This window comes from Phaethon aethereus, assembly GCF_964289735.1.
Source record: "Phaethon aethereus genome assembly, chromosome: 2".
Lineage (NCBI taxonomy): Eukaryota > Metazoa > Chordata > Aves > Phaethontiformes > Phaethontidae > Phaethon > Phaethon aethereus.
The window spans coordinates 122,375,203-122,663,560 of record NC_138582.1 but is presented as its reverse complement, the minus strand read 5'-3'; the positions used below and the strand labels follow the sequence as shown (position 1 = coordinate 122,663,560).

The following is a 288,358-nucleotide window of genomic DNA, read 5'->3' as shown; positions in this document are numbered from 1 at the left end:
CTGGGTAAAGATGCCCAAAGCATCTGAATCACGGGCATTCAGTTCCCCTGTGTGTTTCCTACTTGTTGGGGCCCTAGTAAGGAAACTGCATAGAAGTGGGGAAACAAAAAAATAATAAAAGATGATATCTCAGAAGCTGCATGCAAGAATAGTGGGGATAAGTGAACAAGAGAGAGCTCCAGACTCTTCCTTGGTTAAACATCTGAGTAGACAGCACTCTAGAAGCCTTCATTTCGTGTCCTGCCCCACTGGGCTTAGGGCAGTCTCAGCACCTATCTCAGAAGCTCTGTCTCTCAGCAACAGGGTTTTCCAGCCATTGGTTCCTTTAACCTTTAGCCCAGGGGAGCTTTGGCTCCACTACTCAAAAACATTAAAGCACAAATGTCATGTTCAATGAAACATGAAGCAATTGGAGAACCCAAATCCGTCCTCCTCATAGCACTTTCATGTTTGCTGCTTCTGGTTGTGAGGTTTCTAGATGTCTTGCCAGCACTCTGCCCCCAGCTATCCCACTCCTCCTCACCTCTCAGAACAGTGCTGATGATTATTTTATTTGAGTATTTACATAAATATAACACACTGAAGATTTGAGCTTGGTGTCTTCAATTTTGATTCATCTTGTTCGGAGGATAATTGCAAAGCTCCTGTTCAGTCATCTGCTGAGGTTACTGTTTGTGGGCAGAGAAGCAGTTTTCCAAACACTGACATTAGTCTTTCTATTGTTATTCGTTATTTGTTAACCTTTTCCAAACATTAAGATGCACTGGCTGGAGTTAGAGAAGAATTGGTTTGTAAAATGACTATCAAGGAGCACAGGAAGATCTGAGACGTCCAACCCATGTGTCCCCTGGGTTGTTTCCCAGCAAAACAGCACTAACCCTGAGCTTAGCACACGCACAGCCTAAATCTGTGTCCTGAATATTGCACCAATAAGGGAAGCAGCATTTCCTGCACCATTTTAATCTTGTATTTTTTTAGCTTGCATGTTCCCTTTCAGTTTCCACGTTTCCTCAGCACCACTGGTGAGATGGTATCTGGTGAGGTGAGAGGTGGAAGGAGTGACATGCATTGACTATGGGCCTGCCATGATGGTATCCTTCTGTCCCCTCCTGCATCAGCAGTGCCCTGGGACCACACTGTCAGCCTCCCCCTCCAGGGACCTTCCTGACAGCCAAGATGGGGCAGAGAGGGGACAGCTGTCAGTCATATGGTCATTGCCTGGCTCCTGCTCTGGGCACAGGGAGGCTGGTTTAGGACTGTGGGCAAGGTGAGACAGCCATGTAAGTCTGGCAACTACTCCCTCCTTTCATCCCTAAAACCACCTCAAATAACTTCAAGTATAAAATTTTAAAGGTCTTGTCACAGTAGAGTGTCTGGGATTAAATACACGTTAGTTCTCTCCTACCCTCATCCCCATTTCATCTTTATGGCTATCTTGCTACCTAAAGCCTTCATCCTGATCTGCTGTGACAGGTCAGAACAATTTGTGCTATTTAGGGAAGTAGCGACGGGCCCTTCTGTCACCTTTGTCATTTAATTTGGTCCTGAAACCATTGGCTCAGATGATTAAACCAGCTCTGGAATTATGAAGAGTTGGGATTGGCAGATAAACATGTCATTTTTTCTGTGTGTGTTGATGACATACGCATGTAAGTTCATGGACCAGTCAGGAATATCCTGGTGTTCTTCTGGGCCGTAGAAGGTGGCAGTAAAACCTCGCATCTCAAAGAGTTTCTCCAGAGCTCTGTCAATAGAAACATCCCTGTGTTTCATGGGAAGGAAAGCCAGCAGGGGTGGCTGGCCTGTTTCTCATGCCTGCATGCTCTCCTAATGAGGAAATTTCCCTGCAGGGAGAATAGGAAGGTTTGTGCTAGCTGTGCCATCCTGACATGTGCCTCCTGGGACAGTATGAACTTGCCAGAGGGTGGTGAAATCTGAGTGGGACCAAACAACATCACCCAACAAATGCTCTTTGTGTGAAGACCAAGAATTTCAAAGTGCACAAGAGACTGGGGGTGTTTAAGATTTTGATTATCTAATTGAAAGTGTCTGATGTGATTTAATGAAGGAGGTCAAGTCTTTCTAGGGAGGCAGAGGAGAAAAGCCAAACCAAAACAGGGGCCCTGGAAACAGTTGTCTCAAAAATCACAATTCTTTCTGGAGTCATCACAGTTTTTTTACTGCTTTTTTTCCTTGTTCAATTCTGTGTGTATGTGTGTGTGTATATTAAATTATGTTAAATTTCAGCTATTTCATTATCAAGAAACACCTGTTTTGGCCCCAGAGGGGAGTGTAGGGAGGTAAGAGTTTCAACTTTGAGCTGTGAGAGGCTGACTTTACTAATCTGATTCAGCATGCTGGTTTAATACTGAAAAAGCATTTTGCAGCTTCTTTAATTTAGACATAGGCAACTGAGACAGAGGCTGTGCTTCAGCCAAGTACTTCATGTTGTGTCAAAGGATGACGTCACTTTTCTGCTCTGAGGTAATGGGTGCAGAGGTGAAAATTGGCTCACTAGTTGAGTGCATGGGAAGGCTTTGATAATGTGTCTGGGAAGTGGCCATGTGGGAGTGCCCATCTTCTTCTGTCAAGATGACTGGCAGCTGCCATTCCGCTGGGCTTCAGGGCAGTGGAGCACTTGCTCACGGCAATGCAGAAATACACTTTGTTAACTGAGTCACACAGAATCACAGAATAACTAAGGTTGGAAAGGACCTTCAAGATCATCAACTCCAACCATTAATCCCGCGCCACCGTGTTCCCTAAACCATGTCCCAAAGTGCCACAGCCACACATTTTTTGAACACTTCCAGAGATGATGACTCCACCACCTCCCTGGGAAGCCTGTTCCAATGCTTGCCCACTCTCTCAGTGAAGAAATTTTTCCTAATATCCAATCTAAACCTCCCCTGGCACAACTTGAGGCCATTTCCTCTTGTCCTATCACTAGTTAGTTGGGAGAAGAGACCAACACCCACGTCGCCACAACCCCCTTTCAGGTAGTTGTAGAGAGCGATAAGGTCTCCCCTCAGCCTTCTCTTCTCCAGCCTAATCCACCCTAGTTCCCTCAGCCGCTCCTCATAAGACTTGTGCTCCAGACCCCTCAGCAGCTTCGTTGCCCTTCTCTGGACATGCTCAAGCACCTCAATGTCCTTCTTGGAGCGAGGGACTCAAAACTGAACACAGGATTCAAGGTGTGGCCTCACCAGTTTGGAGTACAGGGGCACAGTCACTTCCCTACTCCTGCTGGCCACACTATTTCTGATACAGGCAAGGACGCTCTTGGCCTTCTTGGCCACCTGGGCACACTGCCGGCTCATGTTCAGCCAGCTGTCAACCAGCACCCCCAGGTCCTTTTCCGCCAGGCAGCTCTCCAGCCACTCCTCCCCAAGCCTGTAGCGTTGCATGGGGTTGTTGTGGCCAAAGTGCAGGACCCGGCACTTGGCCTTATTAAACCTCATACAGTTGACCTCTGCCCATCGATCCAGCCTGTCCAGATCCCTCTGCAGAGACCTCCTACCGTGCAGCAGATCAACACTCCCACCCAACTTGGTGTCGTCTGCAAACTTACTGAGGGAGCACTCGATCCCCTCATCCAGATCATCCATAAAGATATTGAATAAGACCGGTCCCAGAACCGAGCCCTGGGGAACACCGCTTGTGACCGGCTGCCAGCCGGAGTCATAGCAGGGTCTGGGAGAAAACCTGGGTCTTGTGCTCAGTGTGCAAGACCCAATGGACCAGCGGTGGGGAAAAACATCAAAACCTCAAAAAACATCAAAAAAAGGCAACGCTGTACTGCCTGACCTATAGACAACAGGTTCCTTCACCAGCTCAGCTAGCAAAGCTGCAGTGCAATTGCATCTCATCTACCATGCCAGTCTTCTTATGTACATGGGATGAAATACATGCTGATTTTCTGTGATTGCTCCTGACTTTTCTTCACATTTTCCTACAGCTATTTCCACTTCAGGTACAGAAGGAAAAGAAAAAAAGAAGAATACATCTTTTCAACAGAGATGCAGATGTGGTATCTTTACTTTTCAAAGGGGCAGATTCCCAGTAGAAACAGAAGGGACAATATTGCAAAAAAAAAACCCCAAACAACAAAAAACATAGAGAGATTTTATCAATTCAATATTTTCAACTTTTTTATTCTTGTCAATGTCTAGCAAAAGAAAATTTACTTCGTACTGTCCAGAAATACCAAAAGATAATGTTCCAGTACTTGAGAAAGAGAGATTCCTTGTATCAATTTAATCCAAATAAGAATTTAAAAATTAATCACCTCTCTCAAAAGTAATGCTGCACCTTGGGATGGCATAAATTAATAATCTGCACCTGATATGGAACGATCTGCAACACAGACCATATTCCGACCCTGAAACTATCTTTTTGAGTTATTTATTCAATAATTTGGATGTTTCTTTGGCTTAGGAAAGTTCTGTGACAGCAAAATACCAGTACGGCGAGGGAGGGGACATCTTGAGCACGCTGCCAGAAGTTAATTTTATTACAGTTTTTTCTTTTAGGAGCTGCAGGGACAATAAAGCTTAACAACAATGGAAACGTGCTTGCATTTTATCTACTCCGGGATGTCGATTTGTACCTAATCCAGACCGCTAGTATGTATTGCCCATGCAGAGCAAGCAGGAAACATCCTTTGTCACCAGTCTTGGAGATAAAACTGAGTTCCAGGACACAGTGCACTGGGCTTTCGGAGGTGCCAGTTAGCCGCTCCCTCCATGCTTTGACACAGCTGACTGCTAGATGAAGCTGAGAAACACGCACACAGAGCATTGTGCCTTTTTAAGCTGTTTTTTTAACGCTTAGATTAGTTATCCGACTGTGAGGATGTGCTTCCGAGATGTGCAGGAGGGGATGGTGGTGCCTGGGAGTGCTGTGGGACTGTGCCAAACAGCCCGGACAGGGTTGCCAATATTCGCAGAGGGCTTGGAGCCGGTAACCCTCCAGTCTTGTGCCCCTGGCTCCTACCGGCGGGCACAACGTGGGTCCTGACTTAACGTTTTGCTGTACACGTCCAGCCCTGGAGCCAAATGGGGTGGGAGCAGGGGCAGGGGGGTGCACACCGGGATAACACCGAGCAGTCCTGTCTTTGGTGCGTGGCTGTAAGCAGGGGTTTTTCACTCTAGATCTCTCAGCTTCATCTTTTCTGCCTTGCTTTTTATCCATTCTTGAGAAAACAAGAAATATTTTCACTAACTCTTATGCTGCCTCTCACTTCTTGTTAATTTTCTCAAGCTCTTTCCTCTCCTATAAAGGATTTTTTCACTACCAGCTTCTGAGGGGGAAGAGAAAGCAAGGACTTGGAAATCAACTTATTATGGGGTTTTTGTCCTCTTTCAGCTAGCAAGTTTTGCAGATGCTGTATTTCTGCTGGACAGTTTTCAATCCTCTAAGGTCCCTGTATACTTTTCCTGAGATGACATCTACCTCCGGAGAGAAAGTAAAAAAGAAATATGTATACAGTCTGTTAGAGGCTGCTAGCTAAAGAGTAGCCAGCTTTCACTGAAGCCTAGGGATGAGACCATACATATCAAAATACATAACTTATGGAAAACAGGAGTGACTCAGATTTAAACAGCTGTAATAATCAAAGGCTTCAGAAAGCTTTGTGTGCCCTTTCGATTAATTTCTTTTACAGCAGCATGGTGATTACCCCACAGCAATTTAAATTGTTCTGTTGGTAGCAGACCCAAGGAAGCCTGCTCTCCTACAGACTCGGATCTGTTGCCTCCTGTGTTTTCCCCTGCATGTCTTGGCAGAGTTGTGCAAGTGTCGCTGGGGCAGTGGGCTATGCGTGTAAGACGGCTCCCCTCCACCCTTCGCTGGATGCGGTCTGCTGCCCCTCTGCCTGCCACCCATCCATGTGTTTTCACAGGCTTTGAGGCATCTCCTCCTCCATGAGATGTGGTTGAAATTGTTCTTTGGATTAAAAGTAATTATGTGGGCACTCCCAGACAGATAGACCATTTCATACCGCCTTTTCTTAGAAAAACAGGATAAGAGAATGTGTCACTGGCCAGCAGCATAAAGCATTTGCATTAAAAAATGAGAACAGCTCTGGGCTGTCAGGAAAGGAAAGTAATGTATGCAGAGGCTGAAATGTAATTACAAGATGCACTCTTCTGCTCAGAGTTGTTAATAAACCGCATGACATTGTATTTTATTATAAAATGGGATTGTGCAATCAGGGAACATCACAAAAGACACCCATCAGGCCTGCTGATGCACCATGTGCAAGAACATGCTTTTACTGCCTTACCTCTGAGGGCCCCTGTGAGGTCCTTGTTTTCTCTGACACGCCCCTTTTTAATATAAATGTGTATAAGTGATGATACCCAGAAAGAGTGAGCAACCAAAAATACTTATCATGGCAAAATCAATTATCTATCCGTTTTCATTGGAAAATGACAGCACAAACCACTTACAGAAGAGGTAGTTTCTGTTTCTCTCTCACCATTTCATTGCTCTAAAGCAAGAAATACTAAAACTTCTAGTGTAATGGACCAGCCAAAATATTTCCCCCTAGCATCATTCAGGGGAACGGATGAGAAGTTTCAGCTGAAACCTTCCCTACTTTCCTGAAGGCGAGCTGTCTTCAAAATTTTAGCCAGAATGGTTGAAATTTACCACATTTAAAAGTGGGGTGTTTTTTTAAAGTATTTTAAAGGAAATTGTCAAGACTTTTGAGCAACAGGCATTACAGCCTGAATGCTGTACCTGCCTGTACGGCTCAATCTCTATCTGCCAGACTTCAGGGCTGATTTATGCAGGCGGAGTTGAGATGACTGACAGATTGGTTTTTGGGGTATAACGGGAATGGTGACATACCGATAGCAGTCTCCTAATGGTAATTATGTTTTACCTTCCATGTCTTCCTTTGACAAGCCATTGAATTATTTGTGCATGTCCTTTTTTTAAAACAAGAAAAAGGAAAACCTTGTAATTTGGAAACCTGCGTTTCTGAGGTGATCTTAAACCTCTTTATACAAATGTGTGTTGCCATTTTGACGTCTGCCTGGTTTCAGCCTTATGCAAAACCAAGAGGTGATTCCCGCGCTTGTTTATGTCTAGCATAGCCTAAAGGAGAGCACTGGCAACTTACCCAGCAGGAAGGATTTGTCGCTCCTGTAACATCGTGGGTAAGAGGGCTGGTCTCGGAGGTCTCTTGGACACCCGTCTGTTTTTTTGCAGGCTGTGGGAGAGCTGAGCCTCCCGTGTTCCCGCAGTGGAGGCAGCCCCAGCACCCGCTGGGTGGTAGCCCTGGGACTGCCTGGGCATTTGGGCTGCCTCCGGCCACGGCGCGCTGGCTCAGAGCCGGCTGCTCTGGCTGTGCAGGCGGCTGGGGCTGCCCTCGCCTTTCCTAGCTGCAGCGCACGCAAAGAAAACAGAGGTCTTCCCTTTACTTTGGAGCGACTGTTTAGAAAAGCAGCTAATTTAGAAAAGCCTTTTTTTGACTTGACAGCTTTTTAATATAAGAAAAAAGCATTTGCCTCTATCTCCTTTGGCCTCTAAGAGCAGCCTTGTTCTGGCAGCTTTGTGGCTGGTTGCAGTGCTGAGCAGCTCCAAGGAAAGAAAAAGGGATAGGAGAGACAAGGTACCCAGATACCAAGGGAGGAGGTGGCTATGAAGGGGGTTACCTTGCTAAAAGATGGAACAAAATCAACAGGAAATTCCACCTGGATCAAACCCAACTCTGAAACTTGGATGCAAGTGAGAGGGTTTCACTGAAATGGGAGTGAAAAAAAATGTGTGGCTCTGTGTCCAGCAAAACACGCTGTTCTTCCCAGAAAGAAGCTGTTTTGTTTTCAGGCACTTGACATCAAGGCAAAGGAAGTAAAATACTTGATTTGCAGAACTGCTGGTGTACAAACAGCCCAGGGCTTTGGGCGAGCATCCAGGGGCGTTGGAAACCAACATTTAACTCCTGTCAGCGCCTTAGGGAAAAAAAGACCTTAGAATTTGGTAAACTTACAAGATCGACTTTACAGAAAAAAAGCCTTTGGATATATCTGTTCCTCTCTAATCTATCACACTGTGGGCCACCATGAAAGTTAAACAAGATGTTTTTCTCATGGTACCCTCTGGTTTGGAAAACAAAATTAAGATGGTATCTTTGAAAATGACAGTGGGAAGGTGGAAACAGGGATCACCTTTCAGTGTGTGGTGGTGGAGCCTGAAAACATAGAAAGAATGGTCTGGGACCCCAGCATTGCAACTTCGCGTGCACAGACCCAATTAAAAACAGAATTTCTGTGTGTCTTAATTTCCTGCACAAAAGCCACAGGGCTATTTGATAAGCAGACATGCTCATTAAAGAATAGTTTCACTACTTGAAGTTTCTTAGGGGAATCACTAGAAATGTGTTTATCTTGATCCTCAGGGGAAATGCGAGAATGGTATTGTCCAAAATCATTACCTAAGCAGTGATGATTTTTTAATTGTTTTAGCACAGCTTGGGAAGAGGCATATTTCGTGCAGTGCTGGGAGCTGATTGTTACTGTAGTGGGGACAAAGAGGAACTTAAGGGTCATTTGCATTAAATTAAAAAAACACAAAGCACTTAAAAGTATTGAACTGGCTAGCCTGTATGTTAATTATTTCTGGGCTCAAACAATAAAAAAATGCTCTACTTCTGCTCTCTAACTGCAGGGGCAATGGCCTTCAGTGGATCAAAAGGGCAGCAACGCTGCACTGCTGTTTTGCTGTAACCGCCTCCTTTACGGCCTTGGAGGGACACAGGCCAGCCGGGTACCAATGTGGTTAGTCCACAAAATGAACACCAGCCATGTACCCACATGCTGACCTACTGCCCCACAGAGCCTATGCGGTCGGGACTTCTGGGTGTCTGCAGCCTAGCTCTGCTCCCTGCAGATGCTTTTTGAAACTGGATGTGCTCTCTTTACACTAGCGCTGTGCGAGGATGCTCTCTTTTGATCATGGGCATGCTGGAGGACTCTCAGGAGATGCAGCTGCAATGAGCTCTCTATACAGTGACCCACAGGCTTTGAGCAGCTCCATCATTTTAAATCCTTGTAGGAAACATTCAAGTGACGCTTGAGCCTGTAGATGCTTGGAGAGCGATTTTCCATTAAGAAAAAAATATTCATGTGGCTTGTTTTGGTTTTGGACGTTTAATAACTGTTTTGATAAATTTCTGTTAGTCAGCAGGCTGGTCCTGCAATAAGCTGATATGCGAGCTTTTGTAAAGGATGCTTAATAATTGAATGTGCCAGTTTGCACCAGTTTCTCTCAGCCTTTGATTGTGCCATCCACTCGTATTGTTCTGCCAGACGTACCCGCGGTACAGCCCTGTAATCGGGAGCCTGAAAAGAGCGGCTGCGCTGCATTTCCACAGCATATGTCACCCCAGAGCTACCACATCGCCGTCCTCCAAATCCTGGACTTCGTTTCTCCCCATGCCAAGTCAGATAGAAAACTCAGGAAAGGAAAAGGTCAGCCATACAGAAAATGTGACATTTATAAAAATAGACAGATTGGAAGAGGTTTTGCTGTTTAAGACAGACACAATTAGAGTAGCTTTGCCCCTTCAGGCTCAAGCAAGCGCGACTTTGCCGGAGGAGCTAGAAAGTGGATGTAGGGACAGCGAGCCTGGTCACGGCAGAGCCACTCCACATTCCCAGTATCATAAACCCACTGGCTTACAGCGCATCCCATGTGTGGTACCAGTAACACTTAGAGGCTCACGGGAGAGGTTAGCGGCTCCGTGTAGTCTAGCTAAATAAAACCATCCTCTGTTACCTACAGCTGGTGAAGGAAGGATCACAACAGAGCAAATTGCTGGGTACATTTCACGGGAAGCACTTGGTGCTCCAGAGCCCTGCTGAGAGCAGCATTCAGCATCTGACTGGAAAAGTGTAGGTGTGTGAGAGACAGAAAAAAGATTGTGGAGGGCCAGTGGAAGAAGATACTGTTTTTCTTCCAATTATTATTATTTTTGGTCCATCTGGTGTTTAAACCAGCCCTGCCAAGTCATAAGAAAAAGATCTGCTCTTCAGCAGTACTGCTGTGAGTCCCAGTTGGTTTATGTTCACAGATCATTTGGGAAGCATCTGGAGAGGAAACAGCACTTTCAGGACCAGGAAAAGCCTCACAACTTTCCACTTCTTATGCTGTGTGAAAAGCAACCCAAAGTTTATAGGGTCAGCCATCCACTCAGACTTCACTGCTACCTAAAAGGAACTGAGAATATCTTTTTCTTAAAGAATTATATTATTAAAGGCGGTCAGATCTCAGTGGGGTCAGAAAAATCTAAAAAGTCCTTACATAGGTAAAATACACATTCTAAATCTAATATAGATAATTAAGCAAATTAAGCATATTTCTAGTGTTTATTTTTTGCCATACTAAATTTTTGTCTAAGCTGACATATATTTTTCAGCCTATCCCAGGACCACGTTTTGTTATGCAGTGTGGAAATTCAGGTTGGAACAAATGGTGATATTTTATATAAAACTATGAGTTGAATTTTAATTTTCTGAAAAATAATTGTGTGTTTCTGAAGAGTATTATAGCAATTATCTGGGGACAGTTTTTACTTTAAAGACTTTGCCCAAGGATTTTTTTCAGAATTTTATAAGCAGTCCTTACTGAAGAATTGTATCAAATCTGTGGGGAGGTAAAATTTAAGTCCATGATACAAAAAGAAGTGGAAACATCCATCTTTAAAGACTGAACATTTCAAAATTTCCAACTTGCCCATCTGAGGAAAGTCAGCTTCAGAAAAGGTTTTGGCTTTTATCCCACCTTTGAATAAGGACTTTTCACATCTTTTTAAATTGTAGGAATTGCTAGAATAAACTAGAAAAGAGGAATGATGTGAATGGGTCAGTCCTTACTGTTCTTCTCTTTCCCAAACTGTAAGGCTTTCTTTTTCTGTCTCCTAGTGAGTGTTTTAATATCCTCAGCCACTATGTGTAAGTTTATATTAATGTGAGATTTCAAGGTGGTTGCCTGTGAACAGTGATTTCATTTTTCCTTCATTAAAGCTTCTAGGTGGAAAATGTAATTTGGAGCATTTTGCTTAACAGGAATATAATTTCAGGTTTTCCACAGTTAGTTTTATAATTTGAAGTTATACAACATTTACATTAAATCACAGTTGCAAATTGAAAGTGCAATTCTCTGCAGCAAATGTTGGTAAGTTACCAAAATCCATTCTTCCTGTACAAATGCCAGGAGACCCTGAATGCGTAGAGATGCACATTATGGGGAATGGGGGAATGTACAGACCAAAGAGGGCTCCTTTCTGCTTTCCTGTTACTTCCACTGAAATAACATGAGGGAGATGACGGGGAGGTTTGGACACTGTGATCTCCTCATGAGGACCAGCCTGAAGCACTGGAGCCTTGTGCTGGTACCAAGCAGTACTTTTGGAGATGCTATGGAAAGAAAGTTTGCTGTAGATGGGACTATTTTCTCTAATCAACTGTAACATGCTGCACATCCATAACCATTGAACACGAGAGCATTACGGACCATAACCATTGAACACGGAGCATTAGGGGGAAAAAATTACATGAAATCTGAGTCAACCCATGCTGAACATCTCTGTCACTTTGTGGCACCTGTCATTTCAAGCCCGGAAGAGGTCCTGTTGAGTCAGACTCTGTAGTATGACAGGGGGATACCTGTTTAGAGGAACAGAGGGATGCTTTCTTTAATCCTAAAATGGTCCTGATAAAGACGGGCACTTAAGACAAGATTGGCTTGAAACATATACGTAACCTTATATTTATTTGGCAAGCAATCTATAAAGACATAATAACTCTAGTTGAACCTAAGTCTAAGCTTAATTTTAAAGCATCTGCTAGTTGTGCCAGGTGTAGATATGCTATTTTTCCAAGTAACGTTGTTTCTCCCAGGACGATGAACCTGCACCCTCTGTTGTGTTACAACAGCATGTTTGATATCTCCCCCTTCTTTACTACCCTTTAGAAAAACAAATATTTAAAACTAATCATTGGTCCTTTTGAACAGCTGACTTACTTGAGCTCTTTTGGCTCATCAGATGTTTGCTCTCTTCTCGTAGCCTTTCTCAGGCACCCACTAGCAGCCACTGTCAGACAGGACTCTGGGCTTGTCAGAGCTGTGGCTGGGCCAGGGCCACCTGTTCTTCTGCTTTTTTATGATGTAAATATTACATTTGAAGTTCAAAGTACCATGGATATTTAGGTTTTGCTAAAAATCACAACATTTAAGTGAAACAGCTTCGTTTCCCAGCACTTAAAAGAGTCAGTCTGTCATTACTGAAAGAGCTGGCGGAGGAGCTTGCCAAGCCACTCTCCATCATTTACCAGCAGTCCTGGTTAACAGGGGAGGTCCCAGAAGACTGGAGGCTTGCCAGTGTGACACCCATCTACAAGAAAGGCTGGAAGGAGGATACCAGGAACCACAGGCCTGTCAGCCTGACCTTAGTATCGGGGAAGATTATGGAGCGGTACATCTAGAGGGCCCTCATAGGGCATGTGCAGGACAACCAAGGGATCAGGCCCAGCCAGCATGGGTTCATGAAAGGCAGGTCCTGCTTGACCAACCTGACCTCCTTCTATGACCAGGTGACCCGCCTAGTGGATGAGGGGAAGGCTGTGGATGTTGTCTACCTGGACTTTAGTAAAGCCTTTGACAGCATCTCCCACAGCATTCTCCTGGAGAAACTGGCAGCTCATGGCTTGGACAGGTTTACTCTTCGCTGGGTGAGGAACTGGCTGGATGGCCGAGCCCAGAGAGTTGTGGTGAATGGTGTTAAATCCAGCTGGCGGCCAGGCATAAGTGGTGTTCCCCAGGGCTCAGTTCTGGGGCCGGTCTTGTTCATCTTTATGGATGAACTGGATGAGGGGATCGAGTGCTCCCTCAGTAAGTTTGCAGACGACACCAAGTTGGGTGGGAGTGTTGATCTGCTGCACGGTAGGAGGTCTCTGCAGAGGGATCTGGACAGGATGGGCTGAGGTCTGGATCGATGAGCCGAGGTCAACTGTATGAGGTTTAATAAGGCCAAGTGCCAGGTCCTGCACTTCAGCCACAACAACCCCATGCAACGCTACAGGCTTGGGGCGGAGTGGCTGGAGAGCTGCCCAGTGGAAAGGGACCTGGGGAGCTGGTTGACAGCTGGCTGAATATGAGCCAGCAGTGTGCCCAGGTGGCTGAGAAGGACAACAGCATCCTAGCCTGTATCAGAAACAGTGTGGCCAGCAGGAGTAGGGAAGTGATTGCACCCCTGTACTCCAAACTGGTGAGGCCGCACCTTGAATCCTGTGTTCACTACAAGAGGTGATGCTGAGGTGCTTGAGCGTGTCCAAAGAAGGGCAACGAAGCTGGTGAGGGATCTGGAGCACAAATCTTATGAGGAGCGGCTGAGGGAACTGGGGTTGTTTAGTCTGGAGAAGAGGAGGCTGAGAGGAGACCTCATTGCTCTCTACAACTACCTGAAAGGGGGTTGTGGCAAGGTGGGTGTTGGTCTCTTCTCCCAAGTAACCAGTGATAGGACGAGAGGATTATCAGGCTTCCCAGGGAGGTGGTGGAGTCACCATCTCTGGAAGTGTTCAAAAAACATGTGGATGTGGCGCTTCGGGACATGGTTTAGGTGGCATGGTGGTGTTGGGTTAATGGTTGGACTTGATGATCTCGAAGGTCCTTTCCAACCTTAATGATTCTGTGGTTCTGAGATTCTTGAAAACCTATACTGGCAAAATGGGAAATTCTGTCTTCTATTCATCTTAAAGTAAAAACTGATATGAAATATAAGCTAGGAAAAAGAAAGTGTAAAACCACCCTTTTTCTACCCAAGCCCTTTGGTTAGCTTTCTCAAACCTAGTCTGCTATTTAATTTTGATATGCAATCACTTTTCTTCCAAGCAGAACGGGCAGCACAACTTTCAGATATTATGAGAAGCACTTACTGGAAGAAGGCGTTGTATGAGAGACATTGCACGTGCGCTATGGTACGTCTGCGGTATAACTTTGTTGACTACCAGGGCGTGGATCCAGGCGTCTGGATGTTTAGCCACACCGAGACCTCCAGTCTCAGGTAGAAGTTTGTCCGTAACAAGTTTTTAGCTTTCACCAAGGGTACCTCAAATCACCTTGCTGGTGTGAGGAGCCAGGGTGGACAGAGCAAGGTGGCACTTTTAACTGAGCTCTCTATACTGCTGTGAATGTGAATAAAGGGAAAAAAAGGGAGGGGGAGTTATTTTTTCCATGGACAGATCCATCTGCAGGAATGGGGAATACTTTGAAGAGAAGGTAGGGGGAAGGATGGAGTAAAAGGGTAATTCTACACAGTCTGGGGAGAGACACCAGCCACCCCCACTATATTTCGTGCTTGTGGTTGCACAACATCTAAATAAACCCCTTCACGTGATGATGGAGGGTGACTTCACAGAAGTATACAGACTTCTTTAGCCCAGATCAGCTCCTCTTGCTCCTTTGCACAGGAGAGCACAAAGCATGTCTTTCATTTAAGAAAAATAACATGAGAAATTATGTTGCTAAGGCTAAGATTTAAGGCTCTGGCACAGATGGATAATGTGGTGTCCCCTCAAATCAAACAAAAAATGGTGGCTGCCCTGATACAGCCAAGCTTTTAGGTTCTAGGGTTTAGAACAAACACGGGTCCACTGGGGCTATATAAATGATTTGTTTCCATAGAAACCATACATTGAGCTCTTCTTCCTAGTTCCCCACTGAGTAAGGACATGAACGGCCCCTCTGAACAGTGAGCTTTCAGTGAGAGAGGAAGATTATTATGTCACGCTGCCTTTGTATTGCGAGACTTGCAGTGACCCCCTGTTCCCAGTGCAATAGAGCTGATAGGCACGGTCTTCCCTTGCAAAAAAGCCCATGCTTCTGCAACAGAAAGCAAATGAAAATAAGCCTTGATTCCCAAAAGGCCAGTTCTGACCATGGCCACTAAATTCCTCCTCCAGAAGGAACAGGGTCACCATTCCAGGTAGACCCAGTGCAAAAGCTGAGATGATGACAACGACATCTTTCATGTGTACACATAACAGTATGATGCATTTGAGAATGCTCTGTGATCCAGCAAATCTCAGCCTAAGTCAAAACCTCCAGATATGGGGCCAAACATCTTCCCATCTCAACACCCCTGGTCCCTAAACAGCCTCGGGCAGGGAGGGCTGAAGGAAGGTGGTCTGTTGGGTGCAGCACCTCCCATCGGGCAGGTGAGGAGCACTGTCCACATCTTCTCCAGCCATGAGATTGCATGGGCAAACCAGGACATGGTTTGGGGGTTTCTCTGACCTTTCAGAGCCACCATTTTTTGTCAGGGGAAGAAGAGCAAATAGCTTGCACCGCTGATGGTTACTGTGTGCAGTCCTTGAGAAGGTACACAGAAAGGCTTTGCCCAGCTGTGCACCGCTGTGCTGTTTGATCCAGCTGGTTTGGACCATGTTGGCAGAAGCACTTGCCATTACTTCTAATGGCTTCAACATAGTGGCTTATGTGGGCACCTGACAGTTCAAGGCATGCCATGAACTGCAAGTCCTCCAAGATGGAAGCTGTGGTTAGAGCTATCACAGCTGGTCTGTTAAAAATATAGAGGGCCATCTGCATCTGCTGCATCATTTGAATATGGAGCACTAACTTCATGTTGGATTGCTTTTATACTGAACATTATTTGCTGTCCCTGATTCTTCATAGCTCATTTACTTGACTCCTAGACGTTGCTTTGCGCACTGGTTGCCCTTGAAGCAAGCTGACTGAAATGTTCTCAAGCATGCTGTAACGGAGACTTGTTTCAGTTGTCTGACCTAAATCTGAATTCACTTGCAGATGGGCTATTTGGATTTGAGGTTTCCCCATGAGCCAGTGCAGAAGGAGCATCTCACATCCAAATCTGAATCTGTATCTTGTCTCCTATGGAATTCAGATTGATGGGAGAATTTTGGAAGAAGAAAGGTTGAAAAATTTAAGCTATTAGGAACAGAGGGAATTCAAAGCTTTGTCTGACTGGGGTGGAAAAAAGATGCATATAAAGAACCAGACTGACATTCAGGAGAAAAGGAAATGTTTCCTGACTCTACTACAGTTGCCTTTCCCCTGTGACTTCAAGCATTTTAAAATGCTTCATGCATCTGTTTTCCCCATCCGTAAAACCAGGTAATTGTTCCCAATTTGCTGCACACAGATTTATCAGAACGATATACACACCAGCTTTCTGCTCTTCTCTCTGGTGTTATGTGCATCTTCCCACTGCCCATCTGGATGTCAGCATTGACAGTTTCAATCTGGAGAGGAGATGTATGGCAAGATATCAGCATGCCAAGTCCTTTGGAGGAATATTGATGATGGTTTCTTCCGTCTCACTTTAGGATAATTTTGTTGGGGTGATTTTATATGTTCATTAATGCACTCTCCACCTTTCCTTTTCATCATTGGTCTGCATATCTACATGACATCCAAATTTACTGTCTGTGGCGTTTTTCATGTATGTTGGATACATGGTTGTTGCTCTCTTTGTTATTCCCTAAACTGGTTACACCCAACTCCCAAGGTTACATTTCTCTGAGGTCCAGTAATGGACCATTAACAAGCTGTTTATAGCCCTGGAGCCTCTGATACCATTCTGTGCCTATATTTCTCAATGTTGCATTTTATTCTATGGCCATAGACTGTTCATTACATAAACAATAACTACATATTATCACTATTGGTTACAAAATAAATATAATAGGTGCTAGATCACACAACCTTACAATGTTAAGTGGGTAGGTAACAGTTACCTGCCCAGTCATTAGACAATTGCCATTACAAGCAAAACTACAGGTCCACATGGACCAGACAGTGTCTGACGGGTTTCTGAGGTCTGCTGCAAGGCTAAATAATAGAACCTTGGTTTCTCCCACTCCTAGCTTTTTCCTGTGGTGTTTCCTCTGTCTACAACAATATAGATGTGAAACACGGCATAAAGGAGCTTTTAACACAGGCACCTGTAAGTATGATGCACGGTCAGCGATCACATCATCTCCACAAAAAGTACGCATAAACAAAGTCAGAGGTCTGGAGGTCCTGCAGAACCCTTGAGCCCCAGGAGCTCTGAAGAATGACCTCGTATCACGCGAACTAGAAATCTGTCTCTCACATACACAGGAAAGATTTTACAGGTAAGAGCAAAACCTCAGCTTCACCTTTCAGTTTTGTATCTCCCACTATTAAATGGACACTGGAGCTGAAATACCCCTGTTGAAATCAGAGGTGCCCCCGTGGAGGTGGGCAGGTGGCCAGGCAGGATGAGCAAGCTCCCACTGCTGCTGCCTGTGCCATGACTCTGCTCCACATAGGGCAGGCAGGATTGGTAGCAAAGCACTTTTTATGACTACTAAACACACAGGAAAAGGTTTATTGGGTTATAGCATCCTTCCAATAAAAGAGCCTATAATTTTGGGATACGCAAAGTTAAACAGCCATCAATAACCAGAGTAAAAGTTAACACATTGACCCATCTAGCAGTAGTAGTAGTTTTCCCAATGCCAGGGAAAATATCCATGGGTTTGGGAACATCACCTGAGCAGGGAGCACCTTCTGTGCCCTGGGCCTTTGCTCTCCCCATTCAACACTTCTGGAGGAAGAGGGAAAGCAGAGAGCAAGAGGTTGAGAAAATGCCTCCTGATCCTCCAGATGAAACTCCTCCATTCTCCACCCTGACTTGCTAGCTGCTTAGGGCAGCGGCAACACGGTGGTTTTGAAAGGGGCTTCCTATGGCCTTCTGTGTGCCTGGAGCAATCCCAGGCCATAAAGATGTTTCCTGTGCTGTCAAGCATTGGTACAAGGCTGTTCTTTTTTCCTTCTTTTTTTTTTTCCTGGAGCTTTATTTGCATGTGTGTTTCAGAGTGGGCAAACATATCTATTTAATCTAGATGATTTAAGACTGACAGGTCACATCACCAAGAACATGCTTAGTCTCATGTACCCTTAGCAGCAAAGTAACATCTGTATGAGGAACTTCGCTAGTGCATCATTACAAAAGTTGCTCCGGAAGAAACGCGGAGGTGGATGTCCCAGAGGAGAGGCCGTTTGCCTGACTGTGAGGTGATCACTCCTCAGGACCTTTTAGCTAAAAAATTTAAGTGCTGGAAAATGTCTGGCTGATCTATAGGGAAAGAAAAAGTAGGTGAGAAGCAGGTCCTGCTTTTGGACCAAAGGGCTCTCTGATGGAGGGGCTAGAAGGTGGCTTTAGTGGAGCAAAAAACATGCAAAACCACCCACTTGATGCCTCCACACAAAGGGCATCCTCTCTTAAGAGAAACAGGAACGGTGCGGGCTGCAGCGTGGTGAGACACTGTACCCTGTGCTGCGGGCTTAGTTTTGGAGGGACTGAACATCTCCTTGTAAGAAAAAGGTCTTTGCTTAGATTGAATCAATCACAACTGAACAAGCAGCAGACTCGTGCTCCTTACAGGAAAAATATATAACCTGTGGGTGGTTAAGCTCCTCCGAAAGAGTGAAGGGAAGAAAAGGATATTTAAAAAGGTGTGACTCGGGAGACAGATAAAGGGGACGTATCCTCCTGCAGCAAAAATAAACTGCATAGTAGATTAAACTGGGAATTTATTGTCACAGTTTTAGGGAAAGTATGTTCAGTAGTATTTGGTTATTAAAATGCCTGTGAGTAACAAGAAGTTTATCATGGAATAGTGCAAAGCAAGAGTCGGATGTAGCTAGGAAAAAACATGATGTTGAAGGTATTTCAGCTAGGAATTTTTGGTAGAAAGAGTTTCTGTTCTTAGTGCTTAAGTAAAATGGATAAATAGCACTGGCTTCAGCCAGACATTGGGTATTTTTATTTCCTTTTCCAGATTCATTATGGTAGTACTGGCTTGCAGTGTGCAATGCCGCTGTTTCTTCTGGATAGTAAATGGCTCTGAGCAAAAATAATGTCAAGTGTTTCATCCTGTAAATGGAAGATGACTGAGTTGTGGTCACTACATTCATTTTCTTTGTTCCCAGATGATATTTGAAGTTTCCAGAGTTGAAAGGAATCCCTGTCCTATTACAATGGAATTTGGAGACTAATAATTTTCTTTTTTTTTTTTCCTCCCTGGTGATAATTGCATTCCTCTGAATATTTTGTTGGAATTGTCATTACATTTTTGGTAGTTGGGGCAGAGCGGGGGGAGGCTTCCTATTACAATTAGTGCAAACACACCCTGAGTGTCTTTGTACATGTCCTGCAAGGATCTACAGAAATATTAATTTTTCTGCGCACTAACAATAGGAATAACTCATTTCCTCTTCTAGATGTCATCTGCTGTTCTCCAGTATCCCAAGATGTGATTTCTTTTTAACATGAGACAGGTGAGGGAACTTCCTTTGTTTCTTCTGAGACTGTGCAGTGCACCAGAGTAGAAGACATCTCTTCCTACTCTAAGCCAGGTCGACTCCACTGATACTCTGGACCTACCCATGGGTAGGAATTAGGCTTACTATGTCCGCTACTTTACAAAAGTAATATAAACATCTGAGATCCATTAAAACAAACCCAGATGTGGGGCTGGCTGTGGTGTGCAGGTAGGACAACATTAGCGCTCAGTAAATTGCTGCAGGATTACCAAAGTCCCAGGAAGAATATTTCTGTTGGTCTCAACAAAGTGTGCGCTAGTTGGAGTTTCTCAGTAAACTAGCTCTTATTTTGTAGCCTAGGATTAAGACACTGAAAGCAAAATTCCCTTTACAGTATAATCCACGGGTGACTGTGAAGAATTACTCAGTCCAGTGTGTATTTTTAAAGTAAATTTCCTGGGTGTATTTCTCATTTTTAGTATGCATTAGTTGAGTACTTGGTAAATGGAGTATTTTCCATTTTCCACAAATGCATTTTCACTGCAAAATAAGTATCTAAATATAATGCTACTGAATTCCTATCACAACAGTTGTCTTTGTCTTAATGCCAATAAGAAATTTAATTGGCCTTGTAGAGCCTTCTACTAATCCATGATAAAAACGTATTTAAATGAATTGGATACCATCTCCTTATAACTATGAACGCTTTTTTCTTGGTAGGCAGAGCTGAGTATATAATTTCTTTTCAGCAGCCTTTAGAGGTAGTAGGAACAACTTTCAATTAATTGCAACTGTCTTGGCAAATCTGATCTTTCTAACCAAGCCAAGACTGTGTAATAGTCTGCACTAAAGCTGTCGCTGAGGAAAATTGTGGACAAAACACATAAATCGGTTGTTAACTGTGTGCTTGATTGGCTAAAGAATTTGCGGTATTGTGCACTGTTCCTATTATTTTAAGGAGGAATACAAAAAAAACCATGAGACTTGTATATATTATAGCAGTTTCCAGGAAGCTTAGAAGGATGATTTGAAAGGGGAAAACGCCCAGCCAAACATGAACACATCCCCACCGCGTTTCCAGATCTTAATCTGTCATGCATCAAACTGATCTGCAGTAGCTGATCATGTGTTAATTTTTCTACTGCAAATATGTTAGGAAACTTTGTAAGTGATTAAGGCAGAACCTGTATGATTTTTTTTTTTGCTGTGGTGGAGGAGCGGATTAGATAATGATCCCAAACCATAAAATGCTTGCATTTTGACAGTCGCCTAGCAGTGCGCCTTGCCATCCTAGTTAAATACATACAGGAAATTGTGTGGTGACACTGCCAGCATTCAAAGTGCCTACAGAAGCTGCATGTGGGGGAATGAAATTCTTAGTCTACCTTTCTGTATCCTTTGCAGCACATCTATTTTTAAAACCTCTACAGAGGACTTTGCCCCTGCCCTCTTCAGAGCACGCACATGTCAGCGCTGCTCGTCACTTTTATTTTCCTCTGACTAGGGTAACTTGTAGAGGGAATTCAAGAAGTAAGCAGACAGCAGACATGACATGAGCACTGTCAGGGTCTGATGGCAAGAAGCTTTAAGCCATGCTCGGAAACGGGATCAGTTTTATTCCCTCCTCCCTCAGCTTGTCTTTTTCTTTTCTTCTTTTTTTTTTTTTTTTTTTTTTTTTTTTGTTAAAGAGCTTGCAATTCTGCTCAGCATTGTCTTAGGGAAATTTCCAAAAGCCAGATGGGCTGGAGAAAGCTGAGAGAGGAGCGGCAGAAGCACACTGAAGCTGCTGAGAAGACGAGGTCAGGTCCAGCCCTGTGAAGCGTGGAGGGTCTTGCCCACAAAGGGTGGCTTTGGGCCAGCACCCGCTCTGCAGCCCGAGCACACGGTGAGGAATAATGGAGCCGATCCACAGCTTTTACACCTGTTTGACACCAGTGCAGATGCCATTGAAACCCACGGCCGAACGGGAGTCACACCCCAGCGAGCTGCCGGTGGTCCGGGGCCCAGGCGTGCCACGCAGGCAGGCGTTCCTCCAGGGCGAGCCACCCAGCGATGGTCACAAGTTCGGTTGGTGAGAGGACGTGGGTCCTTCCAGCCATTGGAAATCGAAGAGGGTATTAAACAGGGCGGATTAAACGTCTCTAACTGGATGAAGAGAAGGGAGCAAATGGCAGCCAGACAGGAGGCTCTGGGTGCATTTTGTTGTGTGCCAGGGCCGTGTTTCAGGACCTGTCTGAGCCGTACTCACAATTCCTGCCTCCCTGGTTTAGCAGTTCGTGGCTCCTCACTGCCACAGACCCCCTGAGCACGTCCTTCCCTGGTCACAGCAGGTCCCTTCCGCGGGCACAGCCAGCTCCTCTGGCATTTCCCTCCTCCTCTCCCTGCTGGCTGCCGACCAGGCCCGCTGTGTGCGCCCGCGGCAGGGGCCGGTTTTTGCTCATGGTTTCTGCCCAGTTGCTCTATTTAAGCACCGCGGGGAGTACGCGAGCACGACCGGCAGCTTTAACGCAGCCGGTGCTTGCCAAGAAGACAAAGCCTTGTCCTGGCTGCCTGGGTGGGTAAAAGAAGGATCTGGCACCCGCTGCAGTCCTCGACACCCTTACCCTGGCTCATGGCAAAGCCACGCCCGTTCCTCGCAGAAGACTATTTCCCCTCCATTTGGGGGCATTTTGGAGGAAGCAGGGCCTGCTCCTCTTGCTTTCTTGCCCACTCATTTCGTCCTAGCATGCAGAGGTGGACCATGTGAGATCAAATGCATTAGAGGGAACAGGAAGCTAAAGGTCTCCTCCTGCAGCCTGGGCACTCTCTTAGGACGTGTCACGGCCTTCATCAAACCAAGCAGTGAGAAAGAACAGAGCGGGTTGTAATGGCTTTCAGAGAAACTCTCATGTACTGACTTTTAACTCAACCCAGGCAGCCTGGGTACATTTCCCCCTATAGCAGGGAGGTGAGATTCTGGCCCGGCTGAGGCCAGGAGGGCGTGGTATCTGCCCTTCAGCTTTAATTATCTTTAATGCAACCACAGAAACTTACATTTAGGAGAGCAAGGTCTGGGCTGTAAAATCCTGCAGCTCCTCAGCGCAGCTCCAGCCTCTGCCGGCCTCCTCTGCTCTCCTGGGGGAAGGCTGCGCACCCCAGCCCTCTCGTGTAGGGGCCATGCATCAAGTACCACAGCAAAAGGGAGAAATACCAGGGTTTGCAGGTTGTAATGGTCCTGGGCAGCCTGGGTGGGAGCAGCCTGAGCTGTTTGGGGAGGGGGATGAGGCTGGGTGGCTGCAGCACTCCGGGGTGTGCAAGCACGTGTGTCCCACCATGGTGGCATGGGCTGACCCCTTTCATGCGTGCTTCCGCATCAATGGCGTATGACAGGAGTCTAACGTGGAGACAGGCACCGTTTGTACCTTTGCTTGTTCGTGTCTATTTAGAGGCCAGAAAGCCCTACAAACGAGAGTGTGTGAAATACTGCCATTAAGATGTGCTCTCTTACTACCAAATCCTGCTGCTTGTGGGTTGCTTCCAGAGTATTTCAGTCCTTTCCTTTGCCTGATGGGTTTGGCCTTCTCTGATTTTTTTCCTGCCTCACAACTCCTGGCTACCTTTCCATATTGCATTAGCTTTAAACACTTGTTCAGCCACCCTTGACACTGAGCTTGGCTTCTTTCTTCGATCTTAAGTCTTTCCTCCTTTGACAGCAAGGTTATATACTTTCTCACACTGTCAAATATCTGCTCCTCTTCCTTTTCGCTGAGCTCCTCAGCAAACATTTCACATTGCCATCAAGCCTAAAAGTGCTTACCAGCTGGGTTTTTTTTACATTTACTTTTGGTAATATTTCCCCCTCCTCCCCTTTTCTGCACTCAAAGCAGCAGGCTACTGGGGGGGAAGCCATTAACTTTATAGGCCCTAAATAACAGGGTTCGCTGAGGTTGCAGCAGTAAAAGCAAAGCAACCTGCAGTGCAGAAATGAATCTATGCTCTAAGCTCTATGATTTGCCCACACTTGGGAAACTTCCCCTGTGGCTCTGCGCTCCCTGATCCGCTGCTTGTGCAAATGCAGTGGATTTCTGCTCCAGGCATACAAAGCTCAGCATCCCGGTGCCGTGGGGTGGCCACTCGCTGGGGTGCAGCAGCCACCTATGGCAGCCTCTGGATAGCTCGGCTCTGAAGGGAATCATCTGGTTTTCTTGCTGTGGATGGAAGAAGATAGTAACTCAAACCTTCGTCAGCGGCGAACAGGTAAAAACTTGTCAATGAGTCATGCTGAAAACCAATATTTCTTCTGTAGGTTAGAGGAAGGGATCACACGGAAGATGGATGTCCAGGGCATGTGGATCTGAGCATGATGTGTACCCGCCCGTTCCCCCGCGTCCTGTGGGAATACGTGTTTGCCTGATCCAGCAGAGCATGCAGGCGGGCTTCCGTGTTGGCATCTTACCTGTGTGCTGACGCTGTAGGTTAAAGGACACCTCTCAGGCACAAAGCAAAGGGAAGCCAGGGACAGAGTGATCAGCTCCTTCTGGAAGGAGAGCATGGGGAATGTGAAATGAAGGCTATATAATGAAGAATGGAGAATCTGGAGATGTCAGAACTGTGATCAGGCTGTGATTCACTCTCATGTTAAGCTGACTGAAGTGCAAGTTGCGGGCTAAAAAAATAATTTTTTGAAAGGTATATCGAAAGGCATTTTTTGGCCAGACCTTGAGCTAGCTTACGATGTGGCTGCCCAAGGAGAGAGGAACATGGCTGAGGAGGAGCACAGTGGCAACATCATTTGAATGCAGCCTCCATCCAGGCTGGCTTCTCTTGAGCAAGAAACTCCCAGCCTCAGAGATTTTGCGATGTTCTTGCCATTACAGTATGTTTAAAATGGCAGCTGCCCCCCCCGCCCCTTTTCCCATTCCTGTGTTCTGTTTTGCTTAGCAGAGAGCAAACTTCAAACAGTAGTTTGCACTCATCACTTGAATGAGGTTCAGGATGACATGATTTGTGATTAACTCTCATGCTACCACATGACTATTCAAGCTCAAATCCCTACAAGGAGGAGGTATTTTAAGAAGAAATAGCATAAATATGGCCAGATCATTGAAGATGTCTATTGTCCTCGTCCATGAACTACAGCAGCATGTGATTTATTAATACCACAGAGAATGAACTGCAGGGGCATCATGTTTTTTTTGCTGTATTACAAATACAAATGTCAGATTTTAATATGGAAAGTCTTGAAATTTCCTGTGGGAAAGATACTGTTTTGGACCAGTAGAGGGAGAAAGCAGGCCAAAGACATAAATTAGTGGTTTTCATGAAGATTTATTGTGGAAAAAAGTTCAATTTATCTCCATAGTTAGAGTGCAAGAACAGTTGTTCGGTTTGCTGCTGTGTTCTTTGCTGATGCCCTTTATTATTTCATTTATTAAAAAGCTAATGAATAGTAGGCATATGTTATATTTTCCTGTCCTGATGGGGGAAAAGGACAATTTAATTTGAGAAGCAGAGTTTTAGTAGTCAGTAGCTAAAAAATATTGAATATTCAGCAAGGTAAAAAGAAACTATTTGCATAGATTAAATGCTTGCTATGACTCAAGCAAGTTAATCTCCTGGATGAGTGTGTAAGGTGTAATGTCACAGGAGACCATTCAAAAATCTTCAAAATAATAAAACATAATAAGCAAAATAATAAACAGTCACATAAAAATTTTGGAAAGGCATTGACTCATATTTCCGGAAGACATTATTTCTGCCTTGAAATTATGGCTCTCATCCATAATACATTTGACACAGTATAGGCAGGGAGGGGTGGAATAATTTGCACATTCAGACCCTGCAAGACAGGGAATGGGCATTTAGGAAAACAACTACCAAAGTAATCACACCCAGAGAGTAATGAGGTTGTTTGAGGCTACTGTTTCACATGTAGTTTCCCTGGTACAGATTCAGATATCGTTCTCATCACACAGTCTCTTCTCATTTTCTTGTAGAAAAGGATGTGACTGTCATTTCCAATGTAGGGTTTTTTCCCTCCTTCCCATGGTGTCTGTAGGATGCACTGCAAAGTGTCTGGGTCTGATTGCATTTACTTTAAAATGCAAATCATACCAAATATGAAGAAAAAGTTGGAGAGCGCAGTATTTTTATAGCAGAATGCAGGTAGTTTTTGACTGTGTGGCTCCTCTTAGCATTGGCTCCACACGTAAGGAATACCTTTAGGAAGATCTGTCGCCTGCTGGGGCCATGGCAGGGGAGCTTCAGAGGAATAGTCAGCCTTGCTGTCTACCCCAGAGCCTCAGAGGACCTTTTATATGCTGAGCCCAGGTCATTACAGACCTGGAAGAAAGGACTGAGACCCTGAACTTCCCACTCCAGCCTGTGCAACATGGTCATAGCTGGGCTATGTCGGGTTGCAGAGCTGCGCTGCGGTGTCCTGCTGCTGTTGGAGTTTCTGTAACAAGACCAGAATATTGTTCACTGCCTTGGGATGGAGTCTCTTAGGCAAAAGGAGATCCTGTGACGTTGGAATTGAATAGCAGTGGGGAATCAGAGATTGCTCCAAAACAACGGTATGATCACTTAAATTATGTGTGACTCCTGTGAAGTAAGAGATTGCTGTTGCTGACAGCTCTTGGAAGTATTTTTAGGGATTTATTTTTTCCCTATATATATCTTTACAACTTTGTCTTTCCTGGGTTCAGCTTCTGCTAGATGAGCTGAATGACTTGCATCATCTCACTGTTGTTTTGTTCTCGTATTGCTGAAGTCAACCATTCACGTAACTTTTGCTTTAAATACTAAATTTAAGTAATCTTACATGTGGGTAGTAGTCCTGCAAAGTAACAAATGCAGTCATACGAAGGGAAGTTGGAAAGGCATGAGTTTATTTTCCACCTATGGGAATTACCGACTGTATTATCTCCCATCATTTATTATTAGTACCATCTCTCAGAACATATTGGTCATGGTATAAACAGAGATGGGAAAATTACATTTGAGATTATGTGATTTTATCTGTTCATATAGTGATTTTAAAGAGATATGGAATGGGTCTGGAAAAACAACTAATTGGTCTGTATCTCCATACATGAGAGATATTTTGGTTAAGGTGCCCTATTAGCCACAGACTATTGGGAAAAGATTTTAAGAGTTTTAGCAGATTCCCCTGAAATCTACAGACTTTTCTTTTTCTGGGCAGAAGGATCCCATGGCCTAAAGTACTGAATGCTCCAGGGGAGATTAGGAGAAATTATCCCTCCATTAACAATCAAATATAGTCCACCAATATATTTAATCCATCATTTATCTTTTGCCTTTCCCTGAACTCCTGAGATTTGAGATGCCAGCTTTCATGAGTATGTGTACCTGCTCCTCTATAATTTTCTCTACAAGTCAGAAAGGATGTTAAGGTCCTAGAGCTGACCACAGGAGCTGGTGCAAATGTCCCGCTCCTGAACTAGACTTGCTCAACAGACTGAAGGAATTCTATTATTCATGCAGCTGGTAAGCCCCTCTGTAATTCTGTCTTGCTCCTGTGGTGTGTTGGCCTTGACTGGATGCCAGGTGCCCACGAAAGCCGCTCTGTCACTTCCCTCTTCAGCTGACCAGGGGGGAGAAAATGTAAGGAGAAACTTGTGGGTGGAGATAAGGATAGGGAGAGATCATTCGCCAGTTACTGTGATGGGCAAACCAGACTTGACTTGGGGAAATTAATTTAATTTATTGCCAATCAAAATCAGAGTAGGATGATGAGAACTAAAACCAAATCTTATAACGCCTTCCCCTCACCCCTCCCTTCTTCCCGGGCTCAGCTTCACTCCTGATTTCTCTACCTCCCCACCGAGCGGTGCAGGGGGACAGGGAATGGGTGTTGTGGTCAGTTCATCATACTTTGTATCTGCCGCTCCTGCCTCCTCAAGGGGGGATTCCTCACACTCTTCTCCTGCTCCACTGTGGTGTCCCTCCCAAGGGAGAAAGTCCTCCATGAACTTCTCCAGCATGATTCCTTCCCACGGGCTGCAGTTCATCATGAACTGCTCCAGCCTGGGTCCCTTCCATGGAGTGCAGTCCTTCAGGAACAGACTGCTCCAGCGTGGGTTCCCCATGGGGTCACAAGTTCTGCCACCAAACCTGCTCCAGCCTGGGCTCCTCTCCTCTCCACAGGTCCTGCCAGGAGCCTGCTGCAGCATGGGCTTCCTATGGTGTCATACAGAATCACACACAGAATCATTAAGGTTGGAAAGGACCTTTGAGATCACCAAGTCCAACCATTAACCCAATACCACCATGCCACCTAAACCATGTCCCGAAGTGCCACATCCACACATATTTTGAATATTTCCAGTGATGGTGACTCTACTACCTCCCTGGGCAGCCTGTTCCAATGCTTGACCACTCAGTAAAGAAATTTTTCCTAATATCCAATCTAAACCTCCCCTGGCGCAACTTGAGGCCATTTCCTCTCGTCCTATCACTGGTTACTTGGGAGAAGAGACCAACGCCCTCGTCGCCACAACCCCCTTTCAGGTAGTTGTAGAGAGCGATAAGGTCTCCTCTCAGCCTCCTCTTCTCCAGACTAAACAACCCCAGTTCCCTCAGCTGCTCCTCATAAGACTTGTTCTCCAGATCCCTCACCAGCTTTGTTGCCTTTCTTTAGACACACTCAAAGTTCTCTTCCCCCTTCCAGGGAACTCTCTCAACCAGTGACCTGAACAGGCCAAAGTCTGCCCTCCATAAGTCCATGGTAGCAGTTTTGCTGACCCTTCTCCTTACTTCACTCAGAATGGAGAATTCTATCATGTTATGGTCGCTAAGCCCAAGACGGCCTCCGACCATCATATCTCCCACCAGTCCTTCTCTGTTTGTAAACAGCAGGTCAAGCAAGGCACCTCCCCTGGTGGGCTCACTCACGAGCTGCGTCAGGAAGTTATCCTCCACACACTCCAGGAACCTCCTAGACTGTTTCTTCTCTGCTGTGTTATACTTCCAGCAGATGTCTGGTAGATTGAAGTCCCCTACAAAAACAGGGGCCAGCGAATGTGAGACTTCTGCCAGTCGCTTATAGAATGTTTTATCTGCCTCTTCATCCTGGTTGGGTGGTCTATAAAAGACTCCCAGCAGGATATCTGCCTCGTTGGCTTTCCCCCTCATCCTTACCCATAAGCACTTGAGTTGGTCTTCACAGTCGTTGATCATGTTGTGATGTCATTGTCATTGCATATGTTGTGCAGCATGCAGCTGTGCGACGTGGCCCTGCTTGGCTTCCCTACCCTCCACCCGTATGGACCAGTATCTCAGCCATAAGGAGTAAGCACTCTTCTCAAGAGAGAGGATATAGAGGATACACACCACGAGCCACCCTGTGGTTTCAATTGCATGACTATGGAGAGGACATGAGGAGGTGGGATGGAAAACCTACCTCAACTCTAGAGGCATGAGTACACGAGCTGCAAGGAAAAACAATTATAAAGGAGGGTTGAGGTTCCTCCAGAAAAATCGTCATTCTGCTTTCCAGTGGGCAGTTTCCCAGAAAGAAGAGCTGATCTCACCTCTGATCCTCTCGAAGGGACTTCTGATTCATATTTACAAGTGGGTGATGAGTACTATGACCAGGACTAGAGGGCCCTGCCTCCAGCCAGGCACAGGAGAGTGACAACCGAGTTTATTGGACTGTGTGGATTAGATGGCCTGGCACATCAGACCCACAGGAATATAAGGCTTTAGTGGACACTGGTGCACAATGTACCCTAATGCCATCAAGCCATATAGGGGCAGAACCCATCTGTATTTCCGGAGTGACAGGAGGATCCCAACAGCTGACTGTACTGGAGGCTGAAGTGAGTCTAACTGGGAATGAGTGGCAGAAGCACCCCATTGTGACTGGCCCAGAGGCTCCGTGCATCCTGGGCATAGACTACCTCAGGAGAGGGTATTTCAAGGACCCAAAAGTGTACCGGTGGGCTTTTGGTATAGCTGCCTTGGAGACGGAAGAAATTAAACAGCTGTCCACCTTGCCTGGTCTCTCAGAGGACCCTTCTGTTGTGGGGTTGCTGAGGGTTGAAGAAAAACCGGTGCTGATCGCTACCACAACAGTGCACCAACGGCAATATCGCACCAACAGAGACTCCCTGATCCCCATCCAGGAGCTGATTCATCAGCTGGAGAGCCAAGGAGTGATCAGCAAGACTCGCTCACCCTTTAACAGCCCCATATGGCCTGTGCGAAAGTCTAATGGAGAGTGGAGACTGACAGTAGGCTATCGTGACCTGAATGAAGTCACGCTGCCACTGAGTGCTGCCGTGCCGGACATGCTAGAACTTCCATATGAACTGGAGTCAAAGGCAGCCAAGTGGTACGCCACCATTGATATTGCTAACGCATTTTTCTCAATCCCTTTGGTGGCAGAGTGCAGGCCACAGTTTGCTTTCACTTGGAGGGGTGTCCAATACACCTGGAATCGACTGCCCCAGGGGTGGAAACACCTACCTACCATTTGCCATGGGCTGATACAAACTGCACTGGAACAGGGTGAAGCTCCAGAGCATCTGCAACACATTGATGACATCATCGTATGGGGAAACACAGCAGAAGAAGTTTTCAAGAAAGGGAAGAAAATAATTCAAATCCTTCTGAAAGCTGGTTTTGCTATAAAACAAAGTAAGGTCAAAGGACCTGCACAAGAGATCCAGTTTTAAGGTATAAAATGGCAAGATGGATGTCGTCAGATGCCAACGGATGTGATCAACAAAATAACAGCTCTGTCTCCACCAACTAGCAAAAAAAAAACACAAGCATTTTTGGGCATTTTGGGTTTCTGGAGAATGCATATTCCAAATTACAGTCTGATTGTAAGCCCTCTTTATCAAGTGACCCGGAAGAAGAACTATTTTAAATGGGGCCTTGAGCAACGACAAGCCTTCGGACAAATTAAACAGGAGATCATGCTGTAGCCCTCGGGCCAGTCCTGGCAGGACAAGATGTTAAAAATGTGCTCTACACGGCAGCCGGCGAGAATGGCCCTACCTGGAGTCTCTGGCAGAAGGCACCAGGAGAGACCCGAGGTCGACCTCTAGGGTTTTGGAGTCAAGGATATAGGGGTCTACTAATAGAGCCAGCCCTGCCCAATCAAAACTTTTACATACTGTAGAAGAGGATAAAGCCCCTGTGGTGCACATGAGAAATATGCTGGGGAAGACAATCTGGGTTACTCCTGCCTCAGGCAAAGGCAAACCCATTCGTGGGATTGCCTTTGCCCACGGACCTGGGTGCACTTGGTGCGTAATGCGGAAGGATGGGGAAGTCCGATGTGTACCTCAAGGAGACTTGATTTTGGGTGAAAATAGTCAATGATTTGAATTGTATTATGTTAATTGTTACACAATACAGTATGATATTACTACTATGGTTGCTATCTACCATATCAATGGTATTATAGTAAGAATCACCCAGACTGATGAAGAATGAGTGTCACTGAAACCAAGCAACATGCAGCAGTGATGGAACCAGAACTGGCTTCAGCAGCTTGTGCCCAACAATTCCCTCGAGACCAACATCTTCGACCTGCAGATCATGGACATGGACCGTGCCAGATGACAATCCAACACCACATACCATCTCCCCTGCCCTGAGAGACTGCTATGATGGATGAAGCCCAGAGTCATGGACCGAATGAACTCCACAGACATTTTAAAGTGATGGCCCATGGACTAAGAAAGTGATATCCGTGTGTATATATTAAAAGACAGGAAGAGTAATAGTGAATAATTGGAATGTATTGAAAAGTGTAGGACCCGAGCATGACGTAAATGGTATGGAATAAGGGGTGGATACTGTCCTGGTTTCAGCCAGGATAGAGCTGGTTTTCTTCACAGAAGCTAGTGTGAGACTATGTTTTGGATTTGGCATGAGAAACTGTTGATAATGTGCTGATGTTTTGGGTTGTTGCTAAGCAGTCAAGGACAGTCCAGCTTCTTGTGCTGGCCTGCTAGCAAGGAGGCTGGGGATGCACGGGAAGCTGAGAGGGGGTAAAACCAGGACAGCTGACCCAGACTGTCCAAAGAGATATTCCCTACCATACGACGTCATGCCCAGTACCTAAACTGGAGTTAGCCGGGGGGTGGAAATCGCTGTTTGGGGACGGGCTGTCGATCGCTGGGTGGTGAGCAATTGCTGTATTGGGCATCACTTGTTCTTGTACATTCCTTTGTTGGTATTATTGTTGTTTCTTTCTCTCTTTCTGTCCTATTAAACTGTGTTTATCTCAACCCACGAGGTTTTTTTCCTAATTCTCCCCCGTCCCACTGCGGGAGAGGGAGTGAGTGATTGGCTGCGTGGTGCTTAGTTGCTGGCTGGAGCTAAACCATCACAGTCCTTTTTGGCGCCCAATGTGGCCCCGCTTGGCTTCCAACAATCAAAACTCTCCCTAACATACAGAGCCACTCCACCACCTCTTCTTCCTTGCCTATCCCTTCTGAAGAGCTTATAGCCATCCACTGCAGCACTCCAGTCATGAGAAGCATCCCACCATGTTTCTGTAATGGCAACTACATCATAGCTGTCCCGCTGCACAACGGCTTACAACTCTTCCTGTTTGGTGCCCATGCTGCATGCATTGGTGTAGATGCACTTGAGTTGGGCTATTGATTTCACCTCCAACTCCAGCATGCCACCCCTACGCTCATATCTAGTGATGGGTCACATCCTCGTTCGGGCACATCCACCTGCTCCAGTGTGGGGTCCTCCCCGCGCTGCAGGTGGATATCTGCTCCAGCGTGGACCTCCATGGGCTGCATGGGGACAGCCTGCTTCACCATGGTCTTCACCACGGGCTGCAGGAGAATCTCTGCTCTGGTGCCTGGAGCACCTCCTGCCTCCTTCTGCACTGACCTGGGTGTCTGCAGTGTTGTTTCACATGTTCTCACTCCTCTCTCCAGCTGCAATTGCTGTGTGCTCTGTGGGACACAGGGGAAGCTTCTAGCAGCTTCTCACAGAAGCCACCCCTGCAGCTCCCCCGCTACCAAAACCTTTCCACACAAACCCAATACAGCTCCTTATTAAGAATTCATCCTTAACGTCACCACCTTTCATTCAGAGAACCTCACTTCACAGATAAAGCTATGTCTGGGGGCTACAGGGATCTGGAATCCTCCCCCTTTCACTTCTCCATTGGCAAAATATCGCCTTCCACCAAGTGAAGAGCCTTGATGATGCCTTCCAGGATAGAGCACTTTTCAATTGTTTCGTACTTGATATGGAGGTTGTTTGGGTTTTTTTTTTTTTTTATATTTATACATCCAGTAGAGGTAAGATTAAACTGCAAGAAAGGGCAATATAGCTGCAAGTGAAACGAATGCACCTCAGATATAAAAGCTAAAGCAACATTGGCCTGAAAATTTACTTGCTGTTCTGTTTGGGTTTGTTTTTTTTGAAAAAATTATAGCTTGCAGTAAAGCTATTTACATCAAGTACATCAACTGGGATTTGGTATTAAAACTGTAACTGAATCTATTCCCGTTAATGTTGTTTAATATAGGCCATCAAATGGTTCAGAAGTAATGAAGTCACATAATACTTATGATGTACACTGTGTCACCACTAATAGTTGCTGTGGAAACCTTATTGTCTCTTCTCTTCTACCACAGCAGTACATAATCATAGTAGGTTTGTTTTTTCAAGGATTACATTCCATAGCACTTTCAAAGAAAATGAAAAATTAATGACCTTCACCAAAGGCAGTTTCATTAAAGGAGTGTGAACTCCTCGCTGTTCTGCACCAGGCGTGGGAATAGGAGCGGGGCTGCATTTCAGATGCCACCACAGGACCACTGCAGCTTCGCTCTTCAGGCGCGAGGACATAAAGTTACAGAACCAGGAACGCTGAAACAGAAAGGTCTGAAGCTTCCAGTAAGAGCTGTGGGCCATCTGCTGTTCCAGAAATCAAGCCATTGAGCAGTGATGGCTGTAACAGCTTAATCACGCGTTGATGGAGGCCTGATCTAAATGGATTTGCATACTGGGAGGATCCAGACAACAGCAACTTGTTACAGGGAACATGATAGCTCATGCAGCATGCTGGTACTGACACATGGAAACCTCACCCTCCCAGGAAGGCCATTGATGGCCATGCTTGTGCCTAAGTGTATTTACAGTAAATAAATATTGGTCTGCAACTTTATATTTGTTTTACAGTGAGGGTCCAACGCTTGCCATCCTGGGCAACCATCCTGTCAGCCCTGCTGAGCCCTGCTGCGGGCGTCACGGGCATCTTTACTGTCAGAGAGCTGCTTGTTGGCAAACAGCCAACGCATCAGAATAATCCCTTGTAAGAATGACCACAAGACGACAACTGGGGGCCTCCAAAGTGGATGTCAATGGGTCGTTTTATCAGAAAGACCGTTGGATTAAGACTTGGCTGCAGAGCTTTCTATTCCTCGTAGCACAGACTGCCTGGGCACAAGAAGCCTAACATTCTCTAAATGCTAAACCCTATTTCAGTACAGATCATCTATTATTGTTTTAATGACTTTGTTAATGATTCACAGATATCTTACATGCACTGTTTACTCAGCTTTCTTCATTACCCCACAGCCTACAGCGGAGATGCCACTGAGGAGAACAATAACAATTGGCACCCATAGGAAAATGAACAGTTTGAGCTGTGCAATTAGAGACCAGTCTCTCCCCTTAAATTCTTAATTAATAGATGTGGGTATTTTAGGTTTTAAAATCACAGTGACTGTATTTTTATACATTCACCAGGAACTTGCATAAGGAAATAGGTATATAAATATTTGTCTCGAGTAACACACCCTGTTGGTCTGAGAGCTGAGAGTTTCAGAGCTGAGCAGAGAAAGAGGACGTGTGTCATCTGGTCCCAGGTCCCCCGGAGGTCTGGTGTGCTCCAGCTTCCAAACTGGAAAGGTGGTTCTCATAGGAATTATAAAAATGAGAAATTCCTGAAGTTTAGTTTGTAATAAGATGCTGTTAATTTGGGCAGAGCGGAAGGAAGTAAGGAATAGGCCTTGCAGGCTGATCCTGGTCTTGCACGAGAGCGCATCCATGGCATGCGTGTGGCCCTCAGCGAGGACGAGCCAAGGTGAAATAAGTGACATGGTCCTGTCAGACACGATACCTTTAAAACAAGGTGGAGAAGTAAAACAGCTGGTGTGAGGTCCCAAGGCAGAAATACAAAGAAGAAACTTGTGTGGATCTGGGACAATCCCTGGAGGATTTGATTCACATAAAACCACACAGTCATTTCGGTGGCTTGTTACAGATATAATCCTGTTCCAGTACGTCCCATGCTGTTTTGGGGGTAAGTTAAATACGAAGAATTTTCCTTTGTGTGTGAGAAAACACCAAGGAACAAACTGATTATTGAAAATCCAGGGAGGGTAATTAGAGCATTTGTGGGGTAAGCTCTTTGAAACAAGCACAATGTATTTTCTATGGGCTTGTACAGAGCACAGCTCAAAGGGTGCTGAGCATAATCAAGGCATGTGAGAGGTTGTGCAAGAATATGTCAAACAATAAGGTGATTAGATGTGCCAGCATCTGACACATCTACTTTCATAATACTTTGACTCAGTTCTTTTCTGGAAAGGGGTGCTGGCAGGCAACCTTCTTTTAATTGCCGTAACTATTGCTGCTATGTGTTTCTCTCTAAGCTTAGGGTTTGGCAACAGAGAAACTACCTTGATGAAAAAGTCATCATGGAAATAATTTTTGCTCAGTAAATTTTGTTTTAATGTCCATCTCTGCTAGATGCACTGTAGAGACAAGTTTCTCAGCATATCTGTTACTACTATGGCTGAGTAAATCTTACTGGTCTGTGTATCTAATTAATATGGTCTGTTTCCCTGGCTCAGAAACATTCATGAACTAGCCTGTGCCATTCGCAAAGAGCTTGCCTCAAAGTCACCAGGCGTTTTTGCTGTTCACAGCATCCACTTTTAACTCAGCCATGTGGTACTGACTCTAAACAGACGAATATCACAGAAATAGGATCTTAGATGTAAGGTGGCTGCATAAAAGTTTTGTAGATGTGTAAACACATGTATGGATGAAACTGTACTGGTCTAACGGGAAGGGAAAGGAGTGAGCAAGCTCATCTTTTCTCTGTGCCTCAGAAGTGGTTAAATCCAATATTCCCCAAATAAAAGGTTGGAAAACTCTGCTCAACTGGTTTTGCTGACCCCATTTCCATGCAGAAATTACCGTCAGGATTAGGGTTTATTTAAAAAAAAGAATTTCTGGAAACTACTTTATTCAGGATGTACTAAAATATAAGAAGTTAGTATAAAGTATTTTAATTTTGATTAATCTTGCTTAAAGGAATTCTCTGGTTTTGTACTGCCTAGGATTTTTAAGACTCTGTTCATGAGGATTTGTTACATTATTGCTGTGATTTTGCTTGTAAAATATAACCAGAGAATTATATAATGTATACTCTCTGCATCTGAGGATAGTTTGTCTGTATAGAGTTGTAGTAAGGGAGGAAAAAGCTCTTAACACCATCACCTTCATTTGTGATGATTTAGCCCAAGGCAGTTGGGTTGATGAGAGCTTCTAAAATTTAAATTTTAATAATTTCAAATAATGTAAAAGCTCAATTTATTTGAATAAGAAAAGCATTTAATAGGTCTTCTATGAAAACCAACCTACTTGACTGTAGTCTGGCTCTAGGTATCAGAGGCTTTAAGTAAAAGTTATGTTTAAAAGCAAATGAAAAATTTCTGACAGTGCTGGAGAATTGAACCAGTAAAACCAAAAGAGAGTAAGTCTAGAAGCAACTGCAGGCGAAGTGGTCTTAGATGGGTTTGTTTTAAACCCAAAATTTCACAGCCACCCGTCGATTCTGATACAAAGAAACCAAACGAGGCTTAAAGAAATACCACTGAACACAAGAGAACAAGAGCTAAACCAACACTCGCTCCTGTTTGTTCAGCACTTGAATCGGTGAAATCAAAGCTGACTTAACATGAATATTTTCCTGTTTAGCTGGAGACTTGTGTGGTTTTTCTTATTCCTCCCCTGGGCACCATGCAGCTTTTTCTCATTTTTTTTAATTTGAAAGGAAGAGAGCAGCGCCGAACCATATAAAAGACGCTACCACACCCTCAGCGCCACTTTGCACAGGGCATAAATGAAGCTCTAAAGAAAAACTTCAGTGGGCTACATCCCTCCTGCTGCTGCTTGTCCTTGGATTGATGAGCAAGAGGGAGTTACTGCATGGAAGGTGTGGCTAAGTGGAGATAAAGATTGATATAACCACCCCCCGGGGATTAAGGACACTTAATGCCTTGTGTGTTTCTGCCACTGTCGTAAAATGAAGTTCATTCTTCAGGGAAATTGAAGAACTTGCCACAGCTTTTTAAGAATTTTCTTTTTACTTGCAGAAATGTAGGAGTTGAATCTTGTCCTCACCCACATGCATTTGGTGGCAGGCATAAAGGAAGAGCACTGAAAGAGCCTTCATTTCTCTGCATGCAGCATCTCCCGCAGACACCTTCAAGCTTGCATTTATGCACCCTGTATGAATAAGGAAATCTGCAGTAACAGCGATATGGTCAGCATCACTTTCTCTTCTGAAACTTATTCCCATTCTGATTATTCTTCCCAGTAATCATGGGTAGCTCTTACCGCTTTCCACCATATTTTTTTCCTCTACCATCTTCTTACTAGCTCTTATTCCTGTTGTTACCTTTTAATTGACCACAAAACCACCACCACCACAAAAATAGCCCCTCCTTGCCTTCACCTCACCGGTTGCAACAAATCATTTTTCCTTCATCAGCGACAGTTTGTCTGCCATCCCAGTTGTGAGACTTCGGTATGGTTGTTTCTTTTCAAAGTGTTAGCTTGCCTAAGTTCTGCTGCTAGTTAACTAGCAAAACTTCTTCAAGTTGCCTCCTTTACTAACATATGTATATAATCCTAATTCTGTCTTCTCTCAGCTTTCCTTTCTCTCCTTTCCCACTTAACATTTGTCAGAGCTCCTCCATACATTGTGAGGCTTGCGGGACAGGGAACCTGACTGTTGAAATCTCCAAAGAAAAGTCATGGCAAATGCCATATCATATTCTATGCCGTATGTAATAAATACTATTAAAACTTCATCCAGTCTTCTCAGCTCTTTCACTTCTTTCTCATTTGCTTATGGGCTATGAGTTACTTAACTGGTTTAACTGAATTATCATAATACTCCATGGTTTGCATACACACTTTATGAAGTAATTTGTATTTATGGAGTTCTTTGGGACCCTAAGGTAAAAGGTTACAATGACTTCCAAGCTATTACCATCAAATTATTGTCCACTACATTTTGTGGAAATACTCTGAGGTCTTAACAGATCGGTTGAAAGCAAGAGAGACTTACTTACTTATTACTGTCTTTATTTTCTGCCCTGAGATAGCAATAGGCTGGAATAAATTCAGAATTGATCCCTGTGGCTAACACAGTGGCTTGTGGCTTTCCAGCAGGTACTGTCCACATTTGCATATCCAATTTCCTTGCTAAAAAACCCTACCTTTATTGAGAAGGTTGGGACACTTGGAAAGCAAACTTCACAGAGTCCTCCTGGAGCGGTCTGTGATTGTCAACAGATAATCCAGCGTGACTGAGTGCGTTGGCTAACACCCCCTTTTCTGCATCTCCCTGTATATCCTTTGAGGGATGCCATGTTGCTGGCATGCCTCACACCCCTCGGTGCCCTGCTCCTCTCTGCAGTCGCCAGGCACTGGGTGGGAAGGTGTTTGGGCATGTTTTGCTCATGGGGCAAAAATTCCCATGCTACCACTTGGGTTTCAGCTTTGGCTGTGGAGTTCCTCTTCCTTAGACTTCTGTTTAATCTGCATCCTTATTTAGATACTTATTTTAGTTATTCAATGGCTCTGTCGTATGTGATTCCAGGGAAAGCCTGGCATATCTCAGTTTCACCTATCCATGCCTTATGATTTTGCCTATGGGGGTGAGAAAGAGATTTTAGGCGGTGTTATTTTTTTTGTAAGTGGCATCCATCAGAAAATACTTGTTACGGATGCTAAGAAAAGTTTACTTCTTTCTAAGTGAAACACCAAAACCTGTAGGTGAAGACAAATAGGGCATCCAACAAGTAGGGAGGGGATGCAGGCAAACAGGGAAGTCCAGCGTAGTATCCATAAGGCCACTGCAGTATTTCTTCACTTATGCATTGTTGTTCTTTTCCCCTCTCTTAGTTGGACTCTGTCAGTTGTTAATGGCTGGTTTAAGTGTGCCATAAGTTAATACCTTCCCCGTGGAGTACTGTTGCAGGGTAAAAACATACTGATTACTGCACTGGTGTGGAACAAGAGCCCCGAGTCCAACGCTTTGTCTCCAGTGGAGAAGAATGTGAAATATTACAGAGAAAGGTATAAACTCTCCATGTACTTAACTACACAATGTTGAGGCAGAGCAAAACATCACTCTTGAACTCAGTATTAGCTTAATAGCTTGAGCGTGAGGAGCGGGGCACAGTTTTACCTGTTTGATCTCATGGTTGTGTAATCATAAGCATTACAGCTAATTGATATGGATGGCTGATTTTAGAACGTATTGTTCATTCAGGGCTTCAGCTGGAAGTGTAAGATTGGAAAGGGATTTCCACCCCAATATTTTTTCAATTCTTAAAAATGCTCAATGTGTGTTATCGCTTACTCTTCTAATACGGGCAATGAGGGACCTGTTGTTTAAGTCAATCCCTGATTTGTTGCCATGTCATATTGCTCTTGAAAAACATTACTGCTGAAAATGACTGGTTCTTTTTCTTGTTTTTATTTAAAGAAGTAACGATTTTCTTCTGTTTGGGAAATATCCAAACATGTATTTACCCATAGGTGTGTTTGGGAAATATGAAATAATTTTTGATGCAGAATACTTCCTGAAGTTTGGGGTTTTTTGGTGTTTTTTTTTTTTACATATACTTTTGAAATGAATGGGGTGTCTGCCTCACAGAGCGGCACCCATTTTTTATTAACACAGAGAAGTGTAGGCTAGCATAGAAGTAAACGTTTGATAAACCAGTTTATTTGTAATACCATGAAAATAATGTAAACAAAAATATTCTCCTAGAAAATAGTTTCCTTGAAAACCTGCCAAGATTTACTGAATACATCTGTCTTGACAAAGCACTTCAACTGAGATCAAATAAAACCCTGCCTTGCAGTGAACAGCTGCAGCTATTTTAAAATTAAGTTAAACAAGCATGAAAAAACGGGGATGAAAAATAACACCACGGGAAGAGTAATTAGCCCGACACCGTACGATCTGCAGCGATACCGGACCAAAAAAAAAAAAAAAAAAAAGGCACGATCAAATCACAGCGGTGACTCGCTGACGATTTGAACGACTGGCCAGGCCACACCTTCGTCATGATTGATTACCCGCCGTGCTGCGTCCATGCGGACGCAATTCTTGCTCGTTTCGCTTCGACCGGCCTCTTTTTTTTTTTCCCCGGCGAAGACACCCCCGCACCCGCCTGCAAGTGCCGCCCGGCAGCGCCTCTTCGTTTCTCGGCTTTGCTCGCCCCGCTGGCGCTTTGCCCTTGGTCGGGCCGCCCGGAGGCAGCCGCCGGGGCCGAGGGAGCGCTGCGGCGGCCGGTGGCGGGGCACGGGGCCGGCCGCCCCCCAGCACCTCCCGCCGGTTTAGGGACGAGCACCGAGCCGCCGGCGGACGGGGCGGGGGTAGGTGGAGAGGTGTCCAGGGAGCGCGCGCGCGCCCCCTCCTCCTTGCCGGCGCGCGTGCCGCCGCCAGCCCGCGCACAGCCCCTCCCCCCCCGCCCTCTGCCCGGCCCCTCCTCGCCGATTGGCCGGCGGCGCCCGGGCAGGTGCCGGTGCGCGGCGGGAGCTGTCGCCGCCAGCACAGCAGCAGCACCCGGTGGTTTGTCCGGAGGGGAGGGAAGGGGAGGGGAGGCGGCAGGAGGCGACTGCGGGCTCTCGCCTTGCGCCGGCCGGTGCGGAGCGGGAACGGGGCACCTGTGCACGGCGGTTCCGCGCAGGTGGCTGGCCGGGAGCCGGCGCGGGGCGGCCGCAGCCCCCTCCCTGCATGAGCGACGGCGCGCAGCCGCCGCCGGTGGCTCTGCCCGTGCCCCGAGCGCGGAGAAGTTACTGCCCGCCTGCCATTTTGGTGCAGCCCTCGTATTTGGCCGAGGGTGAGTACGGCCGGGGCGTGGCCGCCGTCCCCCGCGGGCTAGGGCTGTGGTAGGGGCTGGGGCGGGGTGGGGCCACTCGCAGAGCCGCCGCGGGGCCGGCCGGTGCCTTGAGGGGGCCTGCGGCAGGGCCGCGGTTGCGGGGCCGCCCGCCGCAGCGCCTCGTCGGGGGTCGGTCGGGTCTCGGCCCGCGGCGGGTCCCCCGGTCGCGCTTGTGAGGGGTTGCGCGCGGCGGGCGGGGCGGCGCGCGGCAGGCGTTGGCGGCTGAGGGGCCGCCGCCCTGCGCGGCCATCGGGGGCGAGGCGGGCCGCCCCTCCACGCGGGTTCGTGTGCCGGGGGGACACACGCAGGACACGGTATGAGGCTCTTTCAGTTACTGGCCCTGTGTCTGAGTAGCTTCGTAGCGTTCTGCTGACGGCGCGGTTATTCGAGTGCCGTCACTGCAGTGCATTATTATTATTCGTATTAATAATTATTATCAGAGCGTTTTACTCTTTATCAACTTCCCCGTGAGCACGGGGAGGGTTTCCGCGTGGCGCTGCCTGTGCCCCCTTTCCGCCAGAACATCCCGCCGCTCTGCGCCTGGTGTTCAGGCTCCAGACAGAAGCAGCGTGCATTTTCCTAGTATCAAGGTCAGTTTATCGTAACTGCTGAGGAAAATACCATATGGCTCGGGCTGACTTTTCTTAGGGAATCTAATTAAGTCGGAGCGTGTGTTGTGCTGGGGTTTGTGTTATGTTTTAGGGGAACGTAACCAAATTAGATCACAAAATGCCTTAGAGTGTGTGCGCGTCCGTCCTCAAGCATGTTCGCAGGGATGCTAACTGTATCTAGCAATCTATTTTGACAAATGGTGGTTTTTGCCTTATATCTACCATTTTACTCTTTCCTGTGTTTCTGAAAATGCAGGGAGCTGTCTTGCTGTGGAGCCTGAAGTTGGTTAGAATAGGCACAGCAAGGATTTTGTCAATAAAGGCTGTTACTGTTCCTCTGATAACCCTTTTCTAGAAGGTTAGAGAGAGAAAGGAAGGGAAGTTAGTTTAGTTCTCACATTAGCAGATGTTTTTTCTGACTTTGAGGGACCTGTCATCAAGCTGGACAGGGTTTTATGGTTGCTTATTAACGGCGATAGCTGTTCTCTGTGAACTGCATTGAGACCACTGGCTCTGTCCCTGCAGTTAAGTGTCAAACAGTAATGTTTCTGCTTACTTCTAGCTTGAGAAAGTGAACAGAGCTGCATAAAAAGCAGAAGGTGCTGTATCTCATACGTAATCCCTCAGGCTACTGCCTTACAATCCAGTACCTGAGTAATGATGGGTATCAGAGCATATTTACTGATGCCTTATAACCAAGCATCCAAAAATGTACTTGGCAATTCTGTAGCCTTCCTGTGGAATTTGTCAGATAACTTAGTACAATGCATATAGCCATTACAAACAGGAGAGTATCACTTTCAGCAGCTGTGATATCTTAACTGCCAGTGAGAACTCCCAGAAGTCAACTCCACCCCAGTAGCCTCCACCAGGATGAGAGATACTTAAGACCACTGCCTCCTGTGACAGGACTTGCATCTTGTGTCACTTGAATTGGCAGCAGGTCTGATATTGTCCTTTCAGACAGGTTAATGCTTTTTAACAGGTTGTCTTCATCTGAACCAGTGCTGTCCAGGAGTGATACAACATCAAGAAAGCTAAGCTAAAACTTTGATTTGTTTTCCTGAGCTGGTTTCCTGCTTCCACCCTCACCTGATGAATACAGCTGAGTGTGCTACAATTGATTGCTAAATCAGTCTTTTGGATTATATAGGGTGTACCCAAGTGTATGAACACAGTAGGAATTCACCTTTCTCACTTAATAGTTGCAGTAAACAGAACACTTGAAGAACTTGTACTTATACAAAGGAAAAAAAAAAAAATCCCTAAACTATGCCTGGGTGATGCTGAGGAAAAGCTGTATATACCAAATGCACTGTTCTTCATAAACAGTACATCTGTATGAAAATGTGACTCCTTTGTATTGCTGCCAACATTAATATGCCCTATTGTTATCAGACTGGAAACTGCTGTTTGGCAGTGTAAACCACCTTAACTTGCCCTTGGAAAGTTACACAAGTTGAAAGCAACTAGTTGAATATAGTTCCATGAAAACCACAGGGACAATTCTTCTCTTTGAGAAAACCCAATCATTTATTTGAGCAGACTTAATCCAGCCTTCCCGTGGAATGCTTTATTCACCTTCCTTTTGCATCCAGGTAGGTTATTTACTGGATAGATTCTTAGAGATAGTAAAGGCATCTGGCTTACCTGTGAATCACTGACAGCCAGAAAACAAACCAGCCCCAAGTTTCTTATATTCAGAGATTTATAGCAGCTTACTTTCAAAAGCAGCTTATTGGCCTTAAGGAAAGAGGAAGGTAACTGCTGTGTTTCAGTGTGGAGCAAAGCATACCATGCTGTTGCTCAGATTACCTAAGAAACTTGGCCTTTATCTGTGGCATAAACAGGGAATTTTGTAGAAGGGCTAAATACAGTGTAATTTGATAAGATTTCAAGCCATGGTCTAGTTTTATCTATCTCTTTGTGAGATTGGGCAAAGATGCCTTTCTCCAAACTTTATGTGAATGTACAGAAACCCAAGAGGAAGACCCCTTATATGTGGTTGGCACACTAATAAGATCTGCCATTCATATGGTAAAGACTAGTGATAATAACCTGCCTGCTATTTAACTTTCAGTTGAAATGTGTTATTCTATTTTTTTTTAACAATCTTAAAAAATGCAATGTGGCATTTTTCTATAAAACTGCATTTTCAGAAAGTAAACATCTTGTTTGACATTCCGTGTCCTAAAAATAAACAAATAAAGCACACTATACTGGAAAGCAGTTTAATGAATTGCCTAGCAGCTTTAGCGTAGATGAACAGAGTGTAAGGACCGCAGTGGCTTGACTGGTCAAAAGCTAATATTGGCATTATTGCAATAGTGACAAATTTTTAGATTTTATGGCTACTAGCCTGGGAATAGGAACACATTAAATTTCCAGGCCTATATGCATTAAATTTCAACAGCAGAGCGATTTTTTTTTTTTTTTTAAAAGAATGTTATACTAACAAAACCCTTTATCTTGGAGATTTTTACTGACCCATTAGTCCTTGAGCTGGGTAAAGGAAACAAGACCTCTTGTTATTTCCTGTTACATATATGCTTCATTTACCTATTGATCAACTGATGATCATAAAAGAAAAACTAATATTGCTGTTTGGTACTCCGATAATTGCATTTACTACTATCTACTGGTTATTCTAAGATATAAAGCATTACCATAGAAAATTAATTTTGCATTCTTCAAGGCAAAGTACACCTCCAAATAAAATATCCCCCATTGAAGTGGAAGAGCTAACTACTGTTGGGATTAATCTTGAAGATGAGACACTTTTGATGGCATTGTCTCAAGTTGACTCACGGTAATCAATTAAGTAGTCTTCCTGAGTTTTGCTGGTGCTGGCTGGCAGGCAGGAAGGGAACTCTAGCCTGTCCTACTGCTGAAGATGCAATCTCAAGTTCTGCTTTGCAGCAGTTCCAAAAATCTCTTTTGCGACGCTTCCTTGCAACGCATGCTGCGTATTGATGGAGAAGAATAAATGGATATGTGACTTAATGCAGCCATAGTTTCTGGATCAAGTCTGTTTAAAGGATGCTGAGGTAATTTACTGTAGAAAATGAGATGTAGTCTTTTCTTATGATAGCAATCTGACGTTTAGAGCCTTATTCAATAGCCATTAAAGTCCATGGCATTCCCACAGCCTTTAATGAGTCTTGAAGCTTGACAACAGCCTGAAATCTTTGGGGCTTTTTAATAACAAAACAGTTCCTTCTCCAACACCCTCCACCCACCTCCATGCAGAATAATATGTGGCTCTGCTGTTGTAAACCAACTTTCTGTTCTTGGAGGAAGACAGTACATAATCTGTTGTTTTCCTTCTGGAAAGCAAAGCAAGCAAAACATGTTTGCAGCTCGAGGAGTAAATTTTCTGTTCTGCTCTTGTGATGATGAGTTTTCTCTCTTCTGAAACTAATGTGAGAAGAGCTTCTTTGCTTATTGGGCGTTACTTCTGATACAGAAGGTCATTTTAATGTGGTTTTCTTCTGTCCCTTCTGGGCTGTATGAACAGGATGTTGTGTCACAGGGCAATCCAAATAGAAAAGTGCTGGTTTGTGCCATTATTATTAATTGCTGTGGCATGATTTAAGTGCTGTTGACAGAGATGCAGCTAACGCTGTCCTGAAACACCTCGAGTTTTGGAGTGTACCTATTTTTCTAACCATTGTTAATCTTGCAAGAGGTTGATTCCTTTTTCCCCTCCCCTTAAGGGAACTGATCCCTCTTCCCCTTAGTGGTCATCCCCAGGAGTGCTTGGTATACCTTTCTGGAAGTTATCTCAATCCTGGTGTCTAGCTGTCCTAAGTGCTTTGGCATTTGTTTGACAGACCACAAATTAGATTTAAGTTAAACCATAGTGTGTGAATTAGAGTAACACCAGGTTTTAAAAACAATTGAAAAGAGCTTTGGGGAGGATTCTAAGAAGTACAATCTGGTGATGTTGGTTTTTAGAGTCTCAGTTGGGCTTGATCTCAAAGACAGTGCCAACAATTGTCCATATGTTAATCACCACAAGCACAAAAGTCATGGGTTGAGTCCTAAATGAGAAGAAAACTGTTCACCTCTAGAGGAAGATCAGCCTGATTATTCCACACCCTGCCCCCCTCCTTCTAATGTTTAATGATGAGGCTTCAGATTCGTGCTCCAAGGTAGTATCACAGGTCAAAAAGAGGGGAATCAATGGGTGAAATACTGTGGACTGAGTCCACACATGATTAAGTGAACTGCACCTCCTCCATGGAAATATGTCATCTGTGAAGTTGTGGTAAGTGAAGAATACTTAAGATTGTGCTTTCTTTTGGGGGGAAGTTGATAACAATGTATCAAGGTCCAGAGGCCTATTATAATGAATACTGGAAATCTAAAATTGGGGAGAAACTAATGTAGAGGACTAGAAACAGGAATTTTCGTGGTAAAGCCAATGTTCTTCATGTAGGCTCATCAAAGGAGCCTGCTATTTCAGTATACTGGTTAATGCAGTCTTCAAGAGTGGGCCCTGATAAAGGGAACTGCTTTTTAATAAGGTACAGAGGAGTCCTAGCTAGTTCCTAAAGATGGTGGCTTAACTTGATTAAGTTGATCAAATAATAGTTTCTGTGGGACTCAAAAAGGTGTCTGTGTTGGCTGGATGATTCTCTAAACCTGCAAGAGCATGAACGGCTTTGGTTCCCTAGTTTAAACTAAGGAAGCTGTGAGGCTGCTCCAGTTTGAATCCAAGTATGAGTGAACCAGCAGTCAAAACCTGACAGTGAAGTTGGCCTTTGAACTCCAGAAAGTGCTTGGCTCTGTCTTGTGCTTGAACATAAATGTTCCTTGTTTGTATAAACTTGGGATCCAGAACTTCAGGTTTGTGTTTGTTGGCCAGGGCTCAAATGATGTCCATGTTGTGCAGTGTCAATATAAAAAAAAAGGGTAGCCAAGCTCAGGTCCAGAACAGAGCCTCTTCTAAGCACAGTGTGTAGTAGGTCCCAGTGTCAACAAACTAATCCATTAACTCCCCCACCTGAAAGATTAACTCAGCTCCTAGTTTGGTTTTCAGAGGTTTTCTACAGCTCTGGCTTGATTTCTACAGCTCTGGCTATATTTTACTCTTGTTTTATGTCACTTAACAAATGCTTGTCTAAACAATTCAAAGACAACCTGCTTCTGAAACCCTTTTTTCCATGCATGGGACATAAGTTGTGTGTCAACCAACTACAGCTCATAACTAAGTCTCATTGAAATGGGACATGTGGTTTTACAGATGTCACTCTTTACTATTGTGTCTCTTATGATTCTTGCTTGTTCTAGCATAAAGCAGGATTAGAAGCACTTTGCAGGTGTCAGAGTGAATGCGGAAGGCACAGTCTTATGCAATTACTGTTGTTTTTTATTTTGTTCATTTACTTGCTAATCTGTAAAATTCAGTAATTTGCAGTGGGGTTTACTGTCAGTGGTTTGAATTAGCAGTGATTTACTGTATTAAATTTGTTTTCACATCTGGCAGCACTAGAGAATACTGCCTCATTGTGGCAACTGCTGTTGGAAGCATTTTCTTACTCCTAAAAATAGAATTTCTGTCTCTGTCCTAGTCCTGCAGAAAGGTTCTCTCAGTCAAAGGTTAGTTCTTGGATCAAACGTAAGAATATGCTGATGAGTGATATTTAGTAAAAGGGATGCAGGATATCAATTAGTGCAACATATGTTGTGGGGGAAAAAGGAATACAAAAGAGCTTTTTGTTTAGTATTTTCTTCATGCTGGCTCAAGCTTAGAAAGTACAGTGTGAAGACTGATTTGCCAGGTGTGTTCTGGTTTGAGTTTTGATGGGAAAGTGGATGAAGGGATGTAACGCCGTTCAGCGGCTGCTGGTCTCTCTGTGCAGGGAGCCTGGGTACATAGCAGTAAGCTCTGAGTCCCAATTTGCAAGTCGAGCATCCAAAGGGAAGCCCTTGCTGGCTTGTGCTTGCAGTCGTGCAAATTTCTGGTTGTGTTGGGCTCTTTGGGATCAGTTGTATGCCCTAAGTGCACCTGCTGGCTTTCTCCCTGACCTGTGATGATTCATCTTGGGGATGTTTACAGTCCATTACAGTAATGAGCTGCACTTCATGCTTTAGATTGAAGGAACATGGAAAAGAGGCCAAAAGAGATAATTGTGTCTCAGAGCACTACTGCTCCAATTTTGTCTTTTTCTCCAAGCTGTCTTCCTCATTTTGGGAAGAGTAACAGTCAGTCTCACACAGTTAGAATGCTGTCAGACTCATCATCTCGACTACGCGTTCTTCTATAAGATGGTTGCTACTAAATAGAGAAAATAGAACTAAACATGATTTGCCTATATTCTGCATAAACAATGGAAGATGAGACAAGTAAAATGAGAGTATACAGTAACGAGAAAGCCAATGGCAGTGAAATATGTGCTAACAGTATATGCCAGATGACCTATGATCTTTAGCAGTTGTAGGGCCAAATTCTGGATAAGCCTTTTCTCTAGGAGTTCACTGTTATCAGTGGGAAGATTATTCTGGTCAATAAATTTGCCTCTTCTATCACATTTTTAATTCCCACTGAGATTTATACTTCTGTGTCAGTTATAGGCCTGGTACATGGTATAAAATGGTCATGATTTATTACTAAGATTCTCTTTTTAATATGACTTTTTTTAATCTGTCAAAGGTCGATGACAGAAATTAAGTCCTCCAAGGTAATCTTTAGTCTTTTCTGTAAAAATAACTTTTTTGCTATTTAAATAAAATATATTCTATTTTTTTAGAAACAGTTTAATATGCTGTGTTCTGTCTCTGGGAGAGTACCATTCTCAGGTGAGAGATGCCATTATTTTTAAAATAAAATGTGACTTTAATGGAGCTTTTCTACTTCTGCAATTTCATGTTCAGTACTTAAAATAATGTAAAATACAGAAGCAAGAAGACTGCGAAAGTCCTTTTTATTTCCTAAATAGTTTAAAATTACACAGTACTAACCTTTGACCTTTTAAGATTTACAATTTCCCCCATTATAGTATGTCTCGGCACTCTTCTAGACAAGAAGTACACACAGTTATTGTAATAACTTGCATTAATAAGGAACATTTCTCCCAGAAGGAACTGAATGAACTTCATGGTTCTTTTAAAAACATGCTACATCCCCCAGTGAAAAAAACTTAACTTTTCTCAGGAACTTAATACAGGCTGAAAGGAAGATAATTTTCTGCTTTGGTTATAGACCAGGAAATATGTGCAGTAAGTCTCAGTTAAAATTGGTGCAGGTACAAAGAATAACATCCTCTTTGAGATCTTTGTCTTGCATCTCATTTAAAATGTGGCACACCAGATGCAAGTCCTCATGTTGAAGTCAGTTGGGCTGTGCTTAATTTTTCATTTGAAAAGGTGGCTTTGTGTTTCCAATGAGTATATTTTCTCTTGCTACTTTGGGACATTAGTTTACTTCCAGTGAAAAGGGAAGAATATCCACGGTATTGTTTACTGCAGCTTCTAGACTTTCATGGAGTTTAAAAAAGATTAAGAAATTTGTGACCAATGTTAATTATGCCTCATTTTAGACTTAATGATGTGCTAGTTGTAGTAGAAATCACTTAGGACAGTAATGTTCTTTAAATGTTGTCTTCTGGCTAAAGTCTGTTTTGTTCAAGTGTGACATAATTCAAAACACAGGAATCCCCTTTGCACTTTCAACACTCAGACCTTATTTTTGTCACCAAATAAAGTGTGTGATGTTATATAATTTATATATGGTATATATTGTGACATTTAAATTACAAAAATTGGCATGATGACCTTGTGCTGGCAATGTGATCACTTCTTTTGGACATTCAATAAAAAAAACTTTTTTTTAAAATAGGTGTGGTAAAGGAACTCTGTTGTGGACAAAGCGCTTGTCTTCCTTTTTGGCTTAGAAAGATGACTATCTTGTTGAACGATTTAAAAGGGCAAAATGTTCACCAGTAAGATTATACAAAAAGCTTCTTAAGGTACTAAAATACTTCTGCAAAAGTTGTTCAAATGCCAAACTATAATGACAAGACAGATTGAGCAGTATTATTTAGGTGCTGAAGGAAGTAAAGATGAGTTGGTTGGCCACAGAATCAAAGATATAATTAGTAGTAGTTTTTTTGTTCGTGATTTTCTACCTGGAAAATACTAGAAGTGGTAGAGTAGCAGGACAGAGTAGAAAAGCTCTGGTGTTTAGTCTGGTGACTCTAAAGCTGAGAACATGTGAGGGAAAGGTATTCTGTATGAAATATTTCACTTGCAAATGGTGGGCTTGAAGGAGTTTGTTATATTGGCTCCTCAAGTATCACATTTCATTAATGCACAGAAGCAGCATTTTAAAACAAGGTGATACTGTGTTGTGGAAATAGGTGAAATCTCGATTGAAAATTTGCTCAGAAATGAAAGAGTTCTAGGATATTCTTGTTTGCAGTGCCAGGGTATGGGAGGGATCTCTTCCAGAGACACACTGTATAGCCTCTCCCCCCCCCCCAAGCCTTCTCTTCTCCAGGCTGAGCAGTTCTAGTGCTCCCAGCGTCTCCTTTTGTGAAAGGTGGTGCAGTCCCTTAGTCATCTTTGTGGCCTTGAGCTGGACTTGCTCCAGTAAGTCCGTATATTTCTTGTACTGGGGAGCCCAGGCTGGATGCAGCACTCCAGAGATGCGGCCTCGCTAGTGCTGATTTCTTTGCTACAGCATTAAACTAAGATGTCTATGTTGTACAATACTCAGTGTGACTGTTTGAATAATTAACTTTATAATGTGGCTTTTTGTCAAGCAGAGACTTTGCTTTAAATGTTAGTTGATACTTTAAAAAAAAGTTTGTGGGCTTTTTCCCCACCCTTCTGTAATGCTAATCTTCTGCTGAGGCTGCAAGTCCAAACAGCTTACCTATTATATGAGTGACTAGGAAATGTACTACTTGCCCTCATTCTTTGTGTTGATGCTCTTGTCCATTTTAAAATTCAGAAGCATTGCTTGCAGTTCTTGAAAAACTTTTCATTTGCTCATTGTTCTGTGGGGTTTTTGTGCTTTTTTTTATTTTTTGGTGTGGTTTTTTTTAAAGGTTGAATTCAATAAATGTTTTTGATGTGGAAGGTTTAATTAGATTTTAAAACGGACTGTAAGAAGTATTAAGATTAGAGTAATACTCAAACAATACCCAATCATGTATTGTAAGCCTGGGCTTTCCTGTTACAGTGTGTTAAGTTATTGAGCAAAAGTTTTTCTGAGGAACAATATTATTCATTGTGATATCTCTGAAAGTGTAAACTTTGTATTCAGTTTGAGGTTTAGCAAAGAAGTATTACTCATGAAGGCAAACATCTGAACAGCCTCATGTAAGTTATTTCAATTGAGGCCAGAAGTTATTTTAGGCTGAGAAACTATTTTGTTGTCTTTTTTAAAAAATGTAAGTTGTTACACTTCCTCTAGAGGATTTGCCATTGTGTATTTCCAAAATACATAATTTGGATCTACTGAAAAAAGGATATTTGAGCATTGTTTATAACTATTTATAAACTGCTGTAATATTCCCAGTCAGAAATTATTTAGGAATGTGATGAAAAATTTTTTCCTGGGAAAGCACACCCAAGTTCCTTAGAGGTTAATATAATATTGGAATGCAGACTGAGAGTCTTACAGGTAAATAAACTACACAAAACAAAAGTTAGTTGCTGGTGATTCTGAAGTATATGTATACTTGAAATTAAGTCTTTGCCAACCCCAAAAAGGTAGAGGTAATGGAGCTGTCCACTTATCCCCAGATTTAGGGGTAAATTTTCCCGTTCTAAAATATGCTCACAATCAGCAGTTGCAGCTGAATCAAAGGGATAATTTTCTTTACTGATGGACCACTGTTTGTATGTGTGAAAAAACAGTATTAATTTTGACAAAGTTTCCAAAAACATTTTGATGAAGCCCTAAAGGGAGAACTTGCTATGACGGTGTTAATTACAGTTGTTAACTTGATGCCCAAGAAAACTGGAACGGCATCTTTGATCTCCTAGTATCTTCATCGTCTTGTGTCTCAGACAACTGTAGTCCTACCATGGAGGTGTCTCTACTGGCTCCGGCTGTTGCTTAAAATAGTTTTATTTCCTTTTAGTTTATATCCTGTATTTCTCCCATAAAATGTATGGGTGTGAAAAAAGTTAATTGTAAAAGTCCTGCTTACTTCCTTGCAGATGTGGCTTTCCTGTAGTGAATCCCTTCCATGCTTTTAGAAAGTCAGAGGCTTTTGCACTGAAGTGCTTTGCATGGGAAGAGCTGAACAGGTATCCCAAAGCCTGAAGGGAAGAATGTGTCCCATGGCACTGCTTGTCCTGTCTTTTAGCTGCAACGTGCAAGTGTAACCTTAATAGGACCTAACTCACCATTTCTTAACGCTTGCCAGTGCCCAGTGAGGCTTTGGTGCAAGGACCGCAGATGAAGAGACAGGGAAGTATCTTAACATTCTGATGAAAATTTCAGGAAGATTTATGCATGTCTCTGTAATGGAAGAAAATCTTGCCAGTTGTTCCTTGCTATATTTTAGCCAACCTTTAATTTTAACATGCATTCTTGGTCTTGCAAGTGGGATTAGTGAAGACTACATATAGTCCTTTGTTTCTGTGGCACTTTTTTCTACAAAAATCAGGGTGATTTTTAATTAGAAGTATATTTTTATAGTCTCTATTAAGTCGTTGTTGATGTTCCTGTTCAGCTTCCTGAATAGACCCAAACAGTCAAGCCAGAACATACTGTTCCATTGCGACCTTTGTTAGCTGTATGGTGAGCATGTGTCCCACAAGAGGGATCTTGTCATCTTGATTTCACCTAGGCTTCTATCCCATCTGCTTGGTTTTGTTGAAGTGTTGTCTCCTTGGATGAAGAGTGTATTCTAAACTTCATTGATAGCCTAACCAAAATAGGAAAAAATTAGCAATACCCTCCTTCCATGTGGTGGTTTTTGTTTGTGTTTTGTTTTTTTTTTTTTTTAAGAACTGTAATCAGATTATTGGAGGAGGGTAAATATTGTATTTAAAAAACAACCACTACAACAAAACCCAAACAAAAACCAACCAGACGTATCCTCATCATCATCTAAGTAACAAATGAATTGTTATGATTAGAAAATAAAGGTGAATACCCCTCCCCCCCGCCCCGCTTCTACTTGCTGTACTATTTGGAGCAGTTAATTGTATGCCGTATCAGTGTGCCTAGAGGTGTTTTTTTGAGACAGAACCAGCTTATGACTTTTACATAGCCTCATTCACTTGACTTATCATGGATAAAGAGGCAGTAGTAGTTGCCTCTTCAGTACAATGTAAGAACTTTCATGTGTTTTTAATTATTAACATACATTTCTAGGAGCTCATTAACAGAGCTGCAAAAACTGTGTTAATGTTTCTGAGCCATAACTTAATGTGGAGATGGACACCTTTATGATTGCCCAAATAGTTACACAAATCAAATTACAGTAATTAATAATGAAAGCTGAATTTACTAGAATTCAACAAAATTAATGTAAGTCACAAGAAAATAAATTAGGATAAATTGATGATAATTCATTAATGAAACAAAGGGACTAACCTCTACTTCAAACTTTATAGTACCTTCAATTCACACATAACATTGAATACTACTTTTTCTCCTCCATTGTCATTCACAGAAAGGGGAAATAATGGTATCATGGTGGTAGTGGCATCTAAATCTTTCCAGTCACTCTGGGAAATGTATTTGAAATGTACATTCTTACTGTTTTTTTAATGGTGTTTTAAAATAATTCCTGATTTCTTAGTTGGTAGTACAAATTAATTTTGAGTGTTACAGGACAATATGTTCTCTGTTCATACACAGTCGCAGGAATTGCATTTTGCAAACTCATGGTCTAAAATCTCAAGAAATGTCTAAACCTGATTTCACCTTAGTTTAACGTGTTTCTTGTTGAGGGCAACACTGAGGCCTTCCGTCAATATTATTTAATATCCCAAATAATTGTCTCTTGCTTTTTTTTTAAAGTTGGGAGTAATTGCTTTCAATGTATTGAACTTGAATGATTCATTTCAGAATTTTTTTGCGAGTTGTGCTGGGGATGTTTATATTGGATATTAGGAACAATTTCTTCACTGAAAGGGTTGTAACAGTTGGGTTGGAACAGGTTGCCCAGGGAATTGGTTGAGTCACCATCCTTGGTGGTATTTAAAAGATGCATAGACATGGTGCTTAGGGACATGGTTTAGTGGTAGACTTGGCAGTGTGAGGTTTGTGGTTGGACTCGATGATCTTAAGGGTCTTTTCCAACATAAATGATTCAATTATTTTCTTCTCTGATGTTTATGACAGCAACTTTTTGTTGGGCAGATGTGCCCGTGATTTCAATACCCTTGGGAAAAATATCAGTGTTTTCCATTTATTTTGATTTTTTTTTTCTGTTTCTGATTTCAGATATTCCTCATAGTTATTCATATCCAGGACAGAGTATATAATGGGGAGAAAACTGGATCTTTCTGGTTTGACTGATGAAGAAGCAGAGCATGTGCTCCAGGTGGTTCAGCGAGATTTCAGCCTTCGTAAGAAAGAGGAAGAAAGGCTGAGGTAAGAACATGCTTAAAAATATTGGTCTCTATGGGTTATTGCAAACTGGTTTTGGGAGAAACTGGAGAACACAGCTTTTTTTTTTTTTTTTTTTTGTGGTGTTCTATGCATTAGTAATCATTCCTATCACAGAGGCAGTCAACATTCAAACTGCTCCACATGAATTCAATTTTTTAGTAATTCATTTTTGTGTATAGTCTATCCTACCACAACAATAGTCTCTAAATCATCTGTGTATGTTGGCTGGATAGAGACTAAGTAGTAGTTGAGTTTTACATAAGCAGAAGTTTATGTTAAGAGAATTTTTTGCTCTCTGTAGTCAGTTCCTTTTCTTTTATTCAGAGACTTTGTCTATGTGCAAACATCCGAAGGTGAAGAAGTTCAACCCATTTCTTTCCCCCAAAATAATCAATGGGACATGTTATCCATTGTATTGAGGACTTAACTTTGCTTTTAGTAGTCTATGCACAAAATGATTGCAAGAGAAACAATCCAGAAAAAAACAAATGGAACTTGTTGCAAGGTTCTGGGCCCAGGAATGTTTGGTGTGTGACAAGGGGACTACTGACAGAGACCTGAATTGGTAGATGCAATATTTTTCTTGTAGTTTCAGCAATATTTCCTTGAATTATTATGTCTGATTTTTTTTTAACTTTCTTTCCACATATTATTTATTCTCTAGAATAGTCTGAAGTATCTATCTATAGTTCATAGATATCTAGAAATGCACATTCTCTTTCTGTGCTACTAAGTATCACAAATATCATAGAATCATAGGGTTGGAAGGGACCTTTAAAGGTCATCTAGTCCAACCCCCCTGCGATGAGTAGGGACATCTTCAAGTAGATCAGGTTGCTTGGAGCCCCATCCAACCTGACCTATAATCTCTTTCCTTATCATTTAGCATTGAGCTGACAGAGCAGGAAGATGACTGAAATAAACACAAAATTAGGCATATATATTATGTGCAGTTGGAACTGAGGGAAATCCTGTCCATTGTCAGTTTTGTGTTACTATTTTCTGAAACTACTTGGAACATTAGGAACAAGAAGGAAGGCTTACGGCATAGGCCTAATTCAATTTTGTCATGCTGTGCAAGTTCCTGCTTGGGTTGGTAGCACAAGCTTGCCGTGGGGAAGAAAGACTGGAATGGGATGGTACATGGATTTTTTTTTTTTTTTTTTTTTTTTTTTTTGCCATGGGTTGTGCTGATTATTTTTGGCAGTCTTTCACAACAAAGGCAACGGATTCTAGAAGCAGTTTAAGGAAGGTGAGTGCAGGGGCTTTCTTTGTTTTTTTGGGGTTTTTTTATGTGAATGGTTGTGCCTTACTGGAGCAAGCATACCACAATTAGCAAGTGCTGGGGCATCTTGCCTGTTCTATACAAGTGGATCCTGTAGTGAGAGGAGGAGGGGGAAGGATGTAAGGCATACCCACAGAAAATCGATCAGAAACTCCTGGATGGATAAACTTTTTGCTGGTGTTTTGTGTTTTACCATTTTGCTGCAGAAGTTGTCCATGACACTTGATAATTGAATGATCACAAGTAGAAAACCAGTGTGAGAAGGGAGGTAAAATACTGGACATGTACGAGAAACACACGGACTCAACTCAGCTTATATATGATTATGTAAATTTTTTTCTCTTGAGTGTAGTTAGTGCCTTTTGCAAGTATTAAAGTGTGTTGAAATGCTGCAAATAATGAACTGTACTGGCAAAGTCAAAGTTCTGAGATATAGGCTGATATTTAAGATATGAATTTGAGTAATATTAATGACCTTAAAGATAGCCAGTGAAGTTCAAAGCTTACTTCTGACTTAAGAGCTCTAAGTCTCTCTATTGGGCTGCTCCATTTTTTAATTTTTTTTTTTTCCAAAATGCAGAGCTAAAAGGAAGGTTGTAGCAACGCATCCTTTTGTCTTAGTATGTAATAGAAAATATAATCATATAAGAAACTTAAACCTTGCTGTAGACTAGATTTTTCATCCTGTAAGAAAGCAGATTAGTTCTTGTGTCTGCTTCAATGTTCTTGGCTCTATTGCATTTGTTTTTAGAAAGCTATCAATTGGCAAAGTCTGCAGTACAGTTTCACTTTAGAAATATTGTCAAGCTTTGTAATCTTTTTTTAAGAGAAAAAAATGGCATATATTTTATATATTAGACTGCTGTTAATAAATTCAAACCCAAATTATATGTGAAGGTTTGTTTTTTTTTCTTGTAAGTAATTCCAGGTAGCAACATTAGTCTTTGGATGGGACTGTTGAAGCTTTTCATGTGTGATACTTTCTTAAAATAGGCTTTCTGTATAATTCTTCATACCATAGTTTTATTTTGGGATGGTTTTCCTCACAAAAATTTAAGTAGCTGTTTCACAGATGTCTCTCTGGGATTATTCCCATTGGTAGGAATTACTTCTGAAGATCAGTTACTACTTAAGGGAATATGTGACAGGTTTCCACTATATCAGGAGAATAATGAAAGCCAAGAAAACTGTAAGTGGTTGATGGCTTCAATTTTGCTTTGCTAGCGGAAGCTGAAAAGTTAAGTAACATACTACAAGAAATTAAGTTTATCTTCGCTCCTGATAAATGTTCAGACATTGGAACAGGCTTCCCAGGGAGGTGGTGGAGTCACCATCACTGGAGGTGTTCAAAAAAACATGTAGACATGGCATTTCAGGACATGGTTTAGTGGGCATTGTGGTGTTGGGTTGATGGTTGGACTTAGTGATCTTAAAGGTCTTTTCCAACCTTAATGATTCTGTGACAAATGTTTTTAAGGCAGTAGAATAAAATGACAACTGTTTTAGAGCTAACGTACCAAAGTCTCTTACAATATTGCAGTTACATATTAGTTTATTTTTCCATATTCTGTAAACAAAATGACATAATGAATGTGTGGAGAATAGCCATACTGATCATCAGCATTTTCTGCTGCAAAGCTGTTTTGAATCTCTCTGCAGCGAGAATTTTAGCAGTGGTTCTCTAATTGAAATCTTCCAACTTTATGCTGGTGTTATCAGACAGGCTGCTTTTGTACATTTTGTGAAAAAATTAGTTGGCTAAAAATAGTAAGATAACAATAAGATAACCATATGTAAATAGTTAGTGGTTAGTGTGGTTGACTTATTATGCCTTACTGCTTCATATCGGTTCAGTTTCTTTTTTTGCTGTGACTCTCAGCCTGATATCAGATTAATAATATTTACTGTTCTTTGTTGCTTGTTCACCCATAATTTTTCTGTTTTGATTATGTGTTGGTTCTGTTCTTTGGCAGTAGTGTTATGGTTTTTTATTTACTCCAGTGTTAGTGCAATCATCCGGAGTCATTGAGGCTAAAATTATAACACAGGCTTGTAAATAGATGGTCATGGTTTTCTGTGAATCAGTTGAAGTAGGCAAACCAGGCAAGTCTGGCATAATTAGGAAGGTGATCAGTTTGAGTTTCTTGGCATGTGTGCTCAGGACTAGGCTGTGGTAGTATAACCTTGTGTACATAACCTCTGCCACAGAAGCCCTGCAGGCTGTCTCTGGGGTACTGGGACACTAGTAATCATAGCTGGCTTTTAGAGCAAGTTGACTGGACACACTAATGATTTGTTTTTTTGTGGAGAAATTATTTTCATCACCTTGAATTTTGGACTTCATGCATCTGCAGAATGTCAGCAATGAGGAAGATTGAACTGTTTTGAGGGTTGAACTTCTAACTTTTTGCTGGCTATAATGTCTTCATAATATCTGCAATTTGTGTGTTTTGGGGGTTTTTTTTTTGTTTTTAAATCTTTTTAAAGAAATGGTGGAGGAGTTCTTACAAGGCCAAATGTGTGTTTGTGAGATAGGCCTCTTTACATAAACAGATGTGTAAAAGAGATCACTGCCTTGTATTTGTTTCCATTTATTGCCTGTGTGTTCAGTTTTCCAGACTGTCTAAATGTGCCGCTGTTTATTCTCCTCCGCTGTGGGCAAAATCAATTCCCCCTTTGTGTGTGGGGCTTTTTTTTGTTGTTTTGTTTTATGTTTTGTTTTTTTTTACAGTTACCACTTTATAAACATGCTTGTCCATTTGTTTCAGGTCAGGTATGCTGAGAAGTCAGGGTGTTTTAAGTAAGTGAAATTATCATTTTACAGAAACAAAATAATTAATGTATCATCTTGTTGTGGTAGATGTTCCCAGTCTGTTATGTTTTAGCCATGTGGACAGGTTAAAAGATGGCTGTTCTGGTACTGAATTTAACATTCAGAATGACTGCAAAGGGGGAGAAATTAGAAGAGTGGGAAAGGGCTCAGTGCTGATCAGCTGCCAACAGAGCAGGTGCTTTGCCTGTCAGCAGCTACTTTACTTTAGGAGGCCATGGCCATATTCCTATAACCATTGGCTAACAGAAGTTCCTATCACCATAAGTGAATGCTGAATCAGCTATTTGTGTGGTGGTATTCTAGTGATAAACCATAGAAACTTGCATTGGGCAGGGGTGAAAAATGTTTCTTTGCGGGGACATGCTGTTCTCTTGTTTAAGCCACTGCTCTTAACCACCTGGGGAAAATGTATTTACAAGGAAAAATTACTGACATTCTGATACCACATGGACATGTGACTGTAACACGTTAATCATTTAATATAGTTAAATGTGGGTTCACTGGATCAGCATAAGGGAAGTGTTGAGAGTTGACTGTCACTCACGGGCAGAAGTATCACCACATCTTGCCTGACATTGTGTCTTTCATAGCTGGGTTGGTGAATAACAGCTTTGCTGTCTTTATTTATGCAGTTGCATTTTCAGTTGTGGTGAATACAAACCACAGTGACTCGTGATCAGATCTCCAGCAGTGCTTTCTTTGTAGAAAGAGAGAGGTGTGTGCTCACTGGAGGGCCCTCTCCACTCTGTTGTAACTTTCTTTTAGTCAAAGAATTGGTGAGGGATTAGAAGAAGTATAAGATGATGAAACGTTTCAAATTAAGTGTTGCTTTTGCTTGCTTTCTTTTTTCTGCTCCTTTTGCATTGTAGCCTACTGCAGCATGAGTAGACTTCTGAAGAAGCTTTTTAAGAAACAAATTCTCATACCTGACAAAACCCAGAAACCAATTTGACACTTTTTCTTGTCAGACTACCATAGACTTTGGTGTATTTACTGTATGTGTCATGGGTCTTGTAGTGGATAAAAATATTAAACTCCTTTCAAACTCTGTTAATCGAAATATTGTCTGTATGAGTCATATCAAAATGGCAAAATGCCAATTCAAACATTTGGGTAGCTATCTGCTGATTATGCGTATCAGTTCTTGTTCCTCCTTCCTGTGGCAGGCTTGTATCAAACACCTTGAAACAAACAAAACCCAACCAAAAAATCCTGTCTGTCTTCCCTCTTCTCCTTGCCTCCAAACAAAGCTGTTTTAAAGCTGTTTTCTTAGTGAGGAAGGAACAGGAGATTGGTCTCATCTCCACAACCTTCAGAGTTCCAGCAGATTAACTTTTGATCAATACCTTGTTGCTCAAAGTGATTTCATAAGGTCAGCTTGCCTGTCCTTCACTCTGATGAACACTGTGAGGAGAGCACAAGGAGCATTCCTGTCCATGTTTCTGATTTTTTTTTTTTTTTTTTTAAGCAGGTAGGCACTGTTCTGGTTCCTGTGCCTGCTCACTAACTCCTCAAGGGGTCCAGAGAAGGAGGCTGTAACATACCACTTCATATCCCTGCTTCTGCCCATGAGGCTTGAGAGTAAAGGCCACACTGTGCTAGGGAGAATGGCTAGCACTTCTTTATAGGCTGTCTTGACACATGTATTCTCTCCCTGTGATAAAAAGTCTTAGAGCAGTTTACTCCTTCTCTGAGAAAGGTGCTGTTTGTGATTCCCACGTTAACACAGCTGCATGCTTCTCCAGTGCAAGGCTCTGCTGTAAGTTCAGCAGTCCTATTTCAGTGCAGTGAATGATTCATCAGAACCATAGCTGCAACTAATACGTTATTTTTCTACAGCTTTGGCTTATAAAAGAAGATTAAAACATATCTTAGGGCAGTACAGCTGTTTCCTGGAAGTAAAGGTTCATTAATAAGATTAAGAGCAAGACATCTTTATAGATTATCACCAGTTTTGTTACGTGATGTTCCAAGATGCAAAGAAACCTGTTTCCTACCTCATGCAGGCTGTCAGGATTAAGAGTTGTCAGTAACTTCATCTGTGTACTAGATGCTTTACACTATTACTGTGTAACCTTCTGTCAACAGCAGTGTTTAATGTTTTAACAGATACCTCTTAGCTGTATTCTCAGGTCAGGATAAATTGCTTATCAAAAAATAGTGACCTGGATGAATTCTGCATGAAAGCCCAATAGCTAATGGTTGTTTTTGCTGCTGAGTCAGTAAGGATGCACTTTAAAATGCATTTAGAAATTGTTACTCCATCACTAATTTCAAGAAACATTGATCCATGTGTGCTGCTTGCTCTCAAATAATGCTGTGTTTGGGGTTAGATAAGGAAGTAGGCATCTCAGCAATGATAAAACATCCCACTTCATGTGCAGTGCAACAGCATTTAGGAGTCCTTCTTTCTGTGATTTGCCCAAAACTCCCTGCTATAATACCACAGGGTCCTGGTGCAAACAACGTTTGTGTGTCAGTTCTGTTGAGACCCTGCTCCACCCACAAGCAGAGAAAGTGATTGCAGTTGACAGGAGGATAGGATCTAACTTAATGCTTTACAAGGGAGAAATCAGGGCACTAGAAACAATCTGGCATTAACAGCTGAAAGTTGCTTCTTAAGCTATAGGTTTGGGTCCAATTTTTTTCTGCCTAAATGAGGAAAAAATGTCAGGGTACTTTCAAAGAGCAGCTTATGCTTAGGTGCCCCTAAAACCAGTTCTGTGCATCTTGCTTGTGCATGCTTGTTACTATGATGGGAACCCTCTATGACTGTCCTTGTTGTTTGAATGCCATATAAGTGCTATAGGGAAAGCATAGATGGAACTTCTCAGCAAGTTATTTGGGAAATGCAGGACATCATTCCCAAAACTGTCATTCTTTAATTTTGTGCCAAGTGTTTTGATACAGGCAATTCCAGGTGTGAGTGTTGGCTTTTTTAAAATGTATTTACAAATGCAGTTTCAACTGAGAGGAAATGCTGGTGAACCAAACATGAAGAAACATGAAAGATGATGCTTGTGAAAAGGTACAAAAAGAAAAAGTCTAATTTTAGGGAGTATTAGTGAAACTTGTATAGAAAGAAATGTCTTTAGCTAACATTTTCAATACTGGACAGGCCATGGGAGATGTAGCTGAAGTACAGCCCACATACACTGTGTAAAACTTGGCATGACCTGTGGGTAGGTAAAGGAAGCAGTACAATGTTGCAGAGGTGTTATAAAACTTACTGGAGGTTTTTTTTGTGGTAATTTGGTCTTCGTCATGGGTTATGACTTATAATCAAATTAATGGCCATAGTTTAGCTAAAAGGAGTGAGTGTGCCGAGTGACAATGGATAGCTATAATGTAAAATCAATATTTAATCTCCAATATCTTGTGTATGAAGAGTCTAAGCTGTTAAACGTTACTTGTAGGAGTAATCTTCTCTCACTTGACTAGCCCTACAGGGCAGGGAAGGGATGTTCTCTTGAGTATGGACTCTGGTCTGTACAATTTAGTCATACTGAAAATAGTTGTTGAAAATGTTATATCTTAAGTGCTTTTTGCAGAGGAAGTGATTCAACTTTTTTTCTGAAGAAACAAGATATTAATCGTGTTAAATATGTTACTCAATTTGTCAGATACCTCTTTGTTAGTTCATGGGAAAAATGTACTGGGCTGATAGAGGGAATCTGCTGAGGGAAGAGGTTGCCGCGGAAATGGTGTTACAGGTTTTAAGGACAGGGTATTCAAGGCTCTATCTGAATGCCATCAGTTTCTGGATCTTGCTTTGGGCATGAGGATGAACTACATGGACCTCTTGAGTTCTGTCCCCTGTTGCCTTGTGAATTCAGAGTTGTTGATTCTGTAGAGGTTAGCTAGATCTGGGCAAACACCACATTGAACATTGGGTTCATTTACTGTGTGTCTGTTGTCTTTTACTGCTGTACTGGATCAAAATGCAAATATATGAAGAAAAAATGATCATTTTCTAGTCTTATGTAAGCACTGCTAGGTGAATAATTAGCCTAAGAGAGAAAAACCCATCATCTAGCGGGTAATCACTGAAACATTCAGCTTTTTGGTAAAGAAAACTTGTTTTGTTAGTAGGAAGATGGAGAGTTTGGACACCCTCATGGACATGAAATAAAATGGCATGCTGGAGAGCAGGAGAAGAAATTTTCTTAAGAAAAATTTTCATAGTTCATACAGGAGAAGAAAATTTTTCTTATTTTCTTGTTTGACTTTATTAATACTCTTTTTCAGAAACATATGCATTATGGAAGTTTATAAGTACACATTTAAGAAACAAACATCTATGACAGGAAAAGACTTGCTTCTACCTACAAAGCAGTAACCATTCTTAAAAAGTATTATAATATTTCAGAGGTGCTAAATTTAAGGAAAATAACAATAACTGGAAATTGGATTTGCTGATGTTTTTATTTCAAGTATTATTGGTGAATCAAGAGATAGTCTTTCTCTTTGCTTACTTAAAGAATTTTCATTCTCTGTTCTTCATAGACAATGAAGTCTCTCTAGTCTTTTTTGTGGCCAGTTCCTGTGCCCTCAGTTGAGAGTAGAACCAAGAACAGCTATAAGTAGTGACACGGGAAGATGGCAGAGCGGAAGAGGGCTTCCATGAAGTTGAGTTGCCTTTGTGCACTGAAATGAGTGTAGAGCTGTCTGCTGCGGTCTGTGTTTTTTCATTATAAAAAGGTGCCTTTTGAATACTTGCTAATATTTCCTTTCTGAAACCTATGAAGAACTGAAAGTGTGTGAGAATCCACATGGCAAATAAATGTTCATCATGTGGAAGGAGCACTTAGAGAAGGTAAGGCCACTGTATTAGAAGGAGCAAAATGAGTGTTTTGTTCACTATGCTGAAGCTTAGGGAGTGTGTCACAGTATCTGCCTCAAACTATTGAATCAGCAGAGGTGAAAGTGAATCTTAACAAATTGCTGTGGTGAGTTTATATTCACCCAACACCTCATCCTTCAGGTTCTCTAGAACTCTTAATTTATGTGCAGCTTCCTACTTGAAGCTGTACCAGAGGAATGAGCTGCGCTAAACGGGATACCAGTTCCTAGAAATCTGTCCTGAGTCTAGGAACCTGTGTTCATGAGAAGTTCATGGAAAGATAGCTACTTTGTAAGTTAAAGTTTAATAAAAGTTATGCTGTATTAGTCACCATTCTACCTCATTCCAAAAGGAACCATTGCAAACTATGATCTGCTTGCTTTCCAGAAATGTCACAACATGTAGCTAGAGGGGAACTCAATTTTTAGTGTTTATAAGCATGGTCTGTGTTTATGGTGACTTCAAAGGACTGCCAGATGACTTTTGGAAGGGAATGGAGCTGACTGAGTTAAGAGGTGTATGTTAGAGATGGCTGATCTTTGTTTCACAAATGGGAAAATCTCACAATTTTTTTTTCTAAATGAAATCGGTGAACATTTTCAGCTAAAGGAAAAAGGGGTATGCATGTATGACAATTCCAAAGATGTCAAAACACTTTGTCGACACTTCCAAAGTGGTGTTTCAGAAATCACTTTGCAGATACTTTCTAACTGTAACACTTTCTAACACTTGTTGGTTGCATCTGTGAAAGGAAATGGATTTGCTTTTGTTACCTTTGTGAAAATAATAATAAAAAAGAGTAGTAGTAGTGTAAATCAATATGTTAAGTTTTGCACTTGTAATATTTTAGGCATACAAAAACTATCGGCTGTATCTCAGCTGAGGATGGTATGCGTGTTAATGTACCACAAAGTATTTCTGTAATGGGTGCTACCTAAGTATATGATCCTACCCTATGATAAATGTAAGCTAACTATAATTTACCCTTGAGGGGTATGGTAAGGAGCTTCAAATTTGCTTAGGGGACGGAACAAACATATGAGCAGTTACTACAGAGTCATACTTTTCACTGTAATTGCACTTGAGGTAAGTTGTTAAATCTACTGTTGCCTTTATTTGCAGTTGGTGTATATTTGGCTCTGTGCCTGAGGTTAGAGCAAGTCTTTGCACCACAGAAGACTGTAACAGCCTGTTCCTTTATTTTTGATTGGATTGAATTATAATTCGTCAATATATTTGCTTATGCATCTCTTCCTTTATTGCTTTAATCCTTTGATTCTCCTTCTAGTTATGACTTAAAGTTCTCCTGAAAGCAGCTGAACTCAAACACACTTTCTTTTTGCTCTATGGTACTTACTAAAATTTAGAATGGGTAAAATAATTTTACTGTTGACTGCTATCCAAACTCCATGAAGAAAAATATATAAATCTCTCTATAAAGCTGGTTTACAACAGGATTAGTATCTTGGAGGATCATAGTAAATCTTCATTAATGCAGTTTTTCAGTGTATTACAAAGATGCAAACCTAATACAGCTTTGTGCCAAATTGGGTGTGGTTCTTGATACTGTTTAGATTATAATTTGGCTAATAAATATTGGAGGATATAGGCTGCAAGTGGTGTAGTGTTTCTGCAGCACTTCCAGCTTGAAAGGATATTCTGAAATTAGCTTGTTTTTGTCAAACGTATTGGAAATTAAATAATTTGCAAACAGCACAGAACTCAGTGTTTGCACCTCAATCAAAAGAACTTTAAATCAAGAAGCAATTAAAAGAGAAACCTGTGGGAGGTGGCAGAGATGTAATAAATTTTTTCTGTTGTTCAGAAACACTTTGGGTGAGACTTAACAAGAGTCTCTTAATACCTTTCTCGGCTACTGTAGTATTTGTCAGTGAGGGCGGCTGATTATGTGCTGGTGGCATATCCTCCTTTTCTCCCCAATCAGTTTTCATCAATGCGTGGTGGACTTTCAGGTGTTCCTCTGAGCATAACACTAGGAGGGAGGGTACCACTGTATTGTGATAGAAGACCTGTCATTAGCAGGAGTACACTTTGTTAGTGTTGCCGCTGTGGTCCTATGGTTTTTATATAGTTCTTGAACCTGCAGGAGGTGACGAGTTTCTTGCATCTGTTTTGACTTTGGTTTGTTTTTTCCCCTTTACTCTCTTGTTCAGAAAAATAAACTAACTTCTAGTAGGAATGTTGAAAGTATGATTAATTCTAAAGTCTTTGTTGTAACTGCATCTAGGCTGTCCATCATCCTGGAGGTAATCCTGTGGCCATCTTCCATTACCTCGGTCATACAAAAGAATGAACATGTCTTTTCAATTGATGTCTCTTCAGTTGATGGCAATCTGTGATTCTGTCTTTTAAAAACTTTATTTTAATGGATTGTGGACTAATACAAAAATAGTCAAATACTTGTATGACAGGTATGGAATATCTCTTGTTACATAGGAGACTGTAATCTAAATAATGTTGTCACTAGTAAAGAAATCTGTTCCATACCGTAAGATACCATTTGAAGTTTCTATATGCCTCATAAATATTGCCTGTTGATTTATTACTGTTATATTACTACAGGTAACCGCATTTAATGTGTAAGAGTGGAATGTGAATTTTGTCACTGGTCATCTAGAGGAAGAAGAAATTTAATTTTACTGTAAATTAATTAAAATTACTCTGAATTTGTAATTTTTCCCTTTCATAATTTACACACTTAGATTCTTGAGAACAATTCTTTAATGCTGACATAAAACCTAGTTAGCCAGTATGATATGTGAACTGGCAGTTTTGTTCTATGGTAGGTGGTGCATCTGTGTAAAATTGAGTGGCTTTAAGTTCAAAAAGGAGCTCTTAAGCAGTTTATATATCAGTCCAGGACTGATGAATTGTCTGTGTGTCAGCAGGCAAAGTACAGGAGCCTGATCATTGTTTTTTCTTCTGCCATCTTTTGTTTATTTTTCCTGGTAAACTTTTATTTATTTTTACTATTAGGTGAAGCTATATGTAATCCTAATGGCATATTATAATATACTAATAGTATATTACATAATAGAATACTAATCGGCACAACCACACTGGCAAAGCGTGCTTTCAGAGTGCCAGAGCAGGTGAGAAATTAGAGGAAGACTACCTTGGGAATAAGAGGTTTATAACAAGTCAAACATGTACTTTCATGTTTGCCATTAGTACAGGCTAGACTTGTAGCTTTCCAAAGATGTAAACTTGAGATTTGAAAAACTAGTTTGAAACCTCTAAGCAGCCCAGTTTCAGAGAGGTTGGACACTTAGATTGAAATAACGTTCAAGTGTTTGGAATAGTCTAAAACATAGTCTTTTGGATGGCAGTTCTGTCAGCTGACTGTAATAGAGGTTTTTCTGGCTTAGATTACATCAGTTGTCTGTAAGTAACTGTGGGAAGGTGTTTTTAATGTTTTATAGTGGGTCTAAGGAGGAATAGCCTTCAAATTCTTTACATTTGCCAAACTCTTAATTTAGTTTCAGGCTGGTGTTTTTATATTGTTATATTCTGAATAGAAGTGAGGACTGAAAATACATATTAGTAGCACAAGAGGGAATAATTTTTCTTTCTAATAAAACAAAATATTATTCTAGTCCTTAGCACAGCCTATGATGACCAAAAATTGTTCTCTTGGCCAGCAGTTCTCTCAGAATTCATGTGTCTTTAATCAATTGAGGAAGGAGTTCCAGGCACTCTAGAGCAAAGCCTTTCTGCCCCTGAGTAACGTAAGAAGATGCAGCATCCCATTTAATCAACTTAGGACTCGGTTTCATAAAAGAAAGGGCAGCAACTCCATCACCTGAAAACAGAAATTCACTTTCTGCACTCTTCAGGAGTACTCTGTTTTGACCTACATTTCCCTGGTTAAGTTGACAGCATTGGCACTTTCTATGATAATGTAGGTTGTTTTTAAAATTCCCCCCAGTCCTATGTTTACAATAGCTGTGTTAAGTAGGTACGCCTTGCACACAGTAGTGACTCCTCCTAGGAATGGAAATTAGAACTGTTGAGATTCAGCAGTTAAGCAGTCTTGCAGACCCTTTGAGCAGGGAATTCCCAACAGTGGGTCTGTACATTAAAATGTTCTTCCACGCAAACAGTCCTGGCCAAACACCACCTACTTTGAATAAATTAGCAAAATGTTGCAAAAGAAGAAGTGACTGTCTGATGTCATCCCTTTGAGCAGAAATGATGATCTTAAATGTATATATTATCTTGGTATTGCAGGCATTGGTGCTCTAGCATCAATGATTAGCATCAGCATTAATTACCATTAAAGTAGTGAATAAATCAGCAGTACATAATTTTAGTGTATGCGAACAGGCAGGAGTTTTGGAAACAGCTATGGTGCTTCTTTCATTCAGTGAAAAAATCTTCTAATACTGATGTTTGCTACAGAAGAGTGATCTCATAAATTTGGCAGAGCATTTCAGGCATATCTTTGATGTCTCCGCATTTAGCTTGCTTAGTGTGGTGGTATTTTCCTTTGATTAGTCTGCTTCAGCATTTTATAACAATTTGTAATGGTGATTGGGGTTATCTGAGACAAGGGAGAATGGGAAAAGAGGAGCAAGAAGAAAGAATATCACAGAAGTCACTGTTATCCGGTCAAAGTCAAAGGCTGATGTTCCCTTTATTCTGTTTGTGTTCTCATGATTTGCCTGCCTCTAGTATGGTTTATGACTCTAGCTCAGTTGGCTTTGCATGGGTAAAACTCCTCTTCAGTGTTATGGATTTCTTTCTTCACTCACAAATTCTTTAATTTTAGGTAACAGCAGTTAGCACAGAGGTTTTAAAGTGAAGACTTAGCCTCTGTCTTTCTGAATAGTAAAAAACAAACAGTGAGGCACTACAACTCCCAAGATACATATATATGTAAGTCTGCATTTTGGGAATCTGGTCGTATCTCCCACCTAATATTGTAGGTGCCTAATATAGCAAAACTTGAGACCGAAACAGCTTGCCATAGAGATGCTAATGGGTATTAGCTTTCATTAATCTGTCAAATTGGGAGACAGAAATCACAAACACTGTATCTTTTTATATGCTGCCAATCTTGGAAAAACAAATATCCTCCACAGATATTTTTTATTAGAAAGTATGTCATGAGTTAGGAGCAGTTATATTTGAATGTTGCCATGTTCCGAGTAAAACATCACCAGATACCTTGCATTTGAATATGTTAAACCAACTTATAATTATGACTTTTCTATTTGGGAATGCAGAAGAAAAGTTTGAGGATAAAAAGAGCATCCCTGACCTCTCTCTTTCAATTTGAGCAATTTACTTAGGGGACAGGTGAATTCAGGTCCTGTATTGCTGGTGAAGAGTCTGGTCTTCCCTGAAAACACATGGAATTTGATGAAGGGGCTGAGTAAATAATTCCTTTTGTTTCTTTACATCTCTCAATAGTTGGCCAGTAGACCTCCTTAGGCATAGATCAAAAGCTATATAACAGTCTGGAAAGCTGTTTATGAAGGGTGCATGTTATTTACACTAGTGTTTCTAGTGAGTTGTAATGACTTATCTGAGGTAACTATCTGGTAACAATGGAGCACAGCCTTCTTCTGTTAACAGTGGACCACTGGCTGCATAATAGACATTACAGATTCATTTCCACCATTACTTCCATTTAAAATATTCTCTGTAGCAGAGATAAAAAGATAAATTGGAAAACTGGGTTGGAAACAAGTAAGCCTGAAACACAACCTCATACTGTGATGATTTGCCAATCATCTTTCATCATGTAGAGTCATGTAGATTCTTCTCAAAATCAAGGTATTGTGGTACATTTCATGAATGTTTTGGAAGATACTCATTTTAGGGAACTTATTTGTCTAGAGAAAATTTCAGAGGAAGCTGTTTATGTTTGAGTGCTGAATAGTTCTATCTATTGATATATACGATACATGTTGTAAGGGTCTTCTCTTTTTGAACTCACTTGTTTCTAAGTATTTGACTTCTTTGCAAATCTTTAAATTATGCTAAGCATTCATTTTCCTAGCTGGCTTGTGAGCTATTTACTGACTCATTTGGTTTGATCACACTTGATGTGCTTCCTAGAAAAATATTTAAGGTTTGCCTTAATGGATAAGCAAATGTCTAGAAGACTATGCATATTGTCTCAGTTTTGGAGTTTGAGACAGTAAACCTGTTACTATGGCCATGATAAACCACACAGTGGTGTTTACAGAAATTTGGGGTTATACAATTACTTTCTCTGTTATTGATGTCAGAAACGGCAATGAAAATACTATTTTTAAACAAAGTTCACACTTAGCCCTGATGATAGATTATTAAAAAGCTGATGTTGTTTCCTGGCAGGAACCATTTGGCAGGGCGTGCATTTGCTCTCCACGTTTTGCAAAATGTGGTGGAATTACTCCAGAAACTGACTGGAAGGGGAGCCTAACACAGTGGTCCTCTGAGAGGGAATTTGTACAATGAGCAGCTGCCATTAGAAGCAGAAAAGCCTCATGTTTCCTACGGAACAGAACCCAGCTGCCATTGGCACTGCAGTGATCCTGGCTGTTGGTGTAGAGCACTGTGGCTGTAGGAGCTTCTCTTCTTGTGCTGGGAAGGTCTTAGCTGGCACTAGGCTTGTGTTGTGGTATCTTAGTATCCTGCCTCCTCCTTGGCTCATGAAGCATGTGGTAGGGGGAGAAAAATTGCACTCGTCTCACTGAAATGAGTGTGTCTATGTCTGCATAGAGAGCTGGGGTCTTGAAGCTCTTCTGCATGACGCCGAATAGACTGTCCTACACTGGGGAAGAGAGGGAGGTAGCTTCATGGCCTTTGATGGTGGTTTAGCAAGGTGCAGCAGCTGTGATCGTATTTGGCTGAATGACACCCTATAACGTACACCTAGTTCAAAAAGCTTAAATGTAAAAATGGTTATTTGAAGTCCTATATTTACTGTTTCTTGGTGTTCTTTTATTAAATGCGTTCTCTATCCCCTTAATACTAACTCTGGAAACTTGACCGATGCTGCAAAAGTGTAGCTGAGTTCTTTCAATTTCATGCCTTACTGCCCTTTAAAGTCCCTGTAGCCTTGGTGAGATGGGAAGTATTGCTTGTGCAGCCTTTTCATCACTAGTAGAGTTGCACGATTGTGAGTAATTAGATTTTTTTTTTTTCCAAAATATTGCACAAGAAGTAATAAAACCATCTATGTTTCAATTTAGCAGTGTTACATCTTCAGGGCTTCTGAGGAATGAGAAGTTATATACTGATTTTCATCAAACAAGTATGACTGTGAGTACTCTTTATGAGAGTCTGCAGCTTAAAAAAAATAGGAGAGTTGTGTTTCAGTTCAAGTTAATGTTTCTGGAACCATCATCCCACAAACCCACCCCTGAGGTACTAGCACTTCAAAAGTTAAAACTTTTGGCATACTGAGCCTTTTAAGTCCTGTTACTTACAATTGCCTTAATGTTTTTAGTTTCCATGGGTTAGGTGCAAATCAAATACCATTTATGTGTCTGTTAGCTAGAATGAACCTTTCATATGAAAGACTTCAGCTTTCATTACAGACCCAGATCTTTAATAGTTACAAAATTGGAATTACGGCTATTTGTCTTTTGCCCATCCATTAACAATTGTCACTTAAACATTAATGATAAAGAACTAAATTGTCCCTTGAAAGGCATATTTTAGTTGATTGCAAACATGCATATAGTGAACAATACTCAAATTTCCTCTACTTCAGCTGGTTTCCACTAGCATTGATGGATAATCTGTCATTAGCTTTTGTTGCAGAAGGTGAATTTGTTATTAAAATAGTAACAGTGAAGAAGGCTTGTTTGTTTGTTTCTTGCACAAGACCCATATGTCATTGCAGATTATACTGTAAATACTTTCAATGATTTTTTTTTTTTTTAAATTTTAGTTCTGGACTCATCACAAGGATTTGGTAAACAAATATGTAAAACTTAACTTTTGTTTTTCATGTTTTTTTTTCTGAACACTGATTTATACTGTGATTGGTATTACTTGTAGTCCATAATAAAATATTTGTCTATACATCATGCAGTAAATTGCTGTAGATAGTCACAAGTGGTGACTTACAGTTGAAAGTGTCTCAGAATGTATATTCTGTAGCAATTTCTCATTTGATCATATAATTCATTTTTACTCTTTGGTTAAATTTAGGCTATAAAAATTAATTACCCTGTATTTGGGTTTGTGAAGTAGTAAGAGGAGTAGGAAGTACAATTCCACCCCCACCCCATCCCCTTCCTATTTTTGTAAACCAAAGGAGAAAGTGATGCTCCTTCCTTTTTCTCCTCTCTTTCCTTGGTATATAAGTATGATCCTACTGCATTCTTGTTTCATGCTTTGGGTAAATGTAATGTTTGTATCTCCTGTCCACCATACCTTTTTGCTAATGAATTTTATTATAAATTTGTTTCTTGTTTACTTACTGAACATAGCAGTGTTGTTGTATTGGCATCTGACACTGAGGCAATTGTTCAACATCCTGTGTAGCTGTTGTCTATAAGGGTACTTACCTATCTAGGGGATAATACTGTAAAAGCTTTATTGCTCATCTGAAGGAAAAATTTAGGTGGCTGAAGTCTTTATCCTCACCAGCAAATGAATGTTTGAATAAGTTTATCTGCTTATAGAAAAGAATTGGCTTAAAATTCAGTAGATAGTAGCTAAAATCCCCTCATTGCTCTGGCAGAGGACAGCCATCCACTTGAATGTTCTTGAAGCATTTCCATGGCCAGTTTTCCAGCTTGACAAAGAGGAGAGGACCAACCTCTCCTCTATTTGGGAGACAGTCCTGAAGGACAAAGGGGTCTAGGAAGGCTGGACAGCCTTCAAGAGGAAATCTTAAAGGCGCAGGAGCAGGCGGACCCCATGTGCTGTAAGAAGAGCTGGCGGGGAAAGCGACCGGCCTGGCTGAACAGGCAGATTTTGCTGGGACTCAGGGAAAAGAGGAGAGTTTATCACCTCTGGAAGAAGGGGCAGGCAACTCACGAAGAGTACAAGGATCTCGTTAGGTCAAGCAGGGACAAAATTAGAAAAGCAGAAGCCCAGCTAGAGCTCAGTCTGGCTACAGTCGTAAAGGATAACAAAAAATGTTTTTACAAATATATTAACAACAAAAAGAGAGGCAAGGAGAATCTCCATCCCTTACTGGATATGGCGGGCAACATTGTCTCCAAGGACGAGGACAAGGCTGAGATACTTAATGCCTTCTTTGCCTCAGTCTTTAATAGCCAGTCCAGGTATCCACAGCTGGAAGATGGGGATGGAGAGCACAATATGCTCCTCATAATCCAGGAGGAAGCAGTTAAGGACATGCTAAACCACCTGGATGCCCACAAGTCTATGGGTCCTGATGGGATCCACCCAAGAGTACTGAGAGAGCTGGTGGAGGAGCTTGCCAAGCCACTCTCCATCATTTATCAGCAGTCGTGGTTAACAGGGGAGGTCCCAGAAGACTGGAGGCTTGCCAGTGTGACGCCCGTCTACAAGAAAGGCCGGAAGGAGGATCCTGGGAACTACAGGCCTGTCAGCCTGACCTCTGTGCTGGGGAAGGTTATGGAGCCGTTGGTCTTGAGAGTGCTCACAGGACATGTGCAGGACAACCAAGGGATCAGGCCCAGCCAGCATGGGTTCATGAAAGGCAGGTCCTGCTTGACCAACCTGACCTCCTTCTATGACCAGGTGACCCGCCTAGTGGATGAGGGAGAGGCTGTGGATGTTGTCTACCTGGACTTTAGTAAAGCCTTTGACAGCGTCTCCCACAGCATTCTCCTGGAGAAACTGGCGGCTAGTGGCTTAGACAGGTTTTCTCTTCGCTGGGTGAGGAACTGGCTGGATGGCCGAGCCCAGAGAGTTGTGGTGAACGGCGTTAAATCCGGCTGGTGACTGGTCACAAGCGGTGTTCCCCAGGGCTCGGTTCTGGGCCCGGTCTTGTTCAATATCTTTATAGATGATCTGGATGAGGGGATCGAGTGCTCCCTCGGTAAGTTTGCAGACGACATCAAGTTGGGTGGGAGTGTTGATCTGCTGGAGGATAGGAGGTCTCTGCAGAGGGATCTGGACAGGCTGGATCGATGGGCCGAGGTCGACTGTATGAGGTTTAATAAGGCCAAGTGCAGCGTCCTGCACTTCAACCGCAACAACCCCGTGCAATGCTACAGGCTTGGGGAGGAGTGGCTGGAGAGCAGCCCGGCGGAAAGGGACCTGGGGGTGCTGGTTGACAGCCGGCTGAACATGAGCTGGCAGTGTGCCCAGGTGGCCAAGAAGGCCAACAGCATCCTGGACTGTATCAGGAATAGCGTGGCCAGCAGGAGTAGGGAAGTTATCATGCCCCTGTACTTGGCACTGGTGAGGCCGCACCTTGAATCCTGTTTTGGGCCCCTCACTACAAGAAGGATGTTGAGGTGCTGGAGCGTGTCCAGAGAAGGGCAACGAAGCTGATGAGGGGTCTGGAGCACATATCTTGTGAGGAGCGGCTGAGGGAACTGGGGTTGTTCAGTCTGGAGAAGAGGAGGCTGAGGGGAGACCTTATCGCTCTCTACAACTACCTGAAAGGGGGTTGTGGCGACGCGGGTGTTGGTCTCTTCTCCCAACTAACTAGTGATAGGACAAGAGGAAATGGCCTCAAGTTGCGCCAGGGGAGGTTTAGATTGGATATTAGGAAAAATTTCTTCACTGAGAGGGTGGTCAGGCATTGGAACAGGCTTCCCAGGGAGGTGGTGGAGTCGCCATCTCTGGAAATGTTCAAAAAACGTGTGGATGTGGTGCTTCAGGACATGGTTTAGGGGACATGGTGGCGCTGGATTAATGGTTGGAGTTGATGATCTTGAAGGTCCTTTCCAACCTAGTGATTCTGTGATTCTGTGAACCTCCTGGGCCAAGACACTGTTCCAGGGACAAATCAAAGCTCCATTCACTCAGTTGCATCTTCCTGTACTTCTTGCCAGGTGGTCTGGTATAATTTCATTAACTCTGAACTGAAGAGAGCAGAAGATCATAGATGATTTGGGTAAATGATTCCCAATAATGAAGAGATGGGAGAGCCTGCCTGTCTCCCATCTGTCCCTGCCTAGTGGTGGGAGGTTGAGAACACCTGTAGAAGAGACGCCTTTCTTGCATTGACTGCCAGATGCTCTCACCTCCTTTCAAAGCTTTGCTTTTTCCTTGCAGACCAATGTATCAGTTGCATTCACTGGAGGATGTAGCTCGTAATCTTTAAGCCCATGAGCATGCATTTGTTTGTTCCTCTTGCTTAGGGAATACCTGCTCTGAGCAGTACAGCTAGCAGTCACTAAGGCCATGCAGTAGTATGAGGTCCTACCAAGCCCACCTGTGATCTCATAGCTGAAAGGGGCATATCTGTCCCTGCAGGGCTTGTTAGCTCCCAGGCAGTACAAACAGGACTAGATTGTTTCTAGAGTCAAGCAGGTCTGTTGTGTGTCTTACTGTGCTCCCGCATAGATGCAATCCTAGGAAAAACATGTGCAAAGTGCATAGAGGAAAGGGCCTTTCAACAGAGAACTAACCACTTTGGTGTAAATGGTGTTTCACTATAATTGTATGTAAGGGAGAAGTTAATTCACTCAGTATTGTCAACCCAGGTATTAAAAATACAACCTACCTTCCAGTAAATAATTTCTCAAAGACTTATTTGCTTCCTGGAAGGCAAGAGTTACGAATTTTTCTTTTTAAGGAAGTAGTATTTTCTGCTGTGTGTGGAAAAAATGAACAAGCACCCAAAACCAGACAAACAAAAACCAACGCCCCCCCAAAACCAGACAAAACCAACGCCCCCCAAAACCAGGCAAACAAAAACCAACGCCCCCCAAAACCAAACCATACACCAACAAAACAAAATAAAAAACCCTGCCACAACCTCCCCCCAAAACCCACCCAAAAACCTGTTACCTGTCCCTTGGAGTATTTGGAGCTGTACATTATTGGGCTTGTCTTTAGGCAAGTAGAATGAGAACAGCAAGACAGACTTTGCTTTTTAGGAGTCTTTCTGTCATCTTCAGAAATACTTGGGGAAAATAAAAAATATAATGTAAGTTTCACATTTTGTATTTGTCTCATCTTGTTCTTGTAGAATTTCAAATGTGCTACAGTTTTAAATAATCTATTCCTGATCTAATAAAAGTGAACTTGGCTCTTCTGAATGTAAACACTAAAACATGGCTGATGTTTTAAAAAAATGTTTGTTATTGTAAGCAGCGTATGCAGACTTACGTTGATCGCTTTAATATAATTAACTTTGACAGCTGTAAATTACTCCTTCAGCTGGAAGGACAGACCTTTGCAGCGTATCAAGAAGGTATAAGGAAAGTCTTTTAATTTGGTGAACTTATCAGAACCGCAGTACTGCAGTGATAACTTGGTTCCAATACATTAAACTGCCAAGCATGTTACAGTGGCTTTTTTTGAGACGTGAGTCACACATACCTGCCAGGGATAAATGCAGGATATTTTGGGGTTGTTAAAGTTCTGTAAAATCCCGTGTAAAGGATTTAAGGGAAGGGGACCATAGGTGATTCAAGGGATCATAGATGACACAGGCATTGGTTTGAGGGAGTTCAGAAAGGTTTCTTTGTTTTGGGGAAATAAGCTTAATCTGAGTTGAGTGTGCTGTTTGTTTTCTGCATTCCCCATAACTGATTTTTAAACCGGATTTCTGATAGTGCCTTTTACTGTAAAAAGTGTTCTGTTAGAGTTTTGTAGTTACTGGAATACAATATTTCACAGGATAAATGCAACCTTCATGCTTCTGAAATGTTAGTGTAATTAGTGTTATGTCCATGGAACATTCTGATGGCTATTGCAGCAGTGCTGTTTGTACTTGTCTGTCTCAGCTGATCTCACTGCAAAGATCTTTTGAAAACTCACATTTGTTCTGTATGTCTAATTCTTACCCATTTCTGATTAATCTGTGTGTACTGTCCATCTGTCTCCCCACCAGTTAAGTAAGCTGCAGGCTTGCAGCTTTTCTTTCCAGTGCCTTTTGGCATGACTCAAGAAGCAGAAGAAGGTTGAACCTGTCCAGGAGCTAGGTGTACTCTTCTCACTAGAGCTGAAGGACAGCTGTAGTACAGTGTAAATAGTATTGTGTTTTATTTGAATTTAGCTGTGCTACTAGTTTCCATGTTTCTTGCACCAATCCAGAACTGGTTTTAACTGTGCTCAGCCTCAGGGGAGCGTGGGGCAGAGGAACTAGTCTGCTTTTGTGGGTCTTTGGTCATGCTCTGAAACTGGCAACCCTATCTGGTTCTGAACGGTGTTGCTTCTTGGAGGTCTCCCATCTGGTTACTGACCCTACAGGAATTTGAAACTGGACAGGATTGCTGTAGATAGAGAAGAAGCTTGGAGGCAGTTTAAGCACCCTGGAAATAAAGCTGATCCTTTCCTAATAGACTTGCAAGCTTAGCTGAGCATCTACTCAGCCTGAAGAAGCCAACATGGTTCTATGGGTACAAAGACTGTAGCTGGGCAGAGACCTTTACTTAGCGAGGGATTAACTGGGTACAGTGATCTAGGCTCCAGTCTCGGCCCTTCCGATAGTGTGTTGGGTGTTTTTTTTTTTTTTAGCTTCATAAATTTGAGTTAGAACTCTGGCATTTCTTGAAATCAGCTTGTGTATCTGGTTTAGCAGGGGTTTGTTCTTGCTCTTTGTAGTATTAATAAAAGCCAAAGGCTTAATCTTGAAGACACAAGCTCTCTGGAACCAGGCACCCATGGAGATTTGTCAGCTTTAATCCTGTATGCGACCTTCTCAGCAGAGTATAAGAGGACTATTGTTGCTGCCTTGGCTGGTGCCATTTCCACATTATAACAATGGGTCCAGTGATTTAAACTTGAGGTTTTTCTTTTTTCATGTATTAAAGAATTATGTCAATAAACTTCAGCTCTATTTTTATTTTAATGAAATAATATATAAACAGGTATTTTTGGTTTGCATTGTCACCCTCCAAATTAAGGACATTCAGTTAAGAAAACAAGTAAGTAAATGTTGGAATGGAGGGTCCTGGCAGAAAGAGAGAGTTTGTCAAGCCAGAACAGTTTGAGATAATGGGCAAAGAAGGACAAATAAGTTTTCCTGTGTTAGGCTGCACTAGAAAAAACAAGGCAAATCTGTATGCAACACTAATCTGTCCCTCTGAAGCATCCTGTGTGTCTAACTTTGACATACTTAATATTGATGCTAACAGCTAGAAGAGCTGGGACAAAAAAGTTGGGGTAATCATACAACGGTGTGAAGGTTTTTTGTGGGGTTTTGGTGGGGAAGTTGTAAGACCCAACTTTGAACTGAATATTGTTTTATGATGTCTATTTTGCTATCATGATGACTTCTTACATCATCTCATGCAAGAATTTGCCTGTTGGATAACTTTTATCCTTTTAACCTTTCCTTCATCAACATGCTGTCTTGTTTTCTAAATGATGAAAATTCTAAAAGAAGTCAGTCTTATAATCATATCCTTTATGGTGTTTTATAAAGAAGTCTAAAATTCTAAGACACTGTATCTTTTGGGGAGCATTTTTATGCATAGATGTTTTGTTCTGAATGAGATTTTTGTCAGGCTTTTCACAGCTGGCGTTGGTCATTGCATTGAACTTATCCTTAAACATCTATTAATTGTGCTGTTTGTTTCAAAAAGGAAGTGGTATGTGCATGTAAATAAAATATATTTAAGCTTCATGTCATTTGTGCTTGTGTTTAGTATGTTGTTGTTTTTTATGTTTTTCATCTTGTTACTAAGAATTGATGTTAGTTCCTGGCACATACCCACAAGTTCACTCCCAACTGGTTTCTAGCATTGTTTGCTCCAAAATATTGATAAAATCTTAACAATTCCAGGGGTGCCTTACCTTCTATGTTTGACAGCCTCCACCTAATAGCTTTCAAGTACAATGTTCTCTGGGATTGACATGTAGTGCTTTAACTCATGCCTGTGAACATGAAGCATCCAGATCCTGCTTTCAGAACAGATATATTACTAGTGACAGGTTGTCCATAAGTATATATGTTGTTCCTTTAAAATGTGCTTGGGATAGGTTCTCTGTAAAGCTGCTGGCCTTGGTATAAGTACATCTATAAAACATAATTAGAATCCAGAAATAGCAGCTGTGGCTGAGCAATGGATGGAGGACATAAGTTTTGGATTTTGTTTGTAGTCTTCCACTGAACTTTGAACGTTTAATATTTTTAAGGTTTGGAAAATGCTTTAAAGTGTAGCAAAGACCGTCAAAATAATTTGTAATCTTTCTAGTAAACTGAAGTGAGTGCTGCAGTAATTCACAGCAGGCAGAGGTGCAGCAATTTATTTGATGGGCGTTTAACCTTCTACACATGCAATAGTGCTATTACCCGACCTTTTTTAAAACTTCAACCTCGTTACATGAAGGCCACAGGAATAATGAACGTTTTGCTTATCCGAGTTTCCTCAACATTTTTTTTTGTCAGGTTGTGAAGATGCAACAACATCCCAGTTTGTGGTATAGTTCCCGAGGCAGTTGCTTTGGGTGTAGCTGACAGCCACCTGTGAACTGAGTGGGTTTCATTTCCCATTGTTTTTGAGTACTGAACCTCTTACCTTCTTGGTTGTGGATAAATCTGTTTCAAGATCTGAAGTCAAGCCTAATTGTGTGTTCCCTCTAATGTCTCTGTCTCATTTCACAGCATCCTTGGTCTCTTGCTTATGTGCTCAGAATACCCAGGTGAAGGCCCATTTGAGTACAGTGTCCTGCAGAAACGCTCTTCCCTTGTGAGGTGGAGTAGCTGAGGCAGTAGTGGCTGCACCACTCTGTGTGTGAAGGGTTACTCTGGCACCAGAAGCACATCACAGTGGCTTGTGCTGCTTCTTAGCAAGGCTGGCTATGTAAGAATAAGTTATCTTTTTTGGCCTTTTTTAATATATGAGAGTGAATGGATATCTTTCTGACTGAAATTATCAGGAAGCAGATCTGTTGAGTAAGAATGTGCCTTTTTTTCCCCCTTCTAGAAGTAATTTTGCAGTGAGTAACTGTTCTTCTGGTTGGTCTGAAGCTGGCATGTATTATTCGTAAAGGCTACAGAGGTTTTAGTAAAGATAATTCTCTTCAGATAACATAGGAAAAATACTCATTTATTAGGTTCAGGTTCTTCATGTTCCTGGGACACTGGTCATGAACAATAACTCATATTGTAGGTTTTCTTTGTGTTAGGTTAAATGCTTGGATTTTTCTTTTCAATTTTTTTTAAAGTAGATCCCTTCCATAATAAAAAATGGCTTTTGTCCTTCCTTCCTTCCTTCTGTTGGCAAACATCCAGAAAGTTAAATGAGGCAGCATGAGGTCACAAGCCAGCTTGAGAGATCTAAGTTTCTTTCTCAGGTCCATTTGGGAGACCTTTAGTTCAGGCTCAAGCTACCTTTTTAAAGTAATGAGTGTTGGCAACCCTTCTCTTATAAGCAAAGCTGAGATCTTGGTGGTTGTATACATATATTGCTTTGCCCTACAGTAGAGTTCCATCAGTCTTCTGATAGCAGTGGCTTCTGACAACAGCATCGAAAATAAGGAAAGCTTCATACTAGAAGTATCTGATTCAGGAGTCAAAAATACCCTGAAGGTCTTAAAGAGTCTGTGTATCAGTGGGAGATCTCAAGAGCATCTGGAAACTGTAGCATGAGATAATGTAATCAAAAGCTGACTCCTAATGTAGAATTACTTTATGACACGTTCTGTATGAACTCATGTATTTCCTGACGCTTGTTTAACTGTGCAAGCGTGACATCCTGTGATGCTACTTTTTTCATTGAAGTTCTCATTTGTTTTTAATTGGAAGTAAAAATAAATTTCATTGTTGGGAAGAATTTTCTCATCATCATCTTTTCCATGCATTATGTTCAGTAAATGAAGCCAGGGATGCTACCTAGTCCTGTCTTATTAAGAGATTGATTCAGGGGAGTACTAAGTGTCTCTAATTCTCTCGCTGAGAGTTGAAAGCACACAGTGCCTGTACAGCAGATGAGGTTTATGACACCAGCCCAGTGAAAAGATGGATCCTGTAATGCTATCTTGTTCAGGAGGGGTGCAAAACTGTAAGAGTTTGTCATGGTTTAACTCCCGCTGGCAACTAAGCACCACACAGCCCTCCGTGGGATGGGGGAGAGAATCAGAACAGTAAAAGTGAGAAAACTTGTGGGTTGAGATAAAGGCAGTTTAATAAGTAAAGTAAAAGCCGCACATGCAAGCAAAGCAAACGAAGGAATTCATTCACCACTTCCCATCAGCAGGCAGGTGTTGAGCCATCGCCAGGGAAGCAGGGCTCCATCATGCATAATGGTTACTTGGGAAGACAAAACGCATCACTCTGAATGTCCGTCCACCCCTTCTTCTTTGTCCCAACTTTATATACTGAGCATGATGTCATATGGTATGGAATATCCCTTTGGTCAGTCGGGGTCAGCTGTCCTGGCTGTGTTGCTTCCCAACTTCTTGTGCACCCCCAGCCTACTTGCTGGTGGGATGGCGTGGCAAGCAGAAAAAGGCCTTGACTCTGTGTAAGCACAGCTCAGCAATAACAAACACATCTCTATTATCAACACTGTTTTCTGCACAAATCCAAAACATAGCTCCATACTAGCCACTCTGAAATAAATTAACTCTGTCCCAGCAAAACCAGCACAAGTGTGCATATAATCGGTGGTTTCAGAAATGTTTATAATTTTTTTTCCCAAAATCTTGGGCATTGTAATCAGAGAGCACTTGTAGAATATTTTATTCTGTAGAAATTGAGATGGATAATATTGCTGGTGGGTTTGAGCCTAAGCAACATGTTTTGGGTAGTCAAATTGAATTAGTGATTTATTTCACGTGAAGCCATCCACTAGAACTGCTGTGGGGCTGTTCCAAAAGTTTTGATTGAATGCCTAGGGGCATCAGGGAATATGCTTTCATGTATTTGCTTCCAGATTTTTACTCTATAAAACTTATTAATTGATGACTTTAAATTTACAATGAGGAAAACCCGATGATATTTAAAACTGCACACTTTAGATGGATAGTTCCATTCAGATGCAGCTTAACATGAAAACTGATGCATCAGAGTTACTGTATTAGATGATGCATTAGAGTACTCTATTAAAGCTTTGTCTTTGTGCTATGCTTGTCCAGTTTTTGAAAACAATCTGGTCTTTCCCTGCCCTTTAGTTTTTGACGGATGTCTCTTCTTGTTACTCGCAGCAAAAATAGAGAACAATTGTCCCATGAGAATTTCACATTCCATTAACGTTACCTTATTAATTAACCTTGCTAGAGGCTTATTAACTGCTGTGATTTGTATTTAATATCAAAGCATAGTAAGAAACTGGAGATTTGTTGCCTTTTTACTGCTAAAAGTAATTCTGAAATGTAAGTTGATCCATTTTAATTAAAGTATTGATCCAATACTGATACTTCTTCAGAATTTTCCCAATCTGTACATATTGAGCCAGGTTCTAAAGAGCGCTGTATTGATGAGAACTACAGCTCAGCATTTAATAAGATTGCTGAAGTTTGAACAGCATGTGCAATTTAGAGTGCAGTTTATTCTGAAAAAGGTAAATTACAGTGGTGCATTCTTACTCAGTTGATGTTCACAGCATGGTTGAAGGGTTGGAAGGGACCTCCAGAGGTCATCTTGTCCAGCCCCCCTGCTCAAGCAGGACCACCTAGAGCCGTTTGTCCAGGACCACGTCCACATGGCTTTTCAATATCTCCAAGGAGGGAAACTCTGCAACCTCCCTGGGCAACCTGTGCTGGTGCTTGGCCACCCTCATGGTAGAGGTGTTTCCTGATGTTCAGGGGAAACCTCCTGCGTTTCAGTTTGTGTCTGTCACCTCTGGTCCTGTCAGTGGGCACCTCTGAAAAGAGCCTGCCTCCGTCCTCTGTGCAGCCTCCCTTCAGTTATATAAATACCTGAATGCTGATAAGATCCCCCTTAAGCCTTCTCTTCTCCAGGCTGAATGGTCCCAACTCTCTCAGCGTTCCTCACAGGAGAGATGCTCTAGTCCCATAATAGTCTTAATGGCCCTTTGCTGGACTCTTCAGTATGTCCATCTCTCTTGCACTGGGAATGCAGAACTGGACAGTTTCTTAGAGGTATTGTGAGCATCCTGTTTGTTTTAAGGTCTAATGTCCGCTTTTTGTAATGATAGCTAATGGAAGACATCATTTACTCATAGCAATGCCTCAGTCTCTTGTAGGGCTTTGTGTTCTTCCTTTCAGAAGAGGGGAATATGAGTCAGTCCCATTAGGTGGCAGAAGAATGACCCGTGTTGTGCATCTCTGGAAAGCCAGTCCCACTGACATGGTACAGCTCCTGCGGGAGTGCGCAGGCAGGCTGACTTTTAGGGAGTGATGATACAGGGAGGTGGTCCTTGAGGAAAGATGCTACTTTAATTAAAAAGTAATCACGTTATGCATGAAAAGGACTGAGGAAACAGGAAAGCTGCCAGACCTTAATTTGCCTCTTTTTGCTTTTACCGACGACTTAATTCCAAAGGAAAATGTACTAAGTAGGGGTTGGGGAGGAGGAGAGTGTGGGACAGGGCAAAGAGACCTCAGTACTTTCCAGCGTATCTCTAGTCTCCAAAGGTTTTTATATTTAAGTTTTCATATTGCGAAGACAAAAAAAAGCCAGTCCATTTCTGAAAGTGCAGTAACAAACGTGCTAATAGCTTTGAGAAGACAAGATGGAGCAAAACTCTAATCAACCTAAACTACTTGGCCTTTTTAAACTAGAGCATTCATGTTTGTGTAGTTCTTGGGGACTAGTTCTGTTGTAGGCAGAGAGGTATAAGTGTGCTTTTCATTTGGGTGAATGCTTGTTTCTTTTGAATTGTATGTCTAAGGATTGGTGTGGAAGAGGTCTTGCACTGGTTCAGTTTGCTCTGGTATTCTGTATACTGTTACCTGAGGATTAAATCAAGATGCATCTTCATAGGTACAGTGCCTCGTGTGAACTTGCTGTGAGCTGATTGCAGAAGTAGGGTTTAGTAAGTTTGGTTTTTGGAGTTACTCTGAGCTTTTCAAGTAGTGGTATATGCTTGTTACCCTCTATTTGTGTTTTGTTTTCTACTTTTTGCAATTTTTATTTTAAAAAAATCAATAATAAAATATTTACTATAAAAGATTCCTGCTACTGCATTCTGGAAAATGTATGAAAAAATATGCTCATGTCCTTCCCATAAAAGCAGGTTCAGTGGTTCTTATAAATCCCTCCGCTCCTGTTCAATTCCAACATGACACCCTAATCCTCTGCATATGACAACACAATCCTCTTCACAGCAACTGATTGTGAAAAATATTCACATGATTCAGGACACATGAATATAATTTGGGTTTAGGCCTAATTAATTGTTGTTAGTTATTACATTTTTATTTATAGGGAACAGAATTTTAAAAGATGTTGTAAAGGTGTCTTAGGCATATGTTACTCTAACATTGGCAAGTCAATCTATACTGGCTTTTTTCATTTATTGAACCCCAGCTTTTTAGCTCAAGTAGCGTGCTTCAACTGCATATAAGCAGTTTTCTCAAAATGTAAATGATCACTTAAATGAGTCTGACTTGCAGCAAGTCATCCTGAAATACAAATGCATAGTGTCTGAAAGACCTACTGCAAAAGCTATTATCAAGAGAAAATGAAAATGCATTCCTTGGGTTTGGATTGGGTAGACTTGTTTATTCTTGGTTTGGTTGTTTCTTGCTAACCAGCTGTGTTTCTGTATTGAAGCAACTGTTTTTTCTAACTTCTGTGATTTATCTTTTCTTAGCACAAAAGTAGTTGTGTTCCACTGAGTGTCAGGGGAACTGTCTTTTGGGAATTCAGTCTTTTATGATTTAACATGATTTATGCTCGACCAATATCAGGATGGAGTTTACGTGGCAAGGCTGAACCCTAGAGATTGCTTAAGAAGTAGCAGTAAGAAGGGCGAATAAGCTAGAAGCTTTCAAATTCCATGTTTGCATCAAAATGGAGAATTAAGTAATAGCAATATATATATGCTTACAAACCTTTAATAAGTAAGTAAACTATTAGGGTGTAGAAAATGGTCATACATGTTTTACCTAACTTAGCAAAACAATACCAAGTGTACATGTCTTTGGCTTGCTTTTTTGTTTTTTCCACCCAAAGACTCCCATTCTGTAATAATTTAATAAGTTTATTTTGGTCTTTAGAGGGGAGTACTTTGCAAACTTAGCTGTAGAGGAACACAATATAAAATTCTTTTGGGGGAAAATAAACAAAGAAGAAAATTGCTTGAAATTTCCAATAATCTTTCTTAATTAAGTATAGAAATGCTTTGCATTATGAAGACAAGTCCATAGGTAATCTTGGAATTATTGTGTTATAAGGACATAATTGTGTTTAACTTGCATTCAATGGTAAGACTAAGCAAGTTTTGTCTTCATAGTTATGTCACTAACTGAACAGTGTCCCTGAGTCTTTAAAACTTTATTTTTTGGACTAGATCTTATGTGTCTCTTGCCTGAGACTGAGTAATGATGGCTGCTAGAATAGAAAGGCCTTTTATTATTTGCAGAGCAATTTCAACAGAGGAGGTGGTAGCACACTGCTATACTTTCCTTGGTTTATTTTTACCTAGTGTTTTGAGTTACAAAAAGGATTTTCATTTAACAAATAAAACAAATAGCTAAAAGGGAGGGTACTTGGAGTCAGGATGAATAATGTTGAAAGGTAGAAGCTCAAGTACATGTGTCCCACCAGTTAAAGGAAAAAGTCTGGAAAGACAAAAAAAAAGCATCAAAAAGCAGAATGAAAGATCTGTTAGAAATAAAGATATCCTTCAAAAATTGAAAGCAGTGTCCACTGAAGAAAATAGAAAAGAACATAAACTCTGACATTTTAAAGGTAAAACCACAAAAAAATTTCAAAGCCAAATTTGTAAGTGCACAACAGTTAAGAATAATAATAAATACATAAGCAAGAAACAAGTTCGCTAAGGGAGTCAGAAAAGCTGATAATTATTAGGATGAAAAGGACACATTACTGGTGGATAATATGATTGCAGCACAACTAAGTTAAGTATTTTTCATGGGAGTTCATATCTGAAGAAATCAAGAGTGTTACCCCTATTGAAATATTAGACAATGTTGCAGTATGTTGTCACTTTTTTTGTTATGGAAAAAGATTTCTGTGAATCAAAAGCTATGAAGATTTCTGGAGGGACCTTTTGGTTTCAGTAATTAAATGCACATGAGATTAAACTTTGGTTAAGTACCAAGCAATGTACATGGTGAGAGGGAAAAAAAACCTTAACCTTTAATTTAGTAAATTAGCTGTTTCCATTAAAGAATGACTTGCGGATAATGTCTTAGGAATTGGTTCAGTCCTCAGTGGTACTGAACTACTGAATCTAAAAGGATGTTAACAATATGATAGTAAAGGAGAGAACAAATCAGAAAACATGACCAGTGCAAATGTGTATATCTGTATCACATCCACTTCTCAATACTTCCCTAATGTTATAATTATCTTTATAATATTATAGCAGTAGTAAGAGTACAGCAAAGGTTGTCATGTTTGATCAAAGGTATGGAATATTTTCTGTGTGAGGACTAAAACCTTTCATCTTAGAAAAAAAAACCCCAGTTGTATGGGGGTAGATCAAGTAGTTTTTAAAATCCCGAGTGGAGTAAAAAATGTGAATATAGACTTTTGTTTTCACGATTTTGTATTAATGACACGAGTTAGAGTACATGGTTCAATAGGGAGGAAACAGGTTGTTTAAAAAGAGCAAATGAATGAACAAACCAAAGGCTGTCTTCCTTTAAAGTTCTTAACCTGATTGTATTGGGCAGCATAGTTGAGATTGTCTACAGAAGAAAGAAGATAAGGTTTGTAGGAAGAGGGAACATTCTTTATAAGACCAAGATACACAGTTATTACAAGCAGAGTAATCTGAAGAAAGCTCCATGTGTCCAAAAAACACGTCTTCCCTCTTCACCTCCCCTGCTGCATTGGCTGCTCAAAATAACCAAGTTGTGGAAATTACCATGGATTAAAATATCATATAAATTGTTTATAACTGCGTAGGTTAAACAAAGGAAAAGCATTTTTTTGAATGCAGATTTTCTTGCATCTGTACTTGGTTCTTTGAATGACTCCTTGCTTTGAATTACTCCTGAAAGACAGCATAGTTGACATGCCTGTTAGAGAGCAAGAAGTCTATTTTGAAAGAGAAAGGTCTTTTACTCTAAAGGAGACCTAGTAGTAAGCCGGAGAGTGTGCGTGTGAATCTAGCCTTTATCCCAGACATAAAAACTGTTACCATTTCAAATGGCAGAAGGATCTGCATTCTCCTTAATATATCTGCACATGAGCCGGCAGTGTGCCCAGGTGGCCAAAAAGGCCGACAGCATCCTGGCCTGTATCAGAAATAGTGTGGCCAGCAGGAGTAGGGAAGTGATCGTGCCCCTGTACTCAGCACTGGTGAGGCCGCACCTTGAATCCTGTGTTGGGTTTTGGGCCCCTCACTACAAGAAGGATGCTGAGGTCCTGGAGCGTGTCCAGAGAAGAGCAACGAAGCTGGTGAGGGGTCTGGAGCACAAGTCTTATGAGGAGCGGCTGAGGGAACTGGGGTTGTTTAGTCTGGAGAAGAGGAGGCTGAGGGGAGACCTTATCGCTCTCTACAACTACCTGAAAGGGGGTTGTGGCGACGTGGGTGTTGGCCTCTTCTCCCAAGTAACTAGTGATAGGACGAGAGGAAATGGCCTCAAGTTGCGCCAGGGGAGGTTTAGATTGGATATTAGGAAAAATTTCTTCACTGAGAGGGTGGTCAGGCATTGGGGCAGGCTGCCCAGGGAGGTGGTGGAGTCACCATCTCTGGAAGTGTTCAAAAAACGTGTGGATGTGGCACTTCAAGATATGGTTTAGGGGACATGGTGGTGCTGGATTAATGGTTGGAGTTGACCTTCAAGATCATCCTTTCCAACCTTAGTGATTCTGTGATTCTTACAGTCAAAACTTTTTTTCTTGTAAATAAGACTGAACTAGTTCATATTTATTTTCATTCTGCTGTTTCTGAAACCTTCAATATATGCCCTGTGATCTTTCAAATAGTCTGCAAATAACACTCTTGACTGATAAATCTTTTTAATATATAAATGCATCAGTGGTATTTTAAGAACAACTAAAGTAGTCTTGCATAATGAACCGCTGATTTGAACAGATAGCCCACTGGCTTGCCAAAGTATATTCATTAAACATAAATGCTGTTCAAATAAAGGACTGCAAATGTCTTTTGTTTCTCCTGTTTTTTTGTTAAAAAACTTAAAAAATCTGACATACTTATTTCCTAACAGAAAAAAACAGACCATTTCAATACTCAGTGCGTCCCTTTATCCTAGTGTTTTAATGTCCTGTCAGATTTCAATTAAGTTAATTTTTTCTACTTTTTCTGCCTATATACATAGGTTTGTTCTAGTTGTTTCTGGTATTTTGTTGGTCTTTTAGACTGTAATGTTTTCATTCCTCCCCCCCTTAATGTTTTCAGCTTTTTGACGTGCAATTACATGTGGCTTTCCTGGTTTTTAATTGTACTGTTCTTCTGCCTTACAAGAACAGCTTCTGACTTCTGAAATGTCGTGCCTAAGCATTTCCTTCCTCCAATTGTTGCTCACCTCACTGAGAAAAAAAGAAAATCTCAACTAGGAAATTAATTGACCCTTTAATTCAGTCGTAGATCATCATAGTTATCCGTATTTCTCAGGCTGGAAAATTACACCAGCAGTAATTTTTAGTTTACAAAATCCTTAAGAAGTTATAAGCAGTTAACAACAATATTGTTCTATTTGGAAAAATAATATAATATTTTTCAATTATAGTTCTATAATATTTTCTATATTATATTTCTAATAGAAACAAACTATTAAGCCAAATAAGCAATCTATTGCTTATCTAGTGACTGGGGATCTATTAATTCAGGAGAGTGACTCAGGAGGATATAGCAAATAATGTGCACCGCTTCAGGAAGGCTGGAAAGCAAGGACCAGAACAGGGGGTGTTGAAGCAGTCTTTTGGTACATAGTCACCATGTTGAGAGCAACTGGTTGGTGAGCTTGTCATTTGAAATCCATCTTTCCAATTAAATTGGATGAGCATAACTCCTTAAAGGGAATTTAGTGTCCTCCACCACCTCTCAGGAAGAAGGGTGAACACCTCTGTGAGATGGGCACTGTCATGGTGGATGTGCAGAACTGCCAAGCAGACGTACAGTGCTCTAATCTAACAGAAGCCTTTATATCCTATTAAGGTGTCAGGAGATCAGTTATGCTTTTACATGCCCAACATCCAGATGTGCTCCTGTTTCACGATCTCAGGGTGCAGATGGCCTGAGATGCTATGTGGAGATGGTAGTCTGGCTATGAGGATGCTCTGACTAAGGCCAGAATGGATTCTAGCAGTTCCCTTAAAGTAATGACTTGATGACAAAAGGTGAGCTTATTTCAGCTGATGTTTTCAACTGAGACATGGAACTTTTAGTGTCTTGTTTAGTTTCATTTGTTGTTTGCTTTTGTTTTCACTGTATCTGGTCCTTATATGGAGAGCAGGCTGAGTGGACAGTGAGGGTGTCTAAAAGTTCACCATGATTGCTGTGGCTTTCAATAAATTTCTAGAGTGGGGCCAGGATTTGAGTTGTTTGCAACAGTGATCTTAACTGGGGCTTTCTTCCCTTTCACCCACCACTGGTATTTCAGAAGTTAGTGCAGTCAGGATGTCAGGGTTATGTGTGTGTACGTGTGTTACGTGTCGAACAGCATGGACTGGATTATATTCACTTTTTAACTGAGATCAACCCATGGGGAAGACACTGAGTTTCTAACGTGTGAAGTGTGAGAATAATAAATTGCTGTGTGCCTTTTAATTAGTGCGGGAATTGTTCTTACAAAGAACAATGACAGCATGGAAAGGAACAGGTAGCAGCTAGAAATGGTACTGATGGAGACACCAGATGCCAGTATGTTTGGAGGGGGCACGGCAGCCACGCCAGAACTGTGCACAGTGTAGTTCAGAAAGGTGAGCCTGCTTTCTCCTGCCCCAAGAGAAATGAGTTCCCAGTACCTTCACAGACCTCTCTCTAGAGCTGTGTGGAGGGCTATGGGGAAGAGAAAGGTCTGGTGGGATAAGCAGAGGCATGCTGTCCCCATGGGCAGCTAGCAACAGCCTTGGAGCAGTCTTGTCCAGCTGAAAACCTGCTTATGTGTTGTTTGTCATTATCTGTTCCCTTTTGTGGCGGTAGCACCCCAAATATAAGTAGGAGCTCCAGAAGCAGCATTCTTCAAAAATCTTTCTTGAAATAGGGAACCATGTTCTCACAAAGGTGGGATGACAGACATCCCTTTTCTGATAGTATAGCTGAGAGGAAATACCCCTGCCCAGGAAGGTTGGAGGTAGAAATACTGTTAAAACTGAGGGAGAAAGAATCAGCTGGCATGAGCTGGCTACAAACACAAATTTATGGTCTCTCCTTGGTTATTCTTTCTTTTCCTCACCATCTTTGTGTGCTCCCTGGGGGCTTCCTCTTTGCTCTCCTGTGCTGTACTGTACTTGGAGAGCATGGGAGAAGTCAGACCTCAGTCGACACAAACTGAGACTGGAAGTCCTGTTAACTGCCAGTCAGTGTCACCATCCTCAATTAAGAGCCACTTGGGTTCTGAGTTTATAGATTGTATTGATTTTTTTTTTTTTTTTTCCAAAATAAACTCACAGATGTTACTGTGTGGTACTTGAAAAAGACAAGAAGCAATCAGTGCACTATATTTAAACATTGGAATTATAAATAGACACAACTTGTGTCTTTAAATGATTGATTAAATATAAATAATGGAGCAACTTTGTCTCCTTTTTCTAAAGGAGAAGAAACAAAGTGCGCTAATGCTTGACTCCAATTTTAGTTTGAAAAGATACTGTCAATACTAGGACAACATATTTTACTCTTTATCATCCTTTAACTTTATTTCAGAATCAAGATAATTTGGCTAGACCTGGTTGGTGAATTCTGATGGTCTTTATCTGTAATTCTGTAAAGCTTCAAAATTGTTACCTCAGGGAGCATTGGGTGTTTGTATGGGTCTGACAGTATGGGGCAGCCTTCTCTCCATCTCCCTGTCTCAAGAGATGAGAACGTTTCTGGCATATTTTTCTGTCTTTTCTCAGCAATCAGGTACTGCCAAGTGAGATTTTTTTCAGGGCCACCAATGGTAGAGCTGTCCTCCAGGTGTACTCTTTCTCTTCCTTCAGTGGATAAGTTGAAATTTCTGATCTTTATTTCACACTGGGGCCAGAACAGATTTGGGGATTTTCTCCAATGTGGAAATGCCTTTCCTTTCCCAGCTCTAGTATACGTTTGCACATGACTAAAATAACTGCAGTCAAGTGTTGCTTGCCTGAGCTGCAATACGAATTTTAGGTTCTCTTGAGTTGGCTTTACTGTTGTACTAGTGGTAGTGATCTAGTTTTGGATATTAAGAGGCATTGTTTTTGTGCACTGCGAGGACACGAATAGTAATGATTTTCCAGTAAGTTCATTCAATGCCCATTCTTCAAGACTTCACAGACTTCGGGATTAAGTGGTATTATGTTGTGCTGAATTTAAATGGAATGAATAGCATATAAAAAAGAAAGGTATTTAACATTATTTTATAGTGCTGAAAGATTTTGTTGTTAAATGTCTTGACTACTGAGGCCTTGGCCTACTTCATCACAAAGTAACCAGTCACTGGTTGGGGAAAAAAGAACGCGAACTTTTTTTTTTTTTAGGAAGGAAGAAACCCAACAACAGAATACAGTTAATTACAGAACTAACTTTTTCTTGTGATAATGACATCTAGTTATTTCTGTTATCATATAATTAAAAATTTGGGATTAAACTATTACAGACATACTAACTAATGCTTTTAGAGGAAAGGAGGATAAATTAGCAGTCACGGGGTGGTGTGGCTGCTGCTGCTGTTGGAGCAGAGTCCAGCTCTCTTAGACACCCCACAAAAGGAGCACATGGAGAGGAAGGACGAAGATCAGAAACGGTGTCCATTTCTGCAGCTGATGCTCAGTCCTAAAGGCAAATGGGCAGCATGTACCCTCCTCAACATCTGCTTGCCAAGACTTGTCGGGTTTGTGCCAGGAGCGCACTGCTTAAGGCACTGATTTCAGTAGTGCCTTGAGTTGCTGACATGCAGCAGTGTTGTGCAGAGGAAACCATCTCGGTTAGCTAGCTTATGCTTCTTTAAACAGAAGCTGCACAGAGGGTGCGGTTGAGTGGGGAATGAGAAATCTCCTCTTTCAGGATTTAGCTCCTGCTGGTAGCTATAAGCCCACTCCCTTACCCTTTGAGGAAAAGAAAGAAATAAAATCCTCTGACTTTCCTTTGAGGTGTCACCAATTGATGATCTCTCATAAGGTTGAGGTTTTCCCCAAGATCTCTGAAGTGCAGATAATGGCTTTACCTCAGGTAACCAGCATTCTCCAAGCAAATACTCGTGGCTACTGTTGCAAACAAATTTATGTATATTTCCAGTAAAACAACTCATATAGGTCAGCTGGTTTAGCTCGGGTATGTTGGGTTACGTAGCTGCTTGTCCTAAATGGGCCTTCCATGACCCTGCTGGCCCATTTTAGTTGGCCCAGCAATTAATGCACAGTCGTCCTGTGGTGTCAATATTAGGAGAATTAGGTTGTGCTCTCATAGCTGGGATAACAAATCATCTTTGGATCTTAGCAGATGGCTTAAATTGGAGCAGCCGCAGTTATGTGAATGAAAGAAAATTATGAAGAGGAGATAAGCACAGAGAGGGATGTATTCTTGGACTGTGTTTTAAGCATGTGTCCTGCAGGTTGTGAAATATCTAGGAGTTATTTTGATAACAAAATACAGAGAATAGTAGAACATACAATGAAAAGCCCTTTTAAATAAGAGTATTTTCTTGTAAATTGATTTAGTACAGCAGCATGCAAAATGCTGTTTACAAAAAAAGAAAAAAGGAAGCTGTTTCCACAGTAATTGTGGAAATTCATTAATGTCAATTTTGAAGAGTGGGTATTAGAATTTACTTGGGAAATTCTTGACTGGGTTCCATTTGTTTTAGAAGTTAACAGGAAGCATTTCTTCTAGGTTTACAGTAGCTAATTCGTTAATATTTTGATACTTAATGAATGCAAATTACTTGTTTTCTGCAATGTCCTGATATTTTCTGTGGTCCTTAAGAAAATAAAATCTTCTTGTTTGTTTCTTATTAATTCTTTAGTTGAGTCAGTGAATTTAGACTGCTATTGACTCAATATTTGGCTTGGGTTTGCTTTTTGGTTGTGTTTTTTTGGTTTTTTTTTGAACTATGCAGTGTGTACTGTAGTGAACTCTTCCCCCCCCAAAGGCTGCGGTTTTTACTGCATTTAGGCTCAAGTGAGGCTGTGCAAAGAGTCAGTGTTCATTTGACAGTGTCTCACTCCCCCCAAAAACCCACCGTGGTACTTCCTGTCCTGGAGCCAGGGCTCCATGTGTGTTTGTGAGACATGACTTTGCAATCTACAAAGTTTATGGAAGGTTGCTAACAGTAGCTAATCTTTTACTAGTCCTTTTTGGAGATTTGCAAGCTTGCTGTTTTCCTTGGGATGAATACCCCTTCAAAGGGAACATGCATTTTTCTGCATGTGGACACATGCATGGGGAAAACGAACTCATCTGAGCTGTTTGGTGCCTGGCTGGTTACTCCAGTCTTTAGGACCGTTGTGCTAGGGAAGAGAATGTGTGCATACATACGTAGTGTGTTTTATAATGCAGCAATGACCCCTCTCTGCCTTGTGGTTGGGACCAACATGTGGTTAGGAGAGCAGAAGCCCAGTACTGCCCGCTGTAATGGAAGACCGAGGTGGATGTCTTCTTGAGGTTGACTGCCCTGGTTTTTGCTTCCATTTACTCCAGTTTATTCAGTACTGTTTTGGATACACAGTTGAAAATAGAATCAAAACAATCTCCCCTAAAATCACACCAGAGTGTACAGAAGCTGTTCTCTGAACAGTGGCAGCCTGCTTTGTGTCCTCTCCACCCCAGCAACTCTAGGTACCCACCTCTCCTCGTGGTTCCTGGGCGAGGAGCAGTGCCGGGGAGCTGGCCTGGTGCTGTTTGGGTGATCCTGCTGCCAGGCCTGCCAACCGTTACCAAGCCAGCTGCAGAATAGCTCAGCTTTCCCTTTTGGCTAAACAAAACTAGTGCCCTTTCTGTAGGAGCCTAACCCTTCTAGTCACCTAACTGCAGGACTCCATGCAATCTTGACTTTACCTCTTTTTTTACATTTGCTTGAAACTTGCTAACAGGCCAAGCCGTGTTAGAAATACTGTAGTTCAAGAAAACCATCTTGTAATAATCAGTGCAGGAAGATCCAGTTTGTTTCTCATAGATAAGAGAATTCAGATGCTTTTTGCCACAACCAGTCTTGGGATTACTCTGCCTTGTTAAGAAGTACCTCTTCAGCACACAGTGACGCTGTTAAGTTTCTTTCTGTTTGCACAAGTTTATCCTTCATATCCTGTGGCTCACCACTGATTTTTTTGGCAGAAATTTGCTGGTCTCTTTGAGAGCTCTCCTGATTTTGCTAAGATAAAGCAACTTTCTAAATTTTAGAATTGATTAGGAAGAAAGAGGCTAATTTCAGTATTTCATCCATACAGAAGAAATTTGATATGTTTAGGCATAATTTATAGTTATATCATGTTGTTTTTTGAACTAGAAGCAGTGGCATTCTGTTTTTTTAGTTACTCCTTAGAAACATCAGACAAACAATGTAATTTTTCTGTTTATCTAGGTAAGTGTATGATCTTGTATTACAAAGTAATATATCATGTATGGCTGTTCCACACAGCATTTTGAGGTTCTAATGAGAGAAAAGAAAGTTAATTAAGCATGGTATTAAATCATGCTATTTATTCTTCAGCTATATTTAGATGAAAGGCTACTGTTAAATTTTCATGTTTGAAGTAACTTTTACTACATTTCTGTGCATGGTCAAGATAGCTATGTAGGACTTGAAAACAAAATAATAGATTCCATGTTCTTCGTTCTTACTTACTTGTAGTAGGCATATAGTTCACCAAGGGGAAGTGCAAACTCTTGCACCTGGGGAGGAACAATCCCATGCACCAATATATGTTGGGGGCTGCCCAGCTGGAAAGCAGCTTGGTAGACACCAAGTTGAACATGAGCCAGCAGTGTGCCCTTGCCATGAAGAAAGCTAATGGTATCCTGGACTGCATTAGGCAAAGTATTGCCAGCAGTTTGAGGGAGGTGATCCTTCCCCTCTACTCAGCACTGGTGAGGCTACACCTGGAGTGCTGGGTCCAGTTCTGGGCTCCTCAGTGCAAGAGAGAGATGGACATACTGAAGAGTCCAGCAAAGGGCCACTAAGACTATTAAGGGACCAGAGCATCTGTCCTATGAGGAGAGGCTGAGAGAGCTGGGACTGTTCAGCCTAGAGAAGGCTCAGGGGCTATCTTATCAATTTTAAATAAATACCTGAAGGGAGGCTGCAAAGAAGACGGAGGCAGGCTCTTTTCAGAGGTGCCCAGCGACAGGACCAGAGGTGATGGACACAAACTGAAACACAGGAGATTTCCCCTGAAAATTAGGAAACACTTTTTCACTGTGAGGGTGACTGAGCACCGGCACAGGCTGCCTGGAGAGGTTGTGGAGTCTCCATCCTTAAAGAGATTCAAAAACTGCCTGCACATGGTCCTGGGAAATGGACTGTAGGTGGCCCTGCGTGAGCAATGGGCTTCAACCAAATGAACTCCAGAGGTCCTTCTGAACCTCAACTGTGCTGTGATTCTGTGATATGTAAATGTTCCTGTAATTGCTGTGCTTGTGGTAGTATCTAAAGGCAGTAGCATTTATTGCACAGTATTGATAGAGTAGTAAGTGATGATTGATAGAGTATAAGAGGAATTTGCAGCCCAGTCTGAAAAACACTGCATTTTTAATTTGAGAGCTACTGTACTAAAAGCCAAGCACCAGTGGTAAGTAGCTACATGGTGTTATATTGTAGATGAGTATAACGGAAAAGCACAAAATTAAAAGGTAACATCCTGTTGTAATGTTGTTGCACGTACTGTGGTAAAGGACAGTAATATACAGATGTGTGTGTAAGTATGTCATGTTCACTCATTCTGGGGATTTAATTATATAAAACATTTCATAGGAACACTGCCTCATTAAAATGAATTGCAAAATATCGAAGTTGTAATATCATGTAGATTTGTCATTCTTTAAATAATAATAAATAATTAAGTTGCCAGTAATAAAGCTGTACAGTGGTTAAAAAACAAAACAACTCACTTTAATTGGGCAGGATTGTACTTTGTGATAATTTGTAAAATGTGAGGCGTATTTGCTCTTTAATTTTTTGAGCTGAAAAAGACAGGATGCATACATCATCTGTATTACCCTACGGTAAAAGAAGCAGAGGAACAGAATAAATGAAAGGTACGTTACAGTGCATCAGATTTCGTGGCGATGACTTTACAGACCCCTTACTCCACAGTTTTTTTCACCAGCCTTTGCCATTGACATTAGTGTTCTTATGTTTAAAGAACTAAATAATTTTAATATGCTGATGACAGGATATGAAGCTTTTCACCTTCAGATCACAAGTTCAAATTCAAATATAATTGGCAATTACAAAATAGTTGCTCTCTGCTCAGCGGCCTGTCTTGCAGTGAGTTGTTGGTCCTAGCCTCAAGCTCTGTGGAAATGTGCCCATGTATAGCACATGGCATGGGAGTGATAAAGCTTGCCAGAGGGTAAGAATTGAATGGGCATCTGGACACTTAAACATACTTTGTAGAAGTCAGAGAATAATTATTTTTGCAAATATGTGGTCAGACAGCAGTCAAACCCAGATTGCCTCTGAGCATTTTCTTTGCCCTGAGTCTTTCTGAAGCTGAGATATGATATGAACACAAGCTCAGAGAACTGTGCATGCTTGTTTAATGTAATGTATAAATGGATGCATTAAATGAGATATGTTTAGGGATGATTAATTTTTCATGTGGTTTACTTGAACAGAGCTTCTCCAGTAATGTCAACGGTAAAGCTGTCCTGCCTCATATTATTCATAAATAAAATGTTCTGTTCATTATTATTCATGACTTAAAAAAAGACCAGTTGTTTGGGTGGGAGATGAGCTTTTTTTTCCTTTTAAGTATTAATGAAGAGTTTTTTGCTTTTGCCAACCCTTTCTTACAACTATTAGTCTATGACCAAAACATATTCTTCTAAATGCCTCTTACATACCTATTAATCTGATAAAAACATTAGTCAGTATAATTGAGACCCACAGGAAAAATTCAGGGTTAAAATTGGCTCTTAGTGCTACAACTGAAATCTTTGAAAAAGAGAGAATGCTTTTTAGTGTTATCCTTTTTGTGCCTCTTGCTTGTATTTCAAACTTTTTGGGTTTTTATTTTGTTTGGTTGGTGGGTTTGGGTATTTTTGTGTTGTTTTTTTTTTCCGCGAAGCAAGTACAAAGGTTCAACTGTAGAGCTTCTTGTACATTTAGGATTATGTGCTTTTTCTTTTTATTATTATAGGGTAACACTGTTGTCATATGGTCATTATCTATATTATGTACACAAGGGTTCTCAACTCTTCAGTTGAGAAGTTGATGAATTATTGTGGAATCTTTTAGCTGGTTCATCACTTGATAGATTTGGGGGTCTTAACTGTATTCATTCTTTGGTTTCATAATGCTTCCTACATCTCACTGCTGCAAAAAGCTCCAGCTATCCCTCAGCTCTGTCTAGTTACCAAAAAAGTATCCTTTTATCCTGTTCTCGTGCCCTGATAGCTTTCAGTTACAGTGGTGAATATGTTGACTCTCAAAGCCTACTATGTATTAAGAATGCAGTAAAATGTGGAAACCAGAATTTAAATAGCAGAAATACAGGGCTACCATTCTGAGTGATCTCCCCCGCCTCCCCCCCAACTAATTACACTACCTTTTTGCCATCACAGTAGTCTTCAGAACCAGAGAAATTTATTCTTTTCTTGAAATTTTAGCAAAGTCGAGAGCAACTACCTTAATTTTCTTCTCCTAGTGTCTGTTTTAGCACTCGCTTTGGAGGATTTCTCTTTTTCCAGTGCTGGTTCCATCTTTTCTTGTGGATCCTACCAGATCTGTTTCTTGATCTTTGATCCTATATGTCTTACTGTAGGGCTGCTGTCTTTTTACTGGTAATGTAATTGATTGATCTGTATCCTCGACCTCTCTCCTTTATGGATCAAACTCAACCTCCAGCCCATCTCTCTAAAAACCAGCTGAAAACCCTGTGGGACTTTTGGAGCACTATTCTAGCTACCAAATTTCCTTGTCCTGCCTCTTCTGCTACTTTTTTCATTGCAGAGGATTAACTCATCATCCAGACCATCACTTTGAACCTCAACCTGAGTGTCATCCTTGACTGGTAACTGGTCCCTGGGCTGTATCATAAGATACAGGCACGTGATATCGGCAGTTGCCACACCTAATTTTTCTTTTCTGTCTGCCTTCAGAACTGTAGGCCATCCCATGATGATTGTGTACATTATGATTTTATCTGTCAAGTCTGCATGTCTGTTGCCTCACATGTTTCAAGCTTTCAGCTGCTCGCTTGGCTTGTCACTTCCTTCATCAGCCTGCTCTTTTTGGAGTTGCCCAAGTCAGATTGCTTGTCCTTCATTTTCAAAGTCTCCAGCAATAGTGCCCCTTATGATTAGCTAAGATTGATTCCTGTTGTAACTCTGCCAATTATGCCAGACTTCATTTGTTAAACGCTACCATGTAGCACATGTACTTCTTCCTTTCCAATGCAGCCTGGCCTACTGTATTGAATCAGAGGTGCTGAGTGTTTTGATTTGCTCATGTTCCTAAAAGAGCTTGAAATTTGCAAAAATTTTGTTTGTTTACTGCATTTTGTGTCTATTGTATTAAATTCCTTATTTTGGTCATCTCCAGATCACGTCTCACTTGCCTTCCCTTGTCTTACTTGTTCTCCCTTCCAATGCCTGGTCGGATGTCTGGGGAGCGTGTGGGAAGCAGCTGGAGGATCACCCTTCCTCTCAGGCCTGACAGGCACAGCTACGATTTGTCCAGTTCAGGATTGTGTTGCTAGCCGGACTTGTCAGGAGTGAACATTTTCCTTTGGCTTCACTAACCGCTACGAATTTATCACTTCGCTCTCTGCCTGCAGGGTGTCTGACTCCTGATATTGGATAGGAATTTTCTGTGACAAGTTTCCTGCAATAAGCATGGGTCCAAGATGCTGATTGCTTCTGTATTTTTTTGTGTGGCCTACCTGTTCTGTCTTCTGTGCTCTCTGATAAAGGTCTAGAGGGTTGGTGCTTTTGTTACGTGTAGCTTGTCATCCATGCTGCGAGTAAATTTTTTATTTGAGCTGAATATCTGTTTCATGGCTGCTTATAGTTTTGTGATTACGGCACTTATGTGCTTATAAAACACTATTACCCCCTTACAATAACTGTCAACACAATATTACTTATACTCCTTTAATACCTTACTATCAATTTATTTAAAAATTAATAACATTTTTTTCAGTTATTAGATCCTTTCTTATAAACTGTAAATTAATGCTCCTTTTGCAGAAGCAAATGTAAAAGTGTTGTTTTTGAGGACAATCCCCCTGCCCTATTTCTTTTTTTTCCTTTTTTCTCCTCTTTAAGCAGCGGTTGCTAGTATACTCTTGTATCGCAAATGTGAATGCACAAGTCCTAGGGAGAAGTAGAGTGTCTTTCTAACTCTTTGAAATTAATATAGATACCAGTACTTTTATTATTGTTGCTGATTCCAGAGGCTCAAGCAGATTGCAGTCCTCATTTGGTTTGGGCTTTAACTATGCAGACAGATAGAAAAGATTCTCAGCCGACATTTTGACTATTCCAAGCATGAAAAAAATAAACCACCATGGACAAATTTGTAATATATGAGGCACTGAATGCAGGGATATACATGTTTTTTTGCTGATGAAATGCATGGCAGTTGTGTTGGAATTGGAGAAAAGAGCTAAGGGCACAAAATTAGGCAGAAATTAAGAGCATGGAGGTCGATTTTGCTTATGCCATCAAGCTTCCAAAACACTGAAAGCAATGACTAGAAATTATGTGTGTGTAGGGGGTTAATTTATTCAAGTGAAATGGTTTATTCCATGAAGAAAGTCCTTACTGTGCACAAAAGCAATAGCTTCCAAATAGATATGCTTTAGTCTGGTATTTTCAAGGGAGACTTTCTCTAATGAGCAACGCTGAATAGTGCAAGAGAGAAAGATTAAATAGCAGAGACTTCTTACTGTGGTGTGCTGAATTTTTATTATTTGGTTCATCAGAGCTGAGCCTAGACAGTTTCCAAAGCGCGCCTCTTCCAGGGTAAGTCTGATGCTGTGTCTCAGCTGAATCCTTCTAATTAAATATGATTGTTTCATTACATTAACTAGGTTATTTATGTGAGGGTATTTGATCTTTGCAGACTACAAAGACAAAATGTGCGAAAATACAAATTTCCAAATACAGCTATTCCAATGAAAATTAAAGACTAGTCTGACCATTTGAATTCACCTTTTATTTGGCTTTTTGGTATGTAATGAAATGTTTTCTATTTATTTTCTCACACCTGTAACATGCTGTAGTAGTAAATTATGCTTCATTTGACTGGATAGCTTTTATTCCTACAAAGAAAACAGTGAACAAGTTGGAAAAAGAATATCTAAATGAATTTGATTCTTCATCCGTCTGCAAAAACATGATTATTAAGTTAACTAAAGGAAGTATTATTATAAGCATTCACAAACTACTGTGAAAGAATCTTTAGTGATGAGTCCAGTCATCCTAGAAGTGTGTATTTTGGAATCTGGACGTATTCTAAGGGGTTCAGAATATAACCTTTAAAATACTCTGAATTAGACTGTCCAGGAGCGTTACCTGAAGTTGGTAACTGTAATTTGTATCATTTCAGAATACTGAATACGAAACCTCTGAAATGAAAGAAAAATGCATTAAAGTTATACAGTGTGACATTTGAAAAACAGGGAAAAATCTTGTGGCCAGTGTGGGGAAGACTGTGCTCCTATTAGTTTGCAGTGTCTCTTCATTTAAAGTATTGTGAAATGTCAGTAATAAACTTTTTTATGTTGCCATTTCAAAATAGCAGGTACTTTTCAGATGTAAATACAAATTTAATTTTTACTGTGTTCAGTTTTTGTGAAGGGCTCCCAAGGGTTGGCATTGCCGTTCACAGATAGGAAATTGGACAAAATTTACCAATCATTTCTCGGTTTACCTCAGTGTGAAACATTGCCTGTAGTAGTAAGACAATTTATTTTTCATACCTGCTCAATCATTTTTCTCACTATACACACACAGTCCTAATGCTTGGATGCTCAGCTGCTAATTTTTGAAGTGCAACGAAGGCTTTACTTGGGTGGCAAAGTTGGAAAGATAGAAAAGAAAGCCACCCAGGTATAGACATCAGCATATGGCTGATGTGCTATTAAGGGAAAAATCTTTCAGATACCTTAAATCTGTGAGTGTTGCTTGATTCCTTCCTTGACTGTGAAAAGACAGGAGAGGGAGCAGCTACATTTATTCCACAATTCCATTTTCTTCACCTTGAAAAATTATAAACTTTCAAGAGTACTTGAGGAAAAAGAAATTGTGATGAGATTTGTTTGTATGTGTGGTCTTAATTCTGAAGAGTGATGGATTCTAAAGCAATGGATCTGTTACTAAGGAATAACCATGCTTATTTCACAATACAGTTTGAAATTTGGGGGCTAGAGGACCCCATCTGTATCTATATGCTGTGGCTACCACAGCTGTTATAAAAGGAGTTAATGTGAAAACATTCCTGTTTTTAAATAGGAAATGCTTATTGACAGATTGACAGGGAACTGTCTCCTTGAATCAGAATCCTCCTTAATTTCTCTAATCTGGTTGGTTTGTTGTGTTCCGTCCGTCCTATCCCCCACCCAATCTGCTTGTTTCCTCTTCATTCCCTCCACTGTCTATCACTTTCAGCTTTTAAAACTATCCCAAATATGAGCCTTTCATTTTAAAAAAAATGAAAGGGACACAGAAGGACTTTAGGGAATCAGCTTTTTTTTTTTTTTTCTAGGCTTAATTTTTATTCAGTAGACTCTCTTTTTTAGATTCTGTATTTCTAGATCTTAAATCATGCTGGTTGCTGCTGCTGACTCTATTCAGTTGGTGCCTGTATTACTGAAAAACAGTACTGAACCCTGATCTAATGAACCCAGCTAAGACCTTACCCGTGTAAAGCAGGTTGGAGGGATGATTTCAGGTGTTTTTCAGGCTGTTATGCTGTCAGTGCTTTATGTTTTTACAATAGTACTGAAACACTGTTGCCTTATACTCAGCTTTTGATATTTTCCTGGGAAATTCATCCTTAAAGAACTACTGCTCCACCACCGTCTTCATCTTGTGTTTGCACAGTTGATTCTCTCTAAGTCTTCAACCTTGGATTTGTCCCTTACTGAATTTCACAGAGGTTTCTTTTAGGCAACTTACCAGTAATCTTGATCATTTTGAATTTCTTCTGTCTGCCTTTGTCATCTGCAAATAAGCGTATTCTTTCTTCAACTTCATTAATTAAGACTGACTGGAACAGCTTGCAGTGCCACTTGATATGTCTTTCCATTTTGAGTGGCCCGTTGACAGCTCCTCTTTGTCTGTAGTTAGCCAGTCAGTTCTGCATCTACATTTGTTGTCACGACTATGCAGCACAGGTTAATTCATCTTTATTTTTAATGTTTTTATAAAAGACATCTAAATACCTACCTTGAAAGATTTTCATTAAGAGGTAAATGAGAAGCTTTTTTGAAGATCACTGAAAAGCTCAGAGTTGGTTCTTGCTGTAATAAAATCTTGTAAAAACTGCTTTTTCTGGCAGGTGCAGTTCCTTCCCTTATGTAATTTACAGCTGATTAGGTTAGATTTTGCTGTAGGTCGACTGAACTTAAATAGGACATAGGAAAGGAATGACTTGCCACGATTTCTTTTTTTTCTGTTAGAAGCAGAGTTGCCTGCTACTGAAGTGTATTCTTTATAAAACTGACTGACTAATATGCATCACCCCATTCACTCAAATGGGAGAGATGCTGAATTATTTATGAAAGTAGTATGACAGGCCCTATGAACTAAAGGCATTTTGTCCCCATCTTCCTCACTCTTGACAAAAACTCCTCAGTCCCTATGTCGTCTTTATCCAGACTGGTTTGCACCAGTGGTCTCACAGAAATGATGGAAAATCCTGTGACTAGAGTTGAATTGGTGTTTTCTGTATAAACTTCACTGAATAAGCTTGGGGAAATCAGTTGGTCCCACACCCTTTGGAGGTGTTTGAATTCCTTGCTTCCATTGATTTCCTCGAGTTAAATGTCTAAAAGCCTTTGAAGGGCCAAGCCTGACAGTGTAGGTTGGCTAGTTGAAGTTGATGTAAGGCTGTGCTCCACTGACGTGGGGGTCCTTGCCACTGCAGGCAGTTACTACTACCAGTCGTATCACCATGTTTATCTAACTAAAATCTGACACTCCAAAACAGGATTAACATTCAAGTGTGTCCTCATCTCCACAGCACCTCTGAATACAGAAAGAAGATGAGAGCCCAGATCATATGGGCTCTATGTAGTCCTCTAACACTAAAATTAGTAAGAAGAAAGATACTAAATAACAGGCAGGTGCCAAGGTCTTTTGGTTTATAGAAAGTTAAAAGAGATGCTGTTTTTAAATGTACTGTAGACTTTGGTTTTTAAATTATTTCATCAAATTCTAGCCACTGCTATTTTTTCAACTTGTCCTTTTTTTTAATACCTCCTTAGTTCTATCCAATATACCTGTATATTCTTTTTACATTATTAAAGATCAGATTTGCTCGCAAAGTGTAAAGTTCATCCTTGCCACAGAGTTATTCGTGCTTTCTTATTTTCTTTCAAAAAACTCTTTAGGGATTTTTGGATAGAGAAGGCGTTATCTTGCCTCAACCTACCACTAGCCTTCAAAATGTTTTTTTCTGGGGGTGATAGTCAAGTTTGTGTAATAGAAGATAACTTGTAATGCCAGCCTAGACCGCCTTCCTCCACTTTGCCTTCCTTCATGATGTTGGTAGCCCAAAAGCACAAAATCCTTCCATCCTTTTCTCATTGAGTTGTGTTGACAGTTACCTTAATCATGTAAAGAACAAGTGTGCTTGTGTTGCATCCTTGCATAATTTATAAAATTTGCATTTTGATGCAAACTATTTCAAATATCTCGAGGTCCTACAGAGGCAGCTGCATTTGTCTCCTGCTGAGAATTACAGCTCTATGTGTTCCACTGAAATGGAAGGTGAAAAAGGTTAAAGACCTGGATATTTCTTTGTTGTCCCCTTAACTCAGGGTTAGAAAATAAAGTTCTGATTTTTCAGAATTTTGTGTCTTGAATGGAAGCAGTATAGTTTGCAACTTTACTGCAAGCCAGTAAGGTTGCCTTTGCAACAGGTGATTTCTTCCTCTACCACCATACTCCTCATTAATATGATGTAATTTTGAAGTATCACCTTTATGACTAAGAAAACACAGCAGCAGCAAACATAGATAATTTTGTTTCTGCAGTGTTTTTCAATAGTATTTTAGTTAATTATAATTCAGGAAAAGCTAGCTTGCCTGTAAGCACAATTCTATTCGTCTGTATGATTTAATTAATAGTTAATTATATCAGGATCCCTACATAATAACATTATGCAACCACACTTGTGTGTAAATGACTCCTTACAACTGACACTTTAACACTGATGGCCTCAGGAAATAGGAGCGATTTTCTATATTTTCAGCTTAGCTTTTTGCTAAGCTCAGAAACCTATTTTCCCCTCTTGCTGAAGATGACACGTGTTTTGCCAGAGACTGCTGTGGGTTCAAGGAAAACAGTTTGAATCAATGTATACAGCCCTGGTCTGGAAATGCAAGGATGCCTTTCTTGAGTGTCAAGAGCTGGCTGCATGCTATTTGTGCAGAGACTTCGCTCCTCTCTGTTCTAGCACCTGTGTCCCTGTCTGCATTACATTTTCTGGTTTTCTATTAAGGCTTTATAGTCTTTGATAAACAGCAAGACTTTCTGTGTGTCTCTTTCACTTCAGTATTTACTTAATCCTTCATTACAGTAGCATCTGGGTACTTGAATCTTTAGTCTGTGTAAGCTTTTATGCACCCGTAAGCCTGTATGATAGCCAGGTAAAATTGGGGGTACAGGTGCGGCCTAGAGGCCAGAAGACAAGAATGTTGCACAGTAATTTTCCACAGTGCAGATGACTACCTCTGGTGTCTGAGCCTTAGCCCCAGCTGGCAGGTTGTCCTTCCTCTGCATAATCATTCTCAAACATCCATTTTCAAGGTATTGTGTTTTCCACAGTGTGGAACAGTGTGAAAAATAGGCAGCTGAGAGATATGTTACTATAATAACATATAGTTATAATAACATAGACTTCTGGTCTTCAGAAGTACTAATAATAAATTCTTTCAGTAACTGGTTGAAACAGGCCAAAAGTATTTTTTCCACCACTTTAAATGTGTGTATGTGTGTACAGAGAAGATCATGTGTGTACAGAGCACAGATCATTCATAGAAGTAGCCTGTTTTGTCTGTCTGTGTTTCAGATCTATTTTTATGTACCGCTTTGTTTTCAAGGTCCTGAATAGCACTACTTGTTTGTAGAATTGTGCATAACCTGAATCTTAAATTTCTAGCGTACCTAAATTTGTACCCTTTCTAATGAAAGCATCACAAATAAGCATCCTTTACAGACCTGGCACATTATGGTTGTAAAAGCAAATCACATACAGCCAAGCTTAGAACGTAAGAATTTGTGATATAGTGCTTGGTGCTTATATACCAAGAAATAAAAGTTAACTTTCCTCTAGATTTTTGGCTTATAGCATTTTTCCCTTTATAAAATATTTTAATCTAAATCCCATGGTAGTAGGATAAATGGTATTTTGAAAATTAATGTTTAATATTTCAATTTGTTCTGTATTCTGAATTTATTTGTGAACTATGAAACATAAAAAGGAACATAGTGGTGTAAAGATTATTAAAGCCGAAAGAATTCCAAATCTGCTTCCTTATAGAGCTTATGCCTGTTTTAGCTGCAGATTTTTTTTATTTTCTTTTTCCATTCTCTAAGATGAGTCGTCATTTCCAGAGTTTTGTAAGTCTGGGTAATTCAGCATTGTCTGGGTCTAGCCGCATGGGACTGTACAAAGTAGTCATATTAATGTCGATAGGGAGGATAAGAATCTAATTTTGATGTTACCAGAAAGTAAAGTATTATCAGGGTTTTAACTTAATTCTGAAATTGATAGTTGCAATGTTATTAAAAGGCAATTTATCACTATTTGTGGTATAGTAGCTTTCCCTTGAAGACCATAGGACCACATCAGTGAGGGTGGGGGTACCATCATCTCAATATAGAGAAAAAGCAATGAAATGCAAGTCTGAAGTGAATGTAGGGTAGATACACTGGTTTGAATAAAAGATAGTGAATAATTCTTATTACTTTGCCATGTGTCCTGGTATATAGGTATGTTCAGTGAGAGTGTATTTGGCGAGTCTCTCATCTCCTCGGAAGTGTGTGGTACAAGGGAAAAGGTGAGCTAGCAAATGAATATGGCAAAGCCAGAAGGGGCAGAATTTCCTAAGAGAAAGGCATCAGGAAATTTTGCTTTTTTTATGGGTGCGGAGGTGAAGACAGGCAGAAAGGAGCTTTTTGTTCATTAAGGTTGAAATGTCTTCCCCTGAAGTGCAGTGGTAAGCTGCATGGGTGGGAGAGTAATTCAGGCCTGTGAACGAGACCTGAGGGCCCCCATCCTCCCTCAGCATCTTTCCTTGTGAGCTTCGGAGAGGAAGAGCAAGTGAATGAGGTGTGTGTTTGGTAAGGTCCATTGGTGTTGCCATTATCATCTCCACGATCCACAGCAGCTGCTTAAAATTGAGACACGCATACTTCTAATTCAATGATCTTTGGGTCACTTGCATGCATGGATTTGTATGTAAATACATAAACTATGCAAATAATTATTCCAGACTGGAGTTGCTGCAGGTATCGTGCTAGTTAGGACACTCCAGCTGGTGGCCACATAAACCTTGTTTTGCTGTAGCAGTGACAATGGGCCCGCCCAAGTGTAGACATCTACAAAGGTGCCTGTGGCCACTGGTGTTGAGGCATTAAACACCATGATTTGTAAAGACAGAGCTGATACCCAGCCACCAAAGTATTTTAAATACAAATGCAATTAATTTTCAGTGTCTCCTGAAGTGATTTCCATAAGGTTGTATATAGTTTGTGAAGCTGTGGGTATTTGACTCTTAGGCTTAGAGAAGTACAGACTGCTGTGAGAATGACATGACCTTACCGATTTTTTGTGGCTTCCTGGCTTTTGCTACAGTTACAGCAAGTACTTAGGCTGGGTCCTGGACTGTTTGCAGAACAGAGTCCAAAACAGATAGTGGAGAAAGCTTAAAAAAACCAACCAAACAAACCCAAAACTAAATCCCACCATCCTTTCTACTTTTCTGGCTTATTTTTCAGCTATCACACTGTTATGGAGAGACATCAAAATTAGAAGAATACATCTCACATTTGGGGGCTACCTTCAAACTGGAAATGATGCAAAAGGAGATGGCTCCAGGGCAGCAGTGTTCACTTTTTTGTCTTAGTTATTGTTTGCCTGTTTCTTCCTCATGGGGATCCACAGGGTTTAGGGCTGTGCAGGCATGGAGCAAGCATGGAGTCACCATGCGACTGCTTTATGTGTCCTTCCTCTTCTTCCCAAGCTCTGTGAACCACTTCTAAGATTCCTGTTACAGAAAGAGTAGCTGCTCTTTATTCCTGGGTACATAGTGTACTTGAAGCTATCTAGCATCAATGTACATTATTCAGACTTTATATAATGGCAAGAAACTGGCAAATATGTGATCATAAGATGAAAGAGACTTGGAAAACAGCAGAAAAGGAGCTGCTTCCTCATTAAATTTAGAGAATAAGGACATAGGCAGAAGTTGAAATAAACTTTTTTCATTAGGGGGGAAAAAAAAATTGAGGCTAGAGGGTCCCAACTACTGCTTGCCTAATACTGCTAGGCTTTGAAGTGCTTGCAGGGCTTGTGTTCTGCACACCTATTTCATTCATAATGCACCTTCCTTGGGGAAGATAACGTCTGTGAGGGGGGGACAATGTGACCCAGAAGCAAGGCAGCTCTGGTTTTGAGAGAGCTGGGAGAACACTGTGAGCTCTGTGACCAAGTAGTTGTGTGAGTCTTGGCAAGTTAATTCTCCTCTTTGTTTCTCAGTGCTTTGCCTAACTAGGCAGAGCAGGCAGGACCAGTTACTGGCACAGTTAATGTTTCTTACTGTACATTTGTATAGTGCCTAGTACAGCATATCCCTAGTTGTAAAGTGCCAGAGATAATGCATGTTGTAAGCTGTGCAAACACACTGGATGCTGCAAATCCTCAGGCAAGGCAGAATCAAACTATGTTAGCCCACCAGTTTTCTTCATCAAGCAACAGAATCAGGTGGTCTAAATTTTAATGCAGTGTCTCATTTGGTGAGATCTCATTGCTGTTGGTTAGCTAGTAGGTAGCACTTACTGTATTGCATTAATAAGTTTGCATCAGCATGAGAGTGTGGGCTTACTCTCTCTCTTCTGTTTTTCTCGGTATGAGGCAGTGTGCTATGGATTCTTGGTCAGCTCTTGGTTCTGCTTCTCATTGCTGTCTAGTAGCAGTAATGCCCAACATGCCATGGGGATGAAGTTTGCTGTAAGACCTTGGGAGGGAACCCAGCACTGTGTGCTTGGTCCAGGGTCCAGCAGGATGTCACTCCCCAGATGAGAAAGGTTGCCAAACCTAGCAGCTGTAGCAGCAAGGAGCTTGGCCATGAGCACAGAGCTTTTGCTTGGGCCACCACACAAGTAACGCCCGTGGGACTGCCTTCTTATGCTGCCTCATTGCTCACTGAGCCTCTTGCTTGGGATTTAGGCAGAATTTAAGCTGTTAGCCCCTAACCTAGGTTTTTGTAGGGGAGAGGCTGTTACTGTGCGCATGGCTCCTGCCAAGGAAAACCAGCTCATGTCTAAGACCTGCCTGCCCCCCCGCTTTCAAGCTCTGTGAATCAAAAAATCAACAATGAAAGTATTTAAAAAAAAAAAAAAAAGTGATTAAACTTCAGTTTCAAGACTTCGATCTTTTGACTGTTGCTCCCTAAATGGCAAAGGTTTATCATGGTTAACTGTAGTGGAGAGGTGCAATGGGATAACTAAACAAATGTTGTAAAGCATGTGCAACATTTTCTATGATTAAAGAGTCTAATGCTAGTGTCTCAGGTAAATATTTCAGATGTGTGTTTTTCATGGGTTTTTTGATTATGTAAGAGAATGGAGTTGTACTTAAGCAATATTAAAAAAATGTACCTAATGGGCCAGTACTGTTGAATATACATAATTACATTTCCATAGCTTTTCTTCCTGAGTTCAGGATGTTAATAACTTCTGAATAATTAAGTATTTTGCCTATTTTCTGTTGAAGGAAGCAAGAGATTTGTTAATGGCAAATGGAGAAATCAAACTGCAGTCCTAGAAGAGTCTTTGGCTTCCTTTTTTACAACTGAATTCATTCTTGCATTATCTAGCACTTGTACATTACTTTGTCTCTTTTTTTTCCCCTTTCCAGGGTGGTCAACACTGTTGATAGATATTTCGGGAATGTTCAAAGGGAGATTTCCCAAGCTGAGCAGATATTATGTTAATTTAGGAAAACAATGTAAGATTAATCACACAGAGAAAATTGGACCTAGTCATATGGAAAAGCCCTATTTGACATCACTTATGTATCATCTTTGATGCTTACATTGACTGTGTGCAAATGTTATATCCTCCAAGCCAGCTTGCTTTCCACAATTATTAAAATAACAGCAACATACAGCTAAGCTTTCATTGCAGACTATGTTGTGCCTAGTAAAGCTTTTAAAACATGCAACATCCCAAACTCAAATTATCGTATTTGCCTTATTAAGGTAACATTTGCATGAAGTTCAACACACTTTCAGTAATAATTAAATGGACTAATGACAGTGATAATGCTTCATAGTTTTTGTGGAGTATAAGGGTACTGAGCATCTAATGTAGTAATCAGTATTCTAACTCCGTAATCGTTTCTCTGCTACGTTGGTTAGCAAAGGTAAGCAGGTTAATATTGCATGCTGAAAAGTTCAATTATTCATGATGCAAGGGATGGAAGATTTCCATGAAAAATCTAAGCTGCTTGATATGTAGGTGCCAGTGAATGGTATTTCATGTTGAACTGTTGAACATTCCTCCCAGTTTGTGCACGTACATAATGTGTTCAAAAGGATGAAAACCCTTAAATGTTCAGTGATAAAGCAAGACACAGCAACAGTACTTTTTTTTGTTTGCTCAAAGTTCTACTACTAAGCAAGTCAATGCAGAATCAGCCTTTCCATATTAATAGAATGTCTCAGAGCAAAAAGTATATAAGCTACCACTAAACACAACAAAAGATCCAGAAAATTAAAACATTACTGTCTTTAGTATTTTTATATTAGGGAATTTTGCCACCTTGCTTTTGATCCAGAATAATTTTAGGTTTTCTATTTTACGATTGATTCCGTCAGTGTATGTGTTTGCCTTTAAAGTCATTTTAGGTTCTGTCTTGCCTCTGATATAGTTTTTAATCGCAGTGAGATGTGGATAAGTGGGGTGTCTCCCTCCGTACTCAAGAAAGACACAGTCCGTGTCTTGGAGAACCCGAGCAACCTTTGATGTTTATTCCCTTAATGGCCAAGGTGAGGTAGGAAAGCGCTCCTGTCCCCATTTCATTGATGGAGACTAAGGTTAAGAAAGGTGATGTGATTGAAGCCCAAATGTATTCAGGAAGGACTTTCTGAAGATGTCTGGGTGACCTCTTCAACACTGAAAAAAGAGCTGTTGCACAAGAGAGGGTCTTTTGTGCACATCCGGAAGGAACGGGCATCAGAAAGCTAGCCTGGACACCCTATGGGAGCAGGGCTAAATATCCTGCACTGAGGCATCTCAGGCACTGTTGTAGGTATCGCCTTGAAGACTGACCCAGTTGGGCCACTTCTCTAATTTTTCTCCATTCTGGGTGTCTCAACTGCTTGCTGTCCTATTTGATCCTAGAGGAAAATGCATGCCATCATAAAAGATGATTAAATGCACTTCTACCTCTCTAAGCAGCATTCTAGTGTATAAATTTAAGGGGATTGTCAGGAAAGCCTTACATTTTCTTATCAAGTCAGATAAATTTCCACACTTCTAGGTCTTCATAAATGTAGCTTAAGATATTTTTTGGACTTACTGACTGTTTGATTATATAAATAGAATAATTTTAATAGTCCTTCAAATAAGCAATAGCTAAGGGTTTATTTTTGTAAGACATTTATATTCCTTGCCCTGATGCTGTTGATTCTTTACTAATTTGCATGGAAGTGACAAGGTCTGTTTGTGTTTGTCAGCCCCAAATAGCTAGAAAACAAGGGTTAGAGCATATTTTTATTAAAAGAGGATACCTTTTCCTTTTTTCAGGAAAAAATGATGCTTCTGTATGCTTGTGAGATATTTAATAAAAGAACACTGTGAAACTATGTCTGGGAGATGATTAATGCAAGCCTTAAGGCTTATCTCTGTATGTTAAAAGTAAAGCATAGCATTTCTTGAAAATGCATTATTTTGTCTTGGTGCTGGGTATTCTGTTTATTCCTGTATGACAATCACATCCATGTATTCAGAGTTCGTGGAGTTGTATGTTTGTCTCATAATGGCATGACCAGATTCGTCATGTTAAGTGTTGCAAGTTCCAATCTCTGCTATTATTTCAGCAGTAATATTTTACCCCGCTTCTAAGAAATGGTATTTATTCTGTTGTATTAAAATCAGTTTTCTTTTTGCTGGCGGTGATATGTGTAGAAATCCATCCAGTGGAAAAAAATGAAGTTAATTGTAATTACTGTTCTGTCTGCCTCTGTTGGCAGAAGAGTTAGTGTCCACACGTTATCACATATTCTCTATGTACAAATTAGTACTACGTATATTGTTTAATCCTGCCCACCCTCACTATGAAACAGGTGACTGCTGACTGGATCCTGTGTTTTTATCTCACTTTATTCACTGGCAGGCAATATCAAAAGATGCACTTGATGTAGCTGGCATGAAATGTTGAACATCATGAACTATGCAATTCTGAAGAAAAATATAAATTTGAGTATTTTTGTGACTTGCATTGAGGTTTTTGTTGCTTTAGGTTTCTGATAAAATTTCCCCCCTCCCAAGGTTTTCTCTGTATTCAGAATGGCTAGAATTTTATATGTGCTGGTGTGTGCTTTGAACATACCATACCAATGCATGCTACAGATACACTTTGTTTCTTTCCTCAGTTTTGGATGAAAGCAGCCAAAGAGTATCTTGAAATCAGCCAGATTATTTTTCAGAATAAAATTAAGTGAATCTGTGACTTTCTAGTATATCCCTTTCCTCTTTTTTACTTCAAAAAGGTCTAAATTTCATTATAGGCATTTGTTTCTGGAGGCTGTAATAGAAGTGAACTCCCCTGTACTGTAAAACTAGAAAACTGAACATTGGTAAAACCCGCTAGCTGTCCTGCTCTGTCCTGTGTATCAACACAGGTGAAATACTGAATTTCCCTTGACTGAGAAGTGAAGATAAATGAAGTGGGGAAAATAATAATTCCTCTGTAGTCTTTCAGCACTCTTGGTTTACTTTGTAACTAGAACTCAATGAAATCTTTGAAGCGGGTTCCAGCCAGTTTGGATCAGAATGAAAATACATGCAAAAATTCCGTAAATTTAAGCTACCACATCTTATTCTTGTTCTTAATTAGTCCTTTCAGGTTCTCTAACTCCCCAGGGAAATCTTAGTTTATCCTGCTGAGTATTTGTAAAATTAATTAGGCTTTTATGATTTGACCTTCTTTTTTTGAAATTCAGTTAACTGAAGCTGTCATGAGTAATTATAGATGCAGATAAGTAAAAAGCGAAGGAAAAGCATTTCATCTTTGCCAATTTATTATTGGATCTTTTACCTCTATCAAAAGCAAAAGATGCTTGTTTTTGATTTACATTGTGTAGTTTGCTGTATGATAAAAATTCAGGCAGCATTAAGACTATTAAAGCAAGTTTTACTCAAGCTCTGGAGATGAGGGAATACAGGGAAGCATAAATTTCAAAGAATCAAAGACAGGCTGTCTTCATCCACCCAAATGTTAAAGCCTAATTTCATGTTGGTGTGATACAAAAAATACTGGTAAAGTTGTGCTTTTTGTGCAGTGTCCATCCAGGATGAAAATAAGAGTCCTTCTTGGGAAATTTTGGTGCAAAGTGAATAAGAGTAACCTAAACTCAGCTAGCTGAGGAAATGCCTTTTTAAAATGAAGTGTAAAGAGATCACAACTTCCTATTGTAGATCTCCTATTTCTGCTGCTATGCCATTCTGTATTTAAATTATTTTTTATAAGAATTTTCTATTCATTTTTGCCAGAACTGTGCATGTGGAAAGATGTCACTTCAGTCCATGCACATACTAACTTATTGCAAAGCTCTTTATTTTTGTATTAAATTATGATTTGTGAGGTACTGTAATTGTGCTACTTCTTTCAGAATCATCTGTGTTCTGAACACCTTAGGTGCAAATTGTGCCTTTGTTTATTCATTTATTTCTAAATCCCTGATCAGGACAGAGCAAAAGATGATCCTCCTCTAAAGATATTTGGAGATACTGGATGAATGTAGTAACATAATGTGGATGCTCGTTTTAATTATTTAAGATACTACAGTCTTTCCTGAAAAATCTGATCAATTTGAATGAATAGAAACTCAAGGCTTTAGAGAGAGCTTGAGCTATTATTTGTGACTAAGACTGAAGGTAGCTGTGAGAACTCCATCACTGTAAGATACCACATCACTGACTTAAATTGTAGTGTTTCAGTGTTATCTTTTTCACCTGGCATTCATTTCTGCAGCAAATTTCAATGCATTGTGGGTGGTCTTACCCATTTTGTTAACCCTAAACTGCTTTCTATTTAGAGGAAAGGTTTTGCATGTACCTTCTCTTTTCAGTAGAGCATTCTGTGACCTCTTACAGATCTGTGTCTTGTGGTTTCAGCTTGGATGAAATTGCTTCAGAATAATCCTATTTGTGTGATCTACTCGGGGAATGTTTTCATTCTGTGCTCAAAAGATGATCAGATGAGTGAGTCAGTAGGGTGCATAGTACAAAATGGAAAGCAATATCCTTAGAATACATAAAAACAGGACACCGGCTAATTTCATGGTTGGTGTAGTAGCATAGCAGAAGTAATGAAGTCTAGTTATAGACAGATTTGTTGGATTTCAAAATACTTTATGTAGTTCTTCATTTTGTAAAAAGTATGACATTAATTTTTAGTAGACCATCTCATGTCCATGCCAGTCTTCCTTTGTAAAGATTAGCCTTGTTGTTAAGCTGGTGGATGCGTGCATGATGCGTGCTTGAGTCAAAGAGGTTAAACTGTCCTATTTCCAACCTCATTAAAATGTTTATCATGTACTACTAGCCTTTGGATGGACAATAAGTGGATTCAAACTGTTGTGCATTTCCCTTTCCATTGTGGACTTCAAGTGGGGTGACAGAGAAAGAGAGGGTGGCATGTGGTAAGGTTTGTGTGTTATGGACCTGATTGTAACACAGAAAGCAGATAGTTCCCCAATCAAACTGAATTCACCATATCTCATAAGACATATCATACAAGCTGCTACTTCAAACAATTTCTTAAATATAAAGCTTATTTTGGCTGACACTTAGTAAGTTGCATGAACTCCTCAGAAAAGGATGAATGATCCCTAACCATCACATGAAAAGAAGGAAGGTCAAAGTGTATTGAATGAGCAAACATTGAGCATGTGTGATCTTCCCATGTTCTCTTACATTCTCCCCATTTGAACATTTCTGAGGTACTGTGAAAGATGTGGGAGCTGCCCTTCAGTAAGTGTACAGCTCCTATAGCTGTTAGCCTGAATGCTTATTGAACAGCAGCTCTATAACTCGGGGAAACCTCAATTAGGTGAAATAAATACACTATGCACCAAAGAATGAGTGTGAAATACTTTGTAGATACTATACTTCAAAGGTCCTGCAGGCTAACACATTCAGGCTGACATGTATTGCATAGACTGAGTAAGTAAAAAGGTTCTTGGAGTAAAAGAGGGACTAAGCAGCTGGTGATAGGATAGGAATTAATGGGTCTAAATTGAAGTGAGGATACACATTGGGAAGCACCCTTAAACACTGAGGGTAGTGAGACCTTGTAGTGCTTACCCACAAAGACTGTAGGATCTCCACTTCTAAAAGTGTTTAAGAACAAGGAAACATTCACTAGGACCCATACAGATGCAAGTGATTCTGCCTTTGGGGGGAGGTATGAACTAAATGATCTCTTGTAGACCCTTCCCTGCCCATTTACCATAACTCTTCATGTGTAACCTGGGGTGACTGGCTGCCTGACACACGTCTTCAGAAAGTGGAAGTTTCTTGGTCTCAGTGTGTCATGTGAGGCACCAAGGCAGACATCTCAGGTGCCTCAATCTTTGCTTCTGTTGCTCAAAGCACTTTTCAGTCACCTGTTCTTTAGTAGGACAAAAGACAGGAGGTAGGACACTGAAGATAACTGAGAAGAATTAGTATTAAAAAGTTGTTTGAAATTCCACGTTTTGAATTTTGAGTAAAATCCATCTTTTAATTAAAATAAAAGAAAAATATGTGTGAATACAAGGCTGTAGTAATTGGGAAAAAAACTACCAAATTTTGACCATAACTACATACTTTTTATAATTAATATCCTTTTGTCTACCCAGCACAAAATCTTAGACTTTAGTTTAATGAAATACAAAGAACTATGAACACTTAAAGAAACATTTAATTTATTGTCTTTTATTTTGCATTATGTTTTCATACTTAATGCATCTGCAGTAACTAAGGTCACAGGTAATTGCAGCTAAGGCTCCAGGTGGTAAAATGTCTTGATATTGAAAATTAGCCAGATGGTGTTTTAAGATGTCCAGTGAATGGCGATGTTTTCTCATCTAACCTCTGTGAGAAGCAGAGCCATGCCCTGATCTTTTCTTTAACCTATGAAGTACAAGCAGTGTTCACTGTATTCTGAAACACACTGATAAGATGTAAATCATGATTGTATCATGATATGTTACAGTGTCTTAATATCAGTGATCATTAGGCATGGAGACTGTTAGTAATCTGTGGACTGGCCTTTCCCAGGCAGTTAGTCCATCTAGTCCAGGCCAAGAACTAATGATGGTTGTTGTCAACTGGCTGTTTATACGAGCTTTCAGCAATGCATACCCGCTGAGTATCTCCACTGTATCACAAAATAGAGTTTTCAGAAAGTTCAGAATTGTTCTAGTACAAAGTATCCGCTATTTTTTAGAAAAAATAAAAAAAGAAAAATATTGTCTAATGGCCCAAATCTCCATCGGGGATTGGTCTAAGTGAATTTAATTTCCTTAACACATTCTAAAGTATCCCCATTGCATATGTAAGGAATTCGGGGAGAGAGGAGTTTTTCTGAATCGGGAATGATTCTTGTATTGAGGAAACCTAGAGAAACTCACCCTCATGCTCTGGTGGACCTACTCTGGACATTTGGTTAGCCTGTACTCTCACCCTTCTTAGGATGCACGTCTAGATGCAGCCAGAGTGGTCTTCCTGTGTGCAGGTGTTTTTGCACTTGGGGTTTTTGTTTGTTTTAAAAAAGAAGATGAAGGCATGTCTCTGATTTCTGTTATGAACCTTTTTCCCCTCTCTCGAATTTAATAAATTCAGGATTTTTAGGTGATAAGACATACGGAGCCCTTAAGACTTGGCATCTGAACAGCTACTGCTACTTTTTTTCAGTACAACAGATCTTTTATTGTGTCTATAATAAAGATGCCAATAACGGACCAAGTTATTTTAAGCACATTGTTCTTGGTGCTGTGGTTGTATTCTTGTTTCCTCCACATTTTTTTTCTTATGATATATTTTTACATTTTTGAGAATGTTAGAATTGTGCAATTAACCATGTTACAATATATGAGAATAAAAGTCTGTAATAGATGTAAATACTAAATCTGTTTCAGAATATGATAGCTTGTTCTTTCAGATAAAGTTATATTACAGTCTCTCATAGAACACCAACCTCAATTCAGTGTTAAGGCACCTTTACTGAGTTGCTTTATTGTACTGAGCAAAAGGGAATGTAACAGAAAATAGAGGAAATAATACATTAATTTTGTTTTTTTAGTATGTTGTGTGAGTCAGAGTGTATGTTTCACTGACTTTTAGACACTTAGTATTTGCCAGGATTTTACACATTTTATCCAGCTAAAGTAGTACAGGATTTACCTGGCTTGTCCATAAGAAGGAAGAAAATGAGGATTGACCCAATGTATTCAAACTGAGAGAGACATGCAAAGCATAAGATTACTAACACTAGTTTTAATTGCAGTGGACACTTTTATATACAGTGATGCTAAAGCTTTGCCTGGGATTACATTTATCACAGGGTTCAAAGGGCTGTAAGAGACAGGTTGTGTGAACTTTCTTGGTGGACACTGATCCAGTGTGCTCATGGGTCTTGAGGGTTTTCTGACTGTACTTTTCTGAAGGAGGACAGTCCATTTGTTTGATCTGCTGCAGCAGAGGCAATAGTTTATGGATTTACAGCACACATTAAGGAAACTTGATCACACACGCAGTGACTTGGAGATCTCCTCTGTGAAAGTCTTAGTCCAAATACCAAATGTCTGCACCCTGTTCCTGCTTCCTTAGGGCCGAGTTGTTAAATTGATTGTTTTTCGTTGCTGAATTTGCTGAGCTTTTGTCTTGCAGTGCTTGGTGACACAAATATTAAGTGGCATATATGAATGAATAGCTGTAGCTTTTCTGTCACATTGGACATGGAAATCAAAACAAGATGGAGCAGGCAAACTGTATCTTCACTGTAGTCACATCAGCTCAGGTAGTGCTCGATGTTAGAGTTAATTCAGGTATCCTGGAAAGTAGCAGAAATTGCATGGAACTTTAGTGTCAGTGCACCAAAGTGTTTATTGGCATTGCTTTGTGGGGGAGTCCGTGCTGCCCTGCGAGCATGGCTGGTACTGTCTACCCTCTTAAAGTCAGCTTGAACTCCTCTCAGTGTAGTATTGATGAACACAAAGCAAGGTGTGCAGGCCCCACCTATCAACATGCTCAGTTCTTGTGTGTCCCAGTATGCTTGAAAAAGGCTAGATAACAGCAGGCAAGGGGATTGCTGTCGTGGCAAGGCATAACTTAAGGTAGGACAGTCCTTGAGGGTGCCTCAAGTGAATCCAGGCTTCATCCAGCCATGTTTTCACTGCTGGGAAATGGGAAAAGTCATAACTTCCTTAGAATGGACACATTCCCATATGCTATCCTAATAATTAAGGACAAAGATGTTATACCAGGAATTTAATATAAATTCCTCCTCACAGAAGAAGTTTTCATATTTATTGAATAGGTCTTTATTTATGAAAAATGTCAGTCTTAAACTTGCAGCTTCTGTTTTTGAAAGTTCTGGCAGCAGTGTGCGGCCAGTGACTGCACTTACCTACCTGGCTAGCTTTCTTTGCAAAGGCTGAGAAGGTGTTGCTGCTTTTTCCTAAAAGAGTTAGGTTGTGTTGTATTAGTTTATGTATCCTTCTGAATTGTATTGCTATTGGAATATACTCTTACTGAGTGTGAGACCCACTGTTCCTCAGCCCAAAACTTGTAGTGACATCTACTTGATACAGTGATAGATCGTAAATTTAGGAGCTAAAGCAGACTCTAGTCAGAGTGAGACAGAGAAAGATGGCTAGGATAAGGATCTTGGCATATTCATTGCAGGTTTGTGTTCTGGGCTGTAAGCCTTGCATTTGACAGCTTCAAATTTGGCAGATGACATTTCTAGAAGCAGTGAACATCAGGGTGAAGTAGTGTGACTCATGATCCAACCTGAGGCTTTGGGGGAAGACGTCAGGCGTGTTTGAAAGAGAAACCGTATGCTGCTACTCTGACTTCTGCTCTGCACAACTCTCTTCTGTAACATCAGTTACTTCAGTGTCACCTGGTGAAAGAAAATTAAGCTGGGTTATTCTCAAATTCCTAGTGTAACTCTTCACTTTAGTAAGGGTATTATGATCAGTTGATATGACTCTTCATGCCAGTTGGCTGTCATGTGAGCAAAAGTTGCTCTCAGCAAAGTTAACTTCAGTGTAATTTATTTGAATAATCCTAGTCTTAGATTATTTAAAAAAAAACACCAAAACTCAAAAACCAAACAAAAAACCCACAAGAAATTCCCAAATGTTTTTATTTTCTGCACAAAGGGTATTTTTTCCATCTTAAGTCACAATAGTTTCAAACAGCGTGTAGTAGTTACAAATCTAGTGGTATCATCCCACCCTTGGGTGATAGCTGGTCATGAATGCTGCCAGGACACTGCAGCAGAGCCCTTTCGTGGTGTTTTCCAAATAGCTGTCCAGACAAGTTGTGCTCTGCTTTTTTCACAAGCTGGTTAGCAACTCTGTTTTTTTCAAAGGTGTTAAAGCCTGCTGAGTAGAGTAGGAGTTACAGATGGTCTATACTTGTTTAATTTGGACCGTAAGAAATCTGACTGTCCTATAGAGCATATAAATAGTATCTGGGTTAATTTTGAACATGTTAAGTTACTGGTTACTTAAAATAGGAAACTTTGGTTTTTAAACATTAAGTTAAATAAACTTATTTTTCCCTACTTGGAGATCCTTTGAAGAATCTTGTGAGTTACAAACCATAGTTTGGGGCACAGTCTCAAAGATTGCAAGTTGTGTTTTTCCGAGTACCACATCACTGTAGTATTTGAATATTTTTCTGATACTTGAGAGGAAAGGGAGTCTTTCCTCCTCCTCCATTTATAATTGATTTGTTTATAAGGAGATTCTTACTCAGAAAAGCTGAGTAAAAGTCTGACCAATGCATCAAAATATCTGAGCTACTGTGAAACTGTAGGAACTGATCAAATGAATTTTGCCCCTTGATTTGGTAGAGGTTGGTACAGCGTTGCTCCTCATATCATGCAGAAGATCCGAGCTCAAGGAGGCTGTCTTTTCCTGTTTCTGGATACACTCTCTCTTGTACTCAAGAAGCTTGCATGCTCAAAATTCAGAAAAAATCCACAACAGATAGTGTCAAACTTTGATTTGGCCTGTGTAGTGCTTTAGTGTTTTCCAGTCAAGTGTGTTTTTCTCACTGGGAGACAGACACTGGCAGTGAGAGGCAGTCCCCTTCTCTTCCAGGGCTCTGTGTCAGGAGTTGAGCAGGAAGGTCTGTGTCTCAGTGGCTTTCTTATGCATTTCCTGGCTGGGATGGGGACCTTCAGCTGCCTAAAGGAGATCTGAAGAACTTCAGAATGGGATTTTACATGACTGGTTCTTTTCTTTTTGCTTTGATGTTAAGGTTTTTTTCAGACATAGCCTTTCATTACAAAGGGGCGGGATGGAAGGGGATTGTAAGAGACCTGTTGACCTTGCTGCAGCTTGGAAATGAAGGTTTGGGAAATGCTTTCCTTGCTTCTGGGACAGTAGGTGGAGCTGTTTATTAGACACTTTAAACGTGCTCCTTTACAAATGAAAAATTAAAAAATGTGATCGAGAAACAGTTTTCATTTGCACTGGTGGAGTGCCATGTCCTAGCATCCCTAAGATGCTCATTCCTTAAAGATCTATCAGTTTAGAAAGAAGATGTGAGTAAACTGGTTTTGTAAAAATACTACAACTTCTTGGATGCTGCTTTATCTATCCAGTCTTTATTCTGGCATTCATGTGATTTTCCATACTGATCAAATGGAGCAGTTCTGTCCTGCTGTGCTGCACATCACTCTTCTGGTTTTCTGCCATCTTTTTGTGAGATTACACAGACGCTTGCAATTTAAATGTCTGTATTTCTAATATGATTCATTTTGTTACCGTAGAATTTTATATTGGTTACGTCACAGTGGTAGGGTTGTTAATTCACCTTTTTTGTTTGCTTTACCATTATAAATGCATTTTTAAACAGAGTCCTTTTGAGGAAGATACAGAAACCAACATTCTTCTCAGTACCTCCATTTTGCAAAAGCGATGCAAGTTGATTATTTCCTGCATAGAACAAATAGACATCCGAGTAACAATAAAACTACCTTTAGGCTGTCTCGACAAGTGTTCCTTGGCATACAGGGGCTCAGTTTGATTGATATGAGATGGAGGAGCTTAGGCTCAGGAAGGATATACCTGTTTGTATTTTAACCTTGCTTTTCAGTTCTTTGTCTGAATGAAGATCAGGTGGACCCAAGGAGATAATCCTGTTACGGAGGGTGGTCTGAGAGTTTTCTTTGAGAACTTGCATCACTTGCAAACACCCCCGCTCCTTCCCTGTTTGATGAGCTGCTGTGTGTGCTGTAGGCCTCTTAGAGGTTGTCTAGGAGAGCTTTCACAGTCCCTTCTGGTGGTGAAATCTCCTATAGCATTACAGTAAATCTGTCCAAAATGTAACGAATTGGCTTAATGGAAATTGATATTGTAACCAAATTTATATTCCATACTTTGACAATTAAATTAAACTTCTGTGTTGCGTGCTTGCAAGCTCAAAAAGCAGAGTGAACCTTACTGAATTAAGTCATAGACTACTTAGTAATAATATATATTCTTGCTGTTATCTTTTGCTAATGAAAGCCAATAAAATGGTAATTGCAGTATCTTTTGCCAATCTGTGCTTAATGAAAACCTTAATGAACTTCTTTCATATTAGCAGCCTCCTTTCCAGTGTAGGCAGGTGAGAAAATTCATAAAGTAAGCACATAATTTAATTTTCTACAGCAGGTAATGTAGCAGAACATTACGGTACACAGTCAAGAGCACAAGCAAATACTACTTGCAGTCTTTATTTTCTTGGTGTTGTACAGGACCTCAGCTAATAAGGTTTATTGGTGAAATAATCAGGTCTACAGGAGAAATAATAAACAATAAACAGCAGTACGTCATTTGCAGAACCCCTGGGTTCTTGATTAGTTAATTGTATACTCAGTAAAACTATCCTTGGAAACCAGAGGGATCTGCTTTTATAATATTGCATAAGTACAGGCTGAAGTCAGGAATCTGAAGCTTAAAAAAAAAATAGCAGCAGCTCAGCATCTCATTTTAAAAAAATCTGAAATTGCCTAATGACTTCTAAAGTGAATTACTCAGTAATGAAAAAATAGCAGTGCGTTGTTCATTATTGCTGTTACTCACCTTATCAGCTCTGGAAGGCATCAGGATATTCCATGAATACTGGGTCATATTTTATTCCAGTAATTTGAAAGCTCCTGTGTAGGTGATGGTGCCCTTCTGTAAGGCAGTGATAGCAGATTACTTATTTCTGAAATATTTTTGGCATTTTATTGGAATGTGATTATCTTCATATGAGAAGAATTTTCCTGCAGACATATCCACTTTGATTTTGAAAATCTGAGCAAAACATTTAGACACAGCTTTCGTAGCTCATACTTTCATGAGGAAAACAAATTGAGCTGCTTTATGGATAAAGCTTTGGAAAACATGGTTAGAACCAAACCAATTCAATCTTGTTTACTGAATTTGCAGAAAAGCTGAAATGATGCTTTGGAGGTGTGAACTATCCCATTTGTATCAGTTCAGATGGCAATAAGGATGTTGTTAGTGTTAACTGGTTTTGTGGTCATCAAAACGTGTAGGGACAGTGAGGAAGTAGCCTATTACTAGGATTTGAAATGAAAGTGAAGTTTTCTTGTGGAATGCCTAGCAACTCAATTTTGATCACTTCCTTTGGTTTTCTGTAACATGAGTGACTGAACTTGCCAGTGAACTGGGACAGCTAAAGCCCGTCTTTAAGATGAGGGGTGAGTAATTAATAAAACCAAAATTTTGTGGAGAGACATCAGGAGGAGGAAACCTTCCGGAGAGTCTTTGAGTGTGCTATCTAAAGAGGAGTATGGAAAAGGAGCTTAATGTCTGTGAAATATTTTTTTTCCTCCTTTTTTTTTTTTTTTTTGAACATTTTAGGGGAGTTTTCACATCAGTCAGTGTGTGAGGGCTTGCCTTAATTGGAAGTGTCAAGAGTAAGTTTTAGACTAAATCAGTAAAAAGAAGAGAAATTAGTCTCCAGGACCACATGGCAATTGCTCACAGGTTCCACAGGAACTCAAAAATGAAATCGTTGAACTGTGATAGGAACTGTCTCCTAAATTGTTCTTGGTACCAGGAAAATGGATTTGATCTGTGATGCTGGTTTCTGAAGAGGATGCAGGAATGGGGAAACTGCACATGAGGAAGGCTGACATCTTTACTAAATGAATGACAAAGTTGGTAAAGAAAATAGTTATACTTACACCAGGAATATTGGGGAGGAATCAATACGGTTTTGTAGAGCAAAGTCTCTACGAATTGAGAGCAGAACGTCTTGAAGGAGCCAAGAAGCATGTGAATTAGGGTGATCGAGTTGCCGTACTACACTTGGACTTGGAAGGTTTTCAGTGAGTTCACTCAGTGGAGGCCCTTGAGGAAATTAAGCTGTTGAGCAACAAGAGGGAATGTATTTCATGGATTAAATACCGATTTTTAAAAATCAGGACAAGGAGAAAAATAGGACTAAAGGATCACTTTCCTTAGTATGAGATTATTAGTTGATTTCCTTTAAAAACTCTATTATTACTATTCTGGAAAAAGAATAAATAATGAAATGATCACGTTTGCTGAGAAAAGTTGCACAGAGACCTCTGATCCTTATGACAAGGCAGCAAAGCAGCATGTGAGACTAAGTATTGATAAGTTCAGGTTTTTTATAGACATTCATGTATGCATCTGTACAAACACACCAATGTTACCATGTATAATATATACCCTAAAGTACACATATGCAGCAGTGGAGTCTGTTGAGATAAGACATCTTGACATCAGTAGTGATAAATTCTTTTTGCAAACACAAACTCAGTAGTTGGTGATGATCAAAATACGAGTAGAACATCTAAGAATTAGTATGAAAGGACTAAGAAATACTAAGTTTATAGTATGCTGGCATCTTGGATAGTGTGGGCACTTCTGGTCTTTACCTAGAAGAGGTAGGCAAAACAAGGGCAATGAGTATGATCAGAGATGCAGAATGGCTTTTGATAGGGAGCTCAGGAGCAGCACTTCTCAAGCTGTTGATTGCAACCTGGAAAGGAGTTGTGGAACAATTTGAAGGAGTTGCAGTGTTTTCAGGCTGGCCTGGAAACAGCAAAGCAGCCTTCCTGCTGCCAGCAGTAAAGAGGGTTCTGCATGGCTGGGGGTGAAGATGCTACCCTCTCTTTTCCACAGTGTCTGAAAACTCTCAAGCAGGAAAAGGCAATGGTCACACCTGTTTGGATCAAATGCTTGGAAACGTCCTGAGATGAAGAAGAGACGGATCTATGACATCAGTTAGAAATTTTCCAAGCACTGTATCAAGAATACTCATTCAGCAGTGTGAATTAAGCTAGCTGAGCTACAAGTGTCCTGATCTTTATGTTTGTTTTGAACTGTCTTTTCCAGAAATACATATAAATCATTTGACATATTTGGTATAGTCATATGAATTCTGCCTCACAGAGGAATTTCAGGATTTTTCATTGTAATTTGCCAAACACAGTGCAGTAAGCAATGTATGCCAAGAAGCCCTGCCTTAATGTTACTTCATTGTTTCTATGCTGAATTCATAACTGCTAACCCATGCCTAATGGTGCTGATGTCCCATCAACTCATGTTAGGCAAGGGCTGGTTGATTATTTTAACCTTTGTTTAAGCATGAAAAAGATTTTTCTCACTCTTTATCATTTGGACATCTAATTAAACGTGGAGCTAATGAAACTCTCCTGGCTTATGCTGCTTGGAAAAGCGTTTCCCATCATGCCTTACCTTGGCAATTAACTCACCATTCAGTTGCTACACCTTTACTACACCTCTTTAGCAGCATGAAACAGGCTTGACTGTTACAGCAAGGCTTCTAGGGCATGTAGTCTGTGTTACCAAAGCAAGTAACTCTCTAAATTCCTGCTTTCACGAAATACCTCCTTCCCTGTCTTCCTTCTCCTCTCTCTAGGCTTTAGCTCCAGGATAAATGGTAAGCCCACTCAAGGACAATTTAGAAACCAACTTGTATCTCTTACCGCTTCATCTTTTTCCCTTCTACCTAGGAAGCAAGGGTCACATACTACTATCGAGCTTTCCTGTTGCTCCTAACCTCTGGGTTGGATTTAGTGAATTCCAGCCTGGCCTTTTACTACACCATGAGCAAGATTTTTCTGATTGCACACAACACTTGAGTGGTTTTATTAAATAAAATAATTTGTTTCGTAACCTACATGTATGTCAGTGCAGACTAGGCAGGCTGGAGCAGCAGTGTCTTGCTGACACCACCAAGGCCTCTCTGACTGCCTTCAGGGCTCCAGAACATCCTCTTGGGTCTGCACTTGCTGCTGCTGGGATGTAATTCAGCTTTGCTGACACTGCTAAGCTGCTTCGAGCTGTGGCAGGAATTGGTGCTGAACATGTGCGAGGTGAACCTGCTTTGCTATGCCAATGAAAACACAATGTAGTCCTTTTGAAGTGTAGTCTGAAATGATCTGCCATGCGCAATTGGTGCATTTACCTTGTTTCTTAAGTTTAGAATTTTATTCCACGTATCTTTGCCACACTGCTTATAAATTGTCTGAAGTTGTGTGCAACTTTCATCCCCTACATTTAAAAAAACCCAAACAACAACAAAAAAACTCCAGAAAAAACCCCACGAAAAGTGCACATCTATGTGATAAGTGGTTTAACTGATATTGGTGAAATAGCATAAAAAGCATCTGTGATATAAATGCTATACAAATGTGAGGTTTTTTTTTTTTCCTTTGGCACAGAAATGAGCTTTGCTTGTGCTTTTTTCTTGTTTTCGGTTGTAGTCCCAGTAGTGTACACTGCAGCCAGATGCCATTTGGAAATGGTTGGGGGGTTTTTTTGTCCCTTAATGTTGGGAAGTAATGTTTTCAGCAAGGCTATTACTAATAGGTTTTTTTTCCATCAAGGCTGGGGTTGAGATGATTCAAATTTAGGTGTTGCCCAAAGTTAGCAACATCCATTTTTTGAATAGTCTTTACTATTCAAAAGTAAAGAAAAACTAAGTTGTGCTTGAACCATTTTGCGTCCAAAGCTACATGCCTAATGTCTGTATTGCTGTAGTTTAAAAGATGATTGTCCTTTCTTTCTTCTCCTTAACATTTAAAGAGAGCTTGCTCCACTCAGTGTTAAAATCACATTTTGATCCAGTAAACTCAGAGACCTTTTTTTCCGAAGAAGAAATGATGTTTTGTTTTCTTAATTTTAAGAAAAGCAACAAACATACCTCTTAGCCTTAAGGTCCTTGTAAATGTTTTCTTAGGGAGAATGCAATCCATCATAGAAAATGTGTTACAAAAAACAGTGTACGTTAAGCAGAGTTACATTTTCATATGAACCTTTGTGTCTCAGGCTGAGCCTCACCTGAAAGATTTTTGGATCCAGCTGGAGCCTTTCACTGACTTTAAGGTTTTGCAAAGATGTAAAATTCTTCTTACTGTGCACCTACTTGAAAAATTGGAGCCCAGTTCATGATTCATGTCGTTGTTACATTTGGGAAGGTAATTACAGCCATTCCTGAAGGCTATTAAACCATTTTTATCCTGCTTCTTTATTCAAATGTTGATAGCTATTTTTACTTACTAAAGGTTGAAAGGGCTCGTGACTGGATGACAAATAGGAGTTTATATAAGTAGACAATTATTTATTTAGGGCTACACAGAGCCACAAAATGAAGCTTCGGTAGTTTAAAGTTAAGTTTTAAAAATAATTTTGATGGCAACATTTTTTCCTATAAAAACTTAAATGTGCAGGTAAAAGTGTGTGCTTGATTTTAGAGGGAGATAAAATTTTCTTTGGCATGTCTAGAATAATTTGAAAAAAAGAACATGTGATGAGGTTGTCCATGGTTCAGAAGATAATCTCGCCATCATTTCCACCAAAGCATTTTGATGTGTTTTGGAATTCAACTGATTTTTTTACAGACTGTAGTCTTTCATGTATGTTTTTGTGGTTTTGAAGAGTATTTGAATGCTGTTGTGTTGTTAATGTAATAAAAAATGCTTTTAGCTAGTTGTTGTTAGCCATTAATTAATAAAATGAGAAATTATAATAGATTTGGAATCTTCTTACCTTACATTTAAAGTAAAGTGTGTTTTCAAATGTGTAGTGCTATCATCTCTAGCGGCAAAGAATAAATTAAAAGGCATCCATTATGTATATCTCATGTATAACACTTTTCACTTGTAGGTGTGATGGTGTCCTACAAAACAAATGGGTAAATGTTGTCATCTCTATTTAGCAAATGAAGAAAGAACAATACCAGTGCTCAGGAGGATTATATTATTAAGGAAAGGCAGAATTGTGTTCCAATTTCAATTAACCCATCTGTGTTTGTTGAAATATTTTAAAAACAGTAGGCATAACATTTATATTTTATATCAAACTCCATGTGCCAGAGTAAGTTTGTAGTCTTGACCCATTTTGCTATTTGCTCTGCCTAATGCCATAGGATTAATTTCTTTTGATTTCCATAGGCTTCTGAAAAAATCCCATAAAAAAGATGAAGAAAAGGTCATGATGTTATCGGGAGGTTAGAAATAAAGAGTTATTACAGATTAGAAACTGCAGCTGACATTAAGGAGTAGGAACAGACAATGAATTTTCATCTTTGGCTAGAGGCATGTGGGGCTTCATATTAAAGGACATCTTTAGCTTATTAAACAATGATTTGGAAATGAATGGCAAGGTGTTCAGAAACAACAGAAGGATTTAGATTAGGTCAAGTGAAAGGTGTCTGAAAGGATGTAGGTAAAGGTTTTATTTCAAGCTCTGACTAGACTGGGATTCCCTCCCCACACTACTTTTTTTTTTTTCTTCTTTTTGCCCCTTTGACAAATGCTGGGCAATGCCACCTGGATAGAGGAACTTAGATGGGTGTGCTGTACAGACTTTGAAAACTCATGTGAAATAGCTGGGTAGGAAGATGCCTCAGCAAAAACTGTACCCATGCAAAGTAAGTACTGGGGATGCAAGAATTATGATAATGTTGATCGTCTCATAATTCCACTGTGCAAATTGAAGGTGCCTTCTTGCCTAAAATAGTCATTGCTTCTGATCGGAAAAGGAACTAATAGATCATTAGAAGAGCTTTCGTTAGCAGCTTTCTTGTTAAAAGAAACATGAGAGTGAAACAGTTTGCCTTACAGAAGAGACAAGAGGACATGATGAAAGTGTAGAAGATATTATGTGGTATGGAATTAAGTGCTTTTGCAGTTCCTTTTGATAACAAATGTACCATCATCAAATGTACACTAAATAAATCCTGTTATTTTTGCCTGGTTAGGCTAGGGAATTCATTTTCCAAATAACACTGAGGTTCAGATTTAACAAGATTTTTCGAACAGCCAGACAAGCAACAAAATTCCACGATACAACTTCTCAATACAATAGTGACTTTCACTCTTTGAAGAACAAGGTTATTTCACGGACAGGAGCAGCGAGGGGAGTTACAAGTAAACCTTCTTTGTTCCAGTAACTCCTGCCCATCTGGTCAGATATCTAGCCCAAGTGTTACATGGACTATAGTCCATCTTGGAATTTACTTTCCAAGGCTGAAGTCCCATCACTTCACAACTGTTAGTCACTAAAATGTAATATGGAGGGCCGGGGGGGGACACGGACGGACGGGACACATGGAAAAAAAAGGGAGCAATACAAAGAATAGGCAGGGGAGGTACCCTGATCAGTGAGGGACAATGAAGGTATGTGTAAGCTTCAAAGTCTGTTACAGACAGCCCAGGATGCAGTCTTGACAGACTATTACAATGTTGATAGCAGGTTTTGGTTATGTGTGTTTCAAAAGATGATGATGGGTGAAATTTAACTCTGAGGTTGGGGTTTTAAGGCAAGGCTGAACGAAGAAGCTTTGGGGGTAAATTACTAGCTATTGTTTAAACAGTTCACTAAAAATAAGTTAGAAAAATTGATTTTTAATAAGTTTAAAAGTCTCTCAAGCTTGATATGTGTGAAAATCCTAATTCTGAGAGCCATTTAGACAACCAGAGGAAGGGAGAAAATGATAACATTACTGAATGGCAACAGCAAGAGCATAATGTACAGTAAGTAGCTTATACATCACCTGCTTTAGAAGAATAGGTTTGGACTGGCATGGAAAAGGTACAGTTGCAGTGTATGTAAAATCAATATGCAGAAGCATATTGATTTTATTTTTTTTATATATATACACCATAAATTGCTATGCTAGGAGATCTGACGTCTTTGCAATATGATGATGAATTCTTTGGTCTCTGGAAGACAATTAACAATACCAGGTGTTCTAGAGTCAATAAAAAGCAATGCACGCAATGCTCTGATACTCAGAAGACTGATGGAAAGCCTTAAGGGAGGTAGATGATTTTCAGTTACCTCAGGTTGAGAATTTTGCTGGAAAAGATCATTGGAAATCTAAAAAAAGATTAAATTAACAATTTTGGGGAATCCAAAATTAATTTCTGTTCTAAAAAAAAAGCAAGCTATAATTTTGCAGCTACTTAATGAGGTAAAATGTGGGATTATTGTTAGAAATCAGGTTTAAAAGTGAAATGGGTGAAAAATGTAACAGACAGTATGTGTTGAGCAGTATTTGAGTGAATAAGCATTTTCCAGTGAAATTTATTTCCAGAGAGCAGTACTGTAATGATACCTTCATGGATCCTTTTCTGTTAGCAATACCTGGAAATGTGAAATGAAATGGGAATCGTTGCTGTGTAGTTTGGCCTAATGTAAGATGAGGTAAATGTTACTGGGCATACGTCTCCAAAATTACATTGATGCTCTCAGAAGTGCATCAGTTGCCATGACTTCCTTTCTGGATGCACCAGCACAAAGCCCCACATGAGACATTTGTGTCTGTAGTCACTACTTGCATCCACTGTGGGATGGATTGCATCATTGGCAGAAGGTAGAAAAACAGGAGGGTGAAGCAGAGGGAAGAGGAGTAATAGTATGTAGCCATAATAGGGAGAAATAACAGTTAAAGTAGCTTCTCCCCTCGACTGCCACTTGCTTGTGTGAGTGGAGAGACAGAAGGAGGCTTCATGCCTTGGCCTTTGGGAATCCACAGCACCCCCTTGATCTCTCAGAAGAACATTTTTGAGACCAGTAATGAATCATTGTGAAATTTTCCTCACATCAGATATGGTGGAAGGACCATTCTTCTGAGAGACAATTCAACACGTTGCTCCTGCCTTTCCTTGCTAAAGCAAAGTTCTGTAATGCAAAGTAATAGGGGAGTAAAACATTACTTAGTCAAATATCTGACCTGCTGGAAAGCAGCTCCATGGAGAAGGACCTTGGAGTCCTGGTAGACAATAAGTTATCCATGGGACAGCAATGTGCCCTGGTGGCCAAGAGGGCCAATGGCATCCTGGGGTGCATTAAGAAGAGTGCGACCAGCAGGTCGAGAGAGGTTATCCTCCCCCTCTACTCTGTGCTGGTGAGGCCTCATCTGGAGTATTGTGTCCAGTTCTGGGCTCCTCAGTTCAGGAAAGACAAGGAACTTTTGGAGAGAGTCCAACAGAGGGCTATGAAGATGATTAAGGGACTGGAACATCTCTCGTGTGAGGAAAGGCTGAGAAACATGGGGCTATTTAGTCTGGAGAAGAGGAGGCTGAGAGGGGACCTTATCAATCTATAGATATCTGAAGGGTGGCTGTCAGGAGGTTGCAGCCAGTCTCTTTTCAGTAGTGCCCAGTGACAGGACGAGGGGCAATGGGCATAAACTGCAGCACAGGAAGTCCCACTTCAACATGAGGAAAAACTTCTTTACTGTGAGGGTGACGGAGCACTGGCACAGGCTGCCCAGAGAGGTTGTGGAGCCTCCTTCTCTGGAGAGAAAACCCGACTGGACGTGTTCCTGTGCAACCTGCCCTGGGTGATCCTGCCTTGGCAGGGGTGTCGGACCAGATGGTCTTCAGAGGTTCCTTCCAACCCCATTCTGTGATTCTGTTTTAAAGGTAAATTTGAACGCTTGATGTGATTGCGTCCTTTTGCTGAAACAAAGAATGAAGCATGGTTTGCACACTTGCTTTTATACTGTTATAAGTAATAGCAGGTTTGGGTCTTTTGGGGAGGGGCAGGGAGGTGATGTTGTTTCTTTTAGAACTGTTACTGCACATATACTTTTAGCTCATCACCTGGAAACATGCAGGGCGGTGAAGCAAAGTAAAATAAACTGCAAAGCAGTTGATTCATCAAGTAGAAATTGCTGGTTCTGTGGGAAGAGTATCCTGAGTAAAATGTTGAACCCTAAACAGTGTGTTTTAATGTGAACACATGTCCAACCCGGAGAAAAATATCCCCATGTGCTGGAGGGTAATTTTTTCACTGACTTGAAGGGAAGTTACATAGCTTGAGCTTCTGAATTATATAATTACCCTTAAAGATACACTTTCAATGGCTTGATAAAATAATGTATACCAGGACAATTGGCACTGAGATGCCAGAGACATCTTAGAAATACCCAGCCTCCTACTTAAAATAAATGCCATTGCTCTTACCTTATTTCATTCTTTCCAAGTAGCAGATTCTGTTATTCTTGCTGTACCTAATGTACTGTGTAATATTAAAGTACTGGAGTAGGTGAATCTTGGGCTGACACCACTCATGTTAGGTCACCTGCTTTCACACCGAAGTGACTTGTGGGTTATGTTAAATGGCTTGAATTATGCTCTTATTTCAGTGAAGGGCAAAGACCCTATCAATCTTAGATGTGAGAATCAGGGCCCTAATTAAATTTAGATAACATATTTTTGTTCTTACTGATACTTTTATTTTTTTTTTTTTTTTAGTAGAGTAAACCAGGAAGTCAAAATCACTTGTGCTCTATTGAACAGATCATAAAACCTCCTTAGATAAAATACTTGCATGCTCTCAGGGGTTTGGTTGGGATTTTGGTTGTTATAATTAGGTACACACAAATGTAACAGGCATAGGATGCATTTTTTAAAATGTTTATCCACTTTACGTAGCTTACTGCTTTTCTTACTGCATCTATATTTCTTTGATCTTGTACAAACTTCCCTTTATGTTCTTCTGATTAAACAACAAATCTGGGGATTTCTACCCTGTTGTAAATAAATACTTTATCATTAAGGATTTTGAAGAAGTTGAAGTCATTGAAGGCTTTTGAAAATATTCTAAAGAAACTTCTCAACTACACAGAGTAGAGGCAGTTTAAAGAAAATCGTTTACTTCAGCGCGGCATTTTCTTTTACTTGGATATTTGTAGATATTTTAAGATAGAAAAAAGTGATAATATTCTGGGTAAAATATAGTGTGTTGAATACAACCCATTTTAATGGGGTGTAACAAAAGCTGATATTTTACTGATTAACAATAGAGGGTAGAATGCTATATTTGATCTATGCTTTTGGATCTCTCAAATTTGAGGTATGCAAAGAGAGAAGAAGAGAGAGGAAGACATTTAAGGGACTTGATTTTCAAGAAGGGCTAAACCACTGCTAAAAAGGAAGCTCCTTTAAAGCACCTGTCATTCTACATCCCATAACTGAGGAGCCAAAAATCTGGTCTTAATCACCCAGCTTAAGCTATATGCAGTGCATAAAAAGTATGATTTAATATTCATGTATATCTGTACACCTGTAAGTATTCATCTTGTCACATAGATATGGTAATCAGTCAATAACAAGGATTTGAATAAGAATTGGTTATTTTAATATTAATGAAGAAAATGACACTCCAGTAAGAGTTGAGCACTTGTATTTTATATTTGTTGAGCTTTTTCTTTTAGATGTACCCAGACTGAAAATATTCAGAATGTAGTTTTGAAAAACTTGTCCTGAACCGAGAGAGCAGATGACCAAACTTAATGATGAAATTGTTTTTTTTGTTGCTTTGCTTTGCTTGTTTGTGCTCCAGGGTTTAGGTGGACACTGTACAGCAAACAAACCTCTGAACTGCTGCATGCTTTTACAGCATCGCTATAATTATTTATTTATTGAGTGTTATTTGAGCTTAGTCTGATTATTTTCTAACTACTGGGTGCAACTGATGACTCTCTGTCCCATGTGAGCCTTCAGATTCATCCAGGAATGGTAATAGTGAGGTCGATGAGTCATCCCTTTCTATTCTTTTGAAGTGTCCCTACTTAATCTGAGGCAGCAGAGTTTGCTTTCTGTTTGTTTACAAGGCTGCTCCAAGGCAGTCAACTGCCCTAGGATACATCTGCATCTGCCACATCCTTGCTGGAGTTGTATTCAGCTTGCAAACCATTTGTTTGTCATCAAGAACATCGGTTTTCTCAGGACAGGGACTGCAAGGTACCTTTTGACAATGGCAATAACCTGGTGATGTGTTGCAGAGGCAAAGCCAAAGTGGGTACGTAAGTCCACTGACGTTGGCGATTTTCCTTTTCTTAGCATCTGTGGCACATGCATGATGCAGATCATCGATCTGTTTGTTGCACTTTTCAGCCAAGCTACTCTAGGTAAAGGATCATGGTTTACCTCATAGCTTTGGTCTCTGTAATTTATTTCCTCAACATTTCTTAAAAGCTTAAAAACTTACCACCACCAGTGCATGTTTTTTTTTTTTTCTTCTGTATAATGTCTCACTGCTTGTGGCATTAGAGAATCTCTTTAACTCGGGGCTGGCTTGGGTACTTGGCGGTAAGAGAGTGCAACATTATGGTGCTCAACTTGAACAAGTCAGCCAGCTGTTTTTCTGGGTCCTCTGGGTTGGTTTCACAGGCAGTACCTAATTTCCTGTATGTGGGGTCACATTGCCCCAAGACATAATAGTTTATGTCTACAGGCAAGACACATGCAGCAGTGGCTGTAATCTAATTGTGTCCTAACTAGGGGCTTGACAAAACCATGCTGCCTTGAGCTGCTTCCCTGTTACACTGCATCATGTAAAACAGAGCTCTCTTCAGCCTCAGATCTTTCGGTCTTTCTGGCCTTTGGTGTGTGTAATTCTAATACAGATACCAGGTTGTTTAGACTCAAGTTCTTGTTTCGAGTGCAAATTAGGCTCATTTCTCATTTTCAGCGACTGTTCACAGAATCATTAAGGTTGGAAAAGACCTTTAAGATCATCAAGTCCAACCATCATCCCAAGACCACCGTGTCCCCTAAACCATGTCCCAAAGTGCCAGGTCCACACGTTTTTTGAACACCTCCAGTGATGGTGACTCCACCATCTCCCTGGGCAGCCTATTCCAGTGCTTGGCTACTTTCTCAGTATAGAAATTTTTCCTAATATCTAGTCTAAGTTATTGATTAGGGTCAGAATTTCTGGTGGTTCTGGGTATGAAACTTTCCAGAGAGATGATTTTACTGGTATTAGAGGAGGAAGAGCTCTGAATATGCCCATAATTAACCCTTTTTTATTTCTTAACTCTTATTGACTTAAAACCTCTGTTACAAATCTAGCATTGGTCCTTTATTTTAACTCCATTAAGCCCAACAGTGTATCTCAGAATTTGCCATCCAAATGCTACTCCAGAGCTAGTAAGATCAGGATTCACTGATAAAGGCTAGACCTATGAATCTCTGTAAAGCCTTTCTAGCAGCTATCTGGCTTCCTTGGTCTCTCTCAGCAGATAAACAAGACTGAAGAACGTGAATAATGATGTCTGTCTGTTTTTGAAGGCCGCCTATGGCCCGCATGGAGATTTGCAGTTCACAGTAGATACCTTCTTCAACACCAATGAAATGGAATACAAAAAGAAATTAGGAGAGCTCTGAAAAAAATCTGCATAAGGATGAGAGTGTGGAAAGCTTGGTAGAGTAACTTCTTTGGTATGTAACTTCTTCACGTAAGTTTAGGTGCTGGAGTTGATGACATGATGAACATGATGTCTGGTCTTTGTAACTTCCCACACCAGAAACAAACCTCAAGGTCTGAACTGGTATTTCTGCAAAGTTAGAGAGGGATTAAGCTTTTTAAGTGAGCTGGGAAGCTTAACCATATGTGTAGAGTGGTTTAAGTACTTCTTGGACACAGACTGTGGTGGCACTGTTCAGAAAATGAATTGAACTGCAATCAAGGGAATCTTTGTAACGTCAGTATTTCCTGCAAGGGGGAAATATCTCAGATGAAACAACTTTCTCCATCATTGATTGTGTGTATTACAGCCTGTCTATGCTTTACCCATATAGCAGAAAGAGAAATGCTTTGCTTTAATTACTTGCTGATTTCAAATAATGTTTTTTATAAATCAACAGCTCTTCTCAAGGCTGCCACTGTTTTTTTGGACTAAAGCTTTGCTTTGATTTATAAACTATTGGTTGTACTCTGAGCTTTTGTTTTCTCTGTTTTTGTTATATAGATATAACCAGTGTACTGAATTCCTCTAAACTTTTTTGGTTTTTTTGCTCAAGGGGAGAGTCCTTGATTATCAGTATGGGTGCATTCCAATTTATGTTTTAGACCTCTCAAAAATTTATATATAATTAGCCTTTTGCTTTAGGCAAGAATTTGTGCAATTGTTTTTCTCAGTAAAAATAATTGGCTGTCAATCAAGATTTTTAGAGGATTTTTGTGTTTTGCTGTAAGTGCTGAAATACCTCCTTTTTTATGTCTGACTTACACATACTGCCATAGTAACTGAAGTTTGCACCCTTGGCTTGGAACTGTGGCTTGAAAGATGTCTACGAACATAGTAAAGAATTGTGTAAAAAATTGTATAGCCCTGTATGTGAAGAAAACCATGATCTTGCTGTCTCCGTGTTTGTCTGTGTTTTTCTTACTCTTGACTGAATGTGTCTGCTGATTTATCAACAAGTAGTTCTTGACTACATGCGTCTTTCACCCCTGCTTGTGAGGATAACTACTTGACTTTTGTTCTTGTGGCCTACCTTTGACCCCCTATGTCATGTTTTGCTAATTGACTTTAACTTGCACCTTTTTCAGGATGTTTGTGCTATAGCCAGAAAATACATAAAAAGTGTGGCGGTATAGAAGTGAACAAACAAACAAAAAATGAATTGTGATTGCTTTGCTTTCTGTGGAAAGGAATGGGAAGAAAATTTAAAGTGTAAAAGGGCTGGAGGGAAGAATACTTACACCATTCTGAAGCTGTAAGGGAGCATCAAGGCAACATCCTTGTATGCATCCAACTTGGAACCGAACTGCACGTGCCCATACTCTAACAGCCCTCTTGTTGGTGGCATCCTGTCACAGAAGGAATACGTATGGTGTCTTTGGGTGTTGCACTAACTGCCATAACCATCACTTTTTAATAAAAGAGGCTTCCTTTCTCTTCCTTTATCTAACACAGGTTTCTGCAGGAAAATGTGCTTTGCTAAGCTTTGACCCTCCTGCACCCAAATCACACTGTGGAGACAGACACATTTCAAGCAGAAAGGACCTCCACAGTTAGGGAATATTTATGGAAAACATAGTTATGCTTTTTCCCTTTCCTAAGCAGTAAAATCTCAGTTAAATACGCATTTTTAGGACTGTTTTGAAGATGCCCACTTGCATTTCTCTTGCTCTCTAAGCCTCAAGTTGGTCAGTCCTTAGTCTTCTCCCATACTTGCAGCTAAATGTATAAAACTAAACTGAGCAATTAATTTATTAAAAATAAATATTTATTTTGTCAGCACTAGAATTTTTAGTTATTAATATGAAGTATATTGTTATGGTTCCCATTGGAGCAGCTTCTTCCACTTGAAGTTTAATTAAATGCATTTCATTATTTGTTGTAAATCAACAGGTATTTCAGTTACAGAGCTATTCCCTTATGACCACTGAATTATGTGTTTTATAGTCCCGCATTTATAGAGATGTCAATGCTTTTATAGTCTGGTTATTTCGAAAGATTAGTGTTTCATATTCTCTCTTTTTTGTTTTTCCCTTGAGAATAAATGTTTGGTTTTGAGAATAAATTATTGCTTTTAAGTCAGCATTTCTCCTTTTGATGTATTTAACTTTACCTCACTGACAGTCACACATCAGAAGCAGATTTGATCTGTAATTCAGATGATGGTACATCAGTGCAACTCTGAGAGGACAACAGTCCTATCTGCTGGCAGTCCTCTGCCCGCAGACTGTCCAACAGCTGAGCCTGCAAGGTAAATCCAAGCTACGATTACCTATAAGGAAAGCAGCTTGGTAGAGCTTTGGTTTCATTTGGAAGCGTGGTGAGGGATGGAGGATTTGACTGAAGCACAGACATCTGCAAGGCAGCAGAAGAGTCTGAGAAAATGGCTCTGTTTTTTTCTGAGGGAATCCTGACGTTGCTCTGTACCAATTTTCTACTATTGAATAAAAGCTGACAGTCTGACCATCTTTTGGTAGCGTTTCAGGCTGTAGCTACAAAAGGTGTAGCTTTTGGGTCCTTGTTCTATTACCCTATCCATCTTACTGTACCACAGCTTTGATGGAATTTGTGGAGAGACACTGGCGTGAACCAGTGCAATGCTATGGAGAATTAGATCATTTATGTTATTCAAGGGTATTTCAAACTAACTGGTGCAAATTTGAATCCTGTTGGTAGTGCTTTATAAAGCTACATTTTAAGTATAACAATCTAGAATATGTCTTGAAATTAAGTGGGTGTATGATACATTGAACTTCTAATGCTATTTCAAGGAAAATTTTCAAAAGCCCATGCACAAGTCTTTCAACAGAAGAGCTCCTAATCAGAAACGTCTTTTTGCTTCTTCTGAATCTTTATAAATCAGCCTGGTGCATCTCTCTTAACTTGTCAGCAAGACAGATGTAGGAACATGTGAAACTTTGCTGCATGTGAGCCATGGCTACTAACTACATATATTGCAAGTATTGGAATAGTTTTCCAAACTCAGTAGACAAGGCTGTTATAGACCTGTTAATGAAAAATGATCTGCTCCAGGTACCTGTGTTGAGAGAGCTGCTTCCAGTTGTCAAATATGACTGCATTTACATTAGCATTTCAGTTCAAAGCAGTAGTACAGTTTTGGAGCAAACCTGCTCATCATTTATCACACCATGGTTTACATCACAGGTTGATTTTGATATGCACAGGCTAGATCCTTCTGGAAGAAACTAAGCCAGTGTCTCTGAACCAATGAATCACTCCTTGAGACAGGTTCAAACTGTCTGCAGTGTGGGAATATTTGGTCCAGGCATCAGACTGTCTTCCCTGAAGCGAAGTTGCTGAACTACATACTGTGTAGGTGTAGGCCTTCAGCACTGTCTAGTTCAGTCTACTGATCTGCTTTTGGTGTGCTGAATTATCTGTGAATTCAGACATAGCCAGAGGGTCTGCACAAAGTACATGAGCAAAGTCTGGGGTCTGCCTGTGCCATAAAGTCCCCACAAGGGAGATCTCTTCCATCTGCTGCTTTTGAAGAGAGAAAATGCATGAGGGAGAGAAGAAAGGTATCTGATATCTGAATGGCACTATCCACAGAAGAACGGAATAATAGTATTTACAACTCTTTTATTTGGAAAAAGAACAAAACGTGACATTTTAAAAATTCCAAACACATCATTTTAAAAATGGTGAAGAACATTGAAGAACCATTCTGTCTTTTCCAAATATTTATCACCTAATCATCTTTCTGAATTCCAGTTGTTGAATTAGGTGAATTGCCATTTTTCAAAAGCTTCTGGCTTATTTCAGTTGTTTTACCATCCACCAAAACCATCCTACTGAAGTACAGTCTGTGTACTTCTGATTTATAGATACCTAACTGGGAAGAAGCAGAGAGCACAAGCAGACCGAGAGGAGGAATGCAAAAGGCAGGTTTCTGATGTTTCCCTGCATCCCTTCTCCCCTCTGGGAAAGTTCACTGTATATACCCTTCTGTGTCCTGGTTGAGGCATACTGTCAAGGGCTGAGGAAGAATTTCTGGGATACATAGAGCTGTAGGAGCATCTGCACAAGAGGACTTTAATTTATCGCTAGTTCCTTAATATCCCACTGGTCTGCTAACCTGGCTATGTTTCCTTTTCTATAGTTGAATTGCCTTTTTAAGGACAGTCCTTAGTACTAGGTTTCCATGGGGATGGGGTATGGAGAGTACTAGGTGGGGGAGATTCCCAGCCTTCACTTGCAAGGGATATTGAATAATGCAGTTTGTCTATATGTGTACGCATGCATGCTCACACACGTATGCAGAATAAAGCTAAATAGCTGCAATTACAGTCACAGATACAAAATAAAGACCATTATTTTCTAAATAAATTCCAAATTATTAGCTTTTTATATTTTTGGTGGTTGATTACTGATTTCCTTTCGTTCCATTACTGTATATTCCTTTATATATTAAAATATCATTACGTTATTAAATTTGCAGAAACATTCCCATAATAAAAAGCTTCTGGATTAAGTTAAGAACACTAACTGTGAGATATCAGAAGTATTGTAACAGAGTTGAAGGAAGACTGTGTCTTTGTTACATACTGGTGTTACTATAGCAATAGCATATGCCAATACCTTTTAAAGGACTACCTTAAGTATGTGTCTTTGAATGAGGGGGTGGAGGTGCTGTCGGTATTTTCCTGCCCCTTTGCAGAGATTTGTCTGGTTTGTAATAAGGGATATGATACTGCTTCCAGAAGGTGTTAATATTGTTTAAACAAAACACACTAGGGTAACATACCCTGTTGAATATAAAACACTTCTGTGGAAACAGATTCTTTTGTCTGACAAAATACTTTCTTGTGTACAATTCAGGTATGTGGTAATTTTAAGCTTATAAGTCTTTGTCTTTGAAGCAAACAACCAAAACCTACATGGATATTGCAAACAATTTCTATATTTAAGAAAATCATTGTTTATAGACTTAAAATTACTAAAAATATTGAGCTGCTATTTCTTGACACATATTATGTTCATTGTTTGCAATTGCAGGACTTGCAATTTTTAAGCTGCTTGAATTGCAGAGTCTATGTGGAATATCTAAGAACAGTATTTGCTATGTGTTATGAGCATGGGCAGCATGAAGAGGAGCTGGACCAGGGAGCTTTAGGAGCTATGCACATGCAGACCTGTTGAAAATATAGAGTTAAGTGATGCAGTTGGCAAGGAATTCAGTCTTGAGACCAAGTTAGTGGGAACCTCTTGCTTTGAGGCTTTTCTTTTCTTTCTTTTTTTTTTTTTTTTGGTCACTGTAGGCAATATAAGCCTGGTGTGCTTCCTAGGATTGCATAGGAGTTTCACTTGAAACCCCCCAATACCAGGGTGGCCCTAGCAGAAGGCCTTAGCCAATGCCCTTTCTGCTTGTGGCACATTAGGGCTCCCGTTGTTGTTGCAGTAGCAAAATGGTGGATGTTGGTGTGGGAGGACGCAGTGCAGATTTGGCTGTGTTGCATTCCCCATGCTTGTGGAGGACATGGTCTTCCCAGCGTTCCCATCCTATCTGGGTTCTGGAGTGGCAGCTACTGTTCTGGGCAGGCAATGGTCTAGAGGGTAGGAGGGCTCTGCAGAGGGATCTGGACAGGCTGGATCGATGGGCAGAGGCCAACTGTATGAGGTTTAATAAGGCCAAGTGCAGGGTCCTGCACTTTGGCCACAACAACCCCATGCAACGCTACAGGCTTGGGGAGGAGTGGCTGGAGAGCAGCCCGGCGGAAAGGGACCTGCGGGTGCTGGTTGACAGCCGGCTGAACATGAGCCGGCAGTGTGCCCAGGTGGCCAAGAAGGCCAAGAGCGTCCTTGCCTGTATCAGGAATAGTGTGGCCAGCAGGAGTAGGGAAGTGATCGTGCCCCTGTACTCGGCACTGGTGAGGCTGCACCTTGAACACTGTGTTCGGTTTTGGGGCCCTCACTACAAGAAGGATGTTGAGGTGCTGGAGCGTGTCCAGAGAAGGGCAACGAAGCTGGTGAGGGGTGTGGAGCACAAGTCTTATGAGGAGCGGCTGAGGGAACTGGGGTTGTTTAGTCTGGAGAAGAGGAGGCTGAGAGGAGACCTTATCGCTCTCTACAACCACCTGAAAGGGGGTTGTGGCAACGAGGGTGTTGGTCTCTTCTCCCAAGTAACTAGTGATAGGACAAGAGGAAATGGCCTCAAGTTGCGCCAGGGGAGGTTTAGATTGGGTATTAGGAAAAATTTCTTCACTGAGAGGGTGGTCAGGCATTGGAACAGGCTTCCCAGGGAGGTGGTGGAGTCACCATCTCTGGAAGTGTTCAAAAAACGTGTGGATGTGGTGCTTCAGGACATGGTTTAGGGGACATGGTGGTGCTGGATTAATGGTTGGACTTGATGATCTTGAAGGTCCTTTCCAGCCTAGTGATTCTGTGATTCCGTGATTCTATGGTCAGGACAGGCAAATTTCAAAGCCAAGCTCATCAGGCAGAAGGCCCTTGTGTATGAAGCATTACTCATCTCGTCTGTATGCAAAGTGTTTTCGTGCTGGTTTTTTTACTGACACACGCACAGTTCTCTGATGCTGTGACTTGTCACACTCTGAAACCTGGTTCCTTAGCAAACTCTGCTGTTTATTCTGCTGCCTGCTCTGGTTTACTCTGCTGCGTGTTCTGTGGGGAAGGGTCAAGTAACAACACTGATTCTAGTGCGGATCTTTGTAGGTCTGCGGTGCTGGAAGTCCAGCCAGGAAGAGGGAGGAATTACTCATAGTGAATACTTCAGAGATTTTCAGAGCCAATGTCTGAGATACTCTCCTGCTGTACACTAGCCAGGCTATGAATTGTGTTTTATAAGGTCAAGCCAGATGCCACTGTGAAAGGAGCACTGGGAGAAGAACTGTTTAATGTAGTAGGAGTGTTTCTATTCTTTAAGGAATTTTTTTCAAGTTGATATGGGCATAAAATTGGATTACTAAGAAAGGTAGACTCTCAGATGTCACCAGTGATGCAAAGAATGTATTGCACATAAGTATGATATAAAAGTATGTACCTTTTGAAAATATTTTCACTGAATATTTTTGGTCTGCTTGAATTGAACAATACTTTATTCTTAAGAATGCTTGTCTGTGTTTATCGTTCTTCAGGTATGACCAAAAGGGATAAAAATGGTCATTAACTTCAGATGACCTTGTACTGAAATTGTCCAGTGAGAGGCACATGGGGAGAGGCACAGAGTGTGACCAATGGGAGGGGGGAGTGCAGGTAAAAGCTACAAGTGTATTGGCATTTGATTAATACTTTGCTTTCCTCTACTGATCATGAATACACAGTGAAATACTCAGAGGGAGTTGGTCAATATGGCCAGGAATTCAGTTTTCATCCCTGTAAAATTAGATGCACCTGAGAATTAAGTATGTTAAACTTTTTTTTTTCACTTGGTACAAGAAAGAGAAAAAAGACAGGATTAACTATGTGACAAAATGCACTATTCTGAGCTGCAAAGTGGTAAATAGAGACTGACTGATACAGAAATAACGCATTAGAGGCTTTTAGGACTACACTTTCGCTGCTTAATATGTAGGATAACCCTTAATAGATGGTAGGAAATAGAAAGCTGTTAGGCTGTGGAGTTTATCAGGTCAAATAAACTATTTGTGGTAAGTAATTATCAATGCTGTTGATTCAGTGCAATTCTATAGACTTCTTGGTATTTCTGGACATTATTTGGAAAGGACGTTGAAAGATAAAATAAAATTCTACTATAATTAGCTAAAAATGAGGCAAGAAATATTGACATATTAGTTATGGAAGGATACCAGAGAGGCAGTGAGAAATGTGCTTCAGGGAGACCAAAATGACATTTATTGAGAGGAAATGAGATAGAGGGGAATGTAGCAAATGTTTATATAACTATAAATCACTATCAAATGTGGGAGGGAAAAAATCAGGGAAGACATGTAAGAAAAGTGGTAAAACTGTAATGATGTTTTGCTAGGTTGTTAGGATGTTTGATACGGTAGTATAACATAAAGTATTACGTGTTTCTAATCTAAGAGGAAGGTGTCAGAAAATGCTAACATAAATAATAATCTAAGCTTACCATTTTGTAGTCACATTGCGAGGCTGTGGCACATATAGGTGAAAATATAAAGTGGATGAAAACTGACTGGATGCATAGGCTCAGATAGTAATGGCCAGTGGTTCAGGATGGATGTAATAGTGAGACAAGGAGAAAACCTTTTAGCTTATCATCGCTTGTGGTTGATGTCCAATGTGGAAGCACACCTTTTGGCCCTTCTCAATAGATGAGTTAAACCCAGTATTTAACCAGAATGTCCTGCACCTGCAGCAGAAGTGCTTGTCCCCAACACTGGTGAAGTACTTCACCTCAGAACACCCTACCTGGCTGCAAAGTGGTCTCTGAGATAGGAGGGCAGATGAGAAAGAAGAGTGGGGAAAAAAAGTATGTTAAAACCCAGATTTATTTTTACATTTTCCATGTGGCAGTATTAGAACGGGAGAGCAAAAGAGTCCGTACTCACAGCACTGCTTCTTGGAGAAGATCTTTTCAGCTTTCATGTGAAGATTTCCGATGTCCCCAGAGGTCCGCAGAATTCTCTGTAGTTCAAGACCTGCTTCTCCCTCGCTGCTCCACTTCCCGCAGAAGATTTCAAAGCCTATCAGTTAAAGGTGGTGCACAGCCTGTGCTCCTGTGATATTCAACATAACAGAAGAAAATGGGCTTAAATACAGCATCTCTTGATGATTTGCAGATTTACAAAGTGAGAAGAAGGAATTTAAAATAATGCCAGTATATTATTTATTTCATTTATCTACACTCTGACATGTCAGTCCCAACTGATGATAGATGCTGATTGACAGTGCCTGTGCCTGCAACAGAGAAGGAAACTTCCCTTAAGAGCCAATAGCACAGTGTCTGTAGAGTAATAAAGCAGAAATCATTCATTTTGTGAAACGGCTTCATCTGAGCATGAAATTGTTAACAGATTAGGATAGACCCTGGTATGACAAGCAAAGTACTGGTCTGGGGCAAGTGAATGACAACTTGTCTTGGTGTTGACTGATCTCTAGTAAATGCTGCGCTCGATACGCGTTTTTTAGACAAAGATAAGCGTTGCGTATATTGGCATTTTTATGATTCTGTACCAGTCTAACTGGTTCAACTGTGTTTAGCACAAAGGTTCCACAGGTTGTTCTTCATGACATTTATTTTATGGTATTTAATAAGAAATATGAAGGTGTCAATGCAATTCTTTTCCCATTATCAGAAGTGTTTGCAAGTGTAAAAAAACCAAAACCAACCACCACCAACAGTGTTTCCACTGTGCTGGATTTCTTTATTTTTAGAAAGAGATTGTCCCCAGAATCCGTGCTACTTTTTTATGCAGGTAACTGATTTTTATGTTTTTTTAATAGTGCTGTCTCAGGTTGTAGAATGATAACTGCATTTTTTTTAAATGTAGGGTATACATCTGTCTTTTAATGTTAATTTATTCAGCTCCAAGGAACATCCATTGAGGCAGATGGGGTATGTCAGTAGGGTAACATGGAGTCTACTTAGTCTCCACAATTGTCATTGCAAAGGCTTGTTTAAGAAATAAGGTTTCTAAGAAATAGGGTTTTATTCTTGTACATCATTTAATCTTTTCTAAACATAGAAGTTACCCTAAGCTCCTAAATACTTTGCTATCCTATGAGACCTCTGGTGGCATTGAAGTTTTATGCCAATCAGCTCACCTTTCATATGTCCACTTCTGTTACAGAGTTCATACCGTTGGTAGCCATGTGGTATGTATTATGGACATAGTGTTCAGTCTGAACACACAGTAGTCGCTGAATCCTTAGCATAGGTTTTTTTTAAGGGCAACAGGATGTCATTGCAGGCCTTTTGAGTTAGGTGACAAAAGGGCAAGACTGACAACAATTGTAAAGAATTTAATGGGACAAGATCATCCGATAGCATATATGCAGCACCATCAGTGTTTGTTCCTACTTTTGAAAAGAGAAGGAAAGAAAAATAAAAAAGGAAGATTTGATAGGAATACCCACTAATTTTATAGAAATGAAAAGCTGAAGATAAAAAACCCTTAAGAGATGCTAGTAAGATCTTAGATAAAAGAATGCAACTGCAGTTGGAGTAATTGGACTGTGAAATATTAATTTTCCTGATTTTTGATACAAGTGACTTACTCATAACTATTTATGAGCCTTTTGGTGCTTGAATGCTGAGGTGTCCCATCCTTCTGTCTCCCCCCAAAGACTTTGTGTTTTGCTTTGGGTTGTTTTTGACATTACTTCCCCTCTTCCCCCATTTATGGTGCACTCCCTGCTGTCTGATCCTCCTTGAAAGCCAGCTACTGCTGCTGGATCAATATCCCTCTGCACAGATTAAAGTGATGTGTGTTCCTCAAAGGCTCCCCAGCTGCAAGCAGTGTGTTGGCATGTGTACTAGCATGGCTTTTTGACAGCACCAGCAATGTGTAGAATACCAATAGATGTACTAAGCGTTAAACAGAGCACAAGGCACCATTGTGACTGTGTTGATAGGAGCCTAGGAAAAAAGGCCATAATTTTAAGATAATGTATTAACTTGGCATTTGCTGTAAAGGGACATAGTACTGTCCTGTGCTCTACTTTTTTAAAGAGAGCAAGTAGAGCTTCACGGGGGGCAATTTAACAAAGACATAAGAGAAATAAAAGGTGTGTGTAGTGATGGTGTCGCACTGGCTGGGACTAGAGAGTTGTGTTAGATGCCCATCCTTATGGAGAAGAATAAACTGTCTGAGAAGAAGAGGCAGTTAAAAGAAATGAGCACTGAAGCCGTAGAGAGTAAATAATGATGGATGTATATGCCTGCTGGGAGAATTTGGTTCTTCCTGTATATATAGCAGGGTGAAAAGATACGTGACCCTGTCAATGTATGGCTTCGTCACTATTAGCACCGTGCCACACTTTGTGGCATAGAAAGCATGTAAGGAATAAAATGCTGAGCAGTTCTCCCTGGCAGTTCTGGCTAGTTAACTCCTGGGCAGGGATCGGAGAGGACCTGTAAACCTTCCGGTGAGTGTTTTCCCTAAATTTAGCAGCATTGCACTAACCTGGTTGGCCTGCTTCCGGGGGTCAGGAGAAGGAGAGAGGAAGCAAAAGCATAGGTGGGAACCATTTCTAGTAATCACAATCTGGGACCTGGAACATCAAACTGGAAATGTGAATTGGAGAGAAATTTCAGCCACAGTCAGCCTGTGACGACTTCTCATTGTGCTAGTAGTCAAGGAGTAAGAGACTGTCAGGTTCTGCACAGATTAAAGGAGCTTTACCCCCACTCCAGTGTCTGGTACACATCTGGCAGGTCTAAGGAGAGCAAAGACCGGGAATACTGTGTACACTTTAGCCTCTGAATAGGAAAAGCCCTTTGTCCTTCAACATTGTAGCTTAGAAGGTATTGGTGGAACTTGTATTTTCAGCTGATCTCTGTATCCCAAGGCAACTCCCATCAGACCAGGTTTGGACTGACTGTGGGAGTGGAAAAACATGAGGTGCAGCTGGTGACAACAGTTTCTCTGAAAGGCTGGGAACAGGCACGTCAGAACTTGTTCACCTGCTCCCCAGACTATGTAGAAATCCAGGTCACCTGCTAAGCAAAATGTGTCAGTAGCTTGTGCATGTAGGTGAATATGAAGGGTGCTTGGCCAGAACAACGTCTGAAGGGATTCTCTTCTGTGGAGGGGAAAAAATGTTTTAAGGCTCTTAACAGTGGTCAAACTAAGAATAAAATTGGTTTTAAGACAAATTTCTGATTTTCATGGACCGTTCTGAATCTAATCTAAGAGGTGAAATAGTGCAAACAAAAGCAGAGAAGAGAGCAACCAGTTACACAGCGGAGCAGAACAACCTCCCTAAGAGAAGCACTTTGCAGTGTATGCTGCCTGCTCACTACTCTTTGAAGGACAAAAGGCTCAAATGCCAAGTGGATAAAAGGTAGCTTATTTTATGAAATAGATGTAATGTGAATTAAGAGGACAGGAAACCTCATCTGTAGTACTGAAGGAGAAAGTTTCTACCTGTCTTTGGTAACTTGTGGTCAATGCGCTGCTCCTCTGTTCAGCAGGAGGGAGTGATGTGAAGGAAATGGGCTTGTTTGTAACTCCTAGGAACATTGTCCCTCCATTTTCCTCTTTTCCTGTGCAGGCAACTAGGATAGATTTAACCTCTAGTCTCTACTGGGGAAGATAAAAGGTGGCTAAACAGTAGGAAAAATTGTATTTGTCCATCACTCAAGAAAGCAATAGACCAAATGGCTTTTTTTAACCTGTTTCTCAAACACATCATAGGCTTCTTTCCACTTTTTTTTGAACCTCACAGTATTATCTTACTATGGCAAGTTGCCAACATGTATATGGCTGTTGCCTTTGCAGTTTGAGGTTATAGCTCCACCTGACCCCAGCCCGAGTGTGTAATCACAGTAATGCCTCTTGAGGAGGAAGTGTACAGGGCCATCTAGGATGTTTCACTTATTAAAATATAGAATAATTACAGTCATTGAGCTTTGTGAATGTCAAACTGTAGCTCAGAGAAACAAGCATCCTCATCACACTGCCAGTTAAAAAAAAAGGACCTAACTTTTATAAAAGAGGGTTTCGAAAAAACAAAGGCTTGTCTCAAACAAGTTTGTATTTCTGTATTCAGGAGGTACAATTATATACAAAAAACAATTGTTTTAAAGAAATTTATTAGAGGAGAAGGCATTGTTCAGGCAAATGTTGAAGAATTACATTTGAACCTGCCAGACTGTTTTTGAAGCTGAGGCCTTTGCACAGGGAAAATGCCTGTCCTGGGTTGAATCCCATCAGAACAAGCCTGTCCAGAGCACAGAGCATTCAGTTTTACAGTCCTGCACCAGATACATCTCATCCTACTTGTTAGTAAGTAGGAACTCAATTAGTATACTGTACAAGTGACTTGAAACAGAATTTAATTTAGACAAGGCAGTCAGGTCTTGTAAAAAGTTTGAGGGTCATTTGCTGTGAATATTGGTTGTAAATACGTTGCTTACAAAAATACAGCAGTGGAGAGGACTATATGGTTGCTAAATGAAAGATGATGTAAAGGTGTTCTGTATACATTTATATTTATCTAAATATTTAGATCACACAAGTTTATTATTGCCATTGTGACTTTTACTGTTATCACTATTGTACAGCAGATAAACCGAAGCATCTAAAAAGCTGGTGACTTTGGACTAATCACACTGTAAATCGGTGGCAGTGAAGAGCAAGGAAAACAATCCTGTAGCTTGAGTTTGCATTTACATTTACAAGTCTGAATCAGTGTTATTTGTAGAAACAAAAGGGGCTGCCTATTTGTAGAGTCCAAAGATGACTTATCAGACAAGGTATTTCAGAGAGGCTGTTGCCCAGCTGTTGAAGAGCAGTCATGCGATGAGACATGTTGAATGCCTGCACACCTCACCAGCTGCATTTCAGCAGTTCCCTCCCTTGCAATGTGCTATGCAGTACCTGTCTTCAGCATGATACCTAACCTACTGTATCGTTTGTAAACCACTGTACAAACCAGCAAAGTAGAATATTGTACTTCTCACAAATTCAGTTAAAATCCTCTCAGACGCTAAAAAGAAATAAACCATGACAATGATAGCTGTTTACATTTTTTAAAAGGCAACAAAAAACATAGCGGGTAAAGCAGGGAAGGCAACTATTCACCCTCAGAATGTAATAGCAAAACCTACATCCAAAGCATAGTGCTAGAAAGTGTTCCTAACTTGACTTTGTGTGGGATTACATGCCAGGAGTCTATCACCCAAAACATTGACTGAAATTAATTGCATATTTATTATGCAAACTGTTGCAGATTAATTAATACAAGCCTCTGGAAAAATCTAAATATGCACCTGTATATTTTGGAATTTACAGTTCAATAAAATGTTCTTTGACAGATTTAGTCTGGGTGACAGAGTTGTTGGGTATCTATTGAGTATTCTTTGCTTCTTTTATATTTAAAGGCAATTGGTGAAATGCAGCCACTCATTAAGAAAATTAAATCCAATCTGAGATTCATTCAAACAGCAGTTCTCTTCTCTGCAGATCCTTATTACTATGTTACACATAACTGTAATAGCTGGGCACCGTCAGTTGTGACTTAACTGATGTGAAGAAATTCTGTAGCTTGTGCTTCCTACTCTTCCATCCTTGCCCGAAAAGCAAAACTTTTTGTGCATAGTCTTTTTTTGTTGCTTATTTGTACACATACTACATCTACACAGCTGCAAATATATAACATTCTCTCCTTGGGGAAGTAATGCTGGGGGAAGTAAGCGCAAATGAGTGCACATACATTCTCCCTCTTTCCTCTGTCCCACCCCCCTCATCTGTGTTTTCTTGAGGGAAATGGTGTGGCATGGGGAGGAAGGGGGAATGTTTGCAATGGCTGTGTAGTTTGACCTGCCTCTTAGAAAAAGTCATGTCCTCACAGGTGGCTATCATCCTTTTGGAAGCAAGTTTCACTGCATGAGAGGATCAGTGCTGTTGACTGCACTCCTTTCCTTAGACAGTGTTACAATCTTCTTGCACCAACCCATTTGAACGTCCTGAAGGTAAAGTCTGAGACTTTCAAACTTGGGATGCTTTGAACTTCAACTTGTACCTCCTGAGTTCTAGCACTACAAACTTTCTCAGTGTGTTCAGGTTGGAGCTCACAGTAATCACCCTGCTCACAGGAATCATCCAGATGAAATCACATGCAAGTGAGGTTTTCTCAGTATCGCTGGGAGAAAACCAGAGCCTACTTTTCCCTTTGACTATGTAATCTTCCTCAAACCAGGCAGGCTGACTTGCCTACCTGTGTTATGCAGCACTTCGTCTTCATATGAAACCGGTGGTTTACTTCTAAGGAAAGAGTGTGGAGAGTAGCCTTTTGGCTTCAACTGACAAGTCCTGTTGGACAGTCCCTTTTGCCATTTGACTCCTGATAGAAACTAGAATAGCCTTTGGCAGGAAGTGCTGAAGGGCCTTAACTTGTTACAGCCATTAGAGGGATGTGTGTTGCTTTCTTTTTTGTTCTGCCTGGTTTCCTGTAGAAATGAGGCTTTTTCTGACATGCTCTCTCTCTGCCAGCATGTCCAACCTTATCCTATTGACTTTTTGAATCTGTTGGCCAATTTTAGTCCTATTTAACAGTGAGGCAGATGCCTTAATGATATTAAAGTTCTACCACTGTAATGAATGTTGGCCGCCACATAGAGGAGAGACATGTAATTAATGCCTGTGCTGATGAAAAGGCCTCAGTGTGTGCTCAACTTTTTCTAGGTATCAGGCTTTATTAGCTCTGTTGTGAACAAAACTGCCTGGTTTTATATTGCGCAAGCATTATTGTAGTGCTTTAATAGGTGGCTTTGCTTCTGTGGTTTATCTTGCTGTCATGTATAAGAGCCCTAATGAGGGTTCAAAAGCCATCAAGCATGCCAATGTTGAGTGTGCAGGCTGATACTAGAAATATCAGTGTTACTAATTCTGAGAGATAATAGGGCTGCGTGACGACAAAAATAACTTCTTTCACTGCTCCTCCTGACCTTGACTCTGTAGCTGTTCTCATCTTACAGGGAGGCCAGCATCTGCTGCCTGGGGTCTCCAGCTTGAAGCAAAGATTGCAGCATCTTGGCCACTGACACTTCTCCATGCCAGAAATCCTCCTTGTCCGTACAGCCCTTATCTTCACCAGCTTCACTCCTGGGACCCAGGGTTCCCAGCTGACCTCCTGTGCAGAAGCATTGCTCTGTCTCACTCCATTGCTGCATTGCAGGAGGAATGCTGTGGATGGAGGAGCAACGTGGGGAACAGCTCATTTCCTCTCCTGTTCCCCTGGAAAGATTGCCCATGTGGTATCATGGTGGGAGGGAGGAATGGAGAGAAAGCAAGCTAGTCTAACCATTCCATTTAATCTGTGGGATAATTCTATCAATTTACATGAGGAAGCCAGTTTGATTTGCCTAATTCAGACATTTCCTCTCTTACATTATAATCTCTTACCTTTTTCACCTCTAATGTTCTGTAATAATGTGGGAAACCAAGTAAGTTTTGCGATCTGGACAAAAATCATAAAGAAAGATTGTTTATTTGAAACTTCTGAGAGTGTTTACTTGACTTTGAGCAGCTGGTCTAAGGTAGCCAAACCTTTGTGCAGGAGACAAACAGCAGAAACATACATTGTTTTTATTGTTTTAAATTTATGGAAGGTGTGTATCTGGAATATGGTTAAATATTATGTATGTGCAAGTTCAAAAATTATATGCTGTAGATCACTGCCTTGATTGCCTTTTAGACTTGAGGTTTAGAATTGACCCATCAGACTTTCATAAAATAAGCTGGTTTTATTTTGAGTTACAAATCTGAGACAGAAATGGCAAATAAGAAGATGTATAGCCCAGTGATGCGAGTGTTTTTAAAATTCTCAGCTTGGCTCATAATGATGCTTATAGATGATCTTGGCTGAGTTCCTGAATAAGTATGCAATAAGTGTATTCTTTTTTTCCTGTAGCAAGATATTTAAGCATTAATTTAAGGGTAAGTCAGCATGTCACGACTCTGTCTTCGTGCAACTTAGTATCTCTTGTACCTTTAAATTTTTAGACCTTTGTGTTACTCTAACCTTATAAGTAGTTCTTATCTGGAAATAATAAGGTAGCCACCACTAATTCTGAGAAATGGAAAGAATGAATATATGTGCGAGCATGCTGTTCTATAAGCTTTTATTTAACATGTTTTTCATGAATCCTAATTTTTTCTTTTCTCATAATGTATATCAGAGTTGTACATGCCAGAATCTGTGTGATGAATTTGCAGACTTGTCTACTTACACAACTGTTCCTTATGGATGTTTTTTATTACTAATATTGTGGAATATACTGCTTAATTTGTAAAATATCAAAAGCATTGCATCTTGGGAGATAGCAAATTACTGAATACCACACACACAATTTATTTTATTTTAATAAATGAGCTCTTCTGCTGGAAAACAGAAATCTTTAGGGGGTCTGCAAACACTTTCATGAACAGTTGGAAGTTAGCTTAGTATTGATCCTAACTAGTAAAACACCCAAATCTCTCTGAAATGAAGTATGTGATTAATCTTCCTTGACAAATTGGAGCTATTATGAATAATATGACCCCATGGGTCAGAACAAAGCAAACTGTGCACTTCTGTTTTCAAAACTGTTGATCAGTTGGATTGTTTTTTATTGATGTGCACCAAGTCTTTTTGACTTTCATAGACTGTTTTTTTGGTTTATAAAGTGTCCTGAAAGCAGGCCTGAATTTTCAAATTATGCTATGGCATGCTTTGCACAGCTGGAGTACCTGGAGCAGCAGCCTGGCTCTCCTGAGGGTTGTCTCACTGGAGCTGAGTGAAGGGAGATTGTTTGCCCTGGCTCATGACTCAGAGAGTTTAAGTGGATCATCCATGGGTGACTCCAGGGAATACAGTTTTTGCTTCCCAATTCTAGACTTAGAATATTCATTTCTGACATTTATTTTACACTTGCAACAGTTATTTAAAGAGTATAACATGAAGATGTGGAAAGAGGAGAAAGGGAAAGGGGAGATTTCACACTGAAATTTTGTTTATGTTTTTGTTCTTTTGCTTTTCATTCCAGTGAAATGAAGCAGAAGTTGGATGAAGAGGGTAACAAGTGCAGCATCCTTTCTAAGCAGCAGAAGTTCAACGAGCACTGCTGTATTCGCTGCTGTTCCCCTTTCACATTTCTTATCAACAGCAAGCGACAGTGCCAAGACTGCAAGTACAACATCTGCAAGAGCTGCAGTTCTTACCAGAAGAAGGAGAAGGCATGGATTTGCAGCGTCTGCCAGCAAGCAAGGTGAAGGTCTATTGTTCAGCAACCTGTGTAGAGCAACCGTGGCCTGACCTGAGCTTTTCCTTGTATTTGTCAGTAGTTAACACTGGTGGAATAGGACATGAAGTACCTGTTTATGTAGGGGTTGTTTTGTTCCTGAGGTGTGACGTGCCTGGTTTGTTTGAGAGGTTAATTTGTTCTGAGAGTGTTTGGTTACCTGTTGCATTTTCCAGGCTGGCTTAGCTGGACTGATGAATCAGCAAGCAGTAATTTGACTTAGCTTCAGCAGGGCTGGGAGCTCCTGAAATGCCTGGGTTACTAATGGAACCTGAGTGCAGATGGTGATTTTTGCAGCAAATCCCACTGTTGAGTGGGGAGTGGAAGGAAGAATATTGGTGAATAGATCATCCAGCTGTGACTGTGCTTTGGAGTGCTTTTCTAAATGTCAGCTTATTGGTGGGGATGCTTTGGGCTTACTTTGGCAAATAACCACAGAAAATAGCAGTGCAACCTGTTATAATTCTTAACATCTGCGAAGAAAATGCTGTCAGGCTTCTATTTGCAGAGGGTATCAGGGATTTGCTATCTTACCCTTTTGAGGCTAACAGAGGCACAACATGTAAATATAGCACCAGAAAAACAAAGCAAATTCAAGCAAACACATAACAGCAGCAAAGGGGCCATTCCTTGGACAGTAACTGTGATAGTCATTCTTGGCTGCGTTGCAGGCCAGGTTCCAAAAGCAGCCTTAGCTGTGGTGGCGAAGCACACTGACCAAGGCCTTTTTACTCAGACAGGAAGGGTGAAATAACTCGATTCCTCGTAGTTTAATTTTGAACATTGCTGACTAAAGCAACTGAGCAAATGTGGCAAAGATGGATGTTTATTCTTCGTCTTTCCCTTTAGTGGTGAACACAGGATGAAGAGCCAAGTCCCTTTCCCATGCTGTATGATATTCCTGTGCTCACCAAAGACTCACTGCTCCTAGTTGTTTCCCATCAACACTCACTTGAAATTTAAACTTTCACATAGTATCTGTGAATGAAGTGTGTGCCCTTTGGCACAGGACCTTAAAATCCTAGGGACTCCAGATAGATGATGCCATGTTTCCAAATGCCAGGTTTGAACCTGAAGGAGGTTGTATTCTCCAGGGCACCTGCTCCTTCTCTGCCTTTTAGCTTGGAAAACCTGCACACACACCCTTTCCTCCCAGTGAGGAGGCAGAAGAATGACAGGACTATCTTCTCCTGCAACACAAAGAGCTGTGGAGCCAGTGCTTGTTTCTACTTTAGTCACTCGACCATTTCACATTAAATCTCTTTTTTCCACTTCTTCTGAGTTCACCCATACAGGCAGCAGAACAGGCAGCCAGGTTTGTGGACGCTAATGAACTGCACTTAAAATAGTTTTTGCTGACTCCACAAAAAAGTCTGAGAAGAATTTAATTTCAGAAGAAAGATCTGTAGCTGTATTATAAAAATGCTATTTGTGACCCTTGAAGTCAGTGCTTTTCCCACAATCCTGTGCAGCCCTGAGAGTTGCCCACCTGTAACTCAGTTATAAACATTTCCTTCATTTATGAGACCTGAGACACAGCTTGAGCTATTTTTCAGTTAATAAATTAACTAACGCTACTGCTAATCATTTTATGATCTGGCTTATTGATTGGACTGTGTGACTTACAAATCCCTGTAGGGGAAGCAGGGGCTGGCATTGCTTAGGGGCTGCTGGGGTGTTTTGGTTTGGTGGGGGCTTTTTTTGGTTTTGGAGGGTGTGGGCTGATGGTGTGTTTTTTTGTTTTTTAACTATCAGTCAGTATTTCTTCCAGGGCAAAATACAGGGAGAAGCTCCACAGTCTGTGAGTTCCTGTCACTTGTCCCTCGGATGGAACATGGACTGTGCTCTCCTGCCCCTCCCCAGCTCCTCTTTTTATGTCTTTTATTTTTTCCTTTAATAAGATAACACAAGTAGTAGAGGGGGTTCTTGGTTTAGCTGCAGATTGTCTGCACATCTTTCTGCACAGTAGATAGTGAGATAGAAATATCGGAGAGGGCTGCATTTTCAGGTTGTTCACCTTTTTTTCTTCCCCTCCCTATATATTTTTGCTTAAGAGTTAATGTTATAATTCTCTGCTGTGTAGAAAGAGCTTTGATGAACTGGAAAAGTACAAATATATATAGTTCAGACTTCCAGTAATGATCTGTTTGTGCTCTTGAGCTCTGCTCCAGAGCAGTGCTCAAATAATCCTGACTTTTATTTCTAGTATGTATTTAGATGATGTCAAACAGTTCTCTGATGTCAGAAGCAGCTCTTGCTGTACAAAAGGCTATAAAGCATTCTCAGCATAAATTGTTTTTGTAAAGATGGTTCATGTTGTACATTTGAGCTTGAGACTCTAATTAGGTGAGTTACTTGGAAGATACATTTTGTTTATCTGCACATGTGAAAATTCTGAAAAGTTCCTGTATGACATGGGAATCAGAACCAATGACTTGGGGATGGTTAAAATTTTTTTTGGAAAGCAATACATTGTATAAACATCCCTTGGGTTCAGATTTAAAACCCTTCTGGGAGCTGTACCTTTTTCTTTAGACTATCTTATTTCTGATTATCTTCCTCCAAAAGAGTGATGTCAGCTTTTGCAGGTTGTAAATAGTCTTCTCATAGATTCCTGCACCGAGGTGATCTTGATGCTGAAGAAAATATGATCTGTTGAGTGAGTCTCTCAAGGCATGACCCTAGTGGAGATACCTGTTCTGTGGAGGTTGGTTTTCATCTTCCAAGGCAGAGATCTACATTAACATTTAGCAGAGAGCACATATGCAGGTCAGCATTTGAAACATAGAATATTTGTAGAAATTTGGGCCAAAAAGTTAGTCTCTGCTTCTTCTAGAAGTAGAAAACTTATCAATAAGCCAAAGTAAATTTTGGTGTTTGAACTCCTTTAAAGCACATCTCCTGTTACAATCCATTTTTTTAAAAATGAGAAGATTCAGTTCAGTATAGAATCTCAGTGCTCAGCAATGTCTTTTACAGCAATGTAGTGATCTTGTGAGGAACTGGAGAACCTTCCTTCAGTTTCCCAATTTTCAAGAATTAGCACACATTCTTTTAATACATTTTCTTTTAGATTTATCTCTGCATGCCATTATTAATGTTCCAGGTTGGTTTTTTTCTCATGTATGTAACCTCTTAATTTTTAAGTATGTTATGATAAAATTGTATATTTTTAATTTCAAGTTTTCAATTTGTGTATAGTGCATTTCCAGTTCTTCCAAAGCTTTTTACAATGTCTCCTTGTTAGATGCCCATCAGACAATGTGTTTAGGCAGCTTGCTGAGGTCTGTACCTCTTAAGTCCTCTTGACTAAATAGATTCCAGGCACAGTTTCTTTGCTGTCTGGATTAAGGCCTTTGGTGCCAGAAGGGGGTTCTTTGCCCATTTATTAGAAATCAGGCATGCTTTCCATTTGTCTGAGACCACTTTTCCAGTCCCCAAGGAGCCATATCCCAGAACATCCTGCTAGTGATACTCTGCTTCCCAGTTCAACACTTGTACTAAAAAAAATTAGTGTAAGCCATTAAAATGCATATTTTTGCAGATTTTCTAAACTAATCACGTTTTACTTCTGGACTGTAGGAGAATTATACACAATCTCATCCCAAATAAGACACACAAACATCTGGCTCTCTACCTCAGCTTTTCATGAGTATCATGCATGAATCCCCCTGCATTCTTGGTTTCTTTCTTCTGGTCTCACCATCTGCATATCAAAAGATTTCTGTCTCTGTTGTGAGTGGGAGCATGGACACCTAATCCTTTCATGCTTTCACATCCATCTGCTGTGCAATTCTGTAACTTTTTCTCAAAAGCCTCACTCAGATGATGAGAGTTCATCCCGTGGTGGCCTCTTGCTTAGCTCCTGTGAGCCAGGCTGTGAGTAAGGGGGCATCGCCTGGTCTGCAGGAGGTCGTTATTCTGCTTCTTAAGAGCTGCTTTGTTGTTGATGGTCCTTTGCCAACGACAGCTATTAAGAGACAGAGACCCAGGCACTGCTTCTTTTCTCCTTAATGATGTTAACTAATGAAAAACACAACCATGCTGCATATACTCAGACTTCATGCAAACTAGTGTTCTGGGTGCCTCAAAATGGGTCCCAAAAATTGTCACACTGGTTGTTTGCAGCACAGATTTATTTGAACGTTTAAGAGAACTGCTCTTTTTTCTCATTTTCATACTCGCAATTTTACTGCTGCTTTAAAAAAAAGAAAGCAAGACAATATCATTTATCTTCGTAGACTCTCAATCCAATTATTTTTTTATGTTCTTTACATTTTCTTTTGAGTTTATTGTGGTGCCCAGTGGAAAGGTAGGATTCTAACTAGACTCTTAACAATTTGCATTAGTAGTGAATGTAATTGTCTTACTGGAACTTGAAAAATAATTCGAATTAGATATGCATTAGACTTTTAAAATGTACATCACAGTGAGACTTGAGGAAAATTTATTAAGGTCTAGTCTACCTGCACTGCCCAGTACATTTGTCTCAAGACTAGCATGTATTGGGATTAACGCTAATGTAAAAATGGACCAATGCTTCTGATAATATGAAAATTGCAACAGAAAATAAAAAACGTAGGTTCAGTGGGAAGACAGAACACATTTCAAGTAGACTGGAGCTTTACCAGCCCCAGGAACAGCCCTAAATAAGATCTTTATATTTCAGATGGTTTTGTTTCGAGGGCCCGTTCAATGTAATGTGCTTTAATGTCAGCAGAACAAAGTGTGTTTTTATGGAAATATGGTAAAGTTGATGGTAGATGTGATTTTAGCCTGCTAAAGGATACATCTTTTCTGCTTAGCTGATGCATGCTTTCATGTGAAACTCTTTACAGGTTCTACAGGGGGGAAAAAAACCCACCAAAATTTGGCAAAACCTTGGGATGGTACTTGAGAAAAAGAAGTACTACTAGTTAATAACTGAACCTTGTATTTGTTTGTTGATGCATTCGGCTGTAACAAAACAGTTGGTTTCAGGACTTAGTTGTGGAGAGCTAGTGAAGATACGATGCTGCTTAGCAATCTTGTTTTGCTTTCAAGCAAGCTAAACCATCTGGTAAAAGGAAGCTGAAATATCTTTTAGGTAGTCTGCCTCAGCCACAACTTGGAGCTTTGTGTATACTTTTGTGAGAGTTGCATATTTCTGCTGTCTGAGGTCCTTGTCTGACATTAGAGAGAACTTCTACAGAACTTGGAAGCTGTGACTTTGCCACGTAGATGCCAGGCAATGTATTTTTCCTTCTGAGATAGAACTGTATAGGAACATTCACTTGCTGTGTGACATAGCAGAAAAGATAAAGTTTTAGCTCTGCCAGGTGCATGTTGTCTTCACTGGACCCATATGGGTCTTGTTCTGCTTTTTTAAATGTCCTCTGAGTGATCCCATTCATATTATACTTAAGGGATTTACTAATTTTAAGTAAATAGCAGTGAAAATTATTTTCCTCAGCTGTATGTACTTGTAGAAATTGATGCAATTCCTCCCAAAAATGCTTGCTGCTCTATTCCAATTTTCTTCCTCCTCCTTCTCCCACCATTATCTCTCTGTTTTGTATCCTGTCTCTTGATCTCCTTCTCCTTACCATGCTTTAGCATCACAGTGGATCACAGACACCATATCCTTTTGCTTACAGTAGCCATGAAGAGTACTTTCATTCCATACTTTCAAGGGCAATTGCTTGGATTTTGCACAAGAGCCAGGAACAGTCTTTGGTTTATTCAGTTGTTCCCTAGCTGGAGGAGGAGAGAGCGCAATGTGCAAACTGGTTGCTTTGGCAGGTTGATATCTGATGGTTTTTTTTGCTATCCTGATCTGTCTTAATTATTTCTGAAGTATGCACTGTGAAGAATTTCAATTCTGCTAGACAGAATAAAGCTGTACTTGCATAACATACAGCAGACTGCAATGCTGCACTCAGCTTTAAGTAAAGTACCTAAAAATGGAATCAAACAGGAGGGTAGAAGAGAGGGGTCTACTAAAACAGCTAAATAGAAGTGCTAATTAGGTGATCTTTTCTAGCTTTAAGTAGCCTTGGAAATGAGCATGTGGCTGAGTGCCTGGAGGACTAATCTGTGTTTTAGTAGCTCTGGATTCTGGTTTTAGCTGTTCACCTGATTGTCAAGTGACCTTGGGGAAGTTTTCATGTCTCGGGTTTTCCCATGTGCAGAATGGATTTAATGATGCTGAGCTCTTGGAGGTCAGTGGTCGAAAAGTTAAATGCTATGGCTGTGAAGTGCTAAGTATTATTAATGTACTGTTATTATAGAGGTTTTGCTGCAGTCAGCATGGTTAAAACCTTTGGTTTGTGTGTTACGGTAGCACAGAAAAGTGCTTGGATTCTTGTAGGGAATGAATGAGGATAGGATATCACATATTTTCAATGTTAATATGTATATGCTTGCCTGTGTTTGGACCGACCTACCTTCCACAAGTCATAGTAAGAGAAGTTATCAAACATTTTTCCTAGTAGGAATAAATATTATGTAAATAGTGTGCAAAAATATTGGGACTGCTGAACGGGGAGGAGGGGAATATGAAAGGATGTAACACAGTTTTTCCACATAATGAGCAGCATAGAAATTATAGATTGGATTTATTTAGCCTTTCAGTTTTGCAAAAGCCAAGGGACTTTAAATGAAGGTGATAAACTGAAAGCTAATAAAAAATACACAGGATTCTTCAAATATGGGCACTTAAGTGGTAAGTGAGAACATCACCCCTTACAGTAGCTGGGATAGGAAATCTTAAGTATTGAGTGGAGTTTAGGGAGGAATTTCTCTTGCATCAGTTCTGTAACTGGCACTTCACATGCTCTGCACCCTGTTATTGACTACTGTTGCAGGAGCAGACTTGGTGGACTGTGGGCCAGCACAGCCCTTACATTGGGTTGGTGGCAGTCAGGGAAGATGAAAGGTTCGTGGTGGTCAAACAAGGGAGAACAAGAGATGGCAATATCTAATTAGAGGGCTGAAATTTACAAGTGTGTGACATAGTAAAGGATTGCAAGCTAAGATCTTCCTCCAAGAATAAGGGAAAAAAAAAAAGTTATGTCATGTCAAAAACCAGCCTGTCATTCTGACTTCTGGATGGTTGACTCAGTAATGCTTGTACCTCCCTTCATTGTTCAGTATGATGTCAAATTTATGCATCCCTTATTAGTACAGCAATTCTAACTCAAGCAAGTCCACTCCAACTAATTCTTGGTGTCAGTAGTATTATTATTATTATTTTTAAAATGTATCAGGTTTTTAATTTGCTCTTTTTTTTCCTGGAGAAGAAAGTGATTCTTTTCTTTCGTACCGCCTTGCCAATGACTTGACATTTTCACATACTTGCAAATTGAGAAAGTTGTTTCTGGACCTATACAGTCTTAAGTAATCTCTCCTGTGTGTTGTGATGGCGTTGTCTTGGTTGACAGAGGGGATGAGGTTTGCCTTTCTGACAATGCCTTTCCTACAGAAGACTTATGAGTAAACTGAGGCAACCATTAGGACTGATGATTATAATAAACTCAGCACGTCTGGGCAGTTTTGGAATCTAATAAACCCTTGTGATTATCCCATGCTTGGTCCTCATTTCCTCTCTAGCTGCTGCTTGCTTTTGGGTGACCCTTAGGGTGTTTCTCTGATCCCCTGCAGAAGGTCACAAGCTAGCTCTTTTTGGTTTTCTGAGAAAGGAGGGCATTTTGGCTCTGTCCTGTGTTAACATTAGCCGAAATGCAAGACACGGTGCTTCAGAGCAGGAGCTTTTCAGTCAGGCTGAACTGTAATGTTCAGGAGGAGATGTTTGCTGCCCAGGCATTGCAGCCCCCATGCCCCCCTCCCAAGCTCATGCAGCAACATTGAACTATCTGCTGGTCTTGGAACGTGCTGGGACATTCCTCAGCTCTGGCGAGCATCAGCCTTTCTTTGTCCTCATCAGGACCACTGTATATTTACTTGCCTGACAAGAGGCTGATTTCTGATTCATGTTTTTCCCCTCTGGTCTGGGTTTCTAAAATCCTCTTAGCATAATGTTGTTTGGGAAATGTTTTTCAAAACATGTTAATCTGAAAAAGCTGTTAAACTTTTATTTTAAATAACATTGAATTAGTACCCATAAAGTCCTCTTGGAAAAAAGTGAAATTTTAAAATTAAATCTGCTGATTTTTATTTTGAATAGAAAAAACTTGTGTAAGCAGAGTTTTTCACAACTTCTTATCTAGATCAGATGTTTGGTTTTTGGGTCAAGTCAGAGCCTCTTTGTATATCATTGCATTAGAATTTCTTTTTCTTGTCTCTATTAAATGGCAACTGTGTTGCATTATTTTTTTAAGAGGGAAAACCACATTTCACTTAAGTCTTATTGTGCCCTATTACTTTTTTCTCATCATAAAATGCATGTAATAACGCAAAAAGCCATGCTGTGGTTAACACTCTTAAGGCAGCCTTTAAACAGAGCATAGTGCACTTTCACGTAGACGTACCATTGAACATTTTTTAATTATCAATAATGAAAGATTGCTAATTGGCTTGATATATGTTTGTTTCAGCATTTGCTGAGTCTTCAGGTTTTCTCCTGCTGTATTTGTGCAACCGTCAAGCTCTGATGAAGTACAGAAATACGTCACGTGCTCCAGCTGATGCTGACATTGCCACCTCCAGGAGCTAAGTCAACTTCTGGCCTGTACTCTGCCAGTCCCAAAGGAACATGCCGTGTGCATGCTCTTTGCTTTTTCTAATTGGGAAGTCGGAACTTAAAGGTGCTGGTTTTATAATGTCTGGTGGGGCTCACTGTTAATTTGAGGAACTGGGCATCAAGAGGGGAGGCGGTCTGTCCAGTGAAGGAAGATTCTTCTCCCAGCTAAGCACCACATAGGTTTAGCTCCCATATGCTCCTCACAAGGACAGAAGACTATTTATCGCTGTATTGTATGCCCCTCTCTCTGTCATAATAAGCTGTATATAAAGACTATTTATACAGTCCACAAATAATTCAGATTTTTTTGCCAAATTGTATTATTTTTATCCCACGTTCTACAGATCAAAGACCCTCTGTGTCTCCTCAGTGCTTTTTTCCTCCAAAAGATTTATCCTGTTAACTCTGAACAGCCGCCCAATTATGTGTGGGTACCCTTAGAAGCAGTATAAATGCTGTGGTTAGCACAGGAGTTTTATTCTTGGTGGTAAAATTGGAAATCTTCCAGACTTGTAGCCACTACCTGTGAATGGCAATAACAGATGTGTCTTTCCTCTAGCTAATGCACTTTGCAATCAGGAATAGTAACCTCTTAAAAGGTTCTTGTGTTACCAAAGAAGTTAAAGTGCGAATTTAATTTGTCATTTTTAAAAAGCTTAACTACATCAATAAACAAGTCCCTCTGTGCTCTTATTCTTCAGACCCACCTCTCACATGAAATTGATAGTGAAGCACTTACTGCTTAGTATCTTCAATAAGAATCTATGAGATCGTACACCTACATATTTCATCAGGCAGTAACTCATCCTGCTTCTGTGACTTGGGGGAAAAGGAAGGTGGAAAAAGCAATTGTCCTGTATTTCTGCCAAAGACAAGGTTTTCTAAATTTGTGTGCAGAATTAAGTATATGGCTTGCTTGTACTTTTTTGTAGTAGCATGTCTTTCCTGCACCTAGTTTTTTTGTGAAGTCTTACTCCAGATAAGCACTGCTGACATCTGGCTAGGGAGTTAATTACTCTTCTTACATCTTCCACCCCCTCAGCTTTCAAAATATGACCCTACACTTGTAGATCATGAAATAAGTGGTACAGCCTGCTAGTTACCTGTACTGGAAGCATGTTTCATGTGCTTTCCTGTCCTACATTACACCTGCATCTTTTGCTACAGCTGTCCAGGCAAACACCTTGTTCATTTTAGCTCAAGAGCTAATAGACAACTGTGGTATTAATTTTGTATACACAAATCATGTTAACGTAGAGGTAAAACCATCTGTGACCTAAAGATGTCTTTGAGTTTGTATCTCCATTCATTTCAGGTGGTTGTATCTTTTTTGCAGAAACAGCTTCAGAATTGAAGATCAAATTTTAACATACTGCCTAAAAATCTCAGTAAAACCAGAACACTTCTGATTGCAGAAGCTGTGAACTATTTGAAAGTGCTGTTTGATCATAGCAAAAGAAAGCTTCTTGTTCATTTTCAGATTAGTATTGGATTTATAGTGTGCTTGGGAATTACTTTGATAAAATGTTTTCATCAGAAAGCTGCTGTAGTAAAAATGAAAATTCATTACAAGCACGTACTTTGTCTGGAAAATGATGAGGCCCAGCATGGAAATTCTGAAAAGGAGCCTGTGAGAGATCACAATTCAGTTGCCTGAAATATGGGAGCTGAAGTTGAAACCTTTCCTCAGAATCATACCAAATATGATGTTGTCTTTTGTTCTCCTCATAGGTCCCCAATATATTTAAAACTCCTATATGTTTCTGGGAGTGAGTATGGTATGGTTTTATGGTTTGACATTTGTCTCTCGATTGTTGGGTGCCAACAGGGAGTTGCTAATGCTTTTCTGAAGTGGTTTTGTTAGTCCCGTTGTTCAGAGGCTGTTCTGCGGCCAAGTGGTCTTGCTTTCTCAGGTGAACACTTTCACTTTGGGGAAGCAATCTCTGTAAGGTAATGAGGTAGCAGTTGCTGCTGGATCTGTAATACTGCTTGCCCTGATCATTTGCATCTGAAATTTAATATGCTGTAAAGCTTGTTGTAATTTGGCGAGTGATGTCTCTTGGCAATATGTGGCAGACAGACGTCCATACTGGTTCTTTTATGTTTCATCTCAGTTTCTATCCAGTGATGTGAAGACTGAGGGGTGCTTCTCCAGGCCCCAGATTGAGAGAGCCTTCCTTCTTTTGTCATGAAGCTCCCAAGAGTTAATCAGTGGTGAATGAAAGAGTTTGTTCATTTGATTAAGAAATACTATTTTCTATCATCTGTCACACTCTGAGGTTTTATGTGAGGTTAACAGGGTAATGAAGACATCATGGTTTGCATTGTCTTCAATTTGCTGATGACAGGTTTGCTTTGTATTCATGTTTTTTCCTTGCTGGTCTGTGTAGTGGCTTGTAGAATAGTGCCTGGAGTATGGAAACTTGAGTGAATGCTTGTGCGATAGAGGAACTGCAGTGAAGGATGGTAGAAATTGCATCGGTAGTCACAGCTGTAATTTTGTCTCACTGATGTGTTTGCAGGGCTTTGTAACCTAGGGGACTTCTTGAGTTCTCTGTATGTCAGGTAATTTCAATTGTCAAAAGCACTTTCAATCTCTGGCAAGATAAGAAGTGAATTAGTACCTGTTAGAGGCAAGGAAGAAATTTGTGATGACTTGTCCCAGTCCTGCAAACTCACCAGTAGCCAGGCCTCTGTCTGAGATGGCAGTACATACTTCTGATCAAAAATGCTTTTGGAAATTGTCCTGAGGGAATTGTACTGTGAAGAAGTGCCCACTGTGAACTACAACTTGAATGCCTCTATCTCCTGTGCTTCAGAAATCCTGTGCCATCTGGTTTTGGGGGGAAGTAATTCTGTTACATGTTTAAAAAAAACGAATGTTGCAATGGGTTCCTTTGCGCCTGTGACCGCTGTCAAAATGCCGCCTTGTGTTTTGTTTCTGGGATCAAAGGGCTATTGGATGTAAGGGAATTAGCGGTTAATATTTTAGAATGTGTCTGTATCAACGTTGCTCCTGGGAACTGTTCCTCCGAGTATCGAAACTAGACCACTCACACACAAAACATACTTATCAAGTGTCTCTAATTCCTAAACATAGTGTGGTAATAGTGGTTATTTTTCTCATCAGGGAAATTATAATTAGAGATTGAATATTCTTGGGAAACACCAGCGTTCAAAGCGGTCTTACATAGAGTTTGGGTAGAGCGGGTTGGTTTTGAGACCTGCAAAAGCATAGTTCTCCAAGTTCATTCTGTGCAGTACATTTAAATACAGTATTTTCCACTTTCAGAGTTTTCCACTTGCTACCAAAGAAGGTGGTTCTGGCAAGAGAAACAGCAACAAAATAGAATGAAAGGAGATTGACAGGAAAAGTGGAAGGAGGAGGGTGGGGGGAATAGCATGATTATAGTTTGAAAAATTAGTCATGTAACGTGTCATCATAATCCCCAACTGGTAATTAAACAGCACATATCTGCATAAAGGATTAGTAACACTGGAGGGTAACGTTAAGGATCTTGAACTACACTTCCAGTATATAATTTGCAAATTATTTGACAGATACCTGCCTCACACATGCCATATGCTACCATATTCTAGTGCTTAATATAATCAGTCCTGGCAAAACCAGACCTGCAGCTCCATAGCTGGCTATGACTTTACAATATGCCTGTTGCACAAATAGATTTAAAAAAAAAAAAAAATGACAGAAAAATTACACCATTTATTCCCCTTGTGTCAGGGTGCTGTGCAAGCCACGTGCTCCCAGGGGCTGTAGTGGCTGGGGCTCCCCCAGGGCAGTGGGCACCTCTCGTGATAGGGAGGTCTGAGGTAAAACAACAGAGCAAGTGATTCACAGCAGGTTGTGCAGGGCTGGCAAAGGCAGTGCTGCTGGAAGCTGAACCAGCTTGAAGGCTCTTAGCAGGTGTGGGACACAGCTACGCTTGCATGTACGCCTGCTCCTTAGGATGATCTCTGACAGCAAGGTCATGGAATAATTCAGGCTGGAAATGACCTCTGGAGGTCTCCAGCCCAGTCCCCGTCTCTGAGCAGGACCAGGAGGAGCAAGTTACTCGGGGACTTTTCCAGTCAGGTTTTGAAGGTCTTCAAGGATGCAAATCCCTTCAGGGCCCCTGTCCCCTGTTTGACCACCTTCATGATGAAGAAGTGTTCCCATGTATCTAATAAGGATTTCTCACTCATAGCCTCTTCTTGCTCCCTGGGCATCTCTGAGGAGGGTCTGGCACTTCCTTCCCTAAATCCTCCCACAAGGTGATTGTGCACAGCAGTTTGACCCCTGGAGCCTTCCCCTGGCCATACACTCTGTGCAATTTAGGTAGCTATAGATACCTAGAAGTTGAATACTCAGTGTTTTTCATGGGTTTTCTTTGCAAATAAGAGCCTGAGAAAAATGCAGAGGTAAATTCAAAACCATGCACTTTGATGAGCTCACTGTAGTAATAGCACTTTTGTGATACTTGTTTTTAGGGACAGCTCACTTCTGATGGTAGGATTAGTGGATGCCGAATAAACTTCTTAGGTAATCAGCATGGACTAGCTACAGTAATAGCATCTACAGTAATCTGGATGTGGAAAAAGTTAAGGAAGGAGTTTCAGGACACAAATCCTTTTTGATCTGAGATAGCCAGGACTCCAGTCCTGCAGGCTCTTTTAAGTGCTTTATTTAAATCTGCTGACTTTCAAAGGGATACTGAGCATTGTGTTAAATGAGCATATATGTCAACTTTTGAAGGCTTGCGCTGACTTTGTCAGTGTCCATCTCACAGCTGCAGTTGCTCAGGGGCACCAGTTACTGATACTAGAGAGTCATGTGAGGAAAATACTGCCGCAAAATTCTGAAAGTTAGGACTTAGCTCACAGCTTTCCTTCAAATCATCTCTGTCTGAGGGCATCTGTGTTAAACTTTGCATACCCCAGTTCCTTTTTGGTGAAATATAATAGGTGATGATGGCAATTCCTTTATGTTTAAGCATATAGCTTCTCAGGGAAGGACCACACCTAAATTGTGCTTGATTCTCAGGTGCAGTACAGCTGATGGGTGCTACCAGAATGCAAATACAGATCAGCACCACTTCTGAACTCTCTCGCTTTGCATAACTGGGTGCCATCCAGTATGCAGTTTAGCATTTGCATGGGCTCTGTTAACTTTTGTCACACAAAGATTCTTCTTCTCTCAGTTCAAATGTACAGCTCCAGTTTTTAAAAGGAATATTAAAAAGTTGCTGTCCTAGCATTATTTAAGCTGAAAAGTGTTAGTTGTCAGAATTACTTTTTTAAAATAGAAAGTGAATGTATGCAATCTCACTGACAAAGCCAGACAATGGCTTCTGAATTGTGCTGAATCTCATGAGCTGTCTGATACTTGCACACTTTTCATTTAGGTTATAAAGGCATCATTGTGGCTTCCAAAATTATTTGGACACTTACTTTTTCCTGGTCAAATGCTGATTCTGTGCATTTCAAATGTCTTTGGGTGGTTTATGAAGTGTAGTAGAACTTCAAATCAAAACATAGCTTTAGTATTTAAGGGTAGAAAAATAATACACGGATCCAGCTACAGAGGAAAAGAGTGTTTCCTTCATGTCTTCCCATGTCTTATGTAACAGAGATATATATATATAAAAGGGCTTATAGATAGGGGGTTTTTTTTATGGTACATGGAGAGAGTAAATTTTTTTTTTTATTCTGTAGGTGACAGAATTTATCAGGTGAGGAAGTAGGAGGTGGGGCCTGGATTCTGCTTCCTACTCGTAACTTCATCACCATCTGGTGTTGAGGTCATCCTGCCTTCCCCTTTTTGGCTCCATTATGAGAGCACCATAATCTGTACCTTGAGGAAGCATGTTCATGTGGGCTTTGTATAATTATTTTTCTTTACTTGAGGTCATACAGACCTGGAGCATCTGAATAAAAAACATGGATGTGACAGGCTCCCTGTGGGAAATCAGGTTTTGGAAGGCTCCTGGCTCTGATAATCTTACTGTATATTGATAAAGAACAACAGATATGCCATATAGTTAACTAGGTGAGACATTTTAAAGGTTTTTTCCTTCTGAATCCTCTGTGAGGGTCAGTCCAGAGTCTTGTCTCATCTATCAGAAGTAGAGTATCACCCGTCTACTTTTCTCTGTTAGCCTTACTGTGTGTCCACATGTGCTCTGCAGCCTGCCTGTTCTTGGCCAGAATATGAGTTTGAAGACGGGCTTTCCAAGGCAGAAGAACATAAGTTACTGTTCTGCTGGAGGATGGGGTAACCCTACAGGTAGGTCCACAGTCAGAAAAGCATCAAGATGGCTTGGAATTTTCTTCCCTGTGCACTATAACATGGGGAAACCGTGGGATGGTGGGGACACAGAGCTGGGGTTTCTGCAAACAGATCAGAAAAACCCCACAGACTTTTAAAAGTTGATCATTACTGCTGTTAGCACAGTGATGTGTTTTTCCTGTGGTCAAGGCAGTACAACTGAACCTGGGAGACACCTGTGGGAAAAGCGGCCTTTCCTGTCCAAATGATTGTCAAGTGAAATCTCAGGAGAGCTCTCTGACAAATTCTTGTAATTGATAACATAGCAGATGGGGGAAATCTTGATCAGAAAAAAAAACACAACAAAAATAAAGCCTTGCATTTAGTGAAGGGAAACACCTCCTCCATAGTAGCTGTCTTTAGATACTAGATTTCATGGCTTTAATAATTTTTGAATAGTGAGACAAAAATATAAAAAGGGTGCTTCTCCTATTGATCACACAGATTGGGTTTGTCATAGATCGTAATTAACGGACTGGTTAAGATTTGTCTGAGGCTAGCTGATTTGGTGGAAGTCAGACAGCCGATATAATAAACTCTAAAAATTTTCTTCTAATGAGATTTTTTTATAAGTAACCTTGTCCATTGTGATAGGATTTCTTAAATTATAGCAAATCCTGTTCATGGAATCTGCTATGGGTGTACTAATAAGAACAGCAGCACCTCCTGTCCTTTCTCTGGGGACGAGCGGATGAAGCTTAGATGCTTCATCTAAGATAAAGGTGCACCTGGGGAACCAGGGGCAGAAATAAGAACTTAATATGTCAGAATTGGGATTCCGTAAGTCATTTCCTTTTAGCAGGGATTGTAGAAACATAGTGAGCTAACATATATCCAAAGTATTTTGTCTTGCATGTTACAACTTCCATTGTTATAACCTATGGAAGATAAAAATCAGCATGTAGCACACTGAATTATGCCCTTCATTTGTAAGATCTAGATCATTCTGCAGAGGTGCTCTGCGTGCTGAGGATGTTGTTATTTAAGCTGTGTAGATGGAACCTCACAAACTCCATTATTTATGTTTTGCAAGAAAAAAAAACCCAACAGTATCTGGCAGGAAAGAATTAGCTGCTTAAGAAAATGCTTTTAACTGAGATTCTGTATTAGTTAGAATTTCCCAGTAATGGAAGGTTTCTGTCAAGTCAACCCAGAGAGCATAACTGCCCTACCATGCTTTTGTGAAGGTTTCCTCTAGGTAAAAATGTCTTTTCCCTGTGGTTGCAAGGATTCTGGCAAATCTAAGAGAGTTGGCGTGGGGAACCAGGTCCTAAATAGCTTTATTGCTTCTCTGTGGTATGACTTTTCCTAATCCCATCAGAAGAACAACATATTGGATGCTTGGCTTTTTTCCCTATTTTACATACATGTAAGACGAGTGGAAAATCCTCTCCTTTCCTCATTTAAAATGACTTTTGCTAGTGCACCATCTTCCTAGATGGAGTAAAATGTTCTGTGGTACCACAACCCATTATAGCAACTCTTCAGAGCCTCTGCACTGGCACGGTGCCATTTCCAGTGCATAAAGGCTTCCTCCTTTCAGATGCAAACCTCACAGGTCTGTTCTGCTTTTAATTCTTGCTGAATAACTGTCTCCAGATGCTTCTACAGATTCATCTCCGATCTGAACGCTGCCCTCTGAATAAATGTAACAGTTACTGCCTCTGAGAGTCTGCAGAAAGTAAAATGATTTGGCCGTTATGCTTACTGTTGGGATTTATTAAGACTGCTGCTTTTATGCCTAATAATTAAAAAACCTGCAGTGTAATGGGATATTGCCATGGGTCTAAAATAAATTCATTCAAGCTGACATCAAGCTTTAAATGAGCATTGCTTTTGCTTATGCCAGGGAGCTGTACCAACCTGCTTTTTTGGTCTTTTTTTTTTTTTTTTTTAAACCAAATTGTTAAGTTAGTCTGTGTGGGTTTGCAATAGAATTTTTTTTTCCCCAAGAGATAATGAGCTCCTCCCATGAGGTAGGGTTGCTTAGCTTTCTACTGTTACAACATTATCACAATTTTTGGTTATTTTCCTCCACTTATTCCTATTCTGATGAGTTTACATTGAAAGATTACAAAATACTTACGACCTTTTAACTGGTATAGACAAAGCCTCTGCAAGGAGTCCTTTCAGGTTCTGTGTTTCATTTAACGCCAGGAATTTAGTTGTGGATAAAAGCACCATGTCTAAATGACTTTTCTGTGTATTTACAACCTGTTCGGCCTTGTTATAAGAAGGACACAAGAAATCCTAATTTGGAATATTTAGAAATCCACAGTGGTGCTGTCAGAGGGGAAAAAAAACCACCCTGAAACAAAATCTGCCTTTCAGGGTCAGCATGCATATGTCTAATGGGATCGTGTGGTCCTGGTTTAGCTTATATAAACAAATATTTGCTAACATCATCTGTGAAATGTTACTTGATGTTGTTATGCCAGTACTGTTTGTGCTTCCGTAATTGAAGTTAAAATTAATTTAATATTTGGAACAGAGCTTCACAAGAGTGATACTTTACAAGCGGGATACTTCGTATTACTCTTAGGATTAACAAGTATATTTAGGGGGCTGAAGTAAATATTCTGAAAATTTTGTAAGTATCTTGATTAATTTGAATTTAATCCAATTTCAAAATAATTTCTGTCCATAATACAGCATAACAACAGGGCAGGCTGTTAAGACTTCACATTTCACTAAATCACTGAAACCTTTTGCTATATTTGGAGAATTTACTCATGTTTTTTCTGCCATTCTCTATAATTGAAAGTTTCTTTCTCAGCAAGGAATTAAAACATAATGTTTCACTGTCACAAACTCTTAAAATCCCTTTGCTGTCTTAGAATGACTTCCCGGTACTCTTACATTCAGCAGGACAGCCGTCTTTTAAAATATGCATTACTCGCAGATCTCTTAAAGGGACTAAATCTAAGCCCTTTCTGGAGAAGACAGTGACTTTAAACTCTCCCTGCTGTGTTCAGTATCAGTGTATTCATGTTGGATTCCCAAATGAACCAGAACTTTTGCTGTGTCACAGAACAGTATGAGTGGGAATGAAAATTATTCTTTAAAGTCTAACCTGGGATTGTGAAGTTTGTGGAATTAGAGGCTGTGATTGTTGCCACTTTTAGTTGTTTGAGTAATTATGCTTTACATACCTTAATGTAGCTGCTTCTGTTTAAGATGTAAATTGGCCTTTTAGTTTGCTGGATTTGGTGTAGCTGGCACAAAATTACATATTTTTTTATTTTATTTTTTTACAAGAGTTTACTGCTAGACACTCTCGACTGCAATGCTAGATTGAAATAGGCTTAGAAATTAAAACAGGAGTAAAAAATCCTACACTTTTTGAGACAAATTTTGGCAGTTCATTTCCCAGTAAAAATACTAGGAATTCCAGCTTGCAAGTAGTAGTCCGGGTACTGAGAAAACTAAAGGCAAATGAACAGGCAAGTAAATATGCAAAGAAAAATGTAACATATACTCTCCAGAGTGATTGCTTTCTTTATGCTTTTGTGCTTACACTGGATATCTGCTATTTAAAACTTGAGCCATTTTCCTAGAGACCTTCCATTTGTCTTTGGTGTCAAACATTTCCATGGTAACATTTCACTTTTCAATTTTCCCTTCCGCTAGCTTTACCTTGAAATATAAGAGTTGGATATTATTGAGAAAAGATACCATTCAGGTCAATCGTAGGGGTCTTGGATATTTTCACTGACATTGTGTTTTATCAGCTAATACAGTAGATTTATTCTTTGCATCTGTAGTGATCTAGTTGTCTCTTTTGCTTTTCAGTTTCTTAAAAATATTTTTAACATTCTGGAGAAGCTTGAGGGCTACAAAAAGAAAATTACTGGGATTGGTTAAAGACGATCTAATGCTCTAAATATCTCAGTAACACAGAGGTATTTAAAGAGCATTTAAGCTCAATGGTGAGCACATGAAAGGAATGTATTGCAATGATTAGGGTGACTGTGAAGGGGTAACTCACACATGTGCATTATAAATTTTTTTCCATCTGTGTTTTCTTACTGGTTTGTCCACAGCACACCTACCTTACTGTGTTCCCACTGCAGGAGTGAAAAAAGGACTATCTAGAGACTGAAGCACTTGCTTCATTTGTTCAGAAGCTGGGAGTAATGTGGTCAATAAGCCACAAATCGCCCTGGAGACACAGTTTACACTGCTGCGCAGGAGTCACAGCTTCTGTATGCCTTCTGCAAAGAAAAAAACAGACCCAAACCAGCCTTCCCCATGTGCTGCTAGACTGAGACCTATGTGCATCTTTAGCAAGGTCAGTCTGTTTCAGCAAACCTCGCAGGTCTCTTGCACTCGAGGCAAGGGGAGCAGCAGGTGGTTACCCTTCAGGAGGCAGCGTGAGGGGAAAATGGGATGCTTTGCCAGTTTGTTTCTCGGAGATCTGTCAACAGCAGATGACTCAGGCTCTGCTCCTGCCTTTGCAAGACTGCGCTTTACTGTGAGCAGTTATTGAGTAGATTTTTTTTGTTACAGAGTGTGTTAGCAAAGTCACACTGCTCTGCTAAGTTTATGTAAACTTCACTATGGTTTCTCAAAATCGCATACTTTTGCCAAATTTTGTGTTTTATCACAGAGATGCACAAACTTTCCTGTGTATGTTGCAGAAGTTGTCCTCCACTGCATTCAAGAGCAAAGTATCTCAAAAGATCACAAGATAAATGTTTTCAAATATGTGAAAAATGTGTTCTTTAGCCTCATCCTTAGAAACTGTGGAACAATTTCGATATTTTTTTCAAAATCTTTAATGTAAGGCAAATCCCCAGCACAACACACTTAACTTAAAAGAGTTCAAGTTTATCAAAGTAATGAATGACAGGTGGAGATGTGTCAGATTCCCTTAAAAGTAACATAAATTATAATCCAGTTTACAGTATACTTCAGACCTTAACTGCCCACCTTCTGACAACCATGTAATTAGCTAACTTAATAGGAACACACTTCCTACCACTGATTAGTATTTTAATTTCTTACTGTGTATTTTCATAGGTGATGCTAATAAATCTTTTTCTGATCATTGTACCCCTTTTGTGCTTAGAAGCTAACTGCATTACAACATATATTTATCTTTCCCCACACTTATGTAGCTGGTTTCAGCAAGGGAGCCACCATATAAATGTATACTGCCTTGCGGCCATATTACTTTCTATTGTAATTCTGCCAGCTTTTGCAATTCAGTTTCATTTGCTGAAAAAGCAGTAAGACACCAGCAGGCGCTGGGAAACAGCAGGAAGCAGGAGCCTTGTTTGAGTTACTTTTTTTCCTCATTTCCATTGGCATGGTGGGGATCAGGGATTTATTCAGGGTTATAAGATGTGCTATATGAAAACATCCATGTTTCTCATCTGTAAAGGAATGGGTCAAAATACTTTTTTTTTTTTTTTAATGGTGGTGTGAAGGTTTTCTTTCCCATTGGAGGTGAGTTTATATACAGGTATAAAATATAATCTCCTATGTACAGCACTGGTCCATGAGGCAGGAAGACCTGGTGCTGCTTGTTTGGCCGCAGCCTACTTGAAAGCCTGGAGTGCATTGCTGCAGTGGAGCCATCCATGTGCTCTGGTTAGGAACATCCATCAAGGCTTTGGTAGATCAACAAATTTAATTTTTGTCTCGTAGATTGTTCCCCATGTTGCCAGACTGCAGGCTTTTCTGTACAGGGAGTATCTCCTCGTACTTGTTTTTTTCTTGTCAGGCATGGTAGGGCCTTAAAATTTATGGACTTGCTGCAGAAATACTGTGTGATAAGCAATAGCAAATTCTAGTGCTGGTTTCCTTCAGGTCTGGAGGGTGGCTTGCTTCTTTCCTCCCAGCCCCCTGTGGAAGTTTCCTTTAGAGCCTGAAAATCAAGTTATAACCGTAATTAACACAGAGCTGGGAGTTGTTCCAGCACGGATTAGTTGACAATGTGAGCATGGCTTCTCTTGTCATTGCAAGCCAGGATGAGCTCGGGATCCTTTGTCTCTGCTCATGATGATCAATTAAGTGTTAACCACGAAAGGGAAAATTTAGTAGTGGGAGAGATTGCCTTTTCTTGCTCTAAAGGTGACATTGCAAACAGTGGACAATACTAAGTTTTAATTAAAAGTATTGCCAACTTCTCTTTAAATTTTACTGTCTAAGTTATCAGCTGTAATCATCTTGTTCTAAGGAAGTTTAATGAAAGAGCACAAGATCGATACTACCCTAATGTGAAAATATATTAACAGGATTTTTTTTTCATGCTTATAGTGCCATTATGTAATAATTTAAAATAATAAATTTGTTTTGTGTGTGTGTATATATATATGAAACATTTTTTAAAAAATGGTTGCATACACATTCCAAAACCCTTTTCATGAATTATGGGAGCTAACTTGGAAGCTTCATGATGTCAGCATTTCTTAATAGAACATGTCCTGCATAAATGCATATTTATATTATTTCCAGGCCCGAGGGAGTGATTTTGATGCAATACATACACAACATATGAGCTTTTCAAATAATGGTGTCTGAGCTCTACTTCTTCAACTTGCAGGCATGTTTGTTGATTGTTTTGAAGCCATTGGATTTAATAATTTAATTGCAAAGGAGGCCTGCAGTCTAGAGATATATAAAGAAAAACCTTTAATTTGGTTTCTCAAAGGCCTATTTAAACATTGCACCTAGAAGAACAAGTGATTTTTCTTAAGTGCCTTGCATTGTTTTACCAGCACACACACAGTTGGGAACTGTATTGTTATAATATGTTTTAAGTTGTTGCACCATTCCTTTACATCTGATACTTCTCTCTGGGAGAAGAAACCTCAGTTAAGTTAACCTTTTTTTTTTAAATACCAATTGCTAAAATCTGCAGGTTATTGTGGGAAAGAAAAACTTGATTTGAATGATCTGTAAACTATGGATGTTTATCCACCATATTTCTGTCCTTCACTGTCTTTCCCTCTGGTTGCTCTAATGGCAAGTTAGAAAATTGCCTTTCTGTGCTGAGCTTACAAGCAAGGTGGTTCTTTATCTTGCTTAGGACAGGTTATCTTATGTTAGAGCCTATTGTTTGCATGAGCAATTTTCCTATCTGTGGTTCGTATTTCCTATGAAAGGTTTTACAGTCTGCTGTCCTCAAGGGTGTTGCACTTAATTTTATTGGAAGCATACAACAGAACAGCTATGGATAGTTCTTACTCAGGACTTTGTGTAGAGAAAAATATGAAAATTTACTGCTTTGTGCATGTGTTCCCTTCTTCTAGTAGAAGAATATACAGTTGTGAGCATCTTTTTTAATAATTTCCTATGATACTGAGCAAAAAAGATCACCTCCATGTAGAACAGAGTATACTTAGCTATGTTAAAAACCTGTTGGAATTAGTACTGTGAAATCTTAATCCAGATTTCTCCTATCTTGCTGGCAGATCGGGTTTGTGCCTAGAGTAACTATGCTTTGGTTTTGCTGGAAACTACTATTCCAACAGAGTGCTGCATATCCAGAGATCCTGAAGAAGTATATTTTCATGTAAGGAAGTATGCCTGTTCCTGTGCTAACTCTTTCTGCTTTATAGCATAAGAGAACCATCATTTAGTTTTGGTAGGATTTTTTTGTGCTCTCTTACTTGCTTTCTTTGGTTACACAACAGCATTGACCTCAAAGTGGAAAATTTTCAGGATTTGAACTATACTGAACTAAATCCATGTGCGACTGAAGTACATGGTGGACTTTAGAGCATACAGAAGTGAAACCACAACTTCAGTTTTCTTACTTTACTACTGATCTGTGGTATGAACTTAAGCCGTTTCAGAAATCCTTATTTTTTTAAACTTGCTACCTGACTAGGGTTTTTAATTTTTTTACTCCAGGGAATTACACTACATGAATTTCATGAGCTTGCTTTTTTTTTAACCATAGTTTGACAATTGTTTTCTGAAGTATCACTGTGCTGGGAAGATTACAGCAGGAAGCTGGGGTTGCCATAGCCACGGGTTTTAGTGTTTGTTGAATCTTAAGACCAGTTCCTATACCAACACTGTCATCATAATGAAGAAATCAATGTTTTAGCTTGTAAGATGCATTATTTTTAAATATAGTCAGATTCTTGGGGTGAGGAGAAACAGACACACAGATGACCTCAAAAATGCAACAAACCCAAACCTTTCAGGTGGGGGGATCTTCTTTCTGCTGCTGTCAAAGAAAGTTCAGGTATGAATCTTGCAGATTTGCTTGTAGATGTTGATATTAAATAGATAATGTCCAAACAAGAAATGAGAAGTCATAATTGTTTGGGTTGCAGTGGTAATAGGAAGTCCCACATCCCTTCTCCAGTCTCCCCATCCTAATTTTCAACCCCCAGAAACTGCTCTTTCAGAACTGCATTTCAGAAGTACAGGGGTTCTGAGTAATTTTATAAATACTGCTTTTAAGTTAGTAGAACTAATTTCTCTAAAACTTTATCAAGTTGTTTGTATACGTTGAGGAATTTTAATGTCTTTAATTTTAACAAGGACAGTCAAGCATAGCTGCAGAACTTGTATTCAGAGATATTGAGTATGCAGTGGGTAGCTACACACAAAGGAAATTTATTTTTTTCCAGTAAAGTGAATTTTTGTAATCCTCTTTCTGATTTAAGTGAGAAGAGGATTCTTATGAAAGAAGTTGCAACCGGTGATACTTAGTCTATTATTATTTTCTAATAGCACCTGTCAACTAATATATTACCCAAATAAATGGAAAGATGCAGTTCTTCCTCAAAATAAAGGACAGCCTATGCATACAATTCTCTAAAATCTTTATCTGTAGCTCATTTCATTTAAGAAATTATAGTCAATTGTATGCATAATTGTTTTGTATAATTGAACTTCTGATACTAAATTGAACTTCTGACATTATTCTATGTATTCCTGTATTATTGAAAAGGACTCCATATCTACCTTAAAATACATTTTGTATTTGGATATTCTATAAGTAGAGAGAAATTCCTATTACAGACATCTAGAATTACTAGTTTCTTGATCAAGTCAGTCTAGGAACAGTGAAATTTTTACTACTTCAGAAAAAGTTTTCTTAACCTTTTCCCCCAAGAGAGGACCAAGTACTAAATATCTTTAATAATCTGTTGAAATCTGTTAGCTTTTTACTGAGGAAAGTTACAACACTTTTAATATTGGTAAACCAAGTATTTAAGATATTTTCCCTCCTTCACTCTAAGGTATGGTATTCTGACACATTTTGGTGTCTGAATGTGACTCTATCTTTCCTGTACTAATAGTAGATTGTAATATCTTTATGAATTGCATTGTTTCACTCTTGTTTCACAAATTTGTGCCAGACATGATTACATCTGTTAAATATTATCCTCTGCTTTCTATAATGAAGTTGCAGTTACATACTTGCCTTCAATTTGAGTTAATTTCTGCATTTTGACTTTTAGTGGGTATTAGGTGAATGAGTGCAGTTGACATGCCAAAAGGTTGGAAGTAGTGGAATATGCACCGCAGCTGTCAAAAGGACACAAGAAATAAAGGTGAATTAGCACTGCTTATTAAGGAATTAATTGTCACACTTAAGTCTTAAGACTAGCATTAAATTCTTTAATGTGATGCAATCTGCTTGTGGCAGAAGGAAAAAAAGCACACTAAGAAACGATGGTGAGATATCTGCATATGCCTGCACTCACTGTAGTTTGGTCATTGCAAGCAAACTGTGCTGTTTGTGTACTGAAGCCCTGGCAAATCACAGAATCACTGAGATTGGAAGCAACCTGTTGGGATCATCTTGTCCAGCCCCATTGCTCAAGCAGAGTCAGCTGGAAACATATCCAGTAAAGTCTTTAGTATCTCCAAGGATGGAGATTCCATAATCTCTCTGGGCAACCTGTTCCACTGTTTCACCACCCTCAATATGAAAAAAAGTGTTGTCCTGTGATTACATAGAATTTTGTGTGTTTTCATTTGTGTCTGTAGTCTCTTGTCCTGTCACTGAGCATTACTGAGAGGATTCTGGTTCCCACTTTTTCATTCCCTCCCATCAAAGATTTATACACATTGATAAGATCTCCCCACAAGTCTTCTTTTCTCCTGTATAAAGAGTCCCAGCTCTCCCAGCCTCTCCTCATCTTCCATAGATGCTGCAGTTCCTTAATCATCTTTGTGCCCTTGCCCTGGACTTGCTCCAGTAAGTCCGTATCTTTCTTGTACTGGGGAGCCCAGAACTGGACAAAGCAATCCAAATGCACCCACATCAGTGCTGAGTAGAGAGGAAGGGTCACCTTCTTTGACCTGCTGGTGATGCTCTTCCTAATGCAGCCCAGGATGCTATTTGACCTTTTTTGTGCTGCAAGAGTGTGTTGCAGGCTCATGGTCAGCTTCATTTCCACCAGGATCCCCAAGGTCCTTCTCAGCAAAGCTGCTTTCCAGCCAGTCAACTGTCAGACTGTACTGATGATTTGGATTATTTCTCCCCAGGTGCGGGACTTTGCATTTCACCTTGTTGAACTTCATGAGGTTCCTCTCTGCACAGTTCTCCAACCTATTGAAGACTCTCTAAATGGCAGCACATCAATCTGGTGTATCAGCCACTCCTCCCAGTTTTGCATCATCTGCGAATTTACTGAGGGTGCACTCCATCCCATTGTTCAGGTCATCAGTGAGATACTGAACAGTAATAGCCCCAGTATTGACCCCTGGGTTGCTTCCAACTGAACTTTGTGCCACTGATCACATCCCTTCGGGCCCAGCTGTTCAGCCATTTTTTTAATCTACCTCACTGTCCACTTAACTAACCCATGCTTTGTCAGCTTGACTATGATGGTCTTATGGGAGACAGCATCAAAACTTTACTGAAGTTAAGGTAAACAACATTTACTGGTCTCTGCTTGTCCACCAAGCCAGTCATGTCACAGAAGGCAATGAAGTTGGTCAAGCATGATTTCCCTGTTGTAACTCTGCGCTGACTACTCCCAATAACCTTTTTGCCTTTCGTGTGTTTGGAAATGCTTTCCAGAAGGATTTTCTCCATCACCTTCCCAGGGACTGAGGTGAGGCTGACCACCCTGTAGTTTCCTGAATCTGCCTTCTTGCCCTTCTTGAAGATCAGAGTGACATCTACTCTCTTCCAGTTTGAGGGACCAAGGCTGTGTATTTAATACTAAGGAGCTGTGTTTAAAAACATAACCAAAAGAATTCTGTGTGGTTTTGTTCTGAAATGAGTGGAACAAAATATCAATGTACTTGGAATAAATTGTCCTTGTGTCGGAACGCAGGTAATTGGATTCCTCCTCCTGTTCCATGAGGACAGCATGTGTGGCTGTTGCTCCTGCAGAGGCCTCCAAGCACTGTGTCATATGCTTCTTGGGGTTCTCTGAAAAAACTGCTTCAGGTACACACTGGTGGAAGTCTTGTTTTGCATTTGTGATGCCTGAGGTAACACTGGTGTAGCCCTTATAGACAAAGATAGAGGTCTTTTGGAAAACTTTACCGCATTTTGAAGTGACATTTAAGGGGTATGAAAACATATGCTTTAAAAGGACAAGTGCCCTGCAGCTTTGAGTGGTGTACGGAGGAGCCAAGATCTTGATCAGTCATCAGCAGTAGTCCATGTTTGGCAGTGCCAAGTTCTGCACAGGCAAATTTACGCTGCCAGGTTGAGAGCTACTGCAGACACCCTTACAGTACTAAATCCTCTTGTGCTATTAACCATTCCGCAGGGCCAGATCCTTTCTCGACTCCTAACGGCGTCTGCCTTTAGCTGTGTTCTTCAGCTGCAGGGTTTGCTCCAGTAAAGACACTGATGCTAAGAGCCTCCAAACCTGCAGCAGCCCTTGTCTTTAATGGCGGAGGAGTAGCTGGTAATCAGGATGTGCTCTTCAGACCCTGTGTCCGAGGGCCTTGCTTTCTTCTCTTAGCAAAAGTTCTCCATGGTATTGTTTCTAAAAGTGCTTGTGTGGATTCGATTACAGCAGCTCAGTACGGAGACATTGTCATCATGCTTTATTTTTAAAAATTACATCAGCAAAACAGAAATACCAATTTAATGTCACATCCACCATGGGAGATTCAGTCTAGTGGAGAGAACAATGGGCTGACAATCAAGGGGGTCAGCCTCTATTTTTGGTTTGCTCCCTGACTAGCCTTGGGCAAATCGCTTTCACCTCTCCGTGCTTCTGCTTCCCCTCCAACTCCCTGCCTGTCTTATTCATTTAGATGATTAGCTCCCCTAGGCAAGGAATGCTTCTTGTTTGTACAGTTCCCTGGGTTTTGTCTTCAGCCCTGGAACGATAACGATTCACATCAGTTTTACCACTTCTCTCTGATATACAGATCTGGGGAGCCTAACCTTCACAAAGGGATGGACATTCCTGGCCCTTGTGTTAGTAATGTACAACAGGGACCTGTAACGACAAGGCTCTTCTCTTTTTGATGTGTCAGACCCATCACATCTCCAGGGCTTAGGTCAGGACTCATACAAGTGGTGTTCCCGCTCTATGACACTGGAGTCACACACACACATGAGTGTGGCATCACCTGTGCTCGTGTGGGTGGCCCAGGAGCAAGACGTGCTCAGCCAACATGTGGGCTGTCAACCCGATGGCCCTGCATATCTGCCAGGTAAGCTCATGCTCAGGCCTGCAGCCACATAGCAGGTTTCGGAGTAGTTGAGTCCCTGTGTCCCTGGCTGGTTTGTCTACATTGCCATTTGTAGTCTGGAATAGCCAAAGACCTTTCACTTTGTTGGAGATCCAGATCTACATGAGGTAAGAGAGAAAATCATCAGTATTGTCCTCACTCAGGGCTAGGTGGAGCCACGTACTAGGTTTGCATGTAAAAGCAAACCAGGATACCCACTGTTAACTAGCTGGTGGAAAGGTAAGCAGCATATAAATGCCATGAGCTCATGATTTTCCCCATCTTGACTTGTTAGAGGTCTCTGCATTCAGCCTTGAGGGAGTGCTCTTGTTTTGAAAGTTTTTCAGTAATTGCATTTGCCTTTTTGACACAGCTGTCACCAGAGCAAGCACTGTCAGTGCAATACACACGGCACTGCCTGTTTGGCTCACATTTGTGTCTCCCTCCCCTCACAAGCATGAGCCCCTTTCCCACCCAGAAAGGTCCCAGCCGGGCTCTGTCATACACGGCACTCACAGTCTAGCTTGCATTACTTGCTGTTCCTTCCTGGTAAGTTGTCAGCAGTTTGTATTTGGTGACAACATGATGTTGTTAAGGGGTTTCTTCTTCACATGCTAAGTGCGATTGCTGGCAGTCATGATTTTATTACGGATCTTGTTGTGATTTTCCTTAAATCTTCAGTTTCCACAGTGATGGAAAGCTCAGGCTTCCCTTTTAAACACAGTGGCGATTCTTGTCTCTTTAGAACAGAAAATATGAATCTTAAAGGCTAGAATATTGAAGCAGTAAATGAAAATATATCAGTCTGTTCTATTTCTTAAACTCTGAGTTTTTAAAAAGCCAGGATTGACAGTACTAATTACATAACGTAGGAAAGAAATGATAACCTGCTGCCACCCACTGTCCATGCCATTTTAGTGATAGTGAACGCCCACGTCCCAGAGTGGAGAATACACTCCTATGATGGAGATGTATCTTCATCTCTTACTGTAGCAACAATATGGGCTGGGACATGTTCTTCTTCCAAAGCATAATATGAGTGTGATGATTTCACCAAATACATGTACAAAATGGGCAAGTATTATAATAGAATGTGTCAGTGGGTTCTTAATTTGCATAGGAATTAGCATATATAAACCACATGGGGATGAAAATTCTCCCTGAGAGAAACTTCTCTGAGCTATTATTACTAGATTACAAAGTGTAGTCATTACTATATCATTGTGAATACTATTAACAGAACAATGGGGTTTTTTAAATCAACTAATAGTAAATAATAATGTTGTTTTTTTTAAATGGTGGGTGAGGGAGAACAGTGTTCGAATCACTTAGAGCTGGTAATCAATGTCAGCAAGAACAAGACGCTGTAGTAATTTAAGAGTTAGAGTTCTCTTAAAAAAATCTGTTGTCTGTTAGTAATATATGCATGAGAGCAAACATTTCCGCTCCTGTTGTTTAATGCAAAAGATGCCATTCACGATTACATATGGGGGATGCCCAGGATCTGGCCCCAGGGAACTGCCGTGTGGGTCTGGAGGGAAGTGCCAGCGCTGCATGCTGAACCTCAGCTCAGCCACTGGAGCTGCAGGAGGAGATGCCAGATGAATAGCCCTTGTGCACAAAGTGAGAGGCGTAGCACTCCAGTTACATGATGGCTGGATGAGCCTTGCACACATCTGAAAAAAAAGTCTGATTTCCTCTTTATTTCTAGCACGTGTGCTGCATAGGTTTGCTGACAGTTTGTACATACAAAATACTTTTTCATCCGTATGGTCACTTAAGTTACCGTCCAGCAATGCTTTGTAGACAGAACTGTCTAAGCACCGACAAGGGTTAACATCTTAGTTGTTTGTTCACCATCAGAGGAGAGAAAATACTGAAGAATACAGTGGGGAAAATGGTATCTGTAAACTCATACAGAATGTAAAAAGTGGCAAATGAGTCTTGAGGAGGGGTAGTAGAGCAAGACTGATTTTGCAGCCAGATTTCAGGCCAAAGATGTTATCTCACACAATATTGCTGTTTGTCTCAAAATGTACGTTACGGGAGCTACAACAGGGAGGTGTTGATGTTGCTATTGGAAACTTAATATTTTGCATTCCCTAACCTTGGTTATTTTAGCTAACTGTCTGTGTTAGATCTCACATAGTATCTCAGAGCCTTAAAATCTTTGGTGTGCCTATCCTCACAAGACCCCAGTGAAAGAGGGACATACAGCATGTCTTATCTGAAGAGAGAAGCAGCTTCCTGAGCATTTTCTTTCCTTGCTTTCCCTCACACCCCCTCCTTCGCTTACACTAGCACTTGAGAAATTCTCTTGTTATTCTACTGCAGGCTGTTCCACCGTGAGCGAGCTGCATTTGCTGGGGAGAGAAGCGCTGCTGAGAGGAGCTGCATACACTGCGCCTTCCCTTCAGCAGAATCCTTCTGTCCACCTGCATCATAAGAGTTCAGTTGTGAGAGCTGGGAATGGGGGGAATTCTGTTCCCCCTGCCCTCTGCCTTCCATCTGAAAACCTTACAGTTCTTCACTTAATAATGAAGAACACACATGTCGTGAATAAAATAGTAGTACAAAGCGGAAAATATACTTTAGGGGTGTTTATCCTGAAAGGAGTATGAAACAGATCAGGAATAGAACACAGTAACTACTCCAGGTAAACATGCTTATTGCTTTATTTCTTATCATTTGTAATGATGTTACCTATATCTTTGTCGTGCATGGTACTACAATGAGATGACTTCATTCCTTGTGTTGTGCATCACTGTTCTTGCAATGCAGTTCTTTCAGTTCATTACATTAGTGTGTGATTTAATCATAAGATTGGGAGTACCTTTCGGTATTGGATGCTGAGATGCAGCGAACATGACAAAAATTTTAAGTTTCAGGTTTTTTAACTTGTGGCAAATGTATCTCTGCACAATATTTATCTGGATTAGCTAGGGGGAGCTTTGTTTTTCCTGAAGATGTTTTGCTTTGTCTTTACATTTATGACTTTAAAAGGTGTTTTGAAATAGCTTAGTCCCAAAACGCGGACTTAGAAAAAGAAATTTGGCAACAGAGAGACTTACATGAATAAAATAGTTTTACTTCTTAAATTTGTGAGTAAATATAAATGTTTACTCAATGTTTACTGGGACTGCTGAAATCTCAAGCAATGCAGTGCTGCGTGACTGCATAAGGAAGAGGATGCAACCACAGCAGTAGTTTCTTTGGACAGACAGATGTGCTGAGAGCTCACTGATGCAAAGTAAACTACTGGTTGATTTAACGATCTGCTTTGATGATCCATAGTGTTCTCTGTAACTGAGGTAGGACACATTTCCTTCAGCATTGCATATATTTTTTTATCTTGACTGTGTTTTGACAAAGATTCTGTAGTGCTCCTAGAGATGTTATCTCTTAATGCCTTTTAACTGTATTCCAGGAAACCAGCATTAACATTAAACACTGTTTTCTACTGCTGCAGTCATAACACGGGGTTTACAAGCGTCAACGTGAAGTCTTACCAGATGTATCACAGCATCTGTGTTGTGACGATAGAGCAGTGATATGTTATCCCACTAATGTAGGGGGAATCACAACTTCTGAAGTGAGCAGAAGCTGAAACATTATTACACTGCATATACTTGAGCATAGGTAATGGGAGGATAATTCTCTCTTCTGTGTTCTGTCTTGCCAGCCGCAGCAGCTTCAAAATCTTGGCTATTTATTTTTGTTGTAAGGTGGACAGCAAAAAAAAAGAAGTTAGGCATATTCAAGTAACCAACTGTTTTGGGCCACTGTGAAACATATTCCTGCTCTTTTTATAAACACAGCTTTAAAGGATGTAATGTCTCCCTCGCGAGTATAATAAATTATAATTGATACAGGACATGCCATTAGAGACTGTACCTTGAGCTTGTCGTTGCTGCTGAGTTGTTCCCATCTCTGCTGCCAGTGCTATGGAGATGATCTACTGTCCGTGCCCATCAGTCTCTCTCTGTGCTGTTCATAGAAAATAGGGCTGTGTGAATAACTGGTCGTTATTTGTAATTGTGAACACAACAGACAGTGTAGCTCTGTCAGTAGAAAAAGTAGCTGCAAAGATCTCTTGGTAGTAGAGAGACCCTAGCCCTGGGATCCTAGTTTTTATAATAATAAAAATTTCTGTTGAGTTTAATGAGAAATTTCTCCCATCCCTGCTAACACTTCTGCAATTAGAAGGGAAAGCCCTTGTAATGGAAAAATATACAGGAGCTGCTAGAGAGTGTGTGGCAAGAGGGGAAGGCTGAGGGAGATACCAAGAAACTAGCCATGTTTTTATATGCCCAGGTTAGCAACAGAGGGACTTCTTGAAGGGGCATGAGGTCTGCTTGTTTGTCCATATGAATTTTTGGCTGCTGGGTGGGAGCCACAGGCAAGGTATGGGAGTTTGGAACAACCTGCTAGTGAGGGACTCCTGTCTCACCCTCCCCAAGTTTTTAGTAAATATAATACTAAATACATAGCACTCCCACCAGAGTATTGCTCTGACTTTCATGGCTCCATACAATACATGTTTGGGTATTCAGTCTGTCTCCCAAAGCAGCAGGTACAACTGAAAATGTTGTCTTTGTGGTGCTTTTACAAGCAGCTCTGCAGGTGCAGGGTATCACATGCACCAGATTTCAGATGTTTTAATTGCATGTATTGACATACTTTCTGAATGTCTGAGTTGTCAGGGGAACGTTAGATGCAATAAAGAACAAAAGGGGTTGCACAGTGCTATGGGGAAGAGGCAAAAATAAAGCAGCTCAATACGGAAAACAAAGGGGCCAGGGTCAATTGCTGGTAAGTTGTGAGCATGGATTTACCCTGGAAATGCCTTGGAAGTTCCCAGTGGTGCAGGGTGTGGGCAGGTGTCATTGGGGCATAGCTGACGTGCTGAGCACTTTTTACCCGCTCCTTTCTTCCCTTCTCACTGAGTGGCTTTAGGAGCCTGTCCTTCATATTTAGTTGCATGGAAAGCGTAACAGCCCCATGGCTAGTAGCCATGTCAGTCAGGTCTCTGTTGCTGTGCCATTCCCCACCATCTTCTGAGTGGTAGTTGGACCTGGCCTCTGTTTCCCGTATAAAGCTTTCCTTGCTGAGCTTTCACTCTTAGGGAGCCTTAAGGATCATGGCAGGCTTCCGGGTATAATTTCTGAAGAAGGCCAGTGAGGAGGGGAACGACCACAGGGTCTTCAGTTCCAAGTGCTGACGTTTCCCCATGGAGGAGAACTGGACTTCTGGCCCTGCTCCTGCCCTGGCTTCAATAGGAGGAAGGTGAAGTCCGTAATTGCATAACCTGCTGCTCTCAAAAGTTACCCGTTATGATTAGTTCCCCAGTAACAACCTCTATTACCCAGTGATCATCACAATATTATCAGGGAATTACAGAAAATAAAGGTGGGTTTGTGGCTTACGGATTAATTTAGGAAAAATTAATTTAAATCTAAAGGAAGAAGATCTGCTTGGGAATCTTAAAATGTATACAAAGTAACCCCATCCTGGAATTATATTTCAAAGACAGTTACTGATATACATAGTCTTTGAATACTGGTAAAATAGCGAGTGACAGATGTGCTTTTTTAAAGCTATTGAATTGAAAGTGACATTTCAACACATTGCTGCTATCTGGAAAGAAATATCAGAAATATTTTCAGGGTTTTCTTATGCTCTCCCATTCAGGAAAGCACTGAACAACCAAAAGCCTTGATAGGTAAAATTGTAGAGGGCTGTATCGCGTTGTATAACTTTGTAAACTGGTGAATTCTTGTCAAGGACAAAATGTTTATACGATGGCAAACTTAAAGTGCATTTTCTATTCTACTTTCAGTGGGGTTCTCCAGTATGTCTCCAACTGATAAAACAGCCTTTTCACTATATACAACCAAGTTAAAAAAATACAAGAATAATTTTAATATATATTAGAATATGCTCATTATCCATTCATATAAAGAGCAGACTATTTTGTGTGTATTCTTACAGCAAAATGCAATTCACGCCTACTTTTACTTCTTTACATATCTGTATGTAAAAAAATAAAAAACATGAATGAGAAAAAGACACAGAAAAGCAGTCATTCTGATGGCTAGATATGAAATCTTATTTACAGCATTATAGCCATTATCCAGCAGTTGACAAGATGAAAACTTGTTAGTTAATTTAATTTATAAGAGCTGGATAATAAATTTGAAGAAATGGAGAATAAGCACTTTCCCAGAACTCACTGAAGAATGATGCCAAGAATACAATTAGCTTTGTTGCACTGCTTTGGTTAAGCTTATGAATGATACAAAACACTAAGGTCCCTCCTGCACAGAGCTTATGTGCGGTGTAACTTAGTGATTAGTCACAAACCCATGTCGATAGCGCCTAGATAGTGCTATAGACTGTTTCACAATGTAAGAAGAGTTAATCATAAATGAACAGTCAAAAGCATTTCAGTCATTTTGTTAGTTCCTGTTAGGATGAGGTTGATGACAGCCAGAAATGCGCCATTGTATCTGACATTCCTATTTAGAGTCTCATTTTACACCGTTACCGCCCAGGACAGAACTCCCACCACATTCAGAACTGCAAGTGTTTACTGTTTGCACCATAAAGTGCCTGTTGAGGGCTGTATTCCAGCTGCAACATGTGGCTAGGTAGATGAAAAGGTAAAAATACATAAAAGAATGACATGACAATGGATTTTCATTTTGCAGTCTCAATGACCCTGCTGATGTTTCCTTCACTTTAGCAGAATAACTAGGCTGAATATTTTTAGACACTATGTTTCTAGTCACTCAAATTCCTCTAAAGGGCTTTCCTTTGTTAAATTGAGGGGGGATTATTTTGTTTGTTTTTTCCAGGCAGTCTTGGGGCGAGTAGGAAATAACAATGAGCTGCTAATTTCATTTGGACACTGAAAAAATGAATTCTGCAAGAACTAATAATTTTTATCACAAGCATAGCTCAGGAGTCTTTGTTGCTATACAAGGCTGCTGCTTCTGAGCAGAAACAAGTACCATAAGTACCAGAAACACGTGTGTCCAAGTATTAAGAAATAGAAGGATTCCTTGCAACAAAAATGTAAAATTCATTCAATCACCAAGGCAGAGTGAAAAAATCTGGGCAAAATATAGCACTAATTATCATCAGTCTTGAATTTTCCCAATATCCTCTGACTGTGAAACGTGTACAATAGTAGCAGTTCTGTTCAAGGAAAAATTCTTTCTCTTTCCAATTGTAAAGATTTGTGGCTATTTGCTTTTTGTTTTTTAAAGAACTCAGATTAAAATCGTAGTTAAAACATGAAAAGCATTAGGAAGCAACTTGACTGAGCTTATAACAGGCTGCCAAACAGGGTCTGTTAATTTTGCAGCTGTAAAATCTCACTTGTATCCACTTGAGCCCCTTTCCCTTTTGTAAAAGTGGGTAATAGTATTCCCCAGCATTGCAATGTAAATTGGGCTTTCCTGGAAGAATTCGTTGTTCAGAATTAAAGATAATGCTGCCTTTTCATGCCTGATGCTGCCTGCATGTAATTCAAGCTACTTTCCTAACACAAGCTTCATCAAACTCATTAAATTGACCCAATCTTATTCCTGATGAGGTTCTGCTTGGTAGTTTCCAAAGTGTCAGATACTACTGCTTCATCCTGCTTCAAATGCAGCCTATGTCTTCCTGCCCATTGCCCCAGCCCCCAGTTTATCAACACAGAAATTTTGCATTTAAATTTGTATGAATTGTTTTAATGAGGAAAAAAAAATGTTAACTGTGTTTTATTAGATTTATCCTTTTAATGCAGGCAGCTACATATGTCTAATTACAATTATTGAATTCTCCAACCTCTACTTTGGCATACAAAATATTAAACACTCTAATGATGAATTGTTATTCTCTCAGAAAAGAATAAACAGCCTTGAAGTCTGTCATTTGTTAATTGTCTACAAGTTAACTAAATTAAAAGTTTCCCATTGTGACATGGATAGCTGAATTATTACAGTGCTTGGATTTGGTCAATGTGCCAACTCTGCAGACAACTACAAAACAAAAATTTAACATACTTTTTTTTTTGTGTTAAAGCAGACTAAATCCTGCAGCTGCCTCTCAGCTGTGGTGCCCAGGTCCTGCCTTGCCCTCAAGCCAGCATACACTGTTGGGAACAAACTAACCTCTGCAGTGGATCAGCTTTTTTATGCTTTTTAGCCTAATCTAAAAATCTTCCATTCCCTTGCTACGCTTGAGATGTAAAAGGCAGCAGGCCACGGCTTGGCAGGTGGCTGTTGCCTTTTGACAATGGCATCTTGCTCGCTCCTCACTGGCATTCAGCGCTGCCCTGAGAAACTCGCTGCCCCTGGCCGGGCTTCCCGGGGTCTCCTTCTCTCCATGAGACCAGGACTAAGCACCACTGCCTCAACAAACCCAACCTATGGCACTGTTGCCCGTTAATGGTCTTCAAGTTGTGAAACACTACAGTTTCTGGACTATGGGCTTGTTGAAGTCCACATATCTCATGCAAGTGTGGTGGTTCTTATTACCTGTGCAGCTCTTTTTATGAACTTCTGGCTGCAGCTCACGCTTCGTGGCAAAAAAATCCTTCCACATTCTAGTTGTGTTTTTCATCAAAAACCTTCAGTCTGACACATCTTTTTCTACCGTTCTGTTTCACAGATAATCTCAGTGGATTTATCTGTAGCTTTTTCAGAGGATAAAGTTTACCCATTCTACTGTCTCTGTACAGTGTTATAACTCTCCTTTTTAGTAATTCTCATTATCCCTCAGTGCAAGGTAAGTGCTGGTCCACTTCTCACTGTCTCTTTCTATGGGCCTGTTGTAGCCTGGGTTGGTTTAGACACCCAGATAAGATCTCTAGGGTTTGTAAGGATGTTTCTGATATGTATCAACTGTATGTATGAAGATATTATTTGTGCGCATGTCTATGCACATTTTATTCATTTATTTACATTCACATAAACATTTCTAGGTCTTTACGTAACATTGGCAATGCAAATCTAACTATTCTGATTCCTTTCTTCAGAGTCAATAAAACAGAACAATGTGCTTTAAATGAAGGCATACCAGCAATACACAGGACTAATTTTGTATTTCCGTTTGTTCGTTTTAAGTTTTTTGTGATTCTATTACCCATTGACCAGAGTTTTTCCATAGAGTATTGAATGTTGCTTTTGTTTGGTTAGGGTTTTTTTGTTTTGGTTGTTGGGGGTGGGTTTTTTTGTTATTTGGACACACTTAATTCAGAGCTTGGTGATCTGTATGAGCAATTTATAATTATTTCTTTCAGTGTGTCATCTTTCCCTTTGCAGCTGTAAAGCTCAGCTCCCATCACACTGTCCCATTTGTTCATATTTGATCAGTTATCCTGAAGAATATGATCTGCTCTGGCCAACACTTGAATGGAGCTGCTTAGCTATGGCATTGTACGATAAGCCAAGAGACTCATGTTTCTCAGTGCTGGCTGTCACTGAGTTACCCAGCAGGTGACAGAAAGTCTCCAGTTACCTCCTGAATGGTTAATCCACGAGTTGCTGGTGCTGCCCATCATTAGGGTCCCATCTAGTTCCTACTAAGGTCACTTAGTCAAAGTGATCCTAATCGTGTTCATGCAGGCTACTGGGGTATTTGAAAAATGGTCTGATCTCTTAATGGAAGCAAAATGCACTTGAAAAACAATTGACTGTGTGAAACAGTTGAGTTTGAGTCCTCCTAAAGTTGTATTTTTAGCTTCTGTACAGGGTAATGCAAACTCACCAAACTCTTCATCCAGAGACTAGAAGAAAGTGTATGATTTTGATGGGTCCCAAAAAGAGATTAAAAATATTGAGTCTGAAATAATCAGGACTTACAAGTAGGTTTTGAATTTCAAAGGGAAGGCTGCAGCAGCTAATGTCCATTAGTCTCCTAGGAAGCCGGTCCGGAGCAAATGATGGGAAGTGTGTCTGACAGCCAAATGCTACAAGTCTCTGAACAGTCAGTGACTACTGGAAAGGCCTTTGTTTCCCTGAAAAAACACAAGGAATTTGTTGTGACACTATTTGATCATGGCTTATAGTTTACTTACCTTCTGCTTAAACGTTTTAAAAAAAAAAAAAGTGGGGGGGGGGGCGGGCAGAGGGAGAGTTTGGAAAGGTTAAATGCAGATCTTCAACTGAAAAGTTAAAATAAACCTGAGAGGCTATAGTAGGAAATTATGTTCTTACTTCACCTACCTCCAAAACACATTTGTGAAAACAACTGACTATATACCTTTTATGAAGAAGAAATCACAGTTGTGCTTTTAAAGTGAAAACCTAACTCCAGAAAACCGGGTGACAAAGAGAATCTTCAGAACACAAGGAGATTTGGAAAGGCGTTTGCCCTTCGCAAACAATTTTATTTTAAATCTTCACTTCCTCGCTTTTCTCATAGCATAGGAGTAAAAACATGGTAAAATTTGGCATTGGAAAAAATGTTAGAAGAGGAAAGAAAAAATGAACAAACAGAGAAACCCCAAAACACTTGACAGTAATGACAAATTATTGTTTTTTAGTACCTGAAAAATATTTTTTGCCTTTTAAAAAGTACTTTTAAAAAAAACTGTCCTAACTGAATTGAAATACAAGATGAACATTTCAGAAATCTGGGAATGAAATAACTTAATGATTTCAAGTAGAAAGTAGAATTTGTCCAAAGGAAAGCTTATTTAAAGGTTGTTCCTACATTTCTTATGTCAGTATATACTTTCCTATAGATTTTCTCACTATTAATGCTTAAGGCATTTCAGCTCAAAATACTGACAAAGATGAGTGAGTGTGATCTAATGCATTACTCTGAAAGGCTCTGGGATGTGGTTTGTGGATTCTCAATCTTTTTTCTTGAGTTTGAGAAGAACTCAATATCCCAGTGTTGATAAGGGAAATAGTCTACTACATGTGTTGGTATTCTTCTGTCATTTTCTGTAGTATTGTGTCAGTGTGGTATGATTTCAGTGCTTTTCCTTGGTAGTAGCTCAGGAGAAAGTTGGGGCTTAGGTGTTTTGGTGGGGGTTTTTTTTGGTAACACTTTGCTAGAGGAAATGATTGCAAAAATTGCTTCAGCAACAGCTTCTAGTTTTGCCAGTGAGGCCAGTGAACTCTACAGCGTAATTCAGAGAAGGGAGAGTTGGTAAGTGACAAAAGTGATTTTGGTTCTGTGAAACAATTTACAAGCCCATTTGCTTTCTGGAAGCGTAGGTTAATACCCTTTAAATATGCCTGAGAATAAATCCTTCCGAAGAGACACAGAAGTGCTTGAACATGAGGAATGAAGGAAATGTGAAGTGAAGCCAATGGAGCTTAAAGCTAGTCTTGTGCTTTTGTATCTGGAACCTTGATTCAAATGCACTCCAGTTGCATGAATTGCTCTTGAACAGATCTTCGTGGTGTTTCATAGTGCTGTTATAAGGTGTGCAGGTAACTAGGAAGAAATCCTGACCTGCTATGCAGCGCTTGTGAGTTCAGGAGACCCATTTGTAATTCCCAAACAGATGCAGTGTGGGGAACCTGTAAGATCTTCATTGACTTTAAAACATGCATAGGAACTGGTGAGGTATTTCTGATGTTTTCCTGCCCAGTTTCCAAAATTTAGTGTTCTTCAGAAATTGCAGAGCTAATGATCCTGCTTGATCCATAGAGTTACAGTAGCTTAGTAACTCAGACAGACTGGAAGCGTTATGGGAGCAGCAAGACAGAGCTCAGGCAAATTCTGTAGCAAACAAGTGGTTTTAGGGAGAAAGCTGAGGCTGAGATTTTCGTGCTACTAATCATATTAGCCATAAAAGCGAATCACAATAAGAAGATTTGAAGAGAAGTGGGAATGAATACAGATACTGTTTCAGATATTTGTGTGGCCTCTGTATCACAGAATTTCATAACCTTTTATGTAATGTAAGAAGAAAGGAGTGGTGGTGGTGGTGGTGTTTTAATTAGCCGGAGTTAAAAGAAAGATCAGGGTCTAGAAACTCCATCTGCTGAGTCAGTCTGTAAGCCTGTGGGTGTTTTTTGGGAGGGAGGAGTGTTGCTGTTTTTAATATCATGTCAGGGATGGACACTAAGATTTGCAATTTATAAGCAAATGTGATTCTGTCATTAGGCCAGCGAAAGAGTTATTTTTAACTTTAATACTGCTTCTAATGAGCTTGGCATACTTTTTGCCTTTTCAGTATCATTCAAGCTTCTGGTATAGCTTTTGCCCTACTTTGGCTGTCATCATTTCTTAATGAAAAGAAAGTAGCATCTCATTTGGGGAAGAGTGACTTAAAAAACTGATATGTCCTCTGTTTAGACTCATGAAATAACAAATTAATCAGAAACATTTTAAGAAAAAGAATCTCAAAAAAATGTAAGAAGCCAGAGGAGACATTTTGGTAAACAGTCTGTCAGATTTTAGGTTTCCGTTCTGTTATCTGGAGTACAATGAAGAGATTAAGAATGATGAAGTTACATGAGGTATTTAGCTAGACAAAATGGAGTTAATTAAGTAGGTTTTTAGCAATGACCAAGAGGTCCCTAATGGCTCAAAGTGCTTGTGAACTTTATCTAAAAAGTTACCTTTTTGGGGAAAGGTTAAGGCATTCATTTAGTATTGTCTCATACTAGAATATACTAGATCTACCAGTATTTTACCAGTGTAACACACAGTTCATTGGAATTCTTCCAGTGAGAAAATTACTGGGGTTGTCCCACAAAGGAGTTCATGCAAAGCACTTAAAACCCTCCCCTCCTTCCAGACTTCTGATGGAGTATCAAGGTCAGTGAAATTCACTATCCATTCCTGAAAAAGTTTCTATCCAGAGGCAAAGTAAGTTCCACAGGTTTTATCTACGTTAGTGTGTATTGCTAAAGGCTTATTAAATGGAGCTCGTTCTTCTAGTGGTACTGCTTATTCCCCTGGAGAAAACACATGATGCTGCTGCTTCATAGGGCTTGTTCTGTTCCATGTTGGAAGATGGTAACATTGCCCCTCTGCTCACCTGTGTCATCTTTTAATCTGAACTATTTATCATTTGTTCCCTGTCTGTTGTCAGTCATTGTGTTTATCGCTTGACTATAAATTATTTTGAATTTGAAGGAACTTGGTTTTGTCAGGCATGAGAAATACAAGGCAACTGGACCAACAGCTGTTGTGTATTGAAATCCTGAAGGCTTGTGGCGACTTTACTCCTTTGATATGACCAGTGAGTGACCATTCCACTTGTGTGCCCCGTGCACAAGAGATTTTAACTACCACTGAAACACTCCTCTCTGTGCTTAACACTCTTTTATCCCATCTATAAAATGGAGGTCAGATCTGGACACTTGCACAACATGCTTCCGGATCTGCAGATGAAGAAGTGCTGCAAAAGCCTTGGGCACTGTCAGTATTAGCATTCTCCTGGTACAGAGACTGGGTGATGTTCTGGGATGTCAAACAGCCCCTAAATCCTGGTGACAGAGCCTAGGACTTCATCCCATTTAGCTGTTGGACAATTAGGAGGAATAATAGCAATTCAGGTTTGTGCAGTTTCCATCGGGTCTGTGCAAAGTATGGGCCTGGGTTTCAGTTGTTGTTCATGCCAGCCCATGTCTGGCTGGTGGAGAAAGATGCTTCATAGTGTCAGGTGATGCATGTGTGGCTTTGAGGAGCTGTGCTTCCAGACAGCCTGAGTCATGCAGAAAACCTCTCTGTTTCCCCAGGGGAATAAGCAGTACCACTAGAAGAATGAGCCCCATTTAATAAGCCTTTAGCAATCACTTTGTTTCCATTCCTCTGGGGGAAAAAAGTGGGGGGGAAAAAAAAAAATTCGACTTAGTCTGTTTCTCTTTTTTTGCCAGCTGTCTCATGTCACTTTTTGTCTCTGGCTCAGCCTATCTCTGGAAGCATCCTCTAAATTGTATTGCAGGCAGCGAGATAGGGATCGTACATTGTCAATAGTCCTCAGTTCATTTGCTTCTTGCGTCACTGGGGAACACAAGTCATATGAACGGCCTCACGCAACAGTGTCTGTACTTTCATAATCCCTGTTATTCACTTGTTATTCTGAGTCATTTGATAAAGACTCTGACTCATTTTTAGTGGATTTGCTTGTCTGCACCTTCCCTCCCCTGTTACGCCAGCAGTAATACAGAGCTGGTGAGTGACTGGGCCAGGCTCCCACAAAGGTGACGTGACATTTGCGAGCCAGAGCATCACACACATGTACAAGTTTCTCTGCTTCTTCCCTCTGTTAGCATCTGCTGGGACACTTTTTTTGGCAAATGCCAGGTGACTGGGTAGTCGATGGAAGAATGGGTAAAAGATGGAAGGAATGTGTGTTTCCTTCTCCCTGTGTAATGATGACTTGCTGCTGTGGTTGGCAATGTGTTGTCCTGTTTGGTGCAGACATGTAGATGTGAGCAATGTCTCCACAGACCTTTCAGCTTTATGACCACACACTTGCAGATCTGTGACATCAGCAGTGTGTCCTGGTTGCAGTTGGGATTTCAGTTTATTTTCTTCATAGTGCTGTGTTTTGGATTTAGGATGAGAATAATGTTGATAAGTTAATAATGTTTTAATAAGTTAAGTTGATAACACACTACTTTGTTGCTAAGTAGTGCTTATATTAAGCCAAGGACTTTTCAGCTTCCCATGCTCTGCCAGCGGGGAGGCTGGGGGTGCACAAGAAACTGGGAGAGAGCATAGCCAGGACAGCTGACCCAAACTGGCCATAGGGTATTCTATACCATATGATGTCATGCTCAGTATATAAACTGGGGGGAGTTGGCGGGGTCGGGGGGGAGGCGATTGCTGCTTGGGGGGGAGGCGATTGCTGCTTAGGGACGAGCTGGGCATCAGTCAGTGGATGGTAAGCAATTGCACTGTGCCTAACTTGTTTTGTATATTCTATATATTTTATTAATAATAATATTTATTATTTTCTCTTTGTTGCTGTCCTATTGAACTGTCTTTATCTCAACCCACGAGCTTTACCTCTTTTTTCAGATTCTCTTCCCCATCCCACTGCGGGGAGGAGGGGGAAGGGAGGAGTGAGTGAGTGGCTATGTGGTGCTTAGTTGCCAGCTGTGGTTAAACCATGACGTAGCGTTAAAAACAAATGTACTTGTGCACGTCAATGCCCAAGTCAAGAAACTGAGATGAGATTAGCCCGGCCAGGCTGGCTTCCCCACCTGTGCTGATGTTGCATCTCACAGAAATCCCTTTTCTGCTCGGTTTCAGTCAATAGAGCTACAGAAGAGTTGGGGTACAGTTTGCCCAAATTTGGCCCTCTTTGTGCATCATTGTTTGAGGACACTGAATTTAAACCCAAATAATTTTTACGTTTTAACATCTCTGTCCTTTAAGTATTTCTGTAGGATTTAAGGGTGGGTCCTAAATAACACGGGAGGTTTCGGACTGGTTGTGTTGATGCTGCTGAAGGACTCTGTATGTCTTGGAGGCTGAAAAAAGCATGCAGTTAATTTATCTGAGGCTTTACCTAGAAATTAAGCAGTGTACCTGTGCTGTACTCCACAGTGCTCAGTGCAGCAGCATTTGTAACCCAGAATCTCTCCTCTCTCATGACTTTATGGGAACTCTGGCTCTTGAAGAATTCAGTTTCTGCCTGATGTCCTGTAGCGCAAAATTTACCTCTATGATCTGTGTGTGAACGCATTAATATTTTTTGTTTCTGTGGGAACAGTCCTCCACAAACACCACCACCGATATTTAAGTACTACAGTTGAAAGCTTGCTGGACAAGCTGAGACACCAGATTTTATATCTGAAATAGCACACGCTTAAGTTATGCCCTCTCGATGAACAGCATGAGCAAAGTAAAAAGGAAGAACCTGTTGTTTATGTCGTCTCTTCTTGGTACTCCAGATCTGGACAGTGTTTGTTAAGGGGCAGAAAATACCCAGTGGATCACTTCGATTTTTTTCCTGGCGGAATTTGCACACCTGCTGGCATTTTGCCCTGGTTCGGGACAGCTGATCCATCAGCGGCACTGAGGGTGCCTGAGCATCAGTGAACCTGGGCTTCTAGGGGCTGTGCATCAACCGTGCCTAGTGGGTGAGTTTTCCTGATGCCAGAGATGCCGCTGCTTCTGCAGGCCCTGGGATGGTTTGATTCTCACACTGAGGAACCCAGGTACTCAGGTGGCAGCTCTTTCTGTATTGGGCTGGCTGGTAACTACAGTCCTCAGGGGAACTCAAGTCTAGTGGTTGTAAAATTAAAAGGGAGCAAAAGAGAAGAATAGGCAAGCCTGAGGCTAAAAGGGAGGAGAAGTGGTGCACCTGAGACCAAGGGAGAACTAGCATCATCACTTTGGTACAAAGGCAACTTCATATGAAACAGAAAAGTCTTCATCAAACACCAATGTTCTTGTCGCCTGTCTTGTTCCTAAGTTGAAAAATAGTGTTACTGTTAGTAAAAACTTTGTAAATGGATGTTTCTTATAGTAAAAAGAAGGTGCTGTGCTAAATGATAAAGAATTCATTAGATTGTTGTACTGAAAACTAAGGATAGCAATCACCCTTATTTCTTGGTTACTGATACTACTATAAAGAATAATAATAGCCATGTACCTCTATTGCAGGTCTAAGTGCCTTTCTGTGTAGTTGCTGCCATCCTACATAGATTTCAACATGTTTTCTGGAGAAAGTCCCTCTCTGGGACTTGCACTACTGGCAGCCTTTGGAATTTGTGATTTGGTGGTCATTTTTCCCTTCCTACGCAACAGCTTTCTATGCAGTATTACTCATCAAGGACTCCAATAAAAGTCCTAAGTGAATTTTACACCTAGGGCACAGTTCTTCTCACAGCCTCTCACTGAGGCAAGGGAATATCGTGCGGTTCCAGGAAGCCAGTTCTGATCATAACAACATCAAGATAAATCTGAAATAGTGTCAGTGCTAACGAAGATGTTAATGTAGAAGAAAGAGGATAAACCTGTATGTAACTCTTTTTTATTGAAGCATTTCTTCATCCTGACATTCTATGGTATTTTCTAATGAAGAAAAGTACCTGCTCATTTTGGACAAAAATTCTAAGGATCTGGAAAACAGCTATATCCAAAAATAAAACTGACCCATCTACTTCAACTAGCCAAGCTGTGTGAAGCAAGACATGAACAAATTTGATATTAGAAATACCTTTTAATCAAAAGAGTTTAAAGACATGATTTTTCTTCTATAGAAGTCTTGTAGATTCATTTCCGAATGCCTCTTGTCTCTTATACAGCAGAGATTTATATCTGTTGTTAGAAGCATCCTCAGAACAAAGGCTTTGAAAATTTTCTTCAGTAGTTCAGTCATGCTACTTCAAATTCAATATTTCATTTTTGCTTATATATATAACTCCTGTAAACTGGCAAACTCTTAAATTCTGATTGCAATGAAAATGTAATAAGTGGAGTAGAGAAAGACTACTTAACATTAAGTTGTCTTTTGTACTCCTCTCACAAAATTTTGCTTAATCCTTCATTTTTCCCTATATCTGATACTGAATTAGTCTGAAAAAGCATTCTAGGGCTAACTCAAATATGCAAGATGTAGGTGCATGCAATCTTGTTGTCATTTTTCTTAATCCTAAAATACATGTTAAGGATAAACCCCTTTAATATTATCTGTTACATGTGTTTGGAGTCTTTTGGTGTCTGGGGCAGAGGGCTCAGTGTAACACTGAACATTTCTAGTTTTACATACTGTATATTTATGACTCATTAACCTTCCTTGGGCCTGCGTATGAACAAAAATCCCCGTTTGTATCTTAAAATCCAGACACTGTACCTTTGGTTTATCTGTTAATGATTATTGAAACCACAAGTGCCTGACAAATTATACAAGTAAGTCAGCTGAGAATTTAGAAATTAATTTCAGAAGCTGCTGCTTACAAACCACTTCCTATCAAGTATCATGAAATAATTATGGTCCTAATGCTATTTTGAACTGCCTGGCTGAACTTTGACATAAAGCTCGGAAATGACATTTAACAAACTGAGGCAATCATTTACCTACCTGTCTCCATGATACTCCTCTTTGATCTCTCCTTTAACTAAATAGATATGCACATTTTTTCCCATGATAGTTGTTGTCCTGCAAGTGTTCATAGGGTATGTCTATGTAAAGAGCTTCTCAGAGACACTAATTCACAAATTTGCAGGTTGTATAATGTTTCGAACACGTTATAGTTGACAGATTCAGTGCTATACCAGGTGCAGTCAATCCACCTTTCTCTCAAAAGAATGAGGAAGTTTTCGGTGGCTTTTTACCCTTTCAGCTTTCCTGACCATTTTAACTTGGTGCACCGTCGGACTACACTTACATAAATCTATTGTTCTTTGCTACCTGCACTAGATTATTTTTTTTTTCCTGAGTTTCTCAAGATCACTGGCAACATACTGACAGTGGGGGGCATTCTGTTCCAGTCTGTTCCAGCAGGCGCGTTAGGCAGTCTGATGTGGGCAGTGGGTGTCTGGTTTCCTTGGCCGCCCTCAGCTCTCGCGCCAGCATACCAAGTGTCAACAGCGAGCTGTTGATGATTGTCTGAGACCTTAAGTCTTAGGTGAAAAAATTTAAGTGGGTCCTTAAGTAGAGAAAACTTTTGCAATCAGGTAATCTTTGCATTTTTTAATTTGCTTTGACATTTGATAGGTAAGGAGAGTATTGGTAAATGCAAAGCGAGAGCCAGGCAGACACAGAAGAATCAGCTGTTGAAGCCAAGGTGGGAGGCAGCATTTAATTATACTAGCGTTTGCTAGGCTTGGGCTGTTGGTGGGCTAAAGTGTTGATGTAAATTTGGCATAGTGAGTGTAAGGCACAGAAATAAGACTTCACACGGGCGTTTTGTTTTGAGGATTTGGGATTTTTGGACAGCCCTTTCCGAGCTGGACTGCAAAAGAATTAGAACAAGGATGGTGAGGGGAAACGGAGCACAGGTGAACCCAAACCAGTTTTCTCAACCCTCTAACACTTTGCCTCCAGAAGCTGTATTACACGTGTATCACAACACCTGCCCATCAGTGAGAGCATGTTAGTCTCGCTGTCAGGACTAGGACTAGGTCCAGGTGGAAGCATCAACATGAGTCAGGCCTTTAAGGAAATCCCAAGAGGTACAGAAAACAATGCAGATCTCTCAAAGTGGGTTTCTTCACCCCTCGAGTCAAACTTCTAGGTCTTGTTTCTTGATTGCACATTGAACCCATTTACTTTGTTATCTCCCAAACAAAGCTAAGGTTTTTACATAGTACCAGAGCTTTTAGAACAGACACATAGAGGCATGCAAAATTTCCCAAGACTTAAGTGATTGTTAGTGACACTTGCTGTGTTTTCTCCCTAGGGGAAGGGGTGTTTGTTATATTCCCATCTTTTGCAATGCTCTAATACATCGCAGTAGCTTGTGGTAACGCTGACAAATAGTAAAAATGTATGGCTTGGTTTGTCCTAAGTCTTTTAGGGCAGGGATGCACAAGAAGCGAAAACAGGCCATTTAGGTTGCATCTATCACTCTTCCCTATGTTTGTACCTCGTGCTCCCTATCTTCTACCCACCGTAAGACCACGGCTCTTGCTGTGTTCATAACCTGTTCGGCTGGCAGGCTCAGTAGAGCTGTTGCACATACTGGACTCAAGTCTAGATGTGATGGCCAAAATGGGCAGCTTCCCTGTTTGGACAGACCATCTGATCATTGCGTAGTTGCTGTATGCCAGCCAGCCACTGCCAGTCACCTGCTAGGCATGGCAAAAGTCTGTGAGCTGGCTCAAGGGGTGGAGCTGCAGTGGCCAGTGGATGTGCTAGCCTGTGCCTACCGCATGCCTGTGAGGCTATTGCCCTAACAGGCTTATAAGGAGAGGGCAAAGGCAAAATTTAGGGGAAAAGGGAGAAAGTCTGCACACAGTAACTGTATAGCTTTAATTGCTCCAGATTGGTGGGTGTTCTGTATCTAATCCTACTGTGGTCATGTAAATTTGAATGTTTTGATATCAATATCATGCCCCTTGGGAACTCTTTTCTTCCCGAAAGAGACACAAATGACTTAGCAGCCAAATAGTCATGGCTAACTGTCCTGAGTTAGTGTTTCAAAATCAAATGTCACTAGGAATATACAATATTTTCAAAATGCAAATTTGAAATGTTACTATAAAGAGTATAAATAAACTTACTACTTTTGCATTCTCTGGGGTTTTTAACATGCTCATCAGTGCCATGTGAGCACTCTTGCAGCTATTCGTGACATTTTAATGGTAATTCTCACCAAAACCATTGCAAGTTTTCGACTCTCCTTTTCTGTTAAAGGCAGCTGTTCAAGATATACTTGCTTTTGTTGAGAAAGCAATGATGAAAAATTGCTCCAGTATGGATGCATGTCTTATAGCCACCTGCGCCACTGAAGTAGTCTGTACTCAGCCAGCAACAAAAGCTGTGATAGCAGCTCTTTTTACCAAAAACAAGAACCATGAGTTTTGAGAAAAGAGGAGAGGCAGTGGCAGAAGCAGGGAGAGTTGTTCTATCTATATTTTTGCCTGTGTCAGAGTAGTGTGGCATTATACATTGAAGACAGCAAGGAGGAAGGGTTGAAGGACATTGGGGAAAGTGTAGATGTCAGTATTTACCATGGTGAAATTGATCAGAAACTCTTTGGGGATGAATATTTATGGCAAAGTGCTTCATCCATCTCTTTCAGGTGCATTGATGCGTACTTCTGTGATTTCCACCCCACACCCCAATCATCTGTAAAGGGAACAGAGGTTGCAAAATGCCTTTCAAAAAACATCTGAAGGAAGGCTAAGAAGACTTCCTTTTGCTTTATCTCACATGAAGCACATGCTACCGATGATACATACAGGAGAGGGGAGGCTGCTTTTCCTTGACACCTCTGTAGCTATAGCTCACAAAGGGAGGTGGTACCCAGATCTTGCACCTGAAGACTCAAAGAGAGGCAGGAGCATGCATGGAGTTATGAGAGATCATAGAGATGGCTGCTACTCCTGCAGTGAAATGCTGCCTGAGCCCAGACCAGCAGGGCTTGAGAAAAGCCTCAGGGGAGAGTCGTAGCCACAAGCTGAAAGTTCATTTCATTGAAGTAAAGGCCAGCTGAGGACCTTACATGACTTCGGCTGCTTCTGGCCTTTCAGCCAAAACAGGCTATTTCAGGCACTGCCAGGCCCTGAATCCGGCTCTGAAGAGGGAGGATGAACTCTGAAGAGGCTGAAGAGGGGAGATGAACTACCAGTTTTCTGTCTGTGAGAAAAATTAATTACTCAAAGTAGGAGAAATGGGCATAAGTGCCCCAAAAGATCTGTTTGCGAAGGAAACGCTTATGGATAGTGTTTAACAAACCCCAGAAAAGATTACATCTACTGCTGGGACTTTGTGTCTAAAGATCCCTTAAAAAAGCCTGGGTACAATGGAAAAAATAAATAGATATGGTTCTTGTCCTGTCTTTGCTTAATCATCAGAGTCTTTTCTCTTTTGCCTTTTATTTTCTTACCTTAAAAAATTAATCTGTCGAAATCCATGGGATCCCAAGGATATTTGATGTAAATACTTTGGTGGCTTATGTCAGAGAACCTAGTAACATAAATGTGGTGGTTCATGTGAGAGAATATAGTGGCTGTGTAAATATATTTTATGGTTATTTAAGTGTGTTGACACCACCAGTTTGTTTCATTTGTTACTAGAATAAAAGGTGAAAATCCTATAATATGAGGGTTTTTGGAGGAGCAAACAGAATGTCCTGAAACTTGCTGAACTTGTATTTGATTTGTGTTTTAAGCCACATTGAACAGCTGCCTTATGCATAGTAGCATTCTCCCAGTGCTTTTTGGGACTGAATAATTTGGAGAGGCCCACGTTGTTGCTATGAAGTTGAAACATAAAATGTAAGACAAATTAAGAAGGGGAAAAAAAAGTGCTTTCATCTGCTAGGCTGCACATTGGCATCCACCCAGGAAATCACAAGTGACATTTACAGAGAAAAGAGACCAAGTATTTACCTAATCAGAGTCAAATATAATATGGAGCTACTCACACCCGTGGCTGGTTTTGAAGCCACGTTAAAAGAAAAAAAAAAAAAAAGAAAAAAAGGAGAAATAATGTGTGTCCTGCTATAGTAACTGGCACTGTGCACTCAATTTTTTATTTCTCTTTTCTTCTTACTCGATTCCCAAATTGCTAATTAGAGTCAACAAATTGGCTGTAGAATACAACATGACATCATGTAGTCTGCCAAAAGGAGTGGCTGGCATCCATACAAATTAGGTTATGATGTGTTTGAAGACTTAATGTTGAAAAAAGCTTTCAATATTCTCTTCATCCTCGCTGTCCTCCTACTGAAGTGATTCAATTCCAAAGGCAGCAACATATTGCTCCCTTGCTATCAGAGGTTTGGTTAACAGAAATGAGCTTCCCCATGAAGAAGCGTGGTCCTCTACCAATTAAGTTTCATCGTTGTGCTAAGTAACCAGTAAGTGCAGACCCTGAGTGATGGGTAATTTGGACGTAACCCAGCTGAAGTGTCGTGATAATGGTTGCAGTAGTTTGGCTTGGCAAGCAGAGGAGTCTTGGATGCGAGATTTCTGTAGCTCCAAAGCAGCGTATGTAGACCTACTACAATCCTGTGGTGCTGCACAACATATGCGCATGTGTTGTGTTGTGTGGCTGTATGCTCCCTCCTTATGCCTTGTAGCACTCGTACGGGTGTCTGAAAAAGTTAGACTGTTTAGAGTGGAGGTGGTTATTCCAATCTATTTCTGTATATGGCCTGATAAGACAGTGTCTGTGCCATCACTTGCTTTTTCTTGGTGGCCTTGCTAGCCTCGTATCCCTGTGTATTGACCAATGGCTTACAGTGGCCTATTTGTTCTGAATTTGCATATTGATAGGAAGGTTAAATCAGAGCCCTGATGTTAATTTTCCAAGTATGTTTTTACTGGTACAGTGGTGGGTGTATTTGGCTGTTAAGGATATACAGCAATTTGTGCATGTATTATTTTCTAATGGGATCAAAGACTATTATGAAAGCTTTTACCCAAAATATCATGCTACAAGTGGATTCAGAGGTGACACTGGATCTGATGGTGTATCAGGAGAGGAAGCAATTCCCTCTTCTTCTGCAATCTCCTACTTTATGGAGCTTTCATTTAGCCTAGGTTTCAATACCTTTCCGTAAGCCCAAACTTGGAGTGATGATCTTGTTTATAAAACACAGGGAATATAACTAAAAGCATTCAGCTAGGCTGACCTGACTCCTGCTGCTGTGATGTCTCAGTAAATGTGGAGCATTTTTGATCATACTGGCCAAAAATATTTCTAAAATATGTTGCCCTGTTGATAATTGTGCTCTTGCGCAGTGATGGTCTTTTCTGAATGAGGCAGCTTGAGAAACTGTAAAGAAGCCTGTAGATGTGAGCATGTAGCTTTCTGTGTCATCCCAGATCCTCTGAGAATAAAGCCAGTGTTTGGGCCATGGAGAGTGCAGGCTTGCACAAAGGTATTTGTAGAGCAGGAATTGGCTGAGATAGATGACGTGTTTGTGGCTCGTTTGTCTGTAAAATGTAAATGTCTTATTTCTCTGATACATTTCTGAGCAAAGCAGTGTAGCTGTTGTAGTAAAAGGAGTTCTAAATAGGCTTAATGCAGATGATCACTTTTCAAGATTTGCATCTGTCATCATGTATTCAGCCATTTGTAATTCTTGCTGTATATCTCAAAAAAAACAATCTGCAAAATCCTTGGCTGCAGGCTGTTTCCAAATTCAGATATGCTGCTTGTCTAGTGGATTTGGAAGGGGATTGCATGCATTGCCACACTGCCTTATTCGACCCTTTGATCTCGCTTATAGTTCTTTGTGCGTAAACATTTTTTTGGCTTCCTTTTCTCTCTGCCACAAGCATTTAATCTAAAATGTTGAATTTGAACAAATTGCAGATATGAAAATAGAGCTTTAAGACAAATGTTTAATGCCTCAGAAGGGGAGAGGGGTCAACTTTACTCAAAAACACAGTCAAGATATCTGAATTCCTTTCTCAACGTGCTAGATTTCCAAAGTAACTGGAAGTGAGTCTTTTGGTGCCTCAGTTTTTACCTGTAAAATGGATTTAAAGTGTATTTGGCCATTTCTTTTATTTACTTTTTGAGATTTTAGTCGGCTTCCTTTCAAAAATCTTAATTGCTTTAGGATAATGTCATTATTGTCAATGAGCTAGTGAGTTTCAAATAATTGTGATATATGGTATACACTTACTGATTATAAGGATTAGTAAAAATTTATATAAAAATGAAGCATGAAATAAGATATATGTAAAATAGTTTTATTAGCTGATTCACCTACTATAGAATTATGGCACTTTGTCCCTTAAAGAGGTACTCTGTCACAAAATTAGGAGTTGGATCATAGATTGCATCATAGGATTTGATAGTTGGCTCTGAAAAATACTTTTATTACTATTTATTAAAGAAGTTCTTGTTTTTTAACTCTGTTTCTAGACTTATTCTGGAAAATCTCTTTTCACTACCTGTGATTTTATTTTAGGTATACTCAATAAATAATCCCATTGTTGCAGCTTGTGGAGTGGTTAATATTCTCAGGTTGTCTTATTTAACTAATACTGTAGATGGATTACATGTATAAAACCCAGGTGTTTTAAAGAAGCAGTACTAACCTGTCATTATTCACAGTATGATTCATCCTAGAAGTCAAATGTCCATGAATGTAGATCCTTTTATTATTTTCCTTAATATGCTGAAAGTAAGTAGATATTCTTAATGCTTTATGTTGGTACAACCTCTTACTTTGGGGACTTACTTTTTTTTTCCATCTTGAAACTCAACTCAGATTTTTTTTTTTCTGATTTTTGTTTGGTTTCCCTCCTTCCTTTGTATTTCTACCCCTGGGGTCTCTACTCTTTTTCAAAAATTAACTTCTAAGAAAATGAGACTATTTTTTAATGAAAGTTCATCATGACTAAAAGAAAAGTTGAGGGTAAACACCTTTGAGTAGTCAGTATACTATATCTAAAAGAGAAAATTGTTTTTATCATTCCATTTTGCATTATATAATTACCAGATTTGGTAATTTGAGTTTATTGGAATTACCAGAGTAATGTATCCATCTGACTCCATGTATACTAATCTGTCGTCTTGGAGACTGATCTGTCCTGTGTCTCAATTATATGATTCTTTTAATGTTTTTCTGGGTCCAAAATATTTTTAATTTATTTTGATTGAAAATATGTTTGCACTATCCATAACACCGTCCTTAAAAAGTGGTCATTAAATTATTTTCCCATGGGTATGTATGTAATGGAAATGACTTTAGCACCTGCACTGTCTTTATAACAGGGCAAATACAGAATTGCACAGGCTATGTGATTATGTTCTAGCATTATATGTAATAGTCTTTTTCATACTGCTGGATCTGCTGGACAAGGACTGGTGATTTGTTATAGTCTGATCTCCTAAAGAAGGTTAGGACGTTAATGGAGCAGCACATAGACTGAGGACATTCTTAATGCACTGCCTTCTACTGCCTGCCTGCCCCAGAACTCTACAAATTTGCTTTCAGCAATGCAAGTGAATCATTTATCGCACCTGCACGTTTTCCTAAGGAAAACGAAGAATGGAGAAAAAAGAATGGCAAGCAAAAGGGGCAGGGACAGCATGACAGTTACCTTACAGCTCTCTGGCAGAAGTACTGTGTATGTGCAGAGAGAAAGAATATTTTAATTTTTTCTTTAAGGCATCCACCTTAGGTGCACAGAAGGGTAGACAAACACACACCCCCCTCTCTGTCTCCGATCCACTCGGGCTCAGCAGCCGTTCAGCAGCCGGCACCACCAGCCGTATTAGCAGCCAGTTGTTCACAGTACAACCAGTCTGCTGGCAATCCTAATAGCTAAGATCGCTTCCCCAGAATGCCGTCAAGCTTCTCTTCTTTGTGGGAGGAGTTCTGCTTGAGAAGAGACCTGCATTCCCTTCCCTTGGCGAGAGGTAAGAGTAGGCAATGTCTCAGAAATGGCAAATAGCTTCTGTTGGCCCCATCTCTCCCAGCGGTCACCACACACACAAGGGATGCCTGAGTAAAGATGCTTCCTGTTACTGCAGTGGGACCTTCTCTGCCACTGTCAGGTGAAAAAAACAGAGTGTTTGTATGCAGCAGGTCTGCATTTAATCTCTTTATTCACTTAGGGCCTAAGCAGCATGGTTGGAAAAATGTTAGATAGAACTTGATATCCTTATTCTTAAAAAAATTGCCTCTCTGGGTTTGCCTTAACCAAACAGGAAAAGCTGTGGTAGCGATACCTCATGCAATTAAAGCAGGAAGAGACATCTTGGTCAAGTAACATCCATCTTTTGGCTACCATATTTTCACCCCAGTTTAATGGGAACTTGAAAATCCTTGGCGTGCATTTCTTCTGTGAGTGAAGTAGGGCTCTTCTCGAATGAGTGTTGTGGACGTAGCTGAGCAAGAGCTGTCATGTTTGCACTCCACTCACTGCCAGCAGTTGAAAGCCAGCACTAAGGGACCCAAAGACGCATTGCACACTATCATCGCCGTGTACATGACCAGGTAGCTTTGCAGCTCTTCCTGTTTTCACCCCTTCTGTTTCTTCTAGTTCCTTCTGTTTTTCTTGATTGCTCTTGATCAAACTTGCTGATACCACACACACCCCCCCACGCACGCATCTTATCACAACCAGGTGGCCCTAGGAGGATACCCCCTGCCTTGTGCGGATGAGAATAAGCTTGCCCTGGAGAAGACAAGACTGCATGGCTTTGAAGCTTTGTTTGTTAGAGAAATGAATCCTCCTCTGGACAGCAGATCAATTTTACCCAAGAGCTCTGAGCAAGACTGGTTTTGAGAAACAGCTGTATTTCTCTGACAGTCTGGCTAGTCTGTGCTTGCAGGACTGTTTGCTTTTTATTATTGTGATACAAGTATTTACAAAAATTGAGTAGTTTGGGGTTTTTTTCTATTTTTCATTATTCAAATAGCTGAAAATCCATATGAAAAGTGCATTTGTACGTATGCCCAGATGTAGAGCCCCCGTTAGTGAGGCCAGCTGGGATTAAAGTCTCATTTGTATAATTTGTAAAGGCTTTGGAATTTTTCCTATGGTTTTCAGCCGTAAGCTGGAATTTAGCTTTTATCAGACTGCTGGACAGCTTGCACAATAAAGCTTCCTTAAAACTAAACATATTTCCTGTGCAACAGGGAAAACCCTACCATTTTAAATGTAGTGACTATGAACCTGGTTCAAAAAAGCAAATTATTAAAAAAAGAAAGAAAAAAAAAAAGCACATGCCCTGTGTATTTTAAAGGCTTAAGCAAAGAGAGCTCCATTCATAAGTAGCACAACATACAGAAAGCTCATTTTCTGTAAAAGCAGAAATAGAACAGTAAGGAACTTAGGAGGCACACACAGTATGTCCAGGATGCTCGCTTGCATGTAGCAGTAGTGAGTACCATTGCACAGCATCAGCTACTCTCGCTCAGTCCTTATTTGCCCTTGTTCCGTGCTGGGAGTTGCTGCTGAAGTGCTGTGGTTGACTGAGCCAACCTTCTGGGCTTGGCCAGCTATTCCCCATCTGGCCCATTTTCCACTGCAGTTTAAGGAAATCTCCTTGCTTGAACTGCTGGATGAACATCTGAATCATGTCTGGATAGTTGCTGCCCGAGGAGTGCAGCATCACTCCGTCCATCTCCTCCTCCTACCACGATGGGTGGGTGGGTGGCAAGGAAATACATTCCTTACAACTCCCAGCTAGGGACCTGCATGGGACTTGGATTTGGAGGTGTCATGCTCCGGCTGGATAACACAGCAGTGCCTCCAGCTGAACAATGTGTTTCTTAAGCTGTTCCGTGGCTCGTGGAGTCGCAAAGCTGCAAATACGTGTCATCTCAGAGAGGGCTGGTGGAGTCACTGTGTGCACAGCTCCCAGAAGAAAACAGTCCAGCCTACTTTATCAGAAATTGGGCTTGCGGGTGAGATAGGAACTGAAATTGCATCTTTCTGCTCCCCAGCAAACTTTTAAGGTTTTTGGCCTTTTTTGAATTATTTTTCTTCCCCCCTTCCCCCCCCCCCTTTTAAAATAATTTTGAAATGAGCCCAGCTTTCTCTCTGATTGTACGTGATGATGAATCTTCTCATCCTTGCTGGCATTTCACAGCTGTTTGTTCACAGCTTTCTCCCAATGTAAGAACAGAAACAGACCTTAAAGCAGAGGATTGTTGTCTTTTTGGTGTTCTTGAGCTCTATATTAAAAGCCCTGCGTATTTTTCTAATCAGGATTACAGAATTAATTTGCATGGTTTATCCTCTGGTATTTTTTTCTGATGGAGCAGAGTTTGTATCTCTTTTGAGAAAATATTTATGCTTCATCGACCTTACTTTTTTTGTTGTTCAGCTGCTTTTCAAGAATCTGTGGATTAAAAATGAAGTCTGCAGAAAGAAAAGCCTTCACTTAGGTAATTTGAATAACTTATAAAAGTGGCTTTACCTTCTGTTGTTTTATGTGGTATCTGCTGTGGTAATGGAAAACGTTTCTCATGTGGGTGAATGGTGCATTTATTTGTAGCCATTTATGTTCAGTTGTATTTTGACCATAAGCACCTTTGTTTCATTAACATGAATGCAAAGTTCAATGACCAAATGTTCCTGAGAGTGTTTTGATAATGTTCTCTGCATTCTGAAGTTTATTTACATGAGGTTTCTGTATGAATTTTCCTTCACTTCAGTGGGTAGGTTCAAGGGTAAATTCTTAGTAATAGCACAGCAGGAAATGAATGCCTCTCCAATTGAGAATTTGTGAATATCTCTTGCAGTTGTTGTTTCTTCAGAAAAGCAGTGGGGTGTATTCATTTTGAGGTACTGTCAGTGTGGATTTTTGTTCTTTTTGCCTGTCTTCTTTCAGAAATCCGAAATAAAAATTACATTCATGTATTGTAGCAAGTAGAAATATGACAGTAAAAGACAATCTATGTGTTCAGTATCTCTATAATAACTTGCCTTAATTCATCCTTATTTGTATTTTGCTTCAGCGAGTTGTGTGCATGTGAGTGTCATAAATTTACTAATGATGCAGTATCGATTGATTCTTATGATTTGCCTGGAAAACTATGTAGTACCAGATAACCAGTATATGGAATTTCTTTACTTTGAAAAATATTGAGATATTGAATGTGTATTTTACTGCAAGTTAAGATAGAAAAAAAAACCCCAAGGTTTTACATGATATGAAATTTCTGGGGGAAAGGGGATTCAGATAAAGTGAAACATTTCTTTTTATTTAAGGGGTAAAGATTTGTTTCAGTGGTAGTATTTTTATGTCATAAAATAAATCCTATAAACCATATACAAATGTCATTAATGTATCCTGTAATTTAAAATAATCTCATAAAAAACACTTTGAAGTGAACCTGTGGAATGTTCCATTTTGGCAATATCCAAGTGTTCCAGTTTTTACACAGGCATTTGGGTTTGGATGTGTTTCAATTTGGTTTCAAATATCCAATGGCTGCTTATTTAATATTTGTCTGGGTTGACAGGTAGTATTAATCAGCTATGTAAAGATACACATTTTAATAAAAGACTTAAGAGGGAAATACTTGGCAGTGTGGTGGGAAAGTGATTTCCAGGCACTGAATGAAACACCTAGAGGGGCTGAGAAAAGAAGGGGACAAGTTCTTGGGCTCCATTTACACCGTTGGTGATGAGGACTACAGATCGGTTTTTGGCCACTGAATGATCGACAGTGGCTGCAGTAACATCTGGGGCTTGTTACACACCAACCTAGAAATGAAAGTTGGAGTAAAATGAAGAGAGAAGGGCGCTTTGTGCAGGTGGGGTGGAAATGGTATGGATATGACTGTAAGGCTTCTTGTGAATGACAGGCTTCATGTTTTTCTTATCTGGGAGACTTATTTGCTCTTTGATAAGAAGGTGTAACAGCTGAGTGCCTGTATTTCTCCCACAAAAGTGACATTTTAGGCCATTGATACCTTGTGAGGAGATACACTTTAAACCTCATTTCTGAAAGTGGCATCCATGTAATTGTCAGTTTAAAGAAAAAGTGGAGTGAAAATACTCTTGGCTTAGTTCGACAGGACCTTTCTTGTTAAAGAGTTGGCAGTTTCTATGCTGCGAGTCTCAGCAAGACTTTGACAGATGTGCAACTTGCAGCATTGCGTAGCCCAGATTCAGTATCAGTATGGCATATCTGGTGCTCGCAGTGGGATCTCATCCACAGGGTCCGCACTGTGCCAAGTGGTATCCCAACAGTTACATATGTCTTTCTTGAATGAGTACTGGTAAGACCTCAAATTACCAGTTCTGGGATCTGTATTTAAACACAGATGTAGACCACTTGTGTCTTTTTTTTCCTTGTCCCAGGAAAAGAACAGTGGGAATGATCAGATGGCTAGAAAACATGATCTAGGATGAAACAGGATTCTTTAGCCTTTAAAAAAAAAAAGAAAAAGAGCAAACATCTTAAACTGTCTTGTTTAAATAGAAACAAGGAAGATTCAGCTTTTATGCTAAGAAAACCTTTGAACATTAGGATAGGAAAACACCAGACCAGGTAGCTGGGGGAGCTCTGCAGCATCGGCAGTCACCAAGAACAGGATAGCTGTATATCTGCTGGCAGTCATCTAGGTATTGCTCATCATGTGTGGGGGCAAGAGGAACACCTATGTCATCCCATTTCCTTCACAGCCTAAGGCTCTGCCGAAGTGGCTTGAAAGCAGCAGTAACTCATATTTCAAGCTCTCTGCAAGCTCCACTGCAATGCAGCCTTTTGAACTTTTAGGTTCAGAAGTCAGCTCTGAATAAACTGATGCTCACTTTACAAAGCAAAAATGGAGAAAGAATATTCACTAATGGCTGTAAGACATGGCAAACATCCTTATAAACATGTTGTTATGGCAAAAGCTTATTAGCTCTTGCTGAGATACTGTCAGGAGCTGTATTGGATATGGCTTCTCACATCTTTTACTGCTGGTAGGTGCCCGAAGAGAGGTCCTGCCCCTTCTTAGGTCATTGTTTTAACTGCCGTTAACTCTCCACAGTTGTGATTTCACCCCTGGTGTTTATAGTCAGCTAAATTACAGTGGAGCACTAGGTCCCTCTTTAAAAATTGACTGTTATGACTGCTGCAAAATCTGTATTTTCACTTTAGTTACCCTAAACCGCAACATGCTTCCTGGGGGCAGCAGGTCGGGTTGATATGCCAAATAGGCATTCATTCACGAGCCAGGGGTTCCTGACATACAGCCTCACAGGGAAAAAACAGGGCAAAATAGCTCAGTTAAATGCTGACATGTTCTACTCTTGCATGTCTTTTCCAACTGGAGGATCAAACTGTAACTCAAATTATACTTGGTATCGTCTCAGTGTTTTACTCACCCGCTGCAGGACAATTATCCTCTGTGAGGAGCAGACCTGAAAATGGTCCTCACCGAAGTCACACTCACAGCCTTCATTGACAAACCTGAATGATGGCGTTGTGGCCAAGTTAAACCAAAAGACTTTTTTAGCCTGACTGTTTTCATATGAGAAGATTAACTCGGGGAGGTCTACAAAAACCACTGAACCTGCCCTACGTCCAGCTACCATTTGCTCAAATCTTACCCTTCACAGAAATCTTAAAAGGGAGGTGTCTTGTTGCAGGAAGTCTCTGTGAATGGAACCTCTCTAATTCTGGGGAAATGTATGTGAAAGACCATAAAATTCAGAGAAGACCGAAATAGCTTCACAGGAAAAGTTAAGTATGCAGATGACTCCCGAAAGGAAGGAGGATGGGGTGATGGAGGAATGTGCACATGGTGCTGGGTAAGTGAAAATCTATTGTTAGATGGCAGCGTGGGTGGGTATAAGTGGCAAAGAGGTGTAAAACTGAACTGAAGATGGTATGTCAGGTCTGGCATTTCTCAGGGAGAGTTTGAGGGCATAAATGCTCTGGCTGGGTTACAGGAACCATCAGAGGTACATAGCCGAGTTTACAGGTGTGTTTACCTCAGGTCTAGACCTCTTGTATCTCATGGGCTTGACTTTGGCTGAACTTGTCAGTTCTGGAAGATGACAATATACCACTGACCAAACCTGATCCATACCCACCAAGTTTTTGTCGCTGCATATGGCCAATGTTTAATCATTGCATGTAATGTCCGTCAGCAAATGTATGAAAACATTTATCTGCAGACTAGGTGTGATCTCCAAGGAATGTTGCGTTGCTAGTGTAGGGATTACAAATTGCAACTAATCTTACTTTTTTCCTTTTTTTTAATAAAACATGGGTTACGTCTGTTATTTTCTTGAGAGAGGCACCTGTGTCTTCTCCTTTCTTGTTTTCAAAAAGGCTGTTAGAGGCAGATGTTTTACTCCTGATTTTTACATACTGATTACTGTCCAATAATTCAATTATATGTTTAAAGATCAGCAATCTCATGGTTTATTTTAACGTAGATTAGATGATCAAGCCAGGAGTGTGGGTCACAAACCTATGGCAAAGAAAAATGTCTGTGAATTGAAGAAAGGATTTTTAGTGGATTCTGCATACCACATATCTAAGATATTTTTTGTTTGGTAGCAGGCTTCAAATGTTGCCCAGTAGAGGGAAATGTGATTCTACATGAACTTTAACCTCATTTTGAAAACAGCACGCTACCTGCTAGTTTTCCTCAGCCATTCTACAATGCCTGTATTTTTACTGAAGCTTTTTTCCAATTTTGCATGCCAGTGTTACATAGCTGTACTGCAGCATCCCGTGTCAGGGCACACATGGGGCATCCAAAGAAATAGGAGGTAGACGTCAAAGTGAAGAAAGGCGATGCATCTCTATGTGGCAGGCAGCTGCAGACTCTATTGTCAGAGAGCTTTGAGGAGGCCAAAAGTATGCCTAGATTTAGTTAAGGTAGAGCCAAATTTATGTAAAATGAGTCCATCAATGAGTGTCATTTAAGGGTGGTCTGTTGTAATGTCAAACACAGAATCCTGAGCTGACAAGTGCGAAGCATGCTCAAGGTAAAGACCACTTGCATCTTGCCTGTCATCTCTTCCCTAGCACCTGCCGATGGCCAGAGACAGAGCAAGAGGCTAGGTGAACCTTTTATTTGAACTAGTATGGGTCATGATCTTACTTTTATGAGCTAGCAATCACTTACTGCGGCCTACTGCATAACGCAGCAAGTGATTCCTGCGCTTTGGCACATGCTGCACTGAGCAATCCTTGGCATCTCCCTTTGGAAAGTCACTGAGGCTTGGTTTAAAGGGTCCAGGTGGTAAACACTTTAGTACTTTCCTCAATAATCATGATTAGGTGAACTTGTTACCAGTTTTGATCTTTCTTCCATTCAGAAAATATATCTAGGTTTTCTGTATGAAACCTGCTCTGTCTCCCTCCCACAGCTAACTTCTTGACTGATTTCAAAGCTAAAGGAGACAGACTAAGCAAATTTGAGGATTGCACATACAGCTGTCTTTTGTAACAAACAAACAAAAAATTTTTTTTCCTCTGTGCTAACCTTAATTTATTATTTCTTGTATGTTGCTTCATGTTGGAATTTAAAAGCCCAAATTGGGGCAGTGAATTTCTCAGTGAATGGTTGGGAGGATGCGTATTTTTAAGAAATGCCTTATATAGCACTGTTGGTTGACGCTATAACACTATAATATATAACACTATGTTATACTATATATAACACACAATATAACACTATAATACTGTTGGTTGAGCTCTGTGAATAATTAACATAGTGTAAACTGCAGTGCAATTACGGCGCTGGGTTCATTTCTGCTGGCACAGGAAAGTCATGATTTCACTGTGAGGGACATGGACAGTTGTTTTGTTCCACTTGCGGGAAAGACAGGTGAAGTTTTCACTGGGTTGGACAGCTTTCATTCTGGGGTAGATGCTTTGACTTGAGACAGTCTCTCCTCTGCTGTTACCTGGCTTTTGCTGACTGCCGAGCGTAGCATTCATCGTGCACCACTGTAGCCTTTCCTGTGACACGCCTGCACGGGTCAGTGTGCCGTGCTTGCACGTGTCGTGCTGCAATCTGCTGTGGATAACTGGAGGAAGAAATTTTCTGGAGCAGCACTTCTTCAGTGATGGGTGATCTGCAGAATGCCATTAAGAAAAAAAAAAAATAGGATTTCAACTTAAAGCTTGGGAAGGAAGCGTCACAAAGAGTTAACAGTGGCCTGCTGGGCTAAATGATCAGTAGCTGTTGCTCTTGAGGTGTGAACAACTGCCTTTCACAGGCAGGGGATATATGCAAAACCATCAGGGGAATCTAAGTACCCTCTTGGAATGATGTGAGCTTGGCCACAGTTCCTGTTCAGGGCTTCAGGGGGGGCTGGACTTTCTCAATAGAGGTATTTTTTTAAGTCTGATTTTTAGGAAACTGAGCGTTGGCACGTTGTTCATGTGTGTGGTGTTTGTGTGCTATAGTCATAATTCATCCTGAAGGGAGAGAAGGTGAAGTTGCATTCTTGAACCTGGAAGTATGTTTGATTTCACTGAGACTGAAAGGCACTGAAATACTTTAATTCAACAATTTATAATGAGCAGTGCATTACAAGCTCTAAAACATCAGCCCAAGGGAAGAAGCAAATAATTGCTATTGGCAGAGAAAGAATATTTCAGGATGCTGAGATTGAAGCAATTTTACTCTAAAACTGAGTAAATAAGAAGTGACAGGCTAAATCTTAATTGTTTCTGTGGGCACCAGGCTGAGGCCACTCAGTGCCTGGGAAATGGAAACAAGGGCCTTGAGCTTTGTAGTCTGCGTAGCCAGCACGTGGAGAGAGCCCGTGTCGGGGGGCCTGAGGCAGCCGGCGTGCCTGGGATGACATCATCTGGATTAGCTGGAGTTTCCCAACCACTGATGGTGTAACATGGTGCCAGTGCAGCCAGAGGGTGGTGGACATGCAGCTCTCCGGGAGGGGCAGGGCTTCAAGGATGTTGGTCCTACAGCACTGGTCACCTGTCTGGGCGGGAACATCGTGGTTAAAGATAAGACTGTTTCAACCGCAGCATGCCTCTGCCCAGCAGGGTGGCTAAGCAGGTCTGCTTTGGAGGCATCCTGCACCCATGTCCAAGCTCTGGAATATCTCAGCAAGCAGTCTTTTCCTGGCTCCCAACCCCTCCATCTCTTCACTTACACTGAACATCTGGGCAGTTCAAGGAGCCTTGGGAGTGCTTTGAAAGAGTGAAAACTAAACATTGATGTTGCTTTTCCACTGAAAATTTATACTTCTATTTCTTCAGTTTGATGCGGTTGTGTTGCATTTTGGAGTCTCCCACAGAGCAGCAGTTCTGATCTGCGGATAGTCCTGTATTTCGGGGGTGGGTTTGTTTGGCTTTTTTAGTTTTCATTATGTAATTTTAAAAAATTGTCACATCCACAAAAGTAAAAAGGTCCAAGAATTGTAAAGCAGCTCCCTTCCTGAGTAAATCTAGCCAACTGCTGAATGCAGATCTCAAGTGACCTGAGAGTAGATGTTACACTAGGGCTTGGGCACAGCAGGAGGAGTGCAGGGTAACAATACTCAAAGTCTTTTTTATTTTTTTTCCCTAGATAGAAGTTATTTTTTAGCAATTGTTTTATCTGGTTTCTAGTGAGCTTGATTAGTGGTTAGCTGATCATCACTTGTATGAGAAATTGCTGCTGAATGTCTGCATTTCAGGGCTGAGTAGTGCTGATGCCCATTCAAGAATATTAAGCAGCTGTTTAATGAAGACCTTTTTTGTGATGGACATTACTTTAATGGGTCTGGTACTAGATTGTTTTTATTATTTCCTGTTTTACAAAGTAAGAGACATGGGGAACATCTCACAACAAAGTTATAAAACCCTGGAAAATGGAGTTTATAATGAAAATTGCAACCAAACTAGAAGTCTACTACTAGTAAATGCAGTGGTCATGTTGGACTGATTGCAGGGGGATGGTAATGAGTTTAACATGTTTAAAAAGAATAAACGAGTATTTGAAGGAGAACCTTTTCCTGTCAAGAGGAAGTATAAAAATTATTTTTAAAGATAGTACTTTGTGATTATTGTGCTGTCATTGTATACCTAAGGGTCATAAAGTCCGATTTCCAGTATCTTAACACGCTGTGGACCATCAACAGAATCAGTGGGGCTCCAGGGAGGCGATAGATAGTGTCATTTAGCCTACAACGTGATTCCCATGGTTCTGGTAGAAAGATGGCAAAGGTTATGGATGAGGGGAGAGCAATCTGCCTCAAAAGGCTCAGCGGGCAGTGGGGGCTGGAGGGGACGCCTCCACCTCGAGTGAACATAAGAGGCTGTAGCAGGGTGGCATGAAACTCTTGTCTAACATTTCACAATACATATATGGAGGTGACCCTCAGAAATACAAAATTTTTTGGCATAACCATTTGTACAAACAGTTGTTCATGTGCAGGTGAAGTTTGTGGTTCTGATTTTGGAGTCAGATTGAGGGGCTAGAAGGGTTTACTGGCCTGGCTGTTGGCACAAAGCTATGGAAGATGCGATAAGTAGAGTGGAAGGCTGAAAAGGAGACTTCAGTTTCCAGTGCAAGTCAACAGCAAGGAAACTGCAAGTGATGATGTATTCACTCTGACATTTAAATAATGTAAGTTCAGATTTGTAGAAGCACCTCCTGACTTACAGAAACTAAACTGCAGCTCAGTAAGTGACAAGTTCTTGTGGGAGAAAAAGTCTCACAAAGTTCATGGGAAAATTTTGTTATAAAATGCTTCCTTGTAGTTCAACTTGCATTATGAGTAGACATTAAGTTGGAACTACCTTTTAAAGAACATTTATTGCAGAAGCTTCATATTGCCTTTAGACCAGGTAAAACTTCACAACTTTTTAGAAGAAAAAAAAATTAAAGCGGTAGATCAGTCACTAAACAAACTCCTCTGTACTGAGTAGTGAATACTTGTCATCATGCATGAGTGGCATCTTTCATGTGATGTTCTTGTGATCATCACTAATAATGAGAGATGGTTCATGTCCCCACTCCCCAGCACAGCTGGTGTACTTTTTTTGTTGGGAGAGGCTAAAAATGGAGTATTTGCATGCTGCGGGTAGGAAGTCTACTCAAAAACACTTGTAAAGATTTTAATGGGCTTATCCGTTGCTCTTATGGTGCTACTTGATTAAGGCAAACACATTGCTGCACTAAAAAAAAACCACAGGGGCTTTATAATACTGTTCAAGTTTTAATGTTGTTAAAAACCAAAAATGTCTGCCTAGCTTCCACACTTTCTAGTAAACCAAAATTTTAAAATCACAGTATTCCCCTCTACCAAAAGCACATCAAAATGCAACTCAGCTCCATGGCAGTATTATATAACATAAATAATGTCCTTAGCATTTAAGGCTATTTAGCAATAAAGACATAGCAGTCTTTATGGCACAGAAAGAGAGAGAAATGGCTTCAACCATTCCTGCTTCTTTAAAATGCATACAACTAATGTCCTTTAAGTGTGAACTTTCATTTCGCAGAGAGAACTTGCACGCTTTCTATTAGAGGTAATAAGGGAGGTTTTCATTTTAACAGTTTAATGCTAGCACTGTCATAGTCTTTCATTATTCTGGACTCATGGATTGCTTTTGCAGAATACAGCTTTAAAATACAGGTCAACATTAAAGGATTTTGAAATAAGGTGAAAATGCTCTTATTTCTCTTTTGACTGTGTCCTTTATTTTAGTATCTATAAGAGAACTACTCTTTTCTCCAAATCCTTTCTCCCCAGGAGGAATCAGCGGGACATTGTAACTTATTTGAAAGTTAAGAGGCCGAAAAGCTTTAGAGGAGGCATTGTAATCTGCTATAAAATGTGTGCAGGACAGACGCATAGATTTGGAGTTGTTGGTAGCTCTCCAACACATAAGAGAGAAGCATGAGACGATTAGATTACTCACAAAGTGTTAATCCTGCAGCAATGAGGAAATTTTGAAAAAAAATAAATTCCAATCCCTGTGCTTACACCAGATTAACTAGTACAAAGACTCAAGCATCTCTTCTTTCGTTGTTGCTTTGAGATGTATAATCTCCTATCCTTTTGACTCTTTCAAAGTTCACGTATGGAAAATGTTATCATTACAAATACAAAGCCTGTCTCTAAAATTGTGTTAGTTGCAAAGCACTCTCACCTCATTAAGAAATCAGTGCTGTTAGCTTTCTGTTTTTACAGAAACAGTATTGATCAGACCCAGAAAACCATGGTAACATGGGGAAAAAGATGAGGAAGCAGGCTTGCAATGGGTCTCATCTCTCGTTTTTCCGAAGTTGCCAGGTCAGCATTCATAACCAACTGTAACTCATAGGGTGTGTACAATGAGATAGGTGACTTTCTGCTTTTGGTACCTTGTCACTTAGTCTGAATATTGAGAACTGGGTCTACTTGGCTTCCAAGGATGACAAGTTCAGCATTTCGAACTAGTGGAGCTGAGGTTGCTCGGTAAACATGCTAAGGTAGTTGGTAGGGATCTTGAAAGCCCTAAAGCGTTTGGGGACTCACAGCGCTGTGAGTCCATGACCGGTGATAGTGCTGTGATACTAGTTTGTGGACAGTGTGGAGGACACAGTGTTCACTGGGCAGAAGAGTACCCTTCCTGGCCAATACCTCCTGCTGAGCTGCTTCCAACCCAGACGTGCAGGCTTTGTTTTATGCATCATAATGATTGTGACTCCGTGCTACTGACTGAAATCTTACACTCCCAGCACCCGTAGAAAGTCAGTGGGGAAAAAAGTGAATCAAATGCAGCAAGCAGAAGACATAGTGTTTGTTCCTTTCTGATGCAATTTGCATGAGAGCAAATGGTTCCTGACCAGAAAGAAGGCAGATTCTCAAAAGGCCGAAGAATTGCAGGTTTGGGAGAGAAATTTGCCTCCAGTCACAGATTTGTCACTGTGCCAAGCAGCCAAGCCCTGGTCAGTGGGTCAGGACTTGGACAGGCATCGTAACGGATTTCTTGGTGGCAGTGTTATAGGAATTCAGAAACGCTGTACTTCACAGACAGACCTCAACATGCTTCCCATTGCTCGTGCTGTATCACTTGTGCTTCATCCAATGTCAGTCATCCCTGCACCATGTGTAAGGACATTTTCCAGAAAAAAAAGGATTTTTGCCCTTGTCACATGTTAGTGGTATTTGTCAAATGGTGAATATTGGAACTAAACAGCCTCTTGGGAACCACAGTTAGGCTTGACATATTACTGTGCAAATAGTAAAGGACTAACTTTCTTATATTATCTATAAACATCTCTCCTGCATCTACTCGCTGACACAGCATACAGGAAAAATATGCTTCTGTTCCGTTATGTGCTTTTTCTTCAGTTGTCTTCAGTAGAGCAACTAGTGTAGCTTTAAGAGTTCACAGTTTGACTACGATAGGCTTCATTGATTTTTATTTTTAATTTCCCACTGCTGGTGTTTGCTACTAAACACTTTCCAGTGATGACAGAGAAGTGGACTGTATCATGATGTTCTGCTTTACGTGAAGTGGATATTCCTTTTTAGCAGTATACTGAAACTCAAAAAATCTGCAGCCAGACTGGAAGGATTTAGTTGAAACCCCAGGTTGTTTGTTATCCAGTATCTCCCAAGGTTCAGTGCTGAGTAAGAACTACATTGCTAGTTTCTCAACAGGTGAGATTTTATTTGCTTGTGAAACGGTCTGTGTTAAATAAAAGTTGTGGATTGTCATTTGCTTTGCACTTTATAAAGTCAAGTCCAAGGTCCCTGAAGGAAAATCTAAAGGTTACAGTGGGGCTTTCATTTTATTTTGTTTTTCACCCACAACCCCAGGTTTAAAAAATGGAATTAAATCATCCGAATGTGTTCAAATCTGGAAGTGCTGAGAGTGCAGCACTCCTGATAGTAACATCGTTTCTTTAGGGGTTCATAACATTGACACCGGACACTAACCTGAGCCTTTTGTTCTCTAAAATCTTGGTGTTAAGAATCGTCTCTTTTCTTAGTTACGTAACAAGAAAGCCCTCCATAGGGCTTCTAGTTCCAAGACCCTGATTAATTACCAAATTAATTTTTTTAATTATTACAAAATGGAAATTAACCTATACTAGACACTGGTTTGTATAAAACGTTTTCATGTCCTATAAAAATATCTTGGCTCCTGCAATGTAAGTGCAGTAAATTAATTAAAAATAAACTACTGTGGCAATGTGCAGAGGAACAAATGGGCTCAAACGGGGAAGCAAACATTCAGAATTAGTTCGTGTTCCCTGGCTCAGACTTAATTCTCCTTTCTGGAGGCTTTTGGGTAAGTCAGCTGTAATTTATAGCTGGAACCCTAGGATCCCCCTCTCCAGTGACACCCTCAGTAGGAAACGTACGGGACCGCTGTGGGTTACCCTGCAGTAACCTGTGGTTGTGTTGCCTGGGAATATGGCGCAGGTTCTCTCCACCCACTGCTGACGTAAAAGGTGAAGCAGGATCCCATTGCCACATGGAAGAGAACACAGAGCTTGACGGTATCTCCTGGCTTTATAAGAGTATATGAGCTCTGGGGACAAATCCATTAGGATCAATTATTGATGTCAGTGATGCTTACTGTTGAAGTAAGAAACCCAGATGCAGTTGCAAGTCCTTCCCCCCCAGAAAGGTTGTCTGCCTACCATTCTTGCTCATTCTACTTGGGGGTCCTCTAATTAGGCTTTGTCTACTCTATTGGTTTCCCCAAACAAAAACAGTGCTTTTCATATTTTTATGAAAATGTTATTTTTTGCTGGTGCATTAATGAGATAATGGTCTTACATTATCTGTAAATCTGTAAATAAAGGCTATTTTTAAAACCTTCCTGTGCTGTTTCAAGGCTTGTTTATATTTTCCAAAGGCTGTAGTGTTGGCATTATAATGTAGAAAGGGAGAGCACCTCTTCTGATTGTAGCAAAACCAAATAAAACCTTGAGTAATGTGAAGCAGATATTTGCTCATAAGTTTCCTTTTTTTTTTCTTTTTGCCTCAGTATACTGGGCACTTGCAAAGTACAAACAGTAATGAAGTATTCAGAAATTAATATGTTTATGCTCTGAGGCCTAAAAGACCCTTTTTTACATAAAAGAATGGTCAACTCTTTACATTTATTTGTTGTAGAATCATTCCAAATATGTAGTTTATTTTTCTGTTTTAGGCTCCTAAGGACCCAGTCTTTGGATTGGTACTATAATAATGTCAAAAGCCGCTTTAAGTGTTTCGGAAGTGCCAAAGTCCTGAAGAACTTATACAAGAAGCATAGACTGGAGAGTGGAGTTTGTCCTGATGTAATAGGTAAGAACAGCTGTGTTGATTTCTTTTTAGCTTATCTACTTTAACACACAAGCTGAGACAATGGAAAGTCTGAGATTATTTCAAAAGATATTTTTTAAGGCTATTTTTTTAATAAAAGAAATACCTCAGTGGAGAGAAAAAGAGAGGCAAGGTGTCTAGAGAGCTGTTTAAGAATTCAAAGAATGTTTAATCTTAATTATGCCACTGACACAGAAGAACTGTTATCTTCAGTCTGTAAAGTAAATTGCAGTTTATATTCTAGCCCATGTTCCAAAAGTTGTCACAGTTCTGAGTAGTCAATAAATGAGAAAATAATTTTGCATTCAACATTTGGCCTTAGAGCACATTTCCATAGTGATTCAAGCAAAATTTGGTTAACATTGGATGCATTCAGTATCAGATTGTCCTCACTTAGAGTTTTGTATACTTAAGGATCTGAAACTGGCCACATCTTATTTTTCTATTCATGTTTGTAAAGGGTTAAAAGATGCTGACTAAGTAATGGTGTCACCCTTTTAAATGAAGAGACACAATTATCCCTTAACTATGGTGTTACAATGCCTCACCCCATAAGAAAAGTAATTAGAGATATAAAATGGGTTAGAAGTGTTTCTTATGAAAATTGGCTTCTAGGAAGAAGCAACCTATGCATTAAATTCTGATTTATTAGTCTTTTTGCTTTCTCTGTATCAAATTCATTTTTCTAGAGAAGATTCCATGACAGTTGAGAACAAATACGTATGAAGACAAGAAATTCAGTGTCAGTGAGGGAAGAAGTGGGACAACAGAATTAAAAACTGTGGGCATGGATACTTCAGAACTTTAATATGATGTGTTGACTTTAATTAAGCCATAGTCTTACTGAATTTTTCCTTGAATGGAAGTGTGAACAGTTCAATGATGAGTTGCAGTGGCATGTGCACTTTCTGTGAGACCTTTCTAAGGAAGGCCTTTGAGCCTAAATGTCATTGCTAACTTTCTTCTACTCTCCATGTGACTGTTAGGTAAACCTTTTGTTCCCTTTGAAGATAAATACTAGTACATATGTCTGAGTTTTGGCTTATTTATACACCATTGCCCTTTAAAACGTAGAATCTGTTGTTGTATTAAAGGTAAATTCCCTGTACTTAACTTCTACTATGTAAGTTTTATATCTAGTAGCTTCTTCCTCTCTCTCTTTTACTGTACAAATAGTTCTCACCATCCAATATGAGAGATCTTTCGTATAAAAGCAGTCATGTTTTGTACAAAAGTTCTTGCAGTCATAGTTTATTCAAAAGGTAGGAGGAATTTTCTGGTTATCCCTCTTTTTGTGCAGTGCCACTGTATCTTGAGTGAATATTCTCATGTAATAATGCCTCTGCTGTTAATGGGAACTTATTCCCCTAACGCATGGTACTGTCTTTTTTGAGCAGAAGGAGGTTTTTTTGATGGAAGCTTTGAAAATGAAGGAAGCATTTGTGGCAGTGACTCTACATTCTACCGACAGACAGAAGGTATGCTGCTAAAAACTCGTGTGATTAAAACACAGTCCTTTCACTCTGAATTACTGGACAAATAGCTTAGAGCGCTGGTGAGTCTTGTTCACAGATCCAACAATCTTTTAGCTGAAACATTTAGCAAACTACTAAAAATCCTTTGTGTACCATGCTGGGCCATCTTGCTTTAGTATTACAGCTAATACATGCTTATTCTAGTGTGGTTCTCTTAATGTTCAGGTTTTGTTATTTCTCTCCCATTTCCTTCCCTATGCTCAGATACTTCTTTCATTTTGGTTCTTATGTTCTGTTGGTGTTTATAGGAAGTTTACAAATTTTCTTCCTATGATTTCCTCCTAACTGTTTTGCTGGATTCTAAAACAAGCAACATAAAAATACTGTGTTTTACTGTATTTAATATTTACATTTAAGAAGTTACATAGAGATTGAGACAAATTTCTTTGTCTTAAGGTGTTTATTTTACTATGCGTAATTATGGGTTGAGGAAATGAACTTTTTCATGAACACCCTAAGGTTTGAATATATTTCCAGAATACAAGTCTGAATTTTGGAGCTCATTGTACAAAATGTACATATATAAAGAACATGGTGGTTTTATCTTATTCTTTGCCTAGGACACAGCATGATGGATACGCTTGCTGTGGCCTTACGTGTTGCAGAGGAAGCAGTGGAAGAAGCTATTTCTAAGGCAGAGACCTACAGTGACAGCCTGGTAATGTTTTCCAAAATTATGTATTAATTTAAATAGAACAATTATATTTCTTTTAATTTGGGTAGTGATACAAAAGCAAGTAGATACAAAAGAAAATATAAAAACGTAGTGACTATCTCATGCCATACCTAAAGAGTTGCGTGTGGGTTTTATGAACTTGTATCCAAGATTCATGTTGCATTTCAGGAGGTGACATGCAATGTAAGTACCTGTAGTTTCTTCCCACAGTGCCAATAGGGCATATCATGCATTTCCTGATCTATACCATTTCTGTGGAAAGACTGTTTTTGTGTGATTTTAGCAACTACAGATAATCCATTTTCATGCAGGACAAACAGAACGAGGCTTGTTACTTGCAGGAACATAAGGAGGACCTCATAGAAGAGCTGGCCACAACCATTGTGCAGAAGGTATGGCATGCATTTTTGCCTAGCTTGTTTAATAGGCACAACATAATCCTTCAGTCTGGTGAGCTTTAACTCTGCTGACAGCAAAAAGGATGGCATCAATGTAGAAAGTAGAGTAAATGACAATGTCAACTATCGCAGTATAGACTTAATCAGCTATGTCTGACAGAGAGATCACTTTATAAATAAGCTTAATCCAGTGCCTAAACTGGTGGCCTACACCGTCAGAGCTGAGAGGTACCACTCCCACAGGTCTGTGATATCCTTGCTTGGAAGAGGAGGCCCCTGCTCAATGGAATTTTATGTCTGCACTTCACTTCCCAAAGGCACAAAGCTTTCCAACGTAAAGAATTGTGGCTCTTGACCATACCCTCTACTGAACCCTGCATCTGCAACACATACATAGAAAGCATCAATCATTTAAATAGAATTTGGTTAATGATGCTGTGAGGGATACCTAAAAAAGTGCAGAACCCTCTGTGTGTCTGATTTGTGGCTTTTTCAGGAAAGCTCGTTCTTCTCCCTGCAAAGCTCACAGTTGGCACTGACGCGGCACAGAAATGGGGGGCTAGTGGGAAAAAATACCCCTTGAGTTTGTCTGGACCATTTTGAGCAAGGCAAGACAAGCATGAACAGAGTGCTGCTGAGCTCCCATGATCAGTAAAGTAACCACTTGCTAAGTTAGTCTCCCTGCATGTGAACTAAGCTAACTGCCACATCTGTGTATGGTATGTGGCATTTAACAATGTGTGGATCACACACCAGAAGATGAACATGTTGTTTATAAGGCTATCAAGAAAAGCCAGGAGAGCAGCAGCTCAATGGAAAATAATCTGCCTTCTTTTTTAATAGGGATGTTAGAAGATTAATTCTGCTTATTTGGTCTTTGATAGTCCAGAGCCTATCTCAGCCAAGCTTGAATTCCTACCGCTTTTGTCAAAAGCTGCCTAACAAGATATTTTATGCCATAGAATAATATTCTGTAGATACTTTAAATGGGAGTCAGAACAGTTGTGGAAATGAAGTGTAGGGAGACAGGTAGTCTGTATTATCTTCACTCTCTCTTAAGACAGTGTAGATTTTCAGAAACAAAAATAGTGCCTAGACTCCCAAGACCTCTGTTTTCAGTAGAAATGTGTCTAGATGTCATGGGAGCGTTTAAAATTCCCCTCATATGTAGTATTTGATGTTTCTTTGCAAAAATTCTTGTCTTCAGATGAGAAGAAACGCATGCAAGTTGTCAGAATAATCCAGAATCATCTGGAGCAAGAGCAAAGGGAAACCCAAATGTTCTTCCCAGACAGCTTGCCTTGAGAAAGGGTTAATGTAGTTTTTCTCCATACACCTTAGACAGTATCTTCTGAGCACTTTTTTTTAATTCTCTCCCACCCCATCTCCCTACCTTACAGATTATAAAGAAGCAGAAAAGCAAAACTGAGCAGGCTGAGGCTGACTTTGAATGGCCACCATCCAGGAGCAGTGGCCTGGCGTCTGTTGCTGTCTCAGATCAGAGTATGCTGACTTTTCCAGGGAGCCGCAGGGGGTCTTACACGTTATGGGTGAGTGACTTAACACAGCTATTGATGTTTTCTGCTGCACAAAACTGGAAGATTGAAATCGTGGATAAGTATACTTGCTGCCTGGAATGGTATGTAGAGACTTGCAGAGAATAAGCATTAAGCCTTTGTCTGGACAAACTGTTGCTCAGTTGCATGCTTTCCTAGCACATCACGGACCATGGAAATATGTCACAGACATTATGTTGTATTGGTGAGTGTGTTCATGATATGAACAATCTTGCTGCTTGATTTGAATGCTAACAGGACTCAGTGCCTCAGTGTTTATTCCTTAAAACAGTTTTTACGCTCAGTTAGCTTTTGTTTGGATTTTTGCTGAGTGTTATATTTTCTTTTGTACAGTGTTAGATTTCTTTAAAGTTTCTTTTTCTCCTTAGCCATCTTAAAGAAAACAGCCACCACTAACAACAAAAAGGGAACCCAACTGTAGAGCACCATTTATGTCTTGCACTATAGAGTATTTCCTCCTTCTTTCACTTATTTCTCAGCACGATGCCTGCTATAAAGCTGAAGAAAATCTGACAACCTACATTAGTAACATTTTAAGAGCAGCAGCAAGGGAAAAGAAGTGAAAATAAGCTGTAGGCTTGGATAGGAGGTTTCACAATCAGAGAGGGAGGACAGTGACAGATGAGTTCCAGTGCATTTTGTTACAGTGGTTTAAGCTGCTGCTCCCAAGTGACCTGCTACTACGCCAGTAACCACCTCTCCACCCCTGAGCAGAACTACCAGAATTGAACGTGTGCTGTGCCTTAGTTCCCAGATAAATTTGCTAGCTTATGCTGCCAGTGAAAATAGATTTATGGCAGAATATAAGACTGTGGACCAGAATTGCTGAGATACAGACTCACATTCTCATCCCCCACCTATTTCCAAATTGAGGGAGTAATGCCTTTAAGCTGCGGCTTTTAACGAGGGGATGACAAGTCAGGGTGATCATGTTTAAGGACTTTGCTCTGTAGCTCCTAGGCAGCTTGCTTGTGGAACGTAAAAGCCAGGAGAGTGTCTGACTCGACTGAGTTTTCTTTCTGGAGTTTAAGGACAAGACCCACGGGGGTCCTGTCCCATTCCTATCCCATTGAACATGCTGTTCAAATCCTCAGTTATTACACCAGAAGCCTGTTGTTGTTCCGCATTTGGAGAGTTAACCTTGAGCTCAAAACATTTTAAACTTCCATTCTGAAGTAACAAGTCTGAGTCCCAATTTTTTTGATGGAGGGAGGCTCATTGGTTTGAGAAATAGTAGACTTTGTGGAAAGTACTGGAGTAGTAGAAATGTCACATGAAGGTGAGAAAAAACGCAACAAACAGCTTCAAAACTTCTGCAGCCATCAGTCAGTACCAGAGATGCAGATGTTTACTGTACTTTATAAGGACTTTCTACCTCTTTAGAGGGTCTTTCACCACATTTGTCATTGTTTGGTCCAACTGCCTTCCCACAGTGTGTTAAGGAACACAAATGAATTTGGCCATCTGGTCTGGATTCTATCAACCCTCCCATAAATTCAGTTTCTGCCTTTTGCTTTGCTGGGGTTGTTTTATTGTTTTCTTTTGTGCTTTGAAGTGCATATGTGTTTATTTTTGCTTTGCTTTGAATAGAGGAGAATTTTCTTAGTATAACCAGACCCTTGGAAAGGTAGCATAGGTCCAGTTGCTCCCGTAGCTAATATAGTTGCAGTTATGTTAGCCTATCAGGTTAGCAGAAATAAAGTCATAAAAGCTCTAACAAAGGGTCAACTGGAAAGCATACTGAAAGGCAATTTGTACAGAGCAAACATAGAGCAGTTACAGCCTGCTTGATTCTCAAGAACAGCAGTGGAACAACCAAAATTCCTTTTCCTGAGCTTGTGTTCCATTCAACTTTGCTTTTATTCAGCTACGAATGGTAAGCATACATTTGTCAGCAGATTTGCAGGACTAAACTGCATCATTTTCTCCTTTGTACATCATTTGAGAAAGGTACCGGATCTGTAAAAAGAATTGCAATGGTTTTTTTTTTTCTTTCCAAAATAAAACCTAGCTTCTATGGAAGCTGGCAGAGAGGCCCTATGGCCATATGCCCTTTCCAGGCAAAGCTCCTTACTCCCTCCCAGGTGGATTTTGTAACTCTTCAGTCCAAGCCTGCAAAGCTTCATGGGCTTCACTGCCTTAAGTGAAGTTTTCTTACTTCCTAACTGATGGCATTATGTTGACCAAAAAAACCCAGACTCTTGATTTGTACGCATCCTACCATTGAGCTGTGTGGGTTGGCTTAGTTTGAGCAGAGAAATGCCTCTAATGGTAAAAACTGTTACATATTAGTGCATGCCACAGCTAACAAGGGGGCTCTTGCAACAGATTTATTAGGGCAGGTGTTTCTGAGGTTTTTGAGTGGTGTAACCAAAGTTTTTGTAGACAGACTATGTGGCCACAACAACTCTAAGGGAAGAAAAAGAAAAAAATGGGCATTTGCTTCTATAAGAGCTACCCAAGTTGACTGTTACTGGGTTAGAGTTATGTATGTGAACCTATTTCCCAAAAATCTTTTGATCTTCATATTAAAGAACACACACACATGGTATCTCCCTGAAATATATTATTGGTTGTTTAATTGCAGTACTATGGTGTGGTAGTAGCTATAGGTATTGTATTTTCCTTTTTTCCTCTTAGATTTCTTTGAGATCCCTTGCCCATGCTAAAGATGGTGATACAAGGCTGAATATTTTATTTCCCCATCGCATAAAAAGAGACGGATGGCACCATCTGCTCCTCATTACCAGTAAGCAAAGGCTGTACAGTGTTGGGATAGGAGGACCTTAGAGCATTGGGTGGATGCTTCTCTGCCCTCTCAGTCCATTTCCCCCCCACCACATCACTGCCAGTGAGAGCAAACAACCAGTTGGCATATTGTATCCCATTTAAATGCGGATGGAGTGCAGGCATCCTGGTGTGTTCTAAGTGCTGTATTAGTGGTCCTTATTTTACAGCTAAAAGATCGCATATATAAACAGAAGCTCATCTATAATTTATAGTATATAACACAGCTAGGGAGATAGGGAAAACAAGGATTTCATTAAATACACGTTATGATGCATCTCAGGGGAGGCAGAAATTTACTGGTTAAGCTAATTATAAGGTCCACAGCGTATCAACAGTTGTTTTGGTTTTTTTTTTTTCCTTTGATTTGTTTTAAACAGAAGGAAGGTTCCACAAGCCTGAAGTCCAACACTGCTTTGGAAATCCCTGGAGATTTTGTAGGGGGTCTATACCTTTGTAGATTTTTCTCAAATAAATATTTGAAGAAAACCTTTTTGAGGAGGTAACCTGTTTAGCAGTCATACGACACAGTGGGAGAACTATTTCAGATGAGGGAGACTTAACACTGTAAGAAGTTGATACCAGCTGACACCAGTTCTTACCTGTCAACAACTCTGTATCAGAAACAGCATATTTATGTTTAATTAATAAATGTGTCGTGTCATAGGGAAGATGGAGCTTTTAGCCTTTATACATAAGCTGGGATCAGAAGGTTGCACAGAGTGTATTGCTGGTACCTACTTCCAGTGAGGCAGGCATGCATTTACCCAGAAGCCCATCAGCTGGATCCTGATGGGTTATTTACTGTCTTGTTGCCTTCCAGAAGCAGCCAACTGCAGCACCATCTTCTCTGCACAGAATGGGAAAGAACAGTACACTCTGAGATGGAAAAGCACTTGGTACTTTAGAAAATAATACAACTTCTTTTATTAATATCTATTATGAGAAGATCCAACTTTCTCTAAGTACTTTCCAGATTACAACTCTTACTGTCATCTGCTGGCTTTGCAGGTGTAACGTTGTAGTCTCACTGCAAAAGTGATCTGGATTTCAGATCAAGACAGCCCTGCCCATAGTAATCTGGTGGCTGATTTCCCTCCTTCCACTGCAGCAGAAGGATAGGATGCAACTGCTTTTGCAATTTTGACTCAGCAATTAGTACCACTTTTTAAGCGTTCAGGTGGATAAATAATCAGTACAAGGCTAAATATGACAGCATTGTCCTTTTAAAGTTGTTTGTATAGTTTGAGTATTTTTGAGATGTATCTCTAGCAGAAGATTACAGATTCTTTGTTTCATAGTACGATTCATGCACATGACAAACATCCAAGAAGACAGTTTTGGATGCTAGGTATATGATCAAACCCATGCAGACCTAAATTCAGCTGAATTGCACTTACTGCCAGCAAATCAAGGTAGGTTTTAAGGCATGAAAGGGAGTAGGAGAGAGAACAGAGAAGGGTGGTCATTCTGTGATGTTATTTTCCAAATAATTTTGGTCATAGGCTGTTCTTTCAGCTTTACTTTGTTTTAAAGATGATATCCTAATACATTGCTGGGTACTACAAAGCTTTAAGGTCTAACTTAAAACCTGTAGTGCTCAGAGCTAGGCTGCCTGACAAATCCTACTTTATTTTTAGATGAAATCAGGGTGTATATTGTCACAGCAAGAAGCAAATAAACACAGAACACTTAAGGCTTCCTCTGTCAAGTGGGTGTTTGAGTAGGAGATACAGTGATTCTCTCTGATGGGTGAGCGCTCTGCTGAGCACAACTTTGTAGATGAGGGTCAGAACAGGACATGAAAGGTTGCGCAGGGCACTGAGCAACCTAGAAATTAATGAAAAAAGAATAACTGTGTTCAGTGAAGAGTATTCTCTTGAAAAAAAGTGAGTTTATGTGTGAGGCTGCAATTAGACTTGAGACGAAGATGCCAGCTCACCTCCTTCCCCTACCCTTTTATACACATGCACTCTCCCAGTGGGGTACACTACTAGCGACTTAGAATCATATTGTCCTACACCAGAACCAGGGATCTGGCCTTTGCAGTTGCTCAGCTTTCTCATCTGTAAGTAGTATGGTAATAATGTCATCACAGAATACTAACTGAACTCTCAGTATCTTCAAATGAAAGGTGTTACGCAACTGGGAAGCCTCTCCCCTGTTTAGTTTTTGTTGGTTTTTTGAAGAGATTTAATAGAGTATTCCAAGTTTGGGAGGAGGGAAAAAGAATGGTCCATGGGGTAACGTGTGAGAAACAGTAAAAGCTAAAGGAACAAGCGTACCTTGTAAAGGCACTGCTAAGATAACAGTTGCATTGCTACATCTACCCTCTATTCCTGTCAAAGCACCTAACAATTGATTTACCACAAACTTGTACAGACTTGTTCACATAAATCCATTACATTGATTGAACTGTGCTATTTTATGCTCCTAGCACTGTCCAAAATTGTTATCCCCATAAGTACAATAAAAGGATGTTTATACTCATATTCTAATTATTACTAGCTTACAAATGCTTTGCAACCAAAGCAATAGCATTTTCCCATGTGGGGCCTGCTTATTATTTGGGGCGGGGGGAGGGGAGAGATCGAGATCGCTCAAGCGCTATGGATTATACTTCTCTGAGGTGATGTGTAGAGCTACTTGCATGCTCAGCAGCAATGGGTTTGTCGGGGAATAACCTCCTGCTTCTCTGCCTTGCAACCCATCTCTGGATCCCTGAGGTCAGCTAATTCAAACTGAACCAAAATAAATGCACACCCAAATGTGGCTCTACACATTGTCACACAGCTGTGGAATTCATACTGCTGATGGACCCATTCCTGATTAACTGAGCATTATTTTTGTGCTCCTTTTAAAGGAACAATGCTTTTAAGGGGGTCAGCTGCCTGAGAGGCCAGTAGAAGGATGGCAAACCACCCAGTGCAGCCAGGCTATGTCTGTGTCACTAGCGAACAACAAGCCAGTTTGGGCAGACCCTGGTAGGACGGATGCTCTAAGGCTTTTGCAAGAGAGGGGACCGTCATCTTTGCTTTCTCCCAGCCTGCTGTTCAAGGATTTGCCCTGATGACTGGGGTATCCTAACCACGGTTTAGGTCAGGGCATGAAGAAGGGAGTTTTCTTCCAATTGAACGTGAAAATCTCTCATTCATGTGCCTGTACTTGCCCTTTTTCAGAAGCTGTAGGATTGTTAACAGGTCCTTTGCCACACACAAGATTGACTAAAGGAACAGATGCTTGAAACCCTTGGTATTTCACTTGCACCACTAAATGTCTGGACTGCATACATCTGAGCAGAGCGAAAATCGCTTCCAAGGATAAATCGGCTGTGGCAGAGTGGCACCATTCACAAGCTCATACGGTCTGCTTGCTGGTGTGGGAGTTTACTTACCAAAGGATGCAGTCGCTGTTGATGCTTCGGGATTGCTACTGTATTTGCTATGGGGGGTGGGACATGCTGGTTCTGTCTGCGCATTGATTGTGTTCATAGAGCACAGTTGAGAAGCAGGCGAGGGTGTTCGCTGCACTGCTGGCAGGCATAGGCATAGAATTTGCAGGTGAGGAAAGGGGATGGATCAGGTTGCTGTCATCTGTGTTTGTGCTGTCAATTCTAGACTGCTTCTCTGAATAAACAAGGTAGTCCTCAAAGCCCAGATGAGCAGCTGCCCCACAGGTCAGAGCTTGCACAGCAGAGGACTCTGCTGCCCAGGTCCAGAGGCACCCTCCCTGCCATCAGCCCTGCTGCTGAGGTCCCAGTGCCTGCAAAGGCTCTGATCATGGTGACCCTGCAGGTGCCTTACCCTTGTGGCACCTGGGGTTCTCAGTCCCTCCTGAAGCTGGAAGAGTCCTTGGTCTACTCTAAATAAGCGCAGAATAAATTACAGTTTTACTAGTTAAATCAGACCAAAGAAATAGGGTGAAATAGGATGGAAGTGAGGAATAAAACATGTATGATCCCGAATATCCTTTTTAGAGTTCAGTCAATTACTTTTGAGATCTATTTTGAACCTACCACTTTGGCTGCTCTTCAGAAGAAGGAGGAATTATCCATACTCTTTTGAGTAAGAATGTAGAGCAAAATCTTTATATTGTCTCTCTAAACAATATGTATATATATGAGAGTTATTCAAGGTATAGAATCCATAGATTATCAACATTAGACTCACTATTCAAAAGTGTGCTTTATAAAAACTTGTTCTTGCTTTTGGTTACTTGTTTTTATTTATTCAGTGTTCAGAAGCATAGACTTGTAAATTGTTATAGACAGAAGGTGGAATATTTATGTTTATTAAGTAATAGGAGACACTGAATGTCATTACCTTTTTATTCAGTCCTTCCTTCTTTAATCTTCAGAAACCACACTTTTTTTTTTTTAAGGCCAGCAATGAAACAGAACTGTACATGTAAAATTTATTCCTTTTAATGCTAGCTGAGTACAAGATGAAGGCTGACTTCTCTCCATCCAGACTTTATAGCTATGCAGCAGAAATCCCCTGAAGAGGGGTAAAAAAAAAAAAAAAAAAAAAAAGAGAGAGAATAATAATGTGTCTGGAATTTCTTTTTGAAACAAGCATCTCACAGCAGATGCCAGTAGGCAGGATTTGGTGGGAAACTCATCTAATGGAACTGTTTGGAAATGCCTGTCCATACTGTAACTATATTTACAAGCTGTGCTGTACTGCACAGCAATCCAGCATGCAGCACATGCCTCCGAGGACTATGTGCAGTGAACATAGCAAATGACCTGTTGGGTTGCAATGCCATCTGCTGATGTACTGATCTATTGCAGAAACTAACAGTTGCAGTGTCTTAGGGTCTGACTGCAAACACACAGAAGCCTTGTAATTCATCACAAATAAATACACCAAAAATAGCACCTGGCTGACAAAGGTTATTTTGCTGAGGAACCAGACGTTCTGGTTAGAAATGGTGCCGGCCGCTTTAGCTGGGAAGAAAAGATCTTCTTGATCTCTCAGGTCCTTATAAATCAGGACCAAAGCTCCTACATTCCTGCCTCCTTTTGAAAATTGTAAAATTTATATAAATCATTGGCATAAATTATGGCTGCTGTATTATTTGGATAGTTTTGGAAAATAGACTGGATTTGTTTCTTCTGCCCTGAGATCTTGTTGCTGTCCAAGTTTGTAGGCAATTGGTAAAGAATCAGGAACATGACTCCTCCATTCGTTGGTAAATATCCCTTGTTCCAATACAAACCGATCCAAGAGCCTGTCGGGGTAGCTGGCCTTGCCTCCAGGACTTCCCTGCATCCGTGCACAGGGAAACTACACAGAGCACCAGCCCCCAAGTAGGCTTCTCAATCCTGTTCCCTTATGTTCAGTGTTTTGCTTCCTGTGCAAATGTCCACAAGGGAAAAATGTCCCCTGTGGATCTACAGGTGGGCTGTTATCTCTGTGACAGAGAGAGACACAAATGCAGTACAGTAATGTGTACTTCTCCCTGCCACAGGTAAGTGTGGCAGTGAAGTCAGCAGCGTGGACAGGCATGTACATAGGTTTGTAGCCCATGCTGAAGCCCATGCTATAGTTGTAGGGCTGTTGAGTTAGTGGTGCCAGCTGAGATGAAGTTGATGCAAATGTGCCAACCAACATTAGAGCTTTGGCTGTGTCACCTCACAACAAATAACTAACTTTTTAGTTTGCTTTTAATTGCAAAAGCAACAAAACGAGGCCGTGAGTCATTTGCTTTTTAGATAGAGTCATCAGTCAGGCCACTAATTGGTTGGAGATAAACTTGTGGAAAACATTTGCTTTTGTGCTTTGAAAAAAGTGGCCAGTTTATGCCAGTGTAGACTGATTTGTTCTCATGCCAGGATATGCTTCTGTCCTATTCCTACATCAGGCTTGGCTATTGACGCTCCTTTTTTTGCATCATTATCAGTGTTACCAGTGGTGGGAACTGTTATCAGGGATGAATATTTACACTTTCTTTCCACCCATACTTGTCTGAGTAAAACAAAATTCTACTATCTGTCCTTCCATCCCTATCTAAAACTAACTTTCAGAACAAGAAATAACCTAATGATCTACTTTTATTTATTCTTCTTAATTGGAGCTTATTAGAACACTGGCACTTCTTGATCATTTAAACCTCTCCAGGTACAAGAACTACAGAAAACTACAGTAGTCATAGTGAAGAGTACAAGTTCAACAGCTTCTTCCAGTAGCATCATTTCATCCTTTCTCAGGATCTGAATGCAGAGTGCAGCCAGTCTGTTTTAGCTTGGCATTACTTTTCTCTCCTTGAGCATTCTGTGACATTGAACCGTCTTCAGTGAGAAGAGGTGGTACTGCTAGCAGAGCAGTCCAAGACAGATTTTATAAAAATTTAAAAATGTGAATTTTTAAAATTCACATAAAGTGTAGAAAAAGGATGAGGATGGCCTCAAGCCAAGCTTTGGAGGCACCAAAAGCTAGTTCCTTTGCTGCATTTGGAGGGATTTTCCTGGGAATTAGCAGTAGTTCCTGCATAATATCAATTTCCTGCTATCCGCAGAGAGTTGGTAGTAACTGTGGAGAGCAGTTTCCCTCTGACCTGACCCAAAAGTTTCAGCACACAATTTAAAAGAATAAGCTTGTTTGGCTAAGCTTATTTGAGATCACAGACTGCTATACCACATGGGACTGCGTCTGCTTTCTTTTCTGTGCTTCCTTGTTTTTCAGTGCTTTTTGTCCATCAGGCCCTTCATGCTCGTCTTCTCCTTTTTAAATCCCTCAAGCTGTTGTGTATCTTCTAGTCCTTCTGAAAGATCTATCTGCCCTATAGTGTAGACACACCTGAGCTAGCTTTAAATTGCTCAGGCAGTGCTGGTAGCAGCATTGCTGCGGAAGCACAGGACTGAGGGCAGGATCGCTGAGCTCCTTCAGCAGGTTTGGCAGCCCATGCCAAGTTCTGCGTTGTCAGGGCTAAGCTGCTGGCAGGTCTTAGGGTTAGTTGAGACCTAAGTGCAGATGCTGCCATCACTGCGATGAAGCCTTTACTGTGATGTTTCTATAAAACGATGAGTAGGCAGGCGAGAAGCTGCCATTTAAAACAAAGCACCAGAAAAGCTGTCAAACCTACAGATTTTACATAATAAGAAAAAAAAAATGTTACTTTCATTATCTGAGCCGAGGTTGTTATTAACAGACTACTTGAGATTTCCTGATTTTTTTCTTCTCCTCCTTATGATTCAGTTCTTTAAGTAATAAGGGAAAATAGATACTAGTGATTAAACTGTAGGATATTCCTTCTTCTGGGTTCTTCAGCATCTCTTATCTCTCTGTGTTTGCCATATACGTGGAAGAAGAATGTGTCCTGATGGAATGTTCTCGGTACTGTGAAAATAGTGACAGCCACAACAGCTTGCTGCTTTCAGTACATAACAACTTTCATACAAAGATAACAGATGATATAGCAGACGTGAACCAGACCTAATCTATTGTAAGAATGGGAAGTTTGGTAGTTATTGCTTTACAGTGAAGTGAGCCACAGCACAGTTAAAACTTGTCCTAGTTCAGGCTGCAAATTTGTGGCAGAATTGTTTGTATTGTCCATATATCCTGGCAGGATGAAATCAAAGTTAAAGAGCAAATTCCTATAGCAAAACAATTTATGTACCTGTCTGTATTGTGTTAAATTATTAACCCTTCTACAGGGTTAAGGAGGATTCAGATGATACTGATCAGTTGAATATTTAGTTTGAGGTTTGAAACGGCCTAAATACATACTTGAATATAGCTGGTTTGTGAATCATCTGAAAGATTCCCTGTAATAAAATTATACAGTCCTGTGAGGTTATTGTTAGTAGTTTGTGTCACTGAATTTGGAAGGAAGCACTGCAATAGAGACCTTATTGCAGCCTTTCCATACTTAAAGGGGGCTTCTAAGAAAGATGGAGACAGACTTTTTATCAGGGCCTGTTGTGGTAGGACAAGGGGTAATGGTTTTAAACTAAAAGGTTAGATATAAGGAAGGACTTTTTCACAATGAGGGTAGTGGAACACTGGCACAGGTTGCCCAGAGAGGTGGTAAATGCCCCATCCTGGGAAGCATTCCAGGTCAGGTTGGACGGGGCTTTGAGCAACCTGATCTAGTTGAAGATGTCCCTGCTCATTGCAGGGGGTTTGGACTAGATGACCTCTAAAGGTCCCTTCCAACCCAAACTATTCTGTGGTTCTATGATCATGTTAGGACCTGTGTCTTTGAATGGACAGGATTAACCAAGTTATGTGGTCATTGCAGTTACAGAAAGTATTTGATTCTAGGGCAATAATTCTGGGTTTTCCTCCAGAGTTCAGAAGCGAAACCCTGGTGCTTAGTTGTCTTTGTTTTTACTGAATCTGTTATGAAATCACACTGCTGAGCCAAGGATACAGGAAGATTTGCAGTTAATTGAATCTTCTGGCATGGTACAAAAGTCCCACACAGGAGCATTTCAGATGGGAGGAGTTTCAGCCAGAAAAGTGGTGTAAGTGTTGCTTTCAAGCCAAAAGGACTCCCAGCAATGCTTATGTTGCCCTGGGAATTGAAGGGACTTGAAAATAGCTGAAAGTCAACTTACCCTTTTCCTAAATCAAGTTATCCTTTTCCTCATCTGCACCAGAGCAAAGCAGAGCTCTCACGCAGGCAAAGGCTGACCATTTTGAATTAACAGTTTTAGTTAATTATTCGTAATTGGAACATCCATAAAAATGTACAAAGATTTGAGAGTGCCAAGTTGGCCTGTGTAAAGAAGCTGAGCTACTTGAAAGCATACTTCATAATGAAACCCTGGCATAATACAGGCAGTGTTTTACCAACTCTGTTATGAAGAGCAAGACAGAGGTTCTGAGTGGTAAAAAGTTATGGGGAAAAAGCTATTTGTCATTAGAAAAAGTTATCTCTCTTGCCATTCAAGCTGCCTAAGCACATGTTGTCATCAAAAGAAAAGTTATTAATTTTAAAAAAAAAAATTGTATTGCAGCAAAATAGTGTCAGCCAGATGTTAAAACTTGACTCAAGCTGCTGTAGCCTTGTTTCTAGAATTACATATGTGATTTGAGATGTAAGAGTAAGTTCTCTTGAAATCAGCAGGACACTGCCATCTTTCACATTTTTTTAAAACTGACCAAATTTAAATGTAATTTCTGTAACTGACTCCCATACCTAAGTCAAAACTAAAATGTTTGATCTATTTATATAGATCCAAAGGAAAGCACCTTTCCCTCAGTAGTAGTCAGGGCTTATTAACAATCACAACAGTATTTTACCTCATTTTGACTTGAAATGTGACCCCCCTAGAAGCAAATAGATATGCAGTTGTAGACTATGTTGACTTCATTAGCAAGACTGCATAAAACTGCCCAGAATATTGTGTGGTATGTATGTCCTAGCAAACAAAAGAATTCTGCATTAAAATCAGTTGAGTTGCACAGCTATTTATGGGAAACAGGCTGTTTGTTTGCTTTTTTTAATTTTTAACTTCTGCAAATTGTTACACCAGATGGCCTGTTGAGCCAACAATAGATCATCATGTCTCACCACAATGGGATCTTTTTCTGGCTAGCTTGAGTCAAAGCAGTTAGATATCAGTCCTCACCAAGCACATTCCTAACAACTTCACCTTAATTATTTCTTTCCATCTGGTCCGTGGTAGTATAAACAACTTCCTGCCTTCTTGCATAGCATCAGAAATGTACATAAATAAGCAATCTAGTGTTGAAACAATTCTTTTGAACACATTAAATTCCATTACTGTATGATAGAAGATCCCACACTTCTGTGGGTAACTGAACACTCATACTAATTACAGTAAGGAGTTTGATAATTAAGTATTTCTATTTTTAAATTATGCTCTTTGATTTTTATTCCCACAGAGGTCTCAGTCTGCATTCTCCCTGGCTAGTGAAGATATGCCCAGTAAAGGAGTAGACCCTGCGTCATCTGTGACTGAGGCTCTTTGGAGGCAGCAAAAAGGACAATTCAGGAAACAGAAAGAACGCAAGCTCTCTGCATTACCCAGCTGGAAAAGTGTGGACAGGCTAAATGAAACAAGTAAATATTTCTAGTACGAATATGACTCTTTTTTTGGTTCTCACTCCATGGAATAAATACGACTTAAAGCAGGGTCCTTCGCCAGGAAATTTCTGCTTGCAGGGGTCACATGTAAAAATGTCTGTTTGGTGATGCTGAGTGTCATGATTTCATTGGGCTGTGTCATCGCTTATCTTACCTTTTTCTTTTTTTTTTTAACCCAAGAAAAAGATTCAAAATGTGGGCCGTTGGGGGATTGATTTTGGACTGTTAGGAAATATTAGGCACCTCATTTGGATACATTTCAGAGCTTCTAAGACACAAGAGCCCAAGCACCCTGCTTTATCACCTGGTTATCTGTTCTCCAGTTGAAGGAGTTTGCAGCTGCCCATAGAATCCCTTCTGTTGCACAAGTTAACTCTTCATGAGGTTATGCGGTGAACCAAACAGTGAAATAATTCACATTTAGGATTCCTCCTTGCACCTTTATTTTCAAGACCAATGCAGTCTTCTGTGCAACCCTACTAACTGCTGCTTCCACACAAGTTTGAGGAAGCTGTATGAGTAGGAACATCACAGGACCAGCAGTTTCCCTAGATCTGTCCTCTGTCTTCGTGCATTAGGTATGGGTGTGAATATGGATGATGGATGGTGAGCAGCTTCCTAAGTCAGCCCCATTCCTGAATCAGCACCCTGGGATAGAATGCAACTCCCTGCTTACTTCAAGATGCCATAAGTACAGGCTGTCATTGAAGAAGGTGGTTCCTGCTCTTAGCGGGGAGTGGGGGGTGTGCCATTTTCACTGACTCTCTTGTTCTGGCTGTAGTGTTCTTGAGGCCACAAGAGTGTAGCACCAGGCAACTGCTGCACAGAAGAGTGAGTTAGTTTTCACCCCTGCAGCTGCACAAGGGGAAGGGCTGAACTGCTCACTGCAGCAGCAGCCCCTGGCTCCAGGTGACCAGGAACAGCAAAGCTAACATTGCTGCAGCTGTTGTCCTCCCGTGACAGAGTCTGCTTGTTCCTGCTTCTTCTCTTGTAACAGCTGTAGAGCCCATCTGACCACTACGGCAAATTGGTTCATGAAGGTAAACAAGCAGAAAACTTCTCTTTTGTAGGGTGAGTTTACTGGTGCTGTAACCCCCACAGCTGGCTCACCAGGCGCTGGCAAGCAAAAGCAAACAAAATCGGTGTTTGGGTGTAGTGGGGACCAGGGATGGGGGTTGCCCATCAATACAATTTGTTTATCTGTAATGCCAGTTGATAACCTGGGTGACTCAAAATTAGACAGTGTCAATACCCCTCCTCGCCCCAAAAAGAAAGTGATAGTAAAGTAGTACTAAAATCTGACTTAACTAAGTATGCATTACTTTGTGAACTGCTCATTCAGCCGCTGTTAGAAGGGTTGTTCTCCTGGGCATTTTAGTGGAAGGCCTATTTTCAGTAAAGCAGTTAATTGGGTGCTTAAATTTAAGAACCCACTTTAATCCCATTGAATTCAACTGTTGAGCAATTTAGTACATAAGAATTACTTAACCATTAACAGAATGCCAAATTGACCCAGTTTCCTTTCAGGTGCTCTACTCAGAGGATTTGTTCTGCTTCTTTCATCTAAGAACCACATTTGTTATGAAAATGTGTTGCCTATTGAACTTATAGTAAATAGCTGATTGTGCTATGTGTAAATATGATCTCGTCTATGCAGTACTAAGCAGCTTTGTATTAGGATACGGAAAACAAAAGAAATCTCAACCAACAGTTTGGAGTGGTAACATCAGTGGGCTTTTTAGTCATGTAGCCAAAAAGCAGATCACAATTCATTTTGATTACAGTTTGCTCTGGTTTAAATGTTGACTCAAGAGCCAAATAATGAATTAGTGCTTTTTTCCCCTTTACTGGTAGTTTCACAGTGAGACTTCTTAAATCTGTTTTCATTTTCACATGGATAAATTGTAGTGTATGCCCAAAGAATTGTGTGCATTCTTTCAAGTAAGTGACTTTGTTTTGGAAAATCAGTCAGGGAGCATGTGACATTACTTGAAGCTGGGATAAAGCTAAGTCAGCTTTCTGAATATAAAATTCTCAGTAGCTTTCCTTTCCACCTTGCTTATCCTCTAATATGTAATCAACCACTATCCTGTCCTTCAGTTAACTGAGGATGTTTGACCGATTCTCAAGCGTGAGAATTTTGATTTCTTTTTAAGCAGGAGTAAAAATAACTTCAGAGATATTATTTGCTCAAGTTCTCTGGGATGAAATTTAGGAAGTGAAAACAAGCTGAAAGGACTCAATGAGTAACAAACACAAAAACTGTTCTAAATCTTCCATACTTCCTAAGTTTAATTGCTATTTAATTATTGTTTCATTTTTGTGGGGGTGTTTTGTTGGTGGTAGTGCACCACAAACTTTTTTTTTAAACTAAGCACACCTTCTTACTGTATATGCTCTTTATGAACAATTCCAGGGAAAAAGTCATCTTCTTGAGCTCCAAGTATTTGTAATCATGTAATGCAAGATGCTTGAGTATCATTTACAACACAATCCAAGTTTTACTTTGTCCATTTTTAAATAGTGATGTTCTGTTTACAGTGTTAGAAAGCTAATAGTTTATAATAAGTATTTCTACAGTTTTCTGGAAATGGAAAATTTGAACCCATGGAAGGAATCCATAAGGCTGAAAAGTTAGTTCAGTAGGCTGAGATTAACTGTAAATCCATGGAATTACATATTTATTCAATTGCTGTTGGAGGTAGAGTCATCAGATGTTCACATTTCCCATGAAGGGGCTTTTTCAGTTTGATTGGAAATGGAATCTAAACTTAGAAGAACTGCAGTTCTCTGAGTTATACAGCACTCTTTGACCGTATTTGTGGCGCTTTTTTTTCTCTCGGAATTGTAAAACATACTCTAAAAAAGTGTAAAAATACAAGAGCAGCAGTGGTTTGGTAAAACAAAAAGCTCATTTAGTCTAGGATACAACAACAGCAGCAACAGTAACCGTAAGCAAGAGCCTAGGAAAGATTAGGAGAAAGCAAGTATTTTTCATGCTGCCTTTGCGTAGGCTCTGAACCTCCAGAATTTTCAGCTTAATGACTATCTCAGATAGATGTGTTTTTTGGTATTTAGTAAACCTTAGTGTTTACTATGTTTACTTTTCCATGTCCATAGCCATCTCTGTTTTATCCCAGATTCATTTCTAGCATCCATAACACCCTTAGGCAAGAAGCTCCTGGTACCCATTGCATCCCACTTTCTTTTATTTGTTTTGAACCTTGATTTCACTACTTTCACTTGATGTTCTCTAGTAGTTAGGCTGGAATAGATTCCCCCATCTCTTTTAGCATGTATCCTCTCAGTCTTCTCTCCTTCAGATGACAGAGCTCTGGCTTACTTTGTCATTCCTTGAACGGAAGCCGGTTCAGAACCTGGTGCAATCTTTGTTGCTCTACTCTGATCCCTTTTCCATCTTTCCTTTTTGAGATGGGGCACCAGAACTGCACACAGAATTGAAGACATTTACAAAACACAGGATTTATATATGTCTGTGTACTGATGTTCCCTCAGCCTTTCCTATTAATTCTTTTAGAAAAAAAACGTTGGTCTAAGTACTCTCACATTTTAAATAGTCATCACCATGGCTTTAAGTGGTGGCTTCTGATTAAAAGGAGTATGTCAGCATGGCTCACAAAATGAGAGAATTCATGTAGCAGCAACACTTACATTTGTTCATTAGTTTTGTTGAACCCTCCAATTTCTGGCCAGTTGGTCGCAAACTGAAAAGTAAAATGAGCGTTTCACACTGTGATCACAATTTTTTGTGTCTCATTTTTATAGATCCGCCTTCTGTTTTTCAAAGCACTGATGGAAACTGGGTAGCTTTGCAGAATGTCACTTTGCCTCGTCCTCGAATGCTCGCTAAACCAAAGAGTCAAGTGTTCAAAGCTTTGGAGAATGAATCCAGCGTTGTGTCTGCCTATGACGAGATGGGCTCAGACAGCGAGGATGACTATGACTGGAATGTGGCCTTGAACAAGCTGCGTCGGAGACCTCGGCAATTACCAGATGATTTCTATTTTACCAATTCCCAGTATGGTACTGAATGGGTTTATGGCAATGATCAGTACCAGGCAGTGACCTCCCCTTCCTCTGGGTTATACACCAATACTGAGACACTGTTCTCCGATTCGGAAACATCTTCAGTAAACTCTTCCCAGGAAGCTAAAGGACCTAGCAAACTTCTCTGGTTACAAAGCAGAACTCAAACTGATATGCCCAGAATGGAAAAAAAACATTTCCATGGAGAACTGGATGTAAATTTCAATCCACAGGCAACCAGCTTGGAGTATTCGGACAGCAGTGAGACTGAAGAAGTCCATTATGATTTAGAAAAGAGATCAAGAAGGTGGAGGAAGAACAAAGCAATCTCTGAAGAATTATGTGAAGAAAAAAAACGCACAAAAGCCAACAAGATGAATTTAAGTCAGGTAATTGTGTTTGTCCTTATCAAATACGTTTGCAAAAAGAGCTGGGCAAAACAAATTAAGCTATGCTAGCAATAACACATGAATCGTAAGTGGGAGGCGGAGCGTTCTTGCAAGCTTTATCTTCCTTATGCCTCCTAGCTGAGAAGGAGCAAAGGTAAAGTATTATATACACCATGAATAGGCATTGCCTCGTTCTCAAATATGCCACTTCCATCTGATCAATGACATTGTTAATGCTGCAAAATACTGTGCTCTTAAAAAAAAAACAGTCAGGATTTGCCAACAGCTAACAGATGTTGACTAATCACCTCTTTTGTTGCCTTGGGTTTTTTTTTAACTCTTTTCTTCTGGGAGCAAGAAATAACTCGTATGTCTGCGAATCTTCTGTGTGCTGTTTGCAAATATCCTGGTAAGGGATAATGCTAATGAGCAACAGAAATTCAGAAAGGGCATTTTTTGAAATACAATCCGAGTGATGTCCACTTTTAATTGGTCACTTGATTATGAGTGCTGATATGGTAGGGTGAGTGTTTGCAAACTACTTTCATTTAAATAATTTGTCAATTGATTTTAAAAAAACAAAAAAACCAAACTAACCGAATGTAACAGCTCAAACTTGGAAAAACTGATCATACAACTTGAAGACAGCAAAGTACTCTTCAGAAATTTCTTTTAAACAACAAGTCTGGGATAACCAGAAAGCCAAGAAGCCTTCTCTGGAGTTTTTCCAGGCCTGGGGCTGATATTATATAAAGGATCTCGTTGTCCCACAAAACTTTTTTAGCAGTACAAGCCCTCTTCTAACTCTAATAACCCAGCTGGATGAGGAGAATATTGACCTCTTGTCCAGCTCCATTTCTCATGTCCTACCCCTCTTACATCCTGAAGCTGCATCATTGTTGCATAGAGTAATGGTAAGCCTGAAGCAATGAGCTAAATGCTGTCTTCTCCCTATGCCTCTGACTACAAGCAACCCAATCCAGTCTTTAAAGCCGTCTGAGCAATTTTAGGATGGCTGGAATTGTTTTTCTTTGCTTATGCTATTAGCCTATATTTCCTGTAGAAAGACATCAGTACAGCGATCATAAGTCAAGATCAGGATTCTAGGATTTCATCAGGTTTTTAATGATGGGTAAACTATCATTAATTCTGTATCTATTCCATCTGCTTTTAGGAGACAGGTGCAGGTGTTTTGTACCGATTCATTTATACTCATGTCCTCATACATTTATAATGTACAGTTGTTGAAGGGGAGTTATGTAAGATAATGTACCCTAACAATATGTCAGTGGCCATCAATGACTTCTCAGAACATTAGACAGAATTACAGAATTTTCCAGGGACTGCACAAAGACCATATTTTGTACACAGACTTCTGCATTTCCCTTTCTGGCTTTGTGTATTTATGCATACTCTGTGTGTCTATGTGTGACTGTATTCATATTGTGGCTTTCAAGTTACTGCTGCCCTACAGAGTATAGAAGAGCAGAGCTCACAGGGAAGGTGCCCTGGAGGTGTTCATCCAGTGGAGAACAGAAAGACAGGTGCTTCCAGAAAGGCAGGGTTCTTCCAGACATACGTGATGGCATCCTTCATCAGCTTAGTGTATTCTTCAAAGTGCAAGCTGCTGCGGAAAATGATTGTTCTTTCCAATTCTTTTGAGAGCTGCTTTGCGTCTTAAGTGCTGCTTATACCTCTCTGTTGTGCAAAAAATGCAAGGTTTGGGATTCTGACCCATTCTCCCCTTCATTTTACCCCTGAGGCTAAAAGGCTCTTCCTGCTGTCCTTCACCCTCAGCCACCACGGGGAAGGTGGAGGCACGCATGCCTCCAGATCACGCTACTGTTTTCAAAGCAATGAAATTCTCACTAGGAGGTTTATGGATGGGTGGGTTTCCATACATTTAGTTCGTGTTTGGACACATAGATACACCCTGGTGGCTAATTTGATAGCTACTGCCACATTCAGAGAACTGTTACTGCAGCCTCTGGTACACAAGCACTGCTGGGAGCAGGAATGGACTGGCTACTACAGTTTATGGCAAGGATGTTGCATGGTTGAGCAATTCTAGGAAGTGATTAAAATGATCACGAGCATATGGAATATGATTTGAGGTATGATAATAAATTAGAAAGACAAAAATGAGATTAAAGGGATGTCAGGGTTTCATATAATCCCCAAAGTAACGTATTGATTTTGGTAAAATGATTGAGGCAGCAGGAGAGAGAGCCCTACATGTAATAGTTTGTACCAAATGATAGTGTAGGTGCATGGAGAACTGCAGACAGCATAAACTTAAGGAAGCTTCATATGTGGTCTTAAACCAGTCATTCAGATTGTAACTTTTTACACGAAATTGCAACTCAAACCACCAATCTCTGTCTGCTTTCATTATTATTAGTAATACTAAGAATTGATGTTATTATTAATAATTATATTGATATATTGGCTTTCATTATCTTTTTGAGAGGAGATGTTGCTTACTGTAGTTGCAATTCTTATATTTCTGGTGGAAAGGAGAGTGGCTTAATTGCTTCAAGTGAAGAAAACGTCCTCATTATGAGTTTGCTGCTTTGCTCAGGAGACCTCCACCTGTTAATTACAGCCCTCCTGCCCTGCAGCCAGGTAAGGAGTGAGTGCTGTCAGACTGCCAGTCCCCACGGGATGGCGCTTGGGATGTATTTATGGAAAATAGCTGCTCTGAAAGTACACCGGCCCTCGCTGAGAAACTGCCTGCAAACCTCACAATTTGTGTCTTCTCCTAAAAACTATAGCTTCTGATTTTTGGTTGTCTGTATGGAAGGGCCTTTCTCTCAGAGTTTATAGTATAATATGGATTTGGTTCTGGAGCCTCCAAGCCAGTACTTGGCTTGCTTGCTTTATTTTGGGGCTTCTATTTGTTCACTAGGATTACATTGAGTTATCAGCCATTTGCATGGAAGGATTTGGACAGTGTGTATGAGGAAAGGTGTATTTCCTAGTTCATTGTCTGCTAAAAGACTTACACTTGCATTAGAAACACCTGATTTTCTTTTAATGAGACTGGGTTTGTGGCTGCCTTGGTGTGCTAGGCCCTCACTGAAGCTCTGTTTTCACATAAAGCGGTAGCCCTTTATTCTTGTTTGCAGATGTTAATATTATATGTTGCTGATAGATGTAAATGAGAATTTACACAATGATTTATACAAACACAAAGATGTCATTAAACTTACCAGATAGAGCCAAAGTGTGAACAGTAAAGAATAATGAAGTTTAAGATAGCATCTATTAAATAAATAATAATAATAATAGTACCCCTCATTTTTTTTATTGTTGTCATGGCATCTAATGCATTTTTAATCTGTTAATCCATGAAAGAAGTATCATCTCCTCACAAATAGTTCACTGCTACCATCTTGAAAAGCTCAACACACAAGCCAAGCAGCCTACTGGTAACAGAAACCACAAAGTGTGGCATTACAGGATATCATTATCTCTGCGTGTAAGCAGGAGCTAACAATTCTTGCAAATGTAAATACTCCACCTGCTCATTGTAAGGAGGTTGGAAAGGAGAAGGGTGGATAATAGGGATACCTGAATCCAGCTGTAATAAAATCAATACCCTCAAGGCAAGTCCTCCCCCAAGAAACAATGTGTATTCATAACACAAATTTAGCTAACATGGAATAAAACCCTAGGGATGCCAAGGCAGCTCATGACTTTCACCTGTTCTGGCAAATGTAGCAAAAAGCTCTTTAAATTTCCCAGCCAATGAGTTAGGATGATTCTTTTATATGTGTTAAAGCATAAGCTGGAGTTGGGAACATTTTGGTAGCGGTGTAACATGTGGCTAAGGTAACATAGCAGCGTGCTGCTGAAAGAGGAACACCTCCTTCCTGTCTGCCTTCCCTCCACCTGCCTCCAGCGTGGTGCAATATCTCTCCCTTGTCAGGTCTAGCAGACATTTGGACCCCTTTGCTGAGCCTATGCAACTCGTCACAACCGGGTAAATAACAGGACAGTGCAGGATGACTCTTTCAGCAGCACTAGGTTGTGAACGTTAGCTCACCTTGTTTCATAAAACTACATCCTCAATTTTTTACCCTGCTGAAGCTGGGCAATGTAGCAATATTGTCCTGCCAGGCCTTCCTCCAAAATGCATGGGAAGTCTGCTGGAGGGCTCTACAGGATTTCACTGATCTTTGGATAGAGACAGTAGAGATCAACCTAAAAGGTGCTGCCATCTGTGATCCTAGGAAGACTGGTATTTTTTCAGGCTCAAGAGGAGTTGTGATTCTGCTGTTGCCAGTATGGATTCTTTAAATTAACAGGTGGTGCTTTCCATGAGGCTATGTGTGTCTTGCTCCTCCAATACAGCTGCTAAGCAGTTAAAGCTAAGAAGGTCTATGTAAGAAGCCCCCAGAGGAATCATGCATGTGTTGTTGCATGATGAAGTCTGTCAGTACTTCATGGTACAGCAGTGAGGTGGAAATGTGGGAAAACCTGCCCCTTTGGACTGCCAGCCTCCCTCACTGCTCCACTGGATTTTATACACGTTTGTCAGCTTATTTAAACAAGAATAGCAAACTTTTGTCTTTACAAGCTTGATCTTGGCCTCCATAGAATGGGATTGTCTTCTCTTCCTTGCAGACTCAACCCAAGGTAAACTGTAATCTTCCTGCCTAGACGCTGCTAGAGGAAGCCCACACCCCTGGTGCAGAGCTGTCAGAGCTCACTAGCAAATCTTGTAATCCTAAACCTATTAAATAAATGGAGGTAACTCAAGTAAAGAGAGATTCTAGTAATTAGCTTAGAATAGATACCTAACTGTAAATAGCTCAAGTTTAATGTGATGAATCACGACTAAACTGTATTCTCCTAAATACAAGTGCACAGTTTAGCTGTGCTTTCTATCCTGTAAATGCCATAAATTATGATTGTTTCTCTCCTCGGTACAAATTGATGAACTGAGTGATTCAGCAACAACTTTCAGATTTTTTTATAGTAGTTTAGCAGTAGGTATTTTTCATTAGCAGATTGTTGGGTGGAGGTTGTAATGAGTTGTTGAATGACATGCAAGATATGTCTGAAAAAAAATCTCTTCTTACAATTTGAGGAAGGACCATTATGGTGAGTACAGGTTTTTAATTAAAAAGGTGAAATGACACCAGTCTTCTACATGTATATAAAAGCATATTGTATTAAACTGAAGTGGAAACACAGTGATTTGAAATCTTGTTCTTGCTCTTATTCAGAACACCTTCAAGGCTCATTTGGCAGAAATAATAATAATTAATTCACAGATAACTGCAGACAAAAATTGTTCAGAAAGCTGTGAAAGTGCCAGGTACTACAGTACGGTTTACTGTATGAGAGATGAGGACTGACATTATGGACACGATGTGTCAATCCATTAAGAGCAGTTTGACAGGTAGGATTTTGAGGGAGTTGTCAGAGTTAACATTTCCAGTGAGAACTAGAGGTAATTGGTCTACCCACAAATATTGCTGCTGTGGCTGAAGAGAGAGTAGCGCTGCAAAGCAAATCTCCTGTTTATGTATGAATGGCAGAGAGAACACCGCTTTTAGTCTCTCCAGCAGTGTCTGGTCTTGTCACAGTAGGAGAGCGTAAGGCAAACAGGAATAATTTCCTATCTGAGAATTGCTCCAGATCATCCTCTCAGAGCCGCTGTGATGTGCTAACCCCTCCTGGGACCCAGGCTGCATTCCTCATAGCCTCCTTCTGGGTGGTTTTGTCATGATTATGCTCCATTTCAAAGAATTCATCACTTTTAAAACCACCTAATTCCACCTTACTTTATGGACTTGAATGAAGCACTAAATGAAGGGTCGAATGATTCAAAACTTTCTCTTAGCAGTCAGCAGGGAGAAAATAACATTTCCAGAAGGCAGTTAATGCTACAGGTGGAGCAGGTTGCTCTGGGAGATGCCTGTCTCACTCCATGGACTGTGGTGGAAATCAGGGGAATTTGTGTCCTAATCAGATAGCACAGATACAAAAAATGAATTAATATGTATCTGAACATTACTTTTTGGAACAACCGTGAGGTATTTTCAGATTTCCCGCAAGGGCTGACAAAAATAGCCCCTTTTCCACATTATTACATGTTGGGCAGGTACCCCGCTAAACAGATGTGCAAAGAGATTTTGCTTTTCTTCTGTTCGGCCTCCAAAGCAAGGGACTTGTGATCGAGTCTGTAACACCCACTGTACTTAACTGAGCCTCTGCGTACTTCCCACCTTTAAGGATCCAAGAGTAAGAAAAGGTGCTCCTAAAGCTTGAACTTGGTCCAAGGAGGTTGCTGTCTGGAAGATAATCGTCACTGTAGAGGATCCACCTATGTAAATAATCACTGGGAAAACTGAAAATCTTAAGCAGCATCATGTAATAAAAAAGATTTTTCAAAACCTGTTGCCGGTAGTCTTTAAGAAAAACATAGACAATGCTCAAGACCAAGCAGTCGGGGAACTCAAGCACAGCTTTCAGCTGAAAGTTGGACACAACTGCCGGGTCACAAGTTATTTCATTCCCACACTTCATTTTCTTTAGCTGCACCATGCCTGAGAGTGATGGCAGTGCAGTGCTGAGAATGGGAAATGCCATTTAGGCATATGTTATTAGTTGCACACAGATACATAGTAATTTTGATAGTTCCTTTTTAAATTATATAAAAGTAAGCAGGAATGATAAATATAATGCAAGTGTGGGTTTACTGACATTCCTCTGTAAAGACGTGGTATTTTTTTATCAGCGCACTTAGTGTGCTTGCTTTCTAGCTTCCCCTGCAGAGTGATCATATACTTTTCGAGGAAGCTGTTTGTTTTTCTTTCTGTGCCTATACAGTAATTATACCATTCTTCTAATTTCTTTGTAGGATTTCGATGATTTATCAGAAACAGATGTCAGCAGTGAGGATCAGCGTCATAATATCAAGCCTGACCTTATGGAGGAGGAGCTTAAATCACGGTTATTTCAGCTTGCTGCTAAAATGAGTGACAAGGAAACATCTTCTGGTGAAGAACAAGACTCAGAACCTAGAACAGACCCTGAAAACCAGAAGGAGAGTTTGTCCTCGGAGGAAAATGGTAGAAGTATTCAGGAAGAGTTAAAGAAGGTAAGCAGTCGTTGTAGGGGAGTGGGGACAGTATTGTAAGAGTTAGAATGCAGAAAGAGAAACCTGTGGTTAGAAAATTAAACACTTGCTTAAAAAAAATGAGGTCCTTTACACTGGGTCTGACCCTGCAGCCCTTGTGCAGGTAAAACTTCAATTAAGGTGTGTGTTCCTTCCTGTGAGCCTACAGCATCAATTCAAAGCAGTGAACTTAGTTTGTGTAATAAACCTTTTAAGTGACTGATATTAATGGAATTGTGTCACTTTATACTGACTGAGAGTTGTCTTACACATTTTTATTTAAAAACATATCCAGTTCTCTTTTTTCCCTCCTTGGTAACCAGCTGGTTTAAGTGGTTTTTTCGGGCCTTTTAATTTGCCTCTCTCATTTTTAGTATTATGCATCTCATTCTGATGTCATAGATTCTCCTTTTCCCTCTCTATTGGAATATTTTGTGCTTCTTTAATGCTTTCCAACCCTGTTAGTCTGTCAGCTAATAGGCCTCTCTGAGTAGTAACATATTCTAGTGAAACAGAAATCCAGTGTCAGTTCTGATAATATATGAGATCCTCCATTTGTGCCATTTCACCCTTGTGATGAGATATCTGATTTCAGTGTTACTCCACAGGACATACCACCTGCTCTCTTCCCTTTCTACCTCTGAATTTCTCTTCAGCTCATGCGGTGTGCTTGAATTTGGTGCTGGAGAAGCCCAGCACTTCCCCTTGCCAGTCAAGCATGCTTATCCCTTAGGTCAACTTAGGCTCACTCTTGTCTGCTGTGTGTCTTGACTCACTTCTTGGCATCTTGTCTGCACAGCAGCTCAGCTTTGACAGGTGGTGTGATCAACTCTCTAAAGGAAATCTGTTCTTCACCATTTGAAAGGTGGTTTGTTCAAATTATATAAATAACTAATACACCAGGAGGTGGAAGCAGGATCAAGTGACCCAGGTGGATGATAGAGACGCTGCCCAAGTGTGCAGGGATGGTATCAGTAAAGCCAATGATGGAGTTGAATCTGGTGTGGGACACGAAGGAAAAGAAGAAAGGCTTCTATGGATATATCAGCAGCAAAAGACAGATGGGGGAAAGCAGGGCTCACTACTGCAGTGACGTGGTGACACAAAACATGGAAAAGGCTAAGTTACATGACATTGTTTTCACCTCAGTTTACAGCTAAGATTTGCCCTCAAGAATCCCAGGCCCCTGAGACCTATGGGAAAGTCTGGAGCAGTGAAGACTTACCCTTGGCAGAGGAGGATCAAGTTAGCAGATATTTCAACAAATGGGACATATACACGTGCATGGCATCCAATGGGGATGCGCTGACAAGAGCTGAGGGAACTGGCCCATGTCATTGGAGGCCACTCTTATTCATCTTTGAAACATCATGGTAATCTGAGGCATTCAGAGCACTGAATATTGTTTATTTTGACTTTAACAAGGCTTTCAACACTGTCTCATAACATCCTCACAGACAAATTGAGCAAATAAGGACTGGATAAGTAGATAGTGAGATGGATTGAAAATTGCCTGAGTTGCTGGGCCGAAAGGGTTGTGATCAGAGGCTCGAAATCCAGCTGAAGACCAGTCACTAGTGGTATACCCCAGTGGTCAATACTGGGACCAGTACTGTTTACCATCTTCACTATTGACAGAGGCAGTGAGACAGAGTGTACCCTAAATTTGGAGGAGTGGCTGATACATGAGATGGTTCTGTTGTTATTCAGAGGATCTTGACAGGCTGAAGAAATGGGCCAACAGAACCTCATGAAGTTCAACAAAGGGAAATGCAAAGTCCTGCACCTGGGAAGCAGTTATGACATGCACCCATACCAGCTGGAGGCCATCTGGCTGGGAAACAGCTTGGCAGAAAAGGATATAGGGGTCCTGGTAGACACCAAGCTGAACATAAGCCAGCAATGTGCACCTGAAGAAAAGAAGGTCACCAGCATCCAACAGATTGAGGAAGGTGATTATTCCCTTCTGTTCAATACAGGTGTGGTCACTTCTGGAGTGCTGTATCCTGTTCTGGGCTCCCCACTACAAGGGACACATGGACATACTGAAGTGGGCCCAGTGAAGGGCCACAGTGATGATTAAAAGACTGGGGCATCTATCATGTGAGGAGAGGCTAAGGAAGCTGGAATTGTCTAGCCTGGAGAATACAAGGCTCAAGGAGGTTCTCTTCAATGTGTATAAATACCTGATGGGGGGGCAGTGTTTGAGGTGGGAAATAAAGAAGTGGGAATCGGACCCTTCTCACCTGTGTCCAGTGACAGGACAAGAAGCAGTGGGCACAAACTAAAATACAAGAAATTCCATCTAAACATAAAAAGCTTTTTCACTATGAGGGTGATCAAATGCTGGAATAGGTTTTCCAGAGAGATTGTAGAGTCTACATCAATGGAGATAATCAAAATTTGACTGGACACAGCCCTGGGCTTTGAGCAGCAGTGTTGGACTAGGCGATCTCCAGAGGTCCTTTCCAAACTTAAGTATTCTTTGACTCTGATTCTGAGTTATTTAGCCATGGACTACACAGCAGTGTAAGTATTTTCATCATCATGTATGCAAACACTTCTATGATGTACACACAACCTTTCTAAGGAGATTAAATAAAAGCTTTATCACTAGTGCTTGTTAGCATCATTCAGTTTAGCTTGTCTTTGGTTTACAAAGGCAAACCAGCAATATCAAATTCTGCAACAGGATATCTAGGCTGGCTAGGGTATCACATGATGCAATTAAAGTCTAGAATTAAAGGCTGTGAATAGGACTTTCTGAAATGCTTCTATATGGTGAACTGAGCACAGAAAATGGCAAATGTGTGTTTCATGGTGTACTTACTCATCTGTATGCATCTGCAAAGTAATATTAGTTGTTTTTTCCTCCTCTAATTTGATTCTTTAACATTTGTATGTCAGTTATTTAAAACAATGCAAAGATTAATATTTTTTTTCTCAGTAAAATTTGCTTAAGTTTAAAAAAAAAAAGAAACATACCATGTTCAGCAACAAGGGAATACTTGCAGTTCCTATTTCTTTACTGGTTTTGGATGAAGAAAAAGTCTTAGTCATTCATGGTTGCAGTATATATTCTTTCTGTCTATAATAAAGAAAACAAAATGTGCCATTTTATGGCATGGTATTATTCATGGTCATGACTTCAGCAGAATTGATAGCAGAACTTGCTGCAGCTGTAGAGAAACAAGCAGGCTGCTTTCATTCTTACTCTTAACAGTTGTCCTTAAAGATGACTTAAAATCTTCTGATGCGTGCCTTCTCTTTGGAAAGGTGGCTGATCAGCATCTTACAATGAAATACCAGGGATGACAGTGCATAATACCAGTTGTGGCTATGGTAACCTAAAATACGAAGGCATAGCTAAACTCATAAAACATGCAATAACTTTGTTAACTTTAAGATGAGTGGATGGCATGTCTCAATGGAGACAAGCATAGGAAACATATCTTCAGGGAACCAGTGATTTTAGATGCCTTAAAAGCCAGATGTCCCAATATGCTGTCTCTTTAAGAAGTATGATTTTTGGAGAATGCATTTGTAGGGAATTACAGATTTTTCAGACTGGCAGTTAACATTCTCGGCCAGAGACCCAGACTTCTGACCTGGGCATCAAGTTTCAAATTAGGTATACATAAGCACTAATTCTTGGCCATTAAAATGAGAGCTGGAGTGCCTACAATCTACTTTGAGCTCCTGAATTAAATACACAAATTAAATACTGTATTTTAGCCATCTTGCTTATATTTTAGTCATGCTGCTTGTCTCTGTTAGCCTTTCATCTTCTATTCTCACCAGCTTATTCTGGAACACATTATCATCCTTAAATCACAGGAAATTTCTAGTTAGAGTACACCTGACCGTAGAATAGGATTTCAAAAAACATGTATTGCTTTTTGAATCACTTGAAATTAAGTACCTGGTGCCCACGAAAATCTGACTTTCACGTATCTGCAGCTGTGGAAGCTGGGAATCTCATATAATCACACGGTGAGATGATGCTTTAAAAATGATTATTTAGTACATTAATCTCTGAAGCAATGGTAAGAATTGGCACGTCGTGAGTGGGGAGTTAGCTGAAGTTGGGCATTTACGGGTTCTCAGTTCTCACTTCAAACTGAGCTGTATGTCTGCCTTTAAGATACAAGTTTGAAAATGCTGACCCTTCAGTTAATTATTTAGTTAATGTGGGATACTTGGGGATTTAGGTGGGTATTAAATAACACAAGTTAATTTTATGCCTTAGACTTAAATCCGCTTAGACCTTCAACACAATTATTTTCAACACTTCTGAGTTTGTGGTTGCCTAAAATGGTCTTGTGGACATTCACAGCTCTCTAAAACAAACATAATCTTGCAGCAGACTTTCTTTTATAGTTAACGTTGTGTGGTTATTAAGCTACAGAAGTAGTTCATGGTTGTTCAGGAGTATGCAGACCCCTGAAAAGCCTTTTCATCTCAGTAGTGCAATGAAAGGCTATGGAGTCCTCTATGCTTGGGTTAGAGATAGCCTTCAGCCCCTCTAGGCTTCACGTGTGAACAAACCAAAAATCACATAGTGCATGGGTCTATATTTCATGGTATACCCCAGAATTACATTCTAGAAGGCAATTTCAGCAATGCCTAATGCAGACTGCATTTTGAATGCAGTCTATTGCTGTGACCACTATGTTGGAAACTACAGAAATACTGTTTAAAAAACAGAATAGCCCCTGCCATTTTTGCAAATAGTCCCACATAACATAAAAACTGAAATAGTTGTTAAAATCTTACTTGTGTTTCTCTTTTTGTCTCCTACTTTGTACTCCTACTTGCCTAAGATATGCAAACAAGCGAGTTAAACTTCAGTAGTAACATTGAGTTTCTCTCCTCTTTGCATTAGCTTGATGCAACGTGCTGTGTGCTTGAGGAATTTATTTTAATCCCTTTATGCATTTACTTCTGCTCAGAGAATGTTACAACCAAGGCTTAGTAACTTTGTTTAAATCCTGCTGGTTTTGGTTGACATTATGATGTGACTGGGCACCCAGTAGCTCTTCTCTGAATGACAACCTCTAGGTAAGTTTGTTAAGTAGCACAGTGGAATCCTGTTCCCTAAGTGAAACCTCCCAAGTTCCTTGACAGTGTGAGTAACAGCATAAATATTCTTTCCATAAAATATTTACACCTTCATTCTGTGGAAACATTTTACTTATCTTAGGTTTTATAAAGTCTTATTCTGGGGAAAGTATGTACTACAAGCATCATCATGTGTATTTGTGCCAGGGGCCTACATTTGTCTCGGGAGAGTACATCTTACATTTCTCACCAGGCAAATTAGCACTTTTTGACTACCAGTATAATGAGATTGACATTTGTTGGAAAATCTGCCTGGCTCCTCTCTTTAGCGAGAGGAACAGCCGGTAGCTGTGGATGCGGGTGCATGTCACCGCAGCGGAAGAGACAGCCGGCTCCCTGGTGTGGTGTATGCTGGTGGCTATGCCTGGGGCTGGCCTTGGAGATCCTTAACAGGAAACTGCCATCCAGCTTCATATGCCTGAAAGCTTTAAAAATGACTAAGTAGAAGTTCCTAAAGGAGCCAGAACCCCATGGCTCACTTAAGCAAGAAAACTTACTATAATAGCGTTAAGTATAGTAGTTTTACTACATTGCTACTACTATGCTAATAAAACTGAACAGTGTAGTACAATGATGTCATCTGAGTTGTTAACCCAGGAAGGTATTTATGTGTCTGTTGTTTCACATTTTTATACGCAAAATGCTTGGAATAATTCTTATGTTTTGGTGGATTTTATTATGATGTTAATTATCTGGGCAGTCTTCCAAAGTCCAGGATTGAAAACTGAATGTGGCCAGCATTGTAAAAAGTGACCTTTAGGGTTTATGAACTGCAGATAATCTTTGCACAGGATTTTGAATGACAGCAGAGAAAAAAGATTTTGGTTAAGGAAGGAGAAACAGTGGCTTTTTCTTCTAAAAGAGGCATGAGGCTTTAATCTTCACATTGGGCTAACGGATCCAAAGTTTTAAGTTCTCAATTCAACAAAAGTAATCAAATATATGTTCCATTTTAAACTGAGGATTAAATAGTTTGCTGGACAAAAATCCCATTCAAGAGGTTTCTGCCATGTATTTACTATTATTTATTGGTCTTTAGTATGGAAAATTAAGTTGATCCTAAGTTTATTTTGTCAAAGTCTGAGTCTTTGGTTTCAAGCAAAATAGTTGTATTGAGACTGTAAACATGTATTTTTTAAAAGTTTTCAAAAGTGGGCAGTAATGTTTGTGTTCCTCCAATTCTGACACTTTCTGGGCTCAATAAGTTGCGTAAGTATGGATATAGATAGTCCATCTGAGATGCCGTAGGGTACCCCACAGGGCCTGAAGCTGCTAGTCCAGAGGAAACGTGCATCTCCCAGGTCTGTGTCATATCCAACAGCGTTGTTTGAAAACCCTCAGATACTTCAAGCACCTTGTCTGCATGTGTTTGAGCAACTGAATCAAAGCCCTGTTGAATCTACCTGGAGAAGGGCAAATAGGTGAGATTTCAGCAGGCTTCACGTGGGGAATGCAGTGTCTTTGTAAACAAGATTCTCATAGTCTCAGATTTGCTACTTACGTGCATGCAAGCCCAAGCCCGGTCTGTCCAGCATGTGTGCAATGGGAATCTCCTTCGATTGTCTGATCACCAAAGATTTATTTACTTAGAAGAAAATGTGAAAGCCATTTTGCAGATAAAGCTACAGAAAATCAGCAAAGATTAGTGTAAGCTGCTGTAACAAAATGGGGGGAAAATAGGCTGTAACAAAAAAGTTAGTATTTTCTTGTTGGCCTTTGTAAGCAGCCCAGAGACTTGGCAGTGGCAGATGAGCTCTTTCAGATCTAGCTGGAAGAGTTTCAAGAAAGGGATGCTCCTCAGCTGGATGACACTTCTGTCACAGCACAGCCAACAGGGTAACTGTGGTTGTGTCATCACTTTGAGGCAAAAACAGTCAGTTTAGTTTAAATAGACCTAAGTAAATTAGGAGGATTAAGTTAAGATTCCTGACTTGACACTGGAGAGTGGTAGTATGAAGGGTTTTACTTGTTCATTTTGGGACAGTGAAGTCCAGGAGAGGGACAGCAGCAAACGGTAGGAAGTGGTTTGGCACAAGACATCTTGCTTAACTCAGTCCCAGTGTTTCCAACATGAGCATCTGACTGTGGCATAAGTGAGGCACCGACCCTTTTGTAACTAGAAACACACACAGTGTTGAAATTGCAGTCATGCAAATTTGATTTGCATGATAGGCCCAAAAATTGAAGATAGCTGGCTTTTCTTTTTCTTAACACTGCTGCAAAAGTCTTCCTATTGCTAGTGCTGCTTTTTTTTGTGATGGTGGAAATCAGTGTTTCCCATTTGTTTCATTTTATGAGAAATGATGTGTCATTTGCAATATCTGTCTTAATGAGATCTGTTACTCTAAATCCCACAAACAAAAATAAATTAGGAATTGCTTTATTTTAAAAACATTTTAGCAATATATGTAAAATCTAAATTTTATGGTATTTTATATTTGCTAGTTTCTTTATCCTTGCTGTTTATCCTAAAGTTCTCTGTAAGTCTGAACCTATATAAATGTTAACCTCTGTAGCTGTTAATATAACTTTTCTGCCTTTTTATTTAACTGCTTTCCCACTATCTAGGAAAAACAAAAGGCTTTTGATCTTCATTTAAAGCTGCAGTTTTTATCCACTGTATTGCAGCAGGTGAGAATGCTTTGTTTTGTCTGTGTCTTCTTACATCTCTTACTTAGTAAGAGATGCTGTAAAGTGATATTGAGGGTTTCCACATTTCCCAAGCAAAATTCTCAAACTCAAAACATTTTTCTGGAAATACCAGACCTGAAAAGTCATACCTTTTGGCTACAATTAATAACCATTGCAGAAAATTATTTTATACTCACAGCTAGCCCTGTGTTGTGGTGGGAGTTATAACCATGAAGTAGACATGTGAAGCAGACTGGCTCTCTTATTTGGTTTTGTGATGAGAATTTGGTTTTATCAGCAAAGAAGAACAGAAGACAGAGATAAGGTGTATGATCTTCCTATTCTCATGTACTCATCTATATGAAGAAATTTGGAAGGAAAACATTTAAAATTTTATTTCAGCAATAAGATTTTTAGCAGTTTCTGACCATAATGGTCTTCAAAAATCTTTCTAAGCTCCTCATTTAAAAAATAAACAAAACCCTTAATTCATTGTAGAGATTGTACACAGTGAGTAGTCACTTTCTCACTTTGCTGCTAGTGTCTATTGCTTCTCATTTGTTTAGGTGGGAAGAGGTTTCATATTCTGTGCTATTTGAGTCTCAGGTTATGGGAATCAGATGCTAAAATAGATTTTAATTTTATTCCCTGAGCAAATATATGCTTATCCTATATTTTAAAATATATGCTGGTTTTAGTATGTCATGCATAGTGGTAAGCAACTCAATTCCATAGCATTCTCTCAGTTGTAAAATAAGAATAATTTTTGTGTCAAAAGTTGATGCTTAATTCAGCAAAACACTCTTCCTGTCAACTTTTTCCTTTCTTTTTACTCTCAGAGTTAATTTTTTTACTATGAATTTTAATCACCTTTTAATCATCTCAGTTTTCTTTATTAAAAGTATCAAGGATGATTTTAAAGAGAAAATATTTTTCCATTTGTGCAATGTCATCAGCCTGTGTCCATTATAGATACTCTTACAGAATCCTGTGTGGATTTTAAGATTCAAATATTTCCATTTCCACTTGGTCCATAATATTTATCTTCTTGGAAGATAACTTCCTTTCTCATGATTATAGGCAACATGTCTCTAGAAATGAAGCATTACAAATTATTAGGAATAACATCTGTAACTATATTAGGACAGTGGATTGAATTTGTTTGTAAAAACCTAATATTCAGAATTACGTAGCACAACAAAAAAGACTGTATCTCTCTGTGTCATACTTTGGAGAACGGCAATAGAATAATAGCTTACTGTAAGACAATTTAGCTTTCTTTTTCTAAACGAGTGCCCATAAATGAAGATACTGATGTTAAGGTCAAGGCAAGAAATCTTAAACTTGCCCAGAATAGTAATTCCTTAATACCATATTTTATCATAATATACTTGTCTTCTGTCAAATATCAAGGTAAATTTTAGCTTTCTTTCCCAGTCTTTGTGGTAATGAGTGGCTAGGGCTCACTTTTAGGCCAAATTGAAGGTCAGGGTTGATGGCTGCCACTGATAGCTCGGCATTGATGGCTCGTTCCTCCCACATTGTGATTTAGGCCAGTGTTCCAGATCTTGCTTTCCTCTGATGGAGATGGACTTTTGGTGGGCTTTTCAGGACCTTCTCAAAGCTGTACAGTGAACTCCCATGGGGTGGGGAATGAGGAAGGCAGCTTTGGGTTTTGAGGTTTTTTTAATCAAGGTTGAATTCAGTCAGGTTACTCTGAAAAGATGAATCAACCCATGCCAAAGCAAAATTTGTCTTCCCTCAGCCCCGCTCAACTCCCTACCAAAAAAAATTGAGGGATATTGACTGCGAAAAGGACACGTGACTCAGAGCATGCTAAAACGGCTTGAAACTGGAGCTAAAAATGATTCCACTACAAGTCATCAAGGATGTGGTCAATACTGCCTGGGCTGCTAGTGATGGAAAGTTTTTCTTGCTCTACTTCTTGATCTAACTGTTGATGTCAGCTGTTCTCTATTGAGTTGCGAGTCACTGTCTCCCATACCAGTTTAATAGACCCTAACGATGGCATAACATTATAGTAGCAAAAAACAAAAAAAGTGTTAATGGCTGAGTATAACGTGGAGAAGAAATTAGTGCAACTGATAGAGAACTTAACAACTTTAAGAGCATTAAAAATGAAAGCAATAATGTTCATGCAAAGGAGGCTTGATGTGGAAATGTTATAGGCTGCTAAGATGCATACAAGGACTTAGTGCTCACCTACTCTCAGCAGTCTGGCCACTTACGTTGCTTCAGTTCTATCATCCTGCTTTCCTTCTCTCACTCATTATCCTTTGTGCAAGGGTGCAAATACGTTCGATAAAGACCTTCCAGTGTCGTATCCTTAAGTAAAACACCAAAGGAAATAGTGGCAGCATCAGCAGGGAAAGAGAGACAGTAGAAGGAAAGGGAAATGGCTAACAGTCAGCAAGAGCTAGCTTAGACCACTGAAACATAATCTTCAAAAAAACAGGAGTCTTTTCCATCTATCCAACCACACATAGAAATGACAGTAAAGAAGTTTTACAAGATGCTGTATATATGCTTACACACACACACTTTTTCAGTAATTCATTGGTTTTAAAACTCCCATGAAGAACTCAGGGAAATTGAGCATCTCCTTTTGACTGTCTTTAAGGTATTTGCAAGTCTGGGCATTAATTATCATAAAAAGGATAAATGCATGTTTTCCTCATTCCATTAAACTCTTAGTCTCATATTCAGTAAAAAAATAGATTCTTATAACCAGTAGAAACATTCAAATTTGTATTAGCTACATCTATTTAATTTGGGAGGGGTGGTGTTAATCCAGAAGTAGGGTAGCACAGTTGAAATCAGAATGCATTCCAGTGTTTTGAGAAGAATGGTTGTGCTTAGATTTTCTGTGCTAGGTATTTGTAATAGGGATTGCTTTCTGCATGTCACATCCGTATTAGTTCATTGACTTGCTTGACAAGACAGATGGGAGAGACTTCATCACGGCATGATAGCTGTCTCTTTGAATCACTCATAGGTGTTAACAATGACCTTTCTTGCAAGGGCAAGATAAATTCGACAGCCAAGAGGTCTTTATAGCAATTTGAAATGTCCACCTACCAGGATGATCTTGGTGTGCATGTGTCTGTGAATTTTAGGTGATTTTTATACAACCTCATAAATCCTAATTTTGACGTAGGTAGTCAGGGAGGGGAGAGGGTTGTGAAGCACTAAAACTCCAGGACACTTTTTCTTTTCGTTTTTTGTTGTTGGTTTTTTTCCTTACACATCTTAAATAATTATATCTAAAGTAGCCCACTAGGTTTGCACACTGGCCATTTTGGAACATGAGCTCTTTTAACAGCTTTTAACAGTTGCTCAAAAAAGAGGTAAAAACATACGCAAAACCATTCATTGAGTATCTGATTTTTCCAATTTGAGAACCCTTGAACTCCCCATATGTTGATTTTATGTCTTCCTCAGGGAGACATTAATCTCTTCTTGCTTCTCAGTAAAATACAGCCCAGGGCAAAGCTGAGTTCTAAATATCCTTTAGCAGAAAACTTTCACAACATTTAGATTTAAATACATTGAAATATTGCTTGTGCTCTTAAGTTTTGGGAGATCTACTTTTCAGATACACTCTAAGGAAAATCACTTCTGCTTGCTATGTATTTCGTTACAGTGTTTAAACTCTAGTGCCATATCCTTGTTATACTATAAAAGCAGATGTTTCACAAGCTTAAAGAAAAGCTTTAATGTTGTGACTCCTGTGTCTAGATACCTGCAGGCTCAGATCGAGATACATTTGGTGATGCACACACTTTAAGAACATTCATCTGCCGGCCTTGTGCAACGTTTAATGGGAAGCAAATCTTTGGTTTTAAAAGTCGAACAGCATCTGCCACTTAGAACTTAACTCAAAATTCTAAAAAAGCTAAAAATCACATTTCTGCACCAGGGCAGGTTTAGGCTGGACATTGGGAAGCTTTTCTTTACTGAAAAGCTTGTTTTACTTTACTTTTTACTTCTCTTCCTCTGTTCTCTCCTCTGTTCTCTCCTCTCCCTCTCTCTTCCACCTCCCTTGAACTTTTCTTCCCCTGTCCATTGCTGTCGTGCTTTAGCCCCAGCCGGCAAGTAAGCCTCACACAGCTGCTTGCTCACTCCCCCACAGTGGGACGGGGGAGAGAATCGGAAGAGTAAAAGTGAGAAAACTCATGGTTTGAGATAAAAACAGTTTAATAGGGAAAGCAAAAGCCGCGGACAGGAGCAGAGCAGAACAAGGAACCCATTCACCACTCCCCATGGGCAGGCAGGAGTTCAGCCATCCCCAGGGAAGCAGGGCTCCGTCACGCGTAATGGTTACGTGGGAAAACAAACTCCATAGCTCCGCACGTCCCCCTCCTTCCTTCTTCTTCCCCTCTCCCAGCTTTATATACTGACCAGGATGTCGTATGGTATGGAATATCTCCTTGGCCAGCCTGGGTCAGCTGTCCCGGCTCTGTCCCCTCCCAGCTTCTGTGCACCCCCAGCCTTCTTGCTAGCTGGCCAGCACGAGAAGCTGGACTGTCCTTGACTACGTAGCAACAACTGAAACATCAGCACGTTATCAACATTATTTTCATCCCAGATCCAAAACATAGCCTCATACTAGCTTTCTATGAAGAAAATTAACTCCATCTCAGCTGAAACCAGGACAACTACCTATTGAGAAGGTAGGGTATTTTACTCAAAATCTTGATTTCATAAAGCTTCCTATCACAGAACACTGTACCAGGAAAACAAAAACCAAAACAACTGTTCTGTAGTAATTGGTCTGTAATAAAATGCCAGTATGGATTTTCATATTCTGGTATAAGAACACCTTTTTCTAATTTAATTTCATCTTTTTTGGAAATCCATCATTAACTACAAAGGATAATTAAAAAAATTAAGAAATAATGAACACTGAAGTGAGACTACTGTTCTTGAAATGGAGAACACACATCAGTGAAGATGATGAAGAAAATGTAGTGTCTGGCCTTTATGCTTTTTTGTTCACTACTCATAGAATAAGAATTAGGTACTTGTAAAAAAAAATAATAAAACAAAGTAACATTGATTTCCTTTTCTGTCCTATAAAATTATTGATCTGTTTTTAACCTAATTGGTACTTGTGAAAATAAATGGAAAACACAGTAGGTTATTAATGGGGTTCAAGCATTTGTTCCCAGTAAAAGAGTCCTAGGCCTGCTTGTTCGGGGCTGAGCTGGCTGTCCTAACAAGCTAAAGATCTGAGTGCTGTAGCGTACTGTATTTGCTTTGTTCTCCTTCTCTTTCATCTCCTGTGTCTAATTATTTCTTGTAATTCAGAGAAGTAACAGTGCTAAAGGTGCCTTAAGGTTTTGATACACAACAATTGAGCACATACTGCTAAAAAAGTCGTTTTTCAGTACGAACAGCCGATTAAAGGAAAGATATAAAAAAAGAAGTTTTCCAGTTAAACCCAACAGAGTTTGTGTGAAGCAAAGGAACGTTATTTCTCCTATATCCTGCGTCAGAGGCCAGCTGACATATTAATACAGCGTTTACATTACACACAGACATTTTTAATCAGTTATACTTTCCTGTGCTGTAGAATTTGCTATGTAGAATCCAGAGACTGTCTGTTTACTCAATTTTGATCCTCAGATATTTTGTTTGTGGGAAAATTTACACATGGGTGAGCCTCTAACTCACGTGCATAAGTATTGCAAGTTTGAGGAACTAATTAAATTTAGGTCTAAACCACCACACTTTCTTTTAGGCAAAGCAACACTAAAGGTGTTGCACATAAATTCAGTGACAGTATTTGTATTGGCTTCAACAAGCTTTGGCTCAGTCTCCAGCTGTATAGTCTGAAGGTTGAGCTTAATGCTTGAAGGTACATCAGGTGAAATTTTATTGCCATCAGAGGAGTTGTCCTGAAACCTAAAGCTCTCTGTGAATCATCAGAATCAGGATAGTTAATTACAAACTACAAATCAGGAACACTGGTAAACAGGCTTATAGTTTAAAAAAACAAAACATGAATAAAACTGCGTGCTTCTCCTTGGTATTTGATATAATGTATTTCATAAATATTTTTTAAAAAAAGGTAAACTGAAATTTAAAAAAAAAATGAGCATACAAGTGTTTACAGACTTATAGTTCAACCTTTGTTTTTTGGGTCTATCGTCTAATTCATAGCAAACATCTTTGTAAAATGCTGTCCTCATAGGGCTACTGAAGATTGCTCTCCCGTGTTTGTGGCTGCAATGCCATAGCTCCTGTGGTTATGGAAACCAATGATTTCACATCTGTTTGCCAGTAGCCAAAAAGGAAGATAGTGTTTTAAAACCTGTTTAAAACACTTGCAAAAATAGCCTTATCTAGCTGACTTGGATTTTAAAGCTGGATATATGTGTGCTCCCTTGGGATAAGATTTGGACCGTCGCTCCAGTAGAAATTGTGTTGTAGAAGGATTGTATGTGTATTTTGCATGCTGTAGCAGTGTGCGCATGTGAAAACGGGAGGGAGAAGGAGAGACGTAGATTCCAATTTCATGACACAGTTCTTGTTTCTGTTCACAGCAGTTATGTTTTAGCATGGCTAAAGCTGCAGCTATTAGCAAGGTGATTTTGCATTATTACCCCTCTTGTTAATTTAATGCTGTTGTTTCTCTGTCTGCTTTTGTAACAAAACAGAAGTACTCTGCTGTCTCTCTCTGCAACATATCTACAGAAGTCCTGAAAGTCATCAATGCCACTGAAGAACTGATAGCAGAATCCACCAGTCCCTGTGATTTCCCAGCTGACATTCAGGACAGAGGAAGAGGGACCTTCCCACTGGGGACAGACCCCGTCAGACTTGATGAGCAGCTTACCACACTGGAAGAAAACGTAAGAACGTGAATCAGTACGTGAAAGTGCCACGTGTGGGGGGGAGTGTACCCACGTGTGTGTGCCAGCTAGAAGGGAAAGCACGTAGGCAGCATCAGTGGATGTTCAGAATTAATTCTGGGTTATTAAACAAATACACAAACAGAACAAAAAATCCTGTTTCAAAGGGGTGCTCAGCTGTGGTGTTGGTTTGTTTTCTTTTTAATGTGTACTTTAAAATATTTGGGGGAGGGGAGAGTTGGATGTTTTGGGGTTTACAACTAATTTTAGAATCTCTATCTCAGAAGTTAACTTAAGCCCTCCAAACCTCTGTGGCTGTGCAGCTGCACCATGCCTGGCTGAAACCACATATCTCCAAGTCCCAGCACAGCCTCATTGCTGTAAGGACAGGCAGGGAAAGCATGTCCCCAGTCACACAGAGAAGGAGTGGAGGAGCTCTTCCTCTACCCACACATCCCCAGCACCCAGGGAACCGGAGCTGCCTGCTGCACTGTTAAAAGGAGCAAGCTGGAAAAGCTGAATTAAACAAATATTTGTTTGGCCGGGTCTGAATTATCCATCCCTTTTTCATGAGTACCTGTCATCTGCAGGAAAAAGTGCAGTGCTGAATCATAAAGAGAAGTCACTACTCATTGGAAATTTTTATGCATCCACTTAATGAAGTTGGTACACTTGTAACTTTTGATTTTCTCTTCTTCCCACGTTTAACTGATTACATTTCAGTGATTTTTCCTTTCATTAGGAGCTCTTAAAGATCTCATAGGAATCTGGGCTGTCCCATTATAACATCCTGATCAATTCAAGAAAATAGATCCTGGTTTTCTTTAGCCCTGGCAAATTTTCAGACAGAATCTCTTCTTAGGGGATAAAATCAGTTTCCTCCACAGAAACACACTTTCAGAACAGCCCCAGGCTAGAGACTGAGTAGGAGATAATCCATGGCAATAACAGCCAGTCCTTGTACTAGTCCTGTCCTACTCCAGAGCCCTCATATGAGTCCCAGAGCTCCCCAATCCCTCTCACCACACCTTTCCTGAGCTCAAATCTCCCAGTCCTGCTTCGATTCAGAGGTTCCCAAACTAGATCCTACCCATCCTAATTTCGTCTGCTCCAAAACCTTTTCCATCTGCCCACACCAAAAGGATGTCCTCCAACCCACCCCAGAGCACCTTCACTCCTCCCCAACCCGCTCCCAATCATAACCTGAACCCCAAACCTTTCCTTCCCACCTCTGCTCAGCCTTCCCAGGCATCCCACTGTGCCAGCTGAGATGCTCCTGCTCCTCCTTGCTTCTGCACGCTGTCCTGGTTGCTGGCATCTCCTGCCCTCCATCATGGGGCACCACAGTCACCTGAACCTGCCCCACCATGGGCCTTTCCACACAGCAGCCATGCTCCTGGCTCTTCTCTGGGAGGGGAATTCAAAACAAACAAGGAAAATAGGCTTGGGAGTCCTCCCCAGTGGGGCTGGGAGGGCAGGAGAGGAGGATGTGTCTAGGGAGACACTGGATGTCTGGCAGCTCACATATGGCCCTCTGCAGAATGGTAAAGGCTTCCCATAGCAGTTGCTGCTGTAGTGCCTGGAGAAGGGTATAACTTGAGCTTGTGGCAAGCAAAGTGCCTTCCTGATGCCACCCACCATATCCATTTCATTCTTACACAACAGATGTGCCTCCACAACAACTACTTGAGTTTGGTTCATTTTTTTCAGAGTAATAGAGGTAGATAAGTAGGTGGAGATTTTCTCGCCCATGAAATACTAAAGTGTCCTAGCTCCAAACACCACAGAATGCATCTGGTAGGAGAGTGAATACAGAACAGAAATGCAAGTCTAGGCTGGACCACATCTTTATAAAAACTAAGAAATTCTGCAGGAAGACAGAGAGCAATTTGGGGAGAGTTGCTCCCACATTTTTTTCTGTGGAGAACTGTGTTGAAAACTGTGAGGTGCAGTTTTTTCCCCAGTTACACTCCGACAGTCCCTCCCATCCTTGCGGAGCTTTGGCATCTGTGGTGCCGTGGCCCCTAGTCGTTCCTTCAGGCCAAGCATTTCTCACTGAGCAGAGACTGGGCTCTGAGGCAGAGCATTTCTTGCGGTGGCATCGCCCTCTTCGCAGCATCTCTCTGGTTTAGCTTGTCTCAATTCCCTGCATAATTCATAAGGTATCCAGCTCAGCCTTGCTGTGTCCCCACACTACGTCTTTCTCTGCCACACACAGGATATGAAGTAGATGGCAAAACTTCATGGTTTCAGGATTTCACCACCACGCTCTGTAGTAGAGTTAAAGAGCCTTTAGAAATCCAGGAATCCATAACTTTTTCCAGTGCAGCTGGGGCCATACGCTGTATCCTCTTTGCAGCAAATTTTGGAAGAGGATCTGGGTGTGTATAAACACCTTGTTCGTTTTTGCACTCTCTAGCATTTTGGGGACTGTGCATGTATCAGTGTGGAGAATGAAGGGCCACCTGTACTAGCACAAGGTTGGGTGGGTTTAGTGGAAGCTGTACATACCTAAATGATGGTAAAATAAGCCTCCACAATCTGAACGTGAGTGTATGCATAAGGCATAATATAGTGGAGACCTGCAAGTATACCATTGCTGTTTAGAAGTGGAGCAATTGTTCAGGTAAAGAGAATATTCTTTAGAAAAATCTTTTATTTAGATCTAGCTTGAAAATGTTCAATAAAAAGTTGAAATTTAACAAATGTAGGGGCAGATTGAGTTACAAAAACGTTGATGACCTTCACTTCCCACATTTTGCTATCAATCAGTCCTATTTTCTTTAATTTTTTTTTCCCTTTTGAAAAGTACAACTTACTGTGCAGAGAATTTTGGTACAGCATTTAAATGCATGGGGTTTTTTAACTTCCTAAAGATGTTCCTGTTCATAATGTTCCTTTTTCTTCTTTCTCTGAGCTTTTAGACATGATAGGGAAATGTAAAAAATCACCTTTTAATCTGAAGTGGCTGTGGTATGTCGCACCGCAAAGATGTATCATTCAAATGAATGGAAAGAGTAATCAAAACCCACAAAAGCAGGAGCATTTCTATTTAAATTGGCATGTTAACTTTATGGCCCACCTGTGTCTCCAAGTACGTCAGCAAAGATGTTAAATCGAATCACTTATTTGTTCCAGGTACATTTTTCGAAGTTTTCATGCCTGCAGTTTGGCTGTGGTCTTACAAGATGCAGTTCATACAAGATGTAGTGAATTTGTTTCTTAGCAAAGTCACTTAGATGAAAAAACTGTATCTATATTTATGCCTTGAAACAACTGATAGAAAATAAAAACAACCTATTGCAAGCAATTAAGAAACAATAAGAAAATAAAAAGTAAGCACCTGCATAAATCTTAATGTAGTCATTCTCCACCACTTTCCATCCATAAAGTCAGAGCATGGCCAGAAATTATTTTAATACCTGTTATGTCAAAGGACTGCATGATCTAGGAATTGTGGGCAGATGTAATGACTTGAGTGGAAAACATGTATGAAGTGAAGGTATCTACTCAAGGATCTGGTTCACATCCTGTTTGCTTGCCCCTTGAACCATGAAGTCAGCCACAGAATATGTTTAATTCATGCTAGTTTTCTAGCACCACAGTCTAGCACCACCATAGCATCTCATGCTATGAGGGAGAATCAGAATACAGATTTAATTTCCACTGTGCTGTTGCCAGTCGTGGAAACAGTCTCTTGGCTATCTAGTAAATAGGCAGACGGTGCAATATTTTCTCATGGGTCTGGACAATTTTAAGCACAGATATCAAAAGCCGATGCTTGAAAATTACCCTTTTGTATAAACCAGAGCCCTCCATCTGGCCATGTACCTTAGATTTCTTTGCAAAATAAAAGAAACACATAAAACACAGTGTATCATGAATTATTGGTCCAAGGAGCTGAATGGGAAATGAAACCTCTACCTGCAGTTATCAGAGATTATCGTAGGTGCGTCAAAATATTAAAAGTTGTTTGTTTTTAGGGAAGATCTCTAAATCATAAAGTCTGTTATTCTCTCCTATATGGCCCAGATAAGTCTATTGACCCTCCACAGATTCACGCCAAAGGGCCAGGAGGCAGGAAAGGGCTGCTGTGTATTTGGATGAGAGCAGGATGGGATGGGATGGGATGGAAAACTGTGTTTTACTTGTAATCACAGTTACTCTATAAGAAGTTAATAACCATATGCTGCTGAACAGTTATTCTTACAGAGTTTTGATTGCCAGAAGGCATTAGGTGTGTTTCAATAAACACAGCTTTATATGAGGTGTGATCTGTTGAGTTCCCCTTGTAGACCTAGGGTTTTTGTTATACAATTGAGTATCAAAAATAAAAAAGCAAACTTTTCAGCTTTTTTTTTTTTTTGCTGGTGAATCTGGAACAAATGTGTTTTGGGATACCATTGTAGCACCTATGCAATTTGGAGTGCAGCCACCTCATGCCTCCCTTCTCTTTGTGGATGTGTGTTTTCAGATTATTCCCCCATGACTTTCCTCTGCCAGGTAAGTCTCCCTGTAGTGGGTTAGCAAGGAGGAAAGGTCAAAGGTATTGTGGAAGATGCAATCTGCTCAAACCTCCATGCCCACAAAACAGAAATCACTGACACCTCTCCCTTCCTTGGCCCTGCAGGTGTACCTGACAGCCAGCACGGTGTATGGCCTGGAAGGGCAGCTGACTGACCTGGAAGATGCCGCACGCAAAATCAACAGTGTTACTGCAGAATCTGAGCTGGCTGATCTGGAGGATCAGGTGGCCACAGCAGCCGCCCAGGTTCATCACGCGGAGCTTCAGGTGAGGACAGCAGCTCCTCCCCGTCTGCAGGCTTCACGCTGCCTTGCCTAGAGCTTACCTGTTGTCTGCACACACTTACTTTCAGTAGTCTTTTGTGCTGCAGTGGAGTGATGATCCAAGGATGCTGCCTGCATCACAGGAGCCAAGTAAAGCGTAACTGAGATGCGTAACTCAGCCCAGCCAGATGTACTGTATTTGTTTCTTGCCCCACCTTGTTTTTGGACATGGGTGTGCAACAGCCTGTTACTGCAGTACTAACACTGACCCTGTGCTTGCTGCCAGGCAGCTCGCATGGTGTGCTCTGGTCACGCGCGTGGCTCTGGTCAGACTGCAAATACAGTCTCGGGAAGTTCATCTAATCAGCAGATGGTAAAGCACTCCCCAAAAGAAGCCAGTGTCAGTACCGTTCTACGAAAAAAAGGCCAACAGCAGCCAGCTGCTGAGCCAAGCACAGAGCCTAGCACTTGCAAGCCTGCCTTGGGATTTAGCCGCTAAGTGGCACACGTCCCAGCCAAAAGGCAATTTCTCTTGTGGGCTGCGAGCTAGCATCTCTCCAGCGGGCTCCAGAAAGCCTGAGGCTCAGACCAACACATGGTGATCTGGTGCTAAAAGCTGAACGAGCTAATGCTGCCAGGCCTCAAGGGGCTAACACTGCTGGCAACTCCCTGCCAGTGATTTCACAGACCAGCCTGCACCGAGCGAGGCACTCTGACCTGCTGTGCCAGGCTCTAATGGGAAGTACCTGGGTATTTTACTCAGCGGGAACATGCTCAATTTAGGACTGAGAAGAGATCTGAGTCTGACATCTCTCTGATGTCAGAAGTGCACGTCTGCACCGGATGGTGAACTGGCAGTGACGTTTTGTTGGCTTCAGTCATTATTTTGCGGTAAATATGTTAATGGGGGTGAGGGGTGAAGAGGAGAGAGGCCTAAGCTATGCAGGGAGGATGATGAAGAGGCCGACAGAAGGTCTTTTACAGAGTTTCCAGCTTCAGGTGTCATCATGAGTCAGGTTGATGCCTGACTTCTCTGACACTTCTTTCACTTTTGACAACATTTGTTTCCACTAGTCTCAACATCAGCCTAGCCTGCTTTCCCCTAGATGTTTGCTTTCTTGGACTTTTGTTCTTCCTAGCAATTTGTTTTCTGTGGAGTGTTTTTATATAGTGTGTGCCTGCATTTATGCATGTTTGTGTTTAACATACATATACAATTAAATTATAAATATTTAAGGTCAACTGTTTAGATTTTGTGATGGAGGATGTACTTTGCACGTGCATGAAATTAATTTTGAATTAGGAAATGTGTCCCACAAAGTCATTCTTTGAATGTAGCTTTTGAAAAACGCACCTTGAATGAATTTGGGATTATGCAGCTAAAGGTAATTGGGAGATGGCAGACGGGGGTTTTCTCTCCTCCTTTCTTTTCTTCCTCAAAAGGAGTAAAATGCCTCTTCCTTGGAGTCACAAGGTAGGTTGGATTGCTCTTTTACTCCATAACTAACCAATTAACCCCCTTTTGACATCAGGACTAAAGAATACAGGAGAGTGTCAGAATTGCAGAAGAAGTTAGCCATCTGTTTATATTTTTTTATTAAAGAGGATTTGGCTGGGGGAGGGATATATTTTAGCAGTGGCATCCACAGTAATTTTAAAACTTCTTTTTCCCCCTCCCCATCTGTCTGTCTCTCTCTTTTATTTTCTTTGAAGATTTCAGATATTGAGAGCAGAATATCAGCTCTCACTGTTGCAGGTTTGAACGTGGCTCCATGTGTTCGCCTGACAAGGAAACGGGATCAAAAGCAAACAAACCAGGTGCCAGAACATTATGTAGTATTCAAAAATGCATTGGGGAAATCTTGCCTCTTTTTCTATAATGGGATTGAGTAATGCATATGTGTTGTTTACAGATGCATACAATAGACACATCGAGACAGCAGAGGAGAAAACTTCCCGCTCCACCAATAAAAGGTGCACTTCAGTTGTTACATACATTACAGAGAGAGAGTTTCTCTTTATAAGGTTCAATATAATGTACAGTTCAGGGGGAAGTAGGGGGAAGATTAAGTTACAAAATGAACAGAGAAAGCCTAAGTATGTCCACCCTCCTCATTTCCCATTGTACCTGCGTTACATAAAATACCCATTTGTCACATTAAAAAGCATCACCACTTTCTCTTCAGTGGAAGTTGGGAGAGTGGCAAATTAATAGGAGCAGAAGCAAAAGTGTGGGAAAAACAAATGAGGAATGCTGAATGCCTTGCAACTGGGATGCTGCTGCTCCAGCATGCCTGGGGTTAGTTTGTAAGCCCAAGCAGTCGCAGTGTTTAATTACCAAAAGCCAGTTGCCACCCTCCACAACCCACCGTTGTTTTCTTAAAGCCTATGTATGCTGATTTCGGTCCATCTCATGTGGCTCAGCAGTGTTCCTGGTATGCTAGGGCTTGAATTTGCTTTATAAAATAAAGTGCTTTTTTCTTCATGTTTTCTCTGTTTTTTTAACCCTACAGTGCATTATCTCTGGCAATTCTAGGGCCTGCTTCACCTTGCATTGCTCTTGTTTTAGTCTTGTGTAATTCCACTGATTGACATGGCCTCAAACTTTAATATTTGGAGTATCATAGCCTGCTGTTTTTAATTTAAATTAAATACAGCTTTCCTCATATGTCTTAGGGGAAGTTTTAGCTCTCTAGAAGCTAAATACTCTTCAGGAGTATTGCTACATCTGCTTCAATCTGTTATGTGAAAAATCTCCCTTTTTGTACTTTTCCCAGGTGAAAAAATAGATGATTCTCCAGTTACCACTGTCAGAACATTTAACAGAAACTTCATGCTTCAAGGATCTCTAACACAAAGAACTAAAGAGAGGAAAAGCACTGCCAAGGACTTAATGGTAAACTCATAACAAATGTTTTTAAAACTGCTGTTAAAAGCAGTAAATAGAGAGAGTGGTATCTGGGTAGGCAGATATATTTCAGCATCTTCACAAAACTTCTCTTAGTAGTTTGAGGAAAAAGAATATAGAGACTGCTGAGGCAGCTCTGAGCAAATACAACCAGTGTCCTGGAAGATGTCTGACTATATACCATAGTATAGCAGCTCCTGAATGTCAGCCTGTGTGTGTGAGTGTACCCTGGCTGCCAGGTCTCCAGGAATGTGCTGCCCTTATTTTTTAAAAAATAAATAAATTAGTCGTCCCCTCCGATTCAGACTTCTGAACCAGACCCTCACAGAACCAGCTGCACACTGGAACTCAGCAACGTGACTCAGAGAGTCACCTTGAATCTCACTAATTTTTGAGAAATGTTCAAAGGTTACCTAAGTGGAATTAAAGGGGTAGATCGGCCATGCATTAGCTCTACAGGGTTTGAACAAATAGGCTTCACTGGACAGCTGTCAGTCATTTCTTTTACAGCAGCCATAGAGGGATAAGGAAAAAAGCTGACTGTCCCAAAGCAGTCTGCCACTAGACATGTGGAAAGTAGGTGGGGAGGTGAGAAGGGGAAGGACCTGGCTCCCTAGAAGCTTCAGCAAGCTTGTTTTGTGTTTTGCTCATCTTTTTTTCTTTCCTGTCCCTCTCTCTTCTAGGAACCTGCTATAGGATCTGCTGTGATGTACTAAACTTACACTTCCCTACTGCCAATAACACACTGCCTAAGGCTGTACACTAGAGTGCCTTTACTTAACAGCCATTGTGTATGTCCAGCTGAAAATGGACCCTCAAGAACCCACAATGCCTCAGTTATAGGGCTTCGTTCGGATACCTCACTGAGAAAGCTGTCTAAGTCTTCAGCATTGTGGTCTGCTAAAGGAAACTCTGCCTTAAAGTTCTCACAAGACTTTAGAAAGGATGCTGAGTTTCAAAAGCAAAGCTCCACATTTTAAGATGCACTTTTTCTCCCTATTGATTGTACTAAAGTATGTCGTCTTTAAACTGCAGTATGTTTTTGTACACTCAGTCAATCATAATTATAGGCCAATATTTCGTACTAAGCAGACCTGTGATCCATACTTGCTGGCCTCTTACCGTTCACGTAGGCATCTGTCTTGTTGAGCAATAAGAACAGCTCTGTGCAGTGTTACGCTGCTTTTCAGCTGCGTGGTGGGAGCAGAGAATCGGTGTACCTAGCACTGCACCCAGGGAGCCAGTGGAAGTTTGACAGGGTTTGTAGGAAGAGATACAATGTGCAAAGACTTCTCTGTTCACAGAGGGTACGTTTGGCAGAGTTAACGTTCTAGCTCCCGAGCTAGGTATTTTGCTCTTGGTGGCAGGGAGAACATGGATGTCATGTTGAACCGTGAATTGGTGGCAGCACATGTGGACCATATGTTTGTTGAGTGACCATCCTGGTGTCTGGAAACATCTGAACATTGTTGTGAAACCAACACCTTTGTATGTCTTGTTCTTCTTCGTAGCATTGTCCGCTTGGTGGTGCACAACCACGCTGTAGTTCAGAATAAATTCCGACCAAATCTTTAAGATTGGTAAAAGAAAGTAAAAGCACTGTGGATGAGACCTCTGCTGACTGGCTGTTGCTCGTGGGGTGCCTGAGCCTGTAAGAGATTCCCTTCTGCCATTTCCTGGCTGTTGAGGAGGGGGCAAATGTAGACCAGGCATCTTTTCCTTTACTAGGCTGCAGCCAACGTAGAGTAGCTGGGACCTGTCGCTGGTGCCACGTGCACCCCACAACCATTGGACCACTCTGAATTGGACTGTGAATAGTAAAATTTCTTTTTTCATTTCTTGAGACCTTTGAAAGGTGACCCAAACTGGAAGGGCCCTTGAGCAGATGCCCAGGAAGGCAGATGCTGCTTACAGGGTGCCCCTCTCACCCTTTTGGGGGAGGACCTTGCCAATTTGTGGTACTTTTTGCTCTGAAGAATACAAAGGAGGTAGTTAGAGGAGGTGATAAGCCAGCGAATCCCTTATCTTCCACGCAAAGTGCAGAGCAGGTACCCAAATGCAGACTGGGTTGATGTGAAACGTGCTGTGAAGGAGGGCACGGGCTGGCAGGTTCCCCCTCAGCTTTAGGAGCGGTGAGCTCTCCGGAGAGCGGTGGGCACCAGGGAAGGAGGAGAGCTGCTCCTTTCTGTGGGCTCCCAGGGAACACCCACTAGCAGAGTGCTGCTGTCCGCTGGGACACCAGGCCATGAAGTGTCTCTGGTTGGGCAAATATGAGCAAAGCTGGGCAAACTCCCTGGCTAGGCTGGATTTAGGGAGGCAGGTGGGGAAGGTGAGGAACAGCTGGGTGGGACGGTTGGAAAAACAGTGCCAGCTGCAGATCTGCCACCCAGTTTGACATCTAGCTTGTCAGTACTCTGACGTCCAGCTGCATGTAAGGAACCCTCAGAATACATACAACCATCTTCCCACCTAGAATACATAAGCATCACTCCATCCCTTCAAGGAATTTCCATCTGCCCAAGATCTGACCCAATGTGTTCATTCTGGGTGAAATTATGCCTTCTTTTTTCTCTCACACAATATTAGTTCTCTGAAATTGGTTTGCACAGATGTGAGGGCAGAATTTGGCCCACTCTGTTTAATACATAAGTATATATATAAAACAAACAGATTTTATTTATATATGCAATCCAGTAAAGGAGATTAAACAGAGTAGGATGCCTAGTAATGTTTTTGTTATCCAGAGTCCTCTTCCTTCCTTGACTGTTTTTGTCTATGTATACAATACATTCCCAGGTTCTGGTTTATGCAGATATGCGTGTTATGAAATGTCATTAATGGTGGTTGGTCTACATATTCGTCTAATAAATAATAACTAATATTGTGTATGTAATATCAGTACAGAAATTACTAATTTTAATAGAATAACTCTTTGGCTTTTGTTCTGTTAGTGTGATTTAAACAAGCCAACAAAGTTTGGAATAGGTTGTTTTCCTTAAGAGGCATGCAAATCATCTATTATCGTGTTACAATGTTAAAATATTCAGTCTTCTTTGACAGAAAAATGTGTACTGTGTAGGCATTGCAAAAACAAAAAAAAAAATATTAAAAAAAATCCCACCTGCTATAAGGCATTTGAATTTTTACAAATGTTTATTGTGCCAAATATGTGCAAAGATATAATTTACTGTTTAAAAAAAATCATAAAAGCATATGTTATAGCACATAAAGAATTATTTTGTCATCAAGTGATTTCAATCTTTAGTGTTAATATTTATATTTAGATTAATTTTTATAAATGAAAATATTTTAATGGGTAAAATGAAGACTATATGATCTATTTGATTAAGTCTGAGTGAATATTAAGCTTGCCTTGTTGTTGTTCTCTGCATACTCACCAAGAACTATTGTCAAGAGAAATTATAAAAGAGTAAAAGCGATTTATGAAAAGAATGCCTTTTCAAGGACCTGATTCATAAAGAAAAACCAAAAGTTCTTCTCTGTCGTTTGGATTTATGTACTGCCTATCCGTGAAGGACCCCGTTAAGCCCAGGAGATGGGCAGCTCCACAGAGTTACCCTGGTGAGCTGAGGGGAAGTATACAGGTTAACACACTCAGTTCAGATTTTTTCCATTGGGGCTGGGAGGAATCTGTTAGGAACACTTGCTGCTTAGTCTTCTCCAAACTGTCGAGTCTGTTGGGCAAAACACCATCTCAAACAGAATTTCTCAGGCAGAATTTCTGTGACTCCCACCGGGATTGCTACAAAACGACAAGCTGAGCAAGAACCCTGCTGATAATCTTATTCTAGTATTTCCAACGTACTACTGTTGTAAGTACTACTTTGGGTCAGCAGATATGTTGTATAATAAATAGTAGTAACTACCTTCTTGTAATAGAAATCCACCCCTTGCTGACAGACCATTTGCAAAGAGACAAAAAGGGTTAAATTATCTGCAATGATTAATTCAACCGTTATTAAAGTTTAGTAGTAATTCTAACAAAGCACAAGAAATGCAAGTTCATTCTAATTTGTCTTTTGCAGAATGATTCATGGCCTGGATTTAGCCATCAGTCATTAGCTAAATTATAAACTATCTTTTTCGGATATAAGCCATAGATTAAACTGCATTCAAATATTTTTGCTGGTAATAGTTATTAATCAAGATTAAACATATTGTAAATAACACTTCTTATAAAATTAATATAACAGAGTTAATTACCGTGGCAAACACGAGTATTGAGACACAACCCCAGGCTTATTGATGGACTAATGTAGTAGATGGTACATGGCTTGTGATCCTCAAAGAGTGACTTTAGCTCGATCAGATTATGTACTTACTTACAAACAACTACGTTGTTTTAGAGGGAATCAGCTAGTTTAGGCCCTTACCCCTTTTGGATAATGGTGCACGATTACATGCAGTAGGCACAAAATTACTCTGAAGAGTTTAATTAGCCTTTTTTTTTTTTTCTTTGACAGGAGCTCCTTTTTGTTCATTAATACATCTCTCCAGCAGTATGGGAAGAATCATGAAGGGCCAGTAGGTAGTTTAGGGCTACAGTCCAATGAGTGGATGTTAACTAATCTATATAAAAACTACACACAGAGCACCAGCATTTCATGCCATTATTGCAGGTACATTAAAAATTAGTGAGAGCCTTTTGTCTTTCTTCCAACCATTGCTTTTTATTTTTACATATCGACAGCCATTGACTTTGAAATGTGACAGGAACGTTTCATGATACACTTAACACCGCGGAGTTTAAATCCCAGCACAAAAGCCGGTTTTTGGATAAACCTGACGTTACAGTGAACAGCATCAGGAGATTGCTGGGGATGTAAGACAAAGAAACATGTTTATAAGCTATGGTAGCACTTGGTGCTAGTGTCCATGCATTGTCTTTTACCTGCACCCTGAACTTGTTTCTTTTTGAAGGAACTTGCACAAGCAGAAAGAAGAGCAGCATGGGATTGGTAGTCAAAAGCAGAACTGGAGGTCTGAGGTGCAGGGGAGTGCACAATTCAAAGACTAGAGGTTGGGTGACCACCTTGGGGAACAGAGATCACCAGTCACTGTCTTCTCTCCCCAACACTTTTTGCTCCCACAAAGCATCCAAGATGAAATCCAGGTGCCTGCTCACAGGCCTCCGGCTGCCACGGCTGCTTCTCATCTGCCTCTTCCCAAACCGACCGATGGGGCGAACGCCACGGCCCACGTACCAAAAAGGATCAATCTCAGGACCTGGAATTCAAAGCAGTCAGTGAAGCATCGACCACTGTACTCAAAGGCAGCATTTCCTGAACATCCTGAGGGTGTTAAGCGGCTTATTTGCAGTCCAGGAAAAAAAAAGGGGGAAAAAGCTGGAGCCAGACACACAACATTCTGGTGCCTTTGAGGTCTGCTTTCCATGTGTAGAGCCCAAAGGAGGAGGATTCATATGCAAAATTAATTTTCATCCATCTGGGCTGCAACCTGCAATTCTAGCATAAGCCAAAGTAGCCATCGAATTCAGGAGGGCACAGCGTGCCATAAAACTGATCTGAGCCCAGGGAGAGGTTATAATGCAGCCTGCATCCTGAAAGACCACAGCAGCTCCCTGTATCACCACTTTTAAACTGTCCTCTCCTAGCTAAAGTCCTGAAGGTCTTGCTGTCTAGCACCTGTGTGCACCAGGTACGACAGCTCTACAGGCTAACAAAGCCACTGGATTGCAGGGGTTCCTACATGACAGGTGAACATAAAAAGCTAATTCTTGTTCACTCAGGAAGCTGTTTTCATGGATGAATTTTTGTCTTTTAAAGCATCTGAAGTACACTTACACTTGGCTTATTTTTATTGTCTAGTCTAGTTTTACAGGAGGTGTGGAGAGGGGTATAGTTGTATTAAAAGACTAAGACATTAGCAACAGAGAAAATCTACAGTGCTGGAGATGATGCCACCCCAAGGAAATGCCAAACAATTCCAAAGCCAGAGGACTGTCAGGAACAGGAATAAATTCAATTTAAGTGCATTATATATCATCCCAGTCATATGAAAATCACAGGCAAGGTAGCACGATTTTCCCCTGTGCATTTTGATGCTTGAACAGAAAAAATAAAAAATCCACTTTGGCTGTAAATTTCTCCATAAATACTTCTTTTAAGTCTTTCCACACAGTGTTTAATGCCCCTCCTGCCCACCAAAACCCAAGCAACTTCATTTTTTTCACCTGGGTACCTAAATACTGAGGCTCCCAACATCACTAGTCCTCTTTAATGGGGAAGGGTGTGCCATTGAGAGCGCACGTGCCATACTCCTCTCCCACTTCATATAGAATTATCAGCCTTTGCTCCTTGGGGGAAGATGAGATTTCCTGATAAAGATTTTCTCAAAAACCTGTTGGATTGTATGTTAGCTTTTACTTGGGATACATGGTATTGTCCCTCACCTGGCCAGCCTCAGTTCCTCACAGCATCTCCGCATGGAGACACTTCAACCACTTGTATTTTGACTTTCAGGCAACTTGTGGTTCCAGACAGAAATGAAGATGTCTGTAAAGCGAACTTAAGCTTCTGGCCCTCACTTTCTTCTTACTGTATAGAAGTAGTTGTGAACTACCTCAGGTCTACAGAACACAGCTGAAAATTTGATGCTTAAATATTCAATGTATACTGCCTTACATTTTCTTTGTCAATCTTTTGTACATTAGCGTCTCCTCTGGTATTTATCAAAAATTACTCCATTTCCCTTGGCTAATTAAGGGCTGTGAGAAGGACAGTAGGTTCTGTATATGCACTTATGAGTGTAAATGGAAGTACAGAAGTACACCACCATTTCACCATTGAAACACCCACGTGGATTTGCTGCTGAACTTTGCCTGACAGCCCGACTCTGATCCCTTGATGCACCAGAGACCACAGGGTCGCCATATGGGAGTCCATCGCATTACATCAGGTGAAACTCATACTTACTTCTGTTGTCTATCTGATGTTTAAATGGCCTGCTCTGTCCTGAAGCAAAGCTGAGTGATACCAAGAGCACCAGCACGTAGACAGTGACCAGCTTAAAGTGCTTTGGTGACCACTGGGCATGTGGTGTCCACAGGATTGGATGCCACATGATGGAGCAGTGGTGGGAAGGCTGTGAGAAGAAAAGTGAACATGGGGAACACGTATGAGTTAAAGCTCTCAAGGTGAAGGAAGGTGTCAACTGTAACGGCATGTTCCTATCCATCAGAGCCATTTCATGACTAAGTTCTGTGAAACACTGGTGTGGGGGATGTCCTGGGTATTTCTGTTTGAAGGCGAAGGCTATGCAGTGAGCCATCCACTGAGGTAAGTCTTGCAACTGGGGTTTTTTCTCACCATCAGTGAAAGCCCCTGTCACGGCTTCACAGGACACTTGAGTCCCGGCCCTGAGCTTGCTGCCGACTTTCTGTGTGGCTCTGTGTTGACCATGGGCATTGGCCACCAAAGTGTGTTTTAGCCACTACCTCCATCATCCTTTCCTCACTTGTAAAATATGTCTAACATTTGCATTTTACACACTCTTTTTACAACTAAATGCATTTCAATATGAAAGGGAACGCTCCTCCTGTGTCATCACTCCCTTTCACAGCCAGCATGCAAAAGTATGATTTCCAGTTATGGTTTCCACTGGTAGATGTAGATCCTGTAAATGCACCCAGATGCAAAGAGATGAGAAATCCCCCCTCACCCTCCCCAAGAAAGGCTGTGCAGAGCAGAAGGTGCCGAGTTGGGAAAACCACATGCAGGAGGTGAAGGATCCCAGGCTGAGGTTACCACTGCGCCCTGCCTCTGGCGTTCTGTACAAGCTTTCTCGCAGCATCTCTCCCCGCTGTCACGCCAGGACAGTCTGCTTTGTAACGTCCAAGGTCTGCCTGTGTATTTGACAGCCCGGAGCCTCTGCCTACAGAAGTCAGCAGGAGCCCCTTTTGCTTCAGCATCACTTACGAGAGGTGCACAGCTACAGAGCTATAGTAAATCCTCTCGGCTGTGCCTACACAGAGGCTTCTCCATCTGTATGGGGTGGGATTTTTTCCCTGTTGCTGCCAAAATCTTAGCCTGTTTTCAGTACAGGCAGAGCAGGAATGAAAATCTTTTGGCGCAAGATGCTCCCAAGCACGCTACGCAGGCAACACAACAAAAGCACATGGAGAATCTGGTTGTGTCTCTCATTAAAATGCAAAGGGAAAAGCTCCTTATCCCCTAGTATTCAGTGAAAGTTTGTTGGGGGTTTTTCCGACACTGACAGTTACTTATCAGGCAGTCTAGAGGAAAGTAATTTTAGCCTGTGATTTCAACAGAACTGTGAATTAACTTTTTCTAACTTGAATATCTCATGGCAACCTCATGACAATCAGGACTAAATGATCTTAGCACATAAAGCCATATGGGATGAATTCTGCCTTCAGTTTTAGCTGATGTACATCTCTTGTTGCTCCCTGTTTAGCAAAGCCTTAAGTTCAGTGAGACAAAAAGATGTTTTGAGGAATCTCTCTGGTGTGCTTACAGGGCTGCTGACAGGTTTTCCAGATTACCTGCTGTCTCGTTTTGTGTCTTGTTTTTTCTGGAAACTGAGTGACAGAAAGGAAGAGCTTGCCTTGAGCTCATTGTTGGTGAAAGACAAAAATACAGGGAAAAGCTTTTAGCACAGGCTTTTTCCTAAGCAATGCTGTGTCTTAGTTTCCACCAGCTGGTCCTGTGCCCAAATCAGCTATTCCAGCCACCTTCTGGAGTGCCATTATTAACTGAACTTTTTGTTCATACCCTTGACCTGGCTAGGATTTCTGTGAAGCACATGGCTCCCACTGCTCCTCAGTAAGTAACATCACCCCTAAATAATCAGGGGGCTCAGCACCTACAATCCTCCCTAATTATTCCTCCTCCTAATTGTCCCTATTTGTCTCCTAATTTCCTTTCCCTAATTGTCTCCCCTGTTTGTATGGGGAGAAACTGAGGCAGAGATAATGCTACAAACTTGACCCCACATGATGCTGAGCATTTCTAACCCCAGCTCTACCTTGTCACTAGGCTTTAAGGATAAGCACAAAATCCTGGTTACCTACTCACAGTCCTTTCATGAGTAAGGGGCTCAGAGGTGGCCTGTGATCTCCTCAGGTCCAGACCTGCCTGCACCCACAGACCTGCAGCTTTCTTCCAAAGGGAAAATTGAAAAAACAAGACCTCATACAGTCACTCTGTGTGTGCACTGCATTTCCAGACATTAAATGATCACCAAAACTTTTAAAACTTACTAGTTTCAACAACACTTAACATAATTAAATTAAAAGTTTCAGGAACAATTTTACTCCTGCAGCTCAGCAAAAGTCGGCACCACTGCCATTTGGTCAACTTGCCACTTCTGCTTGGTCCCTAAGCAGAAATAGCCTTTAAATTTTGGCTGAGCAACATCTGTGACAGAGGTCTGGCAATTTCTGTCGACATGAGAGGGGAAAGTTAAAGCCATTAGTAAAGTTATAGTGAAGCAGCAGTATCAACAGCTTGCCATGGGTCTTCCTCACATGAGCAGTGGGAGACCAGCCTAGCTCTCCCTCCTGGGCACACAGGGACTCTCAGCACATCAAACTCAAGCTCCACTGCAGATCCATCGTGTCTAAACCTACCATGGATGTCCTCAGAAGACAAGGTGCTGTTAACTCTTTAAACCCTAAAATAGCACCTTACTCAAGAGCAGCAGACGTGTACACTCCCTCCAGTGCAAACGTGAGAAAGCAGCATTGGAAATCCCCACAAGAGATCAAATCCCGGGTGAATCCAGGCCTGGGACCACAGCTCATTTCAGGGCTAAGCGGCACGAAAGGCGCACTGCTGTGCTGCCGGCTCCTGCATGCGCTCTCCCTGCGGGGGCACAACACTGCCCGCAGGTTCGGACACGTTGCCTCAGCACGGTCTCCTTTGCTGCAAAAACTGGACAAAAGTTACTGAGCACAGAACACAGCTGTGTATGCTACTGCAGAAAACCTAAAGCCCCAAAAGAAAAAAGAAAATCCCACAAGAAAGAGCCAGGACAAGCGCTGAAGGAGAAAGAGGGAGGCACTCACCTGTTTGCACCAAAGCTGCTCCCCAGGTAGCTGCTGCTCCAAGCACAAGCAGGGCAGCTGCTGGGGGCTTGTGCCTTTTATACTGGAGGGAAGTGGGCTTGAAGCAAGGGGGGGAGTCAAGAGGTGGGCCAGCAGGACGTCAGCAGTACTAGTGAGCAAAATTTAAATTTACAAAAGGAGGGGTAGAGAACTGCGGCTCTCTTAGAAAGCCATTGATCAGTGCAGGGAGCGGGAGCTGAGTGTGGCGCAGGGGATTGCAGAGGGGGCCCGGCAGGACACCTGGCTGAGGCCCCCCAGGTCCACCAGAAGGAGAGTGGCAGAGAGGGGGACACTGCCACGTCCCTGTGGATGGGGCACACGGCCAGACCAGAGCAGCACCAGCTGCCACACTCTCTGCACAAGAGCCAAGCTCTCTGTGATGCACGACCGAGACACTCTGCCTGAAGCGCCTGTCTGCGGGGGGAAAACACTCATGGGGATGAGGCGTAGGGAGAAAGAGGAGATGGACAGTGGGAAGCTCTCAGGGCCAGCAAGCTGGAGCAGTCAGTCCCCACGCCCGCTCCCAGCCCTTGTTCTTCATGCTGTTGTCCCGTCTCGGCTTTTTGCTTGGGATCTTAACTTGATGGCAGCTCTTGTCCCATTAAGACCCTAATCCACAGCTGGGGTCAACTCACCGCCACCCAAGTTTTAGGCCATACTGCAACACAGCAGCCAAGTAGCTGATGAAATCAGTTGTGATTCAGTGCTTAAGCAGGTGTTTACCGGTTTTGTGGCAGAGAAAATTTCATCTGCATGAAGCTAATACCTGGAGCAATATTATATTTCTACAACAGGCATCTCTTCTGCGCGGTTATTTTTAACTCTGTCTCCTTGACTAATGTGTCATCGCAGTCTTGCTGTTACAGATCTCGCTGCCTTAATAGCGAAGACCGTGTTTACCATGAAGGCTTGTAGAGGAGCAGCAGCTGAAGTGGCAGGTGTTTCACTCCTTCAGCACCATCCTGTGAAGAGGCTGAGATGTGAGGCGTTACTGGGCTGCCCAGGGGCTCTGAGGCATGACCGGGTCCGTAAGCTGACACTGGATAGGAAATGCTGCAATCCCATTAGGATGAAGTGGAAGTTCAATAGCAAATCTGTTGTTTAGTTTTTCTATAAAGATGCTTCCAGCTGGGAAAACCTCAAAGTAAAAATGACACTATTTCACTGCAGCCACCTCCCAAAAGAAATTAGATTTTTTTTTTTCCTAGGGGCAATTTGTGGGGTACTTCTACAAGGAAGCATGATTAAAATTTTGCCTGGCCCTGCCCGTACTCAGTACCCAGGCATCAAGTAGATGACCCCCACCACCACCACTGGGGGGGTATAGTCACTAATTGTGGGGTTTAAAATAAATTTTATGTGTAATAGTTTGCTCTATGGGCATGCGTATGAACACAAATGGTAAAGAAGCCTGAGAAATACTCTTCCATTCTCCAATTTCCACCTAGTAACAGCTAAAAGAAATGTCTTCCTCATCCAAGTTTCCAAGAGATGCTACTTTTGAAAGTACTCAGACTACTCAGGATTACAACTGCAAAATGTGAAGACACTTCAAGTCCATGATAGCACAAAAGGTCTTTCTACAGCTAACACAATCAATAATGTATATACATGCTTTCTTCAGCAACCTCCTTTTAGCATGTTCCCTTTGAACCTTGCAAACGCTCCCCACCTAAAAATCAATCTGCATCCAAGAACCAGGCGGTGTCTGTGCTTCCTCTGTGCTAATTTTGTGTGCATGCGTGGAGAGGGTATCTTCTTAGTAAGTAAAACCCTTTGTGGTCTTCCATCGTAGATCTTTTCCCTTACTGCTCTTCACATTGATTTTGACCATCAAATGTGGGTATCTTTCCTGATCTTTAGTGGGCAATTGCTGGAGTGAGAGCTTTTTCTCTCCAGGGTATGTAGGAGCCTGTCTTGTTTTGCTGTTTTGCTAAGCAATTTTAACATCTTAAGACAGAAGTAAACGCCTTTTTCATCCCATTTACTCTTTCTAGTCTTGCTGGCACTGCAATGTGAGCCTTTCAATAGCACAAATCATTTTCACCTATTGATACTTACATGGAAGTGACCATGTAAAATAAAACTGTAGAATGTCTTCATGTTAACACGGTTTCCTTATTGGTAAATGCTGCCTGTAAATTAATATGCCATACAAAGAAAAATTATTAGGAAAGCCAGCATTTAAAATGCTCTAAATACAACTAGCTGCCTTCATTCTGGCCTGAGGTCTATCTACTTCAATATCTTGGTTTTGATGTTGGCCAGCAAAGAATACCTAGGAAAGAGTCTAAAAACAGGGCAGCATATTTTGACATTCGCCACTAGACTGTTCTCCCAGGCCCTTGAGTTTGTGGTCCAGAGGCTTCCCAAGCCAAATGTTTCTTTGTGGTAGGTAGCCCTTAATGAACTACTGTTCTTTCACAGTCACTTCTTGAACCCATCCACAAAATTGTGTGCCAAGGGCTTCACAGCTCTCTCCCTGCTACAAGAGGGATCACAGCCGTGAGTCTGTTCTGGACACACCACTTGCTGATTTCAAGTACTTATTTTTTCATTTTTGCTTTCAGTCAAGGTTGAAAGGCTACTATAAAATGTTCTATAATGTATAAAATGTTCTATAATGTATAAAATGTTCTAAGCAAAAAAGGCTAATAAACTATGTGACAGTCTGTTTAAATGAGCCTCGTCCCACATTTCTCTTACCATAGTACTATTTAATCCGTCCTCATTGACTGTAAGTTATCATTTCTTTCCACCAGCCCACAACTGAACTACCAGAGTGCTATGTACAGTACTCTGAAGCTGCACAGAAATCATCCTGAATTCTCAGGGTCTTTTCAGGCAGTTGGGATTTTATTTTATTATTCCATTCATAGCAGGGCTTATGCTTTGGCTGAGGAAAGCAAGTCAGCTCATGCAACACAGAAATGTGAAAGCCACTCAGACTTGGGAAGAACTGGGAAAGAGCTGTCAGGGGAAAGGTGGTTATGACAGAGTAAACCAGGAAGATCATTCAGAGGACAGCTTGGTCTGTTGTGAAGGGGCAGAGGTTTGCATGTTAAAACCTCCATCCTTTTTCTCTGTTTGAGTGAGAGGCTGGGCACATGTTCTCTTCTTTATGGATGGCCCATGGGAAGGTCTCAGGCCTCCACCACTTCCCTGCCCCACACATGACCAAGGACTCCTGCATGTAAAATTTCTGCGTAGGTTATGGGAACCAGGAGCGAGACTGAGCCTGCTGTTAGCCGGAGTGTCTCAGTGTCTTGCTGGGATGGCTCACCAAGGAGCCACTGTGAGATGAAACTTCATAGAAAGGCAGCAGATACACAGGTGGGAAGGGCGGTGGGAACGAAAGCAATTCCCCAAGGCTAAAGAGAGGTCGGGCCCCTGTGTAGGACATGGTGAGGAGGATGAATGGTGGCAATGGGAAAGTATCGCCTGGAGGTTGGAGTGACCCAAGAGGACGAGGTCCAGGGAACCTGCCACAGAGGAATATTCTTTGGGAAGACAGCACCAGAGGCCAACAATGAACTACAGTTTGGATGCCAAACTCTATCATTTAGTCTGCTCAAAGAACTAATCCAAAACTTCTTTTTTGTGTACTACTTTTGATGGTAGGAGCCTTCCACAAACAGAAGGTGAAAACCACAAAGCAAACACATTTGATACAGCTGGATGGAGAAACATAAACCGTTTTTTTTCCAGCCCACAACTCTCATTGTTTCACATATCAGTATGTGAATAGTTTGCAAATGCCATGAACTGCCTGACCCATGAATCTGCCCAGCCTTCTGTACTGGGGTAGAGCATGATCAATAAATCACTTTGCTTACCCTTGAATGAGAGGGGGAGGGATAACACTGACACTTGTGCTGCCTGGAGCTGGAAATTCTTAATTGACATTAACTAGGAAGTATTTGATGATTGGTAAGAGGGCTGGTTGCACTAACTGAGTTTGGGGGATTCATGAAAAGTTGTATTTAAATCTATTTAGAAAACCATGTCAATTCAAGCAATTAGATGAGACTGTTAATTAAATGTAACTTTACACTGAAGCCGTTCTCTACTAACATTCAGGTTCAGAGAAAAAATAGGACTGGCTTTATTTTGGAGCTGTTCTTTGAGAAAGAGGACCATCTAGTGGTCAACACAGAAATTATCGTCTTGCTTTCAGTCAGGAGGGAACGAACCCCCACACGTTTCAAACGAAAGCATGTAATTCTTGAAATCTGACTATGCACTGACGCTAAACCAAACTGCATATAACCCAGATTCTGCTAAGTTAGACTGGATATCCAGGTGTTTAGCACCAGCACAATTCCCGGTTTGCGCAGTTCTCCCAGTTAGTACACGTTTACTGGAACAACTTGTTAGCAGCTGGTCAGCTCAAGCATAGGCTACAGTTGAGGACATCAGCCAGTCTCCCTAAGCCCTTTCTCAGCAGGCTGTGGAGGCTTTGCACCAGAGTTAGAGCCTAGGATGGAAAAATACGAGTCAGGCTTGGCACGGTTACAGCCACCTTCGAAACTATTCTGCTGACAGTAGAGAGAGAAGGAGGATTTCTTCTGATGCTTTTGCTATTCTTCATCCCTGCTAGAAAATCACCGGACAGCCTCCTGCACAGCGCTTCGGGATGTGCAGCTTCCAAACATAGCTGGATATTGTAGGCAGAGTCATGTGGCTGGAGCAGGGAAGATTACAGTTCAAGAAAAAAAAAAATCAGGGACGGAAACATTTTTGCCTCTCTCTCAAGCATCCATCACTTTGATGTTATTTTCAGGATGCCAACATTAGGCCAGAAAAGGCATGCTTCTGGCACTGGAGTGGAGCAGAATTTGTGATTAGAGTAGTTGCGTTGCTGGAATACAGGATGGAAATCAGTGCTGCTACGTGCCGTTTGCACTTTTCATGCCCAATCACTTTGTCAGGCAACTTAAGCTGCTATTTCAACACTGCATGCTTCAAGAAGCAACTGTCTGGGTTTCCAGGCTCTTGCAGAGGACAGGTCAGCATGCCAGCCTGCCATTTTCAGGTAAGGCAGACTGCAGGACCAGGTACAGGGGATCTGCTACAGGCGCAATTCTTGATTAAATTAACAGATCTTTTGGCTTTGTGAAATTATTTTATTCCTCCTAAGGAATAAAACTTAAAATTTTAGTGTGCTGCACATGAAAATAATAGTAGTATATATTAGAACCATGTCTGTAGGAAATGAAAAACAATATGGTTCATTCCGGTTATTATAGAGGGGATTGAAGGCAGCTGAAGGTAACGGCAGCCTTGTAAGTGCACACATGCAAAGACATATATCATAGAGTCCTAAATTATCAGAGCTTTAGCCCCTTCCATGTGGGTGACTTGGTTTTTTCCTCATGCAAGGCTTTCCCGTGGCATTCCCAGCTCCTGTTTCCAACACAGCAATTCTCTGGAAGAACGAAGTTTCTCCCACTGGTCTGGGTCACTCATTCCTCCTCAAGGGCAGCCAAAGCTCTTCTGAGGGTATCCAGTGAAGGTTTGATTCTGCACCAGGGTGACAACTTTTACAAATGTGTACTTTATGGCTTCAGTATGTCATATTTTTCATCTGCATGCGAGTGAGTCCCTGGTTTTAATCCCTGCAGCTTATGCAGTCATAAATAACCTCCAACGATTCACATACAGGTTGACAGATGAACTGAAATACAGTAAAAGACAAGCAAGGGGATCTCTAATTGCTATTCATAACCAGGTCTTGCAACTATTACACTTAAATAGCTTGAAGCAATAATCAAGATAATTAGAGATGATGTTCTTTTCCAGCACAATAGTTGCCAGGTTGTACATTAGTCATGGAAAGGCAAGAGTCTCATTCCTAATCCATTGCTTAAACCCTCATGTCAAACAGATATTAGCAAATGAAATTAACTCCAGCCTCGGCTCCAGGATGATTAGCTGTAATCTGAAACTTAACAGCCTAAGCAACAACACCTCTTGCTTCCACCTAGGTTTTAAACCTATTATTTCAACTGTTTCTACCTTTTCTGTTTGCTGCTGTGCCATGTCTGCTTGGCCCACCTTTCCGCAGTCTGGTGCAGCCGGAAGCCCTCGCAAGCAGGACTTCCACAGGTCTATTGCCACGAGTGGCTGCTCAAGAGCAACAGGAAAAACTCATTCAGGACAAAGGACCTCCGAACAGCTATCAAGGGGCAAAAGCAGGAGAAGCACATCTCCAACAGGATGCCACCTGTCTCTGCCCACAGTGACCAAAGTTTGGTGCAAGGCGTTGGCACAGACTGGATTTGTGTCAGACCTCTGATGGACATGACATGGAGACCTGCAGCTCCCTCTGAGGAGGACAGCAGTGGGAGAGCTCTTTGCATTGACACAGCCCCACGGAGACCCCACCCCACTGCACATTGCAGCAGGCTGCCAAGGGAACAATAAGTGTGCTGGCCACCGCCCTTTGCTGCCCAGTGCACGCCAAACTGTACAATTAGGGTTTGTTTCCATTCCCTCTGCAGTTGTCAAGGTTTGCACTTAAGAACTGTTCATTGTGGTTCCATTTTAAGGACAACAAAGTCACATCTTCTTGGCTTATAAAGGAGCTTTGTTCTTTCCCAGACACCAAATCTCATTTGTTTGTAAACTGTAC

General features: G+C 40.8%; 1 protein-coding gene across 1 annotated transcript; it reads left to right on the top strand.

Annotated features, from left to right (window-relative positions):
• Positions 1-53,099: 53,099 nt before the first annotated feature.
• MYRIP (myosin VIIA and Rab interacting protein) lies at positions 53,100-272,332 on the top strand (the record flags this gene model as incomplete). Its single annotated transcript, XM_081996624.1, is given in 20 exon segments — positions 53,100-53,711; positions 151,512-151,733; positions 220,533-220,669; positions 222,082-222,165; positions 222,783-222,880; positions 223,210-223,290; positions 224,697-224,846; positions 237,521-237,698; positions 241,437-242,158; positions 244,740-244,745; positions 244,747-244,776; positions 244,778-244,783; positions 249,033-249,272; positions 256,980-257,042; positions 263,726-263,920; positions 268,551-268,712; positions 270,422-270,526; positions 270,622-270,682; positions 271,486-271,604; positions 272,300-272,332. Coding segments are annotated over 20 exon segments (2,802 nt in total). The 5' UTR covers positions 53,100-53,601.
• Between the last annotated feature and the right edge of the window lie 16,026 nt (positions 272,333-288,358).